Below are 267,001 nucleotides of genomic sequence, written 5' to 3' on the forward strand. Positions count from 1 at the left end.
CCCTAGATTACTTTGGTCGCGTTCCGGGGAAAGACATTCCGCAAACAAGAATTAAAGTTAAGCGGGGATTATGAGATTTTATTCCGGAGAAGGAAACTGCTATCAAATGTCGTAGTCAAACATAAGGATTTCCGAATAGATATGTTTGTTAAGCTGGAAACAAGTAAGAGTTTAAGTAAGCAAACTGATTATATTTCAAAGAAACTGATGCAGAGCACAATGACTTCCAAATAATTAGATAACTAAGTAGTATAGACTTCAAACATAGTGGTTTGCGATTATACTTAGTTAGAACCTCGACCTCCAAGCTTTGGCCCACTAAAGTAGGCGATTTTCACACCTATCCGGTTAGGTCTGGTTCCTCACATGATCCGTGATTTTCAGCAGGAGCACCTCGCACATCTCGGCAGGAAACTAATCGGAAAGCCAAACATAGTTCCATACAACAGTTAAGTAAGCCGAGTAAAACGCAATTGCACTTTCCGGCGAGCCACACCCCCCACAAACAACAGCCCCCGCCCCGAAATGGGTTAACTATTTACACAAACATGTTGGCGCGAAATTAGCGCCTCAATTATAATTGAACGGCATAGACAGGTACGGTCGAACTCCAATATTTAATTGCTGTTTATCGCGGCCATAAAGCGAATTTGATAACGCTCTCTCTCTATCAGAAGGCGCCCACCTCACAGACTACTCTGTTATCTCTTTCGCACGCCGATTGGCTCTCTCTCTCTCTCTCTCGCTCCGACTCTCTATGGGAAAGTTAGCGCCGACTTGGTGAATTTCACAAGAACGCAGACTGCCGTTTTACTCTCTTCTACTTTAGATTCTCTTTGTATAGAACATGAACCGAAAAAAACTGTGTGAAATATAAATTATATGTTCCAAAATACATATGTTTTCTCTAAACTTTTAATTAAGCATGACATATGTACATTTATTTAAAAAAAATAAGTAAGTAGGTAAAACATACAGTTGAATTACAACTATAATGAAATGTATAAACAAAAGATATCATTTTGTAGTAACTAGTATATGTACTGCTCTTATCAACTTTTTTTTCTTCCAGTGCACAGTCCTCCCACAACGCGTGCCGAACGAAGCTGATTAGATTCGCTGCGGGGGATCTCCGACCGAGATTCTGGTTGGAAGGGCCAAGTGCACCTGGCGATTCGACCGTCGACGTGCTCGAGCACGTTTCTTATTGATACGAGTAGGAGCTACATACATACGTACACACACACGGTTGCGGTTGCGCCACATACCTGGCGAACTTTGGGGCCGCATGTCCTCCGTCTCCATCTCACCTGCTTACGTAAGTAGTGCGGCAATCCGCCGCTCAGCGTGTCGCCGTGTACCGTTATGGTGCCAGAGCAGCGCCCCGACACCCAAGCACCCTTAGGCACACCACCCACCACCTAACCCACCACCCGCCCATCGGACAGCTGCTCGAGTTGCGTCAAAGTCGTAAAACTTTCTCACGTAAGTCAAAGCCCAGAGTCCCGCTATCTTGTCAGCCGAATCTGGGCTTATCCTTTGTTGCAACTGCAGCTCAGCCCCCAAACGGCGAAAGTGCACATATTCAGATTATAAATACGAGTTTATGGCGGCGTAAAAAATGATTCTTAACGATCCCCAATGCTCATAATGAAGTTATCGCATGATCGACGCTCGGAAACATCCAAACATCCGCGCACCGCACCGACTGATCGGAAAGATCAAGGAGGCCTTGCCGCCCACCCAACTCGCCCACACAACGGATTGTGTATAAGAATAATATAATTATGCTCGTGTTTGCCAATGCAGTCGTAATAGTGACGAAGGCGCATGTCTTTGTGACGTCAATCTTCACGGGAAACTTCTTCAGCCGCGTGGCGATAGCGCTACAAACGTGGCGCACCACTGACTGGACTCCAAATGGTAGCGTGTGGCAAATCTGGAAAATCACATCCAGCAAGACTTATGCTACGCTTCCCACGCGTGGATGCTGCGATAAAGTTCTGTTTTCGAAGGAGCCACTTGTGTTGTTTACTGTTTAATCTGATAAGGAACACACTTTCCTTGTGATTCAGTTGCTTGGGGGTTCACAAGCCGAGCAAACAGTATTGAAGACAGCTGGAAGTGAGTAAGCATGGTACTGCTATGGTATGGGCTGGAAAATGGAATAGTTTTGGAAAAGACGCGTTGATATCTAGTTTATTATGTACTAATGACTAATGACTTGCCTGAAATCCATGGCAGCTGTTCCACTTGTTTGTTATGGGATCTAAAAACTTTATCGCAAAACGTGATAATCACACGCATGTGACAATCATGTCACGTTTTCGCTTTCATATGCCGTTACTAAGTGGCTGCCCAGAATTTTTTGGCCTGGCAACAAACTTTAGTGTCACCCAATATCTCATATATGCAAGTGTATTTATGGTATATTTATGGTATATTTGTATATTTGCTTTACTAACGGAGGAAATAATAAAAAACTTGAACATATGGAGCACCGTAGACAGCAATATCAATTGGCTACGGATTCAGGAAGGGAAAGTGTCTAAAAATAAGTGATCGTTAAATATGGCGCTTTACTACTATTCCCCACTATCTTATCGGTTACGTAGTGAAAACATTGAAAACAACCTGTGGTGTCGGGGTGAAAATAAGCCAAGGTCCGCCGAGGAGAACCCTTCTGCTGCAACGCTCCTCCTCCTGATGAGCAAGACCCACTTTCTCGCTTTATATTCCCAATTGGACTTATCGCTAATTGGATGTTCTAGCCGGAATTTGCGGGCTTATAGCCAAAAGCGCTTGACAGTTGCTTGGTGGATGATCGGCTGACAGGAGCACGAGTGTTTCTTTGTCATTATCGCTGGCGGCGCACTAACCACGGTCCGAAAATAACCCGGAATGTTAAAAATAACTCGCCGCCCTGCTGAAACTGCCGGCGACAATAACAATAACACATATTCTGCATAAATATCAAGGCAAATAGCTGTTGGAAAATTTGTATCAGCAGTTCTGTTTGCTTTTCTGGGCTCTCATATTATCGCTATCAGTACTTCCAAAGAAAACAGAGTTTAGGCGACAAAGGCAGAGACTGCGACTCCCCGCCATTTGTTGACTCGCCACTTGATGACTTGGTGGGGGAACTACCGGACTGACTTCCTTTTATGGCCAAGGAGACGGCTGAAATGGGGGTGTTGATACTCTATTTATGGCAAGGTCGTAAAGTGCGATTTGATAGGGATTTCTGGCGAAATCAAGCACTTGCAGAGTGGATTTGGGTTGAGGAAGTGGTTTGGTGCATTTAACACATGTAGTTATAAAATATATGTAGTTAAACTATATATAATATACTATAGTGTCTTAAAAACATTCTAGTCTGATAACAAAGTCAAGTATTTATTACTTAACAGCCGAAATTGATCATTATTTCGGTTTATTGTGAATATTTGGTAATATTTGTAAGTGCATTTTATACTCATTGTTAATAATCATAATTAAAAGGTAATTGAATATAATTGTCCAAATTATATATGTGTTTTTGAACAAAAAACCCAAGTTAAAGCCTCGTTGGAATATCCTAAATGAAAGGCAGGCTATAAAACCCCCACGCAGATTTGGTAACAGAGATGCTGGAGTCCAAAGCAGATGAATCAAAGGCATGATTCCCGGAACTGGCCATCATGAACTAGCGAGCTAATCCAAATAATTATGCACATATAAGCAGGAAGGAATCCCCGGGCATTGTATTTATTAGCTTAAGCAATTGATAGAGCATTTTGGCAACACATTCTTGGCCATTATTTGTGTTTGAAATATTTCCCGCTTCGGGGGAATTCGATTCGAAAGGTGTTTCGGCCAATCACTTCCCCCTACATTGTTCCATTGTGGGCCGCCCGCCTGCAAAAGGTAAACACAGGCCCCAATTTGCTTAGCGGTTGCTATAAATATGCAGACATAATTCGCACATAGCCGGTCCAGAAACTGCGCACTTGCCTAACTCTCGGTTCGATATCGTTGGCCCTGGAACTGGTGGAATGGCCAAATCCGACGAGTTATCATTGCTCCGGGCGTAACCCCATCATTTACACTGTCTAGCCGGCGCAGATCCAAAAGTTGCATCAGCCATATCAGCGCTGAACAATGAAAGGTTCAATCAGACCGATTGATTCGATTGGCATTAGATAAGCCAGCCCCAAAAAGGGGAGGGGGGGTGGATGTTCCACACAAAACTCCCCCTCAGACTTTGAACCGCGCCAGCGAATAATCATGTGACCGATTCGGTAGCAGAATCAGCCACGTTCCGCCCCCAAGTGTGATTCATGGTGGGTGGAGTGATCTTTGGACTCAGCAGAAAAAGCGCATCTTGGAGCGGGGCAAATCTTCTGTAAGTGTGTGTCTTATCAAGTGTCTCCGCATCCGCCACCAGCGAGCAGAGATATCAGATCCATACATATGGCAATGGCTGGAACACATCTTCCGTTGCCACATTAGTCACTTTCGCCACGCTTCAATTACTCATACGCCACGTAATCGCGTGGAGAAATCTAATCAGGTGGGCGGGCAGTCGGAAAGGGGTGGTGGGGTGGTGGGGTGCCAGTCTTCGAACGGTAATTTCATCAATTCCAACGGCGATTAACGGTCGGCTGGGTTCGGTGGGTTCGCTTTGCGATAGGTCAGTAAGGACGCTAAGTGGATGGCGTTCTGAATTGATTGGAGGAGCATTTTCATAAGCCGCTACGCGGACCGCAAGGCTGCGGCAATTTGTCGGATCTATGGAGATTTGTGTAACGGGCCTAAAGAGGCGGTGCATACATATGGATCGCCGATCAGGGTCAATAGCGGAGTTTGTATAAACAGCTAGAAGTGTGACACCATTCGCTGGCTGCAGTTACCAAATTTGTTATGCAGATTGGCCCGCGAACTGTCGGCCTTATTTTGAATTATAGCTACACTTTCTTGGTGCTGAAATGCAAATATCACTTGCTATTTGCAGCATTGAAAATTCTAATTTTAGGCTTACCTTTACCTAAATATGCCCGACTGACTGGCTTATCGCTGCGACTGCACTCGGAACTCCCGTATTATCCGATCATTCAGATGGTGATCCCCCATAGAGTATCCTCGGGATGGAGTATCCATCCCCCACCCCCCCAAAAGCCCTGGCCATATAACAGCAACTTGTTATTTATGCGTCAAGTGCTGAGAGATCTGAATCGCTCAGAAACGAATTCGAGCGGATCAGATAACATCTTCATCTGTGCCAGTTTGCGGCGCATTTTAGCATTTTATGCGCATTCTGATCGATCCGACAATCTGGCGACTCGAAATTAGCATGGCAAGCATGGCAGCGTTCTATAACAGTAAAGTCGAGAAAGCCATTTCCTTTGTTCCGCCCCTTTTGCCCCACCACCCACCACAACCCACCACCAACCAGCAGCACCACCCACCACCATTCCGATCCCCCAGTCATTTGGGCGCTGTTTTTTGCGTTGTTTCTCAACTGAATGCATTTTGAATCGGGAGTCGGCGTGAATCGCCAAGCTATGTATACAGGTGTACGAGTATGAGTATGAGTACCTATGAGGGGTGTTATGGATGTACGTGTTGTGGGTGAGAGGAGGGAGACGTGGGCATGTGATCTAACCTAGGGCAATGCAAGTGATTCGAATTCGAGCTCGGATACGGGGGTTTTCGGGCGGAGGACTGCTTTCCAGCTGCCTAGTGCTGGCAGTCGGGGGTCCAGGGGTTCCGCAGGTTGGCCAGACGCAGCTGCTCCAGGGCGATCTCGTGGGCGCGGAAATGCTCCCGGGTGGCTTTGTCCAGTTCACTGGAGGACGTGGAGCTGTAAGTGACCTGCTGCTTCAGTTCGGAGGCAATGGGAGTGGGCAGAGGCTGAAGCGTCTGCAGAGGAAGCGGCACCGCTGCTGACTTGGTGGTGTATCGAACCAGGAAGGGATTGGAGCCCGGCTCGGCGAGCACTAGGCCAGGAGTGCTCACTGGCACCGGGGATGGCTGGATGGCGTTGGGCTGGTTGGTTTGGATGCGCAGGAAGAAGCCGTTTTGCACCTGCTGCTGCTGGGTCACGATGTTGGGCTGCTGCTGGGGCTGCACCTGGTTGTTGATGACCTTGAACTGCTCCGCCTTGCGCAGGTATTCAGGAGTGTTCTTCTCCGGCAGGGTGGCGGCGAAGGTGGCCTTCGACTGGAGCAGCTCCTGCTTTTCACTCTCCAACCGTTGGCGATCTTCTTGCTCGATCTTCAGACGGTCGGCCTCCAGAATGCGGATTTCCTCGAGCCGACGATCTGCCTCCTTCTGGCGCTCCATTTCGGCTTCCTTCTCCTCCTGCTTGCGCAGTTCCAGCTCCTGCAGACGCTCCTTCTCCGCCTCGCGCTCCTCCAGGCGGATCATGTCGGCAATGTCGGCCACCTTGTCCTCGGCCTGTATCTTCGCTTGGTTGAGGAGCAGCAGGTGCTGCTCACGGGCCAGCTTGACTTCCGGAGTGTCCTCGACGGGCTGTGGTACCTCGGCAATGGGGCTTTTGAAAATGGGTTGAGGAGCAAACGGAACAATGGATGCGGTTGAAAGCAGGGGCTGTTGTTGGATGTCGACTGGCTGTCGCAGGATGGCCTCGTTGAACTGCTTCAGATGCTCCTCCCGAGCACGCAGAACCTCTGGAGTTTCCTGGATAGGTTGAGGAGCTTTTTTTTCTGGGAAGGTGAAGGCTTGGGGCTGATCGTGCTTAGTGGTCGTCGTCTTCAGAATGGTTTCTGCTGGGGCAGCTGGTTGACGGAGCAGGGCCTCATTGAACAGCTTGAGGTGCTCCTCGCGAGCTTTCTTCACTTCTGGAGTTTCGTCAATGGGCTGTGGGGTCTGCTGATCTGTGAAGCTGCCCCTCTGGAAGATTCCCTGGGGTTGGGCAGCTGGCTGGGTCTCAAAGGTGGTTGTGGTGCTCTTGATGATCGGCTGAGGCTGGGCAGCGATTGGCTGCTTAATTCCAGGAACGGCCTTAAGGATGATGGATTCCTGGGCAGGCTGCCGGAGGAGGGCCTCGTTGAACTGCTTCAGATGTTCCTGGCGGGCCAATTTCACTTCCGGGGTCTCCTCAACGGGTTGAGGTGCATCTTGAGTGGTGGATTTGATCAGTATGTTCTCCTGGCTAGGGACAATCTGTTGCTGCAGAGGCTGGGCGTACATGGCAGGGGTCTTCTCCTTCTTGTACTGATACTCCGGGGACTGGCCGAGCAGCTGCTGAGCCTGTTCGGCGCGCAGCACCTCCAGCCTGGCCTCGTTCCAGATGCGTAGCTGCTCATCTCGGGCCCGCTGGACCTCTGGGGTCAGTCCGGGAACGGCTTCGAAGGCGGAAAACTTGACGATCTGCTCCAGAGGCTCGAACTGAGCCAGCATGCTGGGTGTGGGCTTCAGGCCCTGGGCCTTCAGGCGATCCAGTTCTACGCGCATGGCCTGGTAGCGCTGCTCACACCAGGCACGGAACAGGGCGATCTGTTGGCTCTCCTGCTCCTCACCGGAGCGGATTAGACTGGAGGTGGACAGATCCCGGATGCCGTTCAGAGGTTCCGGGTAGTTGTAGGGCAGCAGTCGCTCTGCTCCCGTGCCATCGTAGTAGCGGACGTAGCCCTGGGCTAGGCCACTCACCACCGGGAACTCGCCTCTGGCCGGGGCGTAGGCCACCAGCTGCGGATGCGGCTGGGTGCGGATCACAGAGAAGGCCCTCGCGGAACCCAGGGCCAGCAAGCCGATCAGGAATAGTCGCATCTTGCTTGGGTTGTGCTTGGGTTGCTTTCAACTCGTTGGGTTTGACTTTGGGTAGCGACTGGTAGGACTTCTGGAACTCGGGTGCTCCAAAACTTCGCTACAACTTCGACTACTGCTGCTGGAAGACTGATGCTGTTGGACACCGCATCCGAGGGCTTTTATACCCGCATCCCGGCGAGTGGAAAAGAACCGCAAGTGGAAGCGGTTGTGGATGTCCTTGGACGAACGGCTGGCCGGCCGGCCGGCCCTACAGGATGTGTCAATAAATATTCTGTTGGCCCAGGTCGCTGGGATTCTTTATCTCGAACTTAATTGGCCAGCGGCCTCTAGCCCCTCTCCTGGACCATGCCACCCCACCCCCCTCCCTCCCAGGGAAACAGGACCAGCCTTCGCTTGGCTTCTTCCGTTATGCTCCAAGGTCGAGTCTGGCTTTATTTTTAGCCCAGGCTGCTGGGAATTTATGGCCATTGGCCCGTTCCGATCGAGTGAAGGGACTTTGGGACCCTTGGAGCTGTGGGGCTCCAACGCCTGACTATCGATTCATCAATGACACGCTCTATGCGAGGAACAATTAATTGAATTTGTCAAAGGGGCTCAATAATGGTGACACTTGGCTGGCTCGATCATCCCCTTCCTGGCTGCCAAATTTGGCCAGCGGGAGTTCATTTGTATTTTTGTACAGTCGCCGTCTGGTCGCGCCTGAAATCGATTGTGTGGTGGCCAAGGGACGGATCGGGCGGGCAGAGGCAGTCACTGGATATGGCTCGATATGGAGCCCCTTCTTCAGCTGCTTCCTTCAACCGGTTTGCCGATCCAGCCGCTGCCCAATAAATTCAAGTTAATTCCAGTCGGCGCCGTTATATGGCCGATCCAAGTCGCTGGACGGAGGCAAATGTGCATTAAGGTTAAACAATGTCAATCAGGCAAATTATATCACTGCTCGCCGGCATTATATCCCAGCACATTTTTGTGGTTTCGCCGGAGGAGGAGTCGCCTCCAGTTGCGAACCAGCTTTTTATTTAAATCAATTCGCAGGCAATATAACATATATGGGAAAAGAGGCTCGTTTGGATGTAGAAAGGAGCTACAAAGAACTGTATCCCAGGTGAAGATATATATATTTTGGATGCTCATCGCAGAGGACTCACATCTGGTGCTGAATCATATCGGGGCGGTCAGTTCAAACAGTTGGGAGTTCCGATTGGAGAACCTGTTTTGTGGGTAATTCAAATGGGTCTAAAAGCTTAGCTGGAATTTCGCAATAGTATGTTGCTTACATTCACTATTCGGACTAATTCATCAGAAAACTAGTGGTTGATACTGATACGTCTATATAGAAAAGAAGCATGAACTGATAATACTAATACATGTAGAACATGAAGACCGACTGTGCTAGAACTATCTCATCATAAGAACAGTGGCTTATCTTGGCAATACTGATTATTTTCTCCGTGATGGCAATTTCCAGTCGGAAAGAGTCATTCATTAATCACATGCTGGCCCAATTACCCACTCCACTTGCTAGACCTCGCAGCTTGTCAAGATTTTCACAAGCAATTCACCTTGGCAGCTTTGGAGGTTTTCGCAGTTCGCACTCCGAGGAAGGAGCGTGGCTCCAAAGTCACACGGCGCCCAACTTTCCCGATCCGGAATATATATATATGGATTTCATAACATTCCGTGGGTGCTGACATAAATGCACACATGTGTGGACTAATATCTTGTTGCCAGGCGAGGCGAATGGCGACGTCTAGTACCCATCGCTTTCTTTCTTGAACTGACCACAGTCACGTTGGCCATGTGACGTACGTGGGTCTGCTGACGAAGCTTCTAGGATGATGATGATCATCGGGCGGCGAAAGCAGCATCGCCACTTGGCTCTTTTTTTTGGGCTAGAGATGTCGGCGCGTGCGTCAGGAACAATTGATTCGATTCTTTAATGATTTTGTTGATAGCAATGAATGGAAACGGAGGCACGTCCGCGCTAATTAAAGCAGCTCAAAGTGCTAACGGCCGGCTAGCCACGTTGCTGCTTATCTTATCTGCCGCACAGAGCCATTTGCATACGAAACTGCGGCGAGTGGGTATCGGTGGCGGATACGCAATCTGCGAACGCTGCACTCATCAGGTGTTAATTGGCTGTTGATTAGCGCGTCCCGGTGTTCATTAAGATGTCTGAGCATGGTGTGGCACCCATCACGCCACTGAGGAAGATACGATTTCCAACTTTAATATCTTATTGAGTGCTAAGAATAATATGTTGGATCCCAGACCGATTATAGCACGATGGTTTCAACTGTGAGTCAATACTCACATAATTCCCAGAGCTCAAACACAGCTGCTTGGCAACGAAAAGCGAGACGAAAGTTTACGGCCAACAAACGCACTTGAACCGCAGATCCGCCGAAAATTCCAAAACTCCAATGAAACCAAGACATTCGGTGCACGCTGGCCAAATCACGTGCGAGTGGTGGCGTGGAAATAACCCAAGACGTCATTTCATCTGGGTGCGAATTCAAATTAATTTACCAGCGAAAACCCAATAGCTGTCCAATCGACGGCTTGCGAACTGATTGAACTTCGTTTTCGCTATTTCGATGGTTCCTTTCATCACTTAACAAATACTTTGCTGGTTCACAGTCAAGGTGAGGAAATCCAATCCCCGATCAAAATCGCTGAGCAGCTTATGGAGGCCAAACTGGAGCAGAAGCATGGTGATTCCTTGTTATATAATTCATTGTTATATAAAGAATCAGAAGCAAAGAATCAAAAGCCTATTATTCATCTTACGTTCTTTCCCCAAGTCTTCCGAATATGCTGCGTATGAGTCTAGCTAGGATTTGGAGCAGTTTGGAGTCGAACTCCATGGAATGTTTTTCCCCATCATTTGATGCCGGCACTCATTGAGGAGCCAGCACCAAGGCCGTTTATTTCCAAACCGCAATATTCTTTTTTTAAACTCTTTTATCCAATTCGGAGCACCGTCTTTGACGTCACATGGCCCCTGTAAAATCCCAAATAAGAAGACTTTACTCGTTGAGTTTTTGTAAGAAAACTGGTTTTATTTGGAAATATCTTCGGTTTAGATAGGTGACATGAGAATCGCATCTTAAAGTAAATGGCCTACGCAGAGGCCTAAGTAAATAGTCCCCGCCTTATCGAGGTCCCACGCTCGGGCACATCTGCCTATCTTGAGCGGCGAGGACCTTATCTGTGGTCTCCCACTAAGGGACTATTTTAGGAGGCGGGGAACGATCTCAAGTGACTGACTCATGTAGTGTGCACTTAAATTACATGTTTTTGAGCAATGCACCCATGTCGCCTTAGATAACAAAATCCTAAATATAATTTATCGCTCTCGATTCATTTACATAAGATATGAACGGAGCCCAAAATTGTAAGTCTTTAAATATATTCGTGTTCATGTGTGAACATTCTGCCAAAGGGCCAGCAAAGCTGAGATGTACATTAGTATATTAGTTGCATTTATAACAGTAGTGGACTGTATTTATTTGATATATGTTCATTTATTTTGCAACTAAGATTTCAATGGGCCTAGTTTTTCTGGCTTTTAATTTTATTGGATTACAATTATGGTTTATATTATTTTTAATTCAACAATTTGTACTCAATTAACTTATTTTAAACATTTTGCTTTTTCTATGTAGAAGTACATTTTCTATTAAACAACGATATAGTGGACTGTATATTTTTATTCGTTATATTATTTTATTGTTTATTTACTATTGATATTTATAGTACTGGCAACGGACCTGCAAAGGTTATTGCTTGCATTCTTTGTTGCACAGCACATTTCCGTATGAAATATATTATTAATACTATCATTAGTATTAAAGCAATAATTAAACCAGCATGTCCGGAAATATGATGGAAATGTAAATCTTTCAATTTTTGATGGTTCTCTTTCATAAATTTAATTTCATTATTCAATCGTTCAAATTCCTCAGTATGATTTAATATTGATAGTTTCAGCGGATCCCAAATAATCTTCGGCACTTCACTAACTTCTCCTATATAAGGTGTTGATAATAATTCTTCACTTTCGGACTGAATGTTATGGTGGGCAACTAGAATTTTATCGTCGGTTCTTGCCGTACAATATGGCGCAATGCTTAAAACTCCTTGCTGAGGCAAATCAAACAATTCAATTTGAGAGCCAGTACATTGCAGACGGACTTTTGAATTCGCAGGAACCTTAAACAACCAACTACTTTTCTTTTCTAACTCTACCCAGTAACTTTTAGAGTCGACTACTGTTTTATAGATGCAGTTCGCCGCTTTATCTGGCTTTAGAGGCTGAATCTCACATGCATTATCATTCGCTGAATTCCAGGGCCAACTTCCTTTGCATATTCTCTTATTTAATTGCCATTTCTGACATTGATTTAATGTGGCTTCCGTCATTATGTGATAGGAATCTATCTCAAAATTATAAATTAAATATTCGGACGTTGTATGCACCATTATTATCCGATCTTCATTTCGAATTGGCACCGGAATAAGCCTGAACAATTTGGATGGATGCCTGCTAAACAGAGGCACTTTTGCACTAATGATCAATTTATCGTCGATGAATAAACCCCTGGCTGTTAACAGTGTATACACCTCCTTAAGTTCCGTACCTGACCGTTTTCCTGGAATTACTAGGTTCTCCGAAAGACTCTGCTGAATTTTGGCAATTTCTTTTTTAAGCTGATTTGGCCTGAGAATATTTGTATTTAGCCTACCGTGATTAATATCAATCAACAGGCTTATAATGCCTGCTTGAATTTTTTCGCCTTCTTCAATCAATGAGTGTAGCTGTTTCGTAATCATAAAGAATTTTATTGATTCCTTATAAACATAATAATTTTCTTTAAGAACTTCTGTCATGTTCTCAATTCTTATTTGCATACTTCTAAAATTGGAGTTAACATCTTCTGTTGTTCTCTTTAATAGATTAGAAGTTGAATCAACCACAGATGTTTGTTTTTGAATTAGTTTATCAAGGTTGTTCTGGTTATCTAACAAATTCTTCATATTTTCTTCTAATTGCTCTCTATCATCTTCATCCATTATACCAAATAAAATATGATACAAGGAACCCATAAATTCGAAAGGAGCACGCTTGCTTCTAGATCTAGACTGCATCATAAACAATTTATTGTTTTCTTCAAGTTCCGATAACTGACTTTGCATATTATCTAAGACTAGACTACATTGCTCTTCAAAGCTATGAAGTCTTTCGCAAACTTTCCTCATACTTTGTATAAGCGCATTACCCTTTGTTAACATTTTAAAATATGGATCCATTTTATAATAGATAACCAAATTCCAAGAAGTACTCACAATCTCAACATCTCCTAGCGGGTCTAGATATATTGCTGAGGTTTTATTTATTTTGTCTATAGAATATCTTGGTGCTATATCTTTAGGTAATGCGCTAGAAACTTGACAACTTAACACAAACAACAACATTGCCATAATGATTCCGATCTTGGACATTCCCGATGTCGCTCTAGTTCGTCTTTTTGGCTCTTGGTCAGCCTCATTTTTGTCAACAGACTTTATTCCTTCCAAGGGACAAATTTTAGTAATGGGTCTAGTGATATATCCTTCCTGCATCTTTACTTTAGCCACTCGGACCTTATCATCATTCCCCTTATGCACCTTTTCCACCTTTCCTAAAGGCCATCTTGCAGGATGACAATTCTCATCCTTCAATAAAACTATTTGCCCTTCTTCTATATTAGGAATTTCCTTTTTCCATTTATTCCTTTGCTGGAGCGTATGCAAATATTCACTTTTCCACTTAACCCAGAAATCTTTCTTCATTTTTTGGATAAGTCTCCACCTATCCAAATTTCCGATTTTTTCATCTTCCATTGGTTCGACTATTTCTAAAGGTGGTCTTCCAATTAAAAAATGACCTGGTGTTAAAACTTCTTGTTGGTCCTTCTCACTAACTATAGTGTATAATGGCCTTGAATTTAAGCATGCTTCTATTTGACATAAAAGAGTTGACATTTCTTCGTAAGTCAAAATAGTGTCGCCGATTATACGCTTTAAATGGTATTTCATTGACTTAACTCCAGCTTCCCAAATACCTCCGAAGTGAGGTCCTGCCGGGGGAATAAAATGCCAATCAATCCTGTCCTTTTCAAGCTGCGCTGCAATCGTTATATTTTCTTGTATTGCATTAAATAACTCTTGATCTAATTTTCTTGCAGCTCCTACAAAATTTGTTCCGTTGTCTGAATAGATATTGGAACATTTTCCCCGTCTAGCAATAAATCTTCTGAGTGCTGCTAAAAATGCGTCTGAAGTTAGATCGCTTACCATTTCTAAGTGTATGGCTTTGGTGGCCATGCAAACGAATACAGCAACGTATCCTTTAAATGTTTTTTGGCCACGATTTTTTGAACATTTAACATAATAAGGACCTGCGTAATCTATTCCAGTATTAAGAAACGGGAATGTCATCGTCACTCTATATTTTGGCAAGTTACCCATTATTTGCTGAGCTGTATTTTGTTTATACCTTGCACACGTTACACATTCTCTTAAATACTTTTTCAACGAATTTTTCAACCCGAAAATCCAATACTTTCTTTGGATATAGTTTCGCATTAGGTTTATCCCTCCATGCAATGTTTCCTTATGAGCATTTTTTATTAATAAGCTTGTTAGGTGGCATTTTTCTAAAATGATTGGATGTTTAACATTAAATTCTGCATTGGAATTTTGCAATCTTCCTCCAACTCTTAGAACCCCATCCTTGTCCAAAAATGGATTCAATGACAATATTTTATTATTTGTCTTGATTTCCTTTTTGATTTTAAGGCACTTTATCTCTTGCCTAAACTGGTATTCTTGTTGTTTCTTAATAACAATTGTTTCCGCTATTCTTATCTCCTTTACTGAAATAATTGATGAATAGGCTTTATTTCTTGTTTTCATCTGCACGAATCTATTTATGTATGCTATTATACGTATAAGTTTTTCTATACTGGAATACCTTTCTATTAATTCGTAAATAGGATCATCTATTTTGTCATTTAATACCGTATTTATTAAGACAGGTTCTTCTACAGACTGCTGCCGAGGCCAAAGTTCTTTTGGGTCTGCTAGCCATTTCGGACCTTTCCACCAAAAATCACAGTTGATCAACTGGTTAGAATCCACTCCCCTGGATGCTAAATCTGCTGGATTATCCTCTGACTTAACATGATTCCATTCAGTATTTTTTAATTTCCGAATGTCATCCGTTCTTCTTTTTATAAATTTGATCTTACTTTGACCACTGTTAATCCATGCTAAGGTAATCGTGGAATCACTCCAAGCATAGATCTCCATTATATTGTCAATTGATCCTTTTAGTCTTTGGATTAATTCACTAAGCAGGTGAGCTGCACACAGCTCGAGTTTGGGAATTGTCTTCCTATTTTTTATAGGGTTGACTCTACTTTTGCTAGCTATTATATTAACATGAGGTCCTACTTTAGCATAGACTACTGCAGCATATGCTTTTTCGGAGGCGTCCGCAAATCCGTGAATCTGAATGACTGAAGAACTGTTTGAATTAATCCACCTTGGGATTCGAATATTCTCTAACAATAATAAATTTTCTTTATATTTTTCCCAATAATTTTTATCTTCTATGGATAATTCCTGATCCCATTCACTTTTATTTATCCAAAGTTTTTGAATAAAAAGTTTTCCTGAAACCGTGACTGGTGCCAACCATCCTAACGGATCAAATATTTTTGCTAGCGTTGATAACACAACGCGCTTATTTATATTTTTTGATTCATCATTACAATTTACGCTGAACTTAAATAAATCATTTTGAGGTTCCCATTTTAGTCCTAAAGTTTTAACACATTCATTTTCGATAATATTGAGAACCTTATTGTCCCCTGTGTCCTCCACAGTGGTTAATATTTTGGAATTGTTGGAAATCCATTTCCTTAAGTTGAATCCAACTTTCTGCAATTCATGGAGAATTAATGTTATTAATTTATTAGCTTCTTCTACCGAATCAGCTCCAGTCATTAGGTCATCCATATAGAAATCATTCCTAATTATTGCACTAATAACTTGGTTTTTACATTTATCTGCAATATCTACCAGAACCCTGGTAGCCAAATATGGTGCAGATGCAGTTCCGTAAGTGACTGTGGTTAATTTATATGTTTTAATTTTTTCTTTTGGAGAATTTCTCCATAAAATATATTGATATTTTTGATCATTATTATCTATTTTAATTTGTCGGTACATCTTTTCAATGTCTGCCGAAACAACAAATTCCCATTTTCTCCATTTAATAATAATGTCAAAAATATCTTTTTGAACTCGTGGCCCAACCCACATTATGTCGTTCAAACTTTTGTTATTCGTAGTTTTTGCTGAAGCATCAAAAACTACTCTCAATTTGGTCGTAAGGCTTGAATCTCTAATCACTGCCTGGTGCGGTAAAAAATATTTGCCTTCATCACTCACTTCAATCATGTGTCCTAAATCCATGTATTCATTCATGAATTTAGTGTAGTCAACCTTAAGTTTTTCATTTCTTTTTAGTTTTTTCTCCAGATTCATGTAACGAGCTATCGCTTGTTTCTTTGAATCTCCTAAGGTGACATCCTCCTTGAATGGAATTGACACAATGTATCGCCCATCTGAATCTTTTTTTGTCGTTTTGATAAATTTATTTTCACAGATTTCAGACTCGATATCATCTTTTTCTTCTTCTTCCACTTCCCAGTAGCGATCTAACTCTTTTATTTCTATTGTTGTGGCTACAATGGTTTCTTTTCCTTTGGATTTTTTACATCCAGAAACTATCCACCCGAAATCAGTTTTTTGCCCAAGGAGACCGTCTATTTTTATAACTCCATTTTGCAGAATGTGAGTATATACGTCTGCTCCAATGATTAGATCAATGCGACCCGGTTTATTAAAATCGGGGTCGGCTAATTTAAAGTTCTTCCATTTTTTCTGATCAACATTAATCGTGTTGACTGGAAGTGCCTTCATAAGTTTTGGGAGAATAATTGCTTCAATTTCTAAATTTTTCGGAGAATTTCTTATCGAAATAACCGCTTTGTGCTTGGAGATGCACGTTCCTGTGGAAGATACTCCACTTATTTCAGTATGAGACCGAAATTTTTTCAATTTTAGAATCTGTGCAGACTCTTCTGAAATAATTGTGCTTTGAGCGCCACTATCAATCAATGCTCTTAATTGTTCAAAGCCTCCATACCTCGACTTTACTTGAATCAAGGCCGTGGCCAACAAGGCTTGACCTGTTGTTCTACACGTATTCACTTTTTCTGGATTATGACCTGCAAAGTGAAGTAACGTGTGGTGAGGTTTACGACAAGTCGAACAAAGCTGCTCGCTTATACATTTTTTACCAAACGGATGCCTCAGACATCTTAGGCAAATCCCATTTTTTCTTACCCAGTCAGACCGTTCTGCTGGATTCATTATTTTAAATTTATGGCATTGAATTAAATAATGCCCTGGTAGTTTGCAATATGCACAATTGTCACTATAATTTTTATTCTTGTTATTATTAATCATTTTCTTTACAGGTTTTACTTCCTGTGAGAATGATGATATAGAATTGAGCCTTTGCTCTAAAAAGTCCATGACATCAGAAAGTGCCTGTATTTCTTTTGTCTTTTTAACATGGCTTTCATATAAATTGAGTGATTCTTTATTGAATTTCCGAAGAATTATGTGAGCGAAAATTGCATCCACATCTTCTGGTAATTGTGCCTTTAATTTTATAATATAAATTGACTCGTTAATCGTGTCAATAAATGTCTTTATTTGCTTATTGGATTCTAAATTTAAATTTGGCATATCCATAAGCCTATTCATATGATCTGAGAATATGTTTCTTTTATTCTCATATCGCTTGGTCAAAAACTCCCAAGTGGCTTCATAATTTTCTCCAGAGCCGAGCAGTAAATGAGTAACCACATTTCTGGCTTCTCCTTTTAATGCTGACTTTAGATAATTAAATTTGAGAGAAGGACTGAGATCCTCTCTCACATGTATGAGCTCTGTAAAGAGTTCATTAAAAAGATCCCATTCTTTGGAATCACCAAAGAAAGTGGGAATCTGTATTTTAGGCAGGGTTGGTAACTCCTCCGCCTTAACAACCGTCGACATTTCAGCTTTATTTATTGTGCCACTGAGTCGACTATTAATGGCTGTAATAATATTTTGTTTGTCAAATTCAAGTTCGCTAATTTCTTCTTCGAATAGCGAGCTCTCAAAATGACTATTCACCTGTTCAATCAGGTTATCTATTTTATGCCATAAAAATTCAATTTTATTTTTCCTTATTTTAAGGAAATCTGGACTACTGTCTATTAGTTTAGACGTATCTTCTAGATATACTCGAAATTGGCCAACATTATTTCGAAATGCCTGCTCTACTTTTAAAGCGTTGTTTTGTGCTATACCCTCTTTTTCAGGGTGACCACACATTTCAAGGTTTAATGTAGGGGGAGGGTTTGATTTAGGGACAGTGTTTGATTTAGGGAAAGTGTTTTCTACCGACTCGCCCTTAATTTTTTCATTTTTATTTTTAATTTTTTCTAACACCATCATTATTAAATCATACTGCTTCGCGTTAAAATATTCATGATCGACAACGCCGATCTTTAACAAATTGCTATGATTAGCAATGAAACATTTTTGAAGCTCATTTAATTTTAGAATTTCTACATCTGTTAATGTTGGTTTTACTTCCAACTTTCTAATTTCCAAAATAATTTCGGACTGCTTCTTAAGGAATTGAATAGTCTTTTCTGACATCATTTTGAAAATTTTTTGTAATTTCTTAATATATATAGTACGTGTATATGTATTTTATATGTATTTATATATATATGTGTGTTTGGATAAACAGAAAATTCTTGTTTTGACTTAGCTGATGTCGTTGTTGTTGCTGCTGCTGTTGCTGCTGTTGTTGCTGCTGTTGCTACTGCTGTTGCTGCTTCTGCTGCTGCTGTTGTTGCTGCTTCTGCTGCTGGTAGAGGCTCCTTTGAATTTGACTTCCTTCTCTTCTTTAAGGCTTCGTCGATGTTTAAAGATGATTTTTTTTTTTTTTTTTTTATTTGGCACGTTTTATTATTTTTGTAGTCCAGTCAGATTTTTTGTTTTTTAGCCATTTATTTCGGCATTTATGCTCTTTTGGCATATACACTGCACTCTATTTATGAGCTGATTTAATGCTATTAGAGCATTTATAAGGCACTGTTTTCAGGCACTTTTTATTTAATTTATGCTCTTATGGCATATACACTGCACTCTATTTATGAGCTGATTTAATGCTATTAGAGCATTTATAAGGCACTTTTGTTATGCACTTTTTAATTTCACAATTGCTGATGTATGGCCTCAAGCACGCCTTACCACAATTTATAATGGTACACAAAGCAACCTTTAGCTATAGACTATAAGGTGCTTGTTTTAAAACATAAAAGATTCTTTTGTATCTTTTTGCTTTTTATATTTATACTCTGTTCCTTACCTTTGGTAGGGGGAAACAAGAGTCACTTATTTTTGCTACCTTTAGCTGTAAGATGCTTAAAGGAGCTGGCCTTTCTCTGAGTTCCTTACCTTTGGTAGGGGGAAACTGCAGAGTCGATTAAAGGCTCGATTGACCAAATGTAAAATCCCAAATAAGAAGACTTTACTCGTTGAGTTTTTGTAAGAAAACTGGTTTTATTTGGAAATATCTTCGGTTTAGATAGGTGACATGAGAATCGCATCTTAAAGTAAATGGCCTACGCAGAGGCCTAAGTAAATAGTCCCCGCCTTATCGAGGTCCCACGCTCGGGCACATCTGCCTATCTTGAGCGGCGAGGACCTTATCTGTGGTCTCCCACTAAGGGACTATTTTAGGAGGCGGGGAACGATCTCAAGTGACTGACTCATGTAGTGTGCACTTAAATTACATGTTTTTGAGCAATGCACCCATGTCGCCTTAGATAACAAAATCCTAAATATAATTTATCGCTCTCGATTCATTTACATAAGATATGAACGGAGCCCAAAATTGTAAGTCTTTAAATATATTCGTGTTCATGTGTGAACAGCCCCACATACGGAATCCGGTTTGTGGGAACTTCCCGCGCGGCCAGTTCCGTTCGAAGGGGCCAATAGATAGATAGTAATTATGCACGTAATGAAAACATCAATTGGTGCGCCAACGCAATGACCTACGCCAGGCACTTGGCCAACTTGCAGTGGCCAGGGGCTAGTGGTCCTCCAAGCCGGATAGTCCAGCAGGGGTGATCAATATGCATTGCTAATTGAGGTCAGCAGCTGGCCGTTTGGGCGTTCTATCATCTACAGTTAAATTCAAATTGAGTTGTTTAATAGCCCCTCGATTGCCGCCAATGAACGGTAGCTGCGAATAAGCCCGGTCTGACAACTTTGAGCCGGGCTTAGCACTTGAGTTGTTTGCGAACTGTGGCCCAAACACAATTGGCGCGGTTTCTCAAGTCTGAGCACGTGAAAAATGCGTAGAGAATATTTCAAGATTTATTTTCGATGTGCGTTGCAGTTGTCGCGCAAACAACTTAATTTTTCACAAAAACACTTTGTTTACGCTGTGCTTTGACCGTCTATTCAATCGTTTCGCTCAATCTTATGGGTTTGTTTGCTCCTCAAATTAATTGGCCTAATCATGTCTCCGAGCCGTGACTTGTGGGTTTTGAACGAAAGATACTATGAATACCATGAATACTATGAATACCCACATGAATTGAACAATTTATGGCTTAACATTAAGCTGCATCTCCAAGTTTGTACAGTTTGTTGCAGTAACTCAGATACATGTAATGTATCTAAGATGTCATAAGAGTGTTTAGCCAGCCTGCTGGGATGAAATCGAAAGCCAATTACCGGGGAGAGCAGGTGAATCACGTGTCATGTGCCCGGGCTAAAACCGTACTGCCGAAAAACTGTAAAACAAAACATCTGCCGGGGTGATAATTGATGTGGGGTGAATATGACACTGTTAGCGGACCCCTCAAAACCCGGTGAACGAACTGGGGATACTCAAAGTAAATATAAGTCAATTCCTGTCGAACTCCACTGACGCACTTTTGCTGCGAAGCGAAGCAGCCAAAACTGTGGGCCAGTCGAGTGCATCTCAAACTGACGAGTACAAGGGGTATTAAGGGTGAAATTAAAGTGAAATCATTTCGTTTAAAACATTTATTTTTCTGCTTTGATTTACCATTAGGTTTAAACAATGTTCGATCTTTTTAAGGGCCAAGGTGGTGGGTGGACTGGTGAGGATTGAGTTTGGGGTGGCGGAGCTGGGGGATATGGGAGCCAACTACTTCAATACTTAATTGTCTACGCGTTCCACTTAGGCATACGAAAGTGTTGCATTAATTACACACAGTAATTATAATAGTAATAATAATAATCCGCATCTCTTTAATACATCGCAATAATCAAATGGTTTATTTGTTCATGTGGAAATCAAGACGTACACTATTTGCATATAGATTTATATCGATTTATGGAGACTCACGCGCACACACACACACTCACATCTATACAATTTGTAATGCTATTTGTAAATGTTTATAATCATCTCTAGTCCCCTAAAATAGCGGCTAGTTTTTACAGGACTTCAACTTGAGGCGACTGCTTGCTTGGTTTTAGCGGTTGGTTTTGTGCTTATTATGTTGATTCCGGGCTTAACAGTAAGAGAGCTTAAAACTATTTAACTTAAACATTGATTTGATTTCGCGTGAATCGTCTTGAGGTTATAAATTCCACGTTGCTGTAGTTCGAGCGATTCCTGGATCTACTTAACATTTCACAATCGAAGTCTCAAAAGCCAAATAATGTACAAAGGGGGTAGGATCCTCCAACGAGTTCGCCAACTGCGCCTATTACAAAAACTGTACTGTACATAATGGTATAGGGGTAAACGATCCTTGCTGACTTGGCTGGCCAACAAACGAAAATTAAAGACACTTGCAGTGCAAATTGGAAATTCGCCAACGAAATACTCTAATGGAGGGCCTTCTTCAACTGCGTCATCTTCGAGTATCAAGTAACAACAACGAGATATAAAAATACGGCGATCCCTTCTGGGGGAGCTAACTAAATGGCTGAATTCTTTCGAGCGGCGCCTACAGTTGCAATCGGGCCATCAGCTTTCACATGATCGGATCGGGTCCTTGGCCCTCCAAGTCGGAGACTTGGCTCTGGTAGTGTAGCGCGTCCTGGTACGCCTTCTTTACGGCCTTCCGCTCCGCCGGCTTTCGCGACTCCACCAGCTTTTGCTGGTCGAGCTGCTTGTCGATCCCGAGGATGTCCAGCTTGTTGGCCGGCAGCCACTGCCAGGTGCGCTTCACGTCGAAGAAAAGCACCAGGAACACAATCTCGTCCAGGCAGTTCTTCCGCAGCGCCAGCACATCGGTGGGTGGGGCGGGCAGCGGCACTCCGTTGTACACAAATCCCTTGGGCGTCTTGGGATCAAGGATGAGTGCGGGATACCAGGGATAGCCGCGGCACTTGGCCCAAACCAGCTGAAGCGGCTCCAGCGCCGGCTTCTGGCCGTGCGAGTGGTTATTGTGCCTCTCCGACGAGGCGGAATCCTCACTGTGCTTGCTGCGGTTATTATTCGTGAGAGGTGCACTGCCAACCGCCGTGGTGTTCCTACGCGCCTTGATGTTATTCACCAGAGGAGAGGCGTTGGGCGTGGCCGACCGCAGCTTGCCAGCTCTTCGCAGTGGCGGGGGCGTGGCCGTGGAGCTGGTGGACTCGCTGAGATTGCTTCGCCGCTTGCCACGTCCCCGTCCTGCTGACAAAGCTACTGCTCGTGCCATTGTCGTAGGAGTGGCCGTGCCTCGCGTTCCCACCTTCAACGACTTGTTCTGCCGCGCGCTCAGTGGCCGCTCCTCATCCTCGTCATCGTCGCTGGAGCTGCCACCACTTCCTCCGCTGCTGCTGCTTATGGCCATGTTGCCGTTGTTTCCCTGAACATTGTTAAGGCTGGCGTGCTGCAGGTCCATAGCGTCGGTGGTGCCCTCCTGCGATGTGGAGTCCCTCTCCTCGCTGCGACTCCTTCCGCCGTCTCTGTCAGGATCTCCATCCGCATCGCCTTCGCTAGCCTCATCGCTGTCAAAGTCAGAGCAGCTGCCCGACATGCTGAAGTCTGAGCAACTGCTGCACGGACTGCTCGACTGCGAGGGAGCGTCGTCGCTGTCACTAACGTCGCGCTGATTGTTGGCTCTATACACCCGAAAGCTGTCCGGTATTCGTTCAAAGGGTAGGGTCTCGGGAATGGGTAGCGCCTGGCTGACTGTCACCGCCGGATTGGGCGACTTCTTTGGTGACATGGAGGAGCTGTGCCTCACTTCCGGCACCCGACGATAGCGTCCTGGTCTTTTGGGCGACTTGACAAGCAGATTCGCGCTTAGCTTGCTGTTCATTGCGAGGGCCGTAGAGGTCAAGCTTGCCGCTGCAGCGGCTCCCGCTGAGGACGACCCTCCTATTCCAGTTCCCGCCACCAGAGCGCCACCGACACTGCTGTTGTTCTGCGTCAACGCGAAGCTGGAGACAGTTGGCGGTGCGGAGGACAGGACGTGATTCAGGGTGCCCGCTCCACTTGACGCGGCCGTGGCCGCCGTGGTGGCGGAGGTTGAGCTACCGCTGGTGGATTGCGTGTTGGACGACTGCGAATTGTGCTGCTCCTCTTTCACAGGCGCCGTCAAAGGCTCCGACGGTCTCTTCAGGGCAGCCTGTGCCTTGCGCGTTAACAATATGGCGGTTCTGAAACGGATTTTACAGATTTTTAGTATTGGATTGACCACCAAATAAAGAATATTTAAAATTGATAGCTAGAAACCTAAAGGTTACAATTACGACGGGAAAAACATTTGTATGCTAATTCACTAAAACTATTTGCCTGGTGAAAAAGTATCAGGAAGGTCGAAGGTCGAGGGACTTATTAATTATTCTTATTTGTTCTTGTAATTTAACAGCTATACCCACTAAGTTACTTACCTTCGATTGATGCCTACGGGAGAGCTGCTGTTGTTTAAACTCTTAATGGGGCTGCAGGGCGGCGTTTGCGTGGAATTGAGCAGGTCCTTAGACACATTATCCTCACCCATTGAGTCCTCATCCGAATCCTCTTCTTCATCATCATCATCGTGCCCCAGTTCCATGTCCACCCCACTGCTATTGAATCGCTTCCGGGTGCGCTTCTTAGAAGGTGAACCGACCAAGTTGTCTTCATCGTCGCTTTGGGATTGGTTAGCGTGCGAGGAGTGACGCTGTGGAAAAATACGAATTAGTTTGGGAACCCTGTAGGGAAGAAAACCAATACTCACTGCTGCGAATCTCGCCTTCTGGAGGCTTTTGCGCATTCGAGAAATCTCCAACCGAATCTGCTTTATTTTCTTGGTGCGATACGTCGGGTTTTTCAGCACCTGCGACTTGTCGGCTAGAATGAGCAGCTTCTGAACGATGTCCTCGCTGGCCGGCGCCGCCAGCAGCAAGCGTAGCTCCTGTTCCACCTCCTCTTCTACGTGGTCGACGTGGTAGCGCTGTGATCGCGCCAGCAGGCCATCCCGCTGCAGCTCCTTCCTTACCTGGACAAAGAGCGGCGCAGCCTGGTCGCGCATCCGTATTCCAGCACGATAGAACACCGTATCCTTGTTGTTGTACGCCAAGCAGTTCTGAATCATCAGGTCGAAGTCAGCTTCTAACTGCTCCAGCGAGGTGTACTGACACTCCTTTAGCTTAGCCCTCATCGTGCCCAGGTCCATGGGTTGTTTCACAATGTCGGTGTAGTCGGGCACCTCGCTAGTGTCCACCGGCTCTCGGAAAATCTGCATGCTGTCTCGCGCCTCCAGAGCATCGAGCAGCTTGTTCAGTGCCGCCTCCAGCGGATTGAGCTGCAGCATGACCACCTCCTCGGAAATGCGAACAAAAGCCACTTTCAGCTTCTCGCGCTTGCGCACCAACTCGCACAGGAGGCGCGCTCGCTCCAGATCCTGCCGAAGGCACTGCCAGTACTTAAGCTGGCGGTAGAGCTCGCCGGTGTCCGGCGATCCTTCAATGCCGTTGCGCTGTATCACGCCGTGGTTGTTCCCTTGGCTTTGCAAGCGTCGTAGGAGGGGAACCCCGTTGCGGTAGTGTCGCTTAAGCGTCCAATAGGCGATAATGCGGTCAAGGAACTCCTTCTTGCGCTGCATCGTCACCATGGTGGCTATCTCCTGAACGCGGTCCGGCGGAATAGTCGGAATCAGCACCACGGGCGCTGTGGAGCGCTTCTTGGCCAAAGCCTTGCGCGCCTCCTTCATCTTGTGGCGCGTGTCCTCGAAGTCAGGCACGTTCATCTTAAGCTTGGCGTCCGCCGGCGTGTGGGCATGGCAGTAGGCAAACTTCTGAACATGCATGGACGAATCGTTGTGCCCGTCCTTAACCGTGTCCATGGTCATGTAGAGGCCCGCTTGCTGTGCGCATGTAACGTGGAAGGCGGCGTAGCAGCTGTTCCGGTGGCACTGGATGCAGGCCCCCAGGCCCTTCTCCTTGCACACGTAGCAGGTGAGTCGCCAACGAGCGGGGGGAATGGTCTCAATTGAATCTACAAAAAGAACTCAGCTGTTATTTGGAACTGGGATCAAGGAAACTGGGAGATCGAGCTACGCACCTATTGGCTCCAGGAAGACGGTGTTGGCGAACCGCACTTCCGGTATCCAAAGCGCACACACCACGTGCGCCCACTGGCCGTGGTCCGTCTGCTTGAATGCGCCGCCCGCATTCGGACAGAGCACACAGTTCACAGGCTTACTGGGTGACTGCAAGCATCGGCGGCACAGCCACTGGCCCTCCGGGATATAGGGGACACCGTAGCAGTCCTGGTGTACCGCCAGGTTGCACATGTCGCAGAAAAGTATCACGTTGGTGTTTTGGCACTCGCCGTCGAGGCAAATGCAGCAGACTGCGTCGTCGTCCACCTCGACGCCTGTGGGTGTGCCGTTGGCCGCCGCCTGGAAGTGCGACTCCTTCTCCAGCCGGTCCATCAGCAGCTCCATCGTGTCGATGCCCACGGCGTTCAGGCCGAGTCGCTGGCGTTCCTCGTTCATGTGCTCCAGCCAGGCGGAGTCCTCCTCGTCCACGTCGTACTCCACCTCGCCGTCCAGTTCCTCCAGCGACTTCTCGATGAAGCGATAGTAGGCCAGCGGGCGTGGCGGAGCGTCGGACACTCGGTAGTCCGGAATCTCGACCACCCTGGCCACGGGCACCTGGACCCTTGCCCAGGGCGCGTTCTCCTCTAGCGGTGGTGCGTCGGCATTCAGAATACAGCCCCTGGCCACCAGGGCGGCGAACTCCTCGTCCTCCACAAGCGGCAAGGCGTCGTCGATGCCCAGGCGCACGCTCTTCCCGTCCAGATTAAACGTCACCGTGGCCTCATCCTCGTTGTAGGACACAAGAGACTCTGGATTGGCGTACTGCCGGGCGCTGACTCCGCTCGCCGATCCACCTCCTGCGCTGGCCGAGGAGCAGCCGTTTCTGGCCTCAGCTCCGCCGCCACCCGGCGTAGGGTGATCCTTGTGCGGACGAGGCGTGGAGTGGTGGCCGCCGGAGCGTGAGCGCGCCTTCTTGCGGCTCGGAGTCAGCACGGGCGTGAGCGGCTGTGGGTTGTCGTGGTCGTACTTCATAAGATGGTACTGCAGACCCATGATGGTCTTGTAGCTGCGGTCGCAGCCGCGGACGGGACAGGCGAAAGGCGGCTGGGACTGCTGGGTCTTCACCCCCTTGCAGTACTCCACTGCGTCGAAGTCGAGGCCCATGATCTGGATCTGCGGCGCGATCTGTGGATCTGCTGCAGCTGGCTTCTCGGGGTTTGGCGGTTCGCTGGTCGCGGATCGCGGGCACTGTGTCTACTCCGCGGCACGGGTGCGCATACGTATGTGCATCCCACGGTGGTCGTCGCAGAGCGCGCGGTTTTGGCTGTCCACCGTTCCTGGTCGATTTTCGTTGGCTTGTTGCAAATTTTTTAACAAATGTGCTAGAGATGGGCTTGCTGCTCAGCTCGCCATGGCGATACTATCGTCGGCGGTGATTGTGCAGCACTGGACGTTTACTGAAACTTCTTTGAACTATTTTCAGTCATTTACGCATTTAATTCGCTTCGGTAATCTATATTTTTAATTAAAAAGTTCTTTTTTATTATTTCCCTTTACCGATTTCCCCCAAATTTGTTTACAATATGTTTATTGGGGAGCCTTGCAGCACTGCTTGCTAGAGATGGTAGTGGCGGGAGCGTAATGGAACTGGTTCACCTTATGTTATACGTTCAAAATTTGCAGGGCCATAAATCCAGTACGTAACTATTGAAGTAACCCAATAATATTATTTTAAAGAATTCAAATAAATATATCTCAATATTCACTCAAAAAACTAGTTTTGGTTGTGTTTTTCATTTTGCGCGGGAACTTTATCGCCCGTGCAGTGTTGGAAAGCAGAGGCATAAATGCGCCTTACAGCACCCGATGCGCTGTTAACTGTCAACAGTGCGCAAGTAAAGGCATGTTATCAAATGCTGACGCGCGTCTCAATTGCCGCCATTTGAAAAAAACGATTAAATCGAAGGAACCGAATCCGGATTTGCAGTTTGTCAGATACAGTCGCTAGATATGGAGGACATCTTGGGCGTGCTGGGCTCGCTATCGGACCTGCGCAGGGAGCTCGAGGTCCTGCGTAAGGTAAGCCAGGATCAAGAGGCGAAATTCCGACACAGTCAACATGGCGTCATCTGTGTTTTTTAGGCCCACTTTGAGGAGCTGGACCACCTCTTCTACGGCACAGGCACAGGCCAAACGGAGGCGGAGGTCAAACCTAGGGACAGTGCTCCTGCAGCGAAGAGTCAGGAGAACTCATCGGTGACGCCGCAGCAGACGAAAAAGCGCCCCAAGCGACTCACCTCACTGGCCGAAGATCAGAACGAGCCCGAGGGTGAGTATCCAGGCCATTTTAAAGTGTTAACGAGCAACTACCCCTGTGATATTCCATTTGAGCAGCTCCAGACGCCACGGCCAACAACACGTCGGCCCGTCAAAGCACTCGGGTCAGCAACTCCCAGCTCCTGGCCATCGCCGAGGACGAGCACAACTCTACGGCCTCGCTGATGCCGCCTCCGCCTGTGCCAGTCTCGGCGGACACCACCTTTGGCTCCGGAAGGCCACAGCGCGCCGCTAAGCTGAAGACTGAGAAATTACTCAAGGAACCCTCGCTCAACCGTAAGATGCGGCGGCCCAGCAGCGAGGAGCTCGTAAAGGTCAAGGTTGAGAGCGAGCAGCGAGTCTCCCAGTTCAACAGCTCCACCAGTGCACAGGCGTCAGAGGAAATTAAACTGGCGGAGCCAGAACTAGAAGAGCCAGCAGAAGCAGCAGAAACAGCAGAGAAGCAAAAGCCTCCGGAGGAGGCCTCAGTCACAGAGGACGTGAACACCACGAAGACACTCCGCGTGAAGGTAAAGCGCGAGAAACTCAGCACCGAAGCAGTGGCCCCGTTAACCAATGCGGTCTCCGCGGCAAATGTGACCACCGTCTCCTCTGTAACAACGGAGGCAGCGCGACCGGACGATACGGTGGCCAGCAACACAACGACATCCACGGAGGTCTCCAAGAAGGTCCGCAAGAAGAAGAAGGACGTGGAAAGCCACCGACCGATCAAGGTGGAACGATTCAGCGACCTGGACAAGAGCTCGCCAGTCTCGTCGCGCACGCGCAAGTGTAGCACCGATTCGCGAACGGTTCAGGAGCGATCCATATACAAGGACGCACTCGAGGATCCGCCCGTTGCAGAGCCCTCAGTGGCTGCAGTTGCTCCGCCTGCTGTCAATGAGACCGTGACGATTTCCAACGCCACCCTGGTACTGGGTCCTGCGCCGACGAGCGATAGTCCCATAGGACCTGCTGGAGATGCCACTTTTGAGGTGCACTCCAGCGACAAGAAGGAACCTTTGAGTAAGCAGGACAGCCTTCTAACGGAGGACGAGTCGGTGGAGGAGAAGCTGCCGACGACCAAGCTGCTCTCGAGCATCAAGGCTATAAAACTGCCTACCCGAACACATGAGCTCTTCAAGTGAGTAGATCCCCTGCCTCTTCATGCATGTGATCCTTCTAAACCATCTTCGCACTTCTACAGCCCACTGCTTCAGAGTCCGGTGAAAATGCGCGTGGAGGCGTTCGAGAATGCGGCAAACGCACAGAACGGCATGCGCCCTAAGCGGGGAAAAGATGTGGTAGGTACAGTATAGTTGCACCCTATAGCAAGCAGAATTAGGCTAAACTATTCACAAAGACCAATCCTGTACCAACTGGCGCTTTCTAGAAGTGTTTGATAAGTTATTCATTTATTGTTCTTTTTTTTCACTCTTCAGCAAGGCACGCCAGGATCAAACAACACTCCCAAGATTGGCAAGCTGCCTGCTCCGACTGTTGGACGCTTTTTCACGCCCACTCAAACGACCAGCACGCTGCCATTAAGCTCAGCGCAGCCCAAGAAGGGACCTGCCAGCGCGTCTAAGGCCACTAGTCTGCTGAAGACCGCCACCGGTACGAACCTAAGGTCTGTCAACTCCACGTCCACAAAAACGCTGTCGCGCGAGAACAGCGGAGACGACTTTCGCAAGGGCCTGCACAACCTGGCGGAGGAGCGCAAGAAGCTGCGCGAGCAAAAGCACCAGCAGGCAGCGCAGCAGCGCGAAGCCAAGGAGCGGGAGCGGGCAGAGCGTATGGCCAAGCTGGCCGCCGAGCGCGCCAAGAAGCAGGAGGAGCGAAAGCGAATTGAGGAGCGCAAACGACAGGAGCTGGAGGAGCTGCAGCGGAAGATGCGCCAGCAAGAGGAAGCCGAGGCGCTCAAGAAGGCCAAGCTCAAGGAGTTGGAGCAGCAGAAGCTGCAGCAGCTAACCGGCGCCAAGCCCAAGAAGATGCTGCCGCCGCCGCCGAAAACCAAGTACACCTGGGAGATGCTGCACGAAGACGACTCGACAGACGACGAAGGAAAGGTCACCCACAAGCGTCCCCCAGCGCCCACCTGGAGTCGAAGTAAGTTGGTGGATCATTTCGAAGAGTTGTTTTCGAGATACCTTTTTCATCGTAAATATATACAAGTATATACGCCAGATTCCAATTTGATTTCCACTGGGACTATTAAAGCAAATGTTCTTGTAGATAGATTTTGACTTACAATGCGTTTTTTTGCAGGCCACGTGAGGGGAGAGGCAATTGCCATGCAGAGCCACTGCCCGACCGACATCATCGACAGCTTCTTCTCGGTGGCGCCCACCACCCCGGACCTGAAGCAGATATTCCCGAACATCGATCCCAGCCAGCTGAAGCGAAACTCCAGCGTGCTGTGGTCCACGCCGCCGCGCTATTCCGAGCTGCCGAAATACTAGCCAAGTAGTCCTGCTCTCTTCTCCCGTAAATGCACATGATTATGATCGAATAAATAAAGTTAATTGTGAAAATTAAAGCGGAGTACCGCTGCGCGATTCACTGCGACTCTGACACTAATACCCAGCTGCTTTAGAACTATTAAAGCCGCCAGCGTGCTCAATTATGGTTCGCTGGTGGCTGCTTGCCGATTCCATTAGCCAAGCTGCCCAACAATGTATACGTCGATTCGTGAAAAGTGTGAAAACGCAGAGGAGGCAGGTAAACGAAATAAAAGAAAACAAGCCCGGCAAACACAATTTCACTGGTCATGGGGCATGGTTTTGTGGCATGATGCGCAGACGATCGAACAGACTGCCTCGATTCGATTCTCCTCCATCATGTTTCCATTGCTGCTAATCCCACTTTTCCAACGAGCCATTCTCATTTTCAATCGAAAGCCGAAATCAGCGGAATCGGCATGGGCAATTGGCACAGTAATTGCTGCTGATTGGAGTCGACTCCACCTGAAAGTCGCCGCGGATCCACCCGTGAATATGATTCGATGGGACCATCCTAATCCCCAATCTAATTAAGGCGCGTACGCTCCCCAAATTGCCACTTTCAATTGTTACTGTTTCCGTTTAAGTGCACTCTGTTAGTAGCTCCACTTCCCCCACGGATCCAAGTCGCTTGCGGCTGCATCTATGTGAATTCCATGTGGCACATTGGATACTCTAGAAAAAACTGTAAGAAGAGGGAGTAACTCAACTAATGTCATTTTTATGATGCATCACTTTGCAATTCTTTAGAAATTTGAGAAGAACGAACTTCTATATTTTCCGATATAAGTCTTCAACCTGTGCTTGAGTAATAGTAATATTACTATAATAATATATAATATATAGTAATTTATTATATTTAGTAAATCAATCTTATTGGTATTTCTGCCTAACAGAGTTGCCATCCTCATGCAGAGTAAAAGAAACTTTTTGCTAAGTATTGCTTAGCACTGCCAAATCAAAAACCTATTTTGAAGAATCGAACTGAAGACTGGCTGCGGAGTCTTCCACTCGCGGGCACTCTTCCGAAGAGCGGCCAAGCGAGCTGCGGTTTCTCGTTTCTTCGGCTCTGCGCGGAGTCTTCGGGCTTCGCACGAGTCAGTTTGAGTCGAGCGTTCGAACGGTGCGCACCTGTTGACGGTTTTCGGTAGGTGAGGAGCGTGGATTGTGGCCAGAAATTGAAGAAGCCATCGCCGGGTTAGCCGACATCGCGGCCGTGTGCGTGTGTGAGTGCGTTCGAGTCTATGAAAAGTGAATAAGTTAACTTAGGAGGCTCAGGCCAGTGCTGCGCATGCGTGTGAGTGAGCCAGAGAATGAAATGAGTGTTTTTCTCGAAGTGAAGCCAACGGCCAATATGTAAACGTATGCCGAATAAATGATATTTGTGCGACGCGCGTCTGTGTGTGTAGACAAGCGAAATACATACATACATACATATATATGTATAGTACGAACCCCAAGGCGGCAGCAACGAAAACTTCAAAACTTTCTTTTTTTCGCGCTACCTTTTTGCTCGGCTGGCTTAGTTGGTTTTGTCTGCGGCCTTTGTTTACTGGGCTGCTGTGAAATTGCTTGCAAATTTATAATTTGTCCGCCGTTTCACTCCCAATTAGAGAGAGCCACTCGGGCCCAGGAGTGCCGAGCATTAATTGGGCTCTTTTCGCCCAAGAATCAGCGAGGCTGCGCAACGCGCATCGCGCATCCGCCAGGTTGCCCCAACCGGATACGTGGTCCGCTGCAACCTGTCGGACGGCCTACACACGTCGGTCGACTGCAACGCGACCCGCTACATTGCTCCAGGCCAAGTCCAAGTCCAAGACCAAGTCCACGTCCAAGTATACTGCCCACTCCCGGTTCCCGTTCCGTTAGTTGTGCCATTTCGAGAGCACTTGTGCCAATTTTCCAGGGGGCAGCTGTCGCTTGATTTTGCTTTTCGATTATTCAGAGTTAAGCGTTTTGCATTCCTCGAAGCCACAAAACCGCATTTCCACTGGGTTACCCGGTCCGGTTGGGGCCGAATCCGAAGCTGGATTTGGCTGCGTCGGCCAGATCCTCAATTTGGTGTGCCTTGTCGTCTTTGCAGTTTGCAGCTTGCAGTTTAGGCCGCAACCAACTGGTGAAATTTTCCATTATTGGCGTTATTTATGTGCAAAATCTAATTGAAAATAACGTGCATTAGCGTTGCACGCAAAAACATCAATCAAATCTCGGGGATTTCAATCGTGTGATTAATGGAAACACTTCGAGGTGAGTCCGAAATGGAAAAGCCAGATACTTGGTTAAAGCAGTGAAAAGCGTCTTGCGGTGGGAAATTGGCAGTACTAAAGGATATAGCGCACAACCTTCCGACACTCATAAAGATCAAGGCTTATGCAATTTTCGATTTCTTGGCTCGTACACTCTCATTTTCTCTTTCTCCGTCGATAAATCTCAACTCCCTTTTTCATATTTACCTTTTCTTACACCTTCACCTTCCTTTGGCGCTCTGCCGGCTCAGAAATCGGTTACGCAACGGACGAGCTCCGAAAAAAGGGGCTTATGAAAAATCACATGAGTCATTTAACTGCAGAAGACTGAAGAAGGCGAAAGAAATGAAAACTAATTACCAGCCGCAACTTCCGCTGGGTGCTGAGAGTCCAAGGCTCGGGCTGAAAAGAAAGCAAAGTTGATAAAACCAAAAATTATTCCAATGAAAATGTAAACAACCGCCTGCGTGGGCGAGTCGCTCAATGGAAAAGCACAACAATCCGCTGAAAAGTGGAGTCGTTTAATGACAGCCCAGAAAGCCACAGAAACAGAAACAGAAACACACAGATGCGAATGGCCCACGGAGCAAATAGAGTTTGTTGTGGTTTTGCTCTTCTGGCTGCTCACGTTGAACTTTCTATTTCACTGGGATTCTTCAAGCGTACAGAGCAGATATTTCAAGGTTCCTTGCGAGCCCGAAATGCGGGGTAAACAAAAGCAAAGGCCACAAGCAAAGATCTGCCAAAATATCAGACTCAGACCTGGACTCGCCTCATGACTCAACTGCAGGCGGCCTAAGTCCGACCGGTCCGATGCGATCCGGTCTGAGATCACGTACACATATACTCGTACGTTGTATATTCACTCGCATGCTGCAGAGGCAACCTTTACCTTTCCTTTCCATTCGCTACCTCCGTTGCCGCTGCTCTGGATGCTTTCACTTTCCATCTAATGTTCGGCAATTGCCTCAGTTACTGCGGTTTGCGATACGGGCCTGTTTTGGCTTCTGATTAGCACGCCGGCCATTGGGTAATCTCGGGCAGCTGGCATCGATTAGGGCACGGACAACTGGCGACAGATTATCTGCTCCAGTTGATGGCGCTTGTGCTCCGTTCTCGCTGCGGAATTTCACTTTTGCTTTCTGGCACCTCGAATTGAGACCGGACTTTCGCTGCAGCCAATTTCGGAGCGAACATCTTGGACATCAATCAAAATTAGCATTTCAATCAGCCGAGTTCGGTTAGTTGCTTGAATGGAACGCTTCAGTTTGCGTAACTGGCAAACAGATCCGAGGTTTTTCTGAAACTGTTTTCTTTTCCAGCCGTTTGAACGGCCGGGTTTATTGACTTACTAAGTCGCTGCTTATGTAAATGCTAATGCCACCATTGTGGAGTACTGCTGGTTAATGGGGGTTCGACCCATGGCTGTCTGACGCAATTTAGATATCAAAACCCGTACATTTAACTTTTGGAGCCCTTGAAGGGCGAAGTGATAAGACCTATGCACATGTCTATTTCCAACGAACAGTGCGAAAAAGATGTTCCGCACTAGAATTCTTTAAACGAAGTTACTATTACCATTGAACAGTGCTAAAAATTCTACCAAATCAAAAGACTTAAGGCACGAACTTGATTATTATTTTTGAATAAATGAGTGAAAGGGGTATACATTCCCCAAGAACTAGTGCGAAACTCTTCAAAATCGAAAGACGATAAGCAAAAACTTCAAAAGCATATTTAACTTTTGTGTGTGATAAGACAAAAACTAATTCCCTACCATATTTGCCGCAAACAAAACACTATAGCCACAAAAAGCTTAGCATTTATTTCAGTTTCTGTGCTTTTCTACTGCCAACCGCTCTCCCAAATCAAAAGACTTAAGGCACAAACCTTAGAATTATTTTCGACCCTAACGTCTCTGTTGACCACCTTTCTCCTTCCTTTCAGCATAAATACACTCGGTCAAAGCAAAACATGCCTCGCCAAAGCACGGTTGATCAATAAAACAACGAAACACCGAAAATAAATAAAGTAAACGCCTGACAATAACCCTAAAAAAGAAAAAGAGTGTGCCCGCGGAACTCGTAGTTTATGCAAACATGCGACGAAAGCCACAGAACTTAACACACTCTATACCATCGAGTAGAGCCGGAGACAGAGGCGGAGGCGGAGACGGAGGAGGAGGCGGAGGTCGGGGCACCTCCCGGCCGTCAGCAATTTCCAACAATAGAATGCCAAGAGACCATCGACACTTGATGGCCATGATTGTGTCGACGTTGCCACTGGCTCTTCTGCTGCTCCTCGTTCAAACAACAGGTAAGTCTTGGTCAGAAGGGGGTACAGTACGGGGAGAGGGGGTGGGCAGCACGACAGTGACATGCCCAACAAAAGAATTTCACATGCATTCAGTTAATAAATTGAACTTTAATTGTGAGGCCTGTGCCAGCAGCCAACTTTCACGGGTTCGAACAAAGTGGGAGGATGAAAGTTGAGATAAGGCCAAGATCTTGTGCTGATATTTGCATAGATTTTCAATTGATGCAAAATTGACTGGATATGTCCTCATTGGAAGTTGCCCCATTGGTTGGGAAGTTATATAGAAACCAAATGCACTCTTGTGCAACAAGAACCCACTCCATCCTGCGGTCATCTGAATCGAATCTTCCCACTTTTCATCCAAGCGAATCTCTCGCACTTGTTCTGAGTGGATCTTATCTCAAATAACCATATGTTTTCACCGAGGGTTCTGCTCAAGCGAGCATTTAGTTATTACAAGCGAGCAGCTTTTTCCACACGTGAGCATAATTTTAATTTTTAATTTGATACATTTCCGAGGAATGTCGGTTCACAAAAAGCACAAAATCAGAAAGAATTCTCCCGACGTGCCAGCACTTGGTGAAGATGCTCCAGGCAGCCACAGGCATTCCTCGCCAGCACTCGTACGTGATTGTTCTTCTCATTTTCGTCTGCTGGCTTTTAGAAAGCTTGCGCTTGCTGCATAATTTATTAGGCGTTACTGAGAATGCATAGTTCGGGGGGGAATCGGATGGGTACCTGGTACTTGGGCACCTACCTGCCTAACTGTGCCAAACGTAATGAAGTGTGCTAACTGTACTGAGTTGGAGGTGTCAGCACCCCCGCACAAGTGCGTTCAATTGTCGAGCACGCCAAGAAGTTAGCTGCTTCTCTTTTTTTGCCACTGAAATACGGGCTTGACCTACTAAAGGCCCAGATATGCCATCTAGGTGACACTTTTCAAACGGCTTTGCAGCCCTCAAACTGGGTCGATCGCATCTGCAGCTGGGTTTCTAGTGAAGATCGAATCAGCGCGGCTATGATTCATTGGCCAGTGCCCAGGGAGGGTTAGCTCGAGTTGCACAATTGCGATTATTCATACCGGATTCATTGACTTTTGCCGGGGCTCGTCTTGGGTTTTTTGCCTTTGGTTTGTTTGGCTCCACTTCGCTTTGTCGCTTACGAGTGCGTGACGTGCGTGAATCGAAGTTAATTAAAGTTTATTATGACTTGGGCTGCGTGGCTTATAATCGTTAAGTGACTCGGAGCTGAGCTTATGCAATATGTGAAAATGAAGGCGTCATCAGGCGCTGTAATTGGGCACGTAAAAACTAATCAGAATGATGGAGGGTAATGTAAACATCATGCATTCCTAACCAGAATCTGCAAACACCAGAATGATAAATACACAATTAGTTGGATGACATGACTTAAGCAAAGTGGACACTATTATGACAATTCTCAACAATTAAGCATTTTAATGTGATGTCCATTTTAAGTGAGAAACAGCTTGTAAATTTAATTTGATAATTCGACAACTTTTGCTACAAAAATGCATTATAATATGAAACATTTGGAACTGTAGCTATTCAGGTGAAAAAAGTGGTGTGTATTTTGAATAAATAAAAAGCATTTACTACCCAGTTTTGCTAGGATTTCGTTGCTGCTTTGTTGTTTGCTAAACTGCATTGAGTGCCAGCTTCCCATGTGAGCTGTACAATTAGACCGGCGGAATGGCCCTAACCAGGAGTACAGTGGAGTGGATTCCGAGCACGGCTGCCATATACTTATGCATTCCATTGAATAGCTGCTATTTCCTCCGCCAGAGGGAGCCACTCCACTGAAACCGCTTAATTGCACGAATCCGGCCAACTGAGGCGGGCAGCTCTCGGCGGTCTGGAATCAATTAAAGCTAACTGCGCTGTTTACTGGGCCATTTGAAGCCGGGCCCAAACCTTTCATGCAGCTAATAAGCCGCATTAGCATGCGGAATGGCGTATGGAATTTACATAGAGCCGGGCGGGAAAATTGGGTGAAGTGAAAATTATTTTACAGCAAGCTTAATTAAAAGAAAACAGAATCTCGCGGCGCCGGACCGCTCAGTTATGGCTTAGTGAGACAGAAAGAAGCGCAGCAGTGCCACGGTTAACAGTTACACCCAGTTAACGGCTTTTCGGGGCTTTCGATACGATACTCGCAGCGAATTGAGCCACTGGAGCCACTGGAGCCACTGGAAAAGTGTCAAAGAAAGCGCCATGAGTTGGAGCTTTGCTGCCCGTCTTCCCGGGTCCGCACTTCCAGCATCACTGAGTCAGCGAATCGCCGCAGATCGATGGATTCGATTGGGTTCGGTGGGGACACTGTAACCATGCCACTGTAGCTATGACACTCTAACCCGCTGACTTACTACCGCAACCCGATGGGTTTTTCGATTTCATTCCCCTTTTTCTTCTGGGCGCCCCCTTCCCGGAGAGCCCCTCTTCTCTCGCAGCTGCTAAGCTGATTAAGTTTTCAGATTAGCTGGTTCCACGAGCAATTTTCCCTCGCATTTTTTAGTTCTCATTTTATTTTTCGGCACATTTCGGTTACATGGCCCACTTGCCCCAGGTGGCTCCGAAGAGCGAGAGGTACGTATAAATAATCAAAAATCCACTGCCTGATGCGAAAGAGGTGGAAGAAAGAAGCCGCCGTCGTTGCAGGCTGAGCAGAAATTTATCGCTTGACTCTTAATTGGGTCAAGAGGCAGGTTCGTTCGGCAGGTTTCTCACATATTCTCGATCTTGGCTCGAATTTCTGGGGGTTCCTGGTGGCCTGTTCACCTGTTCACAGACTGGCAATGCTGACGCAATTAATAATTGAATTTTTTGAACGTTTATGAAGACGGTACAGAAAGATTGTGGCAGCTGCCAGAATGGTCGAAAAAAGGTACTGACTGATTGGAAAGCAGTTGGTTTTCTTTTTGTGTGTAGTTCTCTTCAGTATCCATAATCTTTAGGAACTCATTCTCATACCAAAAATAGTAATAAACGAGGTTTCAGTCTCAGAAGAAACCAAGCTACAACAATAGCACCAAATTTCATTTGGCTGATTTTACATTTGGTCTAAGCACACCGACTTTATAGCTTTGGAGTGTTTTTAAGCAGATTAGTTCTTCGCTTCCCTTCTCACCCAGACGATATGGGATGCTCCAAGTTCGTAATCAGCTCACATGCTGATCGCCAATAATCAATTTACTCCAGCTCTTCCCCACCCTGAGCTGAGCATTCAATTAGAGCCGAGCACCGACTGATCTTGAGCTGGGTTCCGATTGCCCAATCAAAGCGTGAAACCGAAGCCGTATCAATAACTGCATACTTTCCCTTTCCCGTGAGAAGAGCAGTGGCTCTCGGATCGGGATGTCCAAAATTGTACAATGAAATTCAGCACATCGAAAGTTGCCAGGCACGATCGCACATTCAGACGCACACCCATCGGCAGGTAAAGCCAACTGAACCCACAATTTATCTCGTTTTGCGTGTCTCTCCTCTTTTATTTTATTTCTTTGGCCCCCTCCGATCTTCTTTAATGGTCGTCCTGGGGCGCTGTGAACCCATATTAAATTGCGGTGGGCTGTGGGAGAACAGAGAGGCTGGCCGCCCGAAAGGGGGTGGGCTGGGGTCCCTTACCTGGTGTCCCTTACATGTTTTGGCGTGGACTATCAATGGCAATCAATGAAATTCTCTTTTTGTGCTCATACAGTATTTTATTCTGGAGACCGCCGCAAACCGGTTCCCAATGGAATTTTATAATCGCAGACTCTCCATGATTTTGGACCCAGCTAGTGAATTTGCTCAAAAAAACATGAAACCCATGTCACAGGAAATGTCTGACAAGAAGCCGTTAGGGATTTCATATGATTTACTCTTTAACAGGGAATATTAAAACTATAAAATGTAAAAGAACCTAACAAAATTACGTAGGAAACAATTTACAATTATACAATAGTGGGTAATTAATATTTTTTCCAAGTTTGCCATAGCAAAATCGAAAGACTTAGACAACGAACTTGACCACTTCAAGCTTGCAGAGTATATAAATTTCCCTACACATTCCAACCTCAATTAATAAGCCAAAATAAAAAGAAATGACAAAAAGAATCAAGCATAAAATCCGTTAAATGGGTGCAGTTAGCTGACTATCCAAACAAAACAGAGACCCGAATGACACAATAATACCCACGCTCACTCACACTGGCGCAGCTACCCCTTTCTATTTGGCACGCAGTTGGAAATAGTCCAATAAAAAGCTGGCTGACTGACAGTTTGTATATAAAGTGGCGTTCTTCTGTGCAGAGAGCCGGTTCTGATGACCACTTGTTGTGGACTCTTATTTGACACACACACACACAGGCAGTCCTGAACTTGTCACAGACCATTAAGACCATATTGGCTGGCAACTAGTTTCCGTTTGGCGACTATACTTAAGCCGGCTTCTGTGGGTACAATGACCCAGTTTCGTTGGAGCTGGAGTTGTAGAGATGAGAAATATTGCTATGGGAAAACGCATAGAGAGAGAGGGAGAGGTATCCATTTACCTTTCAATCAATATGCTTCGAGCTCGGCTCAACTCGGCGTTAAATTTGACGCGAATGTTGGCCAGCGCTTTGCCTGGAGCGAGATCATCATCTGTTTTCCGTCTCTAATACGCTATTACATATCCAGTGCTCCATTTCAACTCTCTCAAGAGAATCTCTACAATGGATCATTGGGATCTTGGGCTCCACCGCCTTTCGTAGCACTGGGTTACTGACCCAAGCCAAGTTATTGACTGCTAAAGTATTCTCATGGCGTGTTTAGGGGGCTGCACCGAATGCGATTTCAACTATTTACCAGCATTCCCCAGGAGATCGTGCAGATCCCTTATCGCCAGCTAAATTGCAGCTAGTTACAGGGCTTAGTCTGGTTGTGGCCCGGCTATTAGAGGCTCGGCTCCGTTCGCTACCACCTGCGACTTAATTAAACATGTGAGACAATTAGATTTCATAAGTGGAGGCCATTAAATCGGGCCTGGGATCCCTGCGCCTGCCCCGGATTGTCTATTGATATCCGAGGACTTCTTCCAGCTTCTTCGCACTGCCGCACTATTAAAGCCAGCAGAGCGCGTCCAGGCTATAAATTTCCCCGTTCAGTTTGGGATTTTGGTCTGGCTTAGACTCGGCCCACAGCAGGCAACAGAGCGAAGCCAACTGCAACAGCCGCATCTGCGGAAGCCTGACCAAAACAGAAACGCAGCCGGACTGCAACCGCCTTTAGCTGTGGCTTCCACTTCTACCACGACTTTGGCTTCGTCTTTGGCTCCGAGCTTAAGGCGGTTAGATCAGAGCTAGACCTTGATTAAGGTCATTCGCTTTGGAGCCACGTCTGAGGGGCTAATACAAAGGATGCAGCCTGAGCACCGAGAGAAAATTTATGGTCAAGTGGGAAGATCAAAGAATTAAAAAGTATTCCAGAGAGATGCAGTTTCAATTTTGCTTCGTCGCTCGATTATATAAATTATTTCTCAGTGCACACAAAAAATGCACTTGGATAAAATTGTTTAAACATTTCGATCTGGCAGGCACGCGTTTGCAAAGGAAAAACTCTCGTGCAGTACCAAAGGCCAAACGTCATGGTCACGGTGGCTGGAAAAGAAAAACCACAGAATATGGATACGGAAAATCAGTTTTCCAGCAAAATGCTTCAATTTCACCAGACTCTACTTTGGGTCGAGTGGAGTGCAGGCTGTCCCAGGCTGCCATGTGTCGGTTGTCGTCGTCACTTTGTTAATTGCAGCTCATGCATCTCGGCCCGACTTCCCAGAGACGGAGAAAAGTCTGGCCAAGACGCTCTTCAAGTTCTAGCCTGGCCAATTGTTGGTGCCGACGACTCTTGAGCAGCAACACCAGCCAGTTGACGGTTTGATTGCACAAGTGCTCGGGCCCGGGCCACAGATACTTTATTTGCTTTGCTAATGAAAAGCGCGAGGAATGACTCGGCAGCTCCCACGGATCGGACGAGGGCAATCTGGACAGGTCGCACTAGAACCCACTGCTCTACGGCTTTCCCTGGCATTTGGGTTTCACTGGCGACCACTTCCTCAGCCTTGGCCACGACGCCCACAACGAAAGTCGAACGCCCAGGAAATCAATTAGCACCAAATCAAATTTTTAATGCTCCACTCGGACGTTAGAGATCGCCGAAAGATCCGTGTATTGGATTGGATTCAGTTCAGCCCGTCCCGGCGGTTCTAGAGCTCTCCATTCGGGGCGTGGCTGGTGCGATGGCATTCCGAGATAAGGGACTGACCACATCTCTTCTTTAATGGATGTCTTCGCCGCGGGGTCCGCGGAATTCACAATTGGGCGGCTGAGTTATGTTTACGGGCCAATTCAAAAAGATGAAAGAAGCTTAGGATGGAAAAGCATAAAAATAGAGAGGTGAGAGATGTGTTTGGGATTTCTTTCGATTTGTTTCCTTAGATGGAAAACAGTGAGCTAGGATGGGACTGAATGTAATAAAAGATGTGAATGAATCAGATTGTGTTCGGATTACTTGAAAAATGCAAATCACTGCATAGATGAAGTTTAAAATAGGCATATCAAAGCCCTTTTTACTTGTTATAAACAAAAAGTATTCCAACTTTATACCTTTCATTATTTTATGCCGTAGAGCTAGGCCCTAAAAAATTTAAATAAATAATAAAACGCCAAATAAGAGTCACATCATGTTTTCCAAATACATTTTATTGTCATTGAAATTCGCCTTCCGGCACCTTCGTCATTTAAAAGCAATTACATAATTCTATTTATGGTGAAAACATAACGAATTGTCGCCTCCCTTCCGAGCAACCCATTAAATGATATCATTGCATAATCGAGCCAGCCTTCTACGCCTGCGCAATTGCACACCGAAAGTGGCCAGGGCATGCATGTCGTATGCGCAACGTTTTGGGACGTGTGTTAAACTCCGAAGTCAAAACGGAAAATTGTCGTATTTCATAAGCAATTATTTGCGCCAGCTTTGCCCACATTAGAGGCGAGCAGGCGGACTTAATTTCTGCTTTGCTTTTGGCCACGTTGGGAAACAGTTGAAAAGTGCAGCGAAATAGAAAGTGATTTCTTGTCGGCGATTTGGAGGCGCTGAAGTCGCCAATTTGAGTGGAATTGGACTTGGAGTGTCGTGCTTGGCGTTGGCCCAAAGCAGAAGGAATGGGCGCCCGTGTGGGTTGCTCTGGAGCTGGAGGAGCAGAAAAGAGCCCGAAAAGAGACGGGGCACAAGTCGTGCGTCCTCGCCGGAGTAGCAATCGAGTTAGTGTGGGCAAGCACTGGAACTAATGACGACTGTTGCTGGTGTCCCCATGCCGTCGTCAGATCGGGTGCATTCAACCCAGCCCGTCTGGATTTAATGGCCAAGAGATCCGGACGCCAAGTGGTTTTACTTTCGTTGCGGCCTGGCCGTGAAAGTGTTGCATGCCCCGCTCCGAAATGGAATTCAATTTTCGTTCGCCAAATTGCGTTACACATTTAGCCAGCTTTGTCCATGTCTGGCAGTTTCGGAGCCGCCGGCTCACTTTTACCGCCAGCCCAATCAAAATCGCAATCCCAGAGCCACTCACTTAGGCCCGAAATCAATAAAATCAAAAGGAAAACTGGAAAATGAGCAATTCGATGCGAGGAAAGTGAAAACTGTGTCGCCGCCTTTTGTTTTTTGTTTCGCCTGCCCAAAAGGAAGCGCTAATTATATCAAAATCGCAACAAATAGCTGGCGCGAAGAAAGTGAAACAAATATTGTGTATTTCAATCAGGGGCGAGCCAGTTTAGCGACAGGTGAAAGTAAAATCTGTGCCAAACTTAATCAAAAAACCTCGAAACTCGCAAAGAGGCCCCAATGCAGCTCGGCAATTGGGTTAAGCTCAATAGCTAAACGTGTTTCTTCGCGCGAGTGTGAATTATGATTGTTGTCCCAACCTAAACTGGTTCTGGCCCAAAAGATGACATGCACCTGACACCCGAAAAAGGGGGGAGAAAAGTACAAAGTCGTAGAAAGCCAACGGCAAATAAATCTCATCGGAAGGTGTCAAAGAATAGCTGGGTCACACTCGAGTGCTCAGTGAGATGTGAGTTTGTTCGGGGGGAAAATTCACAGCTTGAGTCTTGATGGATTCAAATGCGGAATCAATAAAATGTTTCACTGTGACCTCGTTTACTGGAAACCCATTGTGGGAACACACGTACGCACTACTCCTGGCCATCTATATGTCTTACATTCCATTATAACCAATGCACATGCAAATTTACTGCGATCTGATCGTATAGATTGCACACTCGATGCATTTCTCTCTGTGTGATTGGCGACTGGATGAGAGTGGAAAATTGCAGTAACGATGCGATAAGGGGTGCCCATTCGCGATCTCAGCTATCGACTAGGTGGGTTTGAGTGCTTGTCCCCATTCGATTGCCATCTGCATTCTACAAGTCAACAATCTATATTTAAGTTGCTTGTGGCGGGCTCTGCTCATTTATCTGCCATATCCGAGGAAATGATGAAAATCAGGCAACAACAACTCGGCCTGGCATCTTTTCAACGCTTGACGTAGCAATTTGTGAAATTCTTCCTAGGCTGCCTGCGAAGCGAGTTTAGATCTGGCCCGAGGCCACCAAACCAAGTACGAGTATCTATGTGGCCAAGAGCTTGTGCATCTGTGTGCGCCGCGCACCCAGGGTAATCAACAATATAACCCTAGCATTGTGACAGATATGCAGCCATCAGCTTGCATCCACACACACTGGGTGCGCAAACCCACAATTTTGAAGGAAAACAAACACAATTATATGCAAAGAGAGTGAAAAGAATCCGAGAGGTGGGGCAGAAAACAGACAAAGACTGCGGCTCAGACTTGACATCGAAAACAAATGATGCCTGGCAAGCCTGCGACAGAGATTGAAACTGATCCGAGCCGACTTTGGATGGGCTGGGCATTGTTTCCCCCCACATGGAAATGAGTCGCGTTGACAATGACGGAGTGGCTGCTGGACGGGATCGGGAGGCAGCGCGAGGGAAAGGGCAGGTGCATGGGCAAGTGAAAAGTGAAACCCCAATGTGAAGATTCTGTCGATGCGATGATGGATTCGAGGGAAAACGAACGTCGGAATTCAACGCTCTTTTCACTCAACTCTTTCCCTTTCTTCTCGTTTTCTTGCGGTGAAGCATATTGTATCCATATTTTGAAATCGATTTGATTGAATATTTTGAAAAAGCGGCCCATTAAATTTGATTTCTTATTGGTTCGAAACAAGTGTGGCTCTCTTTTACGACCGAACATAACTTTTAAATATGCATGTTCAATAAAGATGTAAATATCACTATGTGATTGTACATTAAGTAGCAATCAATTATATTTACGGTACAGGATCAACGCCTGATTTTAAAATAATAATACCATTGTATGATCGTCTCGATAAGGAAAGGTATACTATACTTAGTATACAAAATTGTTTAAAAAACTGTTTTTAGATTGGTATCATATTGTCTAACATATTTCCTATCAATTTTTCCAGCTGGCCAGCACGAGAGCGTCTCACAGATCTCGCCCAAATCGAGCAGCAACCGCAGTCCGGACCGTCAGAGGATCGAGAGCACCATGGCGGACTCCGTAAACGGTCTGGCCGAGGGCCAATCATCGCCCCTGGACGTGAACGATAACGAAACGCGGGCGGAGCGAGTGGAGCGCTCGGCGTCGCCCATTCTGCATGACCGGCAGCCAATCGGGCCGAACGACGTGCACTTCCCGGAGGATCTGGAAAAGGACGTGTCCGCCGGACGGTACTTCCACTACAACATAAAGCCCACGGGCACCTTTGACAACCAGGACGAGCAGCCGGAGCGCACGCACCAGGGGATCAGGGCTGGGAAGACTCTGTCGCAAGGAAGCAGCAGCTCAGAGCAGTCTTTTTTAGGGCGGGGGGACCTGCGACCGCTAGTGTCGGGGTCCCCGATTCGGCCGAGTCCGAGCAGTACTGCCACCTCAGCGACGGCAGCCAGTGCCACCCAGGCGCCGCATAGTCCGCGCCAGAACGGAAACCCCGACATCCAGGACATCATCACAGGCATCGTCAAGCTGCTGAACGGCAATGTCAATGTCCACGCCAATACGCAGGGCATTAGGCGTCCTTCGGCCAGCAGGATCAACAATCGCGGTCCACCGAGGATCTCCGAGGCCCAGAACCTGCCAATTGACTACGAGGCCCAGAAGCCCGGGACTTCGATGCGTCCGCCGCCATATCCCTTTGATCGTCCGGAACGACCCTTCATTACCGGCGTGCCTATTCCTGAGCAGATTGTGCCCGTACGACCAGGATTCGTGAGCAATCGTCCACCGTGGTACCGCAACAAGCCACGCCCACCTATTGCCACTAGTGTGGGCGGCAATCGGCGACCCCTGCCCCAATATAAACCTCTTCCAGCTCCGCCAGTGCAAGCGCATCTTCAGCCGCAGGATCCACTGGATAGAAAGAACGAGCAGGAGAAGGAGCAGAATCATCAGGAGCAGCCGCAACCAACTGATGATGCTGTGCTGCCCACCGACACTACTTACGACTCGGAGTTCTCCAATGAAGATGCCAATGCCCAGTACATCGAAGTGTCCGATCAGGATACGGATGTCACTGGCGGAGAAGTAGAAGACGAACTGCAGCCGCCTCCTCCTCCACCGTCCACTACCAACAATCCACCAACTCCCCCAACAAATCCCCCAAAGAAGAAGCACAAGCCAAAGCCAGGAAGCGAGAAAAAGAAGCTACCAGAGGAGTCTCCGCAGGATGAGAGCTTAACCACCATTATTGAGACCAGTTCCGTGGTGCACACCGTGATGGGCATATCCTCCACTTATGTGCCCATGTCCATGGACAGTTCGGAGAGCCTTGGTCTGGATCCCTCCACCGAGGAGGTGATCTTCATGACCGCCAATCGAACGCCCACTTTGGAACCAAGTGTCACATCCTCGCTGGGCACCTCCTCGTCCTCCAACCCGGCCTCAGCCATTCAACCTACGTCCTCCAAAGAACATACCACAACCACCACTACCACTACTACCACCACCAGCAGTTCCACCTCAACCACAACCTCAACCACTACCCCGCCATCTACTGAAAGTGTGTCGCCTAATAGTTCCAATGCTAACACCAATGCCACTCCGCCCGCCCCCTACCATCCCCGTCCTGGGATAGTCCTCGATGATCCCGAGTTTAAGCCCGGCGGTCGGCCACGCCCACCTGTCCAGCGACCACCCGCCCAGCAGACTCTTCCCTTGCCAGCGGTGCAGCCCACTCGCCAGCATCTGCCCCCCGGTTACGGGGAGATCTTCGACGTCACTCTGTCCGCCATCCAGGGACCAGGTCCCAAGGGCAGTGGATCCCAGCAGACGATCAACATTAAGCCATACGGAAGCTATGCGGCGGGCGGAGGTCAGGGCGACATCATCGTGTCGGCATCAGGTGACGACGGCTTTGTCTCGATCGACGGCAAGCGCACTTACATCAATCTCTTTGGTGACCCCACAGATCCCCCAGCGGGCGCCACAACTCCAGCCACGCGCCTGCCCCAGTTGCCGGGCTCCGGACCAGGATCAGGTTCAGGTTCAGGAGGTGCATCCACGCCGGGACTTGGCGTCAGCAGTGGTGGTGGTGGTGGTAGTGGTTCCTCCATCTCTCCTGCTGCTCCTGCCAACGCTGTCACCCAGAGCAGTGGTGGCTACGTTGTGCCCGAAACGGAGGTGGTGGACCTTCAGGGGCACAGCAAGCCCCAAGGCGGAGCACCCACAACGAATGCCGGACCCACGAGGCCCCACTACCGCCAGAGACCAACGCCGCCGCCGGTGAGGATTGACACCTGTATCGTGGGCGATGATTCCACCTGCGATCAGGCGCAGCACGAGCGATGCAAGACGGACAACGGCGTTTCCAGCTGTCACTGCAGACCAGGTAAGATCCCAGGGGAATGTATGGAGTTGGATCATCTATATATGCTTATAAAATTGAAATTCTTTAGGATACTCTCGGCGCAAGCATAGGGAGCCGTGCCGACGGGTCATCTCCTTCCATCTGGGCATGCGCGTGGACCGCATCTACGAGCACCGAATTGTGTGGGACACCAAGCTCATGGACAAGCACAGCGAACCCTTTGGACAACTCAGCTACGAATCAATAAGAGCGGTTAGTTATTGTATATATTTAAGTAAGCTGAATAATAAAATAAAAGCGATCGATTGGTTAACTTAATGGTGACAGATTTATAACATAACTTAAATGTAATCTCTTCCAGCTGGACTCTGCCATGTCCATGACGCCCTACTCGGATGAGTTCATGGAGGCGAAGGTGAACAACATCTACCGGGGCGATCCCAATCTGGGCGGCAGCGGCGTCTACGTGAACATGACCATCAAGGTGTGTATTATCCAGGCAGTGCTAATGGAATCGTACTGATTATCTTCCTCCTTCCACAGCTGGATGAAAGTGTGGAAACTTTGCGACCCAATCTGCGCAGTGACGTTCAGAAGCATCTTCTCGGTGTGCTCCATCGGCGGAACAACAACATCGGCAACTCCGTGCTGTACGTGAGTTCCCCGGAGGGCGCAGTGTCTGCTCTGCAGGATCTGGATGAGTGTCAGTCACCGGAGCTGAATGACTGCCACTCCGGCGCCAGTTGCAGCAACACCTGGGGCAGCTTCCGCTGCGCCTGCGAGGCGGGACTCCGTGATCCGTGGGCTGACCAGCCGGCGCGGTCTGGACGCGAGTGCCAGGCCTGCGCCGACTCAGTCTGCAACAACCACGGCACCTGCAGCTACGCCGAGGATGGTGCTCAGCTGTGCACCTGCGACTCCAGTCACTATGGCGCCCAGTGCGAGATCGACGGCGAGGTGTTGGGCGTGGCTATTGGCGCCTCTGTGGCGGCCATTATCATCATCGTCCTGACCCTGGTGTGCCTGATCATGTGGTCGCGGCGCTGGCAGCGCGAGCAGAAGAACGCCATGGGTTCACCTGTGTTTGGATACATGAACACCGCACCTCTGAAGTCCGCCGGATTGCCACAGGCGGGTTACCAGGTGACCCTGGAGGACCGCATGCGCTGGGCCCAGATAGCCGACGTCATGGCGCAAACGAATCACTACGGGGTAGGTCCCTGCCACTCAGCCATGGAGTGAATCTAGAACTTAAGATCTATCCGAATCAGAGATTCTGAAAATCTACAAATCTTATTTCTTTTTGCATCAAGAATGTTAAGCATGCTGATAACTTTAGTTTGCTAACTTGTGCCTTACGAATATACTAATTACTATTCCATATTCTGTACCAGCAGGCTGAGCCCATCGGACCCACTAGACCTTCGTCGGCTATGTTTGCCTACCCGAACCTGGGCGCCATGGGAATGGGCACCCTGGGCGGGATGTCTCTGCAGAGCACCATGCAGATGCACCCCAGTGCCACTCTGGCTCCTCCAGTGCCATTGCCCAGGTATGAATCTCCGTGGTTAACCAACAATCGTAGCCCCTGCTGAGTATGCTTTTCTTTGACTTAGAAGACTTGGCCTGGGTCCCCGCTCGAATGGAATGCGCACACTGGAGAACTCCAGTTCCAGCGAGGAGGAGGATCGCGCCGATCTGCTGGGACGCAACTTCCAAGTGCCACGTCCCAAGAGTCGCAGCAATGGCAGCATAGCGGTAGGAATCTAAGCATTACCCCCAGTTATCCAAATAGAGTAACATATGTATCGTGACTTGAACATCATTCGGATGTCACTTCATATGTATTAAACTACTGGATATATCTTCTATCCAAATCATATTGATGTACCCCTACTAATTATTCCTCCTCCATTCTCTCCATTTCGAACAGAACCAATCTGGCATCTACTACGATGTGGACTACGAGCCGTCCGGAAATGGGATCGGCAACTCCAGCGTGGACCACCTGTACGGGTCGCAGAATCAGTCCGTGACGCACTCATCGGGCCACAGCCACATCCCGGGACCCCAGGGCATCCCGATGAGCACGTACACCTCCGGGCGAGCTCCCAGCAGCTACTACATGAAGTGACCCCTGGCCGAAGAGAACCCACAACCCCAACCTTGTACATATGCAATCTAGATCTAGAGTAAGGCGACTAAAACACTTTTCCACTGCTAGTCCCCGCGGCGACTGCAGCTGAGACGCGTTTTTGAGGATGAGAAAGTAGACTTAGGACTATGCGTAGGCTCCATCTAGGTTTAAGCGATGCAAACAACAACTAATCATTACATTTAAAGCTATTTTAAACGTTTAAATTATTTCACTGCTCTCCACTCGAAGTCAAGACCCGTAAAGTAGTTGCCTAGCTTATTTCACTATGTTAATATCTGTAAACTAGTTAAGTTCGCACAGTAGGAATGTCTATTTATGTATATAAATTAATAAAAGATCAAAATTTACCAACGACATGGGCTTACACAGTGACTGCAAAACTGTGAGACTTTCCAGTGCATGGCTCTATCTCGCTCTAACGTGGAGACTTAGTGCTGCATAAATCAATGGGCTTGCTAGAGAGGGACGACTACTGGTTGAGTGAAAGAACGAGACAGCTATTGTAGTGCCACAGTTGGAATGGCGCGTACTTTTGAATCGTAAATTCAAAATTTGGAAAATTCAAGTTTAGAGAAGACCTTATGTGATATCATCTATTTAATATTTGAACAAACATTTTTCAAATGAGTATAAAAGATATTCTTTTTGAACCTTTTAGGGCTAAAATTGGCGCGCAATTTTAAATCGTAAATTCAAAATTCGGAAAGTTTAAGTTTATAGAAGACCTTATATGATATGAACTTTTTAAAATTTGAAAAAAAAATTTTCGAATGGGTATAAAAAAAATTTTTTGGGCCTTTTAGGGATTACATTTTGCCATATATATTACATATTGGGAATAATAAACGAAAGTATCTATTAAATAAATTTAATTGCTATGAATATTTCCATACCTTTCTCTCTGTTTAATTCGTTATTACCTTCGTTAATTTTTATACCAGTTATTTGTACACTGGCTGGTAAAAGTGTGTAAAAGGTACAAGGATGCCTTTCCGACCCCACAAAGTTTACATGCTCTTGATCAGGATAACTACTCAAATCGAACCGGCCATGTCCAACTATTCATCCGTACGAACTCTGAGATTTAAGGAGCAATTAAATATAGAAATAACGCAGATGGCAATTTGTGTCGTAATTTTACATTTCTTCTCGCTCTCCTACTAGTCGATGATCTCAACAATATAGTTCTATCTTTTTCTTTTTTTAAATGGAAGTTACTTCATGACTTACTTCATGTGTTTGTTTAAAAGAGCTACAGCACTTTCTTAACTCAATAAATTGTAAGACATACATTTATATGAACTGAACTTTTCTTTTTTAAATTACATTGTCGCTTCCCTTCTTTTTCATTTCTCTCTTCCTGTTTGAATTTCCTTACAAAGGGAATCTTATATCTAGTTCTGTCAGAAATATAATAGAATGGAAAAGAATTTTAGTTTTATATAAAATAAACTATCTTACGACTTACATAGCTGTTATAGGAACTTTTGGAAATTAGGTTAAATGGCAAAAAATCATACTTTCATTGAATTGGATCATAAAGTGCTCTTATTGCGTTTGTTTTATTTTAATAAAAATTTCAGGGTATATAAGCATCGACTTGCCGAAGCTAGCTTTCATCTTGTTAGTACATGAATTTTCACATTTTTTGAAGAAAGAGAAAAGTCACGCATTAATTTATGACAATTTTCAGTCGCTGTCTTCGCCGCAATTCACACGCATAAATAAGTTAAGGTAGCTGATAGAATGATGAAAATAATGTTTGTGCGACTGCGTGAGGCACATTGACCATTTTGACAATTTGTTGAAGAAATGCGGAGGCGTTGAAGTCCACTTATGCAACTCATCAGTGGTTGTGGTCGTGCCTCGGGTCGAGAAGCGGAATGCCACTTAAAATGGGGATTTTCGTTGTGAAGTGTTGATTCAACATCAAGTAAAATAAGTAATCAGACTATTTGGGTACATATGTAAATATTTAATAAAGATGTTATCTGATTAGGTTGAATTAAGTTATGAATCATGATCAGATATTTTGAAATGGCAATACAAAATTGAAAATCTTCCATTGCATTTCAATAGTCTTAAAAAGTGATATCTATCGCATGTTGCGCTAGTCGACGTGTTACAGATATGTCACTCGGCTTGTTCCGAAACCTGCGGGGGCAAATGGACTTGACAAGTCCGCTGCCGAGGCAAACACTTCGTCCGCCGAGGGAGATGATCATCAATATTTGGCCATTATGTGACGCTAATTCGCGCGTGGATGCGTGCGAAGTTCAATGCCGCGCGGGGCTTCAAAGTGGCGCTGCCTAATTAATCGACATTCGCCAATTGTTGCTGCCTTTTTGGGAGGTCGAGTCCGTCGCTCTGGGCCAGCGGCGCCTCGAATCGCTTTAATTACGCTTATTTAATAATTATCCGTTTGCGGTGACTAGTAGCGAATTGCACAAAAGTGGGCTCAAAGCGATCGTTTCATTACATCTGCATGTGCAAATGGTGCTCCACCACCACGGCTGACCCATTTTCCTTTCTTTTCACTTTTACGCGCTGCTTCTCCTCTCTTCGTAGCAATGACGCTGCAATCTTCCAGTTCGTGCCATCCGCCATCCGGCCAATCCATTCATCCATCCATTGAGGCGCCGTGCCAAGCAGATCACGTAGATGTAAAAAATGAAATAAAATAGCTCGCTCACATTCCATTAGGTTCGATTTGCCATTGTCGGTCAGTTTTTGGCCATTTGCGCTTGTTATTGGGCCACATTATGTCACGCAGCCAGCATTTATTGATTGCAAATCCACTCGGCCTTCGCGCCAGCGGAGGTGTCAATTCGAAAGATACTACAGCTATGAGGAGGATTGCGGCACTTGTGAAGTTCTGATGCGGACTAACACCTCTGCCATATGAATATTCATGGGGTAATCCGCATTTTGTGATCAAGAGCAGTAGGGAAAGATCATCCATTTGAGGCATTTCCTGGTAAGATGACTGGCAGGGAAATATAAAATAATTGAAGTATTTAGTTAGTATTTAGTTAGTATAGTTGTGTCAAAAGGTTCATGATTGAAAGGTAATATTAACATTGAACCGTATAAGAGGAATGTGCTATAAATTATTAAAACAGCAATTAAACTAAGCAAATCAACTTTCCGTACAAGCAACTAACTTTACGTCCGACGTCCATACTCGCCAATTTCACGAATCGATTTAATTATCCAGTCCAATTAAATCGATTCGTGAAATTGGAGCTTTTCCTACCCATAAAGAGCATTTAGAGGCAGCCCAACCAAGGCAGTATTCCCCGATTTGCCACGCCCACCTTTTGTGTCGCATGCCTTTTAGAGGGGCTCCTGGCAAACGGCGTCTGCCGAATCGCTGTGCAGAATTCCACAAAGAGCGCCGTTAAGGCCGCAGCCGCATAAAGCCGGCAATTACCTGTTGACTGGGGGCTGTTACCCGGGGCCATTCGGAGCTCCACTTACATTGTTGCGTCTTCGAAACGGCAATGACAATGCCGAAAGTCCGCAGGTGTTGCAAGCAATAACTCAATGCCTCAGTTCCTCAAATCGTGTGGCAAGTAGGGGGCTTCAGCTCCGTGGTTGCGCCGTGGGTGTGGGGAATCCCCTCCTGCTTTCGCACCGCAGTCGTTTGTCATATTTGGGCGCGCGTGGAAGATGCGCCTCCGACTTCCTTGTTGGCATTGCTAGCATTGCTGTCACTGGCCGCCAGTCGCGGGCTGTCATCATGTCGCCAGCCTGTCAATCTGAGCCAAATGAGCAAATAGCCGCAAAGCGCGAAAATATCAAGAAAATACTTTAAAAATGTTTGACAAATGGAGCTCATTGAATTTGAAGTAGTTAACGGTTCAAGGAACCTAAAGCTGCAATGTTTAGTTGACGAGGAAAATGATTTTAATGATTAATTAAGATGTCAAGTGTATCTTCTTGTGGCACTTGAATTGCTAGCTAAAAGGCGAAGCTTGAATTCAATGTTGAAAAAATAGTGTTGCAGAAATTAGCCGAGTCATTGCCTAACATATTTGTGAAACTAATAGTTTAAAAACTGCAAAAAAGTGTCACTATTAAATAATACTATTTGAATCACTTTTAATATTTTAAAAAAATATTTTTAATAAGCAATTCTCATCTTACATTTTAATGTAGCTTATTATGTTAGAAATTTTAAATTTTTGCTTAGTCTCAGAGAATAAATAAGTTAACAAATCTATTGCGACAAGTATTAGTTCACCATTGACGTCATACTTAATTTCCTTTATAAGGCTGTTTAAACCAAGCTTTTGGGATACAAAAATTCATGTCCGTCGTACCATTGTCAGTTCTTGACCTCCAACAGAAGCTGCGTGGTTTCAATTAGCCAAGTCAGCCCGCACTTGCTGGCATCCATAGTAGCCACAACTGCGGACAGATCTTGACGGCAATTCACAGGGCTAACAAGTGGAAGTTCAGGCCGCATAAATTTGCCACAACGCAAACAGATCTCACATGTCGTTATATAAGGCCGACAAGCTGGTGGCGGCGGAGCGAGTGGAAAGTGAGATAATTGGTGTGGAAAACTGGGAAAATGATTGCGCGGCGGAGGAGGAGTTATAGTTACACAGACCCACTGTGCCTGGGAGACTGTCTTTCGGCCCGAATCGGTTTCTTCTCTCTTCTATGTACTGTCTTCTGCAGGCGGAACAGCCGCAATGACATGCCTCAGTACGACGAGGCAAGAAAAAAGCTCCTAAGCGCGCGACAAAATCCAAATGCAATTGCAACTGCAACCGCAAGACAAATAAAAGCAGTAAAATGAATGCATTTACGTATTAATGAGCAAAAAGAGATTCGCACGCATGCCAATGACTTTATTTTTTCATAGCCTGCCACTTGCCGCCTGCCACTTGCCACATGCCACTTGGCACTTCCTCTACGCCCACCTGGGCCATCACTCATCCGCCGTGGGGACATTCAATTGGGCAGCTCGCGAAGAAACAACGGCGATTAATGTGGCCGTGATCGTCAAAACGACGATGATAGTACCCAGTGCAAGAAGAGTGAAAGGGGAGCTGACGTAACGCGGAGGCATCTTCTCTTTTGGCCCCTCCATTACCATCTCGGTCCACCTCAAATCGATGGGTAAGTCACGGCCCGATTGCGCAATATCTAATTGTCTTGCAGGAAACCGAAGATGTCTCCCCAGCAGTTCCGCCTTGATCGAGTCGACCCACCGACCCGCCGATCCGCCGATCCCGGCCGCTCCTCCGATCCCGTTTCATCTCGCCCAGCCCGACGATGGCCCACTCTTGGCCAGTCGGCACCCAGGTGGCAGCCAAAAATGCCGTTTAATTAGCAATATTTGTCAAAGTGTTATAAAATACTGCCTAGGCAGGTCTCATTTCGCGTGTCGGTGTCTTCATCTCAAATTGCAGCTGAGCCCCAGCTTACCTACACTGCGCGAAAACGGAGGAAGCCGAGTATCTTGGGCCGGGTCAATCTGGATGGGTCAGAATGGGCCAAGAGGTATCCATATAAGGAAGACTATTATTTTAAAAGTCCTTAATTGAGCCTTATAAAAAGGAAGATTAATGTTATCCTTTTTCTATAGAAATTTGATCTGATTTGATTTTTGATCCTTTTCTCGAAAACTTGGAAAGCGAGTCATATATCAGATGATAACATTACTTAACATGGTTAATTTTTATTTTATATACATATGTTTAAAATATGAGAAACGGCTTTAGTGGATTTCCTTGAAATTTTTCAACATTTCGTTGTCATAGCTATAGAAATTGGCAAGTCAAATAATAAAATGAAAAAAAAGTTCAATACATTTTAAAAAGTATGGGCGTGGCAGCTTTGGGCGGTGCGTGGACGTTAGAGTGGGCGGGAGCAAAAAATTTCGATAGATATTGGCAAGACAAGTAATAAAAAACATTGACAAATTTCTTAAAGATGTGGGCGTGACAGTTTTGGGCGTCTTGTGTGCGTTAAAGTGGGCGTGGTAGTCTTCTAAGTAAACAAGCGTTGCGTCTATGCTTCTAAAATCTGTATGTTTAGTCTTAACTTTCTTGCTTTTATACACAGTAGTTCCCGAGACCACAGGGGTCATACGGACGGACAAACAAACCGACCGACATATGGACATATGGACTGCTGCTGATCCTGATCAAGAATACATACTTTATATGGTCGAAAACTCTACCTTCTAACGTAAAGAAACAAATGTCTAAAATACCAGCTACTGAAAAATGTCTATTGTACCGGCAACATTGTAGTTTAGATAGTAGTAGTTTAGTTAAAAGATAAAATGATCCTCATTGAAGGAAAGTTAACGATGTAACCCCTTGGAGTCTCCTGACCCTGGCACCACCCTCATTTCCTGTTCCCCCACACACTTAATAACCAAGTCAGAGGTCAGGTGACATGCAAATATTTTTTGCGCCGTGTAGCAATGAGGAAATCAACTGCAGCGGGTGCAGCTGCCTACCTGACTGCCGACTTGGAGCAGGCAATGGCCAGCAGCAAGCGAAGTTTGGAGCAGGAGTGGGCAGCATCTCCGACTCCGAGTCCAACTTTTGCGACGAGTCTACGCAAATTGGAATGCGAGACCTCTGACTGTGTGAATAAAACGGCTGGCTGGCCCGACTTAGCTTCGCTTTTTGGCCAGAAGTTGCGTAACAGCCACTGAGCCGGTTTCGGCCACACTCGGCCACCAAATTGCACATACGTACGAGTATCTGTAGCAAAGGACGACTGGGGATTGGCCACAATCAATGTTCCGTCTGCAAGTCTGCAAGTCAGCATCTTCTGGCTTAATGGCCATTGCAACAGAGCAGCAGCAACAAAGGCGCACTGGCTGTGGCCATTAATAAGCGTTAATACCCGTTGGCGGTGTCCAACATGTTGTTAACTTGCGGCCGGATGACCTTGGCGTAAGCAAGTGAACGAGGTGCCGCTCATCTGCCGAACGGATCTCGGATCTCGGATCTCGGCCAGCTCCTCGACTCTTGGCCACCTGCTGCTTAATCCAATGTGGCCACTGGGGCTAACTGTGCACGCACTTTCAACTCCGATTACCGGGCCAATCAATTTGGCGTTCCGTTTAAGCCGACTAAACGCACCCACCGAATCGAATGCGTGATGCAACTGCAATGAATTCAATTTACCTGCCTGCAATTAGCGCCGCTTCATTTGCCATGCAAGTGGGTCAGCTGCACCGTGGCAACAATGACATTAACGTCGACACTCGCGCACCACCTGCAGCTTCGGTTTCGAGTCCAGTGCGGTCCAGCTCCACGCAACAAATTGGAGCAGCCCAAGTGCCAAGCGCCAAGTGTCGAGCGGCAGTGAAGAAAGCCACAGTCAATTACCGCTGGAATGATGACGGTGACGTTGCAGACCGCCGAGGAGGCACCTCCTCCCCAGCCTCCCGTCGTCCGCCTCGTTCGGATTAGGCCTGATCCACGAGAGCCTGATTGAAGGTTAGCCATGTGTGAACGTGAGTGTTTTGTTATGGCTTATTGTTCGGCGGATAAGTGCCTGCTATTTCTAGCTGTCGCATTGCAACAGCGTCGCGTCCAATGAGGCGTATGCGCAATAAAATTAAGCATACGCCGCCCGCGGATGGGAAATGCATTCGACTAACAAGAAATGCATTAAAAGTGAAACAAAGAATTTGTGAATCGTCATGAGGCTATGATTAAGCGTATAACTGCAACTCAAATTGGTCTACATGACTTGCTTTAAGTGGGATTTTGTACAAATTTCTTACGAAATAAATCTATTTAAATCTTTAAGATACATCTCGAAAAGTAGGTGCTAAGCAAATTATTTCGAAGTGTAAGTACATCATATAGCTTGGAAATAAGTTGCACTTAAGACTGCTACTTTTAGATATATACTTTTATGTCATAAGTTGCGAAAACAAATCGATAGTTACAACAATAAAACTTTGACCTGCATCCACACTCAGGTGAGACAACCGATTTGTTTCCCTTCCTGATTGTAATTGAATGTACAGATTTATGAGCCATATAACCCTCGGCTCCTCCGCAGCCACCATAAAATCTGGCCATTACGGGATTAGTCGAGGGAACTGTCAAAACATTTTAAGCGAGTCCCATCAGACCTTTCTCTCAATTTCATTTTCCTTCCTTGCAGCTCGGCCTAACACGTTTTCCAGCCAATTTCACACGCTTCCCTTCCGCGCAGCGGAAACCTGTCTGCGATAGTCATAATATAAGGCAATGCATAACCTACATACTCCCATAAGCGTCCAGATCAATAAAGAGATGCCGTAAATTATGCAACTGGGTGAGCAGGGACAAGACAACCGCAGCGAAAGGTGTTTCCATGGCCTGCAGGCTGCAGCCCGCCATCCATCGATCGATCCGTCCATCCTGGCATTTAGCTCCAAAGGCAACTCAACTCGCCTCCAGCTCCAGCTGCAACTCCATCCACGACATCTTCGTCGGGAAGCCAAAGCAAACCAAGCCAAAACCCAAACGCAAACCCAAACCCAATCCAAAACCCGAATTGCCAGTCGAATGTCGTCGCAGATCTGCTGGGCACGTTTCAGGAATTTCAATTTCATTTTGCACAACAAAAAGCGAGCTAAAATACAAAGATACGAAAATGAAACAAAATGCGATCCGGCGCAGCGAACGAGCCTGTTGCACATTCTTCATTATATTCGTGTTTCTTTACCTAATTTCGAGTTTTGGTTTTTTGCTAAATTGGCTTAACATGTTGGGGTCCGCTTCGTTTTGTCTGTTTCTCCTTTTGCAGCGCTGCACTGAAGGCCGTCTGACCGCCCCTCCGCCCCACCGCCCCCCGCTCCTCAACCGCACTATTATGCAACTTCTGGGGCGACCAGCCTGTCGGTTTCAATTTCGGCCTAGTGCATTATTTACGATCATATCGGATCGTCCCAAAGGCCCAACTTCAGCCAGCGAAGTGCCCTGTGTCCAGTCCAAAGGGTCAGACGCCCAAAACTCCAGCTTGGTCCGATTCTCGGGTGTTAATTATGGCCAACTGTTTGGTCTTGGCGCGTTCATCACGGACTAATGCCCAATCTATCCGGGCGTTAAAAAGTCCATTTGGCCCCTGGCGCTAAAACGCACCACCAGAAAAGCACTGAAAAAAATACCTTTAAGTAGCTATAAATTGTAAATGAATCTATTTAAGTACTTAGCTCTCAGCATGTACGTATCTAAATGTTAAATAAAAAATCAATAAAATTATATTAAAATATATAAAATATATATCATTTTTATTATATTTTCTATATCACGATTGTCTACATCATGAACATCCAATTATAACATGGTATACTAGTACATCTTTTGGATAAATCGTAGGAACAATTTGGTGATTTACACGGTATTAAGTGTAATTTCTTTCAGTGCACAGACCGCGATCAGTGGTGCTGCTCAACATCTTCATGCCACGGAGGTCGCCTGGCCATTTGAGCGCTTAGGTCGCCGCGTCCATAAATGGCATTTGTTGTATTTGATTTGGCCGGCCGGACTGCTCCGGCGATCGTTTGGCAAGCAACTGGACTGCTGAACTCGGTCGTGCTAATTGTTTGCCACTCAGGTTCAGAGCAGGGAGTCGGACATGGTTAATCGAGCCATATAAAATGCGGGCACGTAGCCCAAATTGCCGCAGCTTAAGACTACTTAGCGTCTTGGCCCAGTGTAACAACACGCCCACAGCAATTGACCTTATCAATAGCTTTTTTTGGCCGGAGGTGAGCCACTTTGCACGGCGATCGTTTGATTGATTGATTTTCGGGGGTAGGACTCTTTCTATCCTATTAACTCGTTTGAGGATGATGGTGGAAGATGATTAATAGTGCATGCGCAGCTAGGTTGTCGGTATGGTGAAGCCAAATTACTACAACGCCCCATAATCAGAGTGGTAATCTTGGCAGTAGTTTTGCTTTATTTTATAACGTCTTGCAAAAACATTCAATAATTAATTTTGGGTACCCACGCTGATTACTAAGGTACGGATTTAATTTGTTGCCAAATGGTCATTTACAAGACCTTGATTGTCATCGTCAGACAAATGGCGATACAAATTATGTTTTATTTTGGCATACAATACCGCTGTCTGTTAAGAAATTTATTTATTTATAGATCTCTATTTATATACAGCCATTGAACCTTCCAGGCAAACTTCCGATAGCGACGCCTAAAAAATATCTTACGGATATTGTCCTATCACCCGTCATAACACAAGCTGAATAATTAAGTCAACAAATTCAGGGTTGACAGTCCACAGAAGAATCACGATCTAAAAGTACATCTCTTAATTTTCAGCTGCGTAGGACTGGATGGCGTTGCACTTGACCACTCGCCGATCACTACGGCGGGGTCTTCTTCTGACCAAGTCCGTCCACTCCGCGAAGACGGGTCTCAAGTGACCCGTGGGTCCACTGGTCCATGGGTCCGAGCTCTCGAGTCCAATGGCAGTACGAAACGGCCGGCCTACAGTACGTATGCGTATTCGTGGTCTTGTTCGCATTGTTTTGAAGCTGCGGCGTTACCTTGGGAAAATCCGCGCAGTCATCGGCGGTCCAAGAGGCAGCTTCATCAGCTGGCGGGCCGAGCGGTACTCCATTCCATTCCACTCTCACTCTCTGCGGTTTTCGATTTCAGTTTGCTTTTGCTTTTAGTATGCTTTGCTCTTGCTTTTGCCGTGCTTTTGCCTTGCTTTTGCTTTCGATGCGACGTCGGCAGCGACGCGGCGCCGCAGCTGCGTGCATTTTGCACCTGGAGCAACCCACCTGGGCAGAGCGGCCGAGCGGCAGAGCTTTGGTCCGCTGGCGGTGCGGATTTGGCTCTTCTTTTGTTTTTGCCACCGCCGCTGCTCTGCCCACGGCGACCGCGACGCCGGAGTCGGTGGCTCGGAGACGAGACCATTCAAAATATAAATAGATGTGCATGTAGGGAAATGCGAATAGTGTTCATAGAAGACCTCAGAGGAGGCACATATCAGCTCCTTCTGTTTTGACGCGCTGTTGGTGGTGCAAGGGATACCAAGCATGAGATCCCTAAGTCTGTTGGTCAGTGTCCGAGAAATACGAAAGATCCCAGATACTAGATACCATAGTGCATCCTCGAGAAACAATCATAAAAACATTTGTGGAATTCGGACATATATATAAATAAAGTGAACATAACTGTGCAAAACCCAGACTTAATAATAAAAAGCACATAAAAATATCACATAAAATACCAAAGTCGCGTTGAAATTAATGCCCACATAAGGTTAAAGTTTATGTCTTGGAACTTATTTTCATAATTACAAAAATTATGAAATACGTATTCAATGGCCTTTTATCCAAAACACAAATCTTCTGATCTAAGCATCTTTAATACGGAACAGAATCATCAGTTATTCAATACTAAAATAGATATAAGCAAATACATCATGGACTCAACGAACATCATTACATTCTAATTTCTCCCACAGCTACTCAGCGCCAGCTGCGCGCTAATCCTAAGCTTAGCCTACGCCCATCCCCCCGAGGGAGTGTGGAAGAAGAAGCTCACCTGGAAGGAGGATTGGGTCCAGGTGTGGAAGACCGTTAAGAAGGAGGCGTGGGAAACCAAGTGGAAGAAGGTTTCGGTCCCAATATGGAAGGAAGTCAAGGTATGGCAATGGTGCTCTCTGTTTCAACTGAAGATCTTATGAAACATGCCTGGATATCCTTCAGGTTCCCGTCTGGAAAGAGGAGAAGGTTCCCGACTGGAAGATCGTGAAGAAGCCGAAAATTGAGGAGAGAGAGGTGCCTGCCTGGAAGGAGGTCAAGGTGGCCGAATGGAAGAAGATAACGAAACCCATTTGGGTGCCCACAAAGGTGGCCGTCTGGAAGGAAATCCAGGTGCCCATCTGGAAGGAGGTTCAGGTCCCGTACTGGAAGGAAATACAAGTGCCCATTTGGAAGGAAGTACAGGTCGCAGACTGGAAGCAAATGTTTGAGCCCCAATGGGTAGGTGGTTTCCCGATCTCCGTTGAAATATGAACTAATTTGAAACTTCGCACAGGTGAAAATGGGCATTCCCGGCGAGAAGTTCCTGGGCAAGGATCACGAGGGCTGGGAGTACACCAGCCACGATCTCTGGCGCAAGAAGCTGATCTGGAAGCCCGTGTGGAAGAAGGTCTGGCGCACCGAGAAGAAGCAGGAGTGGAAGACCGAGAAGAAACAGGAGTGGCGCACCGAGAAGAAGCAGGAATGGAAGACGGAGAAGGTGCAGGAGTGGAAGCAGGACAAGAAGCTGGAGTGGAAGGACGAGTGGATCCAGGTGTGGAAGCCCGTGAAGAAGCAGATCTGGATCAAGGAGAAGCGCGAGACCTGGGTCGAGGAGAAGGTTCAGATCTGGCGCACCGAGAAGCGCCAGGTGTGGGCCACCGAGAAGCGGCAGGCGTGGAAGGACGAGTGGCAGTCGGTCAACGTGCCCGTGTGGAAGGAGGTCAAGGTGCAGGAGTGGAAGAAGGTGTGGAAGCCCGTCTGGGAGAAGGTGTGGGTGCCAGTGAGCCATGGCCACGGGTGGGACTAGGTCCGCGGCAGGGGTCTCCGCTTGGCCACCAGCCAGGCGACAGCACTGATATCTGATAACTGCTCCCGCTGATCCTGCCAATCCCTTGGGGTTCGCCCCGTCCTCCGCAGTTCACGATCCCCGCTCAAATTGTTACATAGACTTAATGTTGTAAGGCATCCCACTTCCTCCTGCATTTTGTACAAAACACCTTTCATACCTTTCGTTACCTGTTGGAATTACCCATCCCCCGCCTCCTTCATCGCCGTCTCCCACAAGTGTACAAATTAGTCATGCGCGCGTTTGTCTTTAAGTTATACGAAATTCAATAAAACAACAAAAACAATAATGACTCTAGGGATCTTTCCATGGGCGAAATGTGGCAAAGCCGGGCCGCGAAAAAATTGTTTTGTAAATATGTACTTAAACTTAATTATAATCCCCATACTGACCACAGACACGAAAATTGATGTACAAAAACATTTTTCGAAGAGCTGAAACGAAATAAAACTATAACTATAAACATAAACATTAAAACTAAATGCCTTTAATTACGCCTTGGATGGTCATACCAACCTGGCGCATCCGCGGACGAAGCGTTGCTCCCGGTGTGGATGTGGATGAGGCAATATCGGTAGTTTCGGCGATGATTCAATGGCAGCATTTCGGCGAAGATGCAACTCATAAAGATTCGATTCCGACCTACGACACCCGGAAGTTAGATAAGTGCCGAAAAAACCGAATAAGCCGAAGAAGTCGCCACCATCGTTCGTTCAGCTGGAATTGGCAAAAAGGCCATGAGCCAAAGTCAACAACTGCAGTGGCGATGACGATGGCGATGACGATGATCATGGTGATGATCATGGTGATGATGACGACAATGATGGCGATGCCTTTTGCCTAGATGCCAAATAAATCTCAAGGAAGCATCTCTGCGTCAGATAAGCGGCAACAATACCGCTGCCACTTCCTGTTGCCAAGTTGAATGCTGAAGCTGTATGCAGCTGCCCGGGCTTCGGACTCGGATTCGAATTCAGATGCAGTTTCAGTTTCAGCTTCAATTTTAGATGCAGTCTCGGTTTCAGCTTCAGCCCGAAGGGAGTGCGCGGCGGTATCCCACCTAGCGGCTCCGCCATTCGAAGTCACTCGGTCGGTTGCCACATGTTGCCTTAATTGACTCCCCCCGCTTTCGCGCAGTGTGTCTGTGTGCCATAGAGCGATGCCCGCATAAGGTTAGCAGAGGAAGCCAACTGTTGCAGTTGCAATCCGAGCCTGCGGAGCTGCGCCGATTAGGTAACTGCTGCAAAAAGTTCGAGTTCAAGCAAACATTCCGTTGCCAAATCTCAGTTAGTAGTTGCTGCCTGCCTCCTAATGATGTTGTTGCAGATTTCGGCAAATCAACAATTGGCACGGCTGCCAAATGAGTTTTTCAGGGGGTGTGGATGCGGCTGACAGGCGAAAGATGAGCGTGATAGAGCCACAGATGCAGCACATTGTTGATGAGCACAATGGACTGTCCTCGTTCCGGGTATTTGCTTGACTTCGGCTCCGGATTTGCCCCTATATTCACTATATTCAACATGCAGGGTTCTTTTTTTAACCAAACAATTAGCGCTCAATTAAGCCAAGGTCGCAGCCCAGCTCTTTATCAATCTGATTGACATCCAATTTCGAGACCATTGTGCCACTATTGTTTTCTTTGTGACTGCGCAGCAGGTTAGTTTGTCACAGGCAAAGAAATGCCTATCAACGGATTAATAAATATGCAACTGCAATTGGCTGGCGCTGATAGCCAAACGAGGTCTGAATTGCATTCCGCCTGACTTTTATGTAACCAAACAAGTGTCATGCGAAGACTGGAGTTGCGGGCCACAGAAATGATAACCGAGCCACAACAACCGACACTTAACGCATTCGAGTGAAGCACATTATGGTTGTTGTTTTAATTATTGAAGCAGCAGAAGCAGCAACATCCCATTCGCATTGCACAAGCCGCAGCCACAGCCGCGGAGAAACAAAACGAGCCAGCCACACAGACCGAGTGAAAGAAATTGAAAAATGTAATAAAAATAAATTTCAGCCAACAAAACAAAAATTAAAAAATCAAAACAAAACAAAAGCGACAGAAATATTTGATTGTAATAAATCTTTTGTTCGCGCCCCGCAACGCAGCAACACCCAGCTAAAAAAAAACAGGCAAAAAGCGGCAGCGAAATATTTCTTGTACAAATAACTAGATGTAGTGGCTCAGGTTCAAGACGCCAGCCGCAGCCGCAGCCACGGAGCACGTGATGAATGCGGAGCGGACCGGAGCCCGCGGAGCGTGGAGCTGCAACTCCGGAGGGGTTATTGCTCGCCAGGTGCTGTTGACTCTTTTCCAGCGGGCTGGCTGTAGATGTAGATGTGGGTCACAACGCAGGCGACGGAGAAGTGGAGCGCAACCGCAGCCTCCGAGTGGGTGACATTAGGCAAGTGCAGGCGTGTGTGGCAAGGTCGCGCCGGCCAAAGTTGCTGATTAAAAGCGGGGCAGCCGCGAATTAGCGGCAGTCTGCAAGAGGAAAACGAGCGGTGAGGCAACTGAGCCACTAAAGCCATGACGCTGCTGAAATGGCAAACGAGATGTTGCAAACGGGCAGACGTGCGCTTCGAGTACTAAGGCTGCAAGTACTGGCAGCCGGGGGCCGTAAAAATGATTAAAGGCGGCGCCGAGATTGCGTTGTCAACGCGCTTGTCCCGCATCTCTAATCTATATAAATGCCATTTTATCGCTGGCCCGACTCCGCGCTGCCCGCCAAACAAAAGACTTAGGCAGCGAACTCGTTTGGCCATCTCACGAAAGCGCAACTGTTTCTTGTCGAATTCATTTGATTTCGCAGAGCGCTGCGACAAGTTTTCCATGCGTAGCTGCATTGTTGAGATTTTTTTTGGTATCTTGAATTATGTTTTCCTTACCCACAGTCTGGTTGTACTAACGTTTAATTATCCTATTAACGACCGATTAAACGAAGTTCCTACTTCCTCTAATGATTATACACGCCAGCGTATAGATAAGAGAAATTTCTTTTTTTTATGAACGCTCTGCCCATGTTTCTCGACTATCAGATACCCATTACACAGTTGGTGGAAGTGGTGAAGTGGGTATATTTTAAAACTTCTAAATTTCTAAGCAAATTGTCAAGAGAAATAAAAGCTCTTTTTGGCTTGTGGTTAAATTGTTATTGGAACTAGCAGTATAAATAATAAAATAAAACGGTTTCTCTTGGTTTACACAAATACATACACATACACATAAAAATTATAGACATAAAAATTATACACATAAGAATAAACTATTTTAAGAGTAATAAACACCTCTTAAAACAATTATTGATTTACAGCTACATACATACATATAATGCTCAGGATTTAGCGGTTTTTGCCCAATCACCTAATTTTTTACTCTTTATCAACTTTTTTTCACTACTTCTCATGATATGTACTAAGCCCATGCAAATGGTGCCACCATGCCCCCTTTTGGCCTACTTGCTGCACCTGCTGCCACGCCCCCCGCAACCAAATGTTGGCCACGCTCGGCGCTCAACGTTTCATGCAGTGTTTGTTCGCTTTTGGATTGCATGCCCCATGTGGCTTCCCCCAGCCGTTCAGATGCAAACGACTTGATTGTCAAACATTGTTATTTTTCGCTCTGTTTTTATATTATTTTGCCTCTCTCAGCTGGGCTTAACTGCCCCCCTCCCCTCTCACCGTCCATAGATTTATGGCCGTGTTCCGAGACAAGTGCAGTTTACGACTTCCCTCGGAGTTCTGCGACTGATACGCTAAATGATCAATATTTGATGGGGGTATTTGTCATGTTTCCGTCGCCAGTAGCTCGCAGGCCGTTTAGCGCTTAAACGCTCAATTTCCCGACCCCGCCGCCCATCCATGTTGAAATTTCTGTTATGCAGCGAAGACAATGCACAATTGTTGGAAGTGCCGGGCGCCAATCGCAATTGTTGGCGAATAATTTTCATTTTCATTTTTATTTTCACTTTTTGCCGCTGCCCAACTAGCGACCACAACATCCACATGGATTTATTAGGGAGGCGTTTACTCGGGGGCATGGTTGCGTGGGTATATATTTAATGAGCCGCAATTAGTTGAAAATCATCGGATTTCGCAATTAATTGTATTACGCAAGGCCTGCGCGGGGAGAGTGTGAGTTGTGATTGAATTGGCAATCACTGGACGCCTTCGAATGCAAATGATGATGATGAGCGAATCTTGGGCAACCTCTGTGGATCTGGAGCTGTGCATGTGCAGGTGTCGCTGTGTAACGAATGCTATTGGAATGGCCAAGCTGCAGTGTTTGCATCAGCACTTGTTCTTTGCAGAGAGCTTAGCCTGCAGTCGCTAACTGGATGTGCAAATCCGATGGCCAAACATTTAAGTGCAAACAAAGCGGCTGGAATGGCGGGTTTTTGTTGTCCCAAATTTCAAAATTTGCACCGGGCAAGTGAGTGTGTGAGCACATAAGCACCTTAAAATTATCGAATATCTAAAAATAGCCGACATCTATACATAGTAAGATTTAAGATCAATAAGAGTAAATGTCTTCCAAGATCGATTAATTTAGCAAGAAGAGGAAGCCAATGTACCTAAATAAACACATTGATTAATGTCATTTGTTACTTATTTATACAGATATAGTTAAATTTAAATAGATGGATTTGAGTAATTACCTTATTTATGCTTAATTTTTTGGTGACGCTTCTTTTTAACTATGTAAATTAGCTTACTTGATCACCTTGACTGACTGAACAATGCCTAAAAGTATGCAATGATATTCCGAAATCAGAAGAAAAGATGAGCATACTTCATAGCATTATGGCAACTTCAATGATGTATCTAATCCTAATAAAGATTTTCATTGAATAGTAGATGAAAATAAACAGGTCATTTGGTTTTATCCAACATAAATTGGCATTTATTTAATTTTAATTGGTTTCTGTTTGACTTGTATGACACTGAAACTGGAAACTGACAAATTTTCTTTCTTCGCTGGTCGGACATGCAGAGTGATCGAGTTTTGGGCGGGATTACCAATCCGTTCCACGTGGAGCGGGTCAGGTTAGTGAATCCCGGGCATGCCGACTGTTGTCAATTCAATACATTCAATATTTAATATAGTTAATATATGTATGCTTTCGTAAATGTAATTAGTAATACACATATTTGTAGTATTCAATTTGGGGTTTACCGTATATGCCGCGCTTAATGATTACGAATGTTTCCACGGGGGTATTGATTCTCTCTTAATTTCGTATAATATTCGTTCTGCTAAGAAGGAGCGAGTGATTAGTATAAATGCGTTTTAAACTGCCTGTCCACTTGGTTACAGAATTCAAATGTGTGCTGATCGTGCTTAGTTATCCTCGATGTCGAGCCTGATGTGCGTTGAAGTTGAATGTCCTTCGTGTGAGTGTGTCTTGGGCTTTGTGTTTGACCCTCTGATTAATGTCTCTTGGGAGTTGAATTTTGATTAATGCGTTTTATGTAAAGTTAAGTAAAAAATTATCTGTATATGTTTGTATATGCATGTACGCTTATCGCTTAAATAATTACAAGTATGAAGCGCGTCTAATGAATTCAAAACGACAATTTTCGCCATAATCCTTTCGACAATGAAGAAGCAACTCAAAAAGCATCCGACTCGGATTGATTTGAATTACGAGTATACATTATTCATGCATGATATATAGTATGAAAAATGGATTATGTTATATTAGCGTACTTAGCCTACGTGTTATCTTCTTCAAACCGCTTTGTTTAAGTTTAAGTTTTCTTTTTAATGCCAAAATTTTTTGTTTTGATTTTGATTTGCCGAAAAGTTTATAAATTTTACGAGTGTAATTAAAATCGTGTTTGTTCGTTACAATTTGTGAAATCCAACGTTCTTTTGACTCTAGAGTATTGCTTGCTATTTTAATTACTTGAAAATTTGTAGGTTTATTCCTTTCGTTTGCTTATTGATTAAATGCCATTTCCTTTACTATACACTACTTAATATTTGTAGTTCGTTTGCCATGAAAATTTGTAGTACACTCATATAGGTAAGCAATCTTATTTTTTCACAACACTACATTTATATATTTATATACGTATATATCTATATTAAACTGGTATAGTCTGGGTAAGAGTGAGTATTAGTTCGGATAGGTTAAGTGGGAACTTAGGATTGAAGTGAAACAACAAGTCTGACCATAACTCTCCCATTGGATAAATGCAGTTCGTGATGTGCTTAAGGGACGAGGATCAAAATCCAGTTCCGATCTCGTGGCAGTGGATTCACCCGGAAATGCCCTGCTATTCTACGTGATGAGCAAAATACTGTAGATTCTGTAGCTCCATTGCATCGGTTTCATCCTGCAAAACTTGGATTGATCCGGCTTCGTTTATAGCTTTCATTAGTCAGTCTTTGAAGTGTTGGTGGTATCTCCACGGATTTATGGCCCCAATGGGCGGAACCCCAAAACAAAAATCAAACAAAAGCAAAAGTAATACATTTTAAATAAAATCAAAAGCATATATTTAGCAACTTATGAACTAATAACTTAGGATAGATCAAATGAAGTGAAATAAACAATTTCTGGTCCTCTTAAAGCTTCAAATGCGTATAACTCATGTTCAGAACGGTCTATATCAGAATTGGCTTAATAAATCGTGCTTGAGTGTATCTGTGTTTCGGGCTTGGGGTTTGGGGTTTTGGATGTCCTGGGGATCTTGTATAATACATTCAATTGTTGTGGCTGCGATTTGTGCATTGAACAGCTTCGATTTGTTCTGTTGGAAGCGCATTTTTGAATTAAAAATAAGGGCGAACTAAATAAAGAACTGAGCGAGTGTTGAGCACAAATGTAAGTACCCACTCACACGGCTCTGTAAATTAACAATCATCACAAGTCAACGCAAAACGCAAACAAAACTCCAAATGTGCGCTGTCCATACGAATTACAAAATGCATAGGAAGAAATCATACGATTCGCATGTGTTACGACTAAATATATCAATTAGACGAGTTAATATTATGACTTTGACTTAGGCTAGGCAAAGGATGAGTTTTCTGCTCCTGGCATAGATGGCAAAAGTTTACACAAACAGATTTCGAATCATCTCCTCTTACACACAAGAATCCACCTCAGTTGCTGTTGCTCTGATATTTCGGTAGACACCGCTTAAAACTAAAGTACATTATTGAAAATTAGTTCGAATACGTAAGTATGATCTTGATCTTGAGATTTCGTTTTCTGCTCCTCTCGAATAACTTGAGTAATTTCCTTGGGTGCCTCCAGCACTCTCCTATAGTAGTTATCCATTGAATGTACTTATATACTTTATGTATGTTTGGTTTGCTGCTTGCATAGACAATATAAATATGTTTCTTGAAACTTGCATTCCTTCGCTATAATTACTCGAAGTAGTTGAATATTTTACGTGTATATGCGGTATATAACTCCCTCTCTCTCTTTATCTCTCTATCTCTTTCCTTGTGTCCTGATGATCTGTCTGTGTGTATCTGTGTGTCCTGTGTCTCTGAGTGTCATTCAACTCCCACGCACTTCATGCACCTAAAACACTAAGCTAAAATGCCACGCCCACCGCCGCAGGAGGCGCTTACAAATTACACTGCCATAGTATCGTAGGCTGTGAATCCTGCGCCATTTGCTTGTTGGAGTTGGAGTTGTTTTGGGCCGGTTTCGTTTCTGCACGGGAAGAGATGAATCTGATTAGTACACATTGGAGCATTGGAAGCGGGACTTGTTGGATTATGTTTATGCTGCAACCAAAAGCATTGCAAGGGTCGAGACGGGATCATTCGGGCGATCTTTGAAGTATTTTCCAAGTATCTGTATCTTTATCTCCGACCAGAACCCATCTCGCCCCATTGGCCGTGTCTTTATGTTCTGTTCGTGGCTTAACATGGTTTACTTTTGGTTCTTTTTGATTTGGCAAGCTGAGGCCAAGCACAAAGCTGCAATAAATTGTTAATACGAGTATTTATGGAAAGACTTATGTAAGTATTTCGTGATAGACAGATATGTGTGGGTCTGCTTATCGCATGGAGTAGTTTATCAAAAGGTTTCAAAACATTCAACTGTGATTTGCTGTCGAACCGAAAACCAAACGAAAAGATCAAAGATTAAAGACAAAACCAATGTAAAAATGAATATACAAACTCAAGACGGATTATACATAGACGTGAGTACTGGATGCACTTTGGGTTAGTATTGATTAGTGCGTGGGCATGCAGGATAGTCGTGGTGGCTAGTCACATTGGTAGGTTCCTTATTCAAGACTTACAACTGTCGTCGACTAGTGTCAGCGATCATACCATTCAGAGTTAGGAAGGTGGGTAAATAAAGACGGGGAAGATTGTTAAGTTGCGATTAGTGACAGGGGAACTGCACCAGGACTACATATGTATATCAACTTCTGGGCAAATGCGTTAACTCTGGTTAATTACGTGTCGGGTGGTAAATACATATGTAGGAGGGTCAGGCCCATTGGTCTGGTCTTACCTTTCTATCAGCTTGCGCATTTCTTCGGTGGTGCGCTGATCTTTCGGTTGTGGAGATCGCTTCACTGCTGCGAGTTCAGCATTTGGGGTTCGGAATATTGCAAAAGAATTGGTTTGTGTTGCCCGAACCGATAGAGTAGGGTAGTATAAAAATTTAATAGGGTTCCATAAAAGAAAGTAGAAAGAAAAATTCGGAATGGAGATAAAATGATAAAAGTAAAACCGGCTTAGATCTAAATTAAAAACCATCGTAGGCGTCCAATCGTGCAGCTACTTTCAAAATAAGTGCTGATCCCCGGTATCATTACTCAATTGGACCCTCAAGGGGTCATCCCATGCAGATTTCTAGTGACAATTCATTCGAATTGACCAGTTGTGATTAGTTACAAACATAAAACATAAAACATTGATATGCAAACGGTGTGCTCTATGAAGTGAAATGATATGTAAGTGTGCGATAAATTGGATCTTGATAATAAAAAAAACCAAAACCAAATTCAAATCGTAATAACTTAAAACTGTTACACTCAAAACACTGATGTTCTTTAATAAAATTTAGCAAAACACAGCATGAATATTTACGTATGAACGAGATAACTAAAATTCGCTGAGGAATGCGAGGAGTTTCGGTGATAATGACGGTCTTTCAATGATCGTTGGATATATCTTATGAAATACTTATAGTTGATCATGAGCAAGAGAGGCGAGGGGTTCGTGAGGAATCGAAGTATGAGATGTGATCGGTTTTTCGAATGATGATCGTGAAAATCACACAAACTAACTCAACTTCGGATAGGATCACTCACCCTCGTTGGAGTCTTCTGATTTATATTTACACGAAATTTCGGATGGAATTGAAAAAGATGGCGAATTGATATTGTTAAGATTAGACCGAGCTCTCGAATATATCACGCGTTTGTTAGATTGTAACTAACACTAAAATGTCCTTTCATCCGAACAGAACTCATGTGGCCAACTTACCTCCGTAGTTTCCGCGTGGTCCGTGGTCACGATCGCACTCTGCCTCTGAGATCTCATTACTCTCCTTGGAGTCGTTGAATGAGGAGTTGCTCATGTCGTGGTTGCGTGGTGGTGGTGGTGGAGGCTCGGGTGATCCATTGCCAGGATTGCGAGCAGAGCCTGTGGATCAAGTTGTGTGTTAATCAAGTCTTAAATCTTTCAAGGCTCTTCACTAACCGATGCTGCGACGTCCCATGGATCCCCGGGAACCGTAGTGATCATAGGGCTGTCCATAGGGCCCTCCGTACTGGGAGCCGTACTGATCCTCTTCGGGTGCGCAGTTGGCGGGATCGTCGTATTCGGGTCCGGGTCCGGAGTACAGGCTGCCGCCTTGCGAGTTGACGCGGGTGTATCGGCGCTACAGGACCGAAATCATAATGCATCACACATTCCACTCCAAGTTTGCGATTGATGACTACTCACATATTGGTCCTCTTCGGCACAGTTGGCGGGATCATCGTATTCGGGAGCTGGCGTGTAGATCGAGGACTGTCCGCCCTGGCTGTTCTTTCGCTGGTATCGATTGGCCCGAGGCATCGATTGCGATCCGGAGCGGGAGTGCACGTGTCCTGGATGTCCTGGTGGGAGCATAGTGCCCGCGTGTCCGGGAACTGGGCCGGCGTGTCCGTTCTGGTGGGGGAAGGTCTGGAAGTTCATGGCCTTGGTGGGGTCCATTTCCTCGCGGAATCCGAGCAGGTGGAACGTGGCATAGGGGCAGATTTCATCTTCCATACCTTGCGGGAAAAGAGATCGATTAGTACGAGTGCACACTATGAGAAATGATGTGTTGTTCAAGTGGACTTGGTTTAGTGTGTTAAGTATGCTGCGATGATACCTGGTACCCGTTCGTTTTTCCTTACCAAGTAATTACTTACTAGTTTGTTAGCTTTAGTTAGCTGGATGCGACGAGTTGTTAGACTTTTTGTTAGAGCGAACAAACTTAAAAATAGGTACATTTGAGGAGAGATCGATTTTACAGGATGAATCAAATTGCTGGATAAGGTTAATCCATAACTGTTAGAGATGGATCTTGATAACTCAAAAGACAGAAGCAGTATTGCTTAACATCGATTATAGACTAGCTAATCCAGATATATTAAGCCCGTAAGTCGATCAGCTCCATTAAAAAGGTGGGGTGGGTTAGTGGGGTTATTAACGGACTAAGAAACTTAAATCCGTAGAAGGGAGCGGCTGCTCCTCTCCACTTCGCCTACCTGGATGCCTGTAGTGGCACTCGGCATTGCCGTGGGCGTGGCCGTAATGGTTGCCGTGCATCGGCACTGGCGGGGCCTTCAGCTCCTCGTACAGGTTGGGATTGCGCCGAGGGTCCCAGGTCGAGTGGTTGGACCGGAGGCCACCGCGGCCTGGACGTGTCGTGGAGTGTTTATGTGTGGTTCGGGGTGAGGTGTAGTGGATGGGTTCGTTTCGAGTGTGGTGTTTTTCAATTTCCAATTTCGTACAACATCAATGATAAGTCAACGGAAATCATAATCGAATTGAAGCAACCGAAGAGGTGCGGGATTTGGAGTTGGTGCGTGGGGAGCGAGAGGATAAAACGATACCTAAGTATACTCGGATTAAATCAAGGCTGGGAACATCCCAGGGCAAAAAAAAATGTATCTAAATTAACAACAACATTTAATAACACGGTTCTTTCATGCCAGGATTGGGGGCGGGTCTTTGGAGGAACTGAACAGGAAGCGGCTTAAAAAGCAACACTAAGAATTTTTCGGGTCCGGAAAAGCTTAGCTTGAGTATGGTATGTGGGTAGAGATCTAGAGATACCCTCAGTTTGTATGAATGCAAGGCAACGCAAAATACTTTTCGTATATGATTTTCGTTCGCAAAGTAAATGGAAGAAAGAACTAAGCCCCATCCATGACCAGGAATCCGAGATCCGGGGATCCGGGTATCCGACACGGGGTGGCGGCATTAATAAATGTTGCATTGGAAATTTAGATGCTTACTTATGACTGTACCTCGCTTAATCCGGTCGCAGGTGTTGTAGTTGGATCCGGGAACGGGGGGCAGCTTCCGGTTGGGCGGGGCGATGTAGCCGAGCTCATCCCGCAGGTCCGGACGACGCTTGTCCAGGGTGGCGCCGGGTCCCATTGTCTGATTGTAAACTACATCGTCTAGAATTAATATATGATATCGCCAACTCAATATTGAAACACTGAAGATGCTTTTCCTTCATCATATGCCGCTCGCATTCAATCAACTCGCATACTTTACTTCTGTTTTCGACTCGATCTCGACTTGTTCCGTCACTCGTTACTGGTTTTACAATTAATTTTGGATTCACTTGTTTGTTTTTTTTTTTTTGGTTTTGGTGCGGCATGTCAACACACTAAATGTGCTATTTGGTAGCTCAAAAATACAAGTTTACAAGTTACGATTGCGAAAAAAGATTCCAAAAGAGGTTACGTGAAGTGTTCAGGTTATTTGTTTTCGATTTCAAAATATACCAACTGGTCAACGATTACGATTACGATTACGACTGTTAATAATGATATGAAATGAGCGATGAACTTAATTTTGGATTTACTCGACTTTTCTTTGTCATCGATCAAGGATCTCGATGGTGATTTCAAAAAGCATCTTAGTTTTGGTTGTTCATAAGGGAAAAATACGGAAAGAATTCGGAACTCAAAAATGATAGATTTGAGTTGTCTTGTTTTGTGGAGGATATGGATTTGTAAATATATATATATAGAGTAGTATTTGATTGTGAAGTTGCTCAGTTCATAAGCAAAACGTATGTACAACAATAGGGCTAGTATAGATATATCGCTTACTGGGATTATTCTAGTATTGCATATAGGTTCAGTCCTCCACAGAGCCAATAACAACAGCTGATACATAAGTTTACAACTCGGTCTGCAAACTGATCTATTCTTCAGAAGTTATTGGGTGCTTCAGTACAACTTTCAAGTCATGTTTGGCAATTGAAAAACCAATTGATTTTAATGACGATGAAGTATCGATGATTGTTTTTGTATGTACACACAGATATTGACACTAAATATATTATATTGACATATGCTCGTATTATATTATTTGATTGTTTGGTATATTTTCAGTTTCTTTGTCTGTCTGTTGGTATATTTTTGGAGTGAGAACTTTTGGTATATTTTTGTGGGTGTATCTTGTATCATTGAGTTTGGAAATATAAGTAAATCATGCAAAGCCAAACTACACATTGACATTCCATTAAAATATTATTATATGGTATCAAAGGATTACAAACCGACCATTTTGACTTTTGGAGTGACGGCTTAATTTATCGTCATGTTGGCTAAACTGTTTTCATAATACTCAACGAAAAATTAGTTAAATGGATGCAAAACTTTGTCTTTGTTACAAAAATGATAACAATTTGTTAAGGAAAAGGGGCTGCATTAAATCCCCTACCAACATTTAGCCAACATGATGCAAAACAGAAATAAGATATCGATCTACGCTCTACGGTAAGCTAAAAATTTGGTTGGGATTAAAGAGAAGAGGTTGCGCTTGTGAGGGGAGGAGTCCTTGGGGGAGAACCTACAGTACACATCCTTCTGGCCGCCGCGCATGTCGTCCGCTCGCCTCCGGGATAGGGCCACGCACACCACGCAGATGCCCACCGCCACCACGACCACGGTGGCGATCAGGGGCACCATGAAGTTGAGATCGAGCCACTCGGGCATCCAGGCGGGCAGGCGGATGCGGGTGTGCACGTTGCCGTGGCCGGATCCGTCGTCCAGGGGCGCAATGGTGCCTTTTGGGGTTTAGGGGGTGTGGTATACAAACCGGATTCGCACATGCAATAGTTGGTTGGTTGGGTCATAGACAACAGCAATATGGGAAATGGGCAGGCAGTACAGGCAATATGGTATTTTCGTATTTGGTATTTTGGATTTTCGTGGCACAAGCGCAAGTGTGGGGTGTTGCAGTTTCGTGGTGTTCAGAGAGAAGTAGAGAGAAACCGAAAAAGAACGAAATTCTTAATTAGTGATCAGCATAGATACCTTTGTGGTGATTGCCCTTGCTACGCAGTATACAAATAACAATTATCGCTATGATTATGACGAGCAGAGCCGCCACGACGGGCACAACTAAGTTTAGGTTCGAGAGGATAATGCGGATCGTGTCCTCGGCGCTTAACTCGGGTAAATCTCGCGAGGGTGCGATAGTGCCTGCAACAACAATAACAACAACAACCAAAGGGTGGTTTTGGGTGGTCAGTGGGTGGGAGCAGACGGTGGGAGGGGCGGTTAGAGACAGAGACACATAGTGCGAGAGAGACAGAGAGACAGAGAGAGAGAGGAGGATCAGTTACACGTTGTGACCTCTGCTGGCACATTGACCTTTGTACGGCGCGCACATCGCGAAAGCACTCAACACATACATATACAAATACAGACTGTGGCAGGCGAAAAATTCAAAGGTTAACTTGTCGATATGGAGTCGTTTTCGTTATTCATATGAGAGAAAAGTAAGAGTATTAAAGAGTATTGGTTTTCGGTTATTTTACATGGCGCAGAACTGAAGCACGCATCAAAATGTGAGTAAGTTGATATGAGAACTAGTTAAACTATTGCAAAATTGTATATCGAAATTGTATAAAAAACAGTTTATTTTACTTTTTTAAACACTAAACGCAATGCAATTTGTTTGTGTTCCGCTTAGAGCTAGTTAATGATGTATGTTATTAGATCGCTAAGGCTGCACGAAACGAATGGAACTGCATTCCAGAAGGAGAAACGTATCCTTCAAATAAACCAACTAACTTAGGTGGAACTCAACTGTAACTTGACATAACTATAACTGAAACGAATCGAATCGAAATGGCAAAAACAAAAATGTCTGCGTGTGACTGTAGTGATAAGTGATAAGTCGAACCATAAGTAAAAGTTTAAGAAATCAACTCTCTCAGCTCAGACTCCCTGGCCAGGACTCCCATGGAACAGGATTGAGATACTTTGGTTGTTGTGCTTGATTGTCATGTTATGGTGGCTCTGCTCGATTCTTCGGATTGAGTTTCACACTTGCTTTGTCTTTTCCAAGCCTCTGTTAAATGAGCACTTTCATATTTTTAATCAAATGAAAAGCAAATCAAGTTAGCTAAAATCATAAAAGTATCGTTTTTGGTGGGTGAATCGTTTCTGTGACCAGTTGTGTGTGGGAATATCTAGCTCTTGCAGTTGAATAGGTTCTGGAATATGGATCATAGCCATGAAAACATCTAATTGGCGGGAAGTTACATCGATTGGAGTTCTGTACAATCAATAGATTCGGGATTGGTTCGGCGGGTATAACAACATCTAGTAAATATGCTTAATGACGACAGCTATTTGGGCTGCATCGGTTTTCATATTCCACACCGCGTGTATATTTTACAAATTCTCTTTCACAGACTGGGCACAGAAATGCAAAAAATAAATTAATAAATAACTATTCAAAATCATAAGAGGACGTTCCATGTCAATAACAAGTATTTAAGTATTTAACAAGAAACTAAAACGATATAGCCGAATGCCCGACTATCAAATACCGTTGCTCAGCTAATATTAAATAAAAAGATTTTTAGATTTGGATGTCGCCTGGTAGATTTAAAACTTATGAAATATGGATAACAAATCTTTTTCCGATTTATACCCGTTTAACCGTATTCTTTTGATATAATTACATTATTTTAAAGTTTCCTCGACAATCGGACATACAAATAAACTTACGGACAAACGGACAGGCGAATATAGTTAAGAATATGTATATTTTGAAGGGTCGGCAACGGGTCTAATATCTCCTTTAATATACAAGTATCAGATGCATTTAGTTCTAATATTGTTACGCGGTATTCAAATTGATTAAATTTGAAGATTTGGATTTTATGTTTAAACTTAACGTCGCATAAAATAAAAAAGTACTTTAAGTTAATGTTTTATTGACAAGGATGGTCCACATTCATATTCATACTGTGATCTAGAGCACTACGATGCTTGGGTCTAGTAAAACTTATAATAAAACTAAAATCGTGGCTGTTTGGTGAGTTAGTTAACTATTCAGTTATGTACATATGCATATACGTTGCAATAGCTCTTCTCTGGGATTGTTGATAAAAACGGAAGGAAACAAATTGCATTTACGTAAGAAAAATCATTATTATTTTACACTATTCGGGTGCTTCTGCGTTCAGAGTTCTGGCAGTTAAAAACATAAAGAAGTGACTATTTTCAAAACTATGAGACATAAACGAACTGAAACAACTATATCGACAAGCTTGGTTTGGGCAACAAAAAATAGGAATAATGTAATTTTATATACTGTGCAATTTGTTCACATTGAAAAGCAAGAAAATCATAATTTGCTCATATTTTTTAAAAATATGTCATAACTTTTCGTGATTGGTAAAGACAAAATAAACTCAATAATTGTTTGGTACAACATTGTATAGCTTGGTGCTTCTCATCTTGTTATTTGTATATGGACAGTGTTTCGGGGTCTCGATCGCAAAACCGACTTTCCGGACATCCAGGCCCAGTTAATGGGCTTCTTGGAAGCCCTCGGAGCGGTATTTCCAGCATCAGACCCCGAAGCTGTCAACGTAGAGTACTCTATGTACAAAAGCAATGCAGGAATCAACTGGGAATCGGAGAACAGATCATAAATACCTCCGGTAACCGTCAGGGTGGCAAAGTCGTATTCGGCCACGGTGAAGCCAGCCGAGTTGTGGGCGGTGATGCGGAGGTTGTACCAGGTGGCGGGTTCCAGGTCCAAAACCACGTAGTTGTTGTCGGGCTTCACGTTGTTCGAAATTTGGTTCCACTCAATTTGATCGCTGCAGAGGTAAACAATCTTAGATCGAGTTCATATCCCTAGTTAAGGTGTGATCTACCGCTTCTTGCTCTCCACCACAAAGTGCGACATGGGGCACCCTCCATCTTTCCAGGCCTTGAAGTGCAGGGACACGGAGTTGGAGGACACCTCAATGAAGCGAGGTTTCTCGGGCAGCTTGGGCTTCTGTCCCTTGGTCCGGGTGTTCAAAATGTCAGACGCTTCGCCAGCTCCAATGCTATATTAGTTTTAGAATTAGTTTCATCTCTCTCTGGTTATTAAAACACTCACTTATTGAATCCTGTGGCATAGACCTGATAGCGGGAGCCGCACAAGAGTCCTTCAATGTTGTGCTTCTGTGAGTCGACAGACACTTCCGATGTTTCCCATTCTCCGAATTCTAAGAGTGAGGATTATAATTTAAGTATTAGAACGGAACAGTAATATCTAGTAAGATCCACCCACCTGGCTTGTAGTGCAGGGTGTATCCATGCAGAGGAGCAGTGTCTCCCTCATGGGGCTTCAACTTGACAGTCAGTGCATCCGTGGTGGTTGCCGAGAGTGTGACATGGGGCGATTGTGGTGGTGCCAGAACAATCAGTTTGTGCGTGATGGAGTCCTTTGCAATCGAGTTCTCGGCGTGGCACGAGTAGTCTCCGGCATCCTGGCGATTCACCGACTTGATCAGCAGCGATCCGTCGGGGAGAAGGCGCATGCGATCGTTGGCACTGAATTCGACGCCCTTAATCTTCCAGGTGATCTCGGGTTGGGGAGCTCCAACGGCCAGGCAGGGCATCTTGGCGTCCTCCTTGAAGGTGGCAGTGAAGGTGTCGTCGAAGGAGGCGATCTTGGCGGGCACCTGGTCGCTGGGCATGGCCACTATGCTCTTGGACTGCTGGCCTTCGCCAATGGTGGTGCTAGCTGTCACCCAGAACTCGTAGGGCTTGTTCTTCTCCAGTTCGGTGGCCTCGAAACTCATTTGGTAGTGGGGAACCTTCTGGGTCTTTGTCTCAGTCTCAGCGCCTTCGGCCTTGGAGTATACGGTGTACTGGGTGATAATGCCGTTGGGCTGTGCTGGTGGGCGCCAGGATACCAGGATAGCGGCGTTACCCATAACAAGAGCTTTGACATCAGTGGGTGCTTCGGGAACTGTCAGAGCAAAGAAGTTAGAAGTTGCTATTTTAATATTATCACGGATATGAATCACCATCGGGTTCGGTTTGGCAGTGAATGGGAACGCTGCGGACTCCATCGCCTCCGGCTGTTGTGGCCAGGACCTGCATTGTGTAGTTGGTGTACTTCTTTAAGCCATGGAGAACTGTGTCGGAGGAGGCCGTCTTCTTATAGTGCCGCTTGGTCTCGTCTAAAATAAAAAGGTAGAAAATTTAATAATGTTCATAACTATTATCTTTATTAACATTCTTCTGAGACCATTCAGTTGTGGAAGATCCCATATTTGACTTCAATATACTTACCATACCACTCGTCACTGGGGGCATAGACAACCTTATAAGTCTTGATCACTCCGTTGGCGGATTCCAGAGGTGGGCTCACCCATCCAACGCGAATGGTCTGCGAGGTCAAGGTGGTGCAGGCGGTGTCACTGGGTGGCTGGCTGGGTGTTCCCTCGGCCGTGAATTGCTTCTCCTCTTCGCTCAGTGGACCAGCTCCGATCTTGTTGAAGGCCTGGATCACCACGGAGTACTGGGTGTAGACGCGCAGGTTCTGCAGTTCCAGGTTGTGCTCCTTGCCCTCCTCGGTGATGAAGTTGATGGTCTCGAAAACGTAGGACGAGTTAGTGTTGGATAGCTTGTAGCCGACGTAGTAGCCAAGGATCTCTCCGTTCCACTCGGTGCGTGGTGGTGGCTTCCAGGTGACGCGCATGGTGGTCTGGTTCACGGGTTCTACCTTGATGTTCTGGGGCTTGCCGGAGGGCGCTTCTTCGGCTGTGATGATGGTCACCGCTTCAGAGGATTGGGATGTGCCGATGGCGTTCTCGGCCACGATGCGAATGTTGTAGGTGGTGGCGGGGCTGAGCTTCTGCACTTGGGCTTCTGTGGTGTGTCCGGGCACGATGACGCGATCAATTTCGCTCCAGGAGGCACGGGAACGCTTGAACTCAATGATGTACCTGTCCAGAGGGGAGTTGCCATCGTAGGGTTGCGCCCAGCTCAGCTGCACGGATCGTCCGGATTTGTCGAGCACCTTCAAAGCATATGGCATCTCCGGAACTTCCTGGACAATCATATTTATGCTGGCGTCATCGGATCCAAAGGCATTAGTGGCGACACAGGTGAACAGGGCAGAGTCGGACCTCTCGGTGCGCTTGATCGACAGACTGGACATGACTCCGGTGGAAAGGATCTCCTCGCGAATGGTGTAGCGATTGTCGTTCTTGGGATCCAGTCGCATGTTGTTCATGTTCCACAAGATGCCAATGGGCTTCTCGCCCTTCGCCTCGCACTGGAGTACGGCGGGTTCTCCTCGTCGAGCGGTCTGGTTTCGCAGCTTCTCCGTGAACTCTGGAGGGGCCTGAACGCTGATCATAATCACTGCCGAGAGGCCGGAACCTATTCCATTGATAGCCTCGCACAGATAGTAGCCCTCGTTGGTCTTTTGGATGTTGTCCACATGCAGAGTGCCCTCTTCCACGCGGATGTTGTCGCTCTTCTTCAGATCCTTGTACTCTCCGGGGGTGTCGCCTGCGAAGGAAATCATTTTGAGTGGGGTTTTTCCATGGGATTCAACTGATTTGTACGTACCAACTGCTTTCTTCCATGTGACTTGGGGTTTGGGGAAGCCATCAGCCTTGCATTCAACCTTGGCATCGGATCCCTGGGCGAAGGCCTTATCGGTGGGCTCGAGGATCCATCTGGGAGGTACTGTTGGTCGGGTTTGATGACGCGATTTTGGAAAGAAAATACGTTAGTTGATCTATCGTGGTTTCTAGCATAATGTGTAGCATGCAACATGGTCAAGAGTATCGGCGGAAGCGGATGGACGGACTTAGTTTCAAGCAAAGTGAAATGATCATTTGAAGCACTCAAAAATTCTCATTAAATTCGATAAATGTGTTATAAATGTTTTGGACAAATAATTTATTATCATTTCAGTTTTCTTTAAGTATGGAAATATTTTACTGCTCTCTCATTCAATGCAAAAGTTTAGGTGTTGATTGAACATCGTCTTATGATACACAATAGAATATTTCCAAACGATCGCTTACAATCGAGATTAACTTAAAAGGCCAAACTACAACAAAAACATTAGCACAAATAACCAAGGTGATAATAGGACAAATGAAAGTGGGGCATTAATAAAACTCATGTTATACCAAACTAAAGGTTAAACATCATGCAATCAGTGCAAAACGAAGTCCTGGTCAAAGATTATCTTCGTCATATTATGTTTCCTTGCCAACGGACTTCGCTTTGTGTCTTAAGGTCTAGTTAAATAATGATTAATAAACAAGGAATACTTAATGAAGGATTGGATGGGGATGTGGGTTTCTTTTTGGGCTGGACAGATCAGGGCGAATTGTTTACGTTTGTGGAAGCGCAAAGAGTCAGTCTCGTTTGGTGGACGACTGGGTTCCATGGTTACGATTAAGTTTAAGTTTAGTTTCGGTTAAGTAGACAATTAGAAGCGATTAGGATAGTAGATAATAGATCTTGCTGTTATTGGTTTATTCGGTGTTGGAGCATGAGCCCTGTGAACTTGTATTTTACATAGAAACCATAACCCTCTAAGAGTCACTCGAAATCGAAGGCGGTGAGTCGTATTTCTGAGTTATTCTCAGAATAAGTGCTATGTGTAGTGCTGTGTGTGTGGGTGTTGCTGTGCATGTATGTGTGCAGGGTCAGATCTGAGCTGTTTTGACATTTATGGATAACAATCGAGTAAGCCGATACACAGTGGGACCTAGGTTAGATCTTGGCTAACTTTGCCCGACGTTGGTTGGTTTACTGGTGCAGTCGAATGCGGAGTTTTAACTTCACATATTTACACAAACTATATAGTATAGACCTCGATCGACTTGGTTCAACTTGGTCTTTGGCCTACGGATGCGAAATATTGATAAATTCAGAAGAGTCGAGAAAAACTGGATTAGCTGCAGCAAGAGGAGTTGAAAGTAAGTTGGAAGTGACATATCTGATAAGCTGATAACCGCCCATTTACCATTCACAGTTAGCCTGGTCCGGCGTTCTGCCACGCCCACCTGGTTGATCGCCCGACAACTGTAGTTCCCCGCATGCCCCTCCCCCGCCCTGTTGATCAGCAGTAGGCTGGTGTGCTCGCCCACTGTGGCCTGAGTGACGTCATCGTTGCCGTCATCGTGCACCTGCCGCCCATCTAGCCACCACTCGAACAGAATGGGCGTGGCCCCCCGGCTGGCAATGCAGGTGAGTTGCACGTAGTCGCCGACATCGCAAACGGAAGCGGAAAGCAGCAGCGGCGAGAGCACAGGTGGTTCTTGGGTTATATTTGGGGGAACGGGAAGGAGCGCCATTATTAGGAATCAGGTTAATGGGAAGATGAGTAAGTGCAGCCAACTAGTTAAGTCTGCATCGATGATCAGTGATATGTTCATGATATGACTTCATCATTAATCCTCAGTTATCCCAAACTTAAGAAGACATTCCTTTAAGGGAAGTGTTTAAAAAATCTAATCCTCAGCCTATCAAACATCATTTTCTGTGTATGTGCTAGGTATATGATTACCCTACTAACTTCAGAACTATCCCGCTTTTAATTGACATAAATTTCGATGTTTTGGATGGACTCTAAGGAGAATAACTTTGTACAAACAGAAAAGGCACAATTAAAAGCTATATACACGACGGAGTACCCTTCACTTTCAGGATGGACCAGCGACTGGCCACGCCCGCCGCGTTGCTGGCCACGCACGTGTAGTTGCCGGAGTCACCAATGGTGGTCTGACGCAGCGACAGGATCAGGGTGTATTCGTCGATCTTGTGGTAGATGGAGCGCAGCAGGGGCTGTCCGTCCTTCAGCCAGTAGATGTCGATGGGCAGGTCGCCGGAGGAGACCATGCACATGACCCGCACCGCCTGGCCGCCATTCACCCCGTTGGCATTGAAGTGGAACTGATCGACCTGGGGCAGCTCTGGGAGCGGGTGATAAGAAAGCCGTGCAAGGGATCAACACACTGTACAGCGAGGGAATTTCGAGAACCCCCAACTTGAGTTGTATAATACAGATAATACAGGTTCGTGTGCTTATGCAGTACCAACACCAGACAAGGAGGCACAGACAGAGAGTGGGGATTTACAGATGCCTTGGTCCTATTCTAGGATTCCAGTCTACGATTAAGACGCCACCCCCAGCTAGCGATTCCTTAGGAGTAATTCGCACAAACCCTTGACACTCAGGTGGGTCTCTGCCGTGGTTTCGCCCGCCCGGTTGGCGCCCTTGCAGGTGTAGTTGCCCGCGTGGTCACCCCCCACGCTCTCGATGTTCAGCGAGCTGCTGCGCCGGCCGTGCATCAGGATGGTGACCCCGGCCAAGTCTCCGGCGGGCTCGTTGTTGTAGTACCAGGTAATGTTGAAGGGTGCGTCGCCGTGCACCACAGCGCAGGTCAACTGGTAGTAGTCGCCCACGTACAGGGGCGAATTCACGGGCAGGGGAGCCAGCTTGGGGGGCACTGCATTGGATGGTTCCAATAAAAAAGGGAGAAATAAAAGTTAAACATAAAATATAATTCGTTTGGCGAAGGGCCCAATTTCGTCTTTACAACTTCCTTTCGAGAGGGAATCTTTTAAGATTTGTAACCAGTTGGGAACTCGAGGAACCTGGAACCTGCTTGGTGCTAGTTTCTAGTTTTTGTATCTCTGAAACTTAACCTATTCTGGTCAGAACAGTTCAGTGCAGTCTGGGTATCATACATGCAAGCTTTCAGTGTGGATGTGCGTCAGGCCATTCCAAAGAGGAGTGATGTGTCTAAGTCGGTCAGAAAGACGGAAAATAAGTCAGGACAGCAGCAGAGACAGACGGTCATGCAGCGACGCAGGGTTAGTAATCGGCCACAAAGAAACTACTCGAGCGACCCAATCCCTGAGAATTCCTAACCGTAGACGTTCAGCGGCGTGGTGAACTGCTGATGGCCCGCCAAATTGCGGGCGTGGCAGGTGAAGTTGCCCGCATGGGAGGCCTCCACGGCCTCGATGGTTAGCACACTTCCACGACGACCCACGCGGGCCGTGGTTATTCCCAGATCCTCCGAGATTGCCTGACCATCCAGCGTCCAGTCGATGTTCAGGGGCAGATCTCCGCCAGGAACGGAGCAGTGCAGTGTCAGGTACTGACCCACCTGGGCAGGGCCCTCCTCGAAGGCGAAGGGTATGATGCGCGGAAGAACTGGATGTGCGTTCACGTTTCGGTAATGTGATGTGATGGTAAAACAAAAGGTGCATAAAATTAAAACATAACCGCATCAACGAAAGCTTCTCTTAAGACTAAGGCGCTGGGATGAGAACCTATCACACGCAGCTGGGTGCTGTAGGTGGCACGACCGGCGGCGTTCTCCCCGTGGCAACTGTAGTTGCCCGCGTGACGATCTGCCACGCTTTCGATGGTCAGAACACTACTTCGACGACCCATCTTCGCTATGAGGATGTCCTGGTCATCGTCATTGAAGAGCGGCTGGTTGTTAAACGTCCAACGGATGTTGAGGGGCAAGTCGCCCTCCGTCAGGGTGCACTGGTACGTTATGTACTGGCCCAGATGGGTGGGCTGCGAACCGGTGGCAAAGGGCGTGATTTGTGGCAAGACTTGCGGGATACACAAAACAAAAGCAGTCAACTCAACGTACAATCAAGGAAAAAAATGAAGACAAATAAGGTGATCTCTATCTACGGTATATGCATATGGATTTGGATCTCTATCCCACCGTTGACAATCAGGGCCGCAGTGTACTCCACCATTTGGGCCTTGTTCCTTGCGCGGCACGTATAGTTTCCGGCATTGTTGCCGTTTACCGAATCAATGGTCAGCACATTGACCTTCTTGCCGATCTTGGAAGAGGTGACCCCGTGATACTCGTTGATGGCATAGTCATTGAACAACCAGGTGATGTCCACGGGTAGATCGCCCTTCGAAATGGTGCACTGCACGGTCACCGAGTCCCCGAAGTTGGCTGGCTCATCCCCGAACTCAAAAGGACTGATATGGGGAGGTACTTGGAAATAGATGGGCAATCAAAGGGTATTGTACATCTAGGGATCATGTCCATCTTAATCCTAAGAGTGGATTGATATCTTCGCAGATCCCCAGCTAAGAACCTTACAACTAAGCTACAAAAGCCAAGACACAAAAGCCAAAGCAACATGCAATCTGTATATGCGTACTGTGTGTGGGGAAAACAGGAGTGGGTATACAAATAGAAACTAACTAAACCAGAATGACACTGAAGTGCTGTACAGAAGCTCTGACTTCGCAGGCCAGTACCATTGACTGTCAACTGTGCCGTGTAGACAGCGGATGCCCACAGATTCCTGGCCCTGCAGGTGTAGTTGCCCACGTGGCGGGCACTCACGGCATCGATCATCAGCACACTCAGGCGCTTTCCCATCTTGGAGGTGGATATGCCCGAGTAGTGGTTGATGGGGTAGTCGTTAAACATCCACTCGATGTCGAGCGGCAGGTCACCGGAACTGACCAGGCAGTTCACGGAAACCGAATCCTCGAAGTTCGCCGCCACTTCGCCAAAGTCAAAGTGTGCAATTTTGGGGGCAACTAGTGACATAGATTGGGAAAGCTACAATAAGCTTGGGGACATAAAACAAAACACCAAAATGAAAACGATAATAATAAATATTGCAGGTACATAGGTGGGAACGTATCCATCAGTACCATTAACTATGAGTTCAGTGCTGTAGTTGACGGCTGCTGCGTAGTTCTTTGCCCGGCAACTATACTTTCCCGCATGTCTAGCCTGCACACTATCGATGCTCAGCATACTGTTCCTCTTGCCACCCTTAACTACATTTATTCCGGAGTAGGAGCTAATTCCGTAGTCGTTGAAGAACCACTCGATATCAATGGGCAAATCGCCGGAGGAGATTAGACAAGTCACCGAAACGGAATCCTCAACATTGGTGGGTTCCTCTCCGAAGTCAAAGGGCGTGATTTTAGGAGGAACTTTGGAGTGAAGGTGGTTATAATAAAAACGTCAAGAAATTAAAGAAATACCTTACACTAAAACTGAATTTATGAAATTTGTAGTTGTACCATTAACTATTAGTTCGGTGGTATAATTTACAGCAGCAGCGTGGTTCTTAGCCCGGCAACTATACTTCCCGGCATGGCGAGCCTGGACACTATCAATACTCAGCATGCTGTTTCTCTTGCCACCTTTAACTACATTTATTCCGGAGTACGAACTAATTCCGTAGTCGTTAAAGAACCACTCGATGTCGATGGGTAAATCCCCATTGGAAATCAGGCACATGACCGAAACGGAGTCCTCCACATTCGTCGGAGCGTCACCGAAGTCAAAGGGCGTAATTTTGGGTGGAACTTGATTCAGTTTAAGTGGGAGGAAATAAACGATAATCTTAAATGAAAGTGGCAAACAGGAACGGATTTTTATAAGCATAATCTAATGACCATTGACAATTAGGGCCGCCGAGTATTCACTGCTGGCCGCCTTGTTCTTGGCCTTGCAGCTGTAGTTCCCCGCATGTCCTGCATGGACGGAGTCTATCGTGAGTACACTAGTCCTTTTGCCACCTCGCAAAACAGCGATTCCCGAGGCGTAGTTTATGGATTCCCCGTTGAACAGCCACTCGATGTCAATGGGCAAATCACCAGAGGAGACGAGGCAGCTAACCGAAACGGAGTCCTCGAAGTTAGCAGGGGAGTCACCAAAGTCAAAAGGAGCTAGTTTCGGTGGGGCTTTTGTGTGAGTTGAGTGCGATATGGGGGGGAGAACGGAAAGTAAGCTTTAAGGAAAATAAACTCTATTCTATTAAATCTAGTAAATCTAGTAAGTGTACCATTCACAATCAACTCGGTTGTGAAGTTAACCGCAGCCGCGTGATTTCTCGCTCGACAACTATATTTCCCCGCGTGACGAGCATGGACATTGTCTATGGTCAGCATGCTCGTCCTCTTTCCTCCTCTATAAACGGTCATCCCGGAGAAGGAGCTAATCCCGTAGTCATTAAATAGCCACTCTATGTCGATGGGTAGGTCTCCGCTGGAGATCAAGCAGGTCACCGAAACCGAATCCTCCACATTGGTAGGTTCATCGCCGAAGGTGAAGGGAGTGATTTTTGGGGGAACTATGGGTTAACCAAAATGTTGATAAATACGCAAGAATACACAAAACAATAAGCTAATCCATAAGCCCAACTAATTATGTATACTCCAACTAAGGGTACCATTCACAATCAACTCAGTGGTGTAGTTGACGGCTGCTGCGTGGTTCTTTGCGCGACAACTATACTTTCCCGCATGACGAGCATGGACATTGTCTATAGTCAGCATGCTGGTTCTCTTTCCACCTCTGAGGACAGTCATTCCTGAATACTGATTCCGAAGTCATTAAACAGCCACTCGATATCGATGGGTAAGTCCCCACTGGATATCAAACAAGTCACAGACACTGAGTCCTCCACATTGGTGGGATCCTCGCCAAAGGTGAAAGGTGTGATTTTCGGGGGAACTGAAGGGATTGGAGTGTAAAAATAATTGAAGGAACTTAAAAGTCACAATCCTAATTTTAAGTTTTCATCTAAACATTTGCGGGTACCGTTCACTACGAGATCGGAGGTGTAGTTGACTGCAGCTGCGTGATTCTTCGCCCGACAACTATACTTTCCAGCATGGCGTGCTTGGACATTATCTATTCCCAAGACACTACTTCGCTTCCCTCCCTTGACAACGGTGACGCCAGAGTAGGAACTTATGCCGTAGTCGTTGAAGAACCATTCGATATCGATGGGCAAATCTCCGCTGGATATGAGGCAAGTGACCGACACAGAGTCCTCAACATTGGTGGGCTCGTCTCCAAAGTCAAAGGGTGTAATTTTCGGGGGAACTTTGGGTTGTAAAGACGTAAAATTGAACGAAAATCATACTAAATAAAACTAAAGACTTAATATTAGTTGAGAAAACCCTTAACCGATATACCGTTCACAATCAGACTGGTGGTGTAGTTTACGGCAGCGGCATGATTCTTCGCCCGACAACTATAGTTTCCCGCATGACGGGCTTGGACACTATCGATACTCAATACACTATTACGTTTGCCTCCCTTTACAACCGAAATTCCCGAATAGGAGCTTATGCCGTACTCGTTAAAGAACCACTCAATATCGATGGGTAAGTCACCGCTGGATATGAGACAAGTGACTGATACAGAATCCTCAAAGTTTGTTGGCTCATCTCCAAAGTTAAAGGGCGTTATCTTTGGTGGAACTTGGGGAGGTAAATTATAGTCAATTTAATATGAAAAAATTAAGAGAAATATTTATCTAAGTACTAATTTTAAATGATCGAATACCGTTCACAATCAGATCGGTGGTGTAGTTAACAGCAGCGGCATGATTCTTGGCCCGACAACTATAATTTCCCGCATGACGAGCCTGCACGCTGTCGATGCTCAGTACGCTATTCCGCTTTCCTCCCTTCATAACCGAAATTCCCGAATAGGAACTAATGCCGTATTCGTTGAAAAACCACTCAATGTCGATGGGCAAGTCCCCAGTTGAGATGAGACAGGTCACCGAGACGGAGTCCTCCACATTAGCGGGCTCTTCGCCAAAGCTGAAGGGAGTGATCTTGGGTGGAGCTTGTTAAGAGGAGGGAGGGAATAGGGAAAATAAAAGTCCGAAATTCAAAAACCAAACAATCATATAACTTGAGGTAATAAAGGGTTTCCCTGCCAACCGTTCACAATCAGGGCCGCTGAGTACTCGCTGCTCGATGCTTGGTTCTTCGCCTTGCAGGTGTAATTTCCCGCGTGACCCGCGTGCACTGAATCTATGGTCAGAAGACTAGTCCGTTTGCCCCCTCTAAGAATTGCAATGCCTGTGGCAAAGTTGATTGGCTCCCCGCCAAATAACCACTCGATGTCGATGGGCAGATCGCCGGAGGTGACCAGGCAGTTCACGGAAACCGAGTCCTCAAAACTTGACGGCGACTGACCGAAGTCGAAGGGCGCAATTTGGAATTAATGCTTAATGGGAATTAAAGGATGTGGGGGGATTCAAATTATAATCTAACGAATAATATGTAGCTCTTTGTCATCTAAAACCCCCTCAATACCATTCACAATCAACTCTGCCGTGTATTCCGCTGAGTCCGCATCATTGCGAGCCTTGCAGGTGTAGTTCCCCGCGTGTCCTGCGTGCACCGAATCGATGGTCAGGATGCTCGCCTTCTTGCCACCCTTGACTATGGACACTCCAGTATACGCGTTTATGTGGGCCCCGTTGAACAACCAAGTGATATCCATGGGCAGATCTCCCAAGTAGATCAAGCAATTCACGGAGACGGACTCCTCAAAGTTGACGGCATGATCGCCGAAATCGAAGTGTGCGATTTTTGGGGGCACTTCGGGGAATGTGGAAGAGTGGGGAGTGTTAAAGAATAAATAAATCAAATCAAAATCATGGTCTACATTAAAACTGATTGTCAAGCTGTTGAAAGTACCATTCACCACCAGTTCGGCGGTAAAGTTAACGGAGGTGGCCCGATTGACTGCCACACAAGTGTAATTGCCAGCGTGGTGATCCCGGACAATATCAATGGACAACGCGCTGATCTTCTTTCCCAACTTAACCATGGATACATCGTATACGTTCTCATTGATCTCACGTCCGTTGAAGAGCCAAGCAAAGCTAACCGGGAAGTCACCCGAGGTGACCAGGCACTGAACACTAGCCGATTCACCGAAGTTTGAGGGCTCATCTCCAAAATCGAATGGGGCAATTTTCGGAGCCACTTTTCAGGGATGCTGTTTGGGGGTCAGGGAGGTAAAACGAAAGGAAAAAAATGAAAGGACACTTTAAATTTTTCAAGAGTATTAACCATTAACTTTCAACTCCGCCGTGTGGTTAACGACTCCAGCCTTGTTTTCAGCAATGCAGGAATAGTTCCCAGCATGTTTGGCCGACACCGCTTCGATGGTCAACTCATTGATGCGTTTGCCGCGCTTAGTGGTCAAGATTTCAAGGTAATCCTCGAAGGGCTTATTGTTCAAGGTCCAGGTAATGTTAACGGGCAGATCACCACCCGAAATGGTGCATTGTACATTCACAAACTCGCCGTAGCTCATGGACTCCTCGCCAAAGCTAAAGGGACTTATCTTTGGCAGTGCTGAGATAAGGTTTAAAGGATACTCAAATCAACGTAAGCAAACATAAATCATAAATGATGTGTAATATTCTTAGGTCTAAAGGCGGTCTCTTCGCTGGGCTAACCATTCACGATCAGCCGTGCCGAGTGCGCCGTGATTCCGGCCTTGTTCTGCGCGTGACACGAATAGAATCCGGCGTGATGAGCGGACACGGACTCAATGGAGAGCACATTGATCCGCTTTCCGATCCGCGAGAAGGAAATGTCATGAAAACTATCAATGGTGGCGTTATTCAGCAGCCAGGTGACATTCATGGGCAGGTCTCCACCCAAAATGGTGCACTGCACTGACGCAGGTTCTCCGTAGTTCAGGGGCTCTTCCCCGAAATCAAAGGACGCTATCTTGGGTGCCACTTTTGGGGGATAGAAGATGCAGTGCGGATAAGTAAGGCCAATATGCAAATAAGTTCACAGTTCGCTCAGTTAGATAGATAGTTAGAGAAATGGGCTAGGGTTTGATTAGTAGCAACGTGTCAAGACCTTTAGTAACCGCAACCACTAGAACTAAACCATGACACACTCAATTTCAGTACCGTTCACTGTCAGGTCAACGCTATATGTTGTAGTTCCAGCCTTGTTACTGGCTATACAGGTATACCGGCCGGTGTGGGCGGGACTGGCACTGGGAATGGAGATCATGCTCGTCTTGTCGCTGATGCGATTCGTGCGCATCTGGGGCTGCACCTGATCAAAGCCGTAGTCTCCAGCGCTCCGCTCGAAACTCCAGTGCACCTTGATGGGACGGTCGCCTTTTTGGATTTGGCAAAACAAATCTATCGAGTCGCCCATATTGATCAGATCCTCGTAGGCGAAGGGCACAATTTGGGGCAGAACTGGGAAGTGATTGGGACGGTGATGGGTTTAAAATGATCGCAATCAACAGAACAGTAATGTAAGACTACGAAAGTTAATGGGTAACCATTGACGAGCAGCTCGGCGCTTGAGCTCACGTTCCCCGCATTGTTGCTCGCCACGCAGCTATAGTTTCCTGAATTGGCGGCCTTGACCGATTCCACTGTGAGCAAGCTAATCCGTTCCCCGATCTTGCTGGCCATCACGCCCAGGTGCGTGAAGAGGGGCAGACCATTGTGGGTCCAGCGGATCCTCAGCGGCAGATCGCCCTTGGCCACGTGGCAGGTCAACTGAACGCTGTCGCCCTCGTTGGCCTCCGCATCAAAGCTAAACGGATGGATGCTGGGCAGGACTGGGATGGTTGGGGGATATCGTTTAAAATCATTCGAAAAGTAAACCAAAATATAATGTATCTTCTAAGTATGAAATCGATGGGTAGTAACCGTTGACTTTCAACTCCGCACTGTAGCTGCTCTCGCCCGCCTGATTGCGAGCCAGACAGGTGTAGACGCCACGGTGCTCGGCGGCTATGTAGTCGATATTCAGGGTGCTCGACTTGCTGGACATTCGACCGATCACCACGTCTAGGTCACCACTGTTCAGGGTGTGATTGTTGAGAACCCACGTAATATTGATGGGCAGATCCCCCTTGATCACCGTGCACTGAATGCCCATGGTTTCGCCTGAGTTGGAAGCCTCGTCGCCGAAGTCAAAGGGACGAATTTGCGGAGGCACTGGACCATAAATGGCGGGATAGGAGTAGGGGAGAGGAGCGGGTGGAAGAAATAAAGACATAACTTAAGTCCCATATCCTTGTTCAGATATTAACCATTGACCATCAGCTCAGCACTCTGCTCAGAAGTCCCCGCCGCATTGGTGGCTATACACTTGAACAGTCCCCGATGTTGGCCATTGATGGCGTCGATGCTCAAGGAACTCAGCTTGGGGGACATTTTGATGATTCGTATACCGACGTGCTCGTTCGTTATCGGCTGTCCATTGAGAGTCCAGTGGAGCTGCAGAGGTGTGTCGCCCTTGAAGACCATGCATTGGACCGCGGTACTGTCCCCGTAGTTGGAGGGCTCCTCACCAAACACAAAGGGCATAACCTGAGGGGGCACTACATGCAAATGGGCAAAGAGAACGCGGTCGTATTTTATCTACCAAAATGACAAAACAGCTCCTCAGAATAATTCTTCTTGAAGTATTGTAGCCTGTCCTAATAGTTATAGTACACCTAATTATCCTGATTTATATTCAGCACAAATATCTCATAAATGCGACTGCTCCAACACCAAACACCGCAAGCAATACTAAGTGAAAACAATATAGACAGTAAGCGTGCTCTTATTTCTCCTTATTCAATATTTCTTGTGGGGACAAACCATTAACTTGTAATTCAGCTACATATTCACTGGTCCCAGCCGGATTTGTGGCTATGCACTTGTAGACACCGCGATGAAAAGCATTTAGGGAATCAATGTTCAACAGACTCGTGCGCTTATTCAGACGCACCAAGGTAAACCCATTTTCGCCGTTCACGATTGGAGCAGAGTTGAGCGACCAGCGAATCTCCAGGGGCAGATCTCCCTTGGGCACCACACAGTTGGCACTGGCAATATCGCCGACATCGGCGGCGGACTCGCCGAAACTAAATGGCAAAACCTGGGGCGGCACTTAAATGGACGGGAAATAAGTGGTAAATTAAAACTCAAATAAAGAATAGAAAATAGAAAAACCGTTGTACTATGAGTATGATTTGAATAATGACCATTCACGTGCAATTCAGCGCTGTATTCAGCGCTGCCCGCCTTGTTGGAGGCAATACATCGGTACAGTCCGCGATGTCTGGCCTCGAGTGAGTCGATGCTCAAGGAGCTGGTACGCGGATTAAGGCGCGACAGGGAAAATCCGTGTTCACCGGTGATGATGGGTGCTGAATTCAAGGTCCAGCGGATCTCCATTGGCAGATCGCCCTTGGGGACCATGCAAAAGCCACCCGCAATTTCACCAGTATTGGCCGCTTCGGAACCAAAGTCAAACGCTTGGATTTGGGGAGGAACTTCAGAAGTGGAGATGAGGCGGAGATAATCAAAAGTAAGATAAGTAAGCTAAGTAAAAGATGAAAGCAAATACAAAACTTAAAGCACTACAAATGGTGATAAGGTCAAACAAACCGTTGACATCTAGTGTGGAAACGTATTCAGCATATCCCGCTGAATTGTTAGCTATACATTTGTAGCTACCCCGATGGACAGCTTCCAAGGAGTCAACATTCAGCGAACTGGTCCGCTTATTCAGCCGCACCAACGTGAATCCCATTTCACCATTCACAATGAGAGCGGAGTTTAGTGTCCAATAGATATCCAGTGGCAAGTCCCCTTTGGGAACCACGCAGGTTACACTAGCCACTTCCCCGCGATTGAGGGGCTCATCACCAAAGAAAAAGGGACTGATCTGTGGTGCAACTATGAGGGGAAAATCCATTTAAAGCTACAGACATAGACAAAGCTCTTAGCCACCAAATAAACCAGGATCGTGTTAGTAGGAAGCAACTTTACAGGCGGATATATAGGAAGATCCAACGGGGAGTTTCACCAACCATTGACTTGCAGGTCAGCGGAGTAGATCGCTTCACCCGCCTGATTCTGAGCCACGCAGCTGTAGGTGCCGCGATGCTTGGCCTCCAGTGCATCCACACTCAGGTAGGTGGTACGTTGATTCAACTGCATTACCGTGAATCCATCCACACCTGTTGCCACAGGCTCACCATTCAAGGCCCAGTGGATTCTCAAGGGCAGGTCCCCCTTGAGGACAACACATGTGATGCTCAAAACATCGCCCATATTAAAGACTTCGCTGCCGAAACTGAAGGGCAGGACATGGGGAGGTACTAAAGATTTCGAGAGGTGTAAATTAAATTAAAGTAAATAAAATAATAATAAACAAATAATAAGTGTGAGGTCCCTGGGTCCATGTACCGTTGACTTTCAGCTCCGATGTTGTGAAACTTGACCCTGCCTTATTTTCGGCTATGCACTTGAAGACCCCGCGATGATCCTGTTCCACGGCGGCTATGTTCAAAACACTTGTCTTGGGAGACAGTTTCAGTATGGTAACTCCCTCCTCGCCGTTGATGATGGGCCGGGAATTCAGCGTCCACTTGATGGTGATGGGGACATCGCCCTTCTGGACCATGCACTGCACTCCGGCATTCTCGCCCGTGTTCACAGGATCATCGCCGAAGGAGAACGGCGCTATCGACGGTGGAACTGCATGGCATTGGAGGGAACGAATGGAGTGAGGGTAAAGGGTCATAACGAAAATGTAAGAAACAAAAGCAAATCTTAAGAGATCGACAGGGATTAACCATTGACAGCTAGGAGGGCGGACTGCCTGGTCTCGCCCGCATTGTTGGTGGCCACACAGGAGTAGTTCCCAGCATGTCGAGCCCTGACGGATTCGATGCTCAAAACGCTGATGCGTTGACTATTCCGGGTGACTATCAGACCATCGTTGGTGTAAATACGACCGCCGTTCTTGGTCCAGGCTATGTCGACGGGAAGATCCCCCCGGTTTACGGTGCAATAGGCGGACACCATGTCCAGTTCGTTGATCACATCCTCGCCGAAGTCGAAGGGCATTATTTGGGGCAGGACTGGTTGAGCCGGGTAGGGAAGGCAAAAAGCAAAAGATGGCAAGGAAAACTTAAGAACTTGACTCCTTATCTGCTGGACAATAACCATTGACTGCTAGCATGGCGGACTGGGTTATGGCCCCCGCGTTGTTGGTCGCCACGCAGGAGTAATTCCCCGCATGGCGCGCTCGCACGGATTCAATGCTCAGGACACTCAGGCGCTGGCTGTTCCTGGTCACAATTAGACCATCGTTGGTGTAGACCCGACCGCCGAGACCATGTCCAGCTCGTTGATGCTCTCCTCGCCAAAGTCAAAGGGCACGACCTGGGGTAAGACTGGGATGGGGTTGGGTTAACAGAAGAGAACCAAGGGAAAATCAAAAACTATCAAACTATCGATGCTATTAACCATTGACGGCCAGGACTGCCCATTGCCGAGTTTCGCCTGCATTATTGGTGGCCACGCAGGAGTAGTTCCCGGCATGTCGCGCCCTGGCGGACTCAATGCTCAGGACACTCATGCGGGTACTGGTCTTGGTCACCACAATACCATCGTTGGTGTAGACTCGGCCGCCGTTCTTCGTCCATGCCACATCGATGGGCAGGTCGCCCTTGTTGACCGTACAGGAGGCGGAGACCATGTCCAGCTCGTTGACGGTCTCCTCGCCGAAGTCGAAGGGCACGATCTGGGGCAGAACTGCGGAGGAGGGCGAGGAAGCGAGGAGGGTCAAGAAAACAGAACTCAAAAACCAAGGAACTAAGCAATCTACGAATCGAAGAAGGCCTAAGCGAACCGTTAACGCGCAGCTCTGCCGTGTGGTAGATGACCCCGGCCGCATTCCTGGCCACACACGTGTAGTTCGCCCGATGGCGAGCATGCACGGACTCTATGCTCAGCATGCTGATGCGCTGCGTCGTCTTTGTGATCAGAATGCCATCGTTGGACATCAGGCGACCCACTCCCGTCGTGGGATCCGGAGCCGTTGTCCAGTACAGCTCCAGGGGAGTGTCGCCCTTATTCACTGTGCACGTGGCCGAGACCATGTCGTTCATGTTGATGGTTTCCTCACCGAAATCAAAGGGTACGACCTGCGGTGGAACTGAGCGAGAGGTTTGGGGAATCGATTGAGAGAAGGACGAAGGACGACCAACGATGAGGCTGAAAAGTTTAGACCCACCCAAGAAAGTAGGATCGACCAGAGCATTCCCCTATTCTGGGGAACTCTGGGAAAAGCATATTTTTTAACTTACCCATGACTTGCACTTCCAGAGATCCTCGAGCGGAGTATCCTTCCTGATTCTTGGCCACACAGGTGTAGGTCGCTTGGTCTGAGTTCCGTTCCACATTCTCGATAATCAGCGTTCCGTTGGGGAAGACCTTCTGTTTGCGGTTGATGGGCAGGGCACGGTTATCTAATAAAAGAATTAAGGTTTAATAAGCAAAAGCGAAGGAAGTGAAGGATCCCTGTGGAATCAAATTAAATTCTCCACTAACCTCGCTCCCAGACAATCGAATCAATGGGGTAGCCAGCGACGGGACATGTGACAATCAGGGTTTCTCCAGCAACAATCGCCTTCTTCTCCATTTGTCGGATGTAGGGCAGTCCGTATACATTCAACTTGGCCGAGTGTTCAGCCACGCCCACTTTGCTCTTGGCTATGCACTTGTAGAGACCGCCATCGTTGGCGTGGACCGAGGTTATGTTCAGATAGGAAACCACATCTCCGTTGACCGTCACATACTGTCCGACCTGATAGCGATCGTTGTTGGCGATTTTCTTGCCGTCGAGTTCCCAGGAAATTTCGGGCGTGGGGTTTCCGCCGGCGACGCACTTGAGGAACACACTTGGTCCGGGTTCCATGGTCTCCTCCTGGAAGGCCTGTCGGATGACGGGAGGATCGAAACGGCCTCCGAGCTTCAGCTCAGCACTGGCCTCCGCCGATTCCTGGTCGTTCCTTACGAAGCACTGGTACATGCCCTTGTCCTCCTTCTTCACGGATTCGATGCGCAGCACGGGTTCGCTGTGTCCGATGGCCTTGCCGTCCTTCATCCAGCTAACGGTCTTGATGGGATTTCCAGTGTACTGGCAGGTGAATACGGCGGGGCGTCCGAAGTCCACTGTCTGGGTGGGGGGATCGATCTTAGCGGATAAGGGGGCGGTGACGGTAAGCACGGTCTCCACGCTCTCGCCTCCCACGGAATTGTTCACCACGCACAGGTATTTGCCGGAGTCCTCGACTACTGCGTCCTTGATAATGAGAGTACCAGAGACCTGCTTCACTCGGTCATTTAACACCACAGCTTGTTTACGGGTTGTTCCTTCGATGAACTTGTACCATCTGGAACGAGAACGTGGTGTTAATAGGGAGCTCCGTGGTTAATGGTTGGCATCGGGATCAAGTGGGCACAGAGTGAGTCAGTCTATTTTGTGAAGAGCATTCTTGTAAAGACGAACTACTTACCATTCCAAGACTTGGTGACGGATCTTACTTACCTGCACAAGTAATATATTTTACATTTAATTTAACCTGCTCATTCTGTGCACCACTTTTGGGGATTTGGGAGAACCTATCCTCGACCTAGTAATGGAGGACCCTATGATCTACGTATAAACCGGTTTTGCAATTCCTGTCCAACTAAACCCCGATATCAGTGCTTTTAACAGTGGAGTTTTTAAAGTCAATTCAACCTTTTCTAATATTACTCCCTATAAGAAAACCCGACTTTCTATACAACGATCTGTACCTAAACACTGGATGGGGATACGCTTGTCCCTGGCAGAGAATAGAGAAACTGTGGCCCAGCTTCCGGGTTTGTTCCTGCAGACGATCGCCCGATATGGTGGGAGCTACACTACCAATGGGTTCTGAAATCAAATCAAAATTCTGTAAGACCCCTATTTGAAATGCTATTTGCTGCCTGAATGTTGGCTCTGATAAATAGCTTTCATTACCTAAATGCCGGGGTGGGAAACGATTGCCCCAGGCACAATATGGCCAAGTCAGTTGTCGCTGACTTGGTAATTTCCTGCAGCCGGCCACCGGATATTTTGGGGGATACACTACCCACCGGTTCTGGAAATAATCACAACTTACGTAAAGATGGCCCCTCTGTCTAATTAGATATGCCCGAATGTTGGACTAACCTGATAATGGGTACTGGAAAAGCCTGCGCCTGGCACAAAAGGGCGAAACTTGTGGATATCTCTTTGACAAATGTGAAACTCTTGGATTCGCCAGAAAACGTGGGGGCTTTGGCGCCAACTGGCTCTACAAAAGGAATAACAATATGCTTCTTATGGGACTTATAGATGTTGTAGTCTTATGTGTACTTATTGGCTACCTTATCAGGGGCACTGGATACGCCTGCGCCTGGCAGAGTAACGCGAAACTCTGACCAAAGTGGCGCACAAAGGTGTAGCTTTTCATATCGGAAGCAAAAGTTGGTCCCTTGGCACTAACGGGTTCTAGAAAACAACAAAGAAAAGCCTTCTAAACAGCCTGAACTGCAATTACCGTGTGTAGGGAACTGGAAAAGCCTGAGCCTGGCAAAGTAGCACTATATCACTCGAACTCGAGCCGAGTAGACTGGAAATCTTTGAAGCCGTAGCAAAGGTTGGAGCCTTGGAGCCCACGGGCTCTGAAAGTTCGAATAAATTTTGAAACTTAGTGTTTTGAGGGATAAATCTTAAACTGCCTGAATAGGTTTGGGTTTGGGACTTCTAGTACCTCATAGCGGGAACTGGATAGGCCTGAGCCTGACAAAGTAAAGCAAAACTCTGACCCACTGGCCGAATATAGGAAAATACAATTGAGTCCGTTGAAAATGTGGGAGCCCTGGCGCCAATGGGTTCTGAAAACAATGACTTGGGACTTTAGTTTTAGGGATTTGTATATGGGAAAACTGCCTGATGCCAAATAGTTCTAATATCTAACCTCATAATGGGAACTGGATACGCCTGAGCCTGACAAAGTAGAGCAAAGCTCTGGCCCACAGAGCGTGTGTAGGAAAACGAGTTGGAATCGGTGGAAAAGGTGGGAGCTCTGGCGCCGATGGGCTCTGCAAGCAATATTAACCAATTTAGAAGTGACTAATCTCTAGGAAAACTGCCTGATTACGCCGGGATCAAAGCTAACCTCATTATGGGCACTGGAAAAGCCTGCGCCTGGCAAAGCATCGCAAAACTCTGATCAACAGCGCGGGCATAGGAGAAGGAGTTGTAGTCGGAGGAGAAGGAAGGAGCTCTGGCACCAATGGGCTCTGCAATGTTTTTGAAGAGGATTAACCTAGAAGCCTGTTTACTGAAACTTGCCTAATGATGGGAACGGGAAATGCCTGAGCCTGGCACAAAAGCGCAAAGCTGGCCTTAATCGACCGCTCGAAGATGCTGCCCTTGGAGTCACTCGAAAAGGTCGGAGCTTTCGCCCCAACGGGCTCTATAATAGATAATTGTAATATGTGTTTGGCATTCATTTCTATTTAAACTCTAACAGAACCAGTTGAGCAGCGTTGGATTGAATCGAATTACCTAAATATTGGTACGGGATAGGATTGGGCTTCGCAAGTTAGGGCCAATTCGCTATTTTTGGGCGACTGTATGGTGAATGTTGAAGCTACGCTGGGGAAACTGGGCGCCTTAAATCCCACAGGCTCTAAAGAGTTGACATTCATTAATAAGGAACTTATATGAAAACTGACTGAATGTTTGGGTTTACCAAAGTAAACAACTCGACTCATTTCAACATAAAGAAGTGGAGAATATTTAAATGTCAAATACCTATAAATGGGCACCGGAAATGCCTGAGCCTGGCAAAGCATTGCAAAGGTGGACTGAATCGGGACATTCTGCTGGAAGGCAAGTACTCCCGTGGGCACAGCTGGAGCCTTGGAACCAATTGGTTCTGCAAAATTACACGTACAACTTTAACTCTAAAGAATACAAATCAAATCTAACTGCTCTGAGTGCTGAAACCTTGGGCCTGAATTACTTTCTCAATCCAAAAAATGTAATTTACCTAAAAACTGGGACCGGAAATGCCTGAGCCTGGCAAAGCATGGCAAAAGTGGAGAGCAGTGGAACCTGTTGTTGAAAGACCATCACGCCTGTTGGAACCGACGGAGCCTTGGAACCAATAGGCTCTGGGAAATTTTAATAGGTTGGCATTATAATTAAGTTGTGTTCCAAACGTCATACCACTAGTAACTTACTAACTGCCTGAATGTGGGGCTTACCTAATGATGGGCACTGGAAAGGCTTGGGCCTGGCAGAGCAGGGCAAAAGCCGTGCCCTTTGACTTTTGCACCTCGATGAGCTTGTACTCGAGGGAAAAGGTGGGGGCCTTGGCGCCAACGGGCTCTGTGAATTAAGTCACCCATTAATTAAGCTAAACGCAAACAATAAACTGACTGAATGTGCTTGGGGGTCGACGAAAGTCATCAAATACTTTCCATTTAATGCGAAGCAACAAACTTTCACTTAGACGTGACCCCACGAGGTCGTGAACCTGACCCGAATGGCGCGGAAAAACTTTAGCAACTAAGTGCAAAGAAAGAAGAGGGCGATAACTAATGCATATTTCCTTTCGGTCAAAGTTAAGGCCACGGACATGCGCAGAATCACGGCCTCGAACACAAACAGCTGAGCGCGCAACAAGTGGAGGTCACCAGCGCCCACTCCACTCCTTCTCAATGTCACTCGACCTTAAGAAAGTGGCACAAAGCAACGGTTGTTGACCCACAAACGTGCGTTCATTCATAAACCGGTGTGCGAGCGAGACACATGCGATCCACAGCAGTCTGGCAGGGGTAATTGTTTGGGAAATTTCTGTGGATGCCAAGCATGCGCAGTGGCGCACTGCTCACTCACACCAGTGCACAACGAAAAAGGGGAAAGGGGAAGCACCCACACATGCACAGCCATGTGCACCGACTCTCCCTCTCTTTCCAGCGCTCTCTGTTTATGGTTTGTTTACGTAGCTTACTTTTCTGCGTACGAGAGTGTGGGGCAGTGCGCCTATTTTGTTTATGGTTTGCTTTGGTTTGCTTTGCGCGCGCATTTTTATGAATGGACCCTCCGCCCCCTCGAACTACCACCTCCCCACCCAGTGTTCACCCACACAAAGCAACAAGAAATCTGAGGGCAGCAGTTCACACTTCTCATGCATGATTAATGTCACGTTGGAACGCACGAAAAAAGAGGTCCGCCAGAATCTGCTAACCTGCTAATGGGCACCGGATATGCCTGAGCGGGACAAAGGAGCACTATGTCCATGTCGCGGTGCCTCTCGATCCCAGACCACTTGGTGTCCACCGCGAGCACGGGCGCCTTGGCCGAGATGGGCTCTGTGGGTTGATGGCAGTATTAGAATCTGTCGTGGACATTGCAAGAATGTATGGGATAGGAAATAAGCTCGCTATAAGGGATCTTGCTACGTGGTATTTGGTAACCCCTTTAAAATGAAGCTGAATGGGGCACATAAGATTCTTACTCCGTAGATGAGTAAACTCCTTAACAACCCTTGAGTTCTTAAGTCCACATAAGTGTAGTTTTTGAGCTCGGCTTACCGAAAACTAGGGGCCGGGAAGCCCTGAGCGGGACAAAGTAACGATATTGTGTGCGCTACCATCAGTTCCAGCGGTTTTTGAACCAGGGCTGGAGTTCTGGGAGCAGTGCTCGAAATGGGCTCTGTGAAGAGATTATGATGGAGTATATAATATGGATCGAAATCCAAGCCTGATGTTGGTCTAGGTACTGAACTGTACTCTATTTCTTACTTAATTTTTGAGGGGAAGTCAGAGTCAAATATTTATTTATAGCTCTTATAAATCGAACCTAAAGGCGGGAACTGGAAATCCCTGCGCGGGACAGAACAAAGCCAGATTGGTGGACAGCATCCGCTCGATCCAAGAGCGCTTTATGTCATTGGAGAGCAGAGTGGGAGCCTTACCGCCGACGGGTTCTACATATATGGATTTAACTTGTTATAGTGTTATGTACTATGTAAAAGGAAATCGAAACCCAAGCCTGGTGTTGGTTCAAGGTCCCCTACAGAAACTACAGAACCCACCTAAAACTAGGAGCTGGATAGCCTTGGGCGGGACAAAGTATTGCGGTGGCCGCCATGGACTCCACAATATTGGGCTTATAAGTCAGAGCATTAATTTTGGGCGGACTACTGCTTACGGGCTCTACAAAAGTGAAAAGTTAACAACATTATCAAAGTCTAAGGAAAGTAAGTGTTACGAACTGTCTGAATGCGGGAATCAAAAGAAGCAAAAAAAGGTATTTTCCTATTTTGAAAGAAAACCGACCTAAAACTAGGAGCGGGATAGCCTTGAGCCGGGCACAATATTGAGAGATCGGTGTGACCAGGAACTACCAGAGGTCGAGATTGGAGAGGTGGCACCTTGGGAGCAGTGCTGGAAACCGGCTCTGCAAAAAGATTTCAATATGCGACTATAGAAGGCTCTAACCACACCTTACAACTGCCTGAATATTGACACTGATTCCTAATCTTTCCACTTTGATTACCTAAACACAGGCACCGGATAGCCTTGAGCAGGACATAGAAGCGCCATGGTCTATTGTGCATTGAAAACTCCCCGAATGTTGGACCTCACCTAAAAGCCGGCACTGGAAAACCCTGCGCAGGACACATTATGGAAACGATTTCGCCCAGCCGCACATATTCTATGTTGGTTTTCTGAATGAGAGCCACTCTGGGAGCAGCACCACTTATGGGTTCTGAAATATATTCATTCATAATATTCTATATTTCCAACACAGCCATATCTGAAAACTCCCTGAATGTTTGAGCAGAATCACCTGAAGAATGGTACCGGATAGGCCTGCGCTGGACATAATAATGTCCCACTGCCTGCTAAGGATATATCCACGTTCCGGGTCTTGTCACCGGAAGTGAGTCGTGGACCCACACTTCCCACAGGCTCTATAAAACAGAGGATATACAACACTAGAACTAAGTAAACCGGAAAACTGCCTAAAATGCGTAGGGATTTACCTAAAGAAGGGTACCGGATAAGCTTGACCAGGGCAAAAGAGGGTGAAGGTGGAACCTAAGCGAGCCTCGGCATTTTTCAGACGATTCTCTACACTGATCTTAGGCGCAACACTGCCCACAGGTTCTAAAAGAGATTGCCCATTTAGTAATACATTTGAATATTAAAAAGTTAGTTTAAAGTCTGCCTGAACTCGGGATTACCTAAACGATGGTACCGGGTACGATTGAGCTGGACAAAAGAGGGTCAGGGTGTACTTGGATGCGGCACCAGCATCCCTAAGGCGTTCGCCAACACTTATTTTGGGACCTACACTGCCAACGGGCTCTGAAAGATAGTGAATATTGAAAGTGCCAGCTAACCGAAGTCCAATGAAAACTGCCTGAGTGGAAATGGATGGGGCTCACCTGAATGCAGGAACCGGATAGGATTGGGCGGGGCAAAATATGCTCAAGTCGCCGTGCATGGGAACCTCGGCGTCCTTGCGACGCTCACCCACACTGATCTTGGGCTGCACACTGCCCACAGGCTCTGGAAGCATTGGAAGTGGGGGTGAGAACCGGAAACCCGTGCTGAGATTGAAAACTGCCCAAGGAACTCGACACAATTGGAATCCACCTGCCCATTCAACAAACTTTTGCAGGGGAAGGGGTGATTGTGACACTGAATGGGTTAAATCGGGTGGCAGATTTGGACACAAAGCTAATTAGAGTTTGAAACCAATGAGGCTTGAGGACCGAGACCGAGCTCTCTTGTAATTGGAAAACTTTGGGCATGCCGCACAATTTGACAGCAACAAGTCACTATACCTATAGAAGGGCACGGGGTAGGCCTGGGCAGGACAGAAAATGGCTATTGTTCTGTCCTGGCGGATGCTGTCGTGACTGAAGCCGTCCTTTTTATTGACACGTGGTGCCACGCTGCCCACGGGCTCTACAAATTTAAGATGAGGATTATGATGGGAATGAACTGCCTAGACTGCCTCGAAAGTATTGGATGTAAGGAGCTCGACAATGACCAACCTATAAACGGGCACTGGAAAGGACTGTGCCGGACATCGAAGGGCCACCATTCCGCCAATGAAAATACGATCGTGACTGAACTCATCGTTTTTATTCACTTTTGGCGCCACACTTCCAACGGGCTCTGAAAACAGTGCCGATTTACATAAGAACGTCATAGCCCATGAAAACTAGATGAATAAGGCAACCAGGGCACTCGACATTACCTATAAACCGGAACCGGAAATGCCTGAGCTGGACATTGTATGGAAATTGTCTTGGAGCTCTTTATGCGGTCGTGATTGAACTCATCCTTGCGATTTACACGGGGAGCAACACTACCAATGGGTTCTGTGGGAGGTTTGGTCTTAGTTTTGATTCGAATAAACTGCCAGAAGAGTTAAATCAACTTAAATCTTAAGTGTTTACCTAAAAGCTGGGATTGGATACGATTGAGCTGGACACAACAAGGCCAGGGAGCAATTGGATTTGGCCACAAAGATGCCCACTTTATCCTTAATTTCAACCTTGGGTCCCACACTGCCAACGGGCTCTGAAATTATATTCTTATATTGCTTCTAAACATTCTACGTGAATGGAAATCCCGATTTGAAGGATTGTACTCAACAATGTGATTACCTAAATGCCGGCATAGGAAATCCTTGCGCCTTGCAGAACAAGTTCAAAGATCTATTCGAGCTCCTGATGGTGAAGTCCATCTTATCGTGCATATCAACCTTGGGTGCAACAATGCCCACGGGTTCTGAAAGTTTCAGTAAGAACTGCATGTACTATAGCACACCTATCAGCTAAAGGAAACTTTGAAAACTGCTTGAAGAAGACAGAGGAGAGATATTCCTACCTATAAGCTGGCATGGGATAGGACTGAGCTGGACACAGCAGACTTAAGGCTTGACCCATAGGCTTGTCCAGCCAAGTGATGCGGTCTTTTACATCCACCTTGGGCGCTACACTGCCCACAGGTTCTGCAAATGGTAATAGTGCCGAATTCAATCTCCAAAAACACATGAGCATAAGTAGTTCTTCAAGAAAACTGCCTGAAAGCTTACCGAGCGCTTGGCATTGGAAAGGACTGAGCTGGACATAGCAGATTCAGGGAGATGCCCTTGGGCTTGTCGACCCACTTGATCCGATCGTTGGGATCCACTTTGGGGGCCACACTGCCCACAGGTTCTACAAAGATTCAAGGGAAGCTTAGTCAAGAAATCACCCGATTTAGATTAACTGCCTAAGTGCTGGGACAAATCCTGACAGCTAGTACTCACCGGAAGGCAGGCACTGGATAAGACTGAGCTGGACAAACTATAGCTAGACTGCGATCCAGGCTCACCCGGGCGTAGTTAATCTCATCTTTAATATCAACTTTTGGGGCCACACTACCGACGGGTTCTGGGAAAAACTGACTTCTTAGTAGGCCATGCTAAGAAATACCTGAATGTTGGAAAGGGGCATTTACCTAAAGAACGGCATTGGATACGATTGAGCTGGACAGATGAGAGCCTTGGAGGCTCCCATACGAGTCCTGGCAAAAGTAAACTCATCTCGAGTGTCCACTTTGGGAGCCACTGAGCCTACGGGTTCTGGGTTTAAGATAATTTCAAATTATTGCTTCTGCATACAAAAATGAATGTTGGTGGAGGGCATCGAGACTAACCTAACAATCGGCACGGGGTATGCCTGACCAGGACATTGCATGGAGAAATCCTCGGATAGCCTCACTTGCAGCACTTGAAACTTGTCGTGCAGACTGGTTATTTTGGGCGGAACAGATCCAATCGGTTCTGTTTGTTTGAAACAATACTATTAGGGGAAATATTCCTCAAAAATCATGTACCTGGAATGCTGGGATAGAATGAAACGACACCCACCTAACGACCGGAACTGGATATGCCTGACCGGGACATTGCATCGCAAAGGAGCTTTCCAATTTAACCTGCATCAGTTGAAACTTGTCGTTGATATTGTTGATTTTTGGTGGCACTGAGCCAATGGGTTCTGTAACATCAAGTGTAATGAAATCCTCAGAGTGTCCCAATAAAAAAAACAGTCTGAATTGGTGTTGGGATGGGCTACGTATTACCTATTAATGGGTACCGGAAATGCCTGACCCGGACATTGCATGGCATACTTGGTGCCCAAAGACACCTCCATTGTGCGAACTCTTTCCAAGAGATTCAACTTTGGAGGAACCGAAGCAACGGGCTCTGAGCGAAACATTTGCATTAGGCTTTAAAGACTGGAAATCTGCCCAAATGTTGGAAGCTGAGCAAGTATATGCGGGAATGGGATATGGCTTGGCTGGACATTTGAGGACAATCATGGGTCTGAGCTGGCTAAAAAACCACATCCCAATAAACCTAATTGAATAATCACTTAAACAGCAGTGTCCTGAATTCGAATACCGCCCTGTAAATTATAAATGCTCCCAATTGTTGGCATGCAAACCTGTGGGCTGGAATCGGATATGACTGCGCCGGACACAGTAGGGCGATTCCGATTCCCCGGGAAATCTCGCGTGTCTGCAGTTTGTCTTGAACATTTATTTTCGGCTTGACAGAGCCAACGGGTTCTACGGGCAAAACATCAAGGAGAGTCACGGAAAAGCAAGGAAAACTGTCTGATGATGTTTTTGGGAAGGGGAAACCCACCTGAAGGACGGGGTGGGATACGACTGGGCCATGCACAGGAGCGAATAACTGCTGGCCAGCTCTACGTCTATGAACTGGTGCTTGTCTTGGGGATTCACTTTGGGTCGGACACTGCCCACGGGCTCTAAAATTTAAAGATGTTTGCCCTTATTGCAACTGACTGAATGTGTTTGTATAACTTAAAGTAGACCCACACTGAATCTTACTTGAAAACCGGCATGGGATACGCTTGCACCGGACACTGAATATTGAAGCTAGTTCCGCTCTGGATCTGCATCATCTTAAAGCGCTCTAGGAAGTTCAACTTGGGCGCCACACTGCCAACGGGTTCTACAAAATCGTAAATTAGCTATTCCCATGTGGAAGCAGGTATCTTTTTCTTGAATGTTGGGCCTAGGAGTTGAAAGTTACCTAGAAATTGGCTGTGGATACGCCTGGGCCGGACATAGTAGACTCAAGCTCAGCAATCTCTTGACCTTCACATGCTTCAAGTCATCGGAATTGGAGATCTTAGGACTGACGCTACCAATTGGTTCTGCAAGGTTAAATTCGTTTCGGTTTTGTACAAGGATCCTAACCCAATTGTAAACTGCCGAAGTGGAAGTCAGGGACATACTTGTGGAGCATTTACCTAAAGAAAGGCTGTGGATACGCTTGAGCTGGACAAAGGATACTCAAGTCCTGGCTGCTCTTTCCCTTAAGATGCTTGAAGTCCTCACCAGTACTTATCTTCGGGCTGACTGTGCCAACAGGCTCTATAAGGAAGAATAGTTCGGAATTGCTCAAACCACTACAAGATCATTTTGGCCTGAGATGGGAAGGGACTGACTGAATTAAAACAGCTGATTTTACCTATACACCGGCACGGGATAAGCTTGAGCTGGGCAAAGGAGCGTAACACTATCCTCCTGCCTAATCCTCACCGTCCGCGAATCGTCGCCTGACGTGAGTTTTGGCCCAACGCTGCCAACGGGTTCTTAAAGGAGGTTTCAGATATAAGTTAACCTTTTAGTTTGTAAACCCTGCCTGAAGTTGGGCATAAAATGCGTAGGATTGTTACCTAAAGAAGGGCACTGGATAGGCTTGAGCCGGACACATCAGCGTAACGCTACCCATCTTGGGAACCCGAGTGAGAGTTATGTGCTCCTGATTGCCATTGCCACTGAGCTGAGGACTTACACTGCCGACCGGTTCTGTCGAATTCGGGATATTAATAGAACGGAAACATAATCTACATGTGTAAGCCTAAGTGTTGGGGTGGGATTACCTAAAGAAGGGCACCGGATAAGCCTGAGCCGGACAGAGAAGAGTGGCACTTGCGGCCAGATACACCCGGAGGATTCGCGACTCATCGCCGCTGGTCAAACGGGGTCCAATACTGCCAACAGGCTCTGGGAATTCGGAAAGGGTAACCCAATATTTAATTCTCGAAAGGAACACCTTCAGTTGGGATAGGCAGATGGGCGAAAGTCTTACCTAAAGACTGGCACTGGATATGATTGAGCTGGACACAAGAGGGTGCTGGCTTGGCCCGCAGAGAACTGAAGCACCTTAATGTCATTACCAGAGAGCAGTCTGGGCCCCACACTCGCAATGGGTTCTTGAAAGAGGGAGCGGGTGGATTGAGCTAATAACTGGCATATTACTCAGGTGCAATCTCAATTGGAAACTGGCGCAAGTTGGTCTGGGTCTGGATGGATATTAGTCCTACCTAAACAGGGGAGCTGGATAAGCCTGGGCAGGGCATAGAAGGGTTTGACTAGAGCCTTCGTCTCCCGTGAAACTGCTGCTGGTCAGAGTATTGGGAAACTTGGGCGAAACTCTGCCAACTGGTTCTGTGAATGAAGCGAAATAGTTCAAAGTTAATAGCCTTACATAGTACAATGCCAATAGGTAAAGATGTGGAAGTATGGAAGGACTGTGAAGTGACTTACCTTGGGCGCAGTTCAAAGGAGAATAAGAAGTGAAGGTTGCCAACAATTGGGACTTGAATTATTTCTAAGACCCGGCGTTTCAGTTGACTCGGATATCTTAAGAACGGACCACACCTACTCTATTTGGCTTTGTTTCAAGCTCTCAGCATTGTCGAGTACCCTATCCCAACATTCAGGCAGTTTTCAATTTAGACTTAGGCCACAGCAACAATTCTTTTCGGAAATATCATTTTAAATATTTACATTCTTAATAATTCAATATTCAATAATTTTATTCTACATTTGGCATTTGTAAATTTAAGGCACGCAAAGAAAGAGATTTTAAGCAAAAAATCTTTTTGATTGCATTCTAGAAAAAGTCAAGAATTGTTGCGTGTTTGTTGTTCAAGTTATATTTGTTTGGAAACTGCAATCAATATTTTGCTTCAAATTGCATTACATTATTTGACTGCAATTTACAAACAATTTGACATTAAATTTATGTGTTCAAAAATATTTGAAATATAATAAGTTTTAAATTTTTTGTTTTTATCTTAAGCAAATATAAAATTGATATATTAAGCAAAACATCTAAATGCTAATATTTCAATTCAAATATTTGGTGAACACATGAGAGTAAAAACAAATCAATATTTATTTTAATACTTGATTTGTATCTTTTCTCTTTGAGCTTTGAATGAGAAAACTCCAAAAGATACAAATTGTATTGTTTTAACACAAATGTTGTATTTCTCTAATGGCTCGAAGATTGCAAATTTATTTAAGCTTTGTATCTTTTGAATTTTACTCTACAGCAAAAAAAACTTCAGTTATCGATGATGTTGCAAGAAATTTATACGAATGGAATTTGTTCCATAAATATTTATTATTAAAAAGTCAAAAATTGTTTAGAATTACACAATAACTGAAGTTTTTGGCTTTTGGCTAGCATTATCATATTGGCCAACCAGGCGGACTTACCTGTGATGACCAATCGTCCTTTTGTGGCACTCAATCGGGTTTCTCCGGTCAGACGATGTTTGGTTCGGCACTGGTAGCTTTTGTATCCGTCCTCGGGTCCAACCTCACGGATGTGCAGCTCTCCGGAGGGCAATACCAGATACTTTCCATCTGATATGTGGATATGTGCAGATAGAATAAAGAATATGTTAGTGATGAATTGTCGGCTAACTTAACATACTTGCAATACAGTACGGCGAACAAAATCAATTGACTAGCATGCATTCAATTGAATTAATTCACTCTACATTTGAAAGCCACATGGCTGGTAAACATTTTTATCATTTTTTTGTTATTTTTAATAGTGCAAAAACTGACTGCTGCTATTCGTTGACCATGCAATGTGACTTTGAAATTATTAAGGCTAAGTTAAGATCTATAGACTAAATGAGAAGCCCTTGTAGTTATTTCGCACATGCTCGATTAAAAATGGAATTTCTTATTAATTTGATTCATTTTTGTTATTTTAGTAAGCAAGATTAAATACTAAGCTTTTTGGGATCTCCTTTAGTCTTATTTTAGGAACTGTGCTAAAATTTTGAATTCAATCGAACTTGTTTTAACAAAGTTCCATAAACATTTACTATACACTAACAATGCCAGGAGTTAGTAGTATAAACAAACATAATCGAACCGGAAAGATTGATTGTAATCTATTTACATTTCGAATAGAGATACATTTTTACAATTCAAATAGTTTTAGTTGATTCCTTCGATCGCGATTCTCCAAATTCCATGGCATTGTGTTTAATTCTAGGCATGCGTGAAACAAAAATGCCAATAATCTTAGATGAAATGCATGTTACACATTATATATACTCGTATCTTTATGGTGTATATATATACAGCATTGTTGGATTATTCGTTAGAAATGATATGTATCTACAAATTGTTACTTGGTCGATGGGTTATTAGCATTTTTGCATTTATTTACACTACGCTACTTTATCAACGTATCTACGTTCAACTACATGAAGGGGTTTCGTCTTCTTTTGGGCAAGTCAGGAGCGACCCATGGATTTTTGGAGGGGAAAACTAAAAAGGGTTGGGATGGGAAAACAAAAATAAAAAGAAAAAACATAACATGAAAGGCGGACAGAAAGAAAGAAAGAAAGACACAAAGAAGGTCATTCAAAAGCCTAAGCAGCGCTGAACGTGGAGAACTTCTTTTACAGAGCTCTAAGGAAACCACATCGAGACCAGATCGAAGCGAACCGAATTGGATGGGGGGCGCAGGATGTTACGGAGGAGTGGGCAATGCGAGAGCTCTTAGTCTGTAAATTTACCGCTTTCCGCGATATCCTCCTGGGGATAGATAACTCGCTCCTCGTCCTCCACCCACGAATCGACCACTATGAAATCGGCCACAAAACTGGGAATGTGGCACTTTAGGATGGCGCTATTGCCGCGGAGTATGGACTCGTCCATGACATTGACGGTGTAGGATTGTGGCACAACTGCAAAGTGTACGAAGACATTGATTGAGTGAGTGGGACGTGGGGTTAAATCATAAGGATAAAGAGGCGTCTGAAAGAGGATCCCCATTCATGTAACTGAGCAAGCGGCACAACTCTACGAGACTCGGGATCCTACCAGTTATGTTCTTCGTGAAGACCTCGCCCTCGGTATCGATCCAGTCGGTTATGTCTATGTGATCCGCCACAAAGGAGGGCGTCTGGCACTTGAAAATGGCCGCATTGCCCTTGATCACATACTCGTCGTAGACTTGCGACTCGAAGAACTGCTTCACCACTGCAAGACGGGAGGTGAGAAACTAAAATCGGGACTGGGAAGGGTCGCTGGGTTGGAGGTTTCGTACTCTAACTAAGCTAATGCCGAAAGTCGTAGTGATTACCAACGGAGTCGTCCGGGAGGGGCCGCAGGATCTCCACGCCCTCCTCGTCGATCCAACCCTCTACATCGATGAAGTCTGCCACAAACGAGGGCACCAAGCACTTTAGGGTGGCGGAGTTGCCACGCAGCACAAACTCATCGATGACCCGTGTCTGGTAGAACTGGTGGACAACTGAAGGAAACCAGAGCGAACTTGGTGAAATAATAACTGAAGTGAACGGGGATGGGTTTCTGGATAGCTATAGAGGAGCCTGAGAGAGCTACGGCAAAGAAACCTGGCCAAGTACCCGTCTCCGCGGCATTGTTGGGATAGTAGTTGCGACCCTCCGAGTCCAGCCAGAGATCGACGAACACGAAGTCGGCCACGTAGGAGGGAATCTCGCACTTCATCACCACAGAGTTGCCCCTAATGACGTACTCATTGTCCGCCTCCGATTCGTAGCTTTGGATGACCACTACGCCGATAGAAAAACAAAGGAATAACTTAGTGTAAATGACGGGTTTGGGGGTTGGGAGTCAAGGACGTGGAAGTTGGGACCTAGTGCTGCACTTAACCGAAGAAGTATGTTTTGCTTGAACTGTACCATAGGCGTCGGTGGCATTGTTGCGCCACAACTCCATGCCCTCCTCGTCCACCCAGGCCTCAACCTGCACGAAATCGGCCACGAAGGAAGGGATCTTACACTTGACCACCGCCGCGTTCCCTTTAATTACGTACTCATTCTCGGCCTCGGTTATGTAGAACTGTGAAACGACTTTGAATCGAATAAAATAATAAGTAAATGGAAAAGAGGGGATCACTGGGAATGGAGCTGGTGGAAATTAAGCATAAAACTACTGGATGAACATCTTTGCCTCGCACCGTAATTGTCCGAAAAGGACAAGACATTGCCCTCATCATCGATCCAGGACTCAACTCGAACAAAATCAGCCACGAACGACGGGATGGAACACTTCAGAACGGCAGCATTACCCCTGATAACATACTCGGTCATAATCTCCGCCTCATAGAACTGATTGACAACTGCAAAGGTGTGCAATAACGAAAAGATATAGAAAAGATGGAGATAGGATGGGATAGGAATGAAACCCCCACAAAGCGTTGCCGTTGCAATAATTTTTGACTCTGCGGTAGTACCATAGTTCTCAGAGGGACGCAGTTCGGTGCCCTCTTCATCTATCCAGGATTCGACACGCACAAAATCGGCCACGAACGACGGAATGGAACATTTCAGAACCGCCGCATTGCCCCTGATGACATACTCCATCAGGATATCGGCGCCGTAAAACTGATTCACAACTGCGATTCAAAATGGGGTAGAGTGGTGAAATGAAACAGAAGCTGAAGCAAATTGAAATGGGGAAGGAATGGGATTGCTGCTTAGGACTAACTTCTTTATAGTTTCAACGGTGCGGGACTGTACCAAAATCCTCTTCCGGAGCGTACTCAGTGCCGTCACTGGCCACCCAGGCCTCCACCCGCAGGAAATCGGCCACAAAACTGGGAATAGTGCACTTCAATACCGCCGTATTGCCGCGGATAACGTACTCGGAAACAACCTCAGCCTCGTAATACTGATTCACGACTGTAAAGCAAGAGTTTTTATGAGGAGGAACCAAAATGAAATGAAATTGCTGATGGAAGGAGTGGGGTAGGTGCGGGATGGGCTCTGGATTATCCTACATAACCATTAAGTTTTGCTATGGTGCATGTGTACCCGTTCCCTGTTGATCGCCTAGCGAGCCGTAGAGCTGACCCTCTTCGTCCTGCCAGGATACGACCTGCACAAAGTCCGCAACGAAGGATGGAATCGAGCACTTCAGCACCGCTGCATTGCCCCTTATGACGTACTCGTTGTTGACCTCCGATTCGTAGAACTGCTGCACAACTGGAGGTGAGTTCACATAGCCACTGATTACATAATGATGCGAGGGTACGGAGGGAAAGATGGGGGATGGGGCGCCTACAGAACCCAAGTTTAAGTCCAAGCCTTGCGTGCGGCGGGCGTGTGAAAATGTGAAGCTAGCTAATTGAAACGAGAGTGTCTTCTAACAGCGCAGACAATATCGCGGAGTGCACTTAATGGGACCCTAAGCGCAATCAGCTCGCGAGCTCCGCGCTTCCCTGAGAAAATCCCCGGGCAAGAGGTTAATAATGGTTTTGATAACATGGCTCATCAACACGCAGTCACCCGAGATAGCGAAGATAAACGCATAAAAGTAAACATAATAGATGCAGGAGGGAAAATGGTTAGGTTATGGTTATCCATAATTCTTAGGTGGCACGCAACTGTACAAACCCTATGTATAGCTAGCCCAAAATGTAATCAAAAAGTTGGCCAACAAACCGTATTCGCTGCCTGGCAGAAAGTCCTCGTTCTGATCGGTGTGCCAGGAGACAACGCTCACAAAATCGGCCACAAAGGAGGGGATTTCGCATTTCAGTACCGCCGCATTGCCGCGTATAACATAGGCCTTATTTACATCGGTGTCGTAGTATTGGGCAACGACTAAAACAGCAATGACAGCAATCAAATAAATGCGTTTACGTAATAAAACCGAAAGGAAATCAAATTCGGGTAGAACTGAAAACGAAACTCTGACGAATTGTGAAAGCTACGACGAGGGAGCGAAGGATTCTTAACTGGTTTCTGCCTAGCCAGTGTTGGTTAATAAGTTATTCTTTGAGTTCGGTGTGTTGTATATTTTACAGGATTTGGTAATTAGTGTTGCAAGTTTTCCCGTTAACTGCCCTTGCACTGTGCACAAGTGTTTCTGTGAGTTTGGCTTTTTTGCAGTGTTGTACAGTAGTGGTTAAGGTAGTGCTATTTTTCTAAGAGCTCACAAACAGAGACAGATCTTCTAGTCACACACCATATTCAGTGCCTGGATAGAAATTCTCTTGCTCGTCACTATGCCAGGATATAACATTCACGAAATCGGCTACAAACGACGGTATATCGCATTTCAATATGGCGGAATTGCCGCGGATGACAAATGCCTTGTGTATATCTTCTTCGTAGTGTTGGGAAACGACTAAACAGGTAGGAGAAACGATAATAGTGGTGAGATTCAGATTAAAATAAGGAAAGAATGAATAATGGAATGCAGGAATTTTCTGTGAAACTAGCGGAATCGCGACCCCAGCATGCTTTTAGTAGAGCAAAACTACACATGTATCCTATCTGCATCTGCAGCTCGGATCGCACCGTATTCCGCGCCCGGGAAGTAGTTCTCCTCCTCATCGGTGTGCCAGGACACCACTTCGACGAAATCGGCCACGAACGATGGAATCAGACACTTGATGACCGCCGAGTTGCCTCTTATAACGTGCTCCTTGTTCACATCCGCCTCGTAGTACTGGGCAACAACTGGGAAAAGGCCGATTATTACCTACTATGTCCAAAACATTCTCACAACCTTGAAAGTGCTTAGGAGCTGAGTTCCTGGAAAAATCTGGCTTTGTATACGACCTTCTGGTCGGAAATTCATTAAACGAAAAACCCCGAAACTATCATCGCGCCGCTGCTTGACAGACAAAAGTTAATTTCAATTAACCAAAATATTCTTTAAGCCAGCCCGTGTTCAGGGTGTAGACCATAACTCATTTCGGCCAACTAGCTGCGGGCCTGCCGGGCAGAATGTTTTCCTCGTCTGCGCCTTATTCACACATAAGCATACTATAAAATGATAAATTCCTCCGGTTAATAGCAAGCGAAAGCAAACGACAATAATGATGTCAGGCTCCTGGAACGGGGGGCGCATAGGTCGAGAGGTGAGCTGAGGTGGTGGCTGGGATAGGTGTGCTGGCTAATTGCCAGGGAACACGTCAGCAGCGATGAGTAAGCGGGTGGCATGGCTCCGTCATAATTAGCTAAAATGTGCTCAAGTCTGGCCCATTTAGGGATGGCTCCATGGAAGCGGAAGTGACTGATATCCAGGGGAGTTGGGTCTGGTCCATAACTCGATCAGCTGGCAACCCGTCAACCCCACGGTGTGCGCTAAATAGACTGACAGTTTCATCATCTTCTTCATCATCGTCGTCGTCGCAGCTGCCACATCTTCCAGAGGAGGTGTTAAAGGTCGCTGAACAGACATGCACGGGCATGACAGGTACAGTTGCCGACAAAACATTGCAACAGGAAGTAAAGCAGCGAAAACGAACCGATTAAACTGAAATGCCAACTTGCATTAAACTCCCCTAAACGTTGCAGAGTTCGACTAAGAAATGTGTGAAAATGAAAGCGTGCGGAAAACTTTGGCAATTCGCAGAGCATTCGATGGAAATCCCGTGAAAACTCGGTTTTAATTGCCGCAGCCGGTGCAACAATAAGTCAAACACAAGGGGTTAAAGACTGCAGAGAGCGAATCGGCACGCAAAGGCAAGCGGCAACTTTTAGCTATCAAAGTGCCAAGTAGTGGAGATACGAAACCAACGCAGATGGGTCTTCATTTGGGTGAACCTGTAAAAAGAAAGGTAAACTCAGGGCAGTGCAAAGTCACCTGTTGGTTTCCTAAATCAAATGAAATTTTCTGATTACTACATTTCACTTTCTAAATAATACTTAGTTATTTTAACTCGCAGCATTTGCATGCTCTTGTATTCTCGTATTGTTGATACCAGATTTGTATAAAACATCTTTTAAGCCTCTATATTTATTTGCTTTATATTTTAATATTTTATGTATTAATATTTTTTGAAACTTTTAATATATGCAGCTCATGTCTACCGTTCTTCAAGAATGACTTTCTTTGTCAACCACTTTTTTTTCATCAAAATCTGTGATAACATCGACGTATTGCGCTTATAATTGGTATATGTCCCGACCAACTTTCACTTTGCACTGCCCCTGGTTTACCTCTGAACCCTGACAACTTACCGGCTCGCACATGGACGTCCCGGGAGATGATGGATCCGAACTGGTTGCGGGCCAGGCAGGCGTACACCTGGGCATGGACCTCCTGGCGGTAGTCCTCGGCGCGGAAGGGAGGGAAGACCAGCTTGCCGTCGGATGAGATCTGACGCAATCCGGGCACATCACCCACAGCGGTACCGTCGCTCCTGATCCAAATAATCTCTGGCATGGGGTTGCCGCTGGCCTTGCACTCGATCTCTGCGCCCGTGGAGTTGGAGAAGTCAATGCGGTTGGTGGGTTCCTTGAGGAAGACGGGTCCTTTTTGGTCGGCATCTGGGGGATTGGCAGCCAGGGTCTGACTACCACAAGCTAAAATGAAACAAAGAGCAAAGCGACCAATAAGTAAATATATGTACTATTTTGTAAAATGTATAGATTTGAACTAGTAAAGTAGATTAAAGCTAGTGTTCTTCGTCACTACGTTGATTGTCGCCCGCAGTGATATCTCCAAATCTATTTGTATTTCTACATATATTTCTAATTTGATGTAGTTGTCAGCCATCCCTGCATTTGATCAACAAACACTGGCCTACGCTCTATGGTCAGAACTTCCGCAGCGGAAGTGCATTCTCATATTCATGTCAACAGTGTGGCTATTGTTCCATCCATGGCTGTTTGACAATTGAGGGCCATGGATCTGTGACTCCTCGGCGCTGCACGGCCAACAAAAGCTGTGTTCCGTTCCATAGCTTCTGTGCCAAACCAGCCACAGTTCCACCTCCAGTTCCACCCAACGCCCCTGAGGACAAACAAAAGACCAGCAGGCTGAAAATCGTTCGTTGACACTTTGCAGACTCCACCCACTCCCCCACTGGGTTTCATTTGTTGATGCCGTCACTTTGCATTGGCAAACGATTCCAGACCTCGTGTATGCATCGTCATGGCGCTCGGAAATTACCCCATCCTCCATTTCCTATTACCAAAAGGTGTTGACAAATTTCTCTGTGGTGACACGCCCACCCAACGCCCCTTCCCCCATAAATATTGTTCGGATGCAATTCTCGGTGCGTATGGATGCAATTTGCCTACGGCAAAAACTATTGTAGGCTTGGTTAGCTACTTCTCTGCAAGTAATTTGTATGCTTCATTCAACTTAAGAACCCATATATCAACTGAAGAATATATGTTTAGCATGCAGAAAAACATTTCCTATAACTAGAGATATGCCAATTAGCTCTAATTATTTACATCCATTTATATAAGAATGCTCAAAGGCATAGAATAAGTATAGTTCAGTTTTTAAGTAAACTGAAACCAACAAAAAGTCTTATCAAATTGAAACATAATATTGTTTATTAATTGTTAATTGAATAATGTGATTGTAATGAACAACTGAAAAATCGAATAGATTACTATCGCAGTATCTAAGTGTTGTAAAGGGAATAAGTAAATCAATTAATATCATTTAAGATTTCAGTAAAGTGGAAAATAAGGAAGGCAGGCCGGAAACGTTGCTTTCATATTTAATTATACTTAATTTCCTTCCGAACAACACAAATTTTGTATACAGTGCAAGCATGTTAGTAAGTGTCGTTTGAATGCATTTGTTAAAAAAAATTATTGAGAGGATATACTCTTATCCCAAAAGTAATAGCTTGAACTTTACCTTAATTCAACTAAACTAAAAGTAGTCATTAATTGGTAACAAATCCAACATATGTATATATTTTAAATGCAAGCTGAACCACAATTGCAGAACAGACTGTATCGGCAAACACTCAAAATTATATAAATATTTATATATATTTTCCAGCATATGGTGGCCATTCGGAATACAGATCGTAAAATCTGGGATGGATCGTGCGAATAAACATCAAAAGCAGTGGGTAGTGTGGGGAAAGGAAATAAGAAACACGCAGAGCAAATTAAATATTGCAACTGTTGAGCAGAACTGAAATCATTTAACAAGGAGATACTAAAATTCCGGAAACTGCATCCTTCATGTCTCTTATCCAATACTCCACTTCTTGGATTTGATTTTATATACTATTCTCATTTAAGTTACACCTGCTCCCAGTTTTAGTTTTATTTCGAACTGCAGAAAAAGCAGCAGGTGTGTTTTATTTTACCTTTTTCGCTTCCAAACCCAAAGCTCTGCGAACAAAAACACGCAGAACGAAACCGGTTAGGAAGCCGACTTTAAAGAGCAAAAAAAGTAAAGTAAAATAAGGCAAATCATAAGCAAAAGCATTTGGTGGCAAAAGCAGAACTGCGATGTCAACGGCGGCAAAACTCAAGCTAATCAAGCACTTGAATTTTTGTGTGCTGAATTCGTTAAGTTTTTCGCCTCGCAATTTTCCACTCAAGCTGGCAATTTGCAAAATGCGATGATAATTCTGCCGCGAAGATGAAGATGATTATGGTGAATCTAAGGTCACTTTATCAAGTTTAAGAGGGCGAGTGACTCAGCGTGAGGTGCTCGAATTTATATCGTATTTAATTGGCTAGCCGAAAAGCGGGCCGAACTAGTGAGTTGGTACCAGTTGATTTGGTAAAACTAATAATGAACTTCAGGTAGAGAAGTGCCTCACAAATATAGAAATACATATATGGTATGGTATGGTAGAAACACGCACACTTCGAGAGGTGCAAACAATTACTAAGCTGCGTATATTTCACACGCATTAAAAACATACGTATTATTATCAATATGTATTTCTTCGACATCGAAGGACTACTGCCCACCTAATTAACTTATTTCGTGGCACATACAAACCCATAACACCCCTTAAGCTAGGAAATTGGAAGCTAATAACATCCGGCTAAACAAAAACAAAGGGCCTAAAAGTTCAATAGGCACACACGCATGCCCCGCCCATCGAAATGCGTTCACATCACGCACTCTTGCCATCGAGGTCAGGAATGGAACTGAAAGGAACTGCCCAGGATGGAAGGATGCCTCCCACCCCAATCGAATGTAGTATACCCCTTCCAAAAACCCAATGAATCTCGAATCTTTTCCACCGCGATTCCGACCGGTAAAAGACAGAAACATCTGCTCGGGAGCTCAGAAACCAGTTCGACAGCTGTTCGGCGGAGGAGTACAGCGGGATTGGGAGAACAGGTATCGCTATCGGTGTCTCAATGCCAGCGTTACCCACTCATTCATGCGAATCGCACGGCATTTACCCCACACACACACTGCTCACGATCAGTCACAGTATACAAACCATTACCCACTACTGGTGTGGACATATTAATGAAAATACAAATTCAGTTACACAGGGGAAAATCGATTGAAATGTAGGTCTGCTAAACATACCAGTGTTACTTAATGCTATAAGAAGCAACCGTATTTAGTCTCGTTTCAAATGTAACTAATTTTCCAGTGCACAGAAACCAACTAATTGTGTAATGCGTGACACACTTAAGTGCAGACGCACTGCCCACGCGATTCTAACAGGTATCTTTCTGGCTGAATAGACGCCTCCAACTGCCGGCAAGTGCAAGTCACCCGTGGAAAGGTCCGAGACCGCAAGCTGCCCGCAACTCACCCGTCCACCTCGTCGGCACTCAAAAGATGACAGGGAGTCACGGTGACGAAACGCCGCACTGGACAGAAGCTGACAACGGGAACACCGGAGGCTAGGAAGCAGCGAAACCGCAGCCAGGTGCGAAAACCGGGAGCGGAGGAAAACGCCGTTAAGTCGACAGGAGGCAGAAGTGGGACGAACTGGAACAGGCCACGCGGAGTATGGACACACTTCAGGGCCAGACGGAGGGCCGGGAGTGATGATGATGCGGCTGATTCCAGTGGCACTAGATGCCAGGCCACAGTGGGTTAAGGTTGTCGTTATGACAACAAAACATTTTATTCTAATACGTTAAGCAAATAGATTTAGTATAGATTTTTTGATTCTTTAAGTCAATGCTTTTATTAATTTGAGCAACTTAAAACCCATTACCATTGAGAATGTCAGCCCGCGTAGTGACGAATCGCACCGAGGTGGAGTATTATGTTATGTTTTATTTCAAAACATTTATAAATTACTACTAACCCACTACTTTTTACTTGTTCACACTTGGTCGCAATATGTAATATCGCCCCAAATTCGGTTTCCGTTTGAATTTCAATTTGATAGCAACCATCTCAGCTCAAATACCACTGTCTTCTGAGAGGGAGAGTCTGTCATCAGGGGCTGCACAATGGAGCCGAGAAAGAGAGTAGCAGAGAAGGGAGAACTTGGGGGTGGATTTGTTGTCTAATTGAAAGCGTTGCAAAACATTTACGAAAAGAAGAGAAAAGTAAAGCAGAGCGTACACGTGCATCATTTGCAGTAAGTATAGGAATTTATCTCAAAGATGCAGAAGTGTCATGAAGAAAAAGAGCCGTACAATGCGAATGAGGAAATATGCAGTGGTTTTACACAGGTGTATAACTAAAAGTTCAAATCTAAATAATCTACGACTATTGAGATCCATATTAGACCACTGTATGCAAACTTCCTATGGTCAGATAAAGACAACTTGAACGACAGAAGCGTTCAAAAAATATATACACATTATGTACCTCTGACAAAGGGAAGACCAACTGCAGACGTGTTTTGCATATAAATTCGAGTTGAGCCGTCATCGTCTCGTGTGCATTAATTAAGACTTCGAGCTACACAGTAAAAGACTGTTGAAAAGTACGTATATACATGCATGTATCTACAATTTAAGTTTAAACACTTTTTGTCGCATGCAGATTATGGAGATGGAATGATACAAATGGGTTGAGACCCGGCAGCCCCAAAAAAAAGAAACGTGACTCAGCAGACATGGGGAAGGTGTATGGGGCCTCCAATCAAATCCCGCCTTCGAAATGCCTGGACGTGCGCGATCACATCCATAGATGATGTGTGCCGATAAGTGTCAGTTCGCCGAGGCTGTTGGAGTGGAACTGGGATCGGTGGACGGGTGGATGGGTGGGGCCATGAACATATTTTACAAATTATTATGACGACTTGATTTCGTTCCATTTTAGGGGGCGCCAAAACGATGGTAATCCTCTGCCCCTCGTCGCTCGCACTCAAGAATTTGATTTTTGAGATATCTTCGGTTCGTATCTTTCCGCATAAGAGATTTCTTTTCATTTAACGCCACACAATTTATGGTTCCTTATGTGCCGAAACTAAATTCTTAGCCACAGTGCGACTTGAGGAACTCGAAGCAATCTACGAGTTTGTGTTAAATTAAGTGTATCCCCATAACATACAGTTTATTTTGGAGTGATCCAAAGAGTCTAAATAAAGAAGAAATTTACGAACAGAATATTATATTTATACCCTTGGGTTGGATAGTGCAAAATGGCAACCACATGTGCACAACCCTTCCTTCCTCCCACGACGCCCTTCTTGACCGACTAACTCGTCGCCAGGGGGCGCTGCAGGGGGAATCCCACGGGCAGGAGCTCGCCGAGTGAAGTGCGGCAACGGCGCGTCGCTCGAATTCAGCTTGTCAGGCAGGGAGACGTAAATAAGTATAATAATTTTCCAGAGGGTAGGACACTGTTTGTCATGGAGGAGGTGGAAATGCGTGCCGCCAACGTGGCCCTTCGTCATTACAGCTGTTCGAGGAGAATCTGGGGGTGGGTGGCACTTTTCTCTCTGGCCGGGCAAATGAAAAGCGTGTGCCGCTAGCATTGGGAGCAAATCTTCGCTGGCAAACTAAACAAACATTTCTCATTTTTCACAACTTTTTCTCTCCACCGCGAATTAGGGGTGTCAGCGACAGAGGAAGAGCGCCAGCAGAAAGCAGACCTTTGGGTTTTCCACCAACCGACGGGGTTGAAAAGGAAAACTTTATGGCCGAAGTTTTAAAAGTCTCGCTAAGAGCGGCATTTACGCTACACCCACTTAAAATTGTATCTTAAAATAAATTCTGGCGGGCCCCACGAATTCTTTCGCTGGCTGCAGCTCATAAAATATTTTGAGTTAACTTAATACTTTTTACACATGCACATGAATCCGAAAGTTTCTCAACTTAGGAGGGAGCACTCAATGAGCTCGAATATATGACAAATGCTTTTAATGGGCCAACAAACGCTTTGATGCCCCGAGATGTCGCGACTTCTCGCTGGATTTGTTAAGCGTTTTCGAAAAGTGAGCCCGCCTAGATTCTTCTGACATGCATTTAGCTCGGCATTGCTGCCAACTTTCAGCATCGTTATCAGGCAATTATTTACGCAATTATCGAACACTGGCTCGCAGTTTCTGATCCGCCATTCTGCAATCCCCATTATTGCCCATTCGGGTTGACAAACGGCTTTGAACTATGGCGAATGGGTAAAAAAATAGGCTGCAACGGCTCATAAAGCAGCTAACCGCATCGTGACGTCACAAGCAAATAGAATGCTTTCCCCTTTTTCCTGCCACAAGTAGCATTCCACGGCGATGCAAGTAATAATAAGTCAGTCGGGCGAGAGGCCATTAAGTATTGAACCGTCTGCAGTTGCTGCTCTTCCTCTGGCAAGGAAAAGTGGCTTGCACTCAGAAAAAATAAAGATCCTGATCTTGAAGCATGGGATATCGAAAGATATGGATGGAAGACCTACAGCTCTATATGTGTGGATGGAATGGGTAGGCGATGGGCATCCCCTTGGAGTTGCTTCAACAAACCACGCGTGTGATGTGCCTCAATCGTCGAGGTATCATAACACATACTGCGAAGAGGGCGCAGAAAGTGTCAGGAGGGGCACATCAATCATCTGTAATTACGGAATGCATTTCCCATCTTGGACAGCCCCACTCCATCCCCACATTTCGGCTCCTTTCTTCCATTCTTCACCATTTGGCTTTGTGTAGGAACGGAAATAGTTTCTCCTAGAACAGGGCCTGGTTCAGTGATCTCCCGGATGATCTCTGTCATATTTACGAGTGCTTTGAGTGGCATGCAGTGCTTCTAATTGGTTACGAAATCTCTTAGGCAGAGATCTCGACGATTGCAGTTGTGACCCAGTTGATAAGTGGCTTTCCTTATCAGCAGTAAGTAAGCCCATGTGAATATGCTCTTTTCGAGCTGATATTATAACTTGTACAAGTTAGAAAAATAGCTGCGAGAAATAGATATACAAAAGCTCTATAAATATAACTCAATAGTGAACGAGAAGCATGGGTATGCTCTAATTAGAGCTAGCAATCAGATAAGTTTTTATCACACTTTTTTTCTTTTTTTTCAATAGAAAATGACAAAAAGCATGCTTTGGAAGCATAGCCAGCCCATTCCATAATGCCATATGTGCCATTTGATTCGCACATACATGTGCACACAAATTGACTGCTTCCTGTTTATTTGCTTTGTGTTACATGCTCACTTTTTGCTTTTCGGCTGCAGTGTTTTGAACCCACTGTGGCCACTTGTGAACTTTAAGCTCCATTACAGTGTCCGTCGTCGTGTGCGAGCTGAATTTCAATTGAATTCAATGAAATTGCGAATTAAATGCAGCGGAGACAGGAACAACAACATAAACATCACATTCCGACTTTCCCATAACGTAGGCCGCGCAATAAATCCACTTTATTGTTTAAGTCTGGCCTTAAATGTTAATGCAACATGCAACATTCGACACAATAGCGAAACATATAATAATAACAACAAAGTAAAAACTGGCGCAAAATGTTTTTAATCAATTTCAATTGAATGATGACCCGCACAATCAACGTAAGACGCTCACTCAAAGTTGTATCTCTGAGATCTTTCCATTCCGACGGGCGAATATTTTTGTACTCGCTTTGCATAATGTGTTCTTTTAATTTACGATATCATCTCTGCAGATCTGCTTAGCTCATTTCAAATATAGTATTATTCTTTATTTGTTTTTGCTGAAATATTCCGTTCCATTAGCGTTTATTTATTCGAAATTCCAACAAAGTCTGCCATCACGCGATTCCCATTTAAAAATGTAATTCTTATTCCTGACTTCATCGACGTAGCAAATATTCTGTAAATCCTAATCTATTTATATGTTTGCTCTTTATTTCTTTATTTATTTATATGTTATACACGAAGAATAAACAAAATACACATTCGCAAGCTGATAACATAAATGGAAGCAGTCCCTCTATAAATTCGTAATATAAACGAAAGCTTTATTTGGCGATGGGTCAAGAATACTGGCCTCCTAATTGATTTCCATTTAAGCTAACATATGAGGTAACTTGAATAACAAAGATAAAAATGGCTGAGAACGCCTGAAATGTATTGGTGTTTGAGAGACCTACGTGATCCAATATCATAATTGTTTGTATAATAAAATAACAAGTAGTTCGCATGTACAATTTACCAATTATTACGATAATGGGGAAAAGTAAAATCCATTCATAAGAAACTATGTCCACAGTCTATCTAGAACTGGAATTACTCATCTACTCGGCGGACTGACTAATTCCCAATCTGACCCACTGATGTGGCACAGCCCCTCCAAAGTCCCCTCTCCACCCCAAAACAGCATTTTCCGGACAGCAGAGGCAATGAACCGTACGTTTATCTGCTCCCCACACAAAAAGATACAAATGTATCCGTCCAGACGCACACTCGATCCACAATATCCAACTGCAAGCAACCGACAAGCGCAATGAAACAAAAAGCGAAAGCCAAAGTAAATGTAAGAAAAACAGAATCAGAAATGCACAGAAACGTTTGGGAAATCCACAGAAGCGGCAGCGGGAAAAGTGGGTGAAAAGTTGAGGCGCATGTGTCAACAAAGATAAGAAGCGTAAAATTAAACTGAAAATGAATCTGAATTAAATAACATCCATGCCACGACAAATTGGCAATTATCTGGAGTTAAAACGATATTTGTATATCGTTCAGACAGTTCGAATTCTTTACAATCCGATGCTATTATATGTGTAATTCTTTAAGACTCAATTAACATAAGTACCCACAGGTGCGCAAAGCTTCAAATCTTTATACATATATCTTTAAGATAAATTTCGTATTTTCCAGTACATAAGTACATGTGAATATAGAAAATGAAGCGCTTCATTAGAGGTGAAGGCATAATTACATAAAGTGTAAATATATGAGTAATAGGTATCTGATAGTCGTGACACTCGACTAAAGCGAATGAATTGCTTCATCTCTGACTGAAGGCATGTAAATATATGAGTAATAGGTACCAGATAGTCGGGGCACTCGAATATAACGCTTTGCTTTCGTAAGGTTAATTTTAAAAAGGCCGAGAAAGAGCAATAAATATCAAAGTTCTATAGTTTCCGGACTCTACAGTTCACCAGTTCGGTATGCCTTAAACACGAATGTATTGGGCCAAGTGCAATTACTCACCAATGAGGGCAACAGCTGCGAACAGCATTAGCCATTTGAGGCGTTCGTTGGGCATATTCATTCCGTATGCCGTGTTTCCGCTGAGCGGGTTGTGTGAAGTTGGCAGTAGAGAGCGGGTCTATCTGACTATCGATTTTACGCAAAAATTCAATGAAAAGCACCCTTGGCACGTCCGAATTATCTGAAAAAGGAGAGAAGCATTGTTTCATTACTTTATATTATATTATGTTTATATATTTTGTATAGGGGCTCCTCATTTTGTGCTTATAAATGGCGAGTGGAATAACTTTTGCAAAATGTCCCCCTTTGTTTATTGAGGTAGAAGTAATTTGATTAGGCAAACCACCCTCTGCAGTAAGACAGAGTACCCTCATTTTAACCATTAATGACTACCTAAAACACCTGCAGTTGGGTGAATTTTTAATGGAAAAATCCTAAATACAATGCAATCCTCAGCACTATAATATATTCATTCATTCTTTTCCAACACTATGAGGTTAATTCTTCTGATGGCTGTGTTTATGGCTCTTCAAGCAAAGTTCTCAATTCCCAAGTATCTGTCATAGTGTTGTTTATGGAGCAACAATAGCAGCACGAATCGAATAAAGAACACTTAGCTGACTCTGAGGTCTATCCCGAAAAGTGTCTCCAACAAATTTCCAGTAGAGAAGCCCTTTAAAAGCGTTAAGCAAATGGAATAAAAAATAGAGGGAACCACACGAAAGAGGCAACAGTGGGCAGTGGAAGGAGGGTTCCGCGGATGGATGTCATTAATTAAACCACAAATGGCGATAGAAGAAGGAGGCAACTACTTTTCGTTTTTCCGCCTTCTGCTATCCATAAAATGTCACGCGCCCCCCTTCCCCGCCGCCACCACCGCAGTTTGGAGGAGAAAAAAAAACACTTTATGACAGGCAGGAAGTCACGATTCCACATTTCTGTCTGTCTGTTTGTCCCCCGATCCCTCGACGTCTGCAACTTGACATCGGCCCCACGAGATCCAGCTCCTCCACATGGCCAGCGACTTACTTTAATCCACGAGCTTGCCTCTAATTGTTCCATATACACATTCTTGTGCAATGGAAATAGATTGAAAAGCAAATTGCTCAGCTTCTTAACGCTTAATTAACTCTTAAGTGGATTCCTTCATTTGTCGAGGAAGATTTCGTTTTTTACTCCGCATTCAATTCAAGTCGGATCATTCAGCTAGATAGCTAGGGCTTATCTACGATTTGGGTTTGTTTGCTCAGAGGGTTGCGCAGGCGTATAGAGCGATCTATGCCCCTTTGGAATAATAAAATAGGTGGTTGGTGGCGGGTCCGTTGTACCCCTGTTAGCTTTTCAATTGGCCTAATGAACGGACTGTCGCTTGCAGCGAGGGTTAACTGTCTCCAAGTTGAGCAGCTTGACTGGGAAACAGCTGCCTCAATGGCACTGGGGTGGCCAAAATATTCCAGCAGGGGTGTGCCATCAACCACGAGTTTACTAACCGAAAAATTCCCTTAAGCTGCCTCTACTAGGTATTCCAGAAAAGTTGAGAATTAGAGCGAGGAGCATGTTGGATAATAGTTATATATATTAATTAGTTTTGAAATGTGTTTGCTAATCAAAAACCCAAATTGAATTTTAGATGTCGTTAGCAAGTTCCAGCAGACGAAGGCGATTAAATTTATCCACATATGGGAATGGTTGTAAATCATTATTGAATCACGTACAAGCTTTATGCCTCCATAACTTGAAAAGGTTAATGAAGTAAACAAATTTCTTTAAGAATCATGTGCATTTTCCTAACCAAGCCAATAAATAAATTAATTCGGTTTCTTGCTTTTGAAAAATAAGTTAATAAAATATAAATGGAAAATTAATTTGTCCAAAAATTGCCGAAAAGCAGGGAAATATTCGAGTAATGACTCATCAATACATTTCTCCTTGAGCTTTCAGCTTAGAAATTGTTCGCTTCCCATCCCGAGAACTGATGCTCGACTGAAGCAATTTGGAGAACATCTGGTAATCAGTCAACGGATCCAGGCATCCGTATAGGCAACATATGTGCGGATACATCTATACCATATACAATGTACCTACATAAAGAGATACAACCCTCGGTGAGCGGATCCGTTTGGTCAATCGCGTGGTAAAATCAACGAATCAAAAGCATTTTAATATTACTCATGCTCGCATTTCGTATACTTCTTGTTGCCCCGTCTGGCTGCATGTGTAACTTTAAATTGGGGTGACGAGCCAATAAATTCAGGAAGGGTGGTGCCGCAGCAATGGTCGGATGGGGCACAGTGGCCACTGAGGGCACTGGCCCAGTGCAGGGTCGTCGGCGGAGGCAGAGGACACTCATCCATTGTCCAGAACCGCTGCTGTGACCCATTCGCGCCCAGAGCTTCCGCACTGCGGCCCTAATTGAGATTCAAGTGCTCTCGGCGGCAGTAGAAACAAAAGGAAATATTTATTCGGTCCTTTGTTCACTTTAACCTTTTCCGCTGTGTCATGTTGCTGCCCAAGTGGAAATCAATATTTGCCTTCACAAGCGACCCGATGAGTGCATTCTCATCAAATCGATGAGAGCGGCCAAAGGGAATTTGTTTAAACACCAGTGTGCTGTGTATAAATTAGTTTAGTGGTGGGTGAAGTAACCATCACTAAAACAACTTAGAACTTATCTATAAAGATGTGTGAATATAATGGCGCACTATTGGATTTATTTATTGATTTTATTGGTTGCCAAAACTCATTGAACACTTCGCTTGCAGCTGTTAAGCACTTTTAGACATGCATATTAACGAATATAAATCATTTTTCCAGGATCTATTCAGTTCATTTAAAAGGACACTTCTTAAATGTGAAACAAAAATAGTTCGAAATATTTAGTTATTGTAAAAACTGATCAGTGTAAACATAACTTAAAAGATTTAATCAATAGCGCCCAAATTCGTGTTCAATAATATTACAGCAAGTTCTTAGGTGTATAGGTAATCTCTGACTTTTTTATTGTTCTGAAAACAGGGAGTCACATGGAAAATTGGCACTAGTCCAACTGGTGGGAAAAACCGCCTAGCAACAGGATGGCGAGCCGACGAAAATCCAGAAAAAGAAGCAGGAAAATAAAAAGTATATCGCCGGCAGACGGAGAAGGAAGCGGAGGAGGAGGGTAGTGCAACACTTGCAAAATCAAATAGTGGAAACTTCAGACACACCAGCAAGGAAAGGACGAAGGCAGCTGCACGGGATTTCAGAGATTTTACAAGCAGGGGATGAAACAACACTAACATCAGGACTCACACACACATACATACGTGCGCTGAAAGGATCACGACGTATGTGTGCCACATGGAAACTGCGAGGAATTTTAAAAGGTTCTTCAGAATGATGCGTTTTGAGTAGGGAAAGCTGAAAACTACCTGACGGGGACAAAGGACCAAGGACCTGGCGGCAGGAGGCACAGGTTGCACACACACACACACACTGACTGGCACACACGCATGGACGCACAAGCGAATACAACGGTAATCGCAGAGTTGCTTTTCTGCGGTTCCAAGGGCGCATGCGCCGAAAAAAATTCGCTGAAAATTTAGGGACTGCAATTATTTCCTCTAAAAGTCGATTTATAAATAAAAAGAAGCACGAAATACATAGAAACGCCCTAGGTACTAAGCAAGACATTCGGAAATGTATAATTAAACATATTTGGGGGTCGTAAAACATGAATTTTCCCTCCCTCATGGCCGTACATTTTCACACCCTTTTGCAAGTGTGTGTGATGTGATACGGTGCACAAAGTAACCGTTTTTGCATTCCCAAATTGGGAAAACTTAACGTCTGGCGAAAAATCAATAGGAAGACCAAAGACTTTTTCCATCTAACCGATAAAATATCAATCTACAGCATCCTGCAGTTGATTTCGCAGTCTAGCGCTACTCGGTGGGCGTGGGCAGGACTCACGCACACTTCCGCACCCAACCTATACATACACGACGGGCACAAAGAAGTTGCCAGACAACGGTGAAAATTCCCCAACGGAACCGCCGACTTTTCTTACCGTTATTGCTACTGCGGCTGGTCAAATTGTTGTTTAAATGCGATTAATTGTTAACACACACACACACTTGTGAGAGTGGTGGGCTATTTGCAGCAGGGTGCCACTAATCCACGGGGGTGGCGACTCCGCACAAAAGCACGGCACACACAAACACAGATACTTTGCTCTGCTCTTGGCTATCTTTCAGATACTTTGCATACTATTATTCACTTCTTTGTAGGGAGGTGCACTAGCACCGCTGCAACCGGTTGGCGGATTGCTAAACGCGTACCGCTGCCGAATATCCGTGTATCCGTACCCGTATCCGTATCGGTGTCCCAAAACAACGCTCACACGCACACACAAATACACGCACGCTCTCGCGATTCGCCGACTAGCGCTGAAATCCGGTTCTCGATCGCTCGACGGTCCAAACAAGACTGAATCGGATGCTCAGATACTCGCCATCGGATTTAGATACGCCGCTCAAACCGGCGCTCTCTCTCTCTCTCTCTCACCCCCTCTCTTTACGCTTTCAGTGTATGTGTGTGTGTCCGAAGGGGCGATTGCTTGGGAAATTTCTGGGACATTTTTCACCTGTTGCCTTGTGGACTGTGTTTGCTTGGATTTCAGCTGCAAATGTAGAACTTAAGTATCTTTTTTAGTCGATAATCATTTTATTTATAAAATAAAACACTTTGTGATTGATTAGTTTAGTTTGTATATATTTATTTGCTTAACCAACAATATCCACACAAAGCCATGCCGAGCGATTTGGCAGAATATGTATGCTTACAAATGTGTTTATAATTTTTCACACGTTGATATTGAGGGAACATACATACATTAATATCAATTTAAGTTACTCGAAGTACAGTGCAAACTGCATCTATATCAATGGACAATAAAAAATACGTTATACACAACCAAAAAGTATTGAATTTTAATGTAGTTGGTGCAAAATGAGTATTGGATTAGCGCAAATACTGCGCATTGAAGCATTAAGTTTTACAGAGTAAATGCTTTTGATAGAGTATTATTGGGTATGGAGTGCGTATGTTGTAAGGTCAATTAAAATTCGAGGGAAGACACAATAGTGTTTACAACTAAGCTAAAACTAACAAAATCAATTAAAATTAAGTGGTTACCTAACAATTATTGTTATGTACAAGTTAAACAGTGCGGAGACTTAGGTCAACACTTTGAGCGAGTTTTGTGTACGGTTTGTCTTGCGAGTATCTTAAGTAGCAGGTCAAGTCTTTACGGTTAAATCTCATGAGGATAGTTACTTCCATATGCTAGGTGTATGTACGCGTGAGGGTTTCTAAAATAAATGCTCCCCAGCTAAAGAGCCAGAATGAGAACCATGTGTTGTAGTCTATTTGTGTCATGAATGTGGACGCGACTTGTTCAGTTCTTGTTGCCAGGATCTGAGCTCTTGCTTCACACTTAAAAAGATGTCGAACTCCAGCCACTTCAATAAGTTAAACGACAAGCAGTAAACTAATAAATTCAAGCTGGTATATATGTCGGACTATTGATTAAACTGTATGCAATTATATGGGAGTAATCTAGCTGTTATACATTTTTAAGCATTTTTTAATATTGTCACCTCAATTATTAAAGTGGCTGGATTTCAAATCATGGCTATTAATTGTATATGGCTATTTGGCTTAACCTTATAATATCGTCCTGGAAATGGTTAAATTCGTATTTAGTTTCGACGACTTGCGTCCTGGATAATTATCTTGTTCTTCTGACGCGTCACTTTCGTGGCCGTCGGCGCTGGCATCAGTCGCTTCAGCTGCTCCGGCCTGAAGCTGACCAGAGCCTTCTCCTTCACTTTTCCTACGGCTCCAGTGGTGGTTGTAGACGTAGTGGTTGCCGTGGCCGTGGTGGTCGACTCAATCAGTGCCGTAGATTCCTCGGCTGTGGAGCCGGAGCTGCCGGCTGCAGCAGCTGACGCGTACCTGGTGAGCACATGGAACTTGGCAAAGATGTTGCGCCCGCTGCGTTGCTCTTTGTCCTTGTATTTGTCTAGCGCCGAGCCGGTGGGCATTGGCTTTGGCGCTTTCATCAGTGCCTTGCTTGGATTGCCGCCACCTTTGTAGAAATGATCGTAGTCGAAATCACTACTGGCCTGCACCGGCGAGGCGCCACAGGCTGGGGCCAAAGCTCGTTCTCCGTAGCTGGCCGAGCTGGCCGACGTTTCCTCCGCCATGTGACGCAGCATCAAAGTGAGTTTCATTTCGTGCTGGCGCTGCAGCAGCACCGCATTCCGTTCGCCCTCTAGTCTAGCCTGGCGCACGGCATTGGACAGAACGCGCTCCTTCCACTCCCAGGCATCCCGCTCGCGTTCCAACTGCACCAGCTGCAGCTCCAGCTTTCGTGAGGAGTCGCGCAAATCGATAACCTTGGTGAAGTATTTGTACAGAAGTGTTCGCATCTCCTCCGTTGAGAGACGATTTAGGCGGGCCATCAGCATCTGTTCTCCCTTCTCCCGCTGGATTCGCTCGCTCGTGTCGATGGAGCGGTGGCCCGTGATCATCTCGTTCTTGAATTCTATAGCCGCATCTATGGCCTCGATGGCCTCATCGCACTCGAGCAGCTTGCGCTCCTCCTTTTGCGTCAGCACCTTGTCCCGCTTAAGTTTGCGGTCCAAATGACAGCGCTCTTCCAACAACAAGTCACGAGTGCCGCGCAAGTTGCGGATCTCATGACGCAAGCTCTCCTGCTGCTCTGGTCCCGGCTGCTCCTCCAGGTTATCCGACTTCTCGCGTAAAATGTGATTAAGGTGCGTAATCCTAGCCTGCACTGCCTTTAACTGGCGGCCCTGCTGCTCGGGAGAGCCTTGCGCCTTCACTAGCTCTTTGCCAGTCTCCCTGGATTCTCGCAGTTTGGCTAGCTCCGCCTCCATCTGGGTGCGCAGCTTACACTCCTTTCGAAGCTTTTTCTCTAAATCATCGGCCTGCTTTCGAGACTCGCCCACCGATTGCTGTAGCTTCTTTACCTTCTGTCCGCTCTCACCCGCAATATGCTTCATGGAGCTTAGGTCCTCTAGTCGACGCTCGAGATGTCCGATTATCGTGGTCCATCGTTCAATCTCCGACTGATCCCGGCCTTGAACTAGCGCCTTACCTAGCTGCTTCTTGGCCTTTTCGCACTCGGCCTCCAGTTTGGCCCGTTTCTTGTGAAATTTTTGCTTTGCATGGCTGCGAGTGTCGCTGTTCTTGACCAATTCGGCGATTATGTTTTGTTTTACCTGGATTGTCTCTTCGATTTCACGTAACTGTCGCTGCTTGCCCTCGATCTCGGCGACCAGTTTGCGCAATTTTTTCTGCAGCTGTTCAGTTGGAGCTGTGGCAGCGGCCGCTGCGAGAGCTGCCTGACGAAGTCCTTCGCCCGAAGAACTTTCCAGAGGATCGACGACCGACTCAGGATCGATGGGCGGAGGCGGCTGCTGGGAAGCTACCCGATTAAGCATGGCGAGCTCTGCAGTACTTAAGCTAGCGCCTGGCTGAACACTTCTCCTGCGACCTGTTGGAGGAAGAAACCAAAATGTTACCGTATAAAAAAAGGTTATTCAAGGCAAAGACTTACTGCCGATGCTGACTTTGCGATCATCGCCATTTTCTTCTGGCGGCTGTGGCTCATTCTCGCGGTCTTGGCTTTGCATAACCGCCTTCGGATGCTTGGATAGATAATCAGCGTGTTTTTCAAGGATAAGAGCGTCTGTTTTGTCGCGAAACTCTTCCATTAGGCTTTCTATCTTGTCATCCAGATCGGGCCGATGCGACTCATTGTCTGTGTCGTTTTCGTTGTCGGAGTTTGGCGACTCCGAATTGGCTGCGTCAGAGTTCAAGTCCTCGGGCTCCTCGGCCTCCAGAATGGGAACCAACTGTTTTTGCTGACGCATAGCCTCTGTTGAGCTGAGACACTCCTCGCACTCCTGCTTGAGGAAGAGCCACTCCTCGATTTGCTCCTTCTCCACTTCAGAAATCAGTTTGGAGTCAATTAGCCTATAAATGTCTTTGTCGTCAAAAGGCCCACATCGGAAATAATGTGTACACTTACTTGGAAAATAAGCCCTCGGCGTTGGTAACTAGTTTGGACCATTGGCTCGCTGCAAATTGTAGGCCAAAGTTGTCCCCTGGTCCCGCCTGTGCCAAAGGTCCAGCAGAGGAATTGGATACGGGCACAGGCTCAGCCGGCTGAACGATCATCGTGTTGTCGTCGGAGTAGGTGTTCATAATTACAAAATTACGTACGCACTGCACCTTAAAGGCGAACTGCAGGTTGCCCAGAGTTTCGGGCAAGTGCTCTTCCAGCGGTGACACGCACAGGATCACGAGCGTCTGAGCCCGTCCGCCGAACGAGTCCTTCAAGAGAGTGGTGAGCGTAGTCTGACCGTACGGAATGTTGCCATTAACCCCGTACATGAGGCCTGGATCTGTGAGAGTGCTGATCACCTGCTCCAGCATACACAGGCCAGCATCGCGAGGACGTCCAGGTGGCTGGTCGCCGCATCGCTCTGTGCCGCAGAGATCCGAGAAACTGGCCGTGGACAAGCGGTGCTGCAAAAGGCCCTCCTTGGACACCCACTGCTGCTCCAGGGTAAGCGTGAACAGGGTGTGCGCCGGCAACGATTGGCGGGCCGACAGGCCCACCTGCAGCCAGTGGAGGACGGCATCTAAGTTGGTGCAGTGTATGTTTCCCATGCCCAACAGGTCACAGACTTCACCTCCGCAAATTTCCACGAATCCCACGTTGATGGCGTAGGTGCGTTCTTAAAGTGAAAATGGAAATTGGATAACTATGCTTATAAGATCCTTTTAGTAAACCCACCTGGGTGCAACGATATGTGCGAGAAAATGTCACGAACACAAAGTTGGACGACTCCTTCGGTGGAATCCGTCAGAGTAGGGTCCTGGACGTTTCCGTAGAGCGTGTAGCTTTTGCCCTGGCCCCGCTGTCCATAGGTGACCACAGATGCGTCGAAGCCTTCCAGGAACAGGGTGATAAGCGGAAAAACCGTCTGATGATACACTTGCTCCTGGGAGCTGCTGCTGGGCAGGGCGTGGGTGACCGGAACTGTGTGGGGACCCACTTGGATCAGTCCAGCCGCAATGCTGTCCATGGGATCTCCGCCTGGCAGGGCACTGGGCAATCCCAGGGCCGAAGCGCTGATGGGAATAGCCTGAACGCAATATGCGGAGTCCGGGTAATCCTTGTGGCCACTATCGTTGCCATTGGCATCTGGAATTGTCTTCGAATCGGTCGCACTGTCCTGCTCAGCATTCCCGTTTGGGTCCGTCTCTGCCGGATTGTCCTTCTCAGCCGCCGGAACTTGAGCCGCGGAGTCCTTGGAGTCCGCCCCCTCATCCTCTGCCTGCGCCTCCTTTTCGGGCTCTGCGGGTCCGAAGCTTCTCAACAAGTCCTTGAGCTCTCTATGCGGGAAGATGCGCACCGCTACCTGAATGGGTATTTCCATGGTGGTTAGGCAACTAGTCCTGGTCTCGGAGGAGCTCTTTCACTCGATATCCTGCGCTTTGTTTGGCATCTTTGCGCTTTCAAATACGTGCAAAAATTCAGCTCCCTCCGAATCGATACAATGTGATAGTGTGGCCGCAGCTAGAGCGCCAACACAAGCCGAAGATACCGAATCCATGTAACAAACAGTTCGTTGCTGTAAAAATCAAAAGCATTTTCCAATCAAATTGCTGTCGAAAGTCAATTTGAAGCCTGTGACCTCACAACTAATCTTCAAACTTTAGGAAAATTGAGTTAAACCGATACCCATAGATAGATTCTCATCAAAGGGCTCGAGCTTGAACTGCAAAAATACCAAATTTGCTGCCGTGCTGTTGGTTGTGATCTTTGCTAACCATGGATTTGTATGGTATACACAGAAAGTAAACTTTGGTATTTTAAAAGTTGCGATCAGCATGGTCGGTATATGCTAAAGGTCTCACTGAGCGCGTGTTTTTTTTTGTGCTAAACGCTTTGTTTTGAGAATTGAGTGCAGTAATCACCATAAATCAGCATGTCCAAGCGTCGAATCGAAGTGGGGGAGACCTACGGCAGCAAGGCGAAGAAGTAAGTGTGCCAGTGCCAGCATACGGCAGTAGTGTAACGCTCCTTTCTCACCAGGGACCCGGAGGCGTCCTCCTCGTCGGCGGCAGCCGCTGCCGGCACAGTGGCCCAGATCCTGGGCGGATTCGTGCCCAACAAGCAGCCGCCCACGATGAACCCGCTGACCAACACGCCGTACTCGCAACGGTACCAGAATCTCTACAAGAAGCGCATTGCGCTGCCCGTGTTCGAGTACCAGGCGGACTTCATGCGGCTCCTCAGCCTGCACCAGTGCATTGTGCTGGTGGGCGAGACGGGCTCCGGCAAGACGACACAAATTCCGCAGTGGTGTGTGGACTTCGCAGTGTCCAAGGGGCGCAAGGGAGTCTCCTGCACACAGCCACGTCGAGTTGCCGCCATGTCCGTGGCCCAGCGCGTTTCGGAGGAGATGGACGTGAAACTGGGCGAAGAGGTCGGGTACTCCATCCGTTTCGAGGACTGCTCCACGGCCAAGACGCTGCTCAAGTACATGACCGACGGTATGTTGTTGCGCGAGGCCATGTCTGATCCAATGCTGGACCAGTACCAGGTCATTCTGCTTGACGAGGCTCACGAGCGAACCTTGGCCACTGACATTCTAATGGGCGTGCTCAAGGAGGTCATCCGTCAGCGCAGCGACCTTAAGCTGGTGGTCATGTCCGCCACACTGGACGCCGGCAAGTTCCAGCAGTATTTCGACAACGCACCGCTCATGAAAGTGCCCGGTCGCACACATCCCGTGGAGATCTTCTACACGCCCGAACCAGAAAGGGATTACCTAGAGGCTGCTATTCGCACGGTCATCCAGATACACATGTGCGAGGAAATTGAGGGTAAGTTGGTGCATGGGTTCCACTTGAAGTTCATTTAATGGCTTGTCCATTCATCGTTCTAAAAAGCAAAACAGTTTAATTATAATTAAAATAATCTTGATAGTGTGTGCATTTATCGATCATCTGTTTACAATGCAAAAGTGCCAGGCAAAAGATAAATTTTCCGAATGTCGAAGGGCTGTTCTTAAGTTTCAATAATATTTATGCTTCGTACTTGCTTCGTACTTGCTTCGATGGGATTGTAATCATTCAAGTGTTTACGACATTTGAATATGATCCTATTCAATGCCAGAAATACTTGCATACACTTATTCCATTGTAAACTAAATGCCAATTTTATTTTGCAACTCTAGGTGATATCCTAATGTTCCTCACGGGCCAGGAGGAGATTGAGGAGGCTTGCAAGCGCATTAAGCGCGAGATCGACAATTTGGGCTCTGAAATTGGAGAGCTGAAGTGCATTCCCCTGTACTCGACGCTGCCGCCCAATTTGCAGCAGCGCATCTTCGAGCCGGCCCCACCGCCAAATGCCAATGGCGCGATCGGACGCAAGGTCGTGGTGTCCACCAACATCGCCGAAACCTCACTGACCATTGACGGAGTGGTGTTCGTGATCGATCCAGGCTTCGCCAAGCAAAAGGTGTACAATCCTCGCATTCGAGTGGAGAGTCTGCTCGTCTCCCCCATTTCGAAAGCGTCTGCGCAGCAGAGATCCGGTCGTGCTGGACGTACGCGTCCTGGCAAGTGTTTCCGTCTGTACACGGAAAAGGCGTTTAAGAACGAAATGCAGGACAATACCTACCCCGAAATCCTGCGCTCCAATTTGGGTAATGCCCAGATCCCCTAGAACTATTAAGCGATTTCTAATACCACGTTTCTTATTTTTGAGCAGGCACTGTGGTTCTGCAGCTCAAGAAGTTGGGCATCGACGATCTGGTGCATTTCGATTTCATGGACCCCCCAGCTCCAGAGACCTTGATGCGTGCCCTGGAGTTGCTCAACTATCTGGCCGCCCTGGATGATGACGGCAATCTTACGGACCTGGGCGCCGTTATGTCCGAGTTCCCTCTGGATCCGCAGCTGGCCAAGATGCTGATCGCCAGTTGCCAACACAACTGCTCTAATGAAATACTTTCCATAACGGCCATGTTGTCGGGTGAGAAAAACCACAAATCTAAGAAACTGTCTTCGATAAGTTAGGGGTCGCACTTATACTTTCACGGCTGCCACTTTTCGTTTTTTAAATGCGTAAGACTTGTACCTAATTTCGATTTGTGCGGATGCATACTCGCATTTGTTTCCGTTCAAGTGGCAGCCGTGATTCACTTCTTCATTATAAATTGAAAGTCTGAGGTTTCGGGGAAGAATTTTCGATATTCTTGAAAGAATTTATGTAATTTCTTAAGAAACAATGCAAAGGAAAAAGTTTTTCAATTTATTTGTTCTTTGCATTCAACTCGAAAAAAAGTTGCACATTCGTTTAAAAGTCCAAGTCCATTATTTGAATGGATTGATGTGGGAAATATGCCCAAGTAGATAGTGTTTTCATCTTTTATTGTTCCGCGAACGCACTTGCAACTCACAAATGCAATCAATCTTTGAATCAAGCCTCTAGATTGCGTAGCTGACAAAATGTAAGCACAATCTATTTGTTTATGTTAAAAATTATTTGAACTTGCGCTTAATCGAAACCAAACCAATTCAAACGTGCCAAAGTTCCACAATGCTTCGTTCGTCCCAACGAGGCGAAGAAAGCTGCCGATGAGGCCAAGATGCGATTAGCCCACATTGACGGAGACCACCTGACCTTGCTTAATGTCTATCACGCCTTTAAGCAGAGTAAGTAGACTAAACCAACCTCTATTCGAAATGGAAACAGAAAGACATATGCTGCTTTCAGACAGTGAGGATCCAAACTGGTGCTACGAGAACTTCATAAACTTCCGGTCGCTAAAGAGTGCGGATAACGTGCGCCAGCAGCTGGCTAGGATCATGGACCGCTTCAGCTTGCGGCGCACGAGCACGGAATTCACCTCGAAGGACTACTATGTAAACATCCGAAAGGCCCTCGTGCAGGGCTTCTTCATGCAGGTGGCCCACCTGGAGCGCACTGGCTACTATCTGACCATTAAGGACAACCAGAACGTGCAGCTGCATCCGTCGACGTGCCTCGACCACAAGCCCGATTGGGTCCTCTACAATGAGTTCGTGCTGACCACAAAGAACTACATTCGCACGGTGACAGATGTGAAACGTGAGTAGCAACTTCCGCACTCCAGGACCACTTTTGTAAGCATTTCCTTCCTTTATAGCTGAATGGTTGTGCAACCTGGCGCCCCAATATTATGACTTGAACAACTTCCCCCAGTGCGAGGCGAAACGACAGCTGGAGTTGCTGCAGCAGCGGATGGAGACCAAGCAGTACCAGAAGGGTTTCTAAGTCCCCAGAGTATGGCTAGGTGTAATATGATGGAGAAAGGATCATGGATATGAGTGTGTGAATTTTAGCAAGTTATAAGAAAAATAACCCGTTTGCTTTTTATTGTTTGCTAACTTGATTCAAGCACATAGACACTTTAACAGATCAATAATATGCAAGAACTCCGTTTAGTTAATAGTGTTAATAAAAAACAAGCCACTTTTTGTATAACTAAAAACTTTAGCCATTGGTCCGTTGAAACTGAATGAGAATCACGAGATAGGTGGCTATGGCCGATGCAAACTGCAAGCAGAGAACATTAGAATAATACATTGGTATTATTTAAGTGTAGCTTAAATCCTTACCGATGTCAGAATGGTGCGGTTCACGCGGCACAATCCGCAGGCGGAGAAGTCGGCATCTACGACGAGTAACTGCTGCCAAAACTTCTTGACCGCCTCCGCGAGAATGGGCTCGTGCACTTTCCGCTCGATTTCGCAAACAATCTGGATCGTTTTGCGCGACTCTCGGGCAGCCAAGTGGCACGGCTCCACCACCATGAGCAGTCGCAGGAAGTGGAAGCAAATCCAGAGCATTTGCACCCACAGGTAGCCGTTGTCCCGCTTGCTGAGCAGTTCCAGAAAGAGGAAGTAGGCCGTAGCCACAAGATGCAGCAGACAGGACACAAGGATGAAGAGAACAGCAATGCCAAAGGAGCTGTCAAGTGCGGAAAGGGTAAAAAGCGAGCAAGCATGGGGTATGGAAAAGCTTTACTTGGACAGGAGGTGGACACATTTTCCTAGCGACTCGTGACTGTCCGCCAGGGATTTGAGGAGCAACCCCTTGTTCTTGGCTGGAAAATAACCCAATTTGAGTAACTCCACGTTGAGGATTAGACTGCGTGCGGCTGCCTTGTCACCTGCGGATTCACTGGGCAAGGTTTCGCCGTTCAGCTTCGTCAGGCTCGCGTGGAGTGCCGATGGCATCGCTGGCCGATTTACGCTAACGTTCTTCACGGTGCTAACCTTTTGCGGTTTGATGGCACTGGTTGCATTGTTCTCTGTTGGGTGGGTCACAACTTATCAATGATCCTGGAAATGAAAAGTACCACTTACCTGCAAGAAAGCTGCTCGAAAGCATCCGATTCAGGCGGCCAAAGCGCCTTCCTAGTCCATAGGCCGTGTTGGCAAAGTTGACCTGCAAGCCCGTCAGGATGAAGTAGAGACTGTAGAATGGAATGTACCAGTGCACATTGAGCTCTGTCGAAGGGAAAATGAAAAGGTGGATTCAAAGATAGATATCTTCCATTTTAAGATTTATTTGGTGGCTTATAAATAGATATATTATAGCGCTAGCTACCCGTATCCGACTGAGCAATGTTCATATCCTGGGCAATGCGCATCCACGTCCCTACATCCAGACCGACCAGAAGGGAAATGGCCACCAGGGAGATGGCAGCCATGCCCAAGGCTCGCCATCGATCTCTTCGAAAGTTATTGTAGGCATTTAAGGTGTTATCGATCTGGGGTGTGGTCACAGGATTATAACAAATGAAAGGAAGGAGTACCTTCGATTGCAGTGATCTCACCTTGTTTAGTCGATCGTTGAGCTCGAGGGTGTCGTTCAGGCTGAAAAGGCCACAGTAAACACCGGATACAATGGCCATGACCACCACAGACACGTCCAGGGCCGTCACCACCTTCGACGTAGCCGACTTCATTCTAAAAGATGCACTTTTGATTTGTTGGTTGGTTTTGTTTGCAGTTTGTCAGAGCAATTAATTGGTCAAGATCGAATGTGTTTAGAAGGGAGCAGAGGTGATGATTAGATAGAGAAAAATCGAGAAAAGTATACACACAATTAGGATCAAAGTAATGACACCCTCCTTTTTATCAGGAAAGTGCTGATTATTCACATCTGATGAGATATGGATTCTAAAAGTGAAGGATTCCAATCCCCGAGTGTCACTACTTTAAAATCCTTGCACAGGACAAGCACGTAAAGATTAGTCAAAGAACGGCACAGAACTGGGACCTTACAAGTAGGAAACATAGATGAAGCTACAAAAGTTCCAACAAGTACCTACCGCACGGGAATTTCGGAGTTGGCATCGAACAGTAGTCCCCGATAGGTGAGAAAAACTACGCAGATGTGGATAGCGCTAAGTCAGAAGGAAGTCAACGCCTTTGGATGCCCAACTCACCCATGACCACCGTTAATGTGGCCGAGTATACCGTGAAGAGCCAGCTGCGACCGATTTCCACCCGGCCCTTGGAGTTCCGGACCGTAGCATATGGAGCCAGGGCCAGCACTTTGCTGATGTAGAAGATGCCGATGCTGGGCTGGGATATCTCCATGGTAATTCCGAACGCGGGACACTCGCAGTACGACCTCCGGACGAGAACTGTTCTCGATTGGCCAAATACAGGACCTTAAATTGCAAAACGCCATATTCGACACCAAACAAATACTGCGCTCCCATATTTGACTATTATTAGTGGCCACCACCTTCGCCCACACCATCACCACATGGCCCTCGCAGACCGTCTGGGCAAACACCCCATGTGCGAGTGAGTAACACATTTGCTTATCAAAAAGCTCGGCTGTCCGCGATGTAAATAATAATTAGCGTGTGAAAATACCAAGCCGGAAAAAGGACACAGGAGCAGGAGCCAATTATTTTGGGGCCGGCGTTGACAGCTGCGGCAGCTGCGACAGGTGCACCAGAGTGAATGAGGTCCACAGCCCAATTGTTACACAATTTCGCATTTATTGTTGCGACTCCACTCGACGGGCCAGCCCAGTGGGGATCGCTATTAAGGAACAGTGGCAGATGCGCAATTAATCAAGTTAAATCTATCTGCCAGCCAGACTAGACGGAGTGTGCATTGAAGATCTCGATCCAGTAGCCGTCGGGGTCCTTGATGAAGGCCAGTCCCTTCATGCGGCCGTCGTCGGGCTTCTTCACAAAGTCCACGCCAAGCTCCTGGAAGCTGCAAGAAAGATTGCGTCTTTGAAGAAGGACAGGACTTTCCCATTGACATTACTTACCGCTGGCAGGCGGCGTACACGTCGGGCACCATGACTCCAATGTGTCCGAAGCCACGTGGATCGGTGTTCCCGGTGTGGTAATTCTGATCCGGATCCCTCTCAGTGCCCCAGTTGCTGCGGAAAAGAGCAGAAGATTATACGTATTTTCTTTATATAATGGAGGACCTCTAGTTAAGGTGTAAGTTATTATTAAAAACTAGATGCCGAATTAAATTGAAAATAATATAATTTATAAGTAAACAAATTCCAGGAAGCAACTAAATCAGCATGGTCTGTTCAAGTACATAGTTCTCGAGTTATAGTTGGAGCTATCATATCTATAAAACGAGTTAAGAAATGTAAAAATTGAATATCCATATGGCCTTTGAATGAAATTCCGATTGCGGAGGAGTTTCTGTTGAAAGTGTTCTTTGTAGATGATATCTACATCCATATTAAGATTGGTATTGTGCCGCCACTATGGACTATTCAAATAACCCTTTCCTAGAGCCATGACATTACTAGGGTCTACTCAAATGGAACCTTGTCAATTGCATGCAAATGGAAAACCACTTACTGGGTTAACTCAATGGTGGCCTTGCGGCTCATCGCCCAGCTTCGTCTCTCCTTGGGATCCTTAGGCACATCGGTGGCTTTCTCGTAGCTGAGCCAAATAAAAAAGCGATTGTCATTGTATCAATATCATCAAGATAAGCCGGCGCAATCGACCTTACCCCAGAAAGTACAGCGAGAACTTGGCCTCGGGGAAGTCCAGTTTCACCAGCAAGGTCATCCCGAGGACGCCCGTGTAGAAGGGCAGCGACTTGCGTGGATCCTTGATGCGGTACATGGTTTGCTGGAAGAGGAAGTCCTGCGCCGCCGACAGCGGGTTAGTTGCGCTGCGTGATGATGGCGCGGTCTGCCCGGCTGGGACCCACTCACCTTGGTGGACGAATCCGGCTTCTGGCACAGCTCGTCGGCCTGGGCATTGCTCAGTCCTGTCACGTCGCCCATTTCGATGCTTTAAGCCAATTAACAAACACCTGTTGAAAAAATCCGCGAGGGAATTGTCAGTGTGACCCTCGCTCACCAGGTGATACTTACCATCGGGCGGCGAAAAAGTGCACGCATTATTAGCGCGCAAAAAGTAAGGTGGGGTTGCGAACCAACTAATACCCTCGTAATATAAAATATATCAAGCCACCTCTACCCTGAATTATTGTGTAAAACCAGAAATGCATTTCTGTGCTTAATTCTCTCTCTTTAAAGTGCCAAGTATATAAAACAAAATGTGCTTATTGCACATCATTCTTATTGAATAAATAAAGAAACACACACACTCCTACTAAAATTCCAAAAAAGATGGATTAGAACTTTCAAAACAACGAAACTTTTGTTTCTTTGCTATTATTTTCCATTATTATACCCGTTACTCGTAGAGTAAAATACTATACTAGATTCGTTGAAAAGTAATTAACATGCAGAAGGAAGCGTTTCCGACTATACTAAGTATATACATATATTCTTGATCAGGATCGATAGCCGAGTCGATCTAGGCATGTCCGTCTGTCCGTATGAACGTCGAGATCTCAGGAACCATAAAAGCTAGATTCAGCATTATAGAGGCAAAGACGCAAGTTTGTTTACCCATGTTGCCACGCCCACTCCCGCCCACAAACCGCTCAAAACTGACACGACCACAATTTTTTAGTCTTGTAATTTGCTTTCGATTTGCAAAAACAAAAAAATTGTTTGCCACACCCACTCTAACGCCCTAAAACCTCCCAAAACTGCCCTATCTGAGTAACGGGTATTTGATAGACAGGGAACTCGAATATAGCATTCTCTCTTGTTTACAACTTTTGTCTAAAATGTACAAATAAATAAGTAAATAATATTTTCGGACAAATCCTAATTTCCATTTCGAAAGATAGTACTATAATAAAAGTAAACCGATTATTTCCTGATAATTACTATTTTTATTCCCACGAAATCCACAAAATTAAACGCAGCTTTAAATATTTGTAATTGATTGTTGACTGTTTAATTGTCGGTATTATAACTAATTTAACTGAAAGTAATATTCTTATATGCTTTGTGTATAAAGTCGTGTACATGCGTGTTTGTATATAATATATATTTTATATTTGCTTACCAATTAGACTATTTTACTTGCTGGATTTCATTGTGATCTTAGGCATTTCCGGACTCTATACAGAATTAGTTATATAATTAGATCTAGATTCTTTGCATATGTATATTGTGCTCATGATTATCTCAATCATTTTGTTGTCGTTAAGTTGCTGTTGATTTGTTAATAATTTGTTGTTGGTGCTGGCGGTGAATGTCTCAAATACTCCGTCTAGACCAAAAAACCCTTTAATCCTAGGCGCATTTGCATGTACAAAAACTAATTGGTATTATCATCATTTCGCTTTTCCTCAGATATTGGTCGTTTTTCTCGTGGATGGTACTTCATAAATACAATTCATTGTTGGCTTGGCAAATCAAATAGTGTGTTTATCTCAGTAAGTGTATCTGGACTTCGTGCACGCTCACTTTTGGAAGGAGTTGTGTTTTGTGTGAGTAGAGATTACTGCTCGCCAGTGTAACAAATTCTTTGGACATTCTGGGGGGAATACAAATATAAACAAAAATGGCTTTCACCAGGCCGGTTATTTCGTTTCACATTTATTTTCTTTCGTTGCGTTTAACTATTGCAAGCTCATAACAAAATCGTAATAATATAAATTAAAAATTAATTAAAAAACTACAAATAAATTCAAATAAAACATGAGCTAAAAACACAAATGTCTTCATACCGCACAATTATGTGACTAACAAAGAGAGGGGGCTAAAAAATACATTCGTGATAAATATAGCTAACAAATTAATAAAAAACGAAAACTCAGATAGCTTTTACTTTTCATTAAATTAACTAAATCGCCAACGATAAAAGTAAGCTTGACTACAAAGATGAGAGAAGTCAGGAAAACAAAATAACACTTGAAAATATCTTTTGAAATATGTTTCTTTGCGCTTTTGGTATCTGAATATATTAATAAGAATTTAGGGCTTAAATTAAAATGCGTAATTAATGGCAAAAATCCGAGTGGTCACTTTTTTCTGGAAAACTTAAAAATATTTACTTGATTTGCAGCATTCTTATTACAAACTAAATAATTTCCTCAGTTGCATCCTCTACATCGTTCGTTTTATCTCTTGGGTATTTTTTATAGTATAAATCTATGTGTTATTTGCGTGCGATCTATTATTAGTCTTCCAACAAGTTTTACATAATCATTTGTTTATGTTAAAAATGAATATGCATTGACAAATATAGGTTTAGATTGTGGTATATGATTTTGTTTTGATTGATTTAATTAATCTTTTTTCGATTTAATTCAATGTTTACCAGCACATTTGGAAGGTCTAAAATTAGTGTTTAAAATTAATTAATATATTTTTGTGGATATCTTGGTGTAGAAATAAGAATTTATTTAAAAAAATTTCACTAGCAAGTAAAATCACCTCTCAATAATTACAAATTAATTACACGCATATAGACAAAATATCAATAATTGTTGTTGCTCTTGTTGTCGTTGGTTTAGTCAAAAGAAGGCAAATAAGATCAAACTTTAAACGGCTAATCGTCGTCATCGTCGGACGAATTAGACGACAACTGCAGATCGTTTTGTAGGAAATCGTTTGGAAAGCCACCATTGGACGCATAAATGCCGGACTGTTGCTTCTGTTTCTGCTGATGTGGATGCATCTGCTGCTGATGCTGCTGTTGATGATTGCTGCCATATGCTGGTGATATGGAGCCGAGGCCCAGGTTAGGCAGTTGATTATGGTGCTGCTGCGTCACCTGCTGTTGTGTGTGGTTGTGATTCTGATAGACCTGATGCTGCTGCTGCTGCTGGTGATCCTGCTGCTGGCCCTGCGTGGAGCGATCGTCCTCTGTGCTGTCATCCGAGTCGCTGCCGCTGTCACTGTCGCTGGAATCCGACTCCGAACTCGAGCTCGATGCACTCAGTGCACCGCCAATTTGCTGCAAGAAAGCAAACCCCCAACTTAGCAATGCGCCATACCTAACCATAATCACAACCCACCTGCTCCAAGGCGGCAGCCGCTTGCGCCACGGACTGCGAGGTCAGTTCATGCTCCCTGCTCGAGTCCACGTCCATGCTATTGCCGTGGCCATAGGCAGAATGACGCTGCTGCGGCGGCGAGTTCCGTTGTTGCTGCTGCTGCTGTTGTGCGTGGTTGTGGCCACCATTGTAACCACGCCCATAGTTCGATGGCTGATGCTGCTGCTGCTGAGCCATTGGTGGGCTGAGGCGCTGGTGCATCTGCTGGCGCTTTCCATGGCCGTGCGGGGGAGCCTGCCGCTGCTTGCCAATGTGCGTGGACGAGGACGTAGATCCGAAATCCGGTTGACCTGCCGCGAACCCTGACGTATTCGCATGTCCGCTGTTGTGCAGGGCCGCTCTCAACCCAAAGTCGTCGTCGTCGGTGATCAGGGGAATGCTGGGCAACGTCTGCTGTGCATTGTTAGCATCCCAACTGAAAGATAATTCTATTAATTATATGACAACGGTGACGGCAAAAGTAACATACGCCGGCGCAGATTGGGGACTGCGGTGGACTGGCACTGGTCGCGATGGTGAGTTCTGTTGCATTGGCGAATTGCGCGGCTTGAAGTCAACTGAAAATGGTAAGATAAAGAAAAATTAGAGCAAACGCTTCAAACTTATTAAATTTCTGTTTCTTTTATCTGTTTTTAAGTTATCTGCACACCTAGGCTGGTGTAATACACAGTTTCCTCTTTCTACTTACTAATATTGTTTCTACGGCTGCCGGTAGAAACCTTCGTCTTGGTTGAGATTCGCATGGTGCTATTCTCCATTTTGGGTGCCGTTCCCGAGCCCTGTCCAGGTACTGATGTTGGCGCCGGTCCCGCTCCGTTCGCACCCTGATTGTGGGGCTGACCCTGGCCCATGTGCTGACCAGGAAGCTGGACTGACTTGTTGCTGACTTCATTCCTGCAGGAATGTAAGTTTAAGCTTGCTGCTTCAAAATTCCCCAAGATTAAAGCACTTACCTGGTCTTCTTTACTTGAATATTGTGGTTTAGCTTTTCTATGGTGATGGCGCCCGTCTCCTTGTCGTAGATCATCAAACACTCCTTTGCATACTCTCTCTGATTTCCCTTATAAACTGTATGAGGCACTCCGGAACTTTCTGCAAGTTAAATAAAATAAAGGTGTGAGGGTATATTAATTTTATTCAGAAGTTCGCAATGCATTGCAAGACATTTACGACGACATAAATTTGATATAAAGTACATAAATTCCCGATCAGTATCAAAAGCCAGGATAAATATTTTCGAAGAAAACATCTAGCAAACTAATTGTCAATATAGTCCCAAGCTGACGACAAATGGGTTTACTAAGCATTTTAAATTTAAATTTTAGTAATTTCCGGTATCTATTCATGGAATAATATTGTTACATTTCTTTTTGGCAAAAAAAATTAATTTTTGATTGTTTTTATACTCGAATCTAAATATTATATTTGAAAACTTTTTATAATTACCTTTAAACTAGGTGACTTTTGTATTTGAAAAATAAAACCAAGGACTAATAACTATGACTATTATTCCTGTACATAAGTCTGCTTATCGAGAGTCTGTAAAAAGTGGATTCCTTCCCCATAAGTCAAACAAAAGTTTCTGGTAAAGTTTTGATAAAATATTTTTAGTGTGTTTTTTCAGAATATTACAATATTGATTTTTGGAGGTAGTGAGTTTTTAAAAAGAAAATATAATAATACTCACTAAAACTAGTGCTACATTTAAAGAACGACTATAACGCTTTCAGAATATACATATTTTAAAAAACATGTATGGCCTAAATTGAAATGTGATCTGGTACCAATGGATTATTCGCGGCTTTTTCGCGAATCCAAGATGCGCTCATATGTTTCTGCCATTGGACGGAATTATTTCAGTTCTCTCTTTACAACCCACAATGCGGTTTTGTACGATCGCTTTGGGTGAGTTTGCAGTTCCTAAAGTTGGTACTACCCGAACAACAATTCCTATTTGTGACATTTATGATATAGTGCTGCTCTGTGTGCTCCATGTCTCAAATCCGAAGCCATTTTTACCTGTTTTGGAAAACATCCACAAACACTTCGAGGATAAGTTCACAATGATAAACCAAATGTTAAATGGCAACAGCGATGATAGCTCCGCACCGGAACCGGAACCGTCACCCCCGAAATCCAATACACATTCAAATAAGAAGGCAAATACTAGCCTCAAAAAGGACGAAAGGAGACAAATCTTGAACACACTGGTCAAGCTTTGCAAATCAGAAACAGGAAAGGACGGAAAGACTTCCAGCTTTGACGTTTCTCTGCCCAAACAAACCATCAGTAATATTAACACGATCACGAACAACATCAGCATGCCGGAAATTCAATTGCCACCGATTACGGTTGTCATCGTGAAGGATGAAAAGGCGCTGGCCAAATACCAAGAGAAATCTAGCAACGGGACCATAATAGTCAAACGTCGTAGCAACGCCAAGGATCCCAAACCTGCCCCGAGAACGGGATTGGAAAACAGGACTGAGAAAGGATTGAATGCGGACATTAAGAAGTGCGTCCTCATGAAAATCAAAGAACTTAATATTATAAAAGCGTAACCGAACTTTCTAAATTCGAATTACACATACAATTTAAAATGTTTTTCATTCAATTAAAACAGAAACATTTCATAGTTCAGGAAAATCATTCTTTAGAGAACATTTAGGACTGTGTTTTTTGCGGACTGCCCAGTCCTAATCACAAGTTTCTAGCTCTTATAGTAGCCTAGATCATGATGTTCATACGAACAGGACATGGGGATCATCAATAATTGTACTCCATAGCATTGGTAGCGCATTAACACCCGACCACTGATAAAAATCAGGGCTACGCCCTTGTCAGAAACCAATATCTTTTCGCTGCTCTGGCGACCAGGTAATGTAAAGTTTGACTAATGGATTTGTCCCATGGAATATAAATGGTAAAATCCGAGCTTTATCGCTAGAATCGAAAATGCGACGGCTTGCTGTACACATTGGTAAGTCCGAGGAGCTGTCATGCGATCCAGAACCAAAGTAAGACTCGATTCTCTAGCCATTCTCTACCTGTTTCAATGGGAAATAGGAGCGGTGCAGAATAAAATCAACGAACTGAAGTCCTGGCTCGACCAGAACGTTAAAGGGCGCCAGGACTCGGACACGATTGACACACTTATAATGCTGTGCGTCATAGAAATGAAAGAAGCAAAGAAGCTCCCAGCTAAGATTGCCAACTTTCGGATAGCCAACAAGAACACTGTGCAAAACTACATAATCCTCCCGACCATTAAAATTCCAAACATTACCATCGTCTTTGCGGATGAAAAGTTGCCTGTATCAGCGCGATCGAGAAAACAAAATATAGAAGAGAAACTAGATAAACTAATTGCATTTCTTAAAGACTGCATAACAAAGAAAATAAACCTACTGGATATCTTAGAGGAATAAAAAAGCTAGTGCTGCATATTTTCGTTTTTGTACCATGCCAAATATATTGGCTCTATTATGAAACTTATTGATTGCTTTAAAAAGCTTAAAAATCAATGCTTGAGATCGGAAGTACGGATGTACATTGGGCTTATAAAAATTGTCCATAAATCCGTTTAGTGATAATAAGCAGCTTTGTTCATCCTTTTAATTGCATTTTATGAGTAGTATTTAACCCACTAATTTCTAACTTTTTGAGCTTAAAGAAATGACATAGCTGTTTTTCGCAATGTTATTGTATGTGTTGCACTCACGTATATTGAGTGTTTCCTATTTGATTAAATCGCAGCATTCCAATTTGGATCTGCTTAACAAATATGCAAAGAACTAATTTACTTAAGTATCCATGTAAGTGAAAAAAGTTGCGAGTTTGGCAAGTTGCTCGAAATGAACGAAAAGTTTCCGCTTTTGCTGTTCATGATATGTAAGTTTGTGATATTGAATAGTTTGTGATTTGAATAGGAATGGCATTGGGCCGTTCCGAGATATGAGATAATAGTATCCACTTGGCAGGTCTGCTGCGGGCGCAGCCAAGTTGGACGCAGGATCACCTCAAGCTGAAGAAACTAACCGCGGATCTGGTAAATGCCATTGCGGAGGCTAACTCAGGAAGGAAATACGGAACCGAATGGGTTCCGTCGCTGGGACAAGCCCTGGAAGAGGTGCATATAACATCGTCCAGACGATGTTTCCTATTTAAGATATTGGCCAAGAAAGTGGAGCTTCTCTGCCCGAGGCCTCCCCCATACCGTCCCCCTTCCCGACCAAAACGGAGACCATCGCCGACGCCACCGCCACCTCCACCACCACCACCACCACCAACAACTCCGTCGATTCCATTAAAGGCACTCAGTACAACTACAACTACAACTACAACCGAAGACCCATTTATGCCCCCGTCAGCCCTCTCGGATGGCCTGGAGTACCCCGATGGGTCCTACTTTCCGTGGTGCTATATGCCGCACTGCCCCACGATTTGTCAACCACCCTACTGTTATCCGTGCAGATCGCCACACTGCGATCCGAAATGCGTTCCGCCCGACTGCTATCCACCCTGCAAGGAACCGGGCTGTACGCTCCCACCGACCTGCTGGCCACCCTATTGTCCGAGTCCCTGCACTTCACCCTTGTGTATTCCCGGAAACCTGGGCAGGATGGCAAGCTGCCTGCCTCCCTACTGTCCACCGCCCATGAATTGCCAGAAGCCCTACTGCCCGAAGATCTACAAGCCGCCACAGGCCAGATCGATTTTACGGTTCGGAGCGTGTCCCTTGCGTGACATAGTCTCCAGAACGAATCGGTGGGGATAAGCGGCCAAAGTGAATAGATCATGAGTGGATACTGATATTCGCTGATTACCTGGCGTCAGCATAGATAGTATGTGCATTAAACCGTTGTATTAAACAAGAATCCATTTGACACTCTACTAAAACGCATTTCACCAATTCATCTCTGCCCTCTTGCTGCTCATCCATGGTAGCGTTATATTCACAGTCTGGCCTGGGCGTTAATAGCAATTATCATGCTGACTATATAACTCGCTATGGGCGTCTGGTTCTGGTTGCAACTGACTTTAATAACCTGGATTCCGTCGTCAGCGAGAGAAGTCTACAATGCGGATCGGAGTTTTAATCGTTGGTGAGCATCGTGGCGAACGAGCAGAGATCATACTGATTTAGGAACATAGTGCTCTGCCTGCAGGTATTCAGTGCCTTGGTCATATTGCCCCTTCTTGCGGAAGTCAAAAGTAGGCTTCTGAATTCTACTGCAGAAAAAATCAAGCAGGCCTTTTCGATGACCTATAACATGGGAACATTGATGGAGATTTTCGGGGACAGTCGACGGGGAAATGCATCCCTGGACAAGCAAACTGAAATATTCAAGGCTGGCTTAGACTTCCTGCCCAAATAATCAAAGGAAAGCGCTGGGTGTATCATCTCTTTTTGAACAGCCAGCTTTACTGAGTGGAACTTCTCTTAGATCAACAAACACAGTTTGCAATAAACTTTCGTTTAATCGTATCGTCTCTTATTTAGTCAGGAATCTCGAGTGGCTTAATGTAGTGTGGTCTGAGATGACCTTGGCGTGGTTTCAAATTGCCGTATCCAAGCGGTTGAGTCACCAACAGGGCGGAGCTTCTAGCATCATAAAGTTCAGACACGGAGATAGGGGAAATTTGTGAATGCTTACAAAAATAGGCTTTATCATTGTAATCTAGGATTTCCAGACACTAATTTGATATCAAGAAAGAATAATAAGTATGAATCAAAGCATAACAATGTATTACTTATGAGAAAACTGCTGGACTCTACTAAGTCGACTACCAGAGACATCTATGCTGGATTACTTAGATTACTAAGTATTACTAACCATATGCGCAATAACGATATGGTTATTGTTGCTATGGTTATTGAAGCACGCCAAAAGTGTTACATTGATAGGCTGGACGGGAACTTGGCTGTGGCCGGTGCCAAACTGGAAACTAGTTCAGCATTGTGCGCCTTTGGCTGCACCCGTCCGATTCCCAGGGAGGCGGCAGAGATTGGTCAGTTACCGCACTTACCCACTTCAGAGGCCCACCACTCTTGACCAAATTCCGCTGCTTTTGTCGCCGTTGCCACCACCGCCGCCGCCAAAACTCTTTGGCGACTCGGCGCTCGCAATCAACGAAGCGTTACACAAGCCAAGTCGGCCGCAATGGGGCCCAAGCAGCAGCCCCACCACAGCCGACGGCCCACAGACGATGACGATGACGACGACAATGTCTGGCCACAAAGAGCATAGCGGAATAATACCAGTATAGAGAGGCCGAGGAGAAAGACTTGAACGCTTGGCTGCATTTTTCCTGACTTGATGTAATGTGGTGTTTTTACTCTCCAGCGCTGGCCTTTTCTCCTCTTGCTTGATTCAAATAATGCACAGGGCTAGCCATTAATGTGTATCTTTGAATAGGCACTGCCACTGGTTCGTCTCGTCTAATGGATTGTGCATTATGTCATCAGACAGACGATGCAGATCCAACTAACCGCATACAATAAGCTATAGGCAGACATTTTATCCGAGTTCGAAAGGGTATATCAAAAGTTTGGTTTCGAGTTCTCAATCGATAATCCTATCAAACTAGCCAGGTATATGTCCGTTTGAAAAAGAAGTATATGTTGTGTTCTTTTTAAAAGGGATTTAGTCAAATTGATTTTAGGAACAAGAAGTATAAATATGTAAATATTTCTGAGCTGAAATGTATCTCAACTTGGCTTGGAGCACGCTTTATTGATTGCTCCAAGTAATTTTAATGAAGCTTCTGGGCGAGATGCACATTCCACCATTAGACCAAGCAGGTGCACACCAATTTCACCTTATTTCGGACAATCGTAGTATCGCTAAACGTGTATAGCTTATTTAGTAAATATGAAATTCATTGGTATAGAACTTTGAGCTTTGGAATTAGATTTCTTTGTCTGAAACATTCAAACTGTGCCCTCAATTAAGACTCCCAGTTTAAATATACTTTTTTTTATTATGCTAAAAATCTACCTCAACAAAGACCTTTCCGACTGCACTCACCTGAATTTGGCACGGTAACAGTAACTTGATTGTTGGAGCCGACGTCCACAGATGCCATGCGGCTGGTGTCCACGCTCGCTGGCTTGAAGTCATCTGCAAGACGAGGCGTTTGTGGGTGAATTCGGATTTCTGGCGAGGGTGAATGGGAGTCCCCTGGACAGCACTTACATTTGATAGTGTGAAAGGCGGTCGAGGTGTTCTTCGGGTTGAAGGTGGCGCCCAGCTTCAGTTCCCGCGCCTCCTCGCCGATGTTGAGGCGCTCGGCCAGCGAATTCTTCTGTTTGGTCATCATCATCGTGTTGGTATTGCTGTTGGGCTGATAAGGCAGGTTGGTGGTGGTGCTTTGTGGGTGGTTGCTGTTGTTGGAGTGTTGGTTGTAATTGGCACTGGTGTGGTTTGACTTTTGATAATTGTTATTGTGGTTGAGGTGGCTGCTGTTGCTTTGATATGACTTCTCGGCCGCATCCGCCAAAGCAAATTGGGGCTCCTCGGCGGCGCCACCGCGTTGATGGCTCTGTCCGCCGTGGAGCGCAGAGGATGAGCTCCTGTCGCTGCCCTCGCTGTGGGTGCCGTTGTACGCTGCCGCTGCGGACGAGGACTTCCGATGGGTGCCGCCGTAGTGCTGGCTCGCAGACGCCTTGGCCTTGAGACGCTGGAGCTTGGTGGCCACGGACTTGGGTATTGTACGGCCGTGCTCGTCGCTCCACGTGTTGCTCTCTTTTGGAACGGTGCAAGACTTCTGATACAGAGTATTGCACGTCGCAAAAGAAACCACGTTCTCGAGCGGAGGGTTAAAAAGTAAACGAAAACGAAATGATAACAAATCGGGGGGTGGTGATGGTGGTGGTGGGTTGACCTCGGAACACTTTCTTCTGCTTCCTCAGGGCGGCTGGTGTGTTTCGGTTGTTACATTTGACATTGGAAATGGTTCTCCACGGAATTGCTTGGCGCACTTGGCTTGGCCTTAGCGTGAATCTTCAATCTGCGGAGTATGGCGAAAATATCAACTGCGATTAATATTTATTTGCTGCCATATGTTTGCGACACACATACACACACACACACGCACGGAGCATTGCAGCGCTTTAGAACACTGCATTTACACCTGCTACTTGCTGCTGCTGCTCTTTGACACACATTTGGTTGGCTTTTCCTGCGCTTTTCACCGATCCGTGTTATTCTTAGCGTCACACGATTTCCACACGAAAATGACGGGAGAGCGCGGGACAACTGGAAGGCGACGGACGAGTAATGTGCGTGGAATTATGCGAGATTTTGCGTTTGTAATGCACGCTTTGCACTGCGAATTGGCACGCGAACGTAATACGTAAGCAAGTCAAAAAGTGAGCGGCTGCCAGCGGAACGAAAAGGGGTCGGGACGCGGGACGGGGGGCGGAGGGGCCGTACACAGCTGAAAACAAGTTTGAAATAGCCGAAAAACAGCAACGCGAAGGTGAAATTTCCGAAAATCGAATTGAAACGTAGACGAAAATCATCAGTCAATATGTGTGTGCACTCTGGCTGTGTGTGGGTGTGCTGCGTTTTCCACAACTGCGTTGCGACCTGCGAAATGCCAATCGCTTTTCCGGCGCACCAATCGCACTTGATTCGAGCACAAACATATTAAAATTGCTGCTCGCCTTTACTATATTGCATTGTCTTACATTATTTACACCTCACGCTGTTGCTTCTCTTTTTACTTTTTAACGATTCAATGCGGCCGCACTGCTGGAAAATGCCAAAAATACCAGTCCTGCGAAGAAAAGTTATTTCTATCGAAAACAGAGTGACCGTTGCCGAAAAACGGTTTCTAATTCGTGGTTGAGCACTTCGCTGCGCTCTTAGCCAGCACTCCAACCACGTGATCAAATTTCAGTTAAAGATTTTCAAAACTTTCTGTTCATGGATACTCTTTTAAAAGAACTTGACAATTTAATTTAGAAACTAAAGTATTTATTTTCACATATATATATATAAAGAATAGTACAATGAATTTAGAGCCGTTGAATTAAATATCTTCCAGAATGGTCCGATAAAAACCTTTATTATATTTTATAATATTGGAACCGCATATTGCATATTAAATGGCTTAGTTTGGATTAAATGGGGTGAAAGATAGAAAATTGGCATTTTAAAGCGATATATCCAATATATTGTGGGTCTTTTCGAAATAAAAGCAATCGTGTTCTTCTTATTCGTCTGTCGGCGTCTTTGTCAATCACTATGAAATCTTCGTTGGGTCAGAATATCATAAATCGAATTACATTTTGGTAATGGTAATTTTTATTTATTGCTAATATAAAACAATAAATATATTCCAATAAATATATTCCCTATTCTCTATTTTTTTTAAATTTATTGCCCTTTTAAATATACGAAATAACTTAACCAAACACACATTTTAGAAAATATTGATAATTTCTGGACTTTACGTTGGTCAAAAGCAGACACTGCTATTCTTATGAACAGCCTAAAAGTTGTGAATTTGCTCAAGAATGTAAAGAAAAAAAAGCAAAACTATCGGGATTTTCTTTTTTTTCCTATCTACACATTCCATTTTACAAAAATAATTGGAATGAAAGTATATAATGAATATAATATTCCGGAAAGGGACATGGAAAAATACGTCTGTATTGGCATTGCTATTTCAAAAGAAATTTTAGCCACGCCCACATTAAAATTTGTCACGCCTATAATTTTAATATATTTGGTTTTTTTCACTCGTTTTTTTTGCCAATTTCTATTGGTTTGCCAACCAATTGTCGTCCTCTCTTGCTTTTATTCTAAATATTTTTGAAGTTCAAATTAACTCTAGATCTAAGGAAGAATCTAAGTGACACTGATTTAGTCTTAATATACATAATTGTACAAAAAGATCCAAACCTATAATTCATTTCAAACTATACAAAAACTTTAACTCGAAAAATTCCCCCTTTTAGTAGTTTTTACAATTTTATGAACACCAAAAACAAAACATTTCTTTAAAAAGTTAATTTTATCTTGTAACTAAGATAGTGCCTTAAGTTTTGCAAGAATACATTCCTTAAATTTTGAAACTAGTTTCTCCATTTCCCGTTCCTTATACTGACTGCCGCTTCTCGCCCTCTTGGACGACTCATCTTCCACGATGACAATTGTAATGTTCGGCATTTTGATGCTCGGCAGCTTGATGAAGTTTTCCAAAGTATTCTTATTCGAAATGTCGATATTGCCAACATTTATCCGATGTTTGCTGCCCCGCATCACTTCCACGACGCACAGTTTTTTCAGGGTGTTGAGCGTTACCGGATTCTGCAGCTGCTTTATGTTTCCAAACCAGGATCGCAGTTCGGTTTTCATAGTATCCGATATGGAGCAGACTTCATATTGAAACAGGAAGATAGCTGAGGAATGAGGAATTCAATTGGGTATAAAGTGGGTTTCTAAATCAAGCAACTCGAACTTACCAAAGTAAACTGGAAAAAGTCGCATTTCTGACTCTGGCGATAATACTCGGATTTGATCTTTACATGTCCGCGCTTATATAGCGAATATAATGAATCTATTAGTCAGACATGGCTTTAATTTGTCATACCTAACGAAAAGTACACTTGAAGCAATTTGGTTTGAATATAACGATTATATAATAAAGATTTTAAAAAATGTATATAATTTTTATTTGGCCCGTGTTGAGATAAACAACAAGGTAATACGAACTTTAGCTAACTTAAGTTACTAATACGTTTTATATTTATTATCATATATACTATTTCTCCCCTAACAAAGTAGTTACTAAGACACGGAGTATGATGGCACTAATTAATTTCGTATCGGCGATTATCGGGTCAAAGAGAAAACAAACAGACTGAAAACCGCCCCGATCTTCACACCAGATCGAGTTTTCCGGGCTGCCATGGTAAGCGGCAGCAGTAGCACACCCACACTCAGGCAGGGGATTCCCTCGGAGATCGGATCATCATTAACATTTGGGCAAATCCTCAAGGCGCCGTCGGCCAGCTACCGTATGCGGATTGGCCTAGGTCCCGCGCTCAAGGATGCGGATGCAGCTCCTCTGTAGGGGCGTTAATTACTTGAGCGCCGTCTCTGCCCTTCGAACCGAAGATCGGGGCTTTAAGATTTCGAAATGCCGAAATAGCGCGCCTCATTGCATTCTGTTTATATTTCCATTTTCCATTTTCAATTCCATTTCCATTCCCTTTGATACTGCTCCTAATCTGTCCCACTGGCGATGGCAGGCATTTGATAAGCTGAAACCGATACTTTTGCTCTCTTTTTTCGCTGGAGTGCGTTTCCTTTGAGGATTCCCATGGCACACAGGTACATGTGTACCCACCTGCGGGAAATGGTGGGCCATGGTGGGTGGTCGTCCGAATGCAGCGGGAAATGCATAAAGTTTCTAACGGTCTCGTGGCGTGTCGACGGCAATTTGTAGGCCGACTGTTGCCTTTTAGCCAACTTCCTCCTGCCCCACTGCCACCACTGCCATCCTCGACTGATGTCCTTGTTTTCCGTTTTCTAATCAAAGAGTTCTGCTGTCTGTTGCTCAGTTTACAGTTTCGCAGTTCGCTTGCCCATTTGGCGGCTAATTTAAAAACTTTTCTTATCAGTTGATGGAATCTAAAATTGCATTTTTATGGCACTTCCTCTGGCTGTTCCGTTGCTTCCCTACTTCCCTGCTTCCCTGCTCCACTCCTTCGCATCCTTGGGACCCTCGCCAAATGTGGTTCCGCCTATCGACACTTTCGTTTGAAAAGTCGCCTAAATATGCCTGCCAAAGTTGGCCTTTTCCATTATTATTCCCCAGTTCTGGCTCGAACCCAATTACCGTTTTGTATCTGAGAGTTTAGCTACCGAAGTATCGGAACGTCTGCAATTAGTGCTCAACTAGTGCAATACAATGCCGGACTGATTGAGTTACGGATTTCCCAGGCACAGGCAATTAAAGCACACCGAAGATCGCTGACAAATGCGTCGGATCTCCGGCATCTTAAATCAATTAAAGAAGGCATTGTTTCCACGACTAACGAACCACTGACCCCCTGACCCTTTTGGCCTTGTTAGGGGTTGTCTCAGAACTGGGCCATCTCGAGCACTTCTTCAACTTCGCTGACGAGGGTTCGTCCATCAGATGTCTGGCTACCTGATGGGAATCACTGGAATCATACGAAAACAACGAGCGGCAGCTGTCCCCCCGAGCCACGCCCACCGGCGAATATGTGCGCCCCCTATGCAAATTTAATTAGCGATCGTGAGTTATGGCCGCATATATATAATATATAGTCACCCTCCCACTCTCCCTCCCCCGCCCACCCTCTCACCCGAACAAATGCGCTCGATCAGGCGGTCATAAATCAATTTAAATGGCCATCTCAGCGAGCTGCAGTGCATCCAGCGGGCGCAGGGGGAGGAGGTGCTCCACAGGCACGACGGTGGATGCCTGAAATTGTCTGTAATTATAGTGAAAACACTTGGCACACAGCACAGCACTCCCCCAGCGAATTTGATTCAAAATACTCCTGCAATCGCGTTTCCCGAACCATTCAGATGCACATCCACATGGGCATGTGGATATGTACCTCATAGTTTGTGGCATCGTGGCCACGTTGTGTGGCCATAATTCAAAATTTATGTCTTTTGAAATTATTTTAATGTCTCTAATGGAACTCCCTCTCCTCTGGCGGCGCGACCATGGACCCCCAGTTAGGAAAGATCAAGGGACCTGCCCACCAGTAATGAGCATGTTAATCTCGCTGATGAAGGGAAGTTGCAGGTGTGATATGATAAATTCTTTCAAGCTAGGAACTAAGGAGTAGTAAGTATCTGGTTTTATAAAGCATGTGATTTAAAGATGATGATCAAGATATTGTATCTTGTAGCTGTTTAGCGCCTTCAGACTTAGCTGTTCCTTTAATTTTATGACTGGAAACAATCGCACCTAATTGCGGACCGAACATCCACCGTAAGGGATCATGGCCCAAAGATTGGACCTCATGTCGTGGCCACCTCCGATCGAGCTGGAATGCCACCTAACCGTACGATCCGTGGATCCAACTCAATCTGAGGCGATAAATATCGCTCCGTGGCAGCCACGAGTTCAGATCCTCCATTAGGTGGCTCCATGTCGCGCGTTGGACTGTCCATACTGTCCAGCCTGTCCAGTCTGTCCAGCTACAACATCGATTACAAGATCCCATGTGGAGCAGCCCAGTGAGCTGGGCACGAGTCGTGATTGAGACTGGTCGATTGGGAGTCATCGCAGCCGGAGTCTCCATTTCCATTTGCAATTCCATTTCCGATCTGATCTGATTAGGCCCAACGCCATTCCCAGCGTGTCTGACCCTCCTCCGGGGTCAGCAATGCAAACAAATTCGCAGCAAATCTCAATCGCAGCCACCTGCGCAGCTTAATAAATAAATTGGCCAGCTCCTCCAACCGCATCCACCCGATCCTCCACCGATTTCCCCACCGGTCGAAGTGATACGAAAACAAATTGAAATTGGCAACCCGCTTGTTGAGCGCTAATTTATTAGCCGCTCGCCCGGTGAGCCTAGAATTTTAATTGAATATTAACACCTTTGGCAGAGGATCTCGCTGGGAGTTTGGTTACGCGGCTGCTGGAGCGGATTAGCCGGACAGCCGGCTGGCGGGGAGGAGGATGCGACCAGTGGTCAGTGGTCAAGTGCCGCGGGCGCTGCTCACAATTCAACTGTGTGTGTCTTTGTGGCATTGATTTATGCAACAGCCTCGATTCGGAACTCCCCACGATCCCCGTGATCCGCGTGTGTGGGTTCCCCATCGCCCATCGACACCAATTCTGGTAGCGAGAGGAAATTGGTTATTTATAAGTGTCAGCTGATGATTAAATTGGAATAGGACTCGCATCGAATTAGTTCCCGGAATAAAGCATATTTTGAAATAAATTCCGATTGAGAATACATTGTAACAGAGCCCAGTGAGGTCACTTTGAAATCCAAAGGTGTACCCTATAAACATAGGGTTCTAGGTCGAAGAATTCTATAGGGATCATTTATCCTGGAAAGCTTAACGAGGAATGATAAAAACTAGTTGATCCTTCGGATCCTTTTCATTATAGATATTCTGTGATTAGTATTACTAGTCCAGAAAGCTGAAGTCTTGAGATTAAACACATTGAAATTCTGAACCTAAAATACATAGTTGCTCACTTTCTGACACTACAATGATTTATGAGTAGTTTATGGGACATCTTAGCATATCACACTTGCTCAATTCTTAGTAACTCTACCAAATATGGTTAATAAATAACCCTGATAATATAATATTAGTACAGAATTAACCGCTCTCCACATTAAGCAATAACAATTCGAACTTCACAAGACTGTATTTCTGAGATACACGTGAGATGAGATACAGAGTATGATGGGTGACTGGAATCTTTTCAGATCGTGTCAACACACGCGATGTCCGAAGATGGGAGTCCCAAAGCCCCAAAGCCAATTGGCCACCCACGAGGAGCAAGGAGGGCGAATGTGGCAGCCCCACCAGATCAGATCTGCAAATTGGACAGGAACCCGCTGCGTCGCGTGCCCCAAGTTCATTTGGCATGCCGCTGACCATGTGAAGATTGTTTTTAAACTGATTAGTTAATAGAAAAATTATTTAAATATGCCCGACTGTGCCTTGGCCACCAGAAAACAAAGACTCAGCTCCGCTCCAGACGTATGTATGCCGAGAGGAAGCAGCAGGCGATGGAGCACGGCAATCACAATCTAATCTCGGCCAGCGATCGGAACGAGATCAGTGAATTCCGCACCATCGGTAAACTTTGGGGGGCTGGCCGCTATTATTTATTGACACTCGAAACCGAGCGGGAAGATGAGACTCCGCGTCCCGCGAGGAGCATGGGGCGGAGTCCCTCAAGTGGCCAGGATGGTTGGCCAAGGCGTCGCCGCCTGTGACAGCAGATGGTGTCGGCATTCCAGGCACCTTCTCCCTCGACCCGTGCCTCCTGACCCCCTGTTCTCCGCTCGTCTTCCTAACTCCTCTCTGCACGCGACTCGAGGCTTAGGCCAGGGGAATCCCACTTGGAGGAGCGGAGAACTGGGAGACCCGGATCGGACCGGACCGGACCGCCCGCCTTGCTCCTCGACACTCTACTCGACTGTTTGATTTATGCTCGCGTAATTGTTGGTTTAAACGCTTTTGCACGCTGCCCGTTTGGCAGGGGCAGGGGGTAAGAGGGGCCCGGGGGAGCGGGGTAGCCGACGTTATGACACCCCAGTGAAATGTGAAGCATGTCCAGAGTTGTCGAGCCAACCCGAATTCTGTGGATTCAGGATAGGTAGGGAACCTGAGATATTTCCCAATTTATATTTAACATTTAAGTTTCTGAAACTCACTCAGGTAAAATAAGCATGAAGATAAATCCGTGTGCACAAATAATTTGTTATGGCTTCTCAATAAAACGTTTTTTAACTGCCAATTGTTTTGACTGTTTCACGTTTGTCTAATGCCTACTAAACCACATGATCATTAACGGGAAAAACAGATCAGCATTAGCTTCAAAGTACCATTTAGTTATTTTAGTTGAAGTGGCTCGTTTTGAAAAGTAAAAACAGTTTTCAACTTTTTGCTGCCTACCTTTTACTTCATAGTTAATTAATATACTTAGGGTTATAAATATAAATAACTTATAAATAACTTCGGGTTATCATAATTAAAATGATTTAAAGATTTTTCAATTCGTTATAGTTTAATATTTGTCAGATAAAGATAACATAAAAAAATTTACTTGGAAAGACAAATCCATTTTGTTAATGTTATTTACTACGACAACTCTTACAAACGACAACTTCTTATAAAGCCTGACAACTCAGACCACAACACCTGATAAAAGCTTAAATCATCGCTCTAGTTCTAGGAAGTTTCAATCAATAAATCCAAACATTATGTTGAGAAACCAATTTCTAAAACATCAAATCCGACTCCCAAGATATAACATAATATAGATTCGAATTCGAGTCTAAACTGCAAAAGAGAAATAGCTTCTATATAGTTTCAAATGAATATTCCAAGGATGATGATGCCTTACCCATAACTTAAATATTATAACATATCTATATGAATGTGAAATGCACAACTTAACAAAACTGGCGCTGAAAATGACTTTGATTCGATTTCGGTACCACTTGGCAACCCTAATCAGCGCCTATCTCGGCCATAAACATGTGTATCCAGAGTGCTGGCCTTAAGTTTCAACCCGGCTTCTCACGTCACACCCCCGGGACCACCTTGCAGCTGCTGCATTCGCTTATTTTCGTTCGTTTGTCATCATTTTTTCAATAAATTTCAATTTCCAGGTTGCAGGCCGGGCTCCATGCGAAGAAGAAGAGGAGAAGGAGGAAGGGTGCCTGGAGTGAGTCCGTATCGTGTCCTCCGTATCCAGATCGACCGCCTGTGAAATCCGAAGTGTAAAATTGATTTAAATGGCTCGTGAGTGAAGGAGATAATTTTCAGTTGTCAGATGCTTGTAATATTTATGTGGCAGCGATTATTATCCGCCGTCCACTGCCCGCCCCCGGATCCTCCAACTGGGATCGTTTAAAGTTACCTACGCGTGAAAATTACTTACTTGTCGGCCGCCGCCCCTCTCCCTTCTCCCCCACCCCTTCCACTTGCCACCCGAGGCGACGCTTAACTCATTTTTAATATGAATAATTGTGGCAAATTACAAGGCAATTGCATGTGGCCATTCCCCCGCCCACCCGCCACCGCGAAGGCGACAGCGAGTGAATGTAAGTCCGTAATTGAATTGGCGGCCAATTATCGGGAGGAGATTGCCCGGCGATCGCCAAGGGACGCGTGAGAGAACTTTTAAATTTCCGGTGGATAGTTGGGTGGCAAGGAATAGCTGCAAGGAGGCCCTTAGTACGGGGAACTTGTGGGTTAGATGGGGTCAATGCATGTTAGTTTCTAACAAACAGAATGTTTGAAAAGTATGATAGCTTGGGATTGAGTTTGATTTGAGCTAAGCAACATAGTGGGTATCAAGAGACCCAAGAGTCATGTAAGTTCCACCTTAAAATATAAATAAAACATTCATTTTTCCTTGATATCAGCTGATTGACACTAAGCATGTGCAAAATTTGGATATAAATCAATTTAAGGAGCTATGAAATGGGTTGCATGGGTTTACTTAAAAAGAGTAAAAACCGCAATAGTCGAGTTTTCCGACTATTATCTACATACATCAAGAGTATATACCAATTTATGGGTTCGGAAAAGCTTCAATCCACCTATTACATCAATCTGGATCTAGTTAACTGTACGAATAAACGTTAAAACTATAAAATAACTTCACTAAATATAAGTGCGTTTCATTACAACTTAAAACAAAGTATTGCTGTTAACTTTTATGCTATAATATGAGAATACTTGATATAGATATAAACAAAAATATATGGAAATAATAATGGAATTTACTCTGTTATTAAATGGTAAAAGGTATTCAAATAAGAGAGATTAATTGCTCGTCAAAATCATCATTATCCCAACCACAGATTTTTTTTTAAGTTTAGGTTCACATGTAAGTATCCCTAAAAATTTACATAAGGATGCCCCCTTTCATTTTTATAGATTTCGGTTTTTTAATGAACTCGTTTTGATTTATTTTATTTATCAGGATGAATGTAATATCTTTTAATGGTTTTTATACAAAGCAAAACAAATTTGAAATATATTATTACAGCCTATTTTGATTCCAGATAGTAACGCAGTATCATCGCCCCAAATTTATGATTAGCCCAGCAAATGAGCAACTAATCCCGACGAACTGAAAGCTAATTACCCACACGTACCACAAAAGGTCTTCGATTCACGCAGTGTCGAGATTTATGGCGCAAAATTAATAATAATTTCACCCGAATTAATAATGGCCAGTGGAGGAGCCTGCTTTATGGCCACTTCCAGATGATTAACAATGTGCGCACGATCCGGCATGGAGGACCATAAAGTTCAACACGATCTGGCTGTTTGTTTACCATTTCTAATAAGCAGCAGTGGTGAACCATAACCCAGCCCGGCTCCTCGGGCGCCTGGAGTCTGGAGTGGGGAGTGAGGAGCACCGGGTCCGGTGGAAGAGTGGAGGGATCGGAGGAGGAAGAGGAGCATTGTTTGGTCCGCACAGCAGGTGTCCGGCGGAGAGTTTAGGGGCGCGTGTGCCAGCCTCGTTATTGTCTTCATTCTTAACACCAATAATGGAGTTCGGAGCATTCGGGTTTTTTAGGGCCCCCCATCAGACAGATGACTTTCTCCATCCCTTTCTCCGGGGAGGCGGGGGTCATCTCGAACCGCAGAACGTGGTGTTGATCGCTGCATTGTTGTTGGGCTGCTTGCCTCGTTTTTCTCATTCATGTTGGACAAGATTTTTATCGCACTTTTTCATTAACATTTTGTGGCATCCCGTATCGCTGCCCCTCCATCCAACTTTGTTTTATGGCCATCTTTATGTGTTCTCTGGTCCCTCTGGCATTCCCAACTGTTGTCGTTGCCGTCTGTCTTTCTAATTCGATTGAAATATGATCTGTTATTATGTAAATTTTACGATTTCCTAATTTTTTAACACTTATTTTGGCTATCGATGACTGTCGAGGCCTGGCGCCAAAACCTTATCGATCGCTGTAAACGATACTGAAATCGCCAGCGGGATGGATCTTCACTTCATCTGATCTGTGTGGGCAGTTGCCGATCTTGATTAGGTGCACCGGCCTGGCGCCCCATTAGTCCATCATCTTTGTAGGGTTTCGATCGAATTTCCCAGCTCCGTTTCCGAATTTGCATTTTGGGTGGTCCTCGATGCGATTTTCACGGCACACGCTGAGATCGAGCTACCGATAAATGGGACAGAATTTTAATAAAGAAGTGCTGAAAATAATACCATTTGTTTAGTTTATTTAAAAAACAGGTACTTTGATTAATTTCTATACTTTTAGCTGTACATCCATGAGCATCTACAAAATGCACCAAGCAGCGTAGTACTCTGTGTCTTAAGGTAACTATTTGCATTGAAAAAGATAGTAAGGCCTTCTTAGCGCATCCTAGCACTTTGTACAGGTGTCTCTAGCTCATGTCAGTAGTTTGAAATTAGATTAGATTCAAGTTAATTCAAGTCATGTATCATGAACAAAGACGGGAAGACGAAAGGAGCCTGTCGAATATTAGTAAATCATTAACATAATTAGTTGGCTTCAATTACCAAATGGCTTCATCTCCTTCGGAATCATTAAATATTACAATGCAAACTGCAATAATGCGGAAGGACCATTAGGCGGAGTTAAACCAAAAGGTGGAGTGATTGAAGATGAGAAAAGGCCAGTAATTGCAATTATACGAGAGATGCAAGGAACAATTGCGGTGAGTAATCCAAACGGCATTGCAGGATGGCAGCTATTGCACCGGGCATCCTTTCAGCCAGGATGAGGAGTTCCTGGGGAGGAGCAGCGATGCAGTCGCAGTCACCTCCGATTTCCGCCTTTCAATATGGCGCCCAATGCGCATGCCTTTTTCGCTGGCAAGCGGTTCCGCTGACCAATCAGCACGTTGTTGTTCCTCCAGTGCGCCAGTGTGCGTGAGGGCAACTCTCTGTGTGTGTGAGTGTGTGCGAACAGGTAAGTCGAGGGGGCGTTCTTTCTGCCAACCTGTTTGTGCGCTCTCTCGCTCTTTCGCACGCTGCCCCTTTCGCAGTGGCTGTCAAACTGTCGTCGGTTGGCACCGTGGGACAAATTTAATGGCTACATATAGAGATGTACCATCTTTTTTTTATATAAAAATAGTTGTCCAATTCTTAAATTAATATGAAAGACACTTTTAAATATATAAACCCATTTTTTAATGTTTTGAAGATACGTTGACCTATAACAACACAAGAATGTACTAAGTCTTACTACAAGACAATATAATACAAAATAAAATCACTTGTGAAGACAAGACATTGAAAACAACTAAAACGTAGTGAATTCTGAATTCATTAGATCATATGTATATGTATAATCATTGACTGTATGTGCCAAGTGGCTTTAAAAAAGTCTGTGAATGTATCTCCCCCTTCATTTGGTTCCACAAAGTGTCGATGCATCCCACTGTGCAGTTCACCCCCTTGGTGCTCACTCACTCACACACTCGCACGACCAGTCGGCCATCTCGCTCTGGCGCACGCACACCGCCAGCGGCACCAACCATTTTCTGCCTTTTGTCTCGGCCGTTTTCGGTTCGATTAGGTTTGAGAACCGGAGAGTTCTCAGTTGTTTTCGAGATTCCGTCGCGTGCGGTTCGCTGCCCGATCTCTCCACGTCGCTCGCTCAGTAATCCAGTCCGGATCCGGCGGTCTTTCGACGTCCCGCGCACAAAGTTATATTTAATTTGCGAGTTTCCTGAATGAACGCATCAGTATCGCGCCACGTAAACGCACACGAAGCGAGAGAAAAGCGAGCAGAATTGAGCTAATCAATCCGCGGGCGGCCATTTTTTGTTGGCACTGCCTCAGTGCTGTCGTCGCAGCTTTGCCCCCCTCAAATTTGCAGGTGCAATTTGTCCGAGTCGCGCAGGACAGCGAAGTTTCCGCGAAAAGTAATTTGCAACACGTGTTCGCACAGTGCGTATGAGCAATATTCGGCGGCAATCTAGTGTTAGTTAGTGCCCAGTGTGATCGCGACTAAGAGTGTGTGCGTGCACATGGCTTCGAATTGAAGAGTTTTGGCCAAAATGCAAATCGAGGAAAAGCCGCACGGTCAAAATCCGCGCCTTCTTGGCCAACTCTAACATTTGCGGATATAGCACAAGTCGATTCGGAAAGCCAAGCCACAAAGCACAAACCCAAACAAAGAGTAACAAACAAAAACTAACAAACTCGGATACGTATCAACAATAAATAATCAAAATACAGGTGAGCTGCGAGATTCAGTTTCCATGCTGCCGACGGCAAAAGTTTACTGTGGAACACTAGAACCCATGGCAAAGATATACATACATACATAAGTAGGACTGATATTCTTTCACAATAATAAAAACGAATGGTATATGGGGGATTAATTACATATAGGGCACTTCAAAATCATAAAACCGTTCTTATTAGTATTCTACTATATAGCAACAATCTGTTAAAAAATTGACATTGATTCGTGAAAAAGAAGATATAAGAAGTAAAACAAATGTCGGGACTATTGCACCTGGAGTATATGTATATAAATATATCAATATTTAACATTTAGCTAATAACATTTCACTTTTGGAACCTTAAAGTTATAAGCCCATAAATATATCCAAACGTTACAGAAAAATAAAAATTTCAATAAGGCCAACTTAGCATTAGAAGAACTAAGCATATGTTCAAGAAATCACTTATAAGATTACAAAGCATCATTTAATAAAAGCCCTATACGGTTTAAACGGAAAAAGTATTAAGTTCTTTGCTAATCACTTTTGAAGACTTCATTTAAAGATATTTAAATAGCCTTTAAAACGTGTGCAACGAATACATTAATGCAGTCCATAAATGTCAAGACGTATCTCTATCTGCTTTCTAATGGATCAATCTATCATCGAAGTCCATAGATTCACAACGTTTGGCGATTTCAATGGGGATAGCTGTGAGCCAAAGTGCACTTCGCTTTTTTGGCGGCGTGGCATTGGCGAATTCCAAATGGCCAAAAGCCATCGGAAAACCAACTCGAGGCACTTGAGAACCAATTCGGAGGGAATCGAATCGATGGAAAAGGCACGGGAATTGCATGTTTACTTATATTTGGAAAGGAAACTTGTTTACACACCAAAAGCAAAATTCTGTTGTTTTATTCACCGCTCAATTGCCGACTTCCACGTTTCCAAGTTGGCCACTCAACGGCCCACCCACCTAAGATGTATTTATTAATTAGAGGAAAAGTATGAGATGGATTTGAGCCAAAGAAAACGTCTTTTCCAGTTGTCATTCATTCAAAGGCTTTGGCTTTCCAACCGTTTGGTGCTCGAAACCAACGCACGTAGTGTTTATTTATGAAGCCATTTGGCTTTATCATTTCGATTCTCGCCACAAAATTTATGAAATTATTAACTATAGCGACTGTTGCGCTGGGAACTTTTGCACTCCGTGCGATGATGAGTGGGCGTGGACCGACTTTTGTCCGGCTAAATTCGATATTCGCGATATTCGGGGGATTGGAAGCGTTTAAACGAATTGGCCAACGCGTGTTTGTCGTCAGAAGTCGAATGATTAATTGAGTGCGGAGATGGGAGCAGATGTTGCGTACGGTTCTGGTTGCCTATTTCGGATCATCAAGATACCAGAGCCATGTGGACTCCATCTCGGAAGTGGCCAAATTGACAAATTTGCGCATTCCATTCGCCGAGATTCGGGACTCGGGCAGGCAGATACAGAAACAGAAACAGATACAGATACGCAAGTTTGGCCGCAGCAGCTTTGATCATTTTACGCACCGGCGTGCAGAATCCGCCGTAATTTGGGGACGAGCTCCCCACCGGCGGGACTTTCGACCAGTGCACTTCAGTTTCATTCAAAGTTTGGCAAATGCGGCGCAGCAAGGCGAAAAGCAGCCGACATGCAGATACAGATACATTCGGCAGCGGAGGCAGAGGCTCATGTGTGTGCAACCCATTAAATTGACAAATTTCATTCATTGCGCCGCGCTCTATTCGATTTCTTTGTGCGTAGCTCCCTCACGCGGCAATTAAACGGAAAAAGTTAAAAATAGTATCTGGCGGATAGCAGCGATTGTCTCGGCCGTTTGGCAGCAGCAGCGCTTACTAATCCCGCCCAGCGGCCAGAAAGCCGTTTGAGTTACCCGGAACGGGGGCTGGCCCACAACAGGTTGCTTGGCACACGTCTTCCCAGTCCCCAGTCCCAGTCCCAGTCTCAATCCCATAACCAATCCCATTCCCATTCCCATTCGATTACATTGTATAAACACAGACGCCGGAGCAGATGATTTCGGTGTTAGCCGCGAGAAACAGGCGCACTGTTTGTGCTTTTTGCGATTCCGATTGCGATGGCACCATGCTCCAAGTCGAGCTGGGTGCTCCTCGAGCTGGGGGGCACTTCACCTGCAGAGTCACCGGAGTGCACTGCCTAGGAAAGGGAATCGAATCCATCAACAAGTTGATCGTAAGCTGACTTTGATTACAAACTAATTAGGGGAACAGCCACGGCAGCTCGAACAATTCAATTTGATTAACAGCCCAATAGAGTTAGGTGTCCGCTTTCAGATTTCCAGAGATTCCCCGACACTCGAATTAAAATCTTTTGAAAGTAGGGAGAAGCACAGAGGAATGGAGGGCAAATACGACACAGAAACAGAAACAGAAACCAATAGATAATAAATTACAGAATTTGTAAAATAAATTAAATTAATTTTATTCGAATGCCACAAAAGTCAGGCAGCTACAGGCGCGCGATAAGAGATCTCCCACAAGGCGAACTGAAGAGGCAGCCAAAAGATACAGATAGAATATCTCTCGAGGCCGCTGCTGTCGTAGCTGCTGGTGTTCTTCTGCGTTTTGGGGCATGGACTTCCACTTCCACTTGGGATCGTGCAACGGTACAGGGCCATAAACCCTGGTATGCCAGTATGCCATGGTCCAATGTGGCTGAGGAGCTCACAATCTAATAGTTCGCCATTATGTTCGATGCATTGTGTCCATCGAATATTAGCCACTTGTGAACTGAACTGCTGGAAAACAGATTGAAAATTTATCGCGTATTGCGTTTCACGTTCGCATTTTGCTTGTTTACTTGCGTCAAACATGAAACAGGCCAACGAAAATTGAAAATACAAGCAGCGGAGAAAGAAGAATCGCAGCGAGCTGAAGAAATCGAATCGATGGAAATCTTCGGCGGGCGGCGGCTGCGGGGGATCTGGCTGGCCTAGGCCGATGACTCAAGAGCAGCCAACTTGGCGTTGGTATTTTCGTTACAGCGGCAGCCAGAACGAATCTCTATTTTCTTGTTTTGTATATATAATCTGGCCGGCACACACGAGAACTGAAACCGAAAGCAGATCCAAGAATATCTCGACTCGATACACGAGAATCTGTGTGCATATAGCCCGATCTTTAGCTTTAGCTTTAGCTGTAGCTGTAGCTTTCGGGGGGCCAGATACGCAGCTATCCATAAGCTGATATATCTACATGTATCAGTTTATTCGTACAGATCGATTGCATTGTTTTGAAATGTGAAAACATCGTCTATACCTCATAGATATTCTATCTGGGGGATACGTTCGCGCCTCTCGCTCGCTCCCTCGCGATGGCGGCGGCATGGTCGTCGTCGCCGCTGCCGCTTGGTAATTTTAGAAATATTCTTAGAACCGAATACAGAAATGTGAAATGTGAAATCGGAGGAATACCGAAACACCATGCGCCCCATATACACGTACTATATTGTGTAAAGAGTTTATTTTCGTAAGAGATCTCTTGGTCGGTCGGGTGCGGACAGGTTAGAGAGCTCCCCCCGTGATGGCCGTATTTCCGATTATCGAGCATCGAACATGCCGCATTAATAATTGCCCCCGGACTCGGTTAATCATGTTTGACAACATGGGGTCGGGATCGAGGTGCTCCACTGCGCTGTACTCTTCTGTTTTGATTTCGATATCAATTTGGATTTGGATTTGGATCTCGAATGCTGAATATGAATATGGCAAACCCATGCAGACGCGCTTGTTTTGTTTGGCATTTGTTCGAATCACTTGCCATTCAATGGTGATTTTCACAGCTTTATGTGTCTCAATTAGAGAGCTGTTTAAATATTAATCGAGCGGGGTAATAAAAAGATGAAAACTGGGGGCTAATTACTGCGCAGAATGTGGCGCGAGTTTCCCCCAAAATTGGGTGTTGCAATAATGGCTTTTAATGGTTTTTAGCAACAAAGATATTATCTATATAGCCTATACACACATTGTTCATATCGTTATCTTTGTATTTTTAATATGCAAACATTAACTTATTGCGATTTTCTATTACTTCTATCATTGCAGCGCTCAAAACACCAAAGATTTAGGCAACTACTAGTTTAGGTTACACCTTTCACAAGTTCAACTGAACGAGATCCCTTCTGTAACTTGTTGCGGTGTCCTTGCAATCCACCCCACCAACATCCAGCCAGGCACCCAAATCCCGCAGAAAATGTTACAGCATCCCGCCACAGATTTCTACGACTTGGCCGCGGCCAATGCGGCTGCCGTTCTCACCGCCCGTCACACGCCCCCCTATAGTCCCACCGGTCTCAGCGGATCGGTGGCCCTGCACAACAACAACAACAGCAGCACCAGCAATAACAACAACAGCACCCTGGACATCATGGCGCACAACGGCGGCGGAGCAGGCAGTGGCCTCCATTTGAACAGCGGCAGCAATGGCGGCGGAGGCGGAGTGGTCAGTGGCGGTGGCTCCGGCGGCAGGGAGAACCTGCCCAGCTTCGGCTTCACCCAGGAGCAGGTGGCCTGCGTCTGCGAGGTAACCACAAACTATATGTAATCATAAGAAGAATGTGTGCTTGAATGATGGACAGTAGACTTAGTGAAATATTTAGATGACATTATAATGCATATCCTTACACGGACACCTTCAGGTTCTCCAGCAGGCGGGCAACATCGAAAGACTGGGCCGCTTCCTCTGGTCGCTGCCACAATGTGATAAGCTGCAGCTGAACGAGTCCGTGCTGAAGGCCAAGGCGGTCGTCGCATTCCACCGGGGACAGTACAAGGAGCTGTACCGCCTGCTCGAGCATCACCACTTCTCGGCCCAGAATCACGCCAAGCTCCAGGCCCTGTGGTTGAAAGGTGAGCCTCCAACCCCGATCCTCCAGCTCGCTGCGCTGCCCAACCCCAAATCTTTGGGGCCAGAAACGCAACCAAACTGACTTCCCCCTCCTCTCCTTCTCCACGACTGTAGCGCATTATGTGGAAGCCGAAAAACTGCGCGGAAGACCCTTGGGTGCTGTTGGCAAATATCGTGTTCGCCGTAAATTTCCATTGCCCCGCACCATCTGGGATGGCGAGGAGACGAGCTACTGTTTTAAGGTGAGTTCGGGCCACCGGCTCCACGTCGTCCTGGCCGCTTTCCACTTTAATTGTGGCAAGCGCGGAAATCGTACAAATGCCCGCTCGCCTGTCCGATTGCATGGACTGCGAACCGCCTGATTGCGCTGGGGTGACGCCTTTCGGGCTTATCGGAGGCACATCCTGGACGGGATTCGCTTTGTTTGCTCTCCGGCAGGCTTGCAGTTGCCTCAAGAGCGTGTGGGCTGAGTCCTAGTTACGCCCCACGAATCATTCAGTTTTGACGCAATTTGCAAATAGGAAGAAAGGAGGAATCATTCAGTTGGGTAGTAAATGGAATATCCTTTTGCTTTCTATACAATCTAGGTTTATTATTATTTCTAAAAAATCTTGCAGAACAAAATAATTCCCAAATTCAGATACAGGGGGTGTCATTATGTTCGGAACTGTAGGTTCAGAGTTCAAGTTTGTTCGGTTTTAGATATGTTTCTACTAGATACAGAACCTCATGGATAAGTGCTCCCACTTCACTCGTATTAATATTGGTTACAAGGCAATATGATACATTTAACAGCATGAATGAACCTTAGTTGCCTTAAAGAGACTTTAGAATGGGCTTTTCTCTCTAGTTATTGATTAAACTGACACAATTTCATCCGCAGGAGAAATCGCGCTCCGTACTGAGGGACTGGTACTCGCACAATCCGTATCCATCGCCGCGGGAGAAACGCGATCTGGCCGAGGCCACAGGACTGACCACCACGCAGGTGAGTCGATGGCGATGCCAAGCTGCCAAGATGCGAAGAGCAGAGATGCAAGCGGCTGAAGTGAGATATAAATGTCAAACGCATCTTTTGACAAATTTCAATTGAAATTCCTCGCAGATGCCGTCTTCCACATGTTAATTGCATCCCATTAATCATGGGGCGCAATCTTGCGAGTGCCTACAAATGTATCTAAGCTATTTCTGTGCTTTTACAGGTTTCCAATTGGTTCAAGAACCGACGACAAAGAGACCGAGCTGCCGAACACAAAGAGTGAGTTGCACCAAATCACTAATTACTATAGATCTAAGCTGATTGCCGTCTGATTCACTCACCGGGGGCAACTGAGATATTTTTGGGCGTACTCCAAAGATAGATAGATATATCTGGATTGCTTATATCATTGTTTCATGAGTATATTTATGCTTTATTTGCGATACATCTGACGAGTGTCAGCGCGTGCAAGGCACCGCAAAAAATAATATATTAATTTGCATTTAAAATTTCAATTACAAAAGCTGACGGCATTTACTTTCAAGGTCGCCGAGTGGGTGGGTGGCCAATGGGGGGGCTGGCTAATTAGTGCCAAGGACAACACGCAACTGACACACGACGAGATGTGGTAAAATGCGGAGGGAAAGAAAGATAGAGTCGCTGACAAAGTCATTAACATGTTGTTCCAGATTCCAAAATGATCCTATATATTTATTTTATTTGTATTTTTATTTGATTTGTTGATGTTTGCCTTCGGTACCACGCATATCTCCGGCATATGTCTCGCAGGCCTCGTCACTAATTAAAATCCCCAGTCCTTTCACTTCCCTCCACTTCCCTTCCGCCACCCGATTTCCCTGAACATCTGCATTTCCGCTTAAGCAAATAGTTTCGGGCAGTTGAGTTGAGCCACTCCTTTCGGATGTTTCCACTTTGAGGCAGAGGGATGGCGTAGATCCTCGAAAGATAGGAGTTCGATTCTCAAACATTAAACATCCTTTGGCCGACGAGCATCCTTTTGTTTGTGCTGCGATCCGGCTGGAAGTCATGTGAAGTGCAAACAGCCGAGCGAGTGAAAATTCAAATTTCCAGTGGAATAGTGGCCATTCGCCCGCCTTTCTAGGCATTCCAGTTGGGTGGGACGACCATCATTAGCCGGGTCAAATTGACAAAAGTCCCAAACTTTCGCCAGGATAGTTCCATTATGCTAAATGGTATATCACTTACGCTCAGTTTCGCCGCACGAACGGCAGGCGAAAAGCGAGAAATTGTCGTAATAAAAATGGAAATAAAAAATGGTAAAACAGAAATAATGCAAAAAATATTATAAATTGGATGCCGTGGCAACCGCAAGGCACACTAACACACTCGCACTCGAAAGTATCTCACAGATACACGTCGTTCGTTCTCTGCGATAGTTTGCCGTACTACGGACTGCGTAGCTACATACCTCCTGCTCCTCCTGGAGGTAACCTGATATATGTTTATGGCTGTTGCCTCGATGAGCAACTCAGTGTGCTGCTACTTTAACTTTTTCATATTGTTTCCCCCGCTCCTCGCCGCTCTGCCCCTCTCCTTTGCGCTCTTTTCGTTTTCTGTTTTTTTTTTTTTACTTTTGCATGAGGGTGTGTGTATCTATGTTCCATGCAGCTTTGTGGCAGCCAGCAAACCACAACGGCGCCAAATCTGAATCTAAAGCGGCACTTTGAACGGCCCAGCAACTGGCAAAGTGGTTATTGTTTGCATAGGCACTACCTTCGCTGGGCCAGAAGAGAATGGAGGACAGAGTGCTCAAAGACTAGGTAGCTGGAACCAAACGATCCATCCCATATCCATACCCGTAGACATACACCTTTGTCGGATCACACATGGCTCAACTTTTAATTGGTTAAGTTCTTCGTGTAAAGCAGTTCCTCCCAAAGTCCTAAAATTATCCACTCCAAAGGCCGTTACTAAGCCAACTCCTCCTCAGGCAGGATTCGCAAGTAGGGATCGAAGGACTCCGGCTGCTCGCTCAGCTGAAGACGAAGCACAGCGCCATGCGCATATAGTCGACTGTCGAAGATATGGCGGTTATAACGACTCGGTAGCGATCGATGTACATGGACACGAACAGGAGATACTTCCTGTTGGTCACCTCGAAGTGCCACAGCCTGGCGGCAGCGCCCAGGAGGTCCCACTTCTCGGGCGTCTCCAGTCCGAAGTGCTCCTCCGCCGCGTACTGGAATATGCCGTAGTAGGAGAGCAGGACGAGCAGCGGATAGAGCATCGGAATCATGATGAAGAAGATCAGCACCCAGCTGTAGATGAACTTCAGGAGCGTCGGAAAGGGCAGTGGTTGCATCCAGGTGTCGAACAGGTGCTCGACCAGCGGCTGCATGTAGTACACCAGCTTCCCGGGCTTGGACACGCTCCTCCACTGAAAGGATTGGGAATAGTTTCGCATGCCGATGCATTATTACGCTCTGAGCTCACCAGCTTGCGCTTGTGGAACGCCTTGTTCCAGGTCTTGTGCATATTTTTCTACGAAGAATTTTGAAAATTTCGAATTGAGTTGAAGGGCACTGCTTACTGGGAGCTCGAAAATACGGCCAATAACAATATCGGGTTTCCGTCGCATTGTTTAATGCAAAGTTGGGTGAAAAGTTTTGAAGAACTAACCCAAACAATCTAGCCGTAATCCGATATTTTCCTATCAACTTTCCAACTTTTACAATAGCATTCTGGCATTCTGGGACTTTCGGTCACATAAATATCCGATTAATGACGATTAATGAAAGGTAGCATAAGCCAAATGCCAAACTTTCGTAAAAAATACATGAAAAGATACTTTTTTCCAAATGGAATAATCCTGTCATAAGGATGTACAAATTCATAAATATTCTACTTTTTCAACACTGTTCTAACCTTAAACCCAATATAGATCTCAAAATTTTCATCGAAATACTTACCATTACAAGATATCATCCATATTTCCAAACCTTCTAGCAGAATAGCGATCCTTAAACCAATGATTTAATATCTAACCCCAGACAGAGATGCTCCTTTGCTGTTTCAAGGAATCCTTCTTTTGAAAGAGAAGAATTCAGGGACCATTTGATTGATCTGCCTGGCATTATGAGCCATTTCTCCGGGAATCCAGTACCTTGAGCGTTCTTCCCTCCCTCTCTGTTGCACACAGACAGTCCCAGTTGCAGACGAGCAGCCCCTGCCCCTGGTTCTCCATGTATGTATTCACCACCGAGGCGACCCAGTCCGAGTTCCACTTCCAGTTCCAGTCCCAAGTCCATCCCACTCCCCTTCCCTTGCCCTTACCCCTGCCCCTGCCCCTGCCCACCGAATCCGCATCTCCCCCAGACATCGTCATCATTTTGCGTTCGTCGAATGCCACGGTTGGCTGGAGGGTAGCTGGCCAGGGTATCGGGTTACCACAAAATGTGCGTGTGTTCTTTATTCGTTCGCCCTGACAACCCCACACTCCCCGCTGCCCGCCGCTCGTTCCTCGCTCCAATCCCCGCCAGCACGTTATTCATTTTTATTCGTTTTATTGTACATTCTGTTTTTATTATTATGTATTTTGCGCTTTTGCCCGTCGGAGGGTCTGTTCTCTTCTCTACTCTTCGCCTTTGTGTTTGTGTGCTCAGTTCCCCAGTTCGGTTCCCGTTCCCAATCTCGCTGCTGTCCCAGTTCATGCCCGCTCCCTCTCCCTCATCCGATCCGTGCTCCGATGGCGTTGATAATGATGTTGTTGGTGATGATGGACCGGCTGGTGGTACGGAATCGCCCGGAGGCGCTTGCCATCCGCACTGACAACCGCTCATCGCGCTTTTCCGGGAGTGGGTGTCAAGTGTACACTCTCTTGACAATAATTAGATCTCATATGGTGCAAACGAGGAGTATGGAAAGCTCCCGAAAATGAAGAACTTTTATTGCATTACTCAAACAGGATGATTGTTTATTTACATTCATATCATTACTAAAAGCTATAGAAAATGAAATTAGTATTGTGGTGGTGTAATTTCGATACATTACTTTATTCGCATTACCTGAATCCAATACTCCAATTGAAGTTCAGGTGTACTCAGTACCAATTCCTTTGTTAAATCTTTGCGTACCCAAGGGTTTAAGTTACAATAGTTGAAAATCTATAAAACAAATATTTGTTTCTTTATGGAGCTTAGCTGCTCATTCGACTTGACCTGAGCAATTGTTTTCCTGGGGCTTCCTCTAGGTGCTCCCACGAAAAGTGTGTAAACCTCAAAGTGCTGAAAAGACTTGGGGATTACATAAAAGTTGGGTTGCCATCGGCGGGGGGCCTGGGGACGCGATTAGCTCTCCTCGGGAACCAGCCGATTTACCTCGGGCCGGGCAATTAAAAGGCCACAAAATTATAAGAAACTGTCAAAACAATTCTCGGCCAGCATAAAATGCTCCACACGCCACACAGGCTACGTACTACTTTCCACGTTCGAGTTTCGGGATCTTCGGCGGAGCGATAATAAAATATCTTATAACGATGACAGCGCTCGGCTCGGACTTTGGGTTAATCTTTGGGATCTTACATAGTTGTAGACAATGCCCAACAATAACCAGCCAGACGTCGGCTAGACGAGCAGGAGAACCCCAAGCCCCAGCCGGCCAGGTTCCCCCATCCTCGCGAGCGTTTTCGAGTGTCAGAGGGTCGCCACGAACATTAACAACAGCCACACACATGCGTAAATTAAATGATAATTTATGATCAACACCTTTTCAGATTCCACTTATGGATCGCCGTTGCCCGTTTAGTTGGGTGTCCTGCTGAGCACACGTCCCGAGATTTGTGTACCGATCGCGCAATGCGATAACTCAACCTGTTCCTTGGCCCTGCCGATCCTCCCGATCTTCCCGATCTGCCCGTATCTCTCCATATCCCCATCTCAGCGATCTTGCAGAGGCTCAGGGCCTCTTGTTTGTTTGTTTTTTTAAGGATTTATTGGCTTATAATTTTTATTAGCAACGGAATTCCTTGGAATCCCCAGTCCTCTTCTCCACTCATTCGTGTGAAAGTTGGTTGGGGTTATGTCATGGGCCATCCTCAGTTCTTCTATTTTCCCAATCAATTGACCTCAGATCGATACGAAAGATGTCTTGCCAAAATGTTAAATGCCTTTATAGACCAACTCACTCACGTGGCAAACTCGTTTGGGCCCAACCCACCGGCTCACCCCTCACCGATTCCGTTTCCAGTTAAACATAATCCGATCATGCATTATTACCAAGCTAATGAATCTGCTTAAGACAGAGCCCGACTACAAAAAACCAATTGGGCAAACAAGTAAAATTAATTCCCCCTCACTGGGCACAACTCTGGACCCAAAAAGTGACACAGAGTGCGGGAAAGAAAAGCCCGAGGAACCTTCAGCCAAAGGGACCACACACTCGGACGGAGACCCAAAACCTGCTGTTCCTCAGCGGTTGCCCTTCCATTTTGTTATAAACTATATGCGACACTCACTCCTGGCCCAGGAATTGTCCTTGAGACTCGCTGCTCCCGTTCGGTGCCCAGGAAAACCAAACTGGACCGAGCCGAGGCATTTTTGTGTGTTTATAATGCAATCACTGGAAATGCGGACGGCGGGGATGTGGATGTGGATGGAGATGGGACGGGACAAGAGTGGGCGCTGTCCGTCTGTATGTGTTAATAAGTGTTGCAGAGCCGGCAGAGATGGGGGCAGAACTACGAAACTCTGGTAACTCGATATCATTGTTTATATGCTTCTGCTGCCCTTTGTTTGCTCCCCACTTTTCGCTCTGGGATGGGCCATTCCTCATGTTTGCTGTGCTTAGGCCATCGATTTTTGCCTCGAACGGAACGGAACGGAGCGGAGCGGATTGGAACGAGCGTCACTTTAATGTCCATCAACTCGCGAACTCGTTTTCGGAAAATTGGGGAAGTAGGGAGCAGGGTCCATCACATGTCACATGGTCTTGCGCCCACCTCCTCCTCCGCTGCGCCTCCGATCGCTGGAGCAAGTTCAAGTTCATGCAAACGCTGCAAGAAGTAATGGCATGCCATCGCCGTTGGTGGCTGCCACTCGGTGGATACAATCTACAATTACACGATTGCCGATATCGTACAGCTGCGCCGTATGTGGGCTCCTCCTCCTGCTGCTCCTCCTACTCCTGTTCCTCCTACTGCAGCTCCCCCGCTCGGAATCGTGGATTGGGGATCGGGAATGGGGAATCAGAAATCAGGAATCGGAATCCGCGGCAGCTGGGGAAGTGGTGTATCTGCCGGCCAGCAGATCGGTCCTGTCCTGCCCTCCGTCTCTGTCCCATTGCCCGACAGATCGCAAATTTGTCGAGTGTGCGCTTAAATGTTTTGCATTGCCCCGAACGATCCTCGTTCCCCCTTCCCTCCAATAACAATACCCTCGATGGGGATTGCTTCGCTGACCAAGTGGATTTGTCGATAATCCCTTTAATTTGACATGTGTTTAGTGGCCAAGTGTTTCTTTATCCATTAAACATTAGGTCTAAAGTAGGAAGGCTTTAAATGGGTACGAAGACATCATATAAACTAGATCAGGAATACCAAGTAACAAATCAAGTATAACAAATATCTTATATACTATCAAGTATGTAAGAGGTATCGTTATCAGTAGGGTATCCAAAGTTTGGTGGGTCCAATCCTCGAGGTGCCCCATGTTGTTTGCTGATGTTGCTCGTGGCTGTCATCAATTTCTTCGCAAACTGGTTCCGCGATGCGGCTGCTGATAACCGATTACTGATTGTGCTCGGCCATGCAATTGGCGACAAGATTAACACTTTGCCGATGATTGCCGGCGGAGTGGGTGAGGTTGGCGGATGGGGGATTGGCATTTGCTCGAGTTTCGGTCTTGTTATGGCCGGGTATTAGCCATTACTGCAGGGGGCAGGAGTCACATTAACCCCAAAGTGGCGTTCGAATGAATCAGCCACAAACAATAAAAGTCAGCTACTTAAGATGGAAGGGGGAGGGGGTGTGCAGCACTCGCACCCACTTGAAGCGAACCCCTGGAAATGTGGAAAGTCATCCTGGGACTGAAATCAGATGCTTCATATCCGAATGCCCCGGGGAGTGCATGCCGTCCCCCTCCCACCGGCCAGCCATCTCGCTTCCTCATCTCGCATGCTCCTCACGCCATTCGGATTCCCTGAGGCGACACCTCAACGGCGAACATGATACCATTTATAGAAACGCGAGCGGCAGACGATTTCCTTCCGGAATTCGTTTCAATTGCAATGCCTGTGCCCCTGTCATTTGTCATTTGTCATTTGTTTATAAATAAATTATGCACTGGAGTGCGTTTGTGTGTTGACAGCACTAAATTAGTTGCAGCAATTGACACATTTTAGCGTAAGCGATGCTGACATCCAAAAACCATATGCCACGGGTCACGTCTTCAGCCGGCGGAGCAGAGGGTTAAAACGATAGTTTCTCTTCGATGTAATGGGTAGATGGAATCTGGAACTTAAAGATCATGAAGTTCTCCATATGATGTATTAATACTAGATGTAGTAGTATATTAGTAGTAATAACCTCTGCTAACCACGCAACCTTTCCATCTCCATTGCAGCGGCTCCACGGACAAGCAGCACCTTGACTCCTCCAGCGACTCCGAGATGGAGGGCAGCATGTTGCCCAGCCAGGGTGCGCAGCACCAGCAGCAGCAACAGCAGCAGCACTCGCCCGGCAACAGCAGCGGCAACAACAACGGCCTGCACCAGCAGCAGCTGCAGCACGTCGCCGCCGAGCAGGGCCTGCAGCACCATCCGCACCAGCCACATCCCGCCAGCAACATCGCCAGTGTCGCCGCCACCAAGAGCAGTGGCGGCGGCGGCGGCGGTGGCGGAGGGGGCGTGAGTGCGGCGGTCGCTGCCCAAATGCAAATGCCCCCACTGACCGCCGCCGTGGCGTATTCGCACCTGCACAGCGTGATGGGCGCCATGCCCATGACCGCCATGTACGACATGGGCGAGTACCAGCACTTATGATTCTAGTTGGAGGCGGCCGCTGCCGCCGGCGGCACTGGCGGGGTCAGCGGCGGGGTCAGTGGCAGCAGCAGCAGCAGCTTGAGCGGCAGCAACATCGCCTTGCAGCAGCGACAGCGCCACCAGCAGCAGCAGCAGTGCGAGAGCTTCTACTTCTGAGGTGGTGGGTGGCCACCAAGCAATATCGCCGGACTCCTTCGGCACAGCAGCACAAACTTTACATATCGCCCGATTGCTGAAAGGCTGTCATGACTGGATATTCAGCTTCCAAATGCTTGGCAAGTGGATTCTAGCTGGCGATCCGATGGAGCACTACATGGCTCGGGAAACCATATCAAACCGCAGTGGCAATTGGGTCAACCCAGGTATCGGACATGACAGTATTTTAGCCAATTGCCGATGTGCCATCATAGCCCCACACTTTCCGGATAACTTGGCATTTCCGCAACCAGAGATAGAGATATATAGAATTGGAGCTGCAGCACAATCTCCTGGAAGGATTCCAGGGGGCAACTATGAACTTTCAACTATGACTTCTGCATCGATCTGTGTAAATAGCTAGGCTTTAGTTTTAGTGCGGTTGGGAGGCCGACCGAAATGCAAATCAAATCGAAACGTGCAAAAATTAAATGTAAACCTACGTACATGCATAAATTATACACTTTTAATTGTAGCCCCTAGTAATTCTATTTTTGTTAAAAATAAATTCTATTAAATTATTTTCAAATGCACTTCCCCTCGACGATGTCATTTATTCTATATGCTTTGGTACTTGAGAAACTCCTGGTAAGTTATAAATTTGAAATATAATTTAAAAACCATACTAAATCAGCAGAATGTCATTTTTAACATCGAAATGGTTCCTAACCATTCCCTCATCGAATTGCTAGTATTTCTGTGATCACATAGGCAATGTATCTTTAACGAAAACAGGGCAACACGCTCTTGAGATACATTTTCCCACGCCTTCCCTGCGATCAGTACCTGTGGAATTAGCATTAGCATTGGCTGACCACAACAATGCGAGTGGGCCGAGGGTCGTGGGCAGGATTGCAGGATGACAGCACTAATCCGCGGCGACAGGTAAGCCTGCCCGTGCTAATGGCCATGTCTAATGGACGGCGTCGGCGCGTGCGTTACTCTCCGTCCGGCGACCCACACGCGTCCAGCCCCTTCCAGGATTCGGGGTTCTGGACTCAGGCGCGCCGTGTCGCGTCCCGAGTAATGAGTGCTTCGGTGGCCAGGATCGAGCAGCTCCTGGCAACGGGGCGGTGCCTGGCAACCCCGGAGATTGCGCAAGGATGCCCCAAGGGGTGGATGCTGTCTGACTGGCTGACTGGCTTGCTGGAGGAGGGCGGCTGCTCTTTGATTTGTTTATTGATACTGTAGTTACACTCCGCAGACGTCACCACCCCCATTATCCTGCGGATTCTGGGGTTGCCAGGCGGAGGAGGAGGACGTTGCACACGTGTCTGGGCGAGATTGATGGCACGTCTCTGGTTACAAAATATTTTGACTTCTTTTATCCGGCGGCGGCTTTTTGTTGATAATTTAATTAACGACTGTAAAGTGTTGCTTCTTTGGCCCATGTGAGTTTAATGAGGGAATGGTAGTTCCCACCTTTAATTCGACATTATTTGGCATGACATGTGGAAATAATGTGTGCTGGTTTTCTAAGAAAATACAAATTCAAAAGGCATTCATCTTGAGCGGTTTTGAAATACAAATGCACTGTCCTTCCGCTCAAAGAAAATCTGCGAAACGCCTTGAAAGGACACTATGCCAACCACAAATTTGTGTTTTTTGTTCTCCCATTAATATTTCCTAATCCTCTGCTGTCAATGCCCTTTTGACAGATTTAATGACCATGACGGATTGGTAAGCCTGGCATATGAGCAGACTAAGAAGTGCTTCTAGCAAATTATGGTTTTCAAACTTCTGCCATAATTGCTCTTAAATTAAGAACTAGATACTTTTTAAGATACTAGCTCGAACATATGATTGGTGCGTGTGATCACAGTTTTCATAAATGCAAAAGAAAATTAATTGCATATCAGAACGATCAAAAATAGTTAAGTATAAAACCTATTTCTATTTATAACATTTTAATGATTTGTAATGCTTCTGTGACTTCAATCTATAGAAGAGTCAAGCTTCCAAAACTTTCATAGCTTCCATACCGAAACTAAAATATGAAAAGAAGCATACATTTCAGTTGCCTGTTTCTGCGTTGATAAAATAATTCACTTTCCTTAATGCGAATTTAAATTCGACCGCTAAATTCTAAAATGATCGATTCATCGCCAAAATAAATCGATATTCTTTGAAGCAGTATGACCTTTCTGCTTATAAAAATGGTATATTTCCAATGGCTTGGTATTTTATTTTTACAGCGTGTTCTGGCGCACGTTGGAAGTAGAATTTAATTTTTATTATTATATTAAAGAGGAATGCAGTCCGAGGGCGACTCAAGGCGGAAGCGACCCAAGAAGAAGGGCAACCGCTTCATGCGGAACGCCAAGGGGTTCGCCAAGCAGGGGATATTCGGCAGGGGTACGCACATCGACGACGAGCAGTTCAACTACTTCATCAACATACTGGATGCCATGAAAGTGGGATTCGAGGACGTGGAGGAGCGAGGTGAGTGGTGGCGAACATCACATGGACATTGCTTTACCAACACCCTTTATCCCTGTAGTCATCATGGCCAACAATGTGTTCGAGCAGACCCACGATCAGGAGATCCATCTGGCCTCCAATCAGATCGTTTCCAAGGCTCTGGAGTCGTTGGTGGGCTTCGTGGACGACGTGCAGTTGGAGCGCTTCTTTAGCAAGTTTGGCGACAACCTCAGGCCCATGTGCTCCGATCGGTTTGCCTCGCACGTCCTGCAGAAAATGCTGGAGATCGCCTTTTTGCGCGGAGTGGGAAAATCAGCCGTCCAGGATACCAGCGATGCAGCTAGTGCCAACAAGAGGGCTAAGCCGGATGCCGCCCAAGAGGAGGAGGAGTACAACCTACAGGCGGACTTCACAGAGGATCACCGCGAGAAGTGCCGGCAGTTCGTTCTTCGCATATCAAAGTTCATGTTAAATAATCTGGAGGACTTCGTTTGGGACGCCTGTGCCAGCCACATCATGCGCACAGCCATTCTGTGCCTGGTGGGCATGCACGTTCCCAAAATCGCCTTCGAGAAAGGTGGCACTGAGATAGCCAAGCACAGGAAGATGTACTCGGTGCCGGATGAGTGGCAGGAGGTCATGAAGGAGTTCCCCCAGCGCCTGGAGATGTGGCCCCAGTTCGGCGACTTTCCCTACCAGGATCACTCTTCAAGTCTGCTGGGCGTCATCTGTTTGGCCCTCAGTGTGGTGGACAAAAGTATGCTCAAGCATTTTGCCAAGAAAATCCTGACGATCGGTCTGCTGAAGTCGAACGAAGAGGAAGAGCAGAAAATGGAATTGGACACCAAAATCGAAATCAAGGACGAGGATGATGATGATGAAAAGAAGGATAAGGTGGCGATAGATGCAGAGGCTGACACTGAAAACAAGCAGGAAGAGCCAAAACTACCCAAAGTTTTCCACCATCAAAGCTCCGTCATTCTGCTCGAAACGATTATGAGCGTAGCGGGAGCCAAATTGCTGATCCAGCTGTATGCGATGCTCTTCTGCAACCGAATAGGTTACCTAGCTCGGCAGCCGGGAACGAACTTCTCAGTTCAGCGTCTCCTTCAGCACATCAAAGAGGTCCCCGATTTCGAGTCCGTCTTCACCGAACTCCAGCCGCATGTGGAAGAGCTGCTGAAAATGGGATACACCGGCGTCGTGTCCGCCCTCAGTGCCGCCTGCTTGCGCCTAGCCACCAAGCAGTCTCAGATGATAGCCGCTTTGCAGAGTGCCCTCCACGTGAGCGGCGACAAGGAGAAATCGAAGCTTTTCCTTACATGTTTGATTAAGTTAAAGCCCTTTGAGGTCGTGACCAGCGACGAGTCGGCCTTTGTTCATCTACACGGTTCGCTTATTACTCAACACCTGCTGCAGTTCAACAAGCCAATCTTTCTGGTCAACTGCATCCTCGATCTGCCCGCCACCCAACTGGCTCAGGTCTTCAACACACCCAATGGATCACACATCGTGGACGCCTTCATGCAGAGCAAGTTCATCGGCGAGAAGTCCCGCGAGCGTCTGATCCGCCAGTTGGATGGCTTCTACGTGGACTTGGCCATCACTCGACATGGTTCCCGCGTCTTCGAACAGTGCTTTAAGGCCGCCCAAGATGCGCAGAAGCTGCGCATGGCCAAGGAACTGTTTTCCAAGGCCAATATGCTGAAGGGCTCACCCCACGGTCGGATCATCTACACAAAATACCGCCTGGACACGTACAAGCTTTCACCTACGCAATGGCAGGAAAGTTTGTCCAAGCACCTGGACGTCGAGCAGCCAAAGGAGACGAAGCGGAAAACGGCCAAGACAGCCGCCGATGCTTTTAAAGACATACTTAGCTAGTATATAGATTGTTTAAACTAATAAACTTTATCTAAACTATTGTAAAAGGACATTTGAAAATGCTGTTTGTTAGTCTTAAACAATTAATTTGGGGGTTACTTAAGTACAACTTGCTTGCTTCATTTGTTGTTCGCCTTATCAGCCCGAGCAATGGGAGCTCAAGTCAACGAAATCAAACTTAGTTGTGCTGCGACTGCCGAAGCTGAGACATGTGGCTGCTGCGCGGAGGGTTCTTTTTTGGGCTACTGGCCATGGCTTTGGCCTTCGGCGACGAGGCTATCTTCGAGGACGAGGACATCTACAACCAGGCGCTGCCACCGGTTCCCCACACGGGCATCACGGTGCCCGGAACCAAGTGGTGCGGACCGGGCAACACGGCGAAGAATTTCGAGGATTTGGGCCGCGAACGGGAGACGGACAAGTGCTGTCGTGCGCACGACCATTGCGACGAGATTATCGAGTCCCACGGAGCACTCCACGGACTGCCCACCAACACAGACTGGTTTCCCATGTAAGCGTTGGCTCCCCTTAAGTCCCTTATCGATTTTGTGCACATTGACCGCCGTTTTTCGATTTAGCCTTAAGTGCACCTGCGAGCAGCAGTTCATCAACTGCCTGCAGGCAGTGAACAGCATCACCGCCAATACCCTGGGACGGATCTACTACGGCAGCAGGAGCAGGTGCTTCGCCAACGGACATCCCACCACCGGATGCAAGCAGTACCAGGAGGGCACCTTCCGCAAGCGCTGCATCCGCTACCAGGTGGACAAGTCCAGAGCCAAGGTCTGGCAGTTCTACGACATGCCGTTCTTCACAATCCCAGCGTCGGCGGGCTGACATGAGATCAACGATTTGTAGACAAGATGATTACATTACCTGATACACACATCACATTAATTATTACTTATTAAATAGCTGGGTGATTTATATTTGGCGTTATCACTCCTTTGCCATTACAACTAACCCCTTTGAAATATAAAATACTTTGGATATTTTCGTGGTTTATAAACAATTGAGCTTCCGAATTCAATTTTTACTATAATTCCAGGCTAAATAGCTTCGAGAATTGATTACACAAATAACCTACCGTGAAAATCCTAATCACATTAGGTTTCGCTCCCCGTACAATCTGTTTTGTAAACAATTGAGGGCTTATCGCCGGACGTCGAAGTTCAATCTCGGGAGTCCTCCTCGCTGCCGCTTACGTGTGTGTAGAGGGCCAAGTCGTAGAACTGCCAGAGCTGCGGCTGACCTTCGTCCACTCGGTAGCTGAGACACCGAGTCTCGAACAGGTCGGCCTGCTTCTCTTGGCAGGAAACGATGGGATGTCCGTAGCCAAAGCACATCTCCTTGGTGTTGAAGTAGATTTTGCCAAGGGCCAGGGAGTGACCGTTTCGCAGAGCGGTAAGGCAGCTCCGGAAGGCCGACTCGCAGGCACACGAGAATCTGCGGGGAGCGCACGATTATTGATCCTATGATCATCATGTGTGCTATGGAATCCACGCTTACATGGGGAAAATCCCGTCGTTTCTCAGGCCAAAGGCTTCCTCCAGCGGCAGAATCTTCTCCTCACAGTTGTCGTGCGCCCGGCAGCACATGTCCACCTCTCGCTCAGTGCCCAGGTCATCGTAGTTGGCTGCTATGTTCCCGGGTCCGCACCACTTTGTGCCCGGAACTGTAATGCTCAATCCCGCAGACGCATGCCTGGCACAGATCAGCGTTAGGAGAGCAGTAAGGAAGGCGGCACGCGAAAGCATTGCGCTCGAGGAAGGGGCTAGCAGACGACTGATCCAAGGGGATTTCCGCAGAGCAGAAATTCGGCATGGTTATTTAATCACTACTCGTCATTTGAGCTGCGATTGAGCAGTGAATACTGATTACGCTTAATTCTCGCGGAATGAGAGAAGACATGTGGGTGTAATAAATAGAAGATACAATTGGACACTCACAAACAGACATAAGTACAAGTGGCTCGGGCTCTGGCCCACATTAAAGCACAACAGTTAATACAAGGCAAGTAGACTCTAAATGGATCAATACGAATACGTTTGGGGAGGTCCCGAAAATCTCTTCAACTTAAAGCGAAGACTGTGGCATTCACAACTACTTTAAGGTCTCTGAGATTACTGGGACACTCCCGAATAAAACTTAAATTATATCTCTTCCCTTTCGTCCGATCAGAACAGCTAGGCCTCGCTCTTCTGCCGGTTCTGCATGACCTGGCGCAGCTGAGGGAACGTGCTCTTCGTCTGCATTGGATGCAGCCGGGCGCAGAGCGAGGTGAATGGCTCGTAGAGGGAGGGCCTCTCCATGGCGTTCACCGTGTAGTGCTTTATGCGCTCCCGCTGGCACCAGATGTTGGCGCGGTCCATGACCTTCTCGACGGGATTTGGGGCTGCCCGTGCCCTCACGTTGGCCAGCACCACAACGGGAATCTCCTTCTTCTCCTTGTGCTTCTCAATGTCAGCCTTGATGTCGGCCAGCATGTCTAGGCTGCGCGGATCCATGGGATCGTAGACCAGAACGAATGCATCTGGAAACTGAAGGTAGTGGCGTGGAAGCTGCTGCTGCTCGCCCTGCAATCCGGCCGTGTCGTAGATGCGCAGGGTCTCTCGGGCTCCACCCCTGCCAGTGTCCACGCTGGCCACGTATATATCCTCAATGGTTGGATGCAGTTCCTGCAATAAACTCCTGGATATGAGCCACCAGCTTTACTTTGAGCACTGCCAAAGGCCTTCTCACCGTTTCCGGATTGACGTGGCCGTAGACCAGCTGCTCTATCAGCGCAGTCTTGCCCACGCCCTTCATCCCGCACACCAGTACTTTGCCGACCTTGCCGATCTTAGCATTTAGCATTATTCCAGCAGGAGAAATTGGGACCCAAAAATATAAACAAAACTTTCGCTGGATTCTTGGTAGTGTGACCAAGCAACGCCAATGAGAAATTCCACTTAGGACATATCTTAAATAATGGAGATAGTCTTCATTGCTAATAACTAATCTTAAGCTTATTTTAATTATAAACAAACTTGAACTAGTTGTACTAGATTTGCAAGAAATAAATAAAAGAAAGTGTTTATACTTTACAGAACTACGAGTTATCTGTCTACTTCTTTATTTATTTGATTAAAAAAAAATATCTAAACGCTCAAGAGAGATTATTAGGGATTAACCAAAAGAATTAAAAGTTAATCAATGTAATAACTCTAATATATGTGACGCATCATTAAATTTCAGAAACATTTTTTGTGTTTCCCCCAAAATAGTTTCAAAACCTTTCATTGCCCCAGTTTTCTGTTTTCAAAAAAGGTTTTCCGTTTGTTCTTTGGTATCATTGGAAGTGTATTCCTGTTTAATAGAAATTGGTAAAAGTCTTACAAATAATTCTTAAGCTTAATGCTCAGTATTCAGCCTACACAAATATGCTAAAAACCAAACTTTCGATTTGATTGAACTATTTGCTGCGGCAGCAACTCTTTTGCTTTGAAAACTGAATGTAATTTGTTCTATAGTAGCACTGTATTAGCCATTTATTGCAGCTAGGACCAGCGCAGTTGGTATCTCAGCTTGCGGAGATGGATTCTCGTTTTGAAGACGACATCCCACAAGGGACTGCTGATGCCGTAGCCGAGGGTTTGGTGCGAGAAGTGGTGGTGGTGGTGATAGCGCTTCATGTGCACAAAGGCCCCCAGCGAAGGGTTCCCATAGTGCAGGTAGTAGTGCATCATGTCGTAGCACAGATAGCCGGCCAGAGCTCCGGACAGGACCACTCGAGGATGGGACAGGACGAAGCTGAGCGGGGTGTAGATGATTGCGGCGAGCACTGCGCCGGGAAGGGGCGGAAACACCAGTCGCATCGGATCAAAGGGCACCTTGTGGTGCAGGCCATGGATCATGAAGTGGAAGGTGCATAGCCAGCTTCCGCTCTTGCTGCTCAGCTTCACGTGGAACACCCAGCGGTGCAGTGTGTACTCCAGGAAAGACCACAGGAGCACGCCAAACAAAAAGTATCCGGTGAACACAGCCAGCTGCAGAAAAAAGATACTTTTAGAAGATCGTATCCAAGGATGCGAAGACTGAGCGACTACTCACCTGATTGCTATCCTGCCAGGCGCTGGTGAACTCCTCCAAAGCGCATTTAACGATCACCGGTATCCAGAACAGGGGCACCAGCCACCAGGGCGTCTTGGTGCACATCTCCAAGTACCAAGGCTCGAAGAGACGCAGTGGCCTGTCCACCGGCTTGTGCACCCACTCATCGTAGCAATCCGTTATGTTAGCTATCTGCGGAAGCATTGCCTTGGACCAGTCCACCAGGTGCTGGAATTCATGAATTCACAATAGGTTAGCCAATAAATTAATACAGTATGTATAACCATAAATTGGTTTGGTCTATTGCTGATAATTTCCTTAGTAAAATATTTATTTAAAATTAGAAGCTGCGTACAGTAAGCTACAGAGCTTAAAGATTTTTATTTATTTTTTTTTATTTATTTATTTATTTATTTTAACTTTAATATAATTGGAGAATAGTAAGAATTTCAGGGAATTTTTGGCTGGCTTTTTAATTTAATATATACAAAAGGACATCACATAAACCGCCAGCCGCGCATCACCGAACCGATATACGATGTTATCGGGCATCGATGAGCAGGTACAATCACAAGCAGCTGGTTCAAAATTGTCATTTGAACCTGTGCCTTACTTCACACAACGACGCAGTTTCCACTTGTCGTAGACGAGATCACATTTCTGGAGCCCCAGCCGCTTAGTTATAGTTCGGGAGTAGGTGGAACATGTCGAATACTTCAGTTCGCCCGATTCCAACGCTAAAGGGCATCTTTTCGGTGCCGCGTAAGATTTCTTTTCCAAACAGCCGCTTGACCATGGCAACCAGTTGGTAATTTGTTTTGGTCTCCGTTCCCACAGGCGTCACACAGTCCCGAAACTTCCTCAAGGAAAACAAGGTGAGCCTGCGCTCGCTGGAGAAGTCCACCAGCCAGAAATTGGCAGCTAAGGAGCCAGCGCGCCCGAAATGGATGCCCCCGCTTCGACGCACTTCCTCCGAGATGGGGGACTCGAAGGCGGAGAAAACAGCAGCTAAGGGCAAACCTGTAAAACAGAACTCGTTGCAAAATGGCCGCAGCACCTCTCGCTCACAACACCAACTGGCCGTGGCCGTTCCGGCTGAGGGGGAACGCTTCGATGGCCTGGAGGAGCGCAATCCCATCTTATATGACCCATCGGAGGGCTGCGAAGCCGAGAATCTCCTAGAGCCTTCGTCGGATACAGACTTAGATCGCTGTCAATCGTGTGGCACGAATCGAAGTTCCACCAGCATAGCCATTCAAACTGAGGACATTACTGACGAACTCTATCTAACAAATGCTCTGAAAAAGTAAGACTTTTGCACCAATCTCGCAGGTTTTCACAAAGGTTTTTCTTATCCGCAGATGTAACTTTGATGCCAGATCTATACTGGAGGAATCAGGTACAAAGTACGGGGAAAACTACAAGCCCATGCGGTATGAAAACGAGGAAGACTTGGAACAGTTGCCGCTTTCGGCGCGTTCGAACTCCTCGAAGCAGAGTCGCTTCAACATGTCCGAAATGGAGGCTATGCCCATGACCGAGGCCGAACCCGCAAACTACGGCGTCTCAGACGACGAGGCTCCACTCAGTGCCCGTAGTCGCTTCACAACGGCCTCCAATGTCACCACCATTAGCTCTAAGTCAAAGCGTCGTGAGCATAAACTAGGATGTGAGTTTATTCCTTGTTTAGCAATTGTGGTCAGCGACAGTAATGGCAAAGTTAAATATCTTTGATAATTGCCTGTATAGGCTATCCGATATTTTGAATATCTTATATTCCGTCCTGATGGCACTAAAGTAACTATCTATTTGATTTGAACTAATCATGAACTTATACTTTTTTCAGCCCGAGATGAGGTGCGCTTGCCGCGTTACCTGGAAAAGCAGAAGCGCGAAAAGGCGATGGCCAAGCAGCTTGCGGAATCGCTGGATCCCGACTGTCCGCGTGGTCATGTGTTGCTCAGCGATCAGGACCGACTGACGCACCTCACTAATGCTAAGAAACGTGAGTTAATGTTACTACTGTAAGTTCGACATTTGCTAACGATACTTAACAGGCTACGAACAGCTGGTCAATGAACTGAACCACATGCCCATGACCGCACAGACGCTGAGGGTGCGCAACCGCAAGGCGGAGATCGACAAGGAGCTGACCACCGTGGAGGAGGACATCCGCATATACTCCAAGGCAAAGGTCTTCGTGCTGGCCAGCAAGTCGCGACAGTTGTGAGAACTTATGTAGCTCCCAAAAACATTGAAGCATTCCATCGACTGACTGACCGAGCTACTGGAATCTTGGATTTGCAAAACACGCGTGTTCCTTTCAACCATGCCTTACGTTAATTATATATTTTGTAGCTGACATTTGGATCGCAGACCTACCCCGATAGCATTGTGACCAACTTAACGTGCGATCCGATCCGGTCGACCAGCAGCTAGAGTTACAGATTAAAAACCGCTCATCCAACTTACCTCCATACTCTCGTCCACCTGGTTATTGTTCTTGTCCTCCGTTTCCCTGGGCCGTTGTCGCAAGGTCTCATCTTTATCGTGATGCAACGTTTCCCTTTGGCTCGACTTTGTTTTCCGAGAGTCCTCTGGATCGATTTTGTACTCCCTCATCAAGTACATGGCCGCATCCGAATGCGGCGGCGCCTTCAGGAAGCGAGCTGTCATGTCCCCGCTGTTGAGGCCTTTGAGTGTGTTAATGCCTCCCGGATGCTTGTGCATAAACCTGGACAAATCGTAATACTGCTGGCGATACTTCACTATGAACTTGTCGTTCGACTCCGCTTCCTTTGGCATATCCATGTCGATGGGCATCAATTTGGCAACTGCAGTGCGAAAAACAATCGGATAAGACTTTGTTGTTCCTTTGCGAGCATATTACTGGCACTGATTATCTTCGGAATTAATTACTTTGCGTGCCCAACAGCAACACGATGTCATATAGTATCAGACACGCTCAATTAAATATATAATGCACTCTAGCAGTCCTCTTGGCGTTATTTTGAACACAGATCAAATCGATCATCCCCGAAAAGTTTTTTAAAACACCCTCATTGGCGCAGCTAAATTAAATTTTAAGTAGATCTCCTTAACTACATATTTTTCAATCAAAGATAATTGGTTACGAATTAATGATTTTGACATTGATGTTTATGGTATTTACATAAATAAAACGACAATGAATTATAAATATGGACACTTAAGTGCTCCTATGGTGGAATAGTCCTGTTTGTATAATTAGTTTCTGAAGGAATGTAGCATTTCCTACGCATTTGATATGTATGTTGTGTATAGGATTTGCCATTTTCATGATTCACAAACAAATTTCACAGCCAGAACTACGATAGCGTAATCTATTGAAACCAAAATATAGGTATAGTAAAAGTATCTGCACCTATTATCTGCATTCCAAGGTATCCATTAAAGTCAAAGTTTTGCTTATCAGTTAACTGCTATCCGATTTCTAGTGACCCTAAGGACTTATGGTTTTGACTCGCTTTCAGATTAAGGAATCTTGGAATGATACCTTCTAGCCTGGCATTGAAGTTATAGGTTTCCCTAGATGGGTGTGGGAAAGATTTTCGAAGCACCACACTTGCAGAACACTTGTTTAATTGATTCGGTAATAGATGTAATTACAGCGATTAGGGCGAATCAATTGCAGGTCGTAATTGCGGCCTGCAGAGCAATGTTGGAAATGCACTGGAGGCATTTCACCCAGTGGCCGTCAGGGGCTCAAGTGAACTTGGCATTCCCGAAGTGCGCCAGATGTTTCTTTCCGATGATGCGTGCCCATATGGGATCCGCACAAACATTTCCATTCTTCACGGCCCGGGCACTTTGCCTTTTGCCTACGCGCCGCACTGAGCGTCGCCATTCCACGGACGAACTTGCTCCGTCAATAGTTTGCCTTATCAATGCTGATAGGAAAGCCTGTAAGCGCGGGGATTTGCTTTGGACGAGTGGGAGTAGACGGCTCGTTTGTCAAAGTGGCAAGTGGTAAGTCCCCAATCGGGGTGCCACGTTAGGATTGAGGGTGGAGCAGGTGCTCTGACTCAACCCCGGGCTGGGGCTGCGTCACATTGATTAATAGTGTCTACCTGACACATAGGCACATATGCGGGATAGGCTGGGCACTGTCTGCCCGTCCTCTAGCACCTATGCACCTATGGTCTGGCCTGTCCATTGGCGGAGCCATCAAACGAAGCCCAGCACTCGTGTTTACACGCGGCTAATGGCGTTTGTTCGGGGAGTGATAGTGGCAAGCAAAGCTTTATCTATCCGGGTTAGCAGTGCCCCGAAGACCTGTGGATCGGATACCGGGCTGGGTCGCAAGATATCTTATCGCGGGTGATGACAAAGTATTGAAGACACATAGTATGGCTATCATGCTAAACCATGGGCTAAGCTGCTTGCAACTCTTAGTGCTATTTGCTATTTGCACCCAGGCAATTTGCATAATTGCAGACCCTCGGCTACCACGGGATTATTTATTTACCGAATTCGCACTGCTCAGATCAAAACACTGGGCTCTTGACTCCAGACCGGGTTCCCAACTGTCGGCGGAGCCTCTGACCGCACGCAACGCAACGCAACTCACGACTGAACTATGGCCCACCCACCCAACACATCCACATCCGTGGCGTCGACGCCGACGCCGCTGCTCAGTGCTATCTTGTGGGCTCTAGCCGGTGCTAGTTACCGGCACCTCTAGCCCTAACCACTAGCCATCGGTGCTCCTGACGAAGCGGACCACGCAGCGGCTACGATAAGATAAGCCAAGCCAACAAGTTCCAGTTGTAGTTCCAGATCCACGAAGAGGGAGGACTGCCGGTAATGCTTGTACCGATCCGAACACTTATCGTCCGATTTGCAAGGCACCCTAAATGTGGCTATCGCTGCGTGTTCCAATTTTGCCTAACAATCTCGCTTGCGATTAACGAGCTGTGGATAACTATTGCTGAGCGCTTATCAGGATTCCTATACAAATGCTTTCCTGATGTGTCACCGCGGATCGGAGCTCTGATTTCGGCAATTGGTAATGAATCATGAGTAGCATGAGTAGGTACTCCTATTGGGTACTTGACTCTCGAAGCAGTACCGATGTTTAGTACCATTGCCCTCATGTCAATAAATATTATTCTGTTGCTAAGTGGGCCCATATAAAATCACGAAAATGTTCTCTAAGCAAAAGATCACAGAAATATCACCTATAAGTTCAAAAAAGTCCTATTATCTCATTTTTAACGCCAATAACAGGCCATTTTTGTAAATCATGGAACTTGTAATGTATATTTTCAATCCATTTTAGGATTCTTTTCAACTTAAGTATAGTATAGAGTAAAATTTATCATTTTTACATATGCATGTACATTATATACAACTGCTTAATACTTAATGAATACGTGAGTTATGAAAACATCCTTGAAAATACATAACTCCTTAAAAAATCATATGATTAATAATTCTTTGCCAGCTAGTACGTAACTCCGTCTTATATATTATATTATAATATTTGTTACTGGTTCAAATCATAAAAGAATCCATTGAAAGTTGATGCCTGTTTTGCACCCTATTTCAAATTTGAGATTGAAAGTTTTTGATTAAGCCCTCAAAAAGGGTTTCTCGATAATGTTGCTGATAATATACTTATAGTTTATTAAATATGCCACAAAGCATAGTTAAAATATTAATTTAGTACATTTCATTTGCCAGAAATCGAAGCTACAAATCTTTTACAATTATTAAACAAAATTCAAGATGCCAGTTAAGTGCCTGATAGTTTTGTAATACTCAATCGTCTTTTTGTAGTGAAGTCGATTGAGTGAGCAACAGTGAAGCCTAACTAACAGGTTTAGATAAGCCACAATACATTAGTTCAAGCCACAAAGGTGAATTTGTAAGGCATCTCAGTGGGTTAGAAAACCGCGGAGTAACCCAGTTATAGCTTGTATTTGTTTGTGAGTATAGCACTGGGTTTAAGTAGACTAATAGTTTCTTATAGGGATATATAATATATTGTTTGGTCACTGAATTAGTCACTATTGTAGCTTTTCCCTAAGGCGAAGGTCAGTCTGTGACAACAACTTGACGTTTAAGGGCCAAGCCAATCCCCACGGATACCATTTTAGTTATTGTCCATGGCAAGGAACTACCTACATACAGCTGTGTTCAAAAAAATAGCAGTGCTTGGGACCTGCGAGTTTAAGTTAAAAAATTCCTATGATTTACAATTTTAATGGTCAAATTTTTTTTATAATATCGTTAGGTATTTAATTTCAAACAATTTAGCAAATGTTTCACTTTTATTTCTTCAATAGTTTCGAAAATATAGATAAAAACAACAAAAGAGGCAGAAATTCTGGTGTTCAATGAAATAGCAGTGCTATGAAAAAATAGTCACAAAATTCAATATGACTTAGAACTAACATAGTTTTTTTTTTTTATGTGTTAATTAGGGTCTAATACTTGGTTGGATTGCCTTTGTTAGCCAGCACAGCCTTACACCCACGTGACATGGAGTCCACCAGGTCCTGCCAACGTTTGGGGGGAATTTTTGACTATGCATCCTGCACAACTTGCCAAATCTGAGCCTTAGACGTCGGGGAGTTTTTCGACACATATTGTTTAATGTCCCCCCACAGGTTTTCAATCGGGTTTAAATCGGAAGATGATGCTGGCCACTGCATTACATCTATTCTATTTCGGGTGAACCTATTCTTAGCCGATGAGCTTCTGCGTTTCGTATCATTATCCTGTTGGAATGTCTATTTTAAGGGTATATTATATTCAGAATATGACAGTAAGACATCACTAAGTATATTTGCATATGCGTTTTGGTCTATAATACCATAAATCATATGTTATGGACTCATACCATTGTAAAAAAACAAGCCCATACCATAATTTTCGGTCCACCATGGTTGAAAGTCATCAGTGGGTGTTTTGGATGGTACTCCGTGTTTGGAGGTCATCAGATATACTGGAGTGAACCAGTTCCACCAAATAGAACTATTTTTGACCCATCAATCCAAAAGATATTACGCCATTTGGAGACTGGCCAGATTAGGTAGGTCTTACGGAAGCTTAACCTTGCCTTAATATGCCTAGGGCTAAGTAGGGGATCCTTTTGTGGACTCCTCTCACAAACATTTTGATTCAGTAGTCATCTCTGAATAGTAACGTCGCTTATTCCCAAGTTCAGCTCAGACTTTATGTCCCCAAAGGATGCAAAAGGATAGACTTTGCTGTAACAAACTATGCGCCGATCCTCTATATCTGTGGTTTTACGTATGGTACCACGGTTTTCGGGCTTCCGTTCATATTTAATGGCATTGGATACCATTTTGGCAGAACATTCAAGGGTTTTTTGAATGTCCTTATATGTTTTTCCTTCCTTTCTAAGCTTAAAAATTAACATTCTTTTCTCCTGGGAGGAGTGGTGTCCTCTACCCACTAAAATAAATTTTTTTGAATTTTTTTTTAATTTATTGCCCTTTAAAATATACGAATTATCTTAACCAAACTCACTTTTTAGAAAATATTGATCATTTCGAGACTTTACGATGGACAAAACCAGAGACTGCTATTCTAATGAACAGCCTAAAAGTGGTGAATTTGCTCAAGAATGTAAATAAAAAAAGGATAACATGAAAAACTGACGGGATTTTTTTTTTTTCTATATCTATACATTCCATTTTACAAAAATAAGTGGAATAAAAAGTGGATTCCAAAAAGGGACATGGAGAAATACATTTGTGTTTCTTAGTTTCCATCGCACTGCTATTTTTTTGAACACAGTGTATATCGTAGAATGAAGTTAATTATACACTTGTGCATCAATCGCCTGCACAGGCCACTATATCACACAAGTCGAATGGGAATCGAATTGATTGCCTCGAGTGCGAGTGGGTCACCTCGATAAGCTTGCTTTGAGCAGGAACTAATTACTCTCTAATGTGACACCCATAACCATATTAATCACGTGTGACACCATAATAGAATAGGTAAGCAATTGGGGATAAAACACCCAGCGATTTTGAAGGATGGGACATAAGGCATGGGAGTCCAGTACGTGGCCTATTTCTTGGCATTTCCACTATACTCCTACTAGTCTGTGCCTAAAAGAATTAGTAAGTTTAGTGTTCAGCGTAATTTCTATTCAAGGAATGTCATTTTAAATCCCAATGCTTGCATGTCTCGTAAAATATATTATGAAAACAAGAAACATAAATACAAATTCATATAAAATGAAATATTTCAACATTTTCTTTAAAACTGCGGGCGTGGCAGCTTTGGGCGTTATGGTAAGCTATGTCTCTGGAATTTGCATGCTTAACCTTAACTTTCTAGCTTTTATAGTTCCTTAGATCGAGACTTTCATTTGAACGGCCAGATCCCATAGCCCAGCCGAAAGCCCAGAACGGACCAGATTCCGCCAGTTCCCGCCAGAAATAGGCAAATAATAAAATTTCAATAAAATTTCAAAAGTGTGGTCGTGACAGTTTGGGAGGTTTTTAGGCGTTAGAAGGGGCGTGGCCAAAGTGCTTTTACTATACCGATAGAAATTGGCAAAACTGGGATCTCAACCTTCACACGGACGGACACGGCCAGATCGTTTCGGATATTGATCCTGATCAAGAATATTTACTTTACTATAGAAATATTCTTTACTCTTTAACTTTATCTAAATACCCTCTTACTCTATGAGTAACGGATATAAAAATAGTATTCTGAGCTATAGTCGATTGAGTTTCATAAAGTAAATATTTCAGTTCCTGATGGTGATGTGTGTAACTTTCTGAGGCTACAATACGACACACGCCTTATATCCAAGATAAGAATCTATTAAAGTTCGATATCGCAACAGATGGGTAAATAAATTCTTTATTGTGGGTTCACACCATTCTCAAAAGAATCTTATCACAATGCACAGTTTGTAGTTGTTGGTATTAAAAGAATGAAAAATGTTCATCCAATATTGGTTGCAACAAAATGATTTTTCAAACAAAATCACGATTTTTGTCTGATTGTTCCTATAGCAGCCTTAATGATATAGCATACAATACTCGCTAAGCTCGCCCTGTGTATACTAATTTGTTATGCAGAATTCCAAGTTCTCGTTGCAAAATAATTGAAAACAAAAAGTTTTCCATACTAACACTTAATTTCAAACTGATCATATGACAGCTATATGATATAGTGGTCCAATCCGGTTTGATTGATTTGATTTCGATTTTTTTCATATAATTAAATTTTTTCATATAATTTTGCTACAAAAATAAGAACATTTTGTGCTACGTTTCGAATGTCTACCTCAACAATGGGAACCACTGTGCATCGACAAGCGGCAGTTCCGGCGCACATTATTCACTGGGCGTTCGCGCCGCAAAGTATGCAACGCCATGCGGTGTGGCATTGAGATGGCGCATACGTTGAAGGTCTGGAGCAGAGAACTGCAAGGGTGTCATTTTTTGCACACCCAGCAGTTTTGGGTGCAGGTGCCACCCCTCACGCACATCTCGGGTACTTACAAACACCCAGTCAGATCTGAATGTTCAAGCAACCACCCACCCGGTTGTGCGGTACCCGAATCAATATGACACTCTGCGTCGCAGGTGCCGATCATACTCGCCACTCATAAAGGCGGATAATAAAAATTATTTTAATCTAATTAATTAATTTTTATAAAAATTAAAAAAACACTAAATAGCAATTCCTTGTTTATATATTATATTATTAGTTCTTAATCTTTGCTTCCCGTATTTAACTTTATAAATTTATAATTTTTCTTTTAAAAATAATAAATTTAATGTAAATAATAAAAAAAGAAAAAAAACAATAGAAGTTGAATAATGTTAATTAAGTATACAAATTTTTAAATAAAACCGGGACCGAGTACGGGACCGAGTACGTGACCAGTACGGGACCGAGTACGGGACCAGTACGGGACCGAGTACGGGACCAGTACGGGACCGAGTACATATATCCAGGGCGAGCTTAGCGAAAATTGTATGCTATATCATTAAGGCTGCTATAGGAATCATTTGTTGCAAACCATATTGAATGAAAATTTGTCATTCGTTTAATAACAACAACCACAAAATAATTTGTTAGATTATATACATTGATATACTTATATTTCAGTTATCCAAAAATTCAAAAATGTATGTACAAGGTGAAACAATATATAAATTAAAAAGCTTGCTCAAGTAAATCAATCGCAGATTTTAAAAGCTTTGACTTGGGTTTGCATGGAAGTTTTCTTTGACCAGTAATAAATGGATCAGAGCTCAAAAGAAGTCTGTTCAAAAAGTCCGTATTTGTCAGTACTGTTGATATTTTTCGCGTATGTCTCAACTTAAACAATTTGATGTCCCTATTTTTTGCCTGTGTAGCTTCTTCGGAATGTTTTCCAATAGACACTGAGCAATTTTTTATTATGTAATAAAACTGTGCACTTTGGGGGGGAGGTAGTACCAAGGATATTTTTCAATCAGAAGTTTTGTGGTATCTAGACCATAGTCTCTGAATTTTGACGGATTTATTTTGTAACAAAATTAAAACAATATAGAAAACATAGATTATACTCACATTGGGGGGTTTTGGGGGGAACATAACTAAAACTTTAGCTAAACATAGAAAATACGTTCACAAAATACACAAAATAATTAGTTCAATCAAAATATTTTCACAGGACAAAATTACATGCAAGTTTATTATAAATAACAACATAAAAAAACAATACCTTTAACTTTAAAATCCATTTTAAATCAATTTAATCGGAGCCCAATAGCAAACGTTTGACAACTTCAAAGTACAATTTTATTTTGAAAATAGCTGACACGTATTCACGACTTTGAGGAATTTTTCTGAGAGTCCCGTTACATATCTAGCAAAAACCGATTTGCCACTTAGAAGTTTGAACTTTTTAGAGACAGTTGGCAAATACTTTGCAAAAGTTTGGTGTGATGGATTTTTTGATTTTTGGCCTATGGGGCAATGTATGGAACAATTGTAAAGACACAATTTGAAGAACTTATTTTCTTTGCATATTTTTTAGCGGCTTTAATTATTCTTTTAGACATTCATATTACAGAAAGCGTGTGCATATTTGTTTTCCTCAACCTGAATTTATTCATTAATCTGAATTAGTTTTAATATCAACTTGCGAATTCCGAAACACATATGTAGGTTCTAGTTACAAATCGAGCTATATGGTATTTGATAGTACTTAAGTCCTAATTTATCGTTTACCTCTATTAAAATAAAGTGCCTTACCGAACCTAACTCTACACTCATATAATATTTTATAATATAATATTTAGCAACAATCATCGGAATCAAACAGATTGGACTGTCAGAAAGAAGGCTGAGATTTTTAGCAGCAAGACCACAAGAGACAGCGATTTTCGCCTGAAAGATGACATTAATTTTTTCTATTTCATGTTATTTTCATGCCTTCAAAAAAATGAAATTGAACTAGCAGAACAAAAAGCTTCTTATATGTTAATAACTAAACTACTAAAATCTTCGTTTTTTTTCTCCTAAGAAGTCCATCTTAACCCAAAATTGATTCATATTTCATCTTTTAGAGCATTCAAAATATAGTCCATAAAAAATATATACCTTTAAGGCTATATGTGGATATTATTTCGTATTTCAATGCAGGAACCTCCTCCATTGTTGTTTCCCAAACATTTTAAGGTGTGTTCCATATCCAGTAAACTGTCTAAGAAATGATATGATATGATATGATCGTGCTCATAAGAAATAAATATTTGGTTTGTGGTATACAGACAACAGTCCATTACGCCTTTTTATATTTAAACGATTCAGTTAGTAATAGTAGCTTAAGTCTATTTCGTAATTTATCCAACTAAAACCATATATATTCCAATTATATATTCCGATCGAAAATCAGCGATGCGGCCACCCATCAGTGACCATTGCCGTTGGTGGCCAGCTTGGCGGACCCATTGGTGTGTCCATTGGCATGGAGCTTCTTTCCATTGGTGACCGATTCCACGGAGCAGGGCTGGCCCAGGATCTTGACCCTCTTTAGAGGCGGCTCATTTGTGATGGTGGAAAAGTCGAACTGAGAACATAGAAGGAATCGAGGATATTATGTATCCCAATGATTGCTTTTGACTTGATCTTGCTTACCCGCTGCTCCAGGGTCATGTGTGAGATGGGCGGCAGACCAATGCAGCCACGCAGGATATTCTCGATGGCGGCGCGCTGGCGGAAGAGCGAGTTGACCACCTGGGAACCCTGGGGCACCAGGGGAGCCTTGCACAGATAGCTCAGCAGGGAAAGGACTGGCTTGAAGGGAACCCATGGGGCGGATTCCTTCTCCGCACTGCGCAGCTGGATGCGAGTGCTCAGCTCGCCGAGAATAACCAGGTCCAGAATGAGCGGGGTGGCCAGCAGCGAGTCCTCGCAGGTGTTGTGGATCACCAGGGTATTGTGGCCGCCCATCATGATCTCCGATGTGTACTCATCCATGGCCCGCTTGCTGTCGCCCACATAGGGCACGTACTTGATTACCACGACGTGGTCGGGGTGCTCATCGGGTCCGTACAACAGCCTGTTGGAGGCAACCATGTCGTCCACCACGTTGCTCTTGGAAATCTGTCATGAGAAGGGGTTATTATTAATAAGAGAATGAATCCCGGAAACGGGCTGGACTCTTACCTCCTTGGAGCGGAACTGCTGGGGAGCGGACAAGTTCTTGCCATCGTTGTTGCCCAGATGGTTGTAACTGGCAATGGACACCGGCTTGATACCAGCTCCCACCAAGAAATCCACCAACACGCTCTTGATCTTGGTCTGGCCGGACTTGAAGTCATCGCCGGCAATGAAAACATTCTTCTCCTCGGCCAGCTGGATCAGTCCGGGCACAAAGGTGTTCTGCGGCGAGCCGTTGATGTAGGTGCACTGTGGGAGTGGATACATGGTGGATTAGGTAATTAGTCTTGCTTATCAATAGAATGGAGGAGAATAACTTACCCCCTCGGCGATGCTGGCCATTGCAAAGATCGTGGAGGGTGACACCTCCGAGTGGTTGGCCTTCAGGGAGGCGATGAGCTCCTGGCTGGTGGTGTTCAGGCCAGGCTGGACATCCGCGAAGCGCTCCGTGTTGGCAGTCCAGAGGACGATGACTGAATCGGCGCCACTGCGCTCGCGGAAGTCGCGGATATCCTTTCGGATCTGCTCGTACTGCTCCAGACGAGTGCCACGGATCACGTTGTCAGCCCGATCCGACTGGTTGGCCGCGATGAAGTCCGGGTCGTAGATGGATGGACGTGGGCGCAACTGAGCCAGCTGATCGTAGATCTGATCCTGCAGAGCCACGTCCAGGACCTCGGCCCTGCGCATGGCGTCACCCAAATGGAGGCCACTGATGTCCCAGCCGTCCACGACAATGTTGTCGGGCTCCACCATGGGCAGCAGCTCCTTCATGGGCACGTACACGTCGCCGCCGGCCTCGTCGGATCCAATGAAGACGGTGGACGCCTGGGTAATGGAGCCATACCAGTTGGCCTCCTGGACGCCCGTCCGCTTGCGCCACTTCAGCTGGCGGCGATTGGCCTCCAGGGCGGCGGTCAGCGTGGATCCGTTGTTGCCACCCCATCCCACCAGCATCACGCCCAGCTTGGGCACATGGCGACCCGTCCGTATCTTCAGCGCCGTCGTCTGGGGGTGCACCTGCAAGATCGGTGGGAGATTAGAGCCGATAAGCAGGAGGAATGGCACAACCCGTTTGGTCTTATTATAGGTCCGGCCACCTTATCGATATTCCACATTAGCCACCCAAGTCAGGTAGCAGCATAAATTATGATCACGCGATTTCTGGGAAGCAAACCTGAAATTCACCCCTTCTTAATGTTGCCAAGGGGGATATCTGCGACTGGGTGCTCTTGGCAACACAACGATTTGATTCCATGGAACCAAAAACCTATCTTATGTTAGTTACAATATGATATACATAGGTGTAAGTGAACTATGTGAAGTACTAAAGTACCCAGGAAAATGGTATCATATAAGCATACAAAGGTACAATGAATTTTCTTACAAAAAATTTCACGAAATCTCTATGGTCTGAAATAGTTACATACATATGTAATGTTATGTGTTTTAATTGATGAAACTTCGTTACTAAACTGATATCACATCATGTGACACATGCAATATTTACACGTAAGAGGTATCGCACGGTCGTATAACCGCATTTGAATGTTGTTGATTTGGGCAGTTCTTGCTCGATATCTGTTTTTGCCGAGTCAACGCGCTCTTTGATTTGAACCACAAACATGCCATATAGTATAAACTGATGAATAAGTAATGATAATGATGATGATGATGATTGCAATAATAATTTGGGAACGTGTTGGTCCAAAGTCCGATAACAAGATGTCCATATGCCGGCCGGCGAAATTATCACTTCACTTCAGCCGGCTAAGAGAGGCGCTCTCTCTCTCTTTACGTCAGTTGCTCTCTTCGCGGGCATCGCCTGACAGTGACCTTGAGGCGCAGCAAGTGTCCGTGGGCGGAGGGAGATGGGTGATGGGTGAGATGGGTGGAGTGTATTGTTTGCAGGCGGTGTAAACAGAGCACGTACCGCGACCACAATCACTTGGAAAAATGGGCTATTGGGTTTCGAGTCGGGTGCACCAGCTCCATCCCTATTTGTTTAGGTGCCATTTGAGCGGGCGAAAAGGCGCCTGCGCACAGAATCACGCCACCCACGCTCGGTCCGGAATAGTGACGAGATATCTATCGGCCGTATTTGTCGTCAGCTGTTCCGCTGAGCAATCAATAAATTGAACTGTAACGCCCCGCCCGTGTGAGTGCGAGTGGATGGGAGGCCGGCCCTCTTATCGCTATTTTTGTTATTCGGCGATTCCGGGGAGTGGTCCCTATGGACTCCGAGAATTCGGCACAGCTCGGTCCTTTGCTGGATAATGGAAAGTTTCAGTGGGCCAACACGCAGAGAAATTAGTTGCCACATTAACGCTTATATTGGTAGCAAGTTTCACTTAATTATGCTATAATGAGCTATCTCTTAGTTAAGATTTTAAATTGATTGTGCTTGATTGTTTAAGTAATAGTATTAAATCACATTAACATGGTTCAATGGCTTTTTGATTAAGTTCCTAATTTGAACATTGCTTGTTTTAAATTTAAATTTAAATGTTCAAAATTCAGTGTTGTAAAATAGAATGCAATTGGTCTTAGGTGGGCAATGCTTAACTCGAAACAAAATAAACCACTATTTCATCATCCAGGTGAGGATTATTATTCTCCCAGTGCAGGCGAGTGCGCATTTGAGCGGGAGAGCATATCCATCCCGTCTGTTGGAAAAGTTCAATGTGAAGGTCAGCCGGAAAATGGCTGTTCGCACCACATTCGATATCAATATCGTTCAAGTGGGTGATGCTCCCGATCAACTAAAGACTTTGGTTCGGAAAGCAATCCCCTGAAGATTGGACCTACCTGGAGCTGTCCATCGGCGGTGCGCTTCACATGGGATGTCTGGTAATCGTAGTCGGTTGTGATGAACTCATCATCCACCTGCACTTTCGGCGAGATTACCTCCAGGGTTGAGTTATTGGTGGGCTTCATTCTGGGATGTTTTTGCTAACACACTTGCCAATTAGCGCGTTTCAATGTGCTCGTTTCTGGAATTCCTGGCTTCTGGAGAGAAGACTGCGATGTGGTCGAGGCAAAGGTTCGCGGCGAATGACTCGGTTGAGTGGAAATCGGGCCGCTTTTATGGACTCCCGCGGGCAGAGGCGCACTCTCTTCTTCCGCGACTCATGTACGATATGTGCATATACTCTCCACAAACGCTCTGCGGCGCACTTATAGGAACCAGATGATATCGGAAATTTTCCGGCAAGCGTGGGATTTCACAACGAGCATCACGTAGTCCTTCTGTCCGCCTCTTTCCAGCCGTGGATCTTAGTACACCTATTTACATAATTCATTGATTGCCCAATTGAGTTCGAATTCGTGGAAAATACATCTTGGAATTTCCCACTTGCTCTTATCTCAAATGATTTGTAACAAAATCGTATAGATTTCGTAAAATTCGGAACGGAAATCAGAAATACATTCTTAAGAAAAGAATATTTACAAATCCATTATAATAGCTAGTCAATTCTAGGCCATTATCAAAAGAAAGTAATTCAAAAATCCTTTATAAGAACTAATCGAGTCTAGGAATATTTAAGATTTTTTAAACAGTGGATGTGATTTTAATCTTTATTTTAAAACGTTGGTAACATTTAATGTTTAAAAATATTTCCGAACAAGGTTATTGGCAATAGAATATTTATATTCTTGATCAGGACCGCTATCGTAGTCAATCTGGAAATGTCCGTATGAGTGTCCGTTTGTCTGTCCGTATGATCACCTGAACTATAGAAGCTAGAAAGTACAGATTAAGCATGCATTCTGGTGACGCCACCTCTGGCCACGCCTACTTCGTGGGATTTTACTTGCCGACTTTTATCAGTATGTCAAAAAGTTCTACAATTTTCCCTTGCATACCCACTAGCTTAGTAACTGGTATCTGATAGTCGAGGAGATCGAATATAGCTTCTCTCTTGATTTTATATTTTATATTTATACATAGATACAATTCTTTACTGACCGATGAGGTACGGATATGAATGTCCTCCATTAGGTTTAATAGCTCCCTTAGCCTCCCTACATCATTACATCATCATAATTATAAGCAATTTCAAAAAATCTCAGTACCATCTGTTCGATTGGAACTGCATACATGCATGAGTAGAATTCAATTTTCCGGTACCATTTAGCTTAGTCTTCCCGTGAGAGCAGGCAGAAGGCTTCGTCGAATCTTCTGGAAGCCAGATGTAAGCGAAACTTCTCAAAACTTTCCATTATTGCAGCCAATTGAGTGCGAAGGGAGCTCGAATTACTATTTGTTGATCAATCAATGCAGTGGGCCGGTCCGTTTGCACTGCAGATCAAGAAGGTTCCATACCGAATTGCTACGCTGGAGCAATCAGCAGACCGGGCACCGGGCACATGCTGCAGTGGGTGTGGGCGTGGGCGTCTCGTTTCCCTCACATGCAACTCTATCGCCGGCTCAAGTCTGACACGTAGTTCCAGAAAAAAAGCAACGACCAAGTACGCGGTATCAGTCCGTATCCATTTCCTGCTGGGGGGACACCCTTTGGACGAAATGTTTGCACTTGTATCAAATAAATGTATTTCGTGATTGCAAAGCGACCTTGAACTTGAGTAGCAAATACTTAAAGTATTCGAATATCTTAAACAAGGGTACAATAACATCAAATAAAGGATAATATTTTACACTGGTGCTTAGGTGCTAAACGATACAATTTTTGGGATCAGCAAGTGTTAAAGAATGGTTGGGTTGCTTTCGAACTTGAAATATATGTATTTATGTAGATACTGGCGGGGTCAGTATACGATACGTCTAACATTATGTACACTTATGTAAATTTCACTAAAAAGAGTAACTAAATCACGGTGATCACAATCTAATAAACACAACACTTTTGCAAACATAGAAACAAAGAGAATAAAGTGCGAAAATGCAAATGGAATCGAATGAGTATGCACTTATTTCTAATACTGAACTAGTTGTCCAAAAACTCCCACTCGCTGGAGGTGTTTGAGTCACTGGTGGCTGGCGTTTCCTTGCGGATCGCCAGTGGATCGCCAGCCCGCCTAAAATCGGGTAGGAAGCTGGTGTACTCCTCCTCATCCCTGTTCTCTTCCAACTTCAGAGTCGGCTTTGGCTGGCTCATGACGAACTTAAGCGGAGCCATCTTACGCTTGGAGACGCCAAATGACCGTATCCCATCTACGGGCTCGCCTACATGATAATCATCTGCTGGGTTGGTTGGATTTTCCCGCGAACTCGTTTGGACACTGGCCTCTTCCAGGTGCGTGGGATAGCACCTGATCAGCGGGTCGCTTAGTTGGGGGGTCTGAGCCTGGACAGCATGAAGCTCCTCCTGCGACAACGGGGCTAGATGCACCTCGGGCAGATCTAGCTCGGCGGCCAGGGTCTTAGCCTTTTCCGCAACGGTCTTCTGCAAGGTGGTGGGACTTAGCGCATCGGGCAGATGCTGAAGAAAGGCTGTCTTCATGTCCAGTGGAGAGGCCAGACCATTGCTAAGGGTAGCCATGTTAATATCAAATATAAAGTGAAATACATATGATTTACTTACTTCTCCATTTGGCAGTAGCTCGCCTCCATTAGAGTGGCGGCATTGGTAAGCGGCAGCCGATGCTCATGGGTCTCATGGCCAATCTCAACAATTCCCACACCACTGACCTCGGGCGGTTTGCCTACGGATGTCTTGCGGGTGGTGTGAACAATGGACTGCTCGAAGTCCATTTCTCCGATGCGGCGGAAGATATCCAAGCGGCGATTTTGTTGAGTCAGTGGCGACTCCACAGCTATTTCGATGGGCACATTCAGGTTCAGTTGCTCCCCCGGTGAAAGCTCGAAACACTCCTCTGCGTTTTGAAGAAGGGGCTCCGCATGGAGCTCCATCGGCGACTCCAACTGTGATAGGTGCGATCCTAGAACCGGAACTGGAGGCGGCATCAGGGGATTGAAGATGACTTTGGCCGTCTTGTTTGGTGGTTCCGGCAACGGAGCTAGACGCAGCAATGTGCGATTGCCCTCCAGCACGAAGATCTCTTTGCCACAGACGCAGAAATCAAGGATCTTCCGGAATCCTCGCGCAACGGCTTCTACTTTGAGTCTCTCCAAGTTGAGTATGTACAGGGTTGCATCGTCGTGTGTTACCAGTAGTGAGTCGTGGCCATCGTAGAGATATAGTTGCCGGAAGTTGCTGCTGGCCACGTAGCCCGCATCGCCATCTGCCAGTCCAGAAGGTCTAGTCGAAGATGTGGACGCAGTCGTGTGGTGGGTACTGGACGGCTCACTGCGCTGCTTGGGATTCAGAATAGGTATTTCCCAGGTGGGACTGCGCAGAACGGCATCTCGGAATAACACTGTTTTGGACACATTTCCCGCGGCGTCTGCCACCCAGAAGCGCAGGCCAGGACGTCCGCAGACTAGTTGCGGCTTATTTGCTTCCTGCTTCTTCAGAAAGATGGCCCCGCAGTCGATGAGCTGCTTGCGATCCTTTTTTCCCACCTGGGTGATGTTCCACTGCGAGGTTTGAGCGTCCAGCTGGCATACGATGCAACGGTAGAGGGTGGCCACCAGTAGGTGGCTCTGCCGCACGCTAAGCTGTACGATCTCGTATGCCTCGCTCAAGATCTCCACCGATTTGCTGAGGTGCTGCATTCAACGGTCACAATAAGCAATTGCTTAATTTAAACATTTAAATATAAAGGATGGCTCCTTACCGCCTGGTAATCAAGCTCCGTGAGCACCACCACTCCCTGGCGATCGCCGGAGTAGAGCTTCATCCCGTTTTTGGACCACTCGCAGCAGCTTATCACGCACTTGTGCAGATCCCGGATAGTGTACCGCTCAATAGGCCGACTCTTGGTGCAAGGAGCCACCAAATCGAGGTCCCGTGGCAGCTCCTTCTGTATCTGGAAGATGCTCACCTGCCCGTTGGCGCACCCAGCTGCAACCATGTACTCCACGGAGTTGACAACCCGCACGAACGTTATCCGAGTGGCCACCTTTAAGGGGAAGGGGTAGAGCGACGTTGAGTTAATGGGGGAACCACACGCACGCCCGGGGAACGAGAATGAGTCATCATGAAGCATACCTCCGCCTTTAGCTTCTGCATCTCTCCCGTGTGGCGATTATACCAGAACACGATGCCCGCGTCGCTGCCCACGGCCAGGAACTCCTCGGTGGCGTCCACACAGGTCAGGTTGAGATTTGCCGGAAAGAATCCGCGCTGCAGGCGCGCCGGAATCCGCTCGATGACCTCCGTGAGCGGCGCCCACTCCCGGATGGAGCACAACTCCTTGCTGCTGGCCATGTCCTTGCTGGGGGAAATTGCGCCTCAGGACGGGGACTTCCGGATTTCGCAGTTCTCTCCTTTTATCGGTGTTTCCTTTTTGCTCTGGCTCAACACAACAATCAACAAAACCGAGCTGCTGGCATCTGGCAACGCCCGCTATATACATAAAAGTGGGCAGCTCTATTGGGCGGGTCATTTAAAAATGCGAGCTTCCACAATAACTTTGATGCTTATTTGTAAATTTACTGAAAATATTGCACATAGAAAGATAACATATAACGAATTTCTATTTGATTCAAGATGTCTAACGAATGTATACAGATCGTTGATTTGCTCAACGAGCTGGACTGGAACTATACAATCTAAGCTAACATGTTTATGGTTCGGTAATTACTTTATCCAGGTCGACCAAATATGAATAACGAATTTGCAGCAGCTTGGCTCAACGTGGACTTTTGAATTCACCGCCAAACGTTCTGAATATATTTCGAGCATCTGCCAGCCCTGGAAATCAGCTGTTGCTGGCGGGATCAATTTAGGGAGTGTATTGTTAATTGTTTTTGTTTTACTTGCATTAAGATTAACGGACGAGGATGCGGAAATACCAGCAGCTGGTGCTGCTGCTCATCTCCTGCCTCAGCGTGAGCATCCTGCTGATGTACAAGACCGAGAACAATCGCCTCAAGTACGTGCTCAAGTACGTAAACTTCTTCGGACGCAACGATGCCGCTGTCCTCCGGCGCCTGGAGAACGGAACCAAGGAGGACCGAGCGCAGTTGCTGTGGCGCCCTCTGCCCGTGTGGCAGGTGATCGGAGACTCCTTCCATGCCTACTCCGCCTTCTGGATGCGCAACGAACTGGTGGCCGGCGGCGAAGCCCACGTTCTGGTGGTCGGAAAAAAGGGAGCAGTGGTCGACTTCCGCTGCAGCCTGGACCTTCTGGGCGGACGCAGTGTGCAGGGGAAGTTTCGTTTTCAGAGGGACTCCATTGAGAGCCTTGTAGATGACAAGTCTTCCAACTTCACCAGCTATCACTTCTTCTGCCAGGTGAGCCGCGATTTCGGACAGCCCGGCAGTGTCTCCTTCACGGACATAACAACCACCAGGAGTCCAGTGAAGCTGCGTCTGCGGAACCTTAAACCAGCGAGCAAGAAGAGCGACGGCAAGGTGGTAGCTGTAGCGCACCGTCTACCAGCCACCATTTGCGTTGATCTCGTTGGCTTCAACATGACCTCCAAGTTCGCACGTAGTGAAAATGCATTGCTGCAGTTCTTCCTGTTCCACCAGGCCATGGGAATAGACCATTTCCTGGTCTACAACCACGATGAACTGCCCGAGGAAGTGCTTCACCTGTTGGAGCGCACCAACATCCATCTGTATGGCCTGCCGTTTAACTTTCCCTTCCAGCAGACCAACGGCACACGTTCGCGGATCCACCAACTATTACTCACGGATTGCCTGCTGCGAAATGTGAACCACGCCGGCTTCACCCTTCTACTTCGCCCCAACGAGCTGTTCTTCCCCAACTCAAAGTTCTCTGGGGACCATGCGAAGGGATCGCTCCAGCAGCAGCTGCGACACTTCTCCTCCGAGATCACGCGCTTTGAACTCGCAACCATGTCCGTGTGCTTCGATGAGAGGAAGAAACTGTTACCTGACAACGTTCAGTACGACCCGGAGCGAAGATCTGAGTTCAAAACATTGCTGAATCGCCTGGAACTGCCGCCGGCACAGCTCTTGGCCAGTACATCCGATGTGGAACTATCGTTATCAACCGGATTCGTGCACCGCTACGTGGACTGCGACCATGTGGGCAGCGATGGCCTGCACGACTGGCGGAACGCAGTTCGCGAGGACTTTATGGAGCACATCAACGTGCTCCGCAACGAGGTGGAGCTACTCATCTAGGAGCGTACGTTTAGGTTGAGATTTAAATACATGTAGTTTTGAGAGATTACTTGACTGCCATAAAGAGAATACAAGTAAGCACACAACTTTGGTATATTGTATATATCGTAGATAATTATAGGCATCGGATCGGACCGAATAGGTTTCCCGACTTCACCAAATCCAGTTTTATTTCATAGGTTGTTGCCCCCATCGCTGAGAGCGCATATACGCGTACTTATAGTTAGTTACTTGAGGCGCTGCATGAGAGCCGCGTTCTTGAGGCCAGCCTTCTCGATGGTGGAATTGTCGTCGCTCAGCTCGCGAGTGGGGAACGAGGACACCAGGATGAAGTTACTAGTTGAGTACTGAGGGCGTGCACTGCAAAGCGAATTGCGCTTAGGTTAATCACCTGGCTGGGTCGCCGAAATCAGTGACTTACGTTTGGATGAAGCGACGTATGTCGGAGACGGTGTGCGAAAGATTAAACTGCGCAGCTAGACGCGAACCGTCCGCCAGGCGAATCTGCAGCGTAGTGGACGGTGCTTCGGAATTTAAGTTGATGGCATCACGGGCACTGGCCTCCTGGTTGGCAGCTTCGCCGGGCGACAATGCCACTGGCACTGTTGGCGCTTCCGTCACCAAATTGGCCACGGGACTGCCCAGCTTCTGGCCCGATCCCTTAAAAGTCTGCGGAACTGGCTGGCGTTTGAAGTCCTCGTGACGGTGGTCCTCCACATCCACGTTGACCATGCGTCCCATTTCCAGCAGCTCTTGCGGAATTTCCCTAGAAGAGTGTACGTTTGATTATTGGGCGTGAAGTTATACCTCAAAAAAGCTTATTTATACATTTTTTACGGAATGCACATACATACGCTTCTGCTAGCATATTAACAATAGGAATGAGTGCCACTTACCCGCGCATGACAGTCTCTAGGAATTCCTTGTTCTGCGGATCGTCATAGTGACGCAGCTCGCCGCCATCGATGGAGAAGCCCTGGCTCCAGAGCTTTAACACCACCACCGGCTTGTTTTCGCTGGTCGCAGCAGGTTTTTTGGTGCCCACAGCCGTGTGGTCATTATCGGTCATGCCCAGACGCATGCCCTGGCCCCAGACGGCGCCGCCAGATCCTCCGCTGGCACTGCCGCTGCTGGTGGATGGCCCCACCTCTGCGATGTTTTGCTCCTGCGCAGAACGCATCATGTCGGTGAGCTGCTCCCGGAAGTTCTTGCGCTTGGGCGGGCCCAGCACTTGCTGACCGGAGCGATCTGAGCCGCCGGCATAGAAGGCCTGCTGGTCATCGTCACTAGACGACTCCTTCGACATGTCGCTAAGCGTTGCGAATCTGGCGAGGAATTAGAGTTACTACTCATCGCGAACCTTGCAGCTCTTAACGCTTACTTTGGCTTGGCCTTGGTCGCTGCCGGTGCGATGTCCACCGAAGCTGACGAGGTAGCGGTGGCTGCGTCCGCACCAGCAGCGGATGCCGATGCACTTGCTCCGCTACTCGAAGTCGGCTTTGGTTTGGGGTTGTCCGCGTGGCCCACCGTCGGCACCGGAACCGGCAAGTCCGCCTGGGTGCTCCAGTAGTTGCCCAGCGCGTGCTGAAGCCGTAAAATTCGCACAATTATTGAACGCCTTAGAACTTTGTGCATTTGCTGCATCATTGTTGTCGCCGGTTGGGCGAAAGCTCACCTCGATGTCCCAGTCGCAGCTGGACAGGTAGAACCTGGCCACGTTCTCGTCGGTGCCGGTGATCTCAATGAACTGTGCTATCAAATCGCCGCGCGCGGCCATTTTACCTGTGTTTTTAATTTATTTTCAGAAGCAAATGATTGACAAAAAAACGCACACCAGTGTGACCCACAAGAGAAAATGCCTGTGCCGGCCAGTGTGTACCCATATCGATAGGTCGTAAAGCTGCCAGCAGTGTTGACAAGCGAGCGTTTTTCGTCAGCGCTGGTCACACCACTCCACCCGAATTCAAATTCAAAAATCATTTGTTCATTTTTGACTGTTTATTTGTCGTACATTACATTACAGCATTCACATTTGTATTAAATAGCAACTAAATAACAATAACTATATGTATAACGAAGTATCCAAAGCTTCACATCACCCACCGATATGCGTATAAAAAGAAAAAAGTTCTCGGCCCCTTAATCAGTTGAGCTTTTCTGAAAGTACAAAATTGCAGGCGTTTGTCGGCGATTTCAAAATATATAATTTCAGATTGCAGTGTAAAATGCAACACCATTGCAACACCAGATGGCCCAGTAGTTTATATTATGTGAGTTGTCTGAATGTGCAATGAAGTTAGTAGTGCCTACGCCTAAACATTTATTGCAAACAATTCCAATATTAAGTGGTTGGTTGGCTGGGAATCCTCTGGCGCAGGCTCACCCAGCTCCGGCTCGCATCATAGTTTCTACTTCGACAACAGCTTGCCCTGCAATTGTGGACAAGCGGCGGGAAATGTGTATTTGAGGAGTGAAGATGGTGTCGTGTATTGAGTGTATTGCGTGTGTTTCCCAGTGACGTGGATGCATGGAAGAAATTCTCGTTTTAATGGCGCCACGGAGCGACTGCAGCCGGCTTGCTATACCTTCCTTACCTGTAGGTAGTAGTTGGCCAGCACCGTCAATCCGACTCCCAGTCCGATGGCCAGCACGTGGCTCAGATGCAGGTTGGGCAGCGGACGGCGCTTGCGCAGCAGGAACGAGAGCAGCGATCCCTTGCGGTCCGAGTAGGGTGGGTACCGAGCTCTGCGAGGGAATAGAGCCTTGAATCACTCGAATTCATTAAGCAACTCGATTACTTACGATGCCAACTTCTCACCGAACGCGGACAAGTCCTTGCCCAGGCAAGATTTCTTGTGCGTGAAGGTCTCGAAGCCGTACTTTCCGTGATAGCTGCCCATGCCGCTCATGCCGACGCCTCCGAAGGGCAGCACATCAACTGCGAAACGGGGGAGTAATAAGTGAGACTAGCCAACCACCAGGAATATATTGTTATTTGCAAGTGGTTAGTAGTTGGCAATACAACCTTCGGGTTTTGCAAATAACAAGCATTCTCGTTTGATTAAAAAAGCCACATTAAAGTCGAAATAAGTAACTTATGTTTAGCCACACCCAGGATTATTTTCTACAGCTATCACCAGCAATATTATAACCATCTTAATGTTAATTTACTTTTGGCAATACTCAATCAAGCGCTTAAGTGCTAAACAAAATTTCTAAAAGCCAATATTATACGTGTTTGTATGTACATGTGAGTTCCAACAGAACGTAAAATTAAAATTTAAAACAATGTGCATAGTACGTGATCGCTCGAAAGCTTGGCTTTTACGTATATTCAGCTGTGTTTATCCGGATTCTCGATGTGGTCAAGTGCCTAGAATTCCCGGAATTTGCATTGGAGTGCGCTAGGAAGCCGGCTACTTGAGATTCGTGTACATAGGGTGTAACTTTGAATTCGGGTGCACTACACAAGACTCATTGCGATGTGTGACTAAATCTAGGTATGTACAAATACATTATAGCGAAATACCTCCACAGTGCATTATGGTTTCGTTGCTGCAGAATCCGCCGCTGGTGGTGTTCCGCCTGAACTCCTTAACTAGCTTACTCGAGTTGGAGAACACGTAAAGTACAAGCGGCTTTTCTCTAATTACGGGGAGCGGGGAGAACGGATATTCAGATTAAGTACGTAGCTCTAGCTGAAGCTGAAGCTCAAGTTCCTCGGACATCGTTGAGGGCTTCGAAAGAACAAAGGTAACACGGGAAAGACAAACATGCGAGCAGTATTTGCAGATCTGTGCCACTCAATTTCGAACTTCTGAGATACAGCTTTAACCAATAGATATGCAAACAGATCTGCAAACAGCAATGACATATATACAGATGAATGGGCAATGAATGGTGTAAGGGGGTGTAGCTACTTTAATCCACGCGACCGGCGATCTTAGTTCATCACTACACGGAGCTGTACAAGAATAATTAGAATCACCGTCACCAAACAAGGCTCTATAAATTACAGGTGTGCGGAGCACTTAGCATGCTATCAGAAACAGGTTCAACCGGGGGAATTGCAGATCGGGAGATCGGGAGAAACCATAACCGTAGAGGAGTAGAGAAGCAAGCAACGGACTGCACGCCGAGTGGCCGCACTTATTATCATAATCCACATCCATTAGCATCTCGATTGGAGCGACTTTAGGGTTGACTGAGGTGGGACTCTCTTACCGGCATAGTGCATTATCGTGTCGTTCACGCACAGTCCGCCCGACTGGGTGCCGTTTATGAACAGATTCTGAACCTCTGTTTCCGATGTGAAAATGTACAGGACAAGTGGACTCTCTCTAAGATAAAAACATTGCGAATCGGACATTGGTTGTTGTTGTAGCTTGGTTTCGTGTGTAAATGGTGTGTAAATGGCAAGGGGGGCAACGACAAGGGACATCTTGGTCTTTGATTGGGCCACGGACTGGCATACCTGGCATTGATGAACTTAATGGCATCGTAGGCACTCTCCACATTGAAGATGGGCAAGATGGGGCCGAAGATCTCCTCCTCCATGATGGGATCGCTCTCCTTCACGTCCACCAAGATGGTGGGTTCGATGAAACGCTCGCTGGCATCGTAGTTACCTCCGACGGCCACGCGGCCGGACTTCATCAGGCCAAGAAGGCGCCTAGGATAGAACACATTTAAACCATCATATCACTTTTGAATGCTTTGCTTAACCCACTGGAAGTTGTTGGCGTTGATGACACGGCTTAGATCCGGACTGCTCTGGATATTCTCGCCGTACCACTCCTTCAGCACGTCCTTGGCCTCCGCGATGAACTTCTCCTGCACCTCCTTGGAGCAGAGGATGTAGTCCGGAGCGATGCAGGTCTGTCCGCAGTTAATCAGCTTGCCCCACAGGATGCGCTTGACCGCAGTGCGCAGCTCCACCGATTTGTCAATGTAACAGGGGCTGAAAGTAACACGTCCGACCGTTTAGTTAGCTCCGATTAGGGGGGACCAAAGCGAGCTCACCTTTTGCCACCCAGCTCCAAGGTGGTGGGGGTCAAGTACTTGTTAGCCGCGGCGTGGATAATCTTGCCTACGCGCGTGGAGCCCGTGTAGAAGATGTAGTCGAAACGCTGGTTGAGCAGCTCCGCGGTTTCGCTGGGTCCACCACAGACAACTGGATAGCAATCCTGGAGGAGGGAAAATCATTCAGTTGTCGACAGAAACTTCAACTTTTCGATCTATATACATCTTGTGAACATTGTGACCTATTAAAGACAATTTGAAAACCCCCTGACCCAAAATATTTCCAGTCCGTGCGTTTCGGTCACAGCTGAGCATTCATCAAATTCTTAACTAAATGCGAATTTTATAGAATTCCATGGAAACAGGTTAATGTGAGACCCCAACTTTATGTCGAAACGATGCGGTGCTTGAAGATCAGCAGGTGATTTTATCAGATGATTCAGAGCACAGAGCAGAGGCAAGACTCACATTATCCAAATATTTTGGAATGACATCGGCAATGAACTTGGCGCAGTTGGCGGCAATCTCGCTGGGCTTGATCACCACACAGTTTCCGGCGGCGATGGCGGAAGCCACGGGCACGAGCAGCAGCTGCAGCGGGTAGTTCCAGGCGCCGATCACCAGGACGACTCCGAAGGGGTCATTGTAGATCTGGACGTCGTCCATCAGGTTCACAAATGACTTGGAGGGCTAGCAGGGCAGAAAGCGAAGCATTAAAGAGATGTATATGGGGATGGGGGGAATGGCTCACCTTCTCCGACTGCACCCACTCGTCGAGGTGGAATAGGATGTGCTTGATGTCGTTCTTCATGAACTCGGTCTCCACGATGAGGCTCTCCTGCTTGGGACGCCGCAGATCCGCCTCCAAGGCGCTGATGATCTCGTTCTCGTGCTCCTCATAGCAACGCAGCAGATTCTCCAGCTGCTTGCGTCTGAAAAAGAGCGGAAAACGAAATCCGAAAATGAGCAATAATTAATGGACAAATGCTGCTGATGATGATGATGATGATGGGACAAGTTCCGCGGTAGGAGCGCGAAACAAAGACCAAAACAAAATCAATACTAATCACAATGCACGAGAGGCGCTTGGGGAAGGTCAATGCTAGCTATACGGCCGGTTATGTGATTCCACTATTGTTCCACGATTCTGATGCTCCAACTGCCATGACTCAACGCACCAGTTTGGAGCTCCTGGGATTAGAACCATGCAAACCGGCTTGACAGCCCGCTGCGGTGCTCCACTTTGACCCAAACCAATGATTAACCAAACCACTGGAGGAGGAGCAGTGGGCGGAGGCGCTAGCCAGTCAAGGTGATCCGCAGCAGCAGGTGAACAGCCCCCGGGGTGCACTTGCAATTCAATTGAATTATTTTATTTGCTCATGACAAACATAAAGCCATAAGCGGACAGCCGATCGCCGATCGCCGTGAATATAAATAAAGCAATTAGCCGCGCGGCGACCAATATAGTGTCTCGTTTTCCAACTACAGGGCAGCTTGCCTATGACCTAAGACCGCCCAAGTTACAATAATCCATAACCGACCATGCAGATGAACCTTTCGAATCCCTGGCTACGCTAATTTAGCGCACTTTTATGTTTGTTGCATACGATTGACCTCAGGGATCTTGGAATGTAAAAGTGCTTTCATTAAGCGCAATGCCTGATTTATTGAGCAGAGTCATTGGACTTTTAATATCAAGTAAGTGTGTACTTCACATTCACGTTCTAAAGTTATTACGCTGCTTAAACGTTTAAAGTAATGGCTTATGGAAATTGTTTGTAGAGAATAGCCGTCTCTAATGGATCGTCTCTTTCAATAAGTATCTATAAGCTTGAAATGATGGCTTTAATTGAGTCAATACATCGAACTTGGTCAATCAAAGTCCAACAGTTGTACATACATCATACTCGAAACCACATTTTCGGTGGTTCTTGTTCGGCGAATGTATTTGAATAGCTAGCTGATTATATTAGTGGAGTAGAAGGCGCTGGAGGCGCAGACAGCGATAGAACGTGTTCGTTTGTCCGGATCTATTTGAAAGATCATGGAACCAAACGGCCAGCGGCCAGCGGCCAGCAGCCTTGGGCTGAGATTCTTCCGCACTTCCGTTTCACACTTCGCACTCAAAATACCGAGACATCGGCGGGTATGGGTATATCGCCTGTTTTCGTCGATCTCTGCTCCGTCTCGATTTCCCTCGGCCTCTTTGTCCATTAACATATCCATAAACGTATGTGAGGTATGAGTATGGGTACGAGTGTGCTGTTCGCGATCATGCCCATTGGCGGATGAGTGCTGGTTGGTCGGTCGGGACGTGGAAATGGCAATTATTCCGGTTACATGCCACAATTCCGTCCGCCGCCGTCTAATTGCATTCAAAGTACAACCACTTGGCGGAGTCAAAGTTCCGCCGCGGGCTCATTAATGCATATCGGAACGGAATACAACTAGACTTTAGCATCTCTGCTCCACTATCTGTGGTTCTTATCACACAAGTACTACGGCGGCGTGAAAAGCTCGAGGGCGTGTGGTCAAAGGTCAAAGCTTGCATTGCGTGTGAAAGTCGGTGGGATCGGATTGAGATCTCCGCCTTTCGTTGGCCCCAATGCAACAATAGCCATGAAAAGTTATTATGCCCCCGAGCCGAGATCGTATGTATGTACATAGTTAGTTCGCTGACTGCCCTGCCGCAATGGCTTTGTAATGGCCCCCAGTCATAAAAGCAAGCAGAGCTACGGTGGCCAGCGGATTGGGAAATCACTTCGCATAAAAGCTCGGTGTGGGCATTTTATGCCTGAAATCTTTGATTAACATCCTACCTCCTAGGCGCATGGAAAAAAATGTATATTAAAAAAAAAATTATTTTGTCATATTCCCCATTATGAGACTAAAAATAATAAAAATAAAAAAGAAGGTACATTCCAAGTGGATATTAAATTCAAATGATGCGGTTAAAAAAATTCATCTGAAGCCAAACAAGAGATAAATGTCAAATTATACAAAACTCCGCATCGAGTTAAATAAATTTAACAAATTTGAATCACAAATCAATGAAATTCAAAATAAAAGCGGAATAGAATGAAGTTGTGAAGATTTCGAATAACTTCCACGGCGTTTTTTATTCCAGTCCCGCTTGTGGAAGTTAACCCACTTCCACTTTCCAGATCCTCCCAACCAATGTAACACGCGAAATATATGACACAATCTCCACTCAAGCGGCAGTTTTAACGCAATATATTGGCCAAGACGAGGAGCCTTTGCGAAAATCAACTGACAGCAACCGAATAAGTGCCGAAATAAAAGTAAACTCACCGAAAGCTGACGTTCCTGGTCTTTCCACTGGAAAAGGCGAGGCGGGCGCGTTGCAACGTCTGATCATTGTTGTTGTTTTCGTTGGCCATCCCAATTGGAGTTTCCAGTCCGACCAACGTTGTTGTAGATGTTGTAGATGTTGTAGTTGTTTTCATGGTTGTTCGTAGGAGGCAGTTGGGATTTCACATACGCAATCGCAATAGCAACATGCAACACGCATACAGACGGGAGGATAACGACGAAGCGGCGAAAAATTCAAATAAAAATCAAATCAAAATCAAACTAAAATAAGGCGCTTAATGTTCGTTACGTGCACGGAGTTCGTCTGTGTGTGTTTCGTTCATACATTTAACAACATATGTGTCAGTTAAAGTTAATAATCGTTACACATCTCTTTCTCTCGCTCGCAATAAATTGCCTAATTGGACACTCACATCGTCAAAATTGGCCATTCTGTCGGACTCGGATTCGGATTGGAGCTGCTCGGGTTGTTGTTGTTGCCTTTCCGGTTGTGATGTGAAGATCCCAATTGGACTTTCGGTTTCTGGTTCTGGTTCTGCGTTTCAGGAGAAAGGGAAAGGGGGCGTGAGCGGGAGCGGGTGGCACGGGAAATGTAAACAACACTGACACTCTTTCACTTTCGTTCGTTACGCATCTACCGTTGTTTCGCTCGTCCGTCTTCTGTTTGTTGTTAAAATTATATGTACTTTTCGGTACCGTCAGCAGGCAGAAAAAAGATTTAGACGCATGCAGTTCACGCGCTTCGCCAACCGTTCACCGCGACAACAAAACTTGTATATTTCAAGATTTTGGATCGGATCTGGATGCGAAACTTGCTGCCAGTGTGACCGCGCTGGGGTTCGAATTTGAGACTAAAAAGTGCCAAAGGGCGCTTAATATAAGACGAGCTACAGTCGTACATTTCGAAAATAATAAAGTATAAAGTGGTTCTTTAAAGATTATCGGCTTGTAACTACATTCTATTGCCGTAAACAATTAAGTTTTTGTTTTATTAGCAAAACAATATAACTGTCAAGTTAATCTTGGTTCATGTCGCTGCTAATCCAGTGCTTGCTAATGTCGTTCGGTCTGTAACTTTCCATAGCGGGAAATTTAAACTATGCAAACACGTAACAGTTTTTCAAACACTTATTCAATTTAGCAAAACTGCAAAGGAGAAATTCTCGTTTCAATCGAAAGCAACTGGTTGTTCACTTAATGGCGCAACTTAAGTGCACCATAAATTAGCATATCCAGTTTTTGCCCAGAAAACAGCTGGCTTACCAAAAAACACTTTCTGAATTCGCTGTTTTAATCTCTCCGAGAACAGAACACACCTTTTCAACGCAAATGCCGGTCGACACTGAGTGGATTGTTACTCCACGAACCGAACATATACTCGAACTAGGGGCGCTGGCATTCATTATCAGACCTGAATGCATGTGTATTTCGTTCAGAATGTACATAGTGTATATACCAACTGATACGGACACTGGATTTCGGCTGGGGAAAGTCAAGCGTGTCGCTCCGATAACGAATCAGTATGTTTTGGACTCGGCTAACACAAGTTCAGAGCATTCTGAGCGCTATTCCAGCCTAATCTGCTACTATCAATGGGGCTACTATTAGTTGGACATAGTACACTCCCGACTTTAAACCGAACGCATTTGTTTATATATCGCACTTCTATATTTGCCGATAATAGTGCTTAGTAACGGTGACTCCGATTAAACAAATGACTTATAACAATGAGTGCGATTAAACAACATATGACGGAGTCACCATGACTGGAACTAAATGTTTGATGTTTGAGGATTTTAAGTTATTTTTAGCTAAATAATGATGCTACATGCATGTCCTATAAAAGTTTATACACTTATTAAGATTATTGGATTTTGCAATAATGCATATCATTTAAAAACTCTTAATTTTTTATTCAGTTTTAAGCTGTACTGGTAAAACTAGATTTCACCTTGTGAGTACTGCTTCTATTTTTATACACATTGTACGCAAAGCTTTTGTGTCATTCGAACTTTTTGACTCACCAATATTAATGACAGTAGTTATCGGTCGATCTCCTCCTGTTTCAACGGAAACTATAAAATCGGGCATTTCGATAAGTGAGACTTTCATTGGCTTACCATTTATTGGAGCTCCATTGGCCTCCGGTTGAGGTTTAATTGCGTTGTCAAACATTTTCGTACTGTTTTTTGTTTGTTTATAAATTCGCTGTTGGGGACACCTCTTAAATGGCACAAAGGCTGTAGGGATTCCCAGGAAAAGAATGTGGTAAATGTGGTGAGCTACTAACTATTAAGTGGCAAATATCCGAACTAGAAGAATGGCTATGCAAACTTAAGTAAGCAAACCGAATGAAAATCAATGTCAATTTGTCAAGTTGTCCTCGTGGGAAAATCAATTAAATAACCAGCTGGCGAAATCCTTCACAAATTCCACATTGACTTGCACAAGCTTTTTGGCCCGCCAATTGGTTTAGGTGAACTAAAGATTGAAATATTGTCCAAACAATATTATATAGTATTCATATTAGGTTTTAATGTTTACTTGTTTCCCTATCTAACGAATGATAGTTTGCAACAATACTTGTAAAAATATGGATTTCTATAAGTGGAATTTGTAATCGAATTTCCAAGTTTGTAGGGATGAAATGTTAAAGAAATTCTGGGAAAATACAATAGCAAGCAAGTTGGATACTGCGTATTTGTCAGTAGAATCCCCCCGCTAAGTGTTGGATATCTGATAGTCGTGACAGTTTCTTTTTTAATTTGAAAGTGCAGGTGTGTTTGATCCCTTTTCATAAATATTTGTACATTTTGACTTGGGGATGAGCGTGCTTAAATGTTTATTAACATTTTGCCAAAGATCAAACAAATCGTCCAAAAATCGCCTTTAAAAGCTGCACCAACAGTATATCAATCAAAAAACTCGATAGTAAATACTAGTGATTAAGCTAAAGTCCAGCTTGCACCCAAATGCACCAGCTCTCCATAATCAGCAATCAGTTTCAAGTTCAACCATGCAAATATGGCTGTTGGCCAACACACTCGATGATTCAATGCGAATTGAATTGATTAGCACTGGGGATCACGTTTCTGTATGACAACATATCCACATGGCGTTTATCATGTAACCGGCTACGTCTGCGTTTGCTTTGGGTTCACTTCGGCTCCAGTTTCACTTTCATTCCAGCATCTGGGCCGGCTAATTGTCAACGCAGTTGGCTAATAATCGCGAGTGTAGATTAAATAACCACTATCCGGTACTTTGGTTTGAATCCAAGCAAATCTGCGCGCGATAACGCCCGAAAGCCAACTGATTTGAGCGCCGCGGGTATCTGGAGCCGGAAAGCCGGACCGATGCACTCGACCACACTTCGGCTGGGGCGGCTTACAGCGAATCGGGTCGCTTAATTACACATGGACACTATGTGCTGGTCTAATTTGTATGCGTAGCCCGCCACTCGAAAAAAAAGAAGCTAGCAAACAAGTCGGTATTCAAAAGCGTATTGAACACGCACCGGGCACTCGGATTCGAAATCGGATTCGAATTCGGATTGAGTTGGACTCTCGGATTCACCTGACGCCGCCGCGCTCGAAACACGTCTAAGCCCGGCTAAGCGCTCCAAGTTGGCCCGTACCCCAGGCGTCGGCGCTTTTCCAGTTTCAGTTTTCTTCGCGGTCTTGATTACACACACCGCTTCTCGAATCTCGAATCTCAAATCTCGAATTTTGATTTGAATTTCTTAATGGGGGTCTTCGGCACTAATCACAGGTCGCAGATGCACACGCATTCCCGGCCCAAAGTCACCAGATAATGGTGATGGATGCCAGCCACCTCTCTGCTAATCCCAGTGGCGATACAGTCCGGCTTCTGTGCACCGAACACGCCTTCTAAAACAGTTGTCACATTGCAAAAGAATGGCTAACCAATTGGAAAAACTGGAACCACCAACTGCCAATTTACAAAACTGGCCGCCTGCGAAAATCTGTTTTTCCTCAAATTAAGTCCACATTTTTGATAGTTGCTCATGGCAACTTATTGGGTTTGTCAACTGGTCTCGTTTTTTTTTATCATGAAGTAAGTAAAATTGTAACAAATCTGCGTTATTGCAGACCAAAGTTTAGGATAAAAGATGTAACCATAACTATAACAATGAAGGTACTTTTAACTCAAGATTTGCCCTTAGACCTGCCAGGCAGTTGTACTTAGGCAGTGCAGCCTGTACCCTCTGCCCCAGCCAATTAGGAATAGGGCGAGCCAGGCTAAAGATCGTCCCGTAAACAATAAACTGTTTACCTTTCAGGTGTTTGTTATTTCGAGCAGCTGTTTTGCGGCAGAAGCCAGCAAGTGAGGTGTCGGCTAATAAATAACCGGTTATTGAAAAGTATTCACTTGCATCGAATCACAGCGGACAGCTTCGCACCCTGGCCATGAAATCCGGACAAAACGCTCCTCAGTGCCAGACGGCGTCTGCTGGAGATCGAGAGCTGAGATCCATTAAACAGATCGCGTTTAGCCCAGTAAACCTGCCAATTGGCATATCAGTCTGGATTCTAATGCCGTAATTACCTGTTCTCGCCACTGAAATTAGCTGGCCACTACAAGTTGGTGGTGGACTTTGGCTCGCTTTGCCCAACTTTACGGCCAGCAAACAACAATTGTAAAAGTGATTTCGAATGGTGCTCTTTGCACACAAAGCTGCCGCAATTGTAGTCACGCAATTGATGCGATTCCAAATAGTATTCCACCTTTTCAGTTGCCTCGCCAAGTTGCATTATGCCCAGCGTACTTAGCGATTCCTTTTGTCATTCTAATGGTCGCTCGCCACTTTTTCGACAATGCCCGCAACCCATTTGCGTCGCACGTATGTGGGCTCCATGGAGATGGAAGTGTGGCCTTGACCCAGGTTCCGGGTCTACGTGACGGCATCACCCATTAAACGAGGCAGTTAAAGATGCTGGCATTTGAGAAGTAAATATCTATGAGTTAATACATTCTCTTTGGATCAAAAAGTAACTAAAAATTACTCATTCTATGAACCAATTCAAAGGTATCATAATGTTTCAATTACGTTTGGAAACCATAATTAACTTTAGGACTATAATAACAACATATCTGGGTTGAATCAATTTCAATTTGATTGTGATTACATATCAAGGTATTCAATCAAGACATTCTACTATCCATTAAACGATCGTATCTACGAGCAATCCACATCTTCGCTCAGTTTTTCGAGCTCCAACCGAGAGATAAGACACTTTACTTACTTAAGATTGGATCCAAAACCATGAAATATAGTAATTGTTCCGATTTAATTTCAATGTGATTACATATCAAGGTAATCAATCCAATCTACGTATTCGCATGAAATCATTAGATGTTTGAAATATAGTATCAATGAACAATTTTGGATCAGTTTTTCGAGCTCCAACCGAGAGATACAGTACTTTACTTACTTAAGATTGGATTCAAAACCCAGAAATATAGTAATTGTTCCGATTTAATTTCAATGTGATTACATATCAAGGTAATCAATCTACGTATTCGCATGAAATCATTAGATGTTTGAAATATAGTATCTATGAACAATCCGCATATTGGATCAGTTTTTCGAGCTCCAACCGAGAGATTCAGTACTTTACTTACTTTAGACAGAAATAGATTGATTGTTTCGATTCAATTTCAATTTGAACGTGATTACATAGCAAGGTATATTCAATCAATCCATTGTAAGCACTCAAATTCGCTAATTGAACGATTATGCATCCGTCAGATACAGTAGCCTATCTTTAGGCTTGCGCTGTGGAACTCAAGTGTTCAAGCGAGATAGAAAAAAAACTCAGCAGTGTCCACAATTATTAGTGTATAATTTATTATTAAATATGTTATAAAATTTGTTTATCGTATAAAATATACTCTTACTCTTGTCTCGTCAAGTCCACACCTATGTACGCTTGTATATATATATATTCGGGTATATAAATATGTATGTGTATGCATGTATATAGAAAAGTGCCAGACCACGCAGCACCAGTTGGTGGCACCCGTGGTCCGCGCTTGTTTCCCACCTCCTCCTCGCCTTCCACTACTAGACAATTACAATTTTAAACTGCAACTCGTTATTGAATCCGTCGCTTGATTTGGTAGATCTCTTAGACTTCGATTAATCGCCGTACTAGGACTTAATAGCTGCTTACTGGTGGGTGTACCTAGTACCCGCACGCCCCTACATATGAATATGTATATGTATGTACGCTGATGCTGAATGCTGAATGCTGAATACTGCTGAATTCCGCTGAATGCAGAATGCAGAATGCTGAGTGGGTGAAAATGCTCGAGATGCTCTTTTGGGTGTGCCAAACGCGATCTCGCCTATCTATCGAGAGCAAATCAAACTTGAAGATTTAGATTAGCGGGCTAGGAGGGATTTTGGTAATTTGTAATTTGGTAATCGTTTGCCCTAGATATATACGTAGATGATGTATAGTTTTGCGGGCTAGTCTAGGCTAGTCTATGTTAAGTAACTATGTATGTATGTATGCATGCGACTATGCTTATAAGTGTGGTTAGTATGCTGGCTATTTCGCTGAGTCCAGTCCTCCGCTCGAATATGAATATGAATATGAATATATGAGTACATGCTGTACTTGCTATGCGAAACCAGTAGCTGGCCTACCAATAATTCAACTGCTCCGTCTATGGTTGTAACTTAAGCTGTGTGTGTCCGTGTGTCCTCTGATCTGGCTTATAATTTAAATTTGTACTCGTTTTGTACTCAATTGCTCCATAATTATTACATATGTTAGTACGTGTATTTATGTATGTATGCTTATGCGTTGCGTATGCGTATGTTTATGTTCATAATTTCCAAATGAGAAATGCTTTCAAATTTAGTTACAATCGTGGGTGTTGTTCTCTTAGAAACTTAATGGCTAAATGATCGCGTCAAAATATATATGTATGTATGTATGCATAGTACGTAATTTTAAAGATCTTTTTAGTAGGTAGTGAAATCGTTTCTCTGCGCTGGCCGAGAATTGCTTTTTTGTTAAAAGTATTACTCAAAATTGTATTTTGATAAGAGTTCATTCCGTTCGCTTTTGCATCGTCGATCGATTTGTTGTTATGTTTGTTATAAAACGTGGCTTAGTAAATAGTTACATATGTGGGTCTTGCAATGCTCGCTCTTTGCTATATCTTTGAAAAATCTTTGAAATCATCTCTGGATGATTTTAGTCATTTAGTCAGGCTGGCGGCTCGCCGACTCGCTTTATCTTAGTATCTAAGTAATACGAAAAAAATGTGAATACCTGATTTAAGTTTTGGATTCGTTTAGTGTTCTCTTTATTACATTAGTAGCTACGTGTATATGAGCATTTTGTTTGCTTTAGAATTAATCGTAGGTGTATTTGGGCAACGTGTTTTTGGAATATTCGGTTTATTTGAAAAAATACCTGCTTGCATTTAATTAAGTATTTTTGGTATGTATTTTGTAAAAGTTATTTAACTATCTGTCGTTTGAATGTGTGTATTTGAGTGTAGTGGTTATGTTGTAAGTTATTGGTTTCTCCTTTTGATTCTTAGCCTTTGGCAAATTGTTCAGTATCCTCATGACTTGTAGTAATTGGTTGTGTCTAACATACTCATTATTCTATCGATATATACGTTACGTTTAAATGCTTTTTATTTTGAATTATGGCATTCGGTATTCGCTTAAATCTCACTAATTGTCTCCTCCCTATTTCCCTTCGCTTGTAGTTAATGTTTTTTGTTTCTTTATCTCACGTTTTTTTGTTTTGTTTTGTTTTATTTTTTACACAATTTCTAAACTGTGGCTTTTAGAAAACGGCGCTCATTTGTAATGATATAAGTATTAGTTCTTTAGTATTGGTTTAGTAAATCTCACACAAATATAAAATATGGCATTCTCTCAGATGTCGCTAGGCCCGATACGATGCGATATATATGATATATATATGTACATGCGATTTTTTGGGATGCTCTGCGTGCGTGCGCTTTGTGTGCGAGTGTTTTGTGTTTTGAATGATTCGATCTGGATCACAAGAAATGAACGGCGCTTCAAGGTGTACGATTGGATAAAATGAGGTTACGAGTATATTATGGCGATCGTGTGGGTACCCGGGGATCTCTGCCCCGGGTGTTGGCTAAACTAAGGTGTAAAATAATTACGATATCTACTCTATATATGTAGCTCTAATAAGTGGGTTCTTGCCCCCCTGCCCCCTGCTGCCTTCTCCTGGTTTATATTACGTGTATATAAATATTGTATATGTTTTTTGTTGCCACCCCGCTCTCGTAGAGCCGTCGGCATTTTTGCATCTTTTTTAAGGTTAGTTTAGTGATTTAGATTTAAGATTTTCGATTTAAGTTTTTAGATTTTAGGGTTTTGTTTGTTTTGCGCATTTAATGCAATCTTGCTTTATTCGTGGAAGGAGTGTTAGCTATGTATGTATCATCTCTCTCCGTCGATCCGTTGAAGTCGGGTTTGAACACAAGGACAAAGAATAGAACGTCTCAAAACAGTAAGAACATAACGTAAACTACATAAGTAACTAAGTTGGCTAATACATTTCACAATCCACGCCTGGTCTTTAGCCCACAATCCAATCCTAGTCGGCGGCTCTACGCGTGTGTGTGTATACATTTGCTATTAAAAATCGCTCAGATAATTCAGCTAATTCATGCGTTGTCCATGACTTCAGTAAGTTTCATCGTATTGTTTTCTTTTGTTTTTATCTTTTGTTTTATTTGTTTCTTTTGCGAGGAACATGTCACCTAAATGTGTATTCAATACGCCCTTATATTGCTCTGGATTTTCCATACGTTTTCACTATGCCACGCCCGCTAAGTCTACTAAATGCTAATGAACACATTGAGTCAAAAATTATAACTTCTTCGTTATTTTGTTTCAGGTCTGTTTCGTTAACTTCCCCAAATCTCCCACTAATTTTAGCTAACCCCTCCCTCCTCCTCCTCCTCCTTTCAACCTGCCGTGTATCTGTATCCTGTGGCTAAATCCTTTCACAATAATTACAAAGTAACGACAAACGAAAAACAAAGCCCTGTGATGCATGATCGGTATGAGTGAGTGGATTGATGGATGGATGGGTAAATGTCGATGAATGTCAGTTAAACTCGGTTTCAGCTATGCCCATGATGATTCGTGACTGGATGATCGGATCTATATGATATCTGTATCGCTCTAAAGGTGCGAAAGTATGTATGTTAAGCTATGTTAAGTTACTTTACGTTATCAATGTCATTGCAATTTGAGTGTGTTGCTCTTTCACTTATTTTGGCCTCACCATATATGGTTCTTTAGTTGGCTCCGAAATTGCGGTTTAGTTAATCAGTCTTTGTATAAAGTTCAACGAAAAGTCAGCGGGTTCCATCAATATTTTCTTGTTTTTTGTTTGTTTCTTTGTTTTGTTTCGCTTTGCTCCCCTTCGCAAAGTTCGTATTCTCAAATGCTCAGTCTCAATTATAAGGAAATTATAAAAATACATATGTATGTCCCAAAAAAAAGTAATTTTAAAATAAACGAGAAACAGAACTGAACAAACGAATTATAAATATAATACAAACATTAATACCATTCCACAGTGTTTCTGCAAATCATGTTTAGTAACTCTTGTCGAATGTAGTTTCCTCATTCCGCTAAGCAAACCCGTAAAAAAAACACAATCGCCACCTGACCTGGTTCGTACCTCCTTCTATCAGCTAGCAAACTGCCTTTCAGTCTAACTAACAGGTAATAATATTTTCATCTAGTAAATGGTTGAGTTCCCTCTTTGCTTTATCTTTTACTAGGTTCGGTAACTCTACTGAATGCTCACGGACCCTACGTCTATATATATCTCCTAAGTCCTACTCAACCGCCTGCCTTTCGCTTTCGCTTTAGTTTTTGTTTTCGTTTTTGTTTTAGTTATAGTTCTAGTTGGTTGGGCTTGTATATTCGCTAGATATATGCATATGCGTATAGATATAGATATCCATAGATACATATGTGTAATTCGTATTGTATTGTAAATTACCAAATCGTAACCATAACTCTTAAGCAATATCGAGGTAATCGTTGTAGCACTTAAGCTAAAAATTTTCGCTAACTTTCATGATTTCAGATTTTTCCTTTTTAAATCGGTTTCGGCACCTGCTCATAATCGTCCTGTTATTTGGAACTCTACGCTAACGTTTAGCTCTTGTAAATGGTCTAAAAAAGATCGGCACTCGTGGCCTTATTTAGAATACGTGCACAAACCGCTTGTAAGGGTTTGACCCTTCCTTGGAGTCTGGCGACAGTTCAATGAGGAACACAATGCGACCGTCTGGCATTATGGCCACATCGCAAGTGCGATCTTTCTCGTCCAGCGTGGGCGGCATCAAGGGATTGATGGAGGGTCGCACCTCGATCTAAATTGGGGAATACCATACCATGTTAGTTATGATCCAATACCCGGTGGGTTGATCCTAAACGGAAAAGTGTACTTACATCCCACATAAAGTCCAGGTTCTGATTGAAGACCAGGATGCGTTGATTCTTGGAATCGGCCACTATAATGCGGCCCTCGTCGTCACAGCACAGGCCGGAGGGTCGATTAAACTCATGGAAGCCCGAGCCCTCATGTCCCTTCACGGAAAGAATCTGCAACAAGTTCAAAAGCACATGAGCATCAATGGAACCAAGCTATTTCCAATCACACTTACGTCGTTGATGTCCGGATCAATCAGGTAGAGGCAGTGGTTGTCAAAGTCAGACACTATGATGTTGCCCGTGGGCGTGTAGCAAACGCCTCGTGGCGAGGCGATTCCTTTGGTTTGCCCATGGTTGTCGAACACTATTTGGCGGATGAAGCGACCCTCTGAGTCGAACTGCTGAATGCGATGATTGCGCGAGTCGGTGACCACAATTTGGCGGCGCGAGTTCACGGCCACATCCCACGGATACTGGAACTGACCGTACTCCTTGCCGTAGCTGCCGAACTTGAGCAGGAAGACGCCGCTGGCGGTGAAGATTTGCACACGGTGATTGTCTTTGTCCACTACAATAATGCGATTATCAACGTCCACACAGATTCCAGCAGGCAGGTCGAACTCTCCATTGCCCACGCCTTTGCGGCCAAACTTGAACTTTAGGGAGCCATCGGGATTGAAGACCTGAACGCGATTGTTGCGGCGATCCGATACGAGCACGTGGCCCATTTTATCCACGCATAGACCCCATGGCCGGCTCACCTGTCCATCCTCGTGGCCCTCGGTGGCGAAGGATAGCGAGAGAGCATTCGAGTTACGCACCTTGACCAGATCCATGCATCCCGGAATGGCCTGGGTGGTTCGCGGCGCACTGAAGTGTAATCCCGGCGAGCTTCGCAGTCCATTGAGTTCCCAATCAAGCGCAGCGCTGGACATGCCACTGGACATCCCACAGGCACTTCCTCCGCGCGGTTGCATGATGGGCGATGGAATCCGGAAGCTATTGTCTCGCAACAGGGGACGTCGAACACTTGAGGAGGCAACACTCAGCGGATTGTTGGGCATGTTCATGCCGAAGGCCAAGTCCATGCCGTTTGTCACGCCAACGCCTCCGACTACTCCACCAACGCCTCCCACAACTCCCACGGAGGCCGCGGCCACGGCATTTACACTGGAGACACTCGGTACAATTCCGTTGCTGCTAGAGACGATGGGCAAGTTCTTGTCGTCCACCAGGATAACGCCACCCTGGTTGCGGATGTCCTGTAGCAGGCTGTAATCTGGTGGTGCGAAGGCAAAGACTTCCTGTTTTGGCTGCAGGTCTTTATATATGCCCGCAAACTGCTCCATCTGTCGCTGGCCATTGGTCAACTTCATGGCAATTTCGATCTGGTCCATGTTGCATGCGTTGTCCGCCACCTTGCTTAGCATATCGGAGGTTTCGGAGAGTCCGGCGAGAGCAGACTTTAAGCCTGCCATCTGATCGTGCAGAATGGCCAGACGACGCTGGCGGAGCTTTTCCACAAAGTCCAAGAGGAAACGCTCGCGGTCCTCGATGGCAATGATAAACTGACGGAATGCCTTGCGTATATTATCGCTCAGCTCACTGCAATTGCGCTCGATAAGCCGGATGAAGGCCAGCGCTTTGTCAATGCTGCTCTTAATGCAGCGCGTGCCCACCTGGCTGCTCTCAATGGCGCCGTCCAGCTTCTCCTTCGAGCCCACCATAAAGCTTTGGATGGACGCGTAGCTGTGCTCCTTGTGCTCGTGCAGTGTGCAGCACTGACACACCAATTTCCGGCAGTAGTCACATACGTAGCGCAACATCTCATTGTGAATGTCGCAGATAAAGTTGCCGCTGGGCGGAGTCTGTGCATTTACCGAGCTGCCGCCCGTGGGCGAGGCTCCAATGGGCGTGGGCAAGGACACGATCGAGTGGTTGGAGGACAGCGGACTGTTGCGGTGCTCCCTCAGGCAATCGTTGCACATGAACTCGTTGCACTCCAGGCAGCGTATTGAAGCACTCACCTCGCACCAACCGCAGCTGATGCTCGAGTTGTTTGATGACTCTGGCGACATCTTCGGATTGCTGCGGGCACCGCTGCCAATGGGTCCAATGCTGAAGTCGCCATGCGTGTCCAGGCCGCCCAGGAAGTTATTGATAAAGAAGTCTGCGCGTGGTGGTGAGCTAGAAAAGTTGAAGAGTGATTTAGTTCAAGCTTCTTGGTTTTTTAATTGTGCTTCTATCTTACCTCTGGCCCACGTTCGGCAGTAGTCCCACGTTGAGGTCCCAGGCGGGAAAGCTCTCCAGGATGCCCGCCAGCAGTCGCTCGGATGAGTTGCTGGCATTGCTGCTCACACTGCCGCCTCCACTTCCGTTGGCCGTTGAGGAGTTGGCCACACCGTTGGCGCTCGGCGCATTGCTGCTGGCCATTTGTTGCGGAACCGAATTGTTTGACAAAAGTTCCATCATAAGAGTGGTGAGATCACGTTTCTATAGCACAAGGCGGCAGTCAATGGAGTGGCGCTTTTCCGCTACACAAATTAGTAAGATTTGCGAATTATTTTAGAGACGTTTGACGAAAACTCGAAAAACTCGAAGACAATATTTTGTAATAATTTTTTTTTCTAAACTGCGTTTGGAACGCGCGGGACGTCGTCAGTTGTCGAAGGGTAGCACCTAACTAAATTGGCCAAGGAAAAGGTGTTTCATTAAGTAGTCCTAGGCAGGCAGTTGCAGCTGCATCTAGGCATCATCTTAGGTAGCGGGAAAATTCCCCGACCGCTTGCCTGCCTTCTTATGAGCAATCCACAAGGCCGGATCCCCGACCCCTGATCCTTTAAGTAGGCCCGTCCCGAATCCGGGAAAAGCAATGCAACCCGAGAAAGGCAGCTGTGCGCCGCGAGCGGCAGCAGGTCAGATTTGTGTGTATCTTTTGTATCTGTAAGATACTTGGTTGCATTCATGCCATTGTCAAGTTCTTTGGAATCCCGGAATTTAGGAATTAGCCACGCATTTCCTAATTTACGAGCTAAAATGGCGAGTTTTCGCGCGCAATTCGGCGAACTGGCTGTACTCCGTATATACTTTCTGTAACCCAGATACTAGAGTCGGGAAATTTCTCCCCAAAAACACGGGAAAACAAAGTGGACTGGGGTTAGAAACCACCCTCACGGGGCCCCACCTCAGCGCGCAACCTTATCACGTAGTTACAATATTTTCCTGCTTTTCCACCCACCACCTCGCTTCGCCGGCACTGCGCAAGCGACTTTTCCGGCGGGGAGAATGGGGTGGAAAACCCAAAGCGACAACGTCATAAAACAACAGACGGAACTGGTTTCCATCTCCAAGACGAGGAGCGTAGACCCAATAAAACGACCGACTTTCATCCCTCCACCGGGTCAGGATTAAGGAGCTGTTTCTTGCACACTCTGCGGAAAACTTGACGACAGGAACGTGTATTTCCTTCATTCTGATTTTGGGTGATTTGAGTTAATTTATAGTATGACTTGAGGGGTAGCAAATCCAGTTTACGAATGGGGTTAAGGTGGAAAAGGGTTATTGAATGTCTGCGGGCTGAGGTTAGGCCTCCCGTTGCTCTCGCCAAGGAAAAATATTAAAGTCAAGCTATTGATGGTTTTTTCGATCTGTGGTGAAAACTAGTAAGTCGGGCGGTTCAGTTCTTATATTAAGATGCACTGTGAACCAGAATATCTTTTTTTAAAAAGTCGGTGTAAAGGATCAGACACCTTTAAATAGATTTGCATATTGATAAACAAGAACTCAGCGGACTTTTTTGATTTAATCAATTCTAAGACAAATTTTAAAGCAAACCATTTTTTTTCTACAACCCAATTTGGGATTTTAAGCCAGTAAAATGTATATACTTAATGCGGAAATATTTCGATATTATTAAAAATAACCATTTTAAGGACAAGATTTTACGTTCCATGAGTTAAAGGAACTTTGAATGTTATTACCATTTCGACAAGGAGATCTTACAAAACGACAAGATGCTGGGGATTTTTTAATGTTACAACATTCAATATGCATCTATGAATTAGCATTCTGTAAAAAGAAAGTGCCCTCTTTGAAGGGGTTTAAAGGGAAATCATAACAACGTGAATTTCCATACCATCGACAGTCCCAGAAAAGGGGTTGTGGGAAATGGTTGCGATTGGATTGCGAAGAGTCCTGATGAAATCAATACACAAACTCAGCTTTGGTACCCTTTTTTCGGCTAAACAATGCAACGCCCTAGGAAAGGAATGCACTTCTAGGATATTTTCGAACCGTGTAGACAGCGGCAACAAAAACAAGGATAAGAAGAACAAGAGCAGGAAAAGGACTCCGTGCGGAAAGAGGGGGAGGAGAAGGAGGAGGCATCAGCGAAACTACCCTTGTCACCCTTGAACGTTTTCCATTGAAACGGGTCTGTCTCCGAGTCGCAGGACGTGGAAAAAACACGACCAAGAAGTTAAAGTCCTTTCACAAACACACAGACACACACACACACGGTTACAGCGGTACATTTGTGTTCGTGCAGCGAGGATACGACGCAAAAACATCGGGGGATGAGGACGAGGGTTGTATTTACACAAGTTTCTCTACATGTCCGTATGTAGGTGGTTTCTGCGCCGCAAATCGTCCGTATATTTGTGTATGTATATTTTCCAAAAACGGAAAAGCGTCGAGAGGAATCTTTTGGGAAATCTTGGGAGTCGTGAAAATCAATATTTGCATTTGGCAGCAATTGGACTAAGGTCTATTTATCAAATTCTGTTGATAGTGGCACGCTCGTGCCTCCTCTTTCTCTCTCTACGTGCATCTCCTTCGCGTACACACCTTTTTTAGCAGCCGCATGCAAGACGCTTGGCTTTTGTTGTTGTTGGGTCGCGCGTTCAGTACCGATTTTCGCTAATTGATACGATTTTTGATTTGATGCGGTGCGGATTCCGTTTTGAATTGGCTTGGCTTTGCCTTTTCAGCGGATTTTCGCGAGGCGAAATTCGTTTTCCAGAGAGTTCTTATGCGTAATCCGTTCGCTCCGACAATCGTGTATTCCTTATTCCGACTGAAGAAGATACATCCGAAACCGAAACTGAAAACACAACATAACACTCGAGTCGCTCGCTCTCCCTCTGTCTCTCTCTGTTGCTTTTGCCGCTCATCAACATCATCATCGCCTATGTAGCCTAAACAAAATATAAAAAATAAACCCAAATGTATCTCACAGTTTGTTTTTTGATTTTGATGTGCGCGCGCGCTCCAAAAACGTCGCTCTCTCTTTCGTTTCGCCCGCTCTCTTCTTTTCCTATTTCTTCCGCTCTCTGTTTCTCCTTCGCAGGGCGCACGGACACAGGCACACTCATGCACGGGAGGCTCACATGCACATTTTATCTTCTATTTATTTTCACTTATGCCGCAAAGAACTGCATTTAATACAGAGGGTCGATGCAGAAGTTTGGTCAGATGTACTGTTACTAACCTCAAACAATCGAATCGCTTGATGGGCCATAACGGCTAATAGGATAATGGCGTCCGCTTCGGTCCAGGGTATCAGGGGTGTATGGATACTAAACAAGATTTTCTTTTATGCGGATTACGCAGCTAACATTTCCCCCGACAAACTTAGTTAATAACTCTGATTTACTTTACTCACATATATTATGCTAACTTAATTCGTGCACCATGGCTTCTTTAACTCACTTGTCAAATTCATTCACTCTACGCAGTCTTAGGGTATCCCATAGTCGTCACTCCACTTCAATTCGATTTAATCGTCAGTTCTTATTCGTTTATTATGCGAGTGTTTGATCGATGTAAAAAGCTGGCAAACTCTTTGAAAATCGCTTATCGTCACTGTGCTTACAGATTGTTTACATTTTCCAAGCGTTTTCGGGCGAATCTCATTTACCCTTGGTTCCACCCTCGTGCACTTTTCCTTCTGCAAGCGAACGAGAAATCGAAAAAGCCATGAACAATTATTCCTATTGTGCGTCTGCTTCTTCTTCCAATTACTTTGGCGGCGTGTTTTAGCTGCACTCTGCGGTGGCGCCCAGCTTTTTGTTTGGCCCAATCGAACGGCTCCAATTCTGACCCACTTATTGCGGCGGGGACTAGGACTCGAATTCGGCTCAAAATCTTCACTCCAACCTTCACGCACGCATTTAACCATCAAACTGCAAAACTCACGTTCATGCGCTCGCCGCTGCCGTTGCCTCTTCCTCTTCTTCTCTGCCCGGCTCTCTCGTTACGACGCTGCCCTTCTGCTGCTGCTGGTTTTTGTTGTTTTTGTCATTCGCGCCCCTGTTTGTTCAGGGTATCGCGGGCATAGCCGAATTGACGTTTCGTTTTTGATGCTCACAATGGCTGGTCACACTGATTGTTATATGGTAACTGTTATATTTTAATTTTTGTAAACATTAGTATAAATGAAATAAAGGAAATATGAGATCCTTCTTCTTGGTCATGAACGTTAGTGTGATTACACATCAGAGGGGGGGATTCATACTACTGAAATTATATAGAATTTGGTTTTCAAAAATTTAAGGTTAAATAAACACTTGCTTAATGAGTTTCGAAAAGAATATTTTAGTTTCAATGCAAGAATAATTAGAAATTTTTATAAATTCAGCGACTAAATTTCAGACTCTATATTTAGAAGATGAGCTTGCTGAGTTCTAGAAAGTTAACCTCCATCCAATTGGACCCTATTAAGCAAATCGCAGAACTGTTAAGCCCGCAACTATTCAACGAAAGCCCTTGAATCATTGAATAATTTAAAAAACATGGGGAGATGTTTTCAGCCGAAAAACAACACACACCAATAGGGAATTATCAAGTTGCCTACGCTCGACCAAGTTTCGTCCATCCGGAGAGCATTGAGATTGGTGGGCGGAGAGAGCGAGCGAGAGCGCGGAACATTAGCATTAACGGCGCATGTGGCGCGAAAATGCGGATGGAATCACCTTGTGGTTGTTGTTGTTGCCGCGTGCACCACCCTTAAAGAACTTGTTTTGCACTGACAGAAATTTTGAGCCGCCCGTGGCTGGAAAAATGCAATTGCAACAGCCGTGGCCGTGGATAATTGGGAACTCGAACTGCGGGCGGGGTGTGCAGGTAAAAGGCGCAGGTGCACCGGAACGCAGATACAGGTAAAAGTGAGCGGTTATCCTGAGGAAGAAACAAGTAATCATGCTGGCGTGATCGTCTATTTGAAGTGTAAATATGTATTGTAACGCAATATGGTATGTATTGAAGTGTTGGTATGAAGAAAAGCAGGCCGGAATACTGATTACATGCTACGTATGTAGGCAGATTCACAGAGTTAGTCAGTCGCGTTCTTATAATACTGTAAGCTAGGCTTATAAAGTACACCTCCCCACATTCCCCCGGACATGCGCGTCCTCAGCCGAACTCCAGTTCCTCGATGAGCACGTTCTGCAATTTCTGGCGAACGCGCAGACGCCGACGGCTGTCCAATCTTTGCAGGAAGGGCATCAGACTGAGCAGGAACATCCGATCCGCCTCGTCCTGGAGATCTCCACCCGAGGGATCCGTATTCGTTGCCGCATCTGTGCTGATATACTTGAATGGCATATCGGCGGAGGGTGACTGTGAGTTGGAGAACACCTTGGCCTCCTGCTCGCTCTTCAGGATGCATCCGCCGTGGCTAGTGGTATTCACCTTGGTCTTGGCCACCGCCTGCTCCATTTCGTCGTCGTCATCGAGCACTTCTATGGTGAATACACCAGAACTGGAAGCATCGGCACGATTTGCGCGTTCCTCTTCCAAGTTCTCCGAGGCGGCATCTTCGTCGAAGTCATCGTCATCCTCCTCATCCTCCTCCCTTTGACTGGGCTCCGACTTAAATCTCTTATTCTCCGGCGGCTGGCAGTCGCGATCCTCGAAGAACGAACTGATGTCCGAGAAGCTGGGCTGGTGTAGCTCCGAGTCATAGCTGTGGCTGAGCTCGCATATGGGCTCCGTAGCCACAATGGGCATTGAGTCATACTTGTCCGGCCCCAGCACATTATTGTTCTCCGTCCAGTGTCCGGGTGGGTGCTTCTTGCTGCTGCTCCGCGTCTGACGCATGATATTCTCGTGAACGGCGGGCTCCATGAACCGCATGTCGTTGTAGAAGCGCCACGACGAGGGCGTCTCATTGGACAGGTTATTGCGGATGTACACCTTCCGAAAGTTGTCCCTCAGGTGGCCCCACTTAATGCGGCAGATGTCGGCTGTGAAAGGGGGGCAGTCATTTTAGCGCGGAGCGCAGAGGAGAAATAGTCAGCCATACACTCACCTGGCAAATTCACATCCTGACCCACCTCGAACCAAACGGGCGTGATGTCGCTGCGCTTCTGGCCATTGGCATTGTTGCGCAGCCACAACATCGGACGTCGTGAAACAGCGGCAATCAGGCGCTTCACCGTTTCGATGGGCAGCTTGGCGGTGTTGGTGAAGGCGAAGGAGGCGGTGGCAGAGGCGGCGGCAGAGGCAGAGCCAACGGAGGCCGCCGACGATGACGCATTGTAGGCCATCTCCATGTCCAGATCCGAGTGGCCAATTTCCGATAGCTAGTTAGCCAGATCCAGTTCCGATTCCAACTCCGAGTTTCCCGGCAAGCGACTCGCGCAGCTCAAGCGTTCAGGCAGCACTGAAAATACGAAAAATACGGGCACCACGAAGTGTACGGCCCAGCCAGCAACAACCAGTTTACGTGCCTTTTGGCGGTGCCGAGAGAGAATTGTGGAAAGAGCGGACGGAGCTGGTTGCGACGGTACAGGCAAAGGCGGAGCAGCGGGATCGGGAAGAAGGAGAGAGGCTTGAGCAACAGGCTTTGCCACGAACAGAAGACCCAAGAAGAGGAAGAAGAAGCAGGAGAAGCAGAAGAAGAAGAAGGCGCAGGCGAGGCGGCAGAACAACAACTGAGCTGCCTGGCAATATTATCCGGATGTTAAGCTTCCGCTGCGCTGGCCGCAACTCTGTGTGTCGTATTTGCGCTTTTTACGGTTGTTAACTTCGCCGTTGTGGGCCCACCGTAACGAATCCAATATGCTCTGCACCGAAAAGCGTATATTGCAATAGAATTCCAGCCGTACAGCGACTTGAGCGGACATGTCGCGCTTTAGCGGTAAAAGTCTTTCCAGAGAGCTCTATGCCCCTCCCTCTCGTTACGCGAAAGGAGATCCTTTTCCAGGTGACCCGGCCGCTTTGACTGGAAATTCATAGTGTAGCGTATAGAGAGCGGTGTAGTGTACTTTGTTTATTTTTATCAAAACTGGATTTTACTACGGTCGGCTGGCTGGGCCGCTTGGAAATGGAGCTGGAGGGAACGTACAAAATTCACGCCACGCCAGTGGAGCCACCGCCACAGCGTACATACATTTCTACATATAGACGAGGGTGTGTGGGAACAAAAGCTCCAGCTGGAACGATCGTGAGCCTGGAACCGAAGACTGTATCCGTTGTCTGTATATGTATGTGTACACACGTACATATGTTTGCCTGTACGTATATGCTTGCACGTTTCGGGTTGAGTCTCCTCTTCTTGGGACTGCGAAAATGCAAGTGAAGCAGACACGACAAGTGGCGACCGGGGTTATTTATCAGATCTTCTGTAGCTTTGCGGTTGGGTTTCAGCCTGACATTTGATCCTCGCCGCAATTTATACTCGTCTTTCTACCCACACTGCGAGAAACACACACACACATTCGTATACACAATGTACGTGGACAGACAGGCGGCCAATAAATGGGAATCCAACACCGTAATTGGCCATTTTCAAGAACGTCTTGCAAAGAAAACTGGGGAAAAGATACAGACATACCTCTGTATCTATGTATACGAGATATGTGTGTATGTATATTTATACGGACCGGTTCTTTGTTTCCGATCCGGTTAACTTTTAAGGAACTTTTAGAGAATACGGAGTACGATTCATCTTTCGTTAAGAGGGTGATTTGAAATCCTTAAGCTTGTCTTTTAAGTAGCGATTAAACTAATGATAAATCGAAAAACGGTAGTATAATTATGATTTCGTTAAGTTTCGGTTAAATATTGTTTCTTCTTTATGTAGATAACGATTTTTAAAGAAGAAAAATTATAAATTATTAATATGACGCATACTTCCGCCTTTGTTTTGACTTTAATGAACCAAAATGCTCATCTAACATGTACATATGTACTTTTATGTAATATTAGTATCTGATTTGTAGCGAATCTTACCTGTGAGTCTACAAAGCTTTCGATATACGTATCTGTTGTGATCATACATTAACTTTTCTTAAATTGAGATTTGAAATTCATTAAATTATTATCGTTTTAAAACATTTTGACAAATTTCGAGATCTCCAGAAAACACAATAGATTGACTTTACAGATATACATACATATTACATTTATTGACATTCAACGAAACTCAAGGATTGAGCGAAAATATATTGTATATATAAGCGATAAGTACTTGGTTCCGGAATCCACACGCACATGTAACAAATAGACGAATCGCACACTTAACAATAGAGAAATTATTTACGGGTTATGAGAGATGTCGATTTAAGAATCTGGAATATATATGTTTAGACATATGGTATATACTACACGTACAGTATGCATATTTATAGTGAGTGGTAATGGTAAAGAAGCGCCCTGCTAATACTTCGCCTGGCCCAACCGAATCGAAAGCGCCTGCGCTCGGTATTGATAATGAAGATGGTGATGGTGATCGAGGTGGCGTTTACACGACGGACAGGCTGGGTTGTTCCTCGACGTTGTTGTCTTCGTCCTCCAGGGGCAGGGATGCGGACGTGCACCGCTTTCTGTTTCCCCCGGAAGGATTACCTACCGCCTGACTCCCGGTCATAATAGAATAGCTCTTAGAGGCGGGCTTTCGCGGACTTGCGGCGGTATCCTTCTCCAGGGCAGACAAGTCCCCATTGCTGTGACCATTGCTGCTATGCGGTGAACAGCTACCATTGCTGTTAGCGGTGCCCGATACGATCCCAGCACCATTTCCATTACCACTTCCGTTGCCAGCGCCCGCCTCGTTGATGAAAACGTCCATGTGATCGATGGTGTCGTTTAAAGCAAAGCTCTGATCCCGGCGCTCACTCTTCTTCCACAGATAGTAGAAATGGACCAGTTCGCGCATGGTTCTAGTGCGCACCTGAAAGAGCCCAACGAGCCCATAGATTACTTGCTAGGGCGATCCGCAGGCAATGGACGCTCCTTTACCTGGTTTTGACGTATCTGATAGAAGTCCTTGCCGAACCGCTGAATGCCCTCCTCGAACTTTAAGCACTCGTCCTCGGACCAGCTGCTCATGGTATCAGTGAGAGGCAGGACGTTCATGCGCTTGCGTCGCAGGGCTTCTTTGAAGTCGTAACCGCACTGGACAAGCAGATGGAGGGCCTGCTCGTTATCCTTTACCACCAGCTCCTGATCGCCAGCGCCACTTGACGCAGGCGGAGCCTTCGGAGGCGTGGCTGGAGCTGTAATAGGAGCCGGCGGTTCGATAGTAGCACCTGTAGCTGCACCTTCTTCGCCCGCCGTAGTCTCTGCCCCGTCCTCCGGTGGAACTATGGATCGGGTTTCCTGTATTTTAGCCAGATATTCCTCCACCTCGCGCTCGCTGACTTGGCTGGGCTCCCAGATCAACTGATCCTCGTTCTCATATGGTAATATGTCGCCATATTGCGAGAGCCCCTCCGGAATCTCAGCCTGATAGTCGTGACCCACCATTATTATTTTCCGAGCATCGTCCAACTCGGATTCGCTTTCCTCCTCCTCCTCGGCCTCCACTTCATCGAACAGCGTTTGCAATGGAGTGACTAAAAAAGTGTTACATAATGGGAGTGATAATTGGATTCTGTCACGTTTTATTTTTAAACCTACATCTTTCCGTTTCCTCTCCGCATGTGGGCGCCAGATCGACGAAGGATTCATCTGGATACAGGTCCAGCAAATGTGAGCGATGCTGTTTCTTGATCCCCTCATACTTTTGCGCATCCTCCGTGTCCACGGACGAAGCTTCTCCTGACTCTGGGGGTGATGCTAGCTTATCTGCCACCTCCTTGGGTTCCTCCTCCTGGTCTATGCTGTCGTGTTTCTCCAGTTGCGACGCGCTGCTCGAAGTGGAGGTCGACGTGTGAGCCGTCTCCGTGTCCAGTTCCTGGTACTGGCGCTTGGTGGCCCTACGTGCACGTCGTGTACTGCTGCCGGAACGGTTCGAGCTGCTCACTGCAGGCGAAGCCGCTGTGCCGCCATATTTGGCCAGCAGCTCCTCGATGGGCATCTCGCTCTCCTCCCGCAGCGTGGCGATCTCGTCCTCGGCACTGTGCGCCTCCATGTCCGCCAGAGCCTCCTCCTCGTTCAGCGTGGCCTCGTCGTCAAAGTCGTTGACCATCATGTCGATGGTGGGCTCAAAGGTGGTGTCCGCCACCGAGGACGACGGCGACATTGGCGGTTGGACGCTGGTGCTGTTGTTGTCCGAACTGGTGGCCGGCGACTTGCGGCGCTCCCGCTTGGTGGGCGTGACGGCCAGATCGCTGTTGGCCAGGCTGCCGGAGTCCGCCGACGCCTCGGAAGCGCTGTGCTGGGAGTGATCCGATGATTTCCCGAACTCCATCATTTTCCGTACACACAGTGTGGCAGCGGCCAGAGCGCCAAAATATCTGCACTTCGCCTGCGCAAATGCGCTAAAAAACGGCACTATCTGGGATATTCCTTTTTTAGTTGGGGTATTCCTATATATTCAAAATTTGTTTTTGCTTGGCTTTCCAAAGTGAGGCTTAATTACTCGAATTTTAAGATTTAGTTTTTCTGCCTTTTCAAATTTAAGTTATATGTTCGTTCACTTTTTATGTATAAATCACTTTGTCAATATTTTAGCAAGCTTGACAGCATATTCCACGTTGACATGTGCATATATTTTACAGCATAAACTGCTCGAAAAATAAAAAATAATTTTCAAATATCAAGCAATTATTTACCTACCGCAATATATATACTTTCCAAAAAATTTAATTGTTTGGAATTTTTCTTTACATATTAATTGATAAAACAGAAACGCATTATTTGAAATTTTTTATTGAAAACATTTTTGTTGTTGCGCTTAAAAATAGGAATGAATGATTTCCGGTTGGTTTTGAATGAGATAAATATAATAAAATTAACAAATACGAATGGTGTTCTTTCCCATGACAACAATTGCGCCCTCATCTTGCACCTCCTTCAGGGCATCTTCAAATTGCTCGCGCGTGATCATCTGTAACAAATTATCGTTTACATTGATGTTATTATAAATATTATATTAGCACTTACAATTTGGGATCCTTCCTTAATATCGTTGAACAGTTTCTGATAGGGAACTGTGAGAACTTTGCCCTTCTTCTTGAGGTTTTCCTTAATGGCTGCCACCAGATCGGCGCGCTTTTTGCGGGCGGCTGTTGATAAGCCGGTGGTGAGGATGCCCACGTCGATTTTGCCGGACAGGGGATCCGTGGCCGACTGCTTGAGAGCCTCGCGATGAAGCCGCCAAGCCTCCTCCACGTCCAGCAATTCCACCTGGTTGCTGAGCCGCACCTTGGCGTGCGCCTCCGACAGTCGGATGAGACTCTCCAGCTGGCGCGGGTAAGCAGAGATCTGGCCACGACCGGCGCCCACCTTTCGCATGTCCACGTAGGCCTGAATGAGTCGTTGTTGCGCTTCATCCGACAACGTAGGCGACAGATGCTCGCGAGCATAGGCGATGTAGTCGCGCAGGACGCTCATGTCCTGAAAATTTTTTGAAAATGTTACAGAGATATTCCTGAGAAATTACAACAATTGATCCAAGCTACTTACAAACATTGTATCCTCCTCCTCATGACGCGTCACATAGTACAAAGATACCAAATGACTGGCCAGTCGCTTGTCAAATATCTCATCCTGTGGATCCAGGACCAGAAAGATTAGGTCGAAGCGGGATAACAGGGTGTGCGGAAGCTGGACGTTATCAATGATGTTCTTGCGCTTATTCCACTGAGACTCGGCGGGATTGGCGGCAGCGAGAATCGAGGTCCTCGCGTTTAGCTGACAGATGATGCCCGCCTTGGCAATACTCAGGGTCTGCTGCTCCATCACCTCGTGCAGCACACTGCGTGTCGAGTCGTTCATCTTGTCAAACTCGTCAATGCAGCAAACTCCATTATCGGCCAAAACCAGTGCACCTCTGAAAAGAAGCCGTAAGATTACAACCCAAATTCGAATCTCACTCTATCTTTTAGATTTACGTTTGCAGAACCAGCTGGCGAGTCTCCGGATCCTTGGTCACATAGGCAGTCAAACCCACGGCCGAAGAACCGCGACCGGAGGTGTACTGTGATCTTGGCACGAGGTTAAAGACGTACTGCAGCATCTGGGACTTGGAAGTACCCGGATCACCGCACAACAGCAGGTGAATTTCCGATCTGAAATTCTGACGTCCGAGAGTTGCATGCTTCTTCTTGGTGCCACCAAAGAGCTGCAGCAAGATGCCTTTCTTGATGTCGTCGTTCTCGTAAATAGATGGCGCAATGGCCCTGGCCAGGCGGTCGTAGATGTCCGGTTTCTTGGCCAGCAGTTGTAGCAGCTCAACGCGTTCTGGCGGGAAGATGTGATCCTTGCTGGTAGGTAATTCAAATTAGCAAATTTTATTCTAACCAGTAATAGAATGTAAGACTTACCCCTCCTCTTCCTCGTACAGTCGCTTGTTGTCCACCTTCCGGAAGTGAACCACATCGACGTGCGTCTTGTACACACTTTTTACCGAGGAACTGAGGCCTCCAGTCTTCAGTGGCGTCGCCCGGTAGATGCCTGTGACCGTGACGCGATCACCCGGCTGCACCTTGTCCACCAGATCGTTGTGAGCATACAAAAGCACATTATGCGGAGTCTGTCCTGCCGCCATGTCATCTGGAGACTCCTGGAGTTTGACAAGCTGCTTATCCGTAAACTCCGATCGATTGTGGATTAAACGGAAGCAGTGGTTCGTGTTGCAGTTGGTGCAGAGCGTGGGCTGGTTAATGCGACCGCGGTCCACCTCGACGGTTGTGCTGAAGGAACAGATGTTGCAGCTGAAAAAGGCTTCGCGCATCTCGGGAATGACGTTCGACGAGCGAATGACCATGCCACTAATGCTGATCAACTGGTCCATATCCTCGGGATTTAGGGATCGCATGTTGCGCGTCTTGTCCGCGTTGAAGGGGCGCACCTGAATCTGGTGCTCCAGAAGAGCGGCTGGATAGCGCTCAAAGAACATCTCGTTTATGGCCATATCAAAGCCAGGAATAACCTCCTGCGGATAGCAAATTAACTGGCGGTACAAGTCCTGATCGAAGGTCTTGAGATGGGCACAGTTGAGATTCAGATAGGGCTCCTCCAATGTGTGAATCTCCTCCAGCTTCTGGAGATACAGCGGCTGGTTAACATCGATATTCTCGGAGATTTCGTCCTGCTCGGCACTGGGGTCAATAAAGCGCATAATAAACGACTTGAACTTGGATTTGCACTGGCTGACGACAACATTGGTTCCCCAGACGACGAGCTGAGGTGCTTGCGAAGATTCCGAGACGGGATCGGTGGTTTCAGAGCCCTTCTCAGGAATGGGTTCCAGCTGTAAAAGGGGCTGAAGTGAGTTGAGGTTCCCAAAATGAGTTGCAGGCGTACACTTACCCCAGAGCCCCCGCCAATGGCCACCTGGCGGATGCGCTTGTCCGTTCTTATATCGGGCCGCGCCCGTAGCGGAGTGCCTCTAATTCCCGAACGAGGGGTTCGAATGGAACCCATAGAGCTGGGAGTGCCGTAGTTCAGCGGCGAACTCAGATCGATCTCGCTCATGTTCGCACCCAATCCTCGAGCCGGACTGGTGGCTGGCAAGCTGATGTTTCCCGGCGAGGTGGGCGGCAAACTGATGTTGTCCGAGGGCCGGACAGTCCTTCCGGGACCCATGCGCATGGGTGTCTCCACATCTTGCGACGCAATGCCTGTAAGCAGACAAGACGCTTGCTTTGCAAACAGAACACACTTTTTGTGGCACGTCGATACTCACCTCTAGTGGGTGTGCGGGCGCCTTGTTTGGGCGTCGCACCTCCAACACTGGGCGAACGAACGGGGCTTGACATTTCCTTAGAGAAGATATTTATTTAATCTGTGCGTCCTGGGCGAATACTTTAGCTGTTGTGAAACGAAAACTCTGGCGATGCGGTGGGACAGACCAGCTAAAAATTGGCGGGAAAATAACTGCAGCAGTGTTGAAGAATACCACTGGGTAAGTTGAGCAGTGCTGAAAATTTCGCTGCAGGCCATTGCGCGCCAAATAATTGGTGCTCCCTGGGGTGTTTTGCAAGTAAAAATTCAGTTACTGCAACATTATAAAATCATGTTGGAATGTATTTTATTTCGTTCAAATTTAATCCATCGTTAGAACCACACATTTCCTATTTGGCCCAAACTGCGCGCCCTTTGGCAACCCTGCCCTTTTGCCAACAACAAAGCATAAGTCAGTCAGTCGGTGACAGGGACGGAAGTTTGTTTGTTTTTCTCACACTTTGGCGTTGCGATCTAAAAATTATCAATGTTTTTATAAATTATTCCTGGCTAATTTTAAGTAATTTAGGACAGTACATTTACATAAATCCAAAAAAAAAGACCATGAAAATGGTAATTTAAAGAGGCTGTCAGAGCATGAAGAAAAAGAACCACCAAGGAAATTAAACCTAACGGGATTTATGCACCCAACTCACTCCCACGCGGAGTAGGAAGAAGGAGAGGAGAGAAAGAAGGAGCTGGAAGCGGAACCTAGAGTAGGAGGAGGAGCCAGTGGAACCATGTCGAGCGAGGAGATGCTATACGCTCAGGTATTACACAGTATATATTGATGCCCTACAAGTGCATCGTGGCAGATTGCGGCGGTGTCGGTGTCGTCTGCAAATGGTGCCAATATAAAATCGCACCCATAACGTGATTTCCCCCTACCAAAGTGTGTGCGTGTGTGTGAGTGTGCGGGCCATTTGCCAGTTCTTGGCCCTGATTTGTTCCCATGGCAGGTGATTAGCCATTGATGACTGCATCGCAGCACCCGAAATGTTTAAAAATGATTCATCTACATACAATATTCGCGGGTGTCTTATCGGCAGGGGAATGGGTTGTGTGATAAGCTCCATTGATAAGACACCAGGCCGGGTGACGTCTCTGATGGGGATTGGGCCTAACTTCCATTAATGACACTTGTTAATTCGGTTCTCTTCTTTCCCAGGGCGCCAAGATTTGGGTGCCCCACGCGGAGCTGGTGTGGGAGAGCGCCACCTTGGAGGAGAGCTACCGCAAGGGCGCCGGCTTCTTGAAGATATGCACGGAGTCCGGAAAACTGAAAGAGGTTAAGCTAAAGGCCGATGGCAGCGATCTGCCTCCATTGCGCAATCCGGCCATTCTGGTGGGACAGAACGACTTGACCACCCTGTCCTACCTGCATGAGCCGGGGGTGTTGCACAATCTGCGTGTCCGCTTCTGCGAGCGCCAGATTATCTACACCTACTGCGGCATCATTCTGGTGGCCATCAACCCGTACGCGGAGATGCCTCTTTATGGGCCCAGCATAATCCGGGCGTATCGGGGTCATGCTATGGGCGATCTGGAGCCGCACATCTTTGCCCTGGCGGAGGAAGCGTACACGAAACTGGAGCGCGAGAACTGCAACCTGAGCATCATTGTCAGTGGGGAGTCGGGTGCGGGCAAGACGGTCTCCGCCAAATACGCCATGAGGTACTTTGCCGCTGTCGGAGGTTCCGAGTCGGAGACCCAGGTCGAACGCAAGGTGCTGGCATCTTCGCCGATCATGGAAGCCTTCGGAAATGCCAAGACGACCCGGAATGACAACAGCTCCCGCTTTGGAAAGTTTACCAAGCTGCTTTTCCGGAACCAGATGGGTGTGATGTTCCTGCAGGGAGCCACTATGCATACCTACCTACTGGAGAAGTCACGTGTGGTGTACCAGGCGCAGGGAGAGCGCAACTATCACATATTCTATCAGCTGTGCGCGGCGCGATCGAAGTACCCTGAACTGGTGCTGGGTATGTCTGGAAGCTCGCTCCTATTTCAGCTTAGAAAATTAAGTAATATTTCCATTCTTCCAAAGATCACCAGGACAAATTCCAGTTTCTGAACATGGGTGGCGCTCCTGAAATTGAACGAGTTTCAGATGCGGAGCAGTTTAACGAAACCGTGCAGGCCATGACAGTTCTGGGCTTCTCCATTCAGCAGATCGCTGATATCGTAAAGATCCTGGCAGGAATACTCCATTTAGGAAACATTCAGGTTTCCAAGAAGTTCAACGAGGGCAGCGAAGAGGAGGACAGTGACTCTTGCGATATATTTGTAAGCTCAATTTCGTAAAACCTGATGACAATATCTGAGTTATATGTATACTTTAACTTCATCCATCTCGTAGCATAACGACATCCACCTGCAGATCACCGGCGATCTACTGCGGGTGAGCGCCGATGATCTGCGCCGGTGGCTTTTGATGCGTAAGATAGAGTCGGTCAATGAATATGTGCTGATACCGAATAGCATTGAGGCGGCTCAGGCGGCTCGAGACGCTCTGGCCAAGCACATCTATGCGAAACTGTTTCAGTATATAGTCGGTGTGCTGAACAAGAGCCTCAACAACGGTAGCAAGCAGTGCAGCTTCATTGGCGTCCTCGATATCTACGGCTTCGAAACGTTCGAGGTGAACTCCTTTGAACAATTTTGCATAAACTATGCGAACGAAAAGCTTCAGCAGCAGTTCAACCAGCATGTCTTCAAGCTGGAGCAGGAGGAGTACCTTAAGGAAGGAATCACCTGGACGATGATTGACTTTTACGACAATCAACCGTGTATCGATCTAATTGAATCTCGCCTGGGAGTGCTGGACCTGCTCGACGAGGAGTGTCGAGTAAGATTCATTTGACATAGAACTTGAATATCATTCTTAAACCGGGTCTGTCCACAGATGCCCAAGGGCTCGGACGAGAGCTGGGCTGGCAAGCTCATCGGAAAGTGCAATAAATTTCCGCATTTCGAGAAGCCACGCTTTGGCACAACCAGTAAGTGATTTTACACTATTCCATACACAATTATTTCAATGAGAATCTCTTAATTCTATCTTTGAGGCTTCTTTATCAAACATTTCTCGGACACGGTCGAGTATGACGTGAACGGATTCTTGGAAAAGAATCGTGACACAGTCTCCAAGGAGTTGACGCAAGTGCTAAGCGAGTCCAACATGTCTCTGGCCAAGCAGGTGATGACCCTGGAGGAAATAGACACTCTGAGCGTGGATTCCGCTAAATCCTCCACCTTAGGCGGCCGCGTCGTGATCAGTGCTGGCCGCAAACAGGTTTGTGATTGACCAGATTCTTCATGGGCCCAGCAATCGAATTGCTCTCCAATTTCGTCCATTTGTAATCGTTGTCTTATTGCTATTTGTATTTTCCATACGCTTGTGATTCGCTCACCGCCAACTCCCTCGGATTGCCCAACAGCAAGGGAATGACACACGTCGAAGAGTTAGTTACCAACTTATTTAAATTATCTGCAATTGACTAACCCCAAACGAATAACCACAAACATTTTAACAACCTAATTCGATTTTGAAATGGGTACATTTGTTTTTACTAACTTAGTCCGGACTTCAAACAACAAAAAACATACTGACAAGGCTAAAAGCCTAGTAATGCTGATTAGAAAGAGTACAAGTTGGTTACAGACTAGCAATTCAATACCTCCGCAAGGATATAATAATTGATAGGAATTTGTCAAATAGATGATTAAATTTATTATCAATAAAATATGACAAGCGGATGAACTCATATTAAATGAATTGGGTTAATGAGAATAAGTTTACTGAAAATTTGAAACTAGTTTGAAACCTTAAATCGATTTTATGTATTCATTTTCTTCATTTTGACTGTGTTTGTCATTTTCACAAACGCCCCACTAATTTCTCCTTGTACTTGTTATAAGGTGGTGCCATCCAAGCAGCATAGGAAAACGGTGGGATCGCAGTTCCAGGAGAGTCTGGCCTCGCTGATATCTACGTTACATGCCACAACCCCGCACTATGTGCGCTGCATCAAGGTAAGATGTGCTATTGGGTCTAAAGTACAGATAAAAGCTCCTTAAAATATGTTTATTTCGTGCAGCCCAACGATGACAAAGTCGCCTTTAAGTGGGAGACGGCCAAGATCATACAGCAGTTAAGGGCCTGTGGTGTACTGGAAACGGTGCGCATCTCCGCAGCGGGATTCCCCTCGAGATGGCTCTATCCCGACTTCTATATGCGATACCAGCTGCTGGTTTACCGCTCCAAACTCGACAAGAACGACATGAAGCTGTCGTGCCGGAACATTGTGATGAAGTGGATCCAAGACGAAGATAAGTACCGATTTGGCAACACGCAGATTTTCTTCCGAGCCGGCCAAGTGGCCTTCCTTGAACAGGTTCGGGCTAATCTGCGCAAGAAGTACATCACCATTGTGCAGTCGGTTGTGCGGCGATTCGTCTACCGTCGCCGGTTCCTGCGCATTCAGGAAGTAATTAATGGTATTCAGAAACATGCGCGCGGCTATCTTGCCCGCGAGCGTACCCAGAAAATGCGCGAGGCTCGTGCGGGATTGATCCTGTCGAAGTACGCCCGCGGTTGGCTGTGCCGTCGTCGTTACTTGCGCCTACGCCACTCGATTTCCGGCATACAGACCTACGCCCGCGGCATGCTGGCGCGCAACAAGTTCCACGCGATGCGGGATCACTACCGGGCAGTCCAGATCCAGCGTTTTGTGCGTGGTGCTTTGGCACGGCGAGCTTACCAAAAACGTCGGCGCAACATCATCATTTGTCAAGCGGCGATTCGGAGATTCTTGGCCCGTCGTAAGTTTAAACGCATGAAGGCCGAGGCCAAGACCATCTCGCACATGGAAAACAAATACATGGGGCTGGAAAACAAGATTATATCCATGCAGCAGCGGATCGATGAGCTGAATCGCGACAACAGTAATCTGAAGCACAAGACCAGCGAAATCAGCGTATTGAAGTATAAATGTGGGCTGTATCCGTTCTTGTTCCCAGGAGCTAATCATCTTTATCTTGCAGAATGAAGCTTGAGCTGAAGAAGACCCTGGAGGCAGAATTCAAAAATGTCAAGGCCGCCTGCCAGGACAAGGACAAGCTGATCGAAGCACTTAACAAGCAGTTGGAGGCGGAGCGGGACGAAAAAATGCAGTTGCTGGAGGAGAACGGACATGCTCAAGAGGAGTGGATCAGCCAGAAGCAGACGTGGCGCCTAGAGAACGAGGAGCTGCGCCGCCAGATAGACGAGATAATCGATATGGCAAAGAACGCAGAAGTCAGCCAGCGTAACCAGGAGGACCGAATGCTAGCCGAGATCGATAACAGGGAGCTCAACGAGGCCTACCAACGAGCGATTAAGGACAAGGAGGTGATCGAGAACGAAAACTTCATGCTGAAGGAAGAGCTCAGCCGATTAACGGCTGGAAGTTTCAGTTTGCACGGCCGCAAGGCGAGCAACGCCTCCAGCCAAAACGAGGACGATGTGGGATACGCCTCCGCCAAGAACACTCTGGATATTAATCGGCCCCCGGATTTGCTAAGCAAAAATTGTAAGTAAAAATTACCTTAAAAATGTTGTTTAAAGAGTAGAGTAGTAATATCCGAAAATTTGTATGTTCAGACTCGTACAATGACTCTACTAGTCTGGTGGTGAAGTTGCGATCCATTCTCGAGGAGGAGAAGCAAAAGCACAAGGTCTTGCAGGAGCAGTACATTAAGTTGTCCAGTCGACATAAGCCCACCGAGGATTCCTTCCGGTAAGTATTTAGGGTATCCGCCCTTAATAGACACAATATCGCCGAGCTCGAGATCGGTGTTACTTCCACTTTCGCTACTAAATCTTGAAAAAAACTCCATTTGTCTACATCTATGTATTATTGCCGCACACTGCTCTCCACTCACATAGCGTCTCCGAGCTTGAGGTAGAGAATGAAAAGCTGCGCAGCGAGTACGATCAGCTCCGAACGAGCATTAAACACGGTGTTGAGATCAACGAGCTCAATGGTAACCTCCTACGCACGCCGTGCGAGATCCACGGAGCTGTCCTACTGACATACGTCTTTTTTTTCCCTCCTTCCTATCTTTGTCATTGCAGCTCAGCATGCCGCCTTGCAGGAAGAGGTACGTAGGCGGCGCGAGGAGTGCATCCAATTAAAGGCAGTCCTGCTGCAGCAGAGCCAGTCCATGAGATCGCTCGAACCGGAAAGTCTACAGATGCGTGGCAACGATGTCAACGAACTGATGGAAGCCTTCCATTCCCAGAAGCTAATTAATCGGTGGGTGGAATTGCTCGATTGTATGCCGAATGCATCATTATCTTCTCTAATTTCCAGTCAATTGGAGTCTGAGCTCAAGGCCATCACCGAGGAGCACAACAGTAAGCTCGTGGAGATGACACAGGAGATCGAGAGATTGAACAATGAGAAGGATGAGCTGCAAAAGGTGATGTTCGAGAGCATCGACGAGTTCGAAGATTCCAATGTGGACACGCTGAGACAGAACGATCGCTATCTGCGGCGGGAACTGCAGAAGGCTGTTGCCCAGTTCCTGCTCGTTCAGGAGGAGCTCAAGCTGGCAAATGCCAAGCTTAAGGCTTATCGGCAGGATGGAGGCCAGCTGGAGCACAAGATAGAGGAGGAGATGATCCGCAACAAGTCCAACGGAACGTCCGCCGATGTGGGGGCGAATGTGACGAAGCAAAAGACTCAGAATCCGCAAGGGCTGATGAAGTTCCACAGCAGCGATCTGGACAAGATCTTGCAACGCCTGCTGAGCGCCTTGACTCCACGCACAGTGGTCGGGCTCCTACCTGGTTTTCCAGCATATCTCATCTTTATGTGTATCCGGTGAGTTATAGTCACGGTTGTGGATGATAGTTAAGTTTAATACTTTTGTGGCTTTTCTATCACAGATACACCGATCTGACAAATGCCGAGGATGATGTGCGCGAGTTGCTAAGCAAGTTCGTTATTCAGATTAAGAAAATGCACCGTACGCCGCATCCGATCGAGAATCGTGTTATTTGGCTCGTCAATTCCATTACGTAAGTTACATAGGGTCATAAGCTTTTGGAATTAAAAAATTTATCAATTTCCGCGACCTTTAGGCTGCTAAATCTTATGAAGCAATACGGCGATGTGGATGAGTACGTCAAGTTCAATACTGAGAAGCAGAATCAGCAGCAGCTGAAGAACTTTAATCTCTTTGAATACCGTCGCGTAATTCTGGATCTAATAGTGAACCTGTACCAGGCGCTGATCATGCAGATTCAGGGTCTGTTGGACCCAAAAATAGTGCCCGCGATTCTCAACAACGATGAGATTCAGCGCGGGCGTCAGGCGCACGGAATGCGTAGTCGAGCCACGTCCATTGGAGCATCCTCGTCGCCGGAGCACGGCGGTGGTCCGGCCTGGAAGCAATTGATCGGGCAGCTGGAGCACTTCTACAAACAGTTCCAGCACTTCGGCTTGGACAACTGCTATGCGGAGCAGATATTCTATCAACTGCTTTACTTTGTGTGCGCTGTGGCCCTTAATTGTCTAATGCTTAGGGGTGATATTTGCATGTGGGAAACTGGCATGATAATCCGCTATAATATTGGCTGCATTGAGGATTGGGTGCGCAGTAAAAGGATGGTAGGTCCCGACTGCTTATTGCCAAGTTTCCAAACTAACTAGCTTTTGGTTTTTCTAGTCTAACGATGTGCTGACAGCGTTAGCGCCTCTGAATCAGGTCTCCCAATTGCTGCAGTCTCGGAAGAGCGAGCAGGATGTTCAGACCATTTGTGATCTATGTACTTCTCTGAGCACGGCGCAGGTCCTCAAGGTGATGAAGTCCTACAAACTGGACGATTATGAGAGCGAAATAACAAACGTTTTTCTGGAGAAACTAACCACGGAACTGAACGCCCGCCAAATGGTAAGAGCAAAAATTTCGAAACATACACGTTTGATTTACCGATTTCGTCTTACAGCAAAAGAGCAATAGTGACGAATTCACCATAGACCAGAAGTTCATTCAGCCGTTTAAGGTTGTCTTCAGGTATAGTGACATCAAGCTGGAGGATATTGATCTACCGTCGCATCTTAATCTGGACGAGTACCTTACAAAGATTTAAACGTCGGGTGCCTGCGTCTTGCCGGTCGAGAACTTTGCCATTTTGGATGACATGACACCGCTTAGTTTTTGTGTATTATACGAGTATAACGATTCTAGAAATTTAAATTGTTCTTATATTTAGAAAATCGATTAGATAATGAAACATTGAGTAGAGCCGTTTTGCCGAAATGTGTGTAGTTCCTGTTTAGCTTAAATACCCGTTGTTTATCCACTCCAATAGTATCCATTCCGAGTATCCAAAGGCATACCCGTCCCAAGGTGCCAAGTGTTGTTTTTTGTTGTACGAACTATTTGTAGCAAAAGTAATGGAAGGTTAAGAACCAACCTTAACATGTGAAACGCAATAAATGCTTGGAGTTAGACTCTGACCATAAAAAAATCATACCTTGCCTAAACCTTGTACCTTAAATCATAACTAAATATATATATATATATATATACCATGATTGTACTTAACCAGGCTGATTTGTTGCCTTAAAAAACTTGTAAAGCCTACAGATGGTAGAATAAGACTCATAGAGCTCACCGATGCATTGCTGCTGTTGCATTCCATCTATTTATGTATTCTCATTTTCTGCGTAGCTTGTAACTCGTTAGTTGAGTTCCTCAGAGATGTCGTAAGACTATGCAAGCCTAAAATACGTTGGCATTTGTTTGAAACATTCTAAGCGGATTACCTAAACACATACAAATATTATATATATATTAGAAAGAAAGTACTCGTGTGTAATGAACAGCAGTTTATGAATTTTTACAAATACAATCTCGAGTCGTTAACAATCCACCAAGACTTTTGATAACTTGTTCTTGGGCAGGTCAAGGGACCGCAGGCGCTGCGTCACCATTCCGGTAGCCACCGTCGCTCCGTTCTCGCGAATTGTGAAGGCTTGGCCCGGCGTCATGACCATTTTCCGCAGCAGCGTGACGCGCACCTGGCCATGCTCACCCGGCATAAGCATAGCCTCACTTGGAACTGCAAGGGGATAAATGGGATTTGCTCAATGCTTTGTGGACAACATTGAAGTTTGTAACTTACCTATGTCAATTCTGGCTGGAACATTCCACGTCTGGCTGAAGAGCTGCTGTATATACTTGGAGAGCATGGGCTTGACACGACCGCCCTCGGCCCGCGATAGCAGGTACATGGAGCCTTCAAAGTGGTTTGATATATCCTCGGAGCCGGTCGCGCACAGCAGCATTCCCCGCTCCACGGCGGATATCTTAATACCTCGCAGCAGTGCGCCGACGTTCTCGCCAGCCTGTGCCTGGGGCACGCTCTTCCGGAATATCTGGATGTCGCTGATGCTCGTCTTCAGGTTCTGATTGAAGCCCAGTAGGTCGGCATCCGCGTTCCGGGGAATGGTGCCCCTTTTGATGGTTCCCACGACCACGGTTCCCCTTCCGGGTACCGTAAAAGCATTGTCTATTGGCAGGATAAATGGGGACGCGATATCGCGCTGCGGCGTTGGTATGTAAGAGTCGCATTGCTCAAGTAGCTTTTCAATTGACGGAACCCCGAACTCCGATTTATCCTCGCGAAGGGCCAGCAGCGCTGAGCCACAAATAACCGGGCTATTAACGCCATCAAAGCCGAAATCACTCAGCATCTCACGCATCTCGATTTCGACCAGTTCCAGAACCTCCTGGTCCACCAAATCGGCCTTGTTTATAAACACTATGATGCGCTGGATGCCAACTTGTTTTGCCAGAAGAAGGTGCTCGCGAGTCTGGGGCATTTGGCCATCGGTGGCGGCCACCACTAGGATGGCGCCATCCATTTGGGAGGCGCCCGAGATCATGTTCTGTAGATCAGATAGAAAGTTTCGTTAAATTGGTGAAACATTGGTTGGTACTTTTGGCTGAGCTACCTTTATGTAGTCCGCATGACCCGGGCAATCCGTGTGAGCGTAGGTGCGCTCTGTAGTGGAATACCCAATATGACAAGCATTTATAGTTATGCCGCGCGCCTTCTCTTCGGGCGCCCGATCGATCTGGTCGTAGGACAGGTACTCCGCCAGACCCTTCTGTGACTGGATTTTGGTAATGGCGGCGGTCAGGGTCGTTTTACCATGGTCCACGTGACCAATGGTGCCCACATTGCAGTGGGGCAGCTCCCGCAGCCCAGGGGCCGGATTTTTATCCGCACTGGTGGCTAGGAGACGAGTCCCTGTCCAACGGCTCTGACTGGCGCCGGGTCCAATCAGTGACTGGCTGATCCGGCGCACTAGCCCCACTTCACATTGGCGCCACAACTTCGGAAGGAGTCCGCTCATCTCTCCTCTCCTGGTCTGTAATCTTGGTGCAGAGCACGTAACACCGAGCACGTCGCGGAAAACCAAAACACGAACAGCTGTTGGCCAGTGCTGCACAGCGCAAAAATAAGTGAGCTGATAACTTCGAAAATTTTGATTAACCGAAGTTAGTGAAATAAATATTAAACAAATTCTATAAATTCTAACATTTGACGCATGGTGGGACAAATTTCTCTAACGGCAGAGCAAAGGAACCTCTGCTGGCGAGCAGGCAAAATGTACTCCTGATATGATCAAATTGCCAAGGCATGTTTTTAATAATAGAACCCAAAAGGATATTAAACTAAGTATTGCACCTTCAATTTAAAAATTCAGTGTTTTTTGTGTTTTCAAGTTACTATATCACAAAGGCATAAAAATGCAAAGTGCTCAGTGTAGTCTTTATTGAGAAAATTCATATGGATTATCTAAAAATCGAAAAATTCGAATATGTCAAATAGGAAATAATAGAAATAATTTTAAGCATTTTTGTTTTTACAACTATATTGTAAAATCTCGTGTTCCAATACTAAGAAATATTTAGGAGTAATAATACATTAAGAAAATAAAAGAATACATGTTTTTTGGCACTGTAGCCATATTTTCTGGATATTAACAAATGTAAATACTTGTTATTGTTTGGAAATGCCTTAAGGCTGAGGGAATGTGTTTGTAAAGAGTGCGTCGCTTGACGACAGAGAGCTCTTGAGGATCTTGTGGGTGCGTCGCATGTGGACGCCCAGACTAACTCGCTCCGAGAAGCGCGTCGTGCAGAGCGAGCATTGCAGAGTCTTCTCCTTGTGAATGTGGCGATGCTTGACTAAGGCGTTGGCATTGGTGAAGGCCTTCTGACAGACCTCACAGACCTTGTCGCGGATGTTCAGGTGCGCCTTTATGTGGTCCTTAAGGTCGCGCTTGGTCAGGAAGTCCTTAGGGCACATGTCGCACTTGAAGGCTCGGATCTTGGTGTGAACCGCAGTTACGTGGGTGGTCATTTGGATTTTTTGCTTAAAACACTTGCCGCAGAACTCGCAGACAAATGGCTTGGCGATGTGCTTCTCGTCATGGGTGCGTTTGTGGATAGCCAGTTGATTGCCAAAGGCAAAGCTCCTGCTGCAGATGTCGCAGACAAAGCTCTTGTCCATGTGCACACGCTGGCTGTGCTGCTGCAGGTGGCACTTTCGGTCGAAGTTCAACTCGCAAAGCGTGCAGCGAAACCACCCCCCCTCGCCCATCTGGTGATCCCGGAACTGATGGGCTTGCAGGGCGTGATCTGTGCTAAAGGAGTGCTCGCAGACTTCACATTTAAGCTTCTGTCGGAATGATTTAGTGGGCATAAAGCTATTGCAGCGCTCGATGTACTGCTTCTCGGCCAGCGAGAGACCCACAGATTGGACGTCGGTGAGGGTTTTGATCCGTCGCGAATACCATTGGCGCATGCTCTGAATACTGTCGTACACATCGTAGTGGGTGACCAGGCCCAACGAAAACTTCGAAGTCAGCAGGTCCGTGATCTCTATAAGCGACGACTTTCGTACGTTTAGATTGCAGAAGTGCTCGTGCGCGGGATCGTACAGTTGGGGAAACTTGGAGTACAAATCAATGAACTGAGTGGTCAGTTGATTCTCCTCTGTGAACACCAGCTGTCGTGGGGTACGCATTAGAGTTGCTTAGAAAGCTGTTTGTCACTCGGACTTACCTTTATTTTGCCATCGCCGTCGTCATCATCGCTGTCCGCATCCTCCAGACTACCGCGCTGTGCCAGAAAGCTGTACTTCCCATGGTAGTACAGTGGAACCTTGGTCAGTTTCTGGGTTTTCTTCTGCCGTGAGATCGCTGCATACTGCGCGTGTAGGCTTGTGATGCACTTCTTCAGCTTATAGGCCGTTAGGTTAAGGTTGGCGGTCGTCTTTAATTGATCCAGTAACTCCTCATAGGCAGCTGCACGTTTCTCCTTGTCCCTGTACGACTCATCCGCTGGATCCCAGAGGCTTGTCTGCTGCTTGTACAGTTCAATGAACTGTGTGATCCGTGGACTGCGTCGGTAAAACGTCGGATTGAACTGCCGGGATGCAAAACGTCTGCTTTAATTTTTTGGTCTTTGTTGCTGGTGAAGTCAGTTGCTTACTTTGGTTAAAGGAGCAAAGTTTGTGGAATTTCTGGTGCCCAATTCGCTGTCAACTGTCATCGAGGAGGAGTCCACATCGTCGTCTTCTTCCTCATCCTCCTCTTCCTCAGCCGGGCTGGTGCTCTCGTCGTTCTCTGAGGAAGGTGGCACGTCAACGAACATGTCTTCAGCCAGGCAATTTTCCGGCGGTTCCTCCACTATGAACACCTTGGCTGGCAATACCTCCTCCTCGCATTCGGCGGACGAAATGACTTCGGAAGCATTCAGCTCTTGCTGCAAGCTTGGATTTGCTTCCAGGTGCTCTTTGACGTGCACGATGAACTCCCGCCACCGCTTGAGCTCCATCTCCACGTAGCAATCATTCTGGTGAGCACACGCCAGAACAAAGTGCTCAAAGTTGTTCCTGGCCAAAATGTTCCCACAAACCACCATGATTTGCTTACAAACAAATGAAATACAATGCAAAATAGCACAACAACAACGCCATGTATCGATAAACACCGGATGGTCAGTGTTGGGAAGTTACCCGCGGAAATTCCATTGAAAAGAAATCGTCTCAATGTTAGAAAAAATTTTATATGTAGACGAATTTTTATATATAAATATAAATATAAACCTTCATGTAACCTAGAATTGGGGCTATTATATTAGTTGCGTTAAATAAACTTTTAAATCAATTATATTTTTTAAAATATATAGTAAACTATTTAATTTTAAACTGGTATAAAAAAACTATTTCTAGTTTATTTAATTATATTAAGGATTATCGGATTTACAGCACTGATTCAAATACTAATTCCAATTCAGAAAAAGAGTCGAATTCACCGACTATCAGATACTCGTTACCTAGCTAGTGGAAATACGAACTCTAAATTTTATGATTTTCTGGGATGTCGATAGATATTGCGGAATAAAGTGTGGGAGTGGGAATTATGTGAGGTTTGTGGGCGTGTCAACGTGGGTCAAAACGGTCGGTTTATATGGTCGGAAACGCTTCCTTCTACATGTGTAACACACTTCTCAACGAATATAGTATACCCTTTTGCAAAGACATTAGAATAATAATATTCGTAACGGCCATACATTTGTTTTGAACTATGGAGCCATTTTTTTGGTGACGGCCTTGACTATTCTTTTTTTGCTTTTAAGTTGTAATCAATTAACTACAGTTTATTTATTTTTGCTTATATTTAATAATATGTAAAATTGCACTGACGACATAATTCAACAAGGGTCTATGATCAGTATCTGGTACTGCATAAAAATGAATTTCATCATTATTTAAACTTATAAACTAAATAAAGTCTGGAATAGTTATTATAACTATTGTAATTAAAAACATAAATTTGCCAAAAAGGAAAATACATTTTAAAAAATATATTTCATACAAATAATATATATGTATGTATATGTATATGTAGTTAAAAATTAATATTTATAAAATTTTGTACACGATGTCACTTGATTAAAAATAATATAGATTTAACGTCTAAGAACTTGTAAAGTGAAGGCATGAGCATACAAATGCACACATACAGTGATCGCTGTATGTCACTGTATGGGTACAAGAGAGCTGCTAGCTCTAGAGCTCTCCGCTCTCTGGATTTTGAACAAAAAGGCTCGGGAGAGCCTTAAGCCAGCTGCAGATTTAGAGCCAGAACTACCAAATCGTATGTTATTCTAATGTCTTTGCACTTTGGGTATACAAATTGAGCCTAAAACTAAGTTATTTTTTCGGCTACTTCTTTACATTCCGTTAACCAAATTTAAAAGGAAAGTATGGAAAGGGAAAAGCGTCTGCATATGATTATCATACATATGTTCTAATCATATACACAAAAGCTTATTATTATCATATACTCTAACGTAAGTTTATTCTTGATTTACATCAAATGAAGCCATATTACTTACTGAGAACGAGTAAACTGATTCTAATTATCAAAAAATAAAACAGTTTCTAAAAATGTCCCTTAAGGCGAGAGTTCATTCCGATCTATGGCTGCGGCGATGTCTGGAAAGCGAAGAGTGGTCATAGAAAGTGGCTTCACAGTACTCGCACTTCTTATCACGGATATTCAAATGTCCTTTGATGTGGTTGGCCAGCTCGAACTTCTTGCGGAAGGTTTTGGTGCACATGTTGCAGCTGTAGGGCCTAATGTTCAGGTGAACTCCGTTGACGTGGTGGTCCAGGAGTAGCTTGAGCCGGAATGTCTTGCCGCAGATGTCACAGACGTGAGGTCGCTCGCCCGTGTGGATTAGTGTGTGCACCTTTAGGTCGGTATCCACGGCGAACGACTTTTCGCAGTACTGGCACTTCAGCTTGCGTTCGAAGTGGGAACGCAGCTTGTGACGGTCCATGTCTACGTGGCGGTCGAAGCGCCTCGGGCAGAACGAGCAGAGGTACGGTAGGTCGCCCACCTCGTGAGCCTTGACGATGTGCACCCGTAGGTTGTAGTCGCCGTGGAAACGTTTATCGCAGTAGTCACAGTACAGCACCTGGCTTTCAGAACCCTTGGCGGGCAAGAAGCTGCACATTTGCAGATACTGCACCTCTTGCTTGCTGCACTTCTGAATTAATTCCTTGGATTTGAGGCGACGAATGGCATCGTACAGCCAACGGCGCAGCTTATTGACCGCGATGTAAACGTCCGTTTCGTTGGCCTTCACCACTGGCTGGAATTCCTTTGCCATTCTTTTGAAGGCATCTGCACGAATCTCTATCGAGCCAAAGTCTGGCAACGCTTGATTATACAGCACGGGATAGTTGGCATAGGTCTCTATGAATGAGCTGGTTATCAGGTTTTCCTCCTTAAAATTAAGCTGCAAAAAGGATTTATTGTCAGAAAATAGCTTCAGTATAGTGGGCTAGCTATTACCTTAATTGCAGCCAAGTCGTTGTCCTCCTCGGTATTCCTAGGCGTTACAACAGGCGCCACACTGAGGAACTCGCACTTGGCAAAGTAACGCGCTGCAAGACCAACAAGCTTTCCCCTTTGTTTTGTCTCCGAAGCCAGCGTGTACTGCACGTGCAGTTGCTCGATCGTTTTCTTCAGTTCTTCCACGGTGAAGAGAACATTAGCCTTGCGGTCCATGCGTTCCATTATCGCCTCGTAGGCCATGCTTCGAGCAGGCTCGTCCTGGTAGTGTTCATCGGAAGGGTTCCACAAGCAGGGATGCTCTTTGTACGCTTGTATCAAATGCAGCACACGGGGATTGCTCCGAATAAACGAAACTTTGAACTGAATGACGCCGTTAAGTGGAATAGATTTCAGCTTAAGTGAAATTTACTAGGTACTAACCTTGAAAACCTGTCCTGGTCTTGTTCGTCTGGGCGGACGTCCAGGTTTTCTAGGAGGTGCCAAGTCATCCTCAGACATAAAGAAGTCACTACAATCAACATCATCGTCGTCTGTGTTTAGGGGTATGTGATTTTGAGAAGAGTCGTCCATTTGCGTGACTTCCGTTTCGGCTGGAAGTTCCAAAGAGCTGCCGCCTGGCCCCAACTCCCAGAAATGGTTTGTAGCTGAAGTTGCGTCTTCCTCGCACTGGATATCCTGCGGTCAACGAGAACCCCAGTTATTTGACCATCCTTGGTAAGTGAGAGAAAGAGCCTTACCTTGCTATCGGCTTCCATCCATTGATCGGCCCCATTGCTGGTTTCGATCACCTCGAAGAACTCATCCGGCCCATAGGCGATGGCTGGGTCCGCGGCGTCAACGACGCAGTATAGCTCTTCGGGATCCTCTTTGATTTCATTAATCTTAACGTCCTCGTCTTCGCAGTAGTGCGCCGTCTTCACATGGATGATGAACAGCTCCCAATCCTTCAGCTCGCTCTCTATGCTGCAGTAGAGGCATTTCAGTCGGAACATCTCGTACTTCGAATTGGTCATCACACTGCCGCACACCTCCATGCTTACGTTGTGCGCTCTGATCTGACTTCAGCTTGAACAATTTTCCTATTCTGAATATATATTCGTTTATTTAAGGCAACAATTTTTTTTATGAGTTTGTGACTGTGTTGGGCAACGACTGAAATAATTGTATATCGATAGACTATCGCGCATTCGATAAGAATCTATTTTTAAAATAATATTTAAACACAATTTTACACAAGGCTTAAAAGAAAACGTTATAAATACTTTTGGCGGTGCTTATAAATGGTTCAAAAATAAAGAAGAGAGAATGCTATGTCCTGTTACTAAGCTAGTGGGATAACGCTTGAGAAATTATAATATTATTTTTTCATATCGGTAGAAATTAGCGAGACAAATATGAACAGAAAAACACCAAAACGTTTTGCTAATTTATGAGCGTGACAGTTGTCATTTATAAATAAATTTGTTTAAACATGTTGGTCAAAACTAATTTGTGTATTTTTTTATTTCCCCCCATTTGCAAAAGATTCCATATTTATTAACTGCCATTTTATTGCAAATTTAATCATATTCAGTTCTCTGCATCCACAGCATCTTTACCCTTTTGCGGATTATTACGAAGAATGTTGTGGGTGCGCTTCATGTGCGTATTAAGACCCACAAACTGGGAGAACCTGGAGTCGCAGAGTTTGCACACAAACTTCTTCACCTCGGAGTGAATCTGCCGGTGTCGGATGAGTGCGTGGCAGCTGGTGAATCCCTTACCACACACAGTGCAGATTTTGTCGCGGATGTTTAAATGGCCCTTGATGTGATCCGATAGGTCGACCTTTTTCACAAAGTCCTTGGGACACATGGTGCACTTGAAGGCTCTGATCTTGGTGTGAATAGCCGTGACGTGAAGCGTCATTTGGGACCGCAGTCGGAAGGCCTTGCCGCAATGCTCGCAGACGTAAGGCTTGTGGCCAGTGTGCGTACGGATGTGCAGCTGCAGGTCCGACATCACAGCGAATGAACGCTCACAATGGGTGCACTTGTGGGTCTTGCCGATATGGACCCGCTGTATGTGATTCGCCAGCTCGCAACGTCCCACAAAACTCCGGTCGCACAAGGCACATTTGAAGGGCAGCTCGCCGATGTTGTGCGCCTTGAAGATGTGCGACTGCAGGACGTGATCCGAGGACGTAATCTGGTGGCAAAACTCGCAGACCAGCCGCTGTTTGTACATCTTTGGAGGCATGAACCGGCACACCTCTAGGTAGAACTTCTCGGCTGCACTTCCGGCGTAGATGGCATGCTTAGTGTTCTTGTAGTACCACTGCCGGAGATTCTGGATGGCGCGGAAGATGTCATCGCTGTTGATATCCACATTGGGCACTGAGAACTCCGCAGCCATGCTCTCGTAAGCCTGCTTTCGAGAACTCATATTAGAGAACTCCTTGTGGGTGGAGTCGTACAGCTGCGGAAAGTTCGCGTACATCTCAATCAGGTCGGTAGTCAGCTTGTTTTTCTTGGAGAAATCAAGCTGCGGGCAAAGTATACTTATTAACCATTTCATTTTGAATTAATTCAAATACCTTGCCTTAATTTTTTCGTTATTCGTAGCCCCTTCTTCATCGTTGCTAGCGTTCAAGAAGCTACACAATTTGTATATGCTGAAAGCCAGCGATTGAGGTTTCTGTTTTCCAGACACCACCCGCTTGTGCACGGTGTTGAACTGCATGTGGACTTTCTTGATGGCTAGCTTTAAGGCCATCTCGTTCAGGAATACGGATACAGTTGCCTCCAAATCAATGGCCATACGCCTCAGGGCTTCTTTGCATTTCTTGGGTTCCTTGTAGTCGCTGTGAGCGGGATACCAGAGACATGGGTGGTCCTTGTAGATCTCTATGAACTTTACGGTTCGGTGATCTCGGCGAAAGAAGGATGGATGAAACTGAAGTTGAAAGTTGAGATTAGTTCAGCGTGTTCATGAATGGCTTCTGGAAATACCTTGTATGTGGGTGTGGATTTTAAGTTGGCATCATCAAAAGCTGGTTCACTTGGTTCCCCCTCCTGGACGGATTCTTCCTCATCTGTAACCAAAGAGACGTCTGACTCCTCAGTCTCGATTGGCGACGAACGCACTGCGTCAATATGCAGCTTTACACAGGCTCCGTCCGCCGATTCGTCTTCCTGAAATATCGGCTCTTCCGCTTGGGGTTCCTCCTGTGGAGGATCTACGTGCCCTTCTTCCATGATCCTCACTTTGCTATGCACGTTGCGGATGTGCAGCACAAACTCCTGCCACTGGGCCACCTCCACGTCCGTTGGACAGTAGGAGCAGCGCATCAGGAACTTCTCGTAGTCCCCGCTCACACAAATAAGGCCGCAAGTTTCCATTTTAAGTTAGAAATAACAATCAAAGGCGTTTGTTTATACATATCCGATTAAGAGACCATAGGCGCAGTCACAAATGGGCAAAAGGGGTCAACAGACTAAATTAAGCTCGTTTGTTTTATAACTATCAGATTTAATAAATTTCTTTAATTTGTAAGATTTTAGATGTAAATTAATTTAAATTAAGTATAAAATATTATATAATTAGAAATATGGCAAAACTTTAATAACATTAAAAAAATATAAAACTCCATAAAGCTAACAGTTTTCCCAAATAAAGCTGTTTCGTTTCCATAAGACAATTGCTTTAGTAATAAATATATATTAAGGCGATAACTTAAATTATTTATTTCTATTACTAAGCCCCTGAAGATTTGCTTGCCGTCTATCGATAGCATACAGAGCTTATCGATTGGTTAGTGTTTTTATTTGACTTCCAGCTGACGGGCGGCAATTATATTGTATTTGTTGTGGTTTTCGGTGGAGCGCGGTACTTTCGATGAAAACAAGAAGATGGAACAGCACAAAAGTCGGCTGGTCTATACCATCGGCATGCTCACGGCGTTCCTTTGCGGCGCCGTGCTCTTTCTGATTGGCTTCTTTCCGGCCTCCTACTCGGTGGCGGAGAAGGAAAGCACCGTGCCAGAGGGCCGGCCCACTGCTTTGCTCGGCGTGGAGTGAGTTTAGGGGCTGATAATTGCGTGAGATAGCGCCTCGATAATGCTCGTTACCCTTTGCAGACTGACGCCGCCGCCACCTGCCTATGACTCCATTGTGCTGTTACTGGTCGACGCGTTGCGCGATGATTTTCCGGATGCCACGTCTATGCCGGTGGCTTATTCTAGGGCCTGCGAGAGGCTTAAGCTCCATGTGGACATACCGACGGTGACTATGCCACGCTTGAAGAGCATCACCACCGGCACCCTTTCGAACTTTATCGACATTGCGTTAAATGTGGGCCACACGGAGCAGATGCAGGACTCGTTCTTGCACCGGCTAAAAAAACAGAATCGAGTTGTTTCCTTTGCCGGCGACCACACCTGGGTAAAGCTCTTTCCCAGCGAGTTCACACGGCAGGTCGAGAACCACGATTCCTTTTATGTTAACGACTTCTACGAGGGCGATAGAAATGTGACCAAAACGCTGGAGACTGAGTTGGAGCGGAGTGACTGGTCTATGCTGATTTTACACTATCTGGGCCTCGATCACATTGGTCATGTCGAGGGGAATGCCAGTCCTAGGGTGCCCCTCAAGCTAAAGGAAATGGATGAGGTGGTGGAGAAAATATTGGATCATAAGGTGAGCTATTAGATAGCTTAAAATAAAAGGAAAGCTGTAAAGTAACTCCTTCCCTATTCAGAGTTTTCCCAACGTTCTGCTTATGCTGACTGGAGATCATGGCATGGCTGATGGCGGAGGACATGGCGGCAATACGCCAGCCGAAACTCTGGTACCTTTATATTTGTATTCCAACAACTGCAGCAAAACACCGTAAGCCCTAAAGAGCAATCTCAAAAGAAAATCCACATCTACAAATGATTCTTGCACAGATCCGTCTCAAAACGGTACAACCAAATCGACTTGGCGCCTACCCTTTCAGTGCTTCTGTCTGTTGAAATACCCACGCTCTCCATTGGCTGCCTAATACCGGAGATGCTGCAGTCGCTGTCTTTGGAGCACCAGTTGTATGCTTACTTCTACAACGCCCACCACTTGCTCAACAAGGCGCGAGTGAAGTTCGGCCACGAAATAGTCCATCGGAGTGGTAAGGTTATGATCCTCCGCGCTGATTTCTTTAGTTAACTATTCTCTTCTCCAGATTACTACACTTGGTATCAGAATGCCACCTTGTTGCACAAGAAGCTGCTGCGCCCTTTAAGAGAGGGCGATGGAGGTGGAG

At 45.7% G+C, this 267,001-nt stretch overlaps 41 protein-coding genes across 115 annotated transcripts in view; 15 read left to right on the plus strand and 26 right to left on the minus strand.

The window, feature by feature from the left end:
• Positions 1-5,480: 5,480 nt before the first annotated feature.
• On the minus strand, positions 5,481-7,911 carry LOC117137583 (inner centromere protein). The gene has a single exon (XM_033299089.1). It carries the CDS (start codon positions 7,771-7,773, stop codon positions 5,719-5,721), a length of 2,055 nt encoding a protein of 684 aa, XP_033154980.1. The 5' UTR covers positions 7,774-7,911; the 3' UTR covers positions 5,481-5,718.
• A 3,767-nt stretch (positions 7,912-11,678) lies between these two features.
• LOC117136528 lies at positions 11,679-14,513 on the minus strand. Its single transcript, XM_033297472.1, has 2 exons — positions 13,286-14,513; positions 11,679-12,039 (listed from the first exon to the last, which is right to left on the minus strand). Exons 1-2 carry the CDS (start codon positions 14,401-14,403, stop codon positions 12,021-12,023), a joined length of 1,137 nt encoding a protein of 378 aa, XP_033153363.1. The 5' UTR covers positions 14,404-14,513; the 3' UTR covers positions 11,679-12,020.
• A 7,046-nt stretch (positions 14,514-21,559) lies between these two features.
• Positions 21,560-26,863, minus strand: LOC117136271 (peregrin). Its single transcript, XM_033297100.1, has 4 exons — positions 25,487-26,863; positions 24,162-25,420; positions 23,833-24,104; positions 21,560-23,598 (listed from the first exon to the last, which is right to left on the minus strand). The coding sequence occupies exons 1-4, from the start codon at positions 26,628-26,630 to the stop codon at positions 21,981-21,983; spliced, it is 4,293 nt and encodes a 1,430-aa protein (XP_033152991.1). The 5' UTR covers positions 26,631-26,863; the 3' UTR covers positions 21,560-21,980.
• A 491-nt stretch (positions 26,864-27,354) lies between these two features.
• On the plus strand, positions 27,355-30,364 carry LOC117136926 (inner centromere protein). Its single transcript, XM_033298063.1, has 6 exons — positions 27,355-27,545; positions 27,609-27,795; positions 27,861-28,926; positions 28,990-29,086; positions 29,225-29,891; positions 30,051-30,364. Exons 1-6 carry the CDS (start codon positions 27,477-27,479, stop codon positions 30,242-30,244), a joined length of 2,280 nt encoding a protein of 759 aa, XP_033153954.1. The 5' UTR covers positions 27,355-27,476; the 3' UTR covers positions 30,245-30,364.
• Positions 30,365-31,375: 1,011 nt separating this feature from the next.
• Positions 31,376-49,310, plus strand: LOC117136268. Of its 8 annotated transcripts, XM_033297098.1 has the most exons (11): positions 31,377-31,580; positions 32,367-32,530; positions 34,477-34,845; positions 44,399-46,333; positions 46,400-46,819; positions 46,887-47,050; positions 47,160-47,282; positions 47,342-48,010; positions 48,193-48,350; positions 48,415-48,556; positions 48,732-49,310. In XM_033297098.1, exons 3-11 carry the CDS (start codon positions 34,629-34,631, stop codon positions 48,930-48,932), a joined length of 4,029 nt encoding a protein of 1,342 aa, XP_033152989.1. In that variant the 5' UTR covers positions 31,377-31,580; positions 32,367-32,530; positions 34,477-34,628; the 3' UTR covers positions 48,933-49,310. The 8 variants fall into 8 exon arrangements, with proteins under 8 accessions (XP_033152981.1, XP_033152986.1, XP_033152982.1 ...); XM_033297090.1 differs by having other exon boundaries at positions 31,376-31,580; positions 44,399-46,819; XM_033297095.1 differs by having other exon boundaries at positions 31,376-31,580; positions 44,399-46,819; positions 48,418-48,556.
• A 10,624-nt stretch (positions 49,311-59,934) lies between these two features.
• On the plus strand, positions 59,935-61,844 carry LOC117136323. Its single transcript, XM_033297177.1, has 4 exons — positions 59,935-60,024; positions 60,435-60,614; positions 60,679-60,954; positions 61,010-61,844. Exons 1-4 carry the CDS (start codon positions 60,004-60,006, stop codon positions 61,520-61,522), a joined length of 990 nt encoding a protein of 329 aa, XP_033153068.1. The 5' UTR covers positions 59,935-60,003; the 3' UTR covers positions 61,523-61,844.
• Positions 61,845-68,041: 6,197 nt separating this feature from the next.
• Positions 68,042-129,880, minus strand: LOC117137085 (Down syndrome cell adhesion molecule-like protein Dscam2). 50 transcript variants are annotated; one of them, XM_033298346.1, is made up of 24 exons: positions 129,476-129,880; positions 125,428-125,608; positions 116,125-116,469; positions 110,677-110,847; positions 109,352-109,501; positions 102,991-103,114; positions 96,263-97,107; positions 96,019-96,180; positions 90,812-91,111; positions 80,657-80,776; positions 79,370-80,596; positions 79,102-79,257; positions 78,360-79,043; positions 78,186-78,294; positions 77,956-78,132; positions 77,732-77,898; positions 74,626-74,838; positions 73,058-73,213; positions 72,293-72,442; positions 71,502-71,812; positions 71,256-71,436; positions 71,040-71,198; positions 70,060-70,126; positions 68,042-69,243 (listed from the first exon to the last, which is right to left on the minus strand). In XM_033298346.1, exons 2-24 carry the CDS (start codon positions 125,486-125,488, stop codon positions 69,162-69,164), a joined length of 6,117 nt encoding a protein of 2,038 aa, XP_033154237.1. In that variant the 5' UTR covers positions 125,489-125,608; positions 129,476-129,880; the 3' UTR covers positions 68,042-69,161. The 50 variants fall into 50 exon arrangements, with proteins under 50 accessions (XP_033154237.1, XP_033154244.1, XP_033154254.1 ...); XM_033298353.1 differs by lacking the exons at positions 90,812-91,111; positions 102,991-103,114 and adding exons at positions 93,733-94,023; positions 104,016-104,139; XM_033298363.1 differs by lacking the exons at positions 90,812-91,111; positions 102,991-103,114; positions 110,677-110,847 and adding exons at positions 83,275-83,559; positions 102,080-102,200; positions 110,984-111,142.
• On the minus strand, positions 88,722-89,928 carry LOC117137088 (Down syndrome cell adhesion molecule homolog). Its single transcript, XM_033298369.1, has 2 exons — positions 89,574-89,928; positions 88,722-89,474 (listed from the first exon to the last, which is right to left on the minus strand). Exons 1-2 carry the CDS (start codon positions 89,704-89,706, stop codon positions 89,140-89,142), a joined length of 468 nt encoding a protein of 155 aa, XP_033154260.1. The 5' UTR covers positions 89,707-89,928; the 3' UTR covers positions 88,722-89,139.
• A 278-nt stretch (positions 129,881-130,158) lies between the features above and the next one.
• LOC117138382 (kinesin-like protein costa) lies at positions 130,159-135,120 on the minus strand. Its single transcript, XM_033300451.1, has 4 exons — positions 134,300-135,120; positions 133,529-134,240; positions 133,055-133,473; positions 130,159-132,991 (listed from the first exon to the last, which is right to left on the minus strand). Exons 1-4 carry the CDS (start codon positions 134,943-134,945, stop codon positions 131,169-131,171), a joined length of 3,600 nt encoding a protein of 1,199 aa, XP_033156342.1. The 5' UTR covers positions 134,946-135,120; the 3' UTR covers positions 130,159-131,168.
• Positions 135,121-135,388: 268 nt separating this feature from the next.
• Positions 135,389-139,008, plus strand: LOC117138383 (putative pre-mRNA-splicing factor ATP-dependent RNA helicase PRP1). The gene is made up of 7 exons (XM_033300452.1): positions 135,389-135,550; positions 135,605-136,398; positions 136,752-137,225; positions 137,291-137,554; positions 138,115-138,237; positions 138,299-138,652; positions 138,711-139,008. The coding sequence occupies exons 1-7, from the start codon at positions 135,498-135,500 to the stop codon at positions 138,836-138,838; spliced, it is 2,190 nt and encodes a 729-aa protein (XP_033156343.1). The 5' UTR covers positions 135,389-135,497; the 3' UTR covers positions 138,839-139,008.
• A 20-nt stretch (positions 139,009-139,028) lies between these two features.
• LOC117138384 (gustatory receptor for sugar taste 43a) lies at positions 139,029-141,476 on the minus strand. 4 transcript variants are annotated; one of them, XM_033300456.1, is made up of 9 exons: positions 141,021-141,476; positions 140,904-140,958; positions 140,406-140,538; positions 140,177-140,339; positions 139,933-140,076; positions 139,737-139,877; positions 139,592-139,670; positions 139,183-139,534; positions 139,029-139,120 (listed from the first exon to the last, which is right to left on the minus strand). In XM_033300456.1, exons 1-9 carry the CDS (start codon positions 141,172-141,174, stop codon positions 139,058-139,060), a joined length of 1,284 nt encoding a protein of 427 aa, XP_033156347.1. In that variant the 5' UTR covers positions 141,175-141,476; the 3' UTR covers positions 139,029-139,057. The 4 variants fall into 4 exon arrangements, with proteins under 4 accessions (XP_033156347.1, XP_033156346.1, XP_033156345.1 ...); XM_033300455.1 differs by having other exon boundaries at positions 140,406-140,550; XM_033300454.1 differs by having other exon boundaries at positions 139,592-139,877.
• Positions 141,477-141,567: 91 nt separating this feature from the next.
• On the minus strand, positions 141,568-142,931 carry LOC117138386 (lactoylglutathione lyase). The gene is made up of 5 exons (XM_033300457.1): positions 142,790-142,931; positions 142,582-142,718; positions 142,425-142,511; positions 141,869-141,982; positions 141,568-141,810 (listed from the first exon to the last, which is right to left on the minus strand). The coding sequence occupies exons 1-5, from the start codon at positions 142,859-142,861 to the stop codon at positions 141,690-141,692; spliced, it is 531 nt and encodes a 176-aa protein (XP_033156348.1). The 5' UTR covers positions 142,862-142,931; the 3' UTR covers positions 141,568-141,689.
• A 1,571-nt stretch (positions 142,932-144,502) lies between these two features.
• On the minus strand, positions 144,503-154,794 carry LOC117136388 (ell-associated factor Eaf). 2 transcript variants are annotated; one of them, XM_033297280.1, is made up of 8 exons: positions 154,697-154,794; positions 153,201-154,014; positions 153,033-153,125; positions 146,955-147,093; positions 146,690-146,895; positions 146,471-146,558; positions 145,963-146,416; positions 144,503-145,901 (listed from the first exon to the last, which is right to left on the minus strand). In XM_033297280.1, the coding sequence occupies exons 2-8, from the start codon at positions 153,325-153,327 to the stop codon at positions 145,494-145,496; spliced, it is 1,515 nt and encodes a 504-aa protein (XP_033153171.1). In that variant the 5' UTR covers positions 153,328-154,014; positions 154,697-154,794; the 3' UTR covers positions 144,503-145,493. The 2 variants fall into 2 exon arrangements, with proteins under 2 accessions (XP_033153171.1, XP_033153172.1); XM_033297281.1 differs by lacking the exon at positions 154,697-154,794 and adding an exon at positions 154,086-154,562.
• On the plus strand, positions 147,858-148,594 carry LOC117136391. The gene is made up of 2 exons (XM_033297283.1): positions 147,858-147,906; positions 147,976-148,594. Exons 1-2 carry the CDS (start codon positions 147,882-147,884, stop codon positions 148,560-148,562), a joined length of 612 nt encoding a protein of 203 aa, XP_033153174.1. The 5' UTR covers positions 147,858-147,881; the 3' UTR covers positions 148,563-148,594.
• On the plus strand, positions 148,957-149,439 carry LOC117136392. The gene is made up of 2 exons (XM_033297284.1): positions 148,957-148,981; positions 149,038-149,439. The coding sequence occupies exons 1-2, from the start codon at positions 148,957-148,959 to the stop codon at positions 149,427-149,429; spliced, it is 417 nt and encodes a 138-aa protein (XP_033153175.1). The 3' UTR covers positions 149,430-149,439.
• LOC117136389 (extensin) lies at positions 149,826-150,915 on the plus strand. The gene is made up of 2 exons (XM_033297282.1): positions 149,826-149,892; positions 149,982-150,915. The coding sequence occupies exons 1-2, from the start codon at positions 149,856-149,858 to the stop codon at positions 150,776-150,778; spliced, it is 834 nt and encodes a 277-aa protein (XP_033153173.1). The 5' UTR covers positions 149,826-149,855; the 3' UTR covers positions 150,779-150,915.
• Positions 150,999-151,489, plus strand: LOC117136393. The gene is made up of 2 exons (XM_033297285.1): positions 150,999-151,106; positions 151,156-151,489. Exons 1-2 carry the CDS (start codon positions 151,082-151,084, stop codon positions 151,377-151,379), a joined length of 249 nt encoding a protein of 82 aa, XP_033153176.1. The 5' UTR covers positions 150,999-151,081; the 3' UTR covers positions 151,380-151,489.
• A 1,208-nt stretch (positions 154,795-156,002) lies between the features above and the next one.
• On the minus strand, positions 156,003-161,482 carry LOC117136815. The gene is made up of 3 exons (XM_033297885.1): positions 161,411-161,482; positions 156,479-156,606; positions 156,003-156,415 (listed from the first exon to the last, which is right to left on the minus strand). The coding sequence occupies exons 2-3, from the start codon at positions 156,501-156,503 to the stop codon at positions 156,039-156,041; spliced, it is 402 nt and encodes a 133-aa protein (XP_033153776.1). The 5' UTR covers positions 156,504-156,606; positions 161,411-161,482; the 3' UTR covers positions 156,003-156,038.
• A 4,820-nt stretch (positions 161,483-166,302) lies between these two features.
• On the plus strand, positions 166,303-181,083 carry LOC117136628 (protein sine oculis). Its single transcript, XM_033297616.1, has 7 exons — positions 166,303-166,950; positions 171,053-171,530; positions 171,646-171,856; positions 171,969-172,096; positions 172,738-172,842; positions 173,057-173,112; positions 180,432-181,083. Exons 2-7 carry the CDS (start codon positions 171,201-171,203, stop codon positions 180,847-180,849), a joined length of 1,248 nt encoding a protein of 415 aa, XP_033153507.1. The 5' UTR covers positions 166,303-166,950; positions 171,053-171,200; the 3' UTR covers positions 180,850-181,083.
• On the minus strand, positions 174,691-175,400 carry LOC117136629. Its single transcript, XM_033297617.1, has 3 exons — positions 175,309-175,400; positions 174,948-175,252; positions 174,691-174,888 (listed from the first exon to the last, which is right to left on the minus strand). Exons 1-3 carry the CDS (start codon positions 175,348-175,350, stop codon positions 174,786-174,788), a joined length of 450 nt encoding a protein of 149 aa, XP_033153508.1. The 5' UTR covers positions 175,351-175,400; the 3' UTR covers positions 174,691-174,785.
• A 2,148-nt stretch (positions 181,084-183,231) lies between the features above and the next one.
• LOC117136431 (nucleolar protein 9) lies at positions 183,232-185,399 on the plus strand. The gene is made up of 2 exons (XM_033297345.1): positions 183,232-183,486; positions 183,545-185,399. The coding sequence occupies exons 1-2, from the start codon at positions 183,297-183,299 to the stop codon at positions 185,347-185,349; spliced, it is 1,995 nt and encodes a 664-aa protein (XP_033153236.1). The 5' UTR covers positions 183,232-183,296; the 3' UTR covers positions 185,350-185,399.
• A 142-nt stretch (positions 185,400-185,541) lies between these two features.
• LOC117136434 (phospholipase A2) lies at positions 185,542-186,240 on the plus strand. The gene is made up of 2 exons (XM_033297347.1): positions 185,542-185,860; positions 185,928-186,240. Exons 1-2 carry the CDS (start codon positions 185,559-185,561, stop codon positions 186,184-186,186), a joined length of 561 nt encoding a protein of 186 aa, XP_033153238.1. The 5' UTR covers positions 185,542-185,558; the 3' UTR covers positions 186,187-186,240.
• Positions 186,241-186,374: 134 nt separating this feature from the next.
• Positions 186,375-187,145, minus strand: LOC117136435 (phospholipase A2 large subunit). Its single transcript, XM_033297348.1, has 2 exons — positions 186,859-187,145; positions 186,375-186,795 (listed from the first exon to the last, which is right to left on the minus strand). Exons 1-2 carry the CDS (start codon positions 187,104-187,106, stop codon positions 186,522-186,524), a joined length of 522 nt encoding a protein of 173 aa, XP_033153239.1. The 5' UTR covers positions 187,107-187,145; the 3' UTR covers positions 186,375-186,521.
• Positions 187,146-187,264: 119 nt separating this feature from the next.
• On the minus strand, positions 187,265-188,282 carry LOC117136433 (NF-kappa-B inhibitor-interacting Ras-like protein). The gene is made up of 2 exons (XM_033297346.1): positions 188,092-188,282; positions 187,265-188,027 (listed from the first exon to the last, which is right to left on the minus strand). The coding sequence occupies exons 1-2, from the start codon at positions 188,203-188,205 to the stop codon at positions 187,536-187,538; spliced, it is 606 nt and encodes a 201-aa protein (XP_033153237.1). The 5' UTR covers positions 188,206-188,282; the 3' UTR covers positions 187,265-187,535.
• A 403-nt stretch (positions 188,283-188,685) lies between these two features.
• Positions 188,686-194,040, minus strand: LOC117137335 (dihydroceramide fatty acyl 2-hydroxylase FAH2). The gene is made up of 4 exons (XM_033298725.1): positions 193,949-194,040; positions 191,914-192,275; positions 189,442-189,669; positions 188,686-189,377 (listed from the first exon to the last, which is right to left on the minus strand). The coding sequence occupies exons 2-4, from the start codon at positions 192,262-192,264 to the stop codon at positions 188,889-188,891; spliced, it is 1,068 nt and encodes a 355-aa protein (XP_033154616.1). The 5' UTR covers positions 192,265-192,275; positions 193,949-194,040; the 3' UTR covers positions 188,686-188,888.
• LOC117137333 lies at positions 190,023-191,912 on the plus strand. Its single transcript, XM_033298724.1, has 5 exons — positions 190,023-190,203; positions 190,279-190,747; positions 190,803-191,110; positions 191,288-191,446; positions 191,499-191,912. The coding sequence occupies exons 1-5, from the start codon at positions 190,146-190,148 to the stop codon at positions 191,669-191,671; spliced, it is 1,167 nt and encodes a 388-aa protein (XP_033154615.1). The 5' UTR covers positions 190,023-190,145; the 3' UTR covers positions 191,672-191,912.
• A 7,189-nt stretch (positions 194,041-201,229) lies between the features above and the next one.
• LOC117137132 (inositol-3-phosphate synthase) lies at positions 201,230-205,203 on the minus strand. Its single transcript, XM_033298431.1, has 5 exons — positions 204,949-205,203; positions 202,462-203,160; positions 202,147-202,389; positions 201,616-202,083; positions 201,230-201,547 (listed from the first exon to the last, which is right to left on the minus strand). Exons 1-5 carry the CDS (start codon positions 205,075-205,077, stop codon positions 201,389-201,391), a joined length of 1,698 nt encoding a protein of 565 aa, XP_033154322.1. The 5' UTR covers positions 205,078-205,203; the 3' UTR covers positions 201,230-201,388.
• A 1,475-nt stretch (positions 205,204-206,678) lies between these two features.
• Positions 206,679-209,648, minus strand: LOC117137080 (WD repeat-containing protein CG11141). The gene is made up of 4 exons (XM_033298309.1): positions 209,217-209,648; positions 208,843-209,127; positions 207,687-208,774; positions 206,679-207,630 (listed from the first exon to the last, which is right to left on the minus strand). Exons 1-4 carry the CDS (start codon positions 209,433-209,435, stop codon positions 207,090-207,092), a joined length of 2,133 nt encoding a protein of 710 aa, XP_033154200.1. The 5' UTR covers positions 209,436-209,648; the 3' UTR covers positions 206,679-207,089.
• Positions 209,649-209,929: 281 nt separating this feature from the next.
• On the plus strand, positions 209,930-211,410 carry LOC117135505. Its single transcript, XM_033295736.1, has one exon. It carries the CDS (start codon positions 210,011-210,013, stop codon positions 211,322-211,324), a length of 1,314 nt encoding a protein of 437 aa, XP_033151627.1. The 5' UTR covers positions 209,930-210,010; the 3' UTR covers positions 211,325-211,410.
• An 8-nt stretch (positions 211,411-211,418) lies between these two features.
• LOC117135506 (NSFL1 cofactor p47) lies at positions 211,419-213,182 on the minus strand. Its single transcript, XM_033295737.1, has 5 exons — positions 213,000-213,182; positions 212,706-212,908; positions 212,221-212,649; positions 211,746-212,090; positions 211,419-211,684 (listed from the first exon to the last, which is right to left on the minus strand). Exons 1-5 carry the CDS (start codon positions 213,099-213,101, stop codon positions 211,552-211,554), a joined length of 1,212 nt encoding a protein of 403 aa, XP_033151628.1. The 5' UTR covers positions 213,102-213,182; the 3' UTR covers positions 211,419-211,551.
• Positions 213,183-213,300: 118 nt separating this feature from the next.
• Positions 213,301-221,875, minus strand: LOC117135503 (aldehyde dehydrogenase, dimeric NADP-preferring). 10 transcript variants are annotated; one of them, XM_033295731.1, is made up of 13 exons: positions 221,803-221,874; positions 221,707-221,742; positions 220,096-220,217; positions 219,662-219,720; positions 217,098-217,278; positions 216,815-217,036; positions 216,347-216,510; positions 216,054-216,284; positions 215,799-215,996; positions 214,854-214,969; positions 214,127-214,262; positions 213,919-214,069; positions 213,301-213,481 (listed from the first exon to the last, which is right to left on the minus strand). In XM_033295731.1, exons 1-13 carry the CDS (start codon positions 221,855-221,857, stop codon positions 213,464-213,466), a joined length of 1,689 nt encoding a protein of 562 aa, XP_033151622.1. In that variant the 5' UTR covers positions 221,858-221,874; the 3' UTR covers positions 213,301-213,463. The 10 variants fall into 10 exon arrangements, with proteins under 10 accessions (XP_033151622.1, XP_033151621.1, XP_033151618.1 ...); XM_033295730.1 differs by lacking the exon at positions 214,854-214,969 and adding an exon at positions 215,549-215,664 and having other exon boundaries at positions 221,803-221,872; XM_033295727.1 differs by lacking the exon at positions 213,301-213,481 and adding an exon at positions 213,505-213,753 and having other exon boundaries at positions 213,910-214,069; positions 221,803-221,875.
• Positions 221,876-226,996: 5,121 nt separating this feature from the next.
• On the minus strand, positions 226,997-236,357 carry LOC117137345 (protein wech). 2 transcript variants are annotated; one of them, XM_033298739.1, is made up of 6 exons: positions 236,196-236,357; positions 235,884-236,121; positions 232,426-232,708; positions 230,408-232,361; positions 230,193-230,345; positions 226,997-230,113 (listed from the first exon to the last, which is right to left on the minus strand). In XM_033298739.1, exons 3-6 carry the CDS (start codon positions 232,644-232,646, stop codon positions 229,943-229,945), a joined length of 2,499 nt encoding a protein of 832 aa, XP_033154630.1. In that variant the 5' UTR covers positions 232,647-232,708; positions 235,884-236,121; positions 236,196-236,357; the 3' UTR covers positions 226,997-229,942. The 2 variants fall into 2 exon arrangements, with proteins under 2 accessions (XP_033154630.1, XP_033154631.1); XM_033298740.1 differs by lacking the exons at positions 235,884-236,121; positions 236,196-236,357 and adding an exon at positions 235,020-235,260.
• Positions 236,358-237,369: 1,012 nt separating this feature from the next.
• On the minus strand, positions 237,370-239,931 carry LOC117137347. The gene is made up of 2 exons (XM_033298743.1): positions 238,483-239,931; positions 237,370-238,417 (listed from the first exon to the last, which is right to left on the minus strand). Exons 1-2 carry the CDS (start codon positions 238,724-238,726, stop codon positions 237,585-237,587), a joined length of 1,077 nt encoding a protein of 358 aa, XP_033154634.1. The 5' UTR covers positions 238,727-239,931; the 3' UTR covers positions 237,370-237,584.
• Positions 239,932-240,549: 618 nt separating this feature from the next.
• On the minus strand, positions 240,550-242,844 carry LOC117137346 (mesoderm induction early response protein 1). The gene is made up of 3 exons (XM_033298742.1): positions 242,076-242,844; positions 241,416-242,011; positions 240,550-241,347 (listed from the first exon to the last, which is right to left on the minus strand). Exons 1-3 carry the CDS (start codon positions 242,809-242,811, stop codon positions 240,919-240,921), a joined length of 1,761 nt encoding a protein of 586 aa, XP_033154633.1. The 5' UTR covers positions 242,812-242,844; the 3' UTR covers positions 240,550-240,918.
• A 409-nt stretch (positions 242,845-243,253) lies between these two features.
• Positions 243,254-246,435, minus strand: LOC117136996 (DNA replication licensing factor MCM4). Its single transcript, XM_033298174.1, has 7 exons — positions 246,250-246,435; positions 245,874-246,184; positions 244,886-245,814; positions 244,454-244,825; positions 244,026-244,392; positions 243,504-243,956; positions 243,254-243,447 (listed from the first exon to the last, which is right to left on the minus strand). The coding sequence occupies exons 1-7, from the start codon at positions 246,320-246,322 to the stop codon at positions 243,352-243,354; spliced, it is 2,601 nt and encodes an 866-aa protein (XP_033154065.1). The 5' UTR covers positions 246,323-246,435; the 3' UTR covers positions 243,254-243,351.
• Positions 246,436-246,697: 262 nt separating this feature from the next.
• Positions 246,698-255,208, plus strand: LOC117138581 (unconventional myosin-Va). Of its 4 annotated transcripts, XM_033300756.1 has the most exons (18): positions 247,028-247,057; positions 247,456-248,269; positions 248,335-248,573; positions 248,647-249,135; positions 249,193-249,286; positions 249,353-249,579; positions 249,725-249,748; positions 250,206-250,319; positions 250,385-251,271; positions 251,331-251,857; positions 251,929-252,064; positions 252,214-252,311; positions 252,403-252,583; positions 252,641-253,153; positions 253,219-253,350; positions 253,414-253,942; positions 254,001-254,225; positions 254,281-255,208. In XM_033300756.1, the coding sequence occupies exons 1-18, from the start codon at positions 247,028-247,030 to the stop codon at positions 254,422-254,424; spliced, it is 5,403 nt and encodes a 1,800-aa protein (XP_033156647.1). In that variant the 3' UTR covers positions 254,425-255,208. The 4 variants fall into 4 exon arrangements, with proteins under 4 accessions (XP_033156649.1, XP_033156650.1, XP_033156647.1 ...); XM_033300757.1 differs by lacking the exon at positions 249,725-249,748 and having other exon boundaries at positions 254,281-254,424; XM_033300758.1 differs by lacking the exons at positions 252,214-252,311; positions 252,641-253,153; positions 253,219-253,350; ... (1 more) ...; positions 254,001-254,225; positions 254,281-255,208 and having other exon boundaries at positions 246,698-247,057; positions 252,403-252,533.
• LOC117138583 (elongation factor Tu) lies at positions 255,147-256,849 on the minus strand. The gene is made up of 3 exons (XM_033300762.1): positions 256,295-256,849; positions 255,463-256,228; positions 255,147-255,399 (listed from the first exon to the last, which is right to left on the minus strand). Exons 1-3 carry the CDS (start codon positions 256,697-256,699, stop codon positions 255,200-255,202), a joined length of 1,371 nt encoding a protein of 456 aa, XP_033156653.1. The 5' UTR covers positions 256,700-256,849; the 3' UTR covers positions 255,147-255,199.
• Positions 256,850-257,127: 278 nt separating this feature from the next.
• LOC117138582 (zinc finger protein Xfin) lies at positions 257,128-259,348 on the minus strand. Its single transcript, XM_033300761.1, has 3 exons — positions 258,846-259,348; positions 258,417-258,779; positions 257,128-258,360 (listed from the first exon to the last, which is right to left on the minus strand). Exons 1-3 carry the CDS (start codon positions 259,275-259,277, stop codon positions 257,368-257,370), a joined length of 1,788 nt encoding a protein of 595 aa, XP_033156652.1. The 5' UTR covers positions 259,278-259,348; the 3' UTR covers positions 257,128-257,367.
• Positions 259,349-260,702: 1,354 nt separating this feature from the next.
• Positions 260,703-262,880, minus strand: LOC117137188. Its single transcript, XM_033298511.1, has 4 exons — positions 262,462-262,880; positions 262,145-262,399; positions 261,722-262,084; positions 260,703-261,665 (listed from the first exon to the last, which is right to left on the minus strand). Exons 1-4 carry the CDS (start codon positions 262,756-262,758, stop codon positions 260,829-260,831), a joined length of 1,752 nt encoding a protein of 583 aa, XP_033154402.1. The 5' UTR covers positions 262,759-262,880; the 3' UTR covers positions 260,703-260,828.
• A 376-nt stretch (positions 262,881-263,256) lies between these two features.
• LOC117137697 (gastrula zinc finger protein XlCGF8.2DB) lies at positions 263,257-265,161 on the minus strand. 2 transcript variants are annotated; one of them, XM_033299266.1, is made up of 3 exons: positions 264,715-265,161; positions 264,305-264,658; positions 263,257-264,247 (listed from the first exon to the last, which is right to left on the minus strand). In XM_033299266.1, exons 1-3 carry the CDS (start codon positions 265,102-265,104, stop codon positions 263,294-263,296), a joined length of 1,698 nt encoding a protein of 565 aa, XP_033155157.1. In that variant the 5' UTR covers positions 265,105-265,161; the 3' UTR covers positions 263,257-263,293. The 2 variants fall into 2 exon arrangements, with proteins under 2 accessions (XP_033155157.1, XP_033155158.1); XM_033299267.1 differs by lacking the exon at positions 264,715-265,161 and having other exon boundaries at positions 264,300-264,390.
• Positions 265,162-265,534: 373 nt separating this feature from the next.
• The window catches only part of LOC117136244 (GPI ethanolamine phosphate transferase 2), a 3,242-nt gene continuing 1,775 nt past the window's right edge, over positions 265,535-267,001 (plus strand). Inside the window, exons 1-5 of the mRNA XM_033297049.1 lie at positions 265,535-265,778; positions 265,842-266,400; positions 266,462-266,592; positions 266,652-266,866; positions 266,921-267,001. The exon at positions 266,921-267,001 is cut by the window's right edge and continues 134 nt beyond it. Coding sequence (XP_033152940.1) covers positions 265,615-265,778; positions 265,842-266,400; positions 266,462-266,592; positions 266,652-266,866; positions 266,921-267,001 — 1,150 coding nt within the window. The 5' untranslated portion in view covers positions 265,535-265,614. The remainder of the gene's footprint in view (positions 265,779-265,841; positions 266,401-266,461; positions 266,593-266,651; positions 266,867-266,920) is intronic.

The sequence above is a fragment of the Drosophila mauritiana genome, chromosome 2R, assembly GCF_004382145.1.
Source record: "Drosophila mauritiana strain mau12 chromosome 2R, ASM438214v1, whole genome shotgun sequence".
NCBI classification, from domain to species: domain Eukaryota; kingdom Metazoa; phylum Arthropoda; class Insecta; order Diptera; family Drosophilidae; genus Drosophila; species Drosophila mauritiana.

What these genes read in the sequence shown, in the direction of transcription:
- LOC117137188 (XM_033298511.1), bottom strand. Translation starts at nt 262,758, where the DNA reads ATGGAGGTGTGCGGCAGTGTGATGACCAATTCGAAGTACGAGATGTTC. An exon ending in GGATGGAAGCCGATAGCAAG is followed by an intron (nt 262,400 to 262,461) that starts GTAAGGCTCTTT and finishes CGTTGACCGCAG; the next exon opens with GATATCCAGTGCGAGGAAGA. An exon ending in ACGACTTGGCTGCAATTAAG is followed by an intron (nt 261,666 to 261,721) that starts GTAATAGCTAGC and finishes TCCTTTTTGCAG; the next exon opens with CTTAATTTTAAGGAGGAAAA.
- LOC117137345 (XM_033298739.1), bottom strand. Translation starts at nt 232,646, where the DNA reads ATGATGGAACTTTTGTCAAACAATTCGGTTCCGCAACAAATGGCCAGC. An exon ending in CTGCCGAACGTGGGCCAGAG is followed by an intron (nt 232,362 to 232,425) that starts GTAAGATAGAAG and finishes CAACTTTTCTAG; the next exon opens with CTCACCACCACGCGCAGACT. An exon ending in ACCTGGACTTTATGTGGGAT is followed by an intron (nt 230,114 to 230,192) that starts GTAAGTACACTT and finishes TCCCCAATTTAG; the next exon opens with ATCGAGGTGCGACCCTCCAT.
- LOC117138386 (XM_033300457.1), bottom strand. Translation starts at nt 142,861, where the DNA reads ATGGGCGACGTGACAGGACTGAGCAATGCCCAGGCCGACGAGCTGTGC. An exon ending in AGCCGGATTCGTCCACCAAG is followed by an intron (nt 142,719 to 142,789) that starts GTGAGTGGGTCC and finishes TCGGCGGCGCAG; the next exon opens with GACTTCCTCTTCCAGCAAAC. An exon ending in GCCACCATTGAGTTAACCCA is followed by an intron (nt 141,983 to 142,424) that starts GTAAGTGGTTTT and finishes TCTTTTCCGCAG; the next exon opens with CAACTGGGGCACTGAGAGGG.
- LOC117137346 (XM_033298742.1), bottom strand. Translation starts at nt 242,811, where the DNA reads ATGATGGAGTTCGGGAAATCATCGGATCACTCCCAGCACAGCGCTTCC. An exon ending in CGGAGAGGAAACGGAAAGAT is followed by an intron (nt 242,012 to 242,075) that starts GTAGGTTTAAAA and finishes ACACTTTTTTAG; the next exon opens with TCACTCCATTGCAAACGCTG. An exon ending in ATCAGATACGTCAAAACCAG is followed by an intron (nt 241,348 to 241,415) that starts GTAAAGGAGCGT and finishes GGGCTCTTTCAG; the next exon opens with GTGCGCACTAGAACCATGCG.
- LOC117138581 (XM_033300756.1), top strand. Translation starts at nt 247,028, where the DNA reads ATGTCGAGCGAGGAGATGCTATACGCTCAG. An exon ending in GGAATGACACACGTCGAAGA is followed by an intron (nt 249,749 to 250,205) that starts GTTAGTTACCAA and finishes ACTTGTTATAAG; the next exon opens with GTGGTGCCATCCAAGCAGCA. An exon ending in GGGTGCGCAGTAAAAGGATG is followed by an intron (nt 253,943 to 254,000) that starts GTAGGTCCCGAC and finishes TGGTTTTTCTAG; the next exon opens with TCTAACGATGTGCTGACAGC.
- LOC117137583 (XM_033299089.1), bottom strand. Translation starts at nt 7,773, where the DNA reads ATGCGACTATTCCTGATCGGCTTGCTGGCCCTGGGTTCCGCGAGGGCC.
- LOC117138582 (XM_033300761.1), bottom strand. Translation starts at nt 259,277, where the DNA reads ATGGTGGTTTGTGGGAACATTTTGGCCAGGAACAACTTTGAGCACTTT. An exon ending in ACTTTGCTCCTTTAACCAAA is followed by an intron (nt 258,780 to 258,845) that starts GTAAGCAACTGA and finishes GCATCCCGGCAG; the next exon opens with TTCAATCCGACGTTTTACCG. An exon ending in ACGGCGATGGCAAAATAAAG is followed by an intron (nt 258,361 to 258,416) that starts GTAAGTCCGAGT and finishes ACCCCACGACAG; the next exon opens with CTGGTGTTCACAGAGGAGAA.
- LOC117135505 (XM_033295736.1), top strand. Translation starts at nt 210,011, where the DNA reads ATGCGGAAATACCAGCAGCTGGTGCTGCTGCTCATCTCCTGCCTCAGC.
- LOC117135506 (XM_033295737.1), bottom strand. Translation starts at nt 213,101, where the DNA reads ATGGCCGCGCGCGGCGATTTGATAGCACAGTTCATTGAGATCACCGGC. An exon ending in GCGACCAAGGCCAAGCCAAA is followed by an intron (nt 212,650 to 212,705) that starts GTAAGCGTTAAG and finishes ATTCCTCGCCAG; the next exon opens with ATTCGCAACGCTTAGCGACA. An exon ending in ATACGTCGCTTCATCCAAAC is followed by an intron (nt 211,685 to 211,745) that starts GTAAGTCACTGA and finishes TTCGCTTTGCAG; the next exon opens with TGCACGCCCTCAGTACTCAA.
- LOC117136926 (XM_033298063.1), top strand. Translation starts at nt 27,477, where the DNA reads ATGGAGGACATCTTGGGCGTGCTGGGCTCGCTATCGGACCTGCGCAGG. An exon ending in CGAACACATGAGCTCTTCAA is followed by an intron (nt 28,927 to 28,989) that starts GTGAGTAGATCC and finishes GCACTTCTACAG; the next exon opens with CCCACTGCTTCAGAGTCCGG. An exon ending in AGCGCCCACCTGGAGTCGAA is followed by an intron (nt 29,892 to 30,050) that starts GTAAGTTGGTGG and finishes GTTTTTTTGCAG; the next exon opens with GCCACGTGAGGGGAGAGGCA.
- LOC117137088 (XM_033298369.1), bottom strand. Translation starts at nt 89,706, where the DNA reads ATGGTTAAGTTGGGAAAGAAGATCAGCGCGTTGTCCATTGATATTGTC. An exon ending in CGCCGAACTGGTGGTGAATG is followed by an intron (nt 89,475 to 89,573) that starts GTACTTTCAACA and finishes CATTCCCCGAAG; the next exon opens with TGCCCCCAAAAATCGCACAC.
- LOC117136389 (XM_033297282.1), top strand. Translation starts at nt 149,856, where the DNA reads ATGAACGAAAAGTTTCCGCTTTTGCTGTTCATGATAT. An exon ending in GCTTTTGCTGTTCATGATAT is followed by an intron (nt 149,893 to 149,981) that starts GTAAGTTTGTGA and finishes TCCACTTGGCAG; the next exon opens with GTCTGCTGCGGGCGCAGCCA.
- LOC117136392 (XM_033297284.1), top strand. Translation starts at nt 148,957, where the DNA reads ATGCGACGGCTTGCTGTACACATTG. An exon ending in ACGGCTTGCTGTACACATTG is followed by an intron (nt 148,982 to 149,037) that starts GTAAGTCCGAGG and finishes TCGATTCTCTAG; the next exon opens with CCATTCTCTACCTGTTTCAA.
- LOC117137085 (XM_033298315.1), bottom strand. Translation starts at nt 125,488, where the DNA reads ATGAATATGCCCAACGAACGCCTCAAATGGCTAATGCTGTTCGCAGCT. An exon ending in CGCAGCTGTTGCCCTCATTG is followed by an intron (nt 116,470 to 125,427) that starts GTGAGTAATTGC and finishes GTTTCATTTTAG; the next exon opens with CTTGTGGTAGTCAGACCCTG. An exon ending in AGGCGATCAACAGGGAACGG is followed by an intron (nt 109,502 to 112,962) that starts GTACACATGCAC and finishes TCCACATATCAG; the next exon opens with ATGGAAAGTATCTGGTATTG.
- LOC117136528 (XM_033297472.1), bottom strand. Translation starts at nt 14,403, where the DNA reads ATGCGAAACTATATCCAAAGAAAGTATTGGATTTTCGGGTTGAAAAAT.
- LOC117137697 (XM_033299266.1), bottom strand. Translation starts at nt 265,104, where the DNA reads ATGGAAACTTGCGGCCTTATTTGTGTGAGCGGGGACTACGAGAAGTTC. An exon ending in AATCCACACCCACATACAAG is followed by an intron (nt 264,659 to 264,714) that starts GTATTTCCAGAA and finishes TTTCAACTTCAG; the next exon opens with TTTCATCCATCCTTCTTTCG. An exon ending in CGAATAACGAAAAAATTAAG is followed by an intron (nt 264,248 to 264,304) that starts GCAAGGTATTTG and finishes CTTTGCCCGCAG; the next exon opens with CTTGATTTCTCCAAGAAAAA.
- LOC117137132 (XM_033298431.1), bottom strand. Translation starts at nt 205,077, where the DNA reads ATGAAGCCCACCAATAACTCAACCCTGGAGGTAATCTCGCCGAAAGTG. An exon ending in CCGCCGATGGACAGCTCCAG is followed by an intron (nt 203,161 to 204,948) that starts GTAGGTCCAATC and finishes CCGATCTTGCAG; the next exon opens with GTGCACCCCCAGACGACGGC. An exon ending in ACATGACCCTGGAGCAGCGG is followed by an intron (nt 201,548 to 201,615) that starts GTAAGCAAGATC and finishes CTATGTTCTCAG; the next exon opens with TTCGACTTTTCCACCATCAC.
- LOC117138383 (XM_033300452.1), top strand. Translation starts at nt 135,498, where the DNA reads ATGTCCAAGCGTCGAATCGAAGTGGGGGAGACCTACGGCAGCAAGGCG. An exon ending in CATGTGCGAGGAAATTGAGG is followed by an intron (nt 136,399 to 136,751) that starts GTAAGTTGGTGC and finishes TTGCAACTCTAG; the next exon opens with GTGATATCCTAATGTTCCTC. An exon ending in AATCCTGCGCTCCAATTTGG is followed by an intron (nt 137,226 to 137,290) that starts GTAATGCCCAGA and finishes ATTTTTGAGCAG; the next exon opens with GCACTGTGGTTCTGCAGCTC.
- LOC117137347 (XM_033298743.1), bottom strand. Translation starts at nt 238,726, where the DNA reads ATGGAGATGGCCTACAATGCGTCATCGTCGGCGGCCTCCGTTGGCTCT. An exon ending in TCAGGATGTGAATTTGCCAG is followed by an intron (nt 238,418 to 238,482) that starts GTGAGTGTATGG and finishes CCCCTTTCACAG; the next exon opens with CCGACATCTGCCGCATTAAG.
- LOC117136268 (XM_033297090.1), top strand. Translation starts at nt 34,629, where the DNA reads ATGCGACGAAAGCCACAGAACTTAACACACTCTATACCATCGAGTAGA. An exon ending in CAGCTGTCACTGCAGACCAG is followed by an intron (nt 46,820 to 46,886) that starts GTAAGATCCCAG and finishes GAAATTCTTTAG; the next exon opens with GATACTCTCGGCGCAAGCAT. An exon ending in CGCAAACGAATCACTACGGG is followed by an intron (nt 48,011 to 48,192) that starts GTAGGTCCCTGC and finishes ATTCTGTACCAG; the next exon opens with CAGGCTGAGCCCATCGGACC.
- LOC117136996 (XM_033298174.1), bottom strand. Translation starts at nt 246,322, where the DNA reads ATGTCAAGCCCCGTTCGTTCGCCCAGTGTTGGAGGTGCGACGCCCAAA. An exon ending in AGGAGGAGGATACAATGTTT is followed by an intron (nt 243,957 to 244,025) that starts GTAAGTAGCTTG and finishes AAAAATTTTCAG; the next exon opens with GACATGAGCGTCCTGCGCGA. An exon ending in TTAAGGAAGGATCCCAAATT is followed by an intron (nt 243,448 to 243,503) that starts GTAAGTGCTAAT and finishes AATTTGTTACAG; the next exon opens with ATGATCACGCGCGAGCAATT.
- LOC117135503 (XM_033295727.1), bottom strand. Translation starts at nt 221,857, where the DNA reads ATGTTTGACAACGCAATTAAACCTCAACCGGAGGCCAATGGAGCTCCA. An exon ending in AGTGGGTGCAGTCGGAGAAG is followed by an intron (nt 217,037 to 217,097) that starts GTGAGCCATTCC and finishes CTGCCCTGCTAG; the next exon opens with CCCTCCAAGTCATTTGTGAA. An exon ending in TTCGGTGAGAAGTTGGCATC is followed by an intron (nt 214,070 to 214,126) that starts GTAAGTAATCGA and finishes ATTCCCTCGCAG; the next exon opens with AGCTCGGTACCCACCCTACT.
- LOC117136393 (XM_033297285.1), top strand. Translation starts at nt 151,082, where the DNA reads ATGCGGATCGGAGTTTTAATCGTTG. An exon ending in GATCGGAGTTTTAATCGTTG is followed by an intron (nt 151,107 to 151,155) that starts GTGAGCATCGTG and finishes TTAGGAACATAG; the next exon opens with TGCTCTGCCTGCAGGTATTC.
- LOC117137335 (XM_033298725.1), bottom strand. Translation starts at nt 192,264, where the DNA reads ATGCCCATCGACATGGATATGCCAAAGGAAGCGGAGTCGAACGACAAG. An exon ending in AGGTGGACGAGAGTATGGAG is followed by an intron (nt 189,670 to 191,913) that starts GTAAGTTGGATG and finishes CATGAATTCCAG; the next exon opens with CACCTGGTGGACTGGTCCAA. An exon ending in CCTGGCAGGATAGCAATCAG is followed by an intron (nt 189,378 to 189,441) that starts GTGAGTAGTCGC and finishes TTTTTTCTGCAG; the next exon opens with CTGGCTGTGTTCACCGGATA.
- LOC117136431 (XM_033297345.1), top strand. Translation starts at nt 183,297, where the DNA reads ATGCAGTCCGAGGGCGACTCAAGGCGGAAGCGACCCAAGAAGAAGGGC. An exon ending in CGAGGACGTGGAGGAGCGAG is followed by an intron (nt 183,487 to 183,544) that starts GTGAGTGGTGGC and finishes TTATCCCTGTAG; the next exon opens with TCATCATGGCCAACAATGTG.
- LOC117138583 (XM_033300762.1), bottom strand. Translation starts at nt 256,699, where the DNA reads ATGAGCGGACTCCTTCCGAAGTTGTGGCGCCAATGTGAAGTGGGGCTA. An exon ending in GTCATGCGGACTACATAAAG is followed by an intron (nt 256,229 to 256,294) that starts GTAGCTCAGCCA and finishes TCTGATCTACAG; the next exon opens with AACATGATCTCGGGCGCCTC. An exon ending in TCCAGCCAGAATTGACATAG is followed by an intron (nt 255,400 to 255,462) that starts GTAAGTTACAAA and finishes ATCCCCTTGCAG; the next exon opens with TTCCAAGTGAGGCTATGCTT.
- LOC117136629 (XM_033297617.1), bottom strand. Translation starts at nt 175,350, where the DNA reads ATGCACAAGACCTGGAACAAGGCGTTCCACAAGCGCAAGCTG. An exon ending in CGTTCCACAAGCGCAAGCTG is followed by an intron (nt 175,253 to 175,308) that starts GTGAGCTCAGAG and finishes CAATCCTTTCAG; the next exon opens with TGGAGGAGCGTGTCCAAGCC. An exon ending in ACCAACAGGAAGTATCTCCT is followed by an intron (nt 174,889 to 174,947) that starts GTTCGTGTCCAT and finishes TATCTTCGACAG; the next exon opens with TCGACTATATGCGCATGGCG.
- LOC117136388 (XM_033297280.1), bottom strand. Translation starts at nt 153,327, where the DNA reads ATGATGATGACCAAACAGAAGAATTCGCTGGCCGAGCGCCTCAACATC. An exon ending in CGCCTTTCACACTATCAAAT is followed by an intron (nt 153,126 to 153,200) that starts GTAAGTGCTGTC and finishes CTCGTCTTGCAG; the next exon opens with ATGACTTCAAGCCAGCGAGC. An exon ending in CAGCCGTAGAAACAATATTA is followed by an intron (nt 146,559 to 146,689) that starts GTAAGTAGAAAG and finishes TACCATTTTCAG; the next exon opens with TTGACTTCAAGCCGCGCAAT.
- LOC117137333 (XM_033298724.1), top strand. Translation starts at nt 190,146, where the DNA reads ATGTCGAATACTTCAGTTCGCCCGATTCCAACGCTAAAGGGCATCTTT. An exon ending in CTAACAAATGCTCTGAAAAA is followed by an intron (nt 190,748 to 190,802) that starts GTAAGACTTTTG and finishes TCTTATCCGCAG; the next exon opens with ATGTAACTTTGATGCCAGAT. An exon ending in TCGTGAGCATAAACTAGGAT is followed by an intron (nt 191,111 to 191,287) that starts GTGAGTTTATTC and finishes TACTTTTTTCAG; the next exon opens with CCCGAGATGAGGTGCGCTTG.
- LOC117136323 (XM_033297177.1), top strand. Translation starts at nt 60,004, where the DNA reads ATGAGATCCCTAAGTCTGTTG. An exon ending in TGAGATCCCTAAGTCTGTTG is followed by an intron (nt 60,025 to 60,434) that starts GTCAGTGTCCGA and finishes TTTCTCCCACAG; the next exon opens with CTACTCAGCGCCAGCTGCGC. An exon ending in AAATGTTTGAGCCCCAATGG is followed by an intron (nt 60,955 to 61,009) that starts GTAGGTGGTTTC and finishes AACTTCGCACAG; the next exon opens with GTGAAAATGGGCATTCCCGG.
- LOC117136815 (XM_033297885.1), bottom strand. Translation starts at nt 156,503, where the DNA reads ATGCGACTTTTTCCAGTTTACTTTG. An exon ending in ACTTTTTCCAGTTTACTTTG is followed by an intron (nt 156,416 to 156,478) that starts GTAAGTTCGAGT and finishes CTCATTCCTCAG; the next exon opens with CTATCTTCCTGTTTCAATAT.
- LOC117136271 (XM_033297100.1), bottom strand. Translation starts at nt 26,630, where the DNA reads ATGGGCCTCGACTTCGACGCAGTGGAGTACTGCAAGGGGGTGAAGACC. An exon ending in CGTCTTCCTGGAGCCAATAG is followed by an intron (nt 25,421 to 25,486) that starts GTGCGTAGCTCG and finishes TTCTTTTTGTAG; the next exon opens with ATTCAATTGAGACCATTCCC. An exon ending in AGAAGGCGAGATTCGCAGCA is followed by an intron (nt 24,105 to 24,161) that starts GTGAGTATTGGT and finishes ATTTTTCCACAG; the next exon opens with CGTCACTCCTCGCACGCTAA.
- LOC117136434 (XM_033297347.1), top strand. Translation starts at nt 185,559, where the DNA reads ATGTGGCTGCTGCGCGGAGGGTTCTTTTTTGGGCTACTGGCCATGGCT. An exon ending in AACACAGACTGGTTTCCCAT is followed by an intron (nt 185,861 to 185,927) that starts GTAAGCGTTGGC and finishes TTTTCGATTTAG; the next exon opens with CCTTAAGTGCACCTGCGAGC.
- LOC117136628 (XM_033297616.1), top strand. Translation starts at nt 171,201, where the DNA reads ATGTTACAGCATCCCGCCACAGATTTCTACGACTTGGCCGCGGCCAAT. An exon ending in CCAGGCCCTGTGGTTGAAAG is followed by an intron (nt 171,857 to 171,968) that starts GTGAGCCTCCAA and finishes CCACGACTGTAG; the next exon opens with CGCATTATGTGGAAGCCGAA. An exon ending in AGACGAGCTACTGTTTTAAG is followed by an intron (nt 172,097 to 172,737) that starts GTGAGTTCGGGC and finishes TTTCATCCGCAG; the next exon opens with GAGAAATCGCGCTCCGTACT.
- LOC117136391 (XM_033297283.1), top strand. Translation starts at nt 147,882, where the DNA reads ATGCGGTTTTGTACGATCGCTTTGG. An exon ending in GTTTTGTACGATCGCTTTGG is followed by an intron (nt 147,907 to 147,975) that starts GTGAGTTTGCAG and finishes TTTATGATATAG; the next exon opens with TGCTGCTCTGTGTGCTCCAT.
- LOC117136433 (XM_033297346.1), bottom strand. Translation starts at nt 188,205, where the DNA reads ATGCTAAATGCTAAGATCGGCAAGGTCGGCAAAGTACTGGTGTGCGGG. An exon ending in GCCACGTCAATCCGGAAACG is followed by an intron (nt 188,028 to 188,091) that starts GTGAGAAGGCCT and finishes AGTTTATTGCAG; the next exon opens with GAACTGCATCCAACCATTGA.
- LOC117136435 (XM_033297348.1), bottom strand. Translation starts at nt 187,106, where the DNA reads ATGCTTTCGCGTGCCGCCTTCCTTACTGCTCTCCTAACGCTGATCTGT. An exon ending in AACGACGGGATTTTCCCCAT is followed by an intron (nt 186,796 to 186,858) that starts GTAAGCGTGGAT and finishes CGCTCCCCGCAG; the next exon opens with ATTCTCGTGTGCCTGCGAGT.
- LOC117138382 (XM_033300451.1), bottom strand. Translation starts at nt 134,945, where the DNA reads ATGGAAATACCCATTCAGGTAGCGGTGCGCATCTTCCCGCATAGAGAG. An exon ending in GCACATATCGTTGCACCCAG is followed by an intron (nt 134,241 to 134,299) that starts GTGGGTTTACTA and finishes TTTCACTTTAAG; the next exon opens with AACGCACCTACGCCATCAAC. An exon ending in TCGCAAAGTCAGCATCGGCA is followed by an intron (nt 132,992 to 133,054) that starts GTAAGTCTTTGC and finishes TTCCTCCAACAG; the next exon opens with GTCGCAGGAGAAGTGTTCAG.
- LOC117138384 (XM_033300453.1), bottom strand. Translation starts at nt 141,174, where the DNA reads ATGGAGATATCCCAGCCCAGCATCGGCATCTTCTACATCAGCAAAGTG. An exon ending in CACATTAACGGTGGTCATGG is followed by an intron (nt 140,959 to 141,020) that starts GTGAGTTGGGCA and finishes ACATCTGCGTAG; the next exon opens with TTTTTCTCACCTATCGGGGA. An exon ending in TGTGTCCACCTCCTGTCCAA is followed by an intron (nt 139,535 to 139,591) that starts GTAAAGCTTTTC and finishes CGCACTTGACAG; the next exon opens with CTCCTTTGGCATTGCTGTTC.
- LOC117137080 (XM_033298309.1), bottom strand. Translation starts at nt 209,435, where the DNA reads ATGGCCAGCAGCAAGGAGTTGTGCTCCATCCGGGAGTGGGCGCCGCTC. An exon ending in TGCAGAAGCTAAAGGCGGAG is followed by an intron (nt 209,128 to 209,216) that starts GTATGCTTCATG and finishes TTCCCCTTAAAG; the next exon opens with GTGGCCACTCGGATAACGTT. An exon ending in AGCTACTGCCAAATGGAGAA is followed by an intron (nt 207,631 to 207,686) that starts GTAAGTAAATCA and finishes GGCTACCCTTAG; the next exon opens with CAATGGTCTGGCCTCTCCAC.